This window comes from Sturnus vulgaris, chromosome 2, assembly GCF_052056855.1.
Source record: "Sturnus vulgaris isolate bStuVul1 chromosome 2, bStuVul1.hap1, whole genome shotgun sequence".
Classification (NCBI taxonomy): domain Eukaryota; kingdom Metazoa; phylum Chordata; class Aves; order Passeriformes; family Sturnidae; genus Sturnus; species Sturnus vulgaris.
In genome coordinates this window covers 98,691,713-98,980,070 of record NC_142244.1, presented here as the reverse complement: position 1 = coordinate 98,980,070, position 288,358 = coordinate 98,691,713, and the positions used below count along the sequence as shown (strand labels likewise).

The 288,358-nt window shown below is 37.5% G+C and overlaps 1 protein-coding gene and 2 long non-coding RNA genes across 4 annotated transcripts; 2 read left to right on the top strand and 1 right to left on the bottom strand.

The window, feature by feature from the left end:
* The first annotated feature begins 26,560 nt into the window (after positions 1-26,560).
* On the top strand, positions 26,561-62,283 carry LOC148224920 (uncharacterized). Its single transcript, XR_015801995.1, has 4 exons — positions 26,561-26,631; positions 56,743-56,787; positions 60,355-60,515; positions 61,733-62,283. It is a non-coding gene; the product is annotated as an uncharacterized LOC148224920 (long non-coding RNA).
* Positions 30,009-55,354, bottom strand: LOC148224921 (uncharacterized). Its single transcript, XR_015801994.1, has 3 exons — positions 55,324-55,354; positions 51,250-51,318; positions 30,009-30,141 (listed from the first exon to the last, which is right to left on the bottom strand). It is a non-coding gene; the product is annotated as an uncharacterized LOC148224921 (long non-coding RNA).
* A 63,532-nt stretch (positions 62,284-125,815) lies between the features above and the next one.
* On the top strand, positions 125,816-257,128 carry ANOS1 (anosmin 1). 2 transcript variants are annotated; one of them, XM_088160183.1, is made up of 14 exons: positions 125,816-126,019; positions 150,113-150,160; positions 197,590-197,652; positions 200,712-200,934; positions 205,500-205,684; positions 212,522-212,651; positions 221,843-222,045; positions 223,911-224,058; positions 228,635-228,781; positions 246,509-246,603; positions 248,695-248,866; positions 249,894-250,114; positions 251,694-251,835; positions 252,557-257,128. In XM_088160183.1, exons 1-14 carry the CDS (start codon positions 125,831-125,833, stop codon positions 252,613-252,615), a joined length of 2,025 nt encoding a protein of 674 aa, XP_088016309.1. In that variant the 5' UTR covers positions 125,816-125,830; the 3' UTR covers positions 252,616-257,128. The 2 variants fall into 2 exon arrangements, with proteins under 2 accessions (XP_088016309.1, XP_014737927.2); XM_014882441.2 differs by having other exon boundaries at positions 228,632-228,781.
* Positions 257,129-288,358: the final 31,230 nt, after the last annotated feature.

Here is a 288,358-nt window from a genome sequence, read left to right as displayed (position 1 = left end):
AGAGCAGAAAAATCAGTCACCTTCAAAAAGAATCTTAAATTCAGTCATTTCATATTTTTATAGACATTCCTATACTGAAGAAGAGGAAAGACCTGAAAACAGGGAGTTGTCTCTATTAAGAATATAAGTTAATTGCCCATAGAGGTTATCATCAACCTGTGTGTGAATTTTAGACATAAACATGAAGGAAAGAAAATACAAGTCAACAAGATAATGCCATACAATCCATGAGAGAGAAATTGTTTGAGAGACATCTGGGAACATACATTTAAAATTTTACTTAATCTATACTATTTACTATGTGCTTCTACTATTATTTTCAGTTGATTACTGCAATTATTCACTGAAAAACAAATTCATTAATTATCTTCAGTGAAATACAACAATGTTCCATAAATAAAATCATGGTAAGTTATTTTCTAATCACTAATCATTGTTTTTAGAATTGCAGGGTGGAGATGAATACATTAAATTTCAGTATGTCACGTTTATTAGTCTATACTTATCATTTAAGCTTAGCACCACATTGTAAGACTAAATCACTCTCTGTCACAAGTGCAGAAAAGAATTAAAAATTGGAAATATGCAAAACAGTTCAGCAGGATAGGGACAACATAATATTTTCTGCCTGAATAGCTGTTAAAATACTTAAGCCACAGGGCTGCACAAAGAGACTTTAATAGCAGGGTTGGGAAAGAGGCTGAAGCCTGGGGTCATCCTACACGGAGCTACCCCCAGCTCAAGGGCTGAAAAGGGAGGATGTGTGTCTGCCCTAACACTGCCACTGGCAGCAGCCCAATTAGAAATGTGTGAGGTATCTTGTTCACTGTCTGCTGATACAAGCACTCATGTGGAGCACAATTAATACAAGTCTACACTTTCTGACTATGTCGTTTTTTCCCCCTTTGTTGCTAGGACTCATGGTGAGCAAAGCTAATATCATTCATTAACAAATGGTGTGTATAAATAGTTTCTGTAGGAAGGGAATTACCTGTCCTGAGCATGAAAGAATAAAGCATGCAGACATCCTAGAAGCTCTTGCTCTACTGAGAAATAGTATCCTCCTTATTTTTTTTAATGCTTAAATAAAGACAGCAAATTTATTCAACACCATGTAGAGGACAGCTGAGATGCCATTATAATGTTATATTCTCAGGACTCATTTGATCAAAATTTGAGATATTATAGGCCACTTCAGAAAAAATTGACATTGGAGCATGTTCCTGACAATCTTCTGTTTCATTTAGAAGAATATGTAAAGTCCTGACAATTCACAGGAAAAATCAAGCTTCTAGTAACAGTTCCAGCTGGAAATCTGTATTGACATAATGAGCTAAAATCTGACTCCCAAGGCTCCTTTCATTGTGTCACACCCATGCTGGGTCAAGTTTCCTTTTCAGTCATGTTTCCTGTATTTTCAAACAGCCTTTCTCAGATCCCAGCAAAAACTAAACCAAACCAGATCAAAACCACACCTCTGCCTGCAGATTATTTAAATTGCTGAGCAATGTTACATTCACAACATCGAGGTGGGGAGGAAGCAAACACAAAAGAAGCAGAAATATGTTTTTAGCAGCCTTAGAAGATTTTCCTAAATGACAGACAGTAGTTAAGGTCCGTCTCAGAGAAGCTCAGTACAAGCCAGATAAATTCTCTATTTCCACAGAGCACCAGATGGCTGGAGCTGTTCCATACCATCCGTGGTCCAAGTCTTCTCTCTTGTAGGAGACAAATGAGCTGAGGTGGTACCAATCAAAGCTGCTTCACAGAATATCTTCCCCTGCATTATGGTCTTCACCATTTGGTTATTGACTTGCAATTCTGCCAAAGCAAATGCACATGACAGTAGAGTAGGCATGAACTGTAGTCTGCCTAAAACCCTTTTTTGTTATTCTCTTTCTTTACAAGGTTTCAATCCCAAATTATCCTCCCAAAATTATCCTCGCCTATTTCCCATGCTCAGTTCATTGTTCAGGGTTAAAATTTAGAAGCAAATGCCATGTTTTTGTGGCAGTACAGGTGAAAGGGATGTCTGTATTGATTGAAAATTCATCTAACGAAGCACCATAAAACGAAGATGGGCACTTAATCAATTGTTTTGATCCAAAGAATTCATTCTGCTTGCAAAGAAAGTGGGAAAAGCCTCTCACTACAGCTTTTCCTTATTCCAAAATGAAATTACTCTGGTGATTAAGAGAAGCTTCTCTTACATTCTCTGCAGTTTACAGAATTAAAGGGAAGACAGGAGTTGGTGAAGAAGGATTGAGTTCAGAGCACAGTTTACACAGGTTGATTGCATATGACAGATGAATACCTTAGTGTAATAAGGAGCAGCTTTGTACTTAGTAAGGATTCAAGTGATTCTCACTTTCAACTTGCCATCTGTATGTGTACATATGCACAGAACTCTAGGCAGGCATTCTAGACTAGTGTAGCCTACAAGAAAAGCATGTAGAAATGCTAAAAGTCCAGTCAGGCCCAGTGTGCCTGAAGCATGTGGAAATATTAAAGCAAATGCTTTCTTCAACCCATCAGCTTTGATATACAATTCCAGAGGAATTGGAAAGAGGAATGTGATGGCCCATTGTGGGAGAGCTTTCTCATGATTTTAATGATTACATGCTTCTCTCAAAGGATAAATTTTCATTTCATAAACCTAACTATACTTACCCTGACCTCCAATGGGCTGTAGTTTAGAGAAATCGCCTCTAGACCAAGACTGTAAATGTTATCATGGGAATCACTTAGTATATAACACAGATGATGAATTTGGAATTAATAATATTTCAAAATTAAAAGAAAATTAAAAATCCAGTCTAGAGATGAGGAATACTGCTGCTGTTGAGTTTTCAAAAAAAAAAAAAAGGAAATCACTCTTGCTTTCATTGTTAAAAACAGAACAGCTGAACAAATTTCTGTTCCCTGATGAAGGAATATGGTCACCCCTTAATCTTCTCTTTAAAGTGATTACATAAAATGTTGTGGGGTTTGTTAATTTTTTTCTCTGTTTTGTGTTTCCCAGTTGTGTGTCTCCTCCGAGAATTCTTTTCACTGTTTTTCAGTGGCTCTTTTGGTCAGTGGTTTCATGATCAGGTACAGCAACTCAGTGGCAATATCAGCACCGACTGGTTTGCATTATGAAAAAAGTATACTGGGTAACTGACGAAAATGATGTGAACCTTAAAAATCCGTAGATTATCTATGATTCATGCTTGGCAAATAAGCAATATAAATCAGAGAAGATGTACTTGTTTTGATAATTTCTGCACTTGTACTGTCCAAAAGAAACTCCTTTTTATAAATCCTTATTATGATGCCTCTGGCAAATTCTGCATATGACATATATGTCAAGGGTTGTGCTGGATATGTGATGTTTTCCTTTTGTATGCTCCCAGAGAAAACACACAGAAACAGAAATTATAGTACATGCACAAACAAAGGCAACAACAAGCAGCAGTGTCCATACTTACATTACTTAGTACTGGGATGGTAAAGAAAAACTTCAACTTGAAAAATGCATAAATGTTCTGAACTTTGTTAGGGGTAAAGGATCTTTGAAATGTTCACACAATCTTACATTATCTATAGTTTAATGTAAATGTTGAATTGCTTGGCTAGATTCTAACAAAGCCTTCATAAAATGTCAAGTGCAGCTGATTCTCCAGGAGTACAATGTAATACATTTGTGTCTAACACACACTGAGAGCATTTTAATAACTTATGAAGTGTACCTGCTACTTACATTTTAAATTTATGTAAATCTTTTTAATTCTTTCCAGGTTTCCTTTTTTAAATCAGTGAAAGATTAAAATTTGGCATTTGAAACAAGCTATTATAAAGGACAAGGCAGAAAAAATCAGCTATTCAAATCTAATGGTATTTTTATTCTTTATTTTTTCATTTGTGATTTAATGGAAACATATAATTTTATAACAAATGACCTTTTTGGAGCTGTTTGCTATATTGGAGGTAGATGAAATTCACAGATAAATTGCAAGGTAATTACTGACCTCTGAGGTTGACTGTCTTGAGAGAAACTGTTTTCTTTTACCTGCATTTTCTTAGTATTTCGTTTTCTATATTAACTTAATGCTGGCAAAAAAACATACAGGGCAATTGACAGATATAACACTAGGAGAAGTTTACTTTGCAACATTAAATAAGGCTGTAGGCTTTCCTCCCCATTTAGTAAACACATGAAACAATCTACTTCCACCCAGAGAATAATGGGAAGAACCTAAAACTGGAGCTAACAGTGGAAAATTATTTCAGCAGGTATGACTCAGAAATTTTAGTTAAACATACGTCATTTTTGTAGTAATTTTTCAGATAAAGTAGAACATAATGCTTAAAAGAAGTTTTGTGTGTATCTACCATTATTTATAGTAAGTCAGCTTTGCAGGAATGAGTCAAACTCTACTTCTTATGCTCTAAAAAAATTATTTTCTGAAGGTGCAATAGTTATCCCTAGACCAGAAAGATGTTTTGAAGAACATCTGGTGGAGTGGACATTATTGGGAGTTAGCAGTAGGATGCAACAGGAAATCATCTAACTTGATTGATGGCTTCTCAAGGTACTGCAAGAGAGCTGCATGTACATGTTTTCATGTATGAAATTACAGAGAGAGTAACAAACACAAAATATATTCCTGTGTTTACATATATGGTGTCATTTTTCACGACATAACAGAATTTTTTAGCAGCCGCATCAGATATAAAGTAGTGAGGATGACACTTCTAGAAATAAATTCAGGTAAATCACACCCAGAGTAAATATTAGTCATAAGTAGCAATCCATCAAGCCTCTTCTCAAAATATTAACAATTTGACAGGCAGTGCAAAGTTCTAGAAAGAAAGAATTAATATACATTGGTTGTAGAATATACTGTATAGAATATAGACTAATATACACTGGTTAAATATATATGGTCAGAAATAGTAAGCTGGCTAATTTTTTATCTGTAGGAATTTTTTAAGACAGTCCATGAGTCTCATATATAATTTCCACTTTCCTCCCTTCCCCTTCCCCTACCCCCTTGCTTCTGGACCTCTATACCTTCCCTTGTAATTTTAAAATTTTTGCCTCCTTTATCTCTATTTTTAAAATACCTCTAACCTACTCTGTTTCTCCATATTAATCAGCCATTTACCCTTCATGTAACTACATGAATTAACCACAGAGAGCCTCAGGATGAAAAATTTCCAGGATGGACTACATCACAGTATAAAACTTGTGGATTAACAGGCAATTTAAGCACTGTTCTGTGAAATCATCTTTTCTCCTCTTGCATTCTTTTCTAACCTGTAGTATTAGGATATTTATGACATATTTGTTCAGAGAAAAGCATTTTTATTTCTCCTATCCAACTTTCTGTCTTCCCATTTTTAGTGTGATTGAAAATACTTGAATATTGGTGATTCAAATGGGATTACAAGTATGGTGGCTTCTCCTGGCCTGAAAGTTTTTGTATGGATCAGAGATGTCTCTTGTCCCAAAATGGAGGAGTACAGGATAAATAGACCTCTCACATCAGTAGAAACCTTTAGGGCTCTGCTTGTATCTATGCCTTCCATATTCCTCAGTAGCCTTTACAAGTGCTTATGTTTTACAATACAAGGCAGCAAAGAGGAAAGAGACTAAACGGGAAAAATAATTTTCTGGAAAAAAAATCCTGTTGAAAAATACATTTGATCTGGATATGAAATATCAGCATTGAAGAAGACTCAACACTGAACATAAAATTCACCTGAATCAGCAGAACACCTTTGTCTTTGCCAATTTAGCAGTTTCTGGAGTAGGCAATTGAGCTACACTGCAGACACTTGAGAGTGAAAAATTGGACCTCTCTTTAGATGTGGGATATTGTGATGAATAGCAAGGGGTATCAGGAATGGAAGAAAGAAAAATCAGTAAATACGATCTGTTGATGTGCTTAGCAGACAGTCAATGTACTGTTATGTGTGAACTTCTCATGCCAGGTGCAACTATTTTAAAGTTTCTAGTCAGAGATCAGGAAATAGCATGGTTAATTTGAAAGTATTGACAAAAGGTGGCAAGTCATATTCTGTTGATCTAGTGTAGCTTTGATAATTTTAAGAACTTTGTTTTGAGTAGGAAATGAGAACAGTAGATTTAATCACAGCACTTTGTCCTTATACAAAATCTGTCTGTATAAGATATAACATATGTAACCTATTTCGCAATCTTCAGCTTGGGGTAGAGTTGTGAAAAAAATTCTCTTAATCAGCAAGTGATGTAAGGATCCTAACTGTTCTGAGAAACAATGATTAGAAAAACATTAATGTAAGAACTCTTATGTGGACTGTACAACCATAAATGTACTTTTTTACATCTATTGTTGAAGAAAGACTTTAAGCGCTTCTTAAAAAAGGATAAAAGCAAGTAAAATTCTTTCCCCTTCAACCTACACATTTCTGCTCTTTTCAGAAAACACAGTTTACAAATCATCCATATATGCTTAGTTCCTTCTGCCCTCCCAAAATACATATTTTGCATTTCTGCAAAATAGAGCCTTGTGGAAGTTTCTGAGGCATTGCACATATTTTTAAGTATTCAAGAAGCAGCAGTAACAGAATTAATCTTTTCCTAGGGGACAACTTGAATTATGGATGACAAGCAGAATAATCAGCTGTTACAACCAACCAGTCCAGTGCTAGAATCTACTGCTACATTTTGCTTGTGTCCAAGGTGATCTTCACCCTTCCAGCACCATCCCAAAGGAAACTTTAAGACAAAAATAGGAGCACTTTCATTCATGTAAATAAACATGAGTCATTGTTGTGTTTTATCTGACTTAACCTAAATTATGAGAATGCAGTTTGTTGACTCTCCTGAAAGTGTTTCACACCAAAGATATTTCAAATTTCCCTAGAAGAAAAAAATAAAAGCTTGATATTGACACAAGAAATTATTTATTTAGAACAGGGCTCTCTTTAATATCTGGAGCTGATTAAATGTGAAAAAAAAGCAGAATGTACAACAGCTCAGGAATCTACAAAAGTTAGTCATTGTCAACTTAGATGTTAAGTCTTAGAAACTGCTACAAGTTGGTGATGAGGTGGAATCTTTTTCCAATGAAAGTTCAACAAGCCACCTATTTGTTCCATCTTCCTGCAGCTAAAGTCTCTGACAAAACCTTTTTGTTAACAATTTTTAATATTAACCGTATAGGAAAAGTGCAACTGAAAGGAGAATCAGTCATAATTATGTGCTTTTCAGTCTTTAACATGATCAGAAAATTCTCCTTTTCACAATAAATTCAACGGCTGTACCAACTTTCCTGCCATTGTTCAAGATGTCCCCTGGGACAGGATGCACTCTGTTTATTTACCCTCTCTTCATAAATGTTGCTGAAATTTATAAAAGTGAAAGATCCCAGAAACTCATGCAAATTCATGTTTTCCTGAAGAGAATGTAAGATACATATCACATATTTTACACCCACAATCTTCTACTCTAGCCAGTAAGTTTTACCATAGAACAAAGCAGAGTTTAATAGAAAAAAGAGAGTTTGTTCCCAAGATGCCTTAATTTGTCATTGTATGAGACATCTATTAATCATGGACACTCAAACAGAATTGCCTTTAAAACGTCTAAGGAGAACAATTTTGTCAAAATCTTCTGAATGTAAAAATTTCCATGGACAAAGATTGGACCTAGATCTGAATTATGTGCTCTTGTGTTTGGTTGTGTTTTTGTTTGTTTTTTTATTTGGTTTTGTTTGCTTTTTGTTTTTTTGTCTGTTTCATAATTTGATTCTTTATTTTTAATCAGAAGACTGATTTCAAAAGTTATAGAAAGTGAAAGAGTGATTCCCTTTACCTATAACATTAACTCTTGACAAAAACAGAATCACAGATGCACTCATATAAGAGAAAATATAATGTTGTCCTTTTGGAAGTATGAGGAGATATGTACTTAATTTTCTGCAGTTAATAAATCTATTTCTTGTGTGTTCAAAGCCAGTTTGGTTTTTTATCTGCTCAAAGTTTAAATCCCACAGGACATGCTAGTTTTTTGAGACCGAGATAGTGCATAAATAAAACCTCATGTCTCTGCCATTTTCTTCTTTTCTTCTCTACTTTGTTGCTTTATTGATTGTTACAGTAATCCATAAATATGTGTACCACTGTTTTATTAATGCAAATTATTTACTTTGTAGCTAAGCCACTAATAGACATCATCAGTTGGTTTTCAAGAACATGACTAATACATCAACAACAGCGGGTTTTATAACCTTGTCATTCACAGTGAGCCAATATTCACAAAAAATTTGATTATAATTAAGGGCTTTAAAATTCTGTAGTGCTGTCGGTATAGAGAAATTACTGCTGTAGAAGATCAGAGAGAAGAAAATAATCCAAGCATGCTTTTCTAGAACAGCTGGGTATCTCCCTGATCAACCACAGTACTGCATTTGAAGGTACAGGAAAACAAATATATTCCAAGGTATAATCAGTGAGCAGAGAAAAATAAAGGTTTGCCTTAGTCATGGACCAGATGCACTTCTTAGCCAGTTTGTTCTCAAATGATGTTTATCCAAGCATGCCCTTCTTGTAACATCCCATGTTGGACAATCCCAGTGCACGTGATGCAAAACAAGGGTAGCAAAACTCGTTCTTAGAGAAACATATAGAAATATGTATTTTCTACATATTTGTTCAGTATTTGAAACAGTGGTACTCTGAGATGATCTAAACAATAGGGAAAGCTGTTTCTGAAGCAGGACCATTGTATTGCTATCTCCTGTAGAAGCAAAGGATGGCGAGCAAAGATTAGAACTACTGGATCTCCATCCACCTCGAAATTCTGTGTTAAGATTGTTACTGATGATGAGGCGTAACAGAGTAATAAAAACAAGTCTGGGTGGCAGTAATTGTACTTTTAGATGTAATCTAGAAAAGACTGCTTCTAATGCAGATGAAAACCATGAGTTTTTGCAGAACAACATTTTCATATGACAAGGTTTCCATTTTTTCAGGAATAAAAGTGGGTAAAGAGTATTTTGGTTCTGTTCCTTAACAGGGAAAATTGATGGAGTCAAGATGCAAAAAGCAACTTGTTCAAAAAGATTAAATTTTTATGAGATAGAAAAGTTGTAAAAAGCCCTCCTATTGAATTAGAATCCCATTTATTCTATTTATTGAACCAAAATTACTTTAAATAATCAAAATCCAACTTAAAATAAGTGCTTTCAAAAGGGAAATTTAAACAACATACATGTTTTAGAGAAAAGCACTTGGACAAGGAGAATTCTCTGCAACGTTTAAAAGAACAGGTATAGTATCAGCAAGTGACTGGTATGATCCATTTCCTTCCTGGGATGGATATAATCTTTTCCTCATCACTGTTTCTTGCCAATATTCACTGAGAAGAAGTGATAAAATTAATCTTTTTATATTCCTACAAATTAATCTTTGGTGGTGAAAACAGAATTAAATACATCAATTCCACAAAATTTGTGTTGTTTTGCCCTGTTGCTTGATTATCCCAGAATCATAGAATATTCTGAGTTGGAATGGACCCACAAGGACCATTGAGTCCTGCTCCTGGCCAGCTCCAAGACTCACATCATGTCACCAACACCAAACTTCAACCCTGTCAGTCTCAGTGCTGTGACCACTCCTCTGAGGAGCCCAAACAATGCCCAGCCACCCTGTGGGTGAAGAAGCTTTTTCTAATACCCCAGCTAAACCTCCCCTGACAAAACCCCAGGCCATCCTTTCGGGTTCTGTCCCTGGTCACCAGAGAGCAGAGATCAGTGCCTGCTCCTCCTCCTGCCCTCATGATGAAGCTGTAGCTGCAATGAGGCCTCCCCTCGGTCTCCTCCAGGCTGAACAGACCAAGTGCCCTCAGCCACTCCTCACGTCTGCTCAAGGGCTTCTCCTCAAGGCCCTTCACCATCCTTATGGCCCTCCTTTAGACGCTCACTAATATCCTTCTTACATTGCAGCATCCAGAGCTGCCCCCAGCACTGGAGGTGAGGCTGCCCCAGCCCAGAGCAGAGCAGGACAATCCCTCCCTTGCCCGGCTGGCCATGCTGTGCCTGATGCCCCCAGGACAGGCTTGGCCCTCCTGGCTGCCAGGGCTCTGCTGGCTCATGTTCAACTTGCCACTGACCAGGACCCCCAGGTCCCTTTCCTGCATTGCTTTCCTGCATCTCATTCCCCAGTCTGTTTGTGCATCCGGTGTAAAATCCAGGAATTTCCCTTGTTAAACTTCATACAGTTGGTGATTGCCCCTGTCTCCTAATTTGTCCAGGTTTCTCTCTGCAGGGCCTCCCTGCTCTCAAGGGAATCAACAGCTCCTCCCAGTTTTGTATAATATGAGAACTTGGTTAGTGTCCCTTCCAGACCTGTGTCCAAGTCATTTATGAAGATGCTGAAGAGCACAGGGCCAAGGATGGAGCCCTGCAGAACCCACTAGTGACAGTTCACCAGACTGATGTCACCTTTCAGTAAACTCTTTGTGCCTGACCCAGGAGCCAGCTGCTCTCCCACCACATGATGTGTTTATCCAGCAGTGAACCGGACATTTTGTCCAGAAGGATTCTGTGAGACAGTATTGAAAGCTTCACTGAAATCTAAAGCAGATTATATCAAGTGGCTTTCCTTGATCAACTAGTTGGGTTACCTTGTCATAAAAGGTTTGATAAGCAGGACTTTCCTGTCATGAAGTCATGCTGGCTGTGACAAGTGACTATGTTGTCTTTCAGGTGTTTTCAATATCTGCCAGAATAATTTTCTCCATAATTTTATCAGGCACTGCATATGCATTATCCTGCAGTGATGCCTTTGTGATGGACACTAATCCATGAGGCACAAAGACAGATTTTCATATGAGAATATGCTGTTTCATTCCTCTGAGGGGAAAACATTATTTGAAGGCACTTTAAGCACAGGGGTTCTTTCACACTGTGGATGGCCAGGATATAAAAAAGAAGAAGATATGGTTTTTTGCAGAAGAAGTTTGAAACAGTAATGACTTCCTAGAAACCAATGTGCTGATAGCAAGGCTAACTATTTAGGCAATCTAACACAGTAACTCCTGGCTTCTAAAATATAAACTGCAATCTACTTCTCTGTACATTCTAGAAATTGAAGGCAGTGGAACATCCCAGAAACTGATGTGAAATAAATATCTTCTGAAGTCCTGGAAAATACAGGAAAAAAGTGATGAAGCTAGTTAGAATTTAAAATGTAGGCATTTTCCCATGTGTTTTAAAAGATCACAGGAGAGGATAATCTTGTTCTAGGAGGCAATTTGCTCTGAGTTGAGTTCTCAAAAATAACGGCTTTGTTTTTCTGTCTTATCATGCACCGTCTCATGTCTGTAAACAATATGAGGTCTGAGATGGGCTTCCAACCAGATAAAAGGAAAAAGGCATAAAAAAAATTTCCCCTTAGCAAGAGAGATATGACCTTTAAAAACTGTCACACCTGAAAACAGTGTGACAAAAACGCAGTGTGAATCTGAAGGTATTACAGAAAATTTCGCTTTATCTCCATATGTAACCAGTTCATGAGCAGAAGGCAGCTGCTGAATTTTCTGCTTCTACAGCTTTGTTCCACCACCCCACTGCATCAATGGGATAGCTGCTCATGCTTGAAAATTCCTGTGATATATTTCTAAACACATGTATAATTACAACTAGAACAACACTATGACTGCTAGTGGCATTAAAAGAAAACAGAGAACCAAATACCAAAATTTTGGTTTACAAAGAAGTTCTCTGCAAAATTAAAAACAAGATGGTGTGATGGACCGCCTTGTACATTTCTCCAATTCATTATTATTTATCCTTCAATATTATGTACAGGACAAAGCAAAAATCAACAAAGCAAAAACTCCTGCCATCCAGTCTCAATGTTCAATATCTGAAATGTGTCTCAGAAGTATATGTATCACATAAATCACCAATCCATCTTCTTTCAAATAGTTATTCTAAATAGCTGTTCATTGTTCTTTAGTGCTAAACTTCCTAAATTCACAACACAATTTTGAGTCATTGAAGTCTTATACTGAGTAAAATGAGATTATGAGAACACTGCAGGAAATACTGATTTGAGAGATCACACTTTCCCTTGGGTCCACCTGTTAGTGGTTTTGGTCAGATCAGATGGAAGCAAATCTCCCATTTTTCTCCATGCTTCAGTTCACGTTATGCAGGAGTCTCTGAGTCCTTTCAGATCAATTTTGAATGGGAAGAGATGCACCTCAGTAGCATAAATAACACTATTCAGACGTTATCAGGGGTTCAGTCCATGGAATCATATGAAAGCAAATGTGAAATAAAATCTTGTAAGGATCATCATCATCATCTTAAACCCTTGGACTTTTATCTCAGAAGAAGACTCTATTTTTAATTCCACAAATGATCCCAAGACATAAGACAAATAGAATTTTTATTTAGTTTTGAATCTGAAAGTTCAAAATTAAAATGGCCATTTTTACTGTAGGTTTCTATTTCATAAGAAAACATTTTTTATTCTATGTTTGAAAGATTTTTTTCCTGAACTGGCTCCTTTTGTAATGTGTATTTTTCATTAAATATTATTTACTCAGAGGGGAATGGCAATCTGGCTTCTGTCCAGTTATGGATAAATAGTGTTCAGGCAATCAAATGCCACAGAGATGTATCTGGTCTAAGAATAAAACAGGAAGTCTGAGGAAAGAAAAGATTAGTAACCTCACAAGACAGGGACTGAAATAGAGAAATTCCTACTCTAAACATGTGTGCATGACAGATGCTATCACCACAGGTGGGTAGGCAAATTTCTTGCAGAGCAATTCAGTTTAAAACTTCAGAATTTTTAAGTGAGGTGTGTATGTGCAAAGAAAATCCCCAAACTCAAAACCAAAGACTAAGAACCATTTTAGCTTTCTAGTAGCTAAAAGGAGCACTTCAGGCCATTTTGAAAGAGAATTCAAATGAAATTATTCTCTGTCTCAGCTCATGGGAGGGGACCTCATATGTCAGTTGCAATCAGTCTGAAAAGCTCTCCAACTTCATGAAGGCTTTGCTGAGCACCTGTTTAGGAATAACAATTTTATGGCTCTGTTCTTGGACAAGTGCTTTGAGAGGTTTAGGAAGGGGCAGGAGATGTCTGTCAAAATGCTTGGTCTCGGAGATTCTACTTAGACTTGTACATCTCTTATGATCGAATGTTCTTCAGTGCAGTGAGCAAGACAGGGAAGTTTTCCTGCATTAGCAGGGACAGCAGGATAATTTTAAAATTGAATATTGAGTCTCCATGAAAATTATCTCTGAGAAGTAACTTGTAAATCAGCTGCAAAAATGCAATATCAGAGCACAGAATAAAGGATGCCTTATTTGCAAAAACTACTAAGGTTTGTATTATGGGAATAAACTTACCCTTTACAAGAGACTTGTGGGTGAAGAAATGCAACATTTCACCCTTTCACCCTCCAATCTGTTTGGAAAAAGGACTGGTGGGACAAAAATTTGGCTTACAAGGCTGAGCTGAATGCATGTTCAAAAGTTGCTCTGCTTAGGGACTGGTCAGCAAGAGATAATTGACCAAAGATTTCCTGAATTCAGATGCGTGTTTCACTTGCTTAAAAGATAGAGTCTGTTTCCATTTCATATAAGGCCAGTGAATCTCATTCATTTATGCAAAAGCAGAGCTGTTTGGATCACATCATGGTGTGCTAAATTCAAGGCAAGGAGAATCAGTGCTGTGTCATTGCCTGATATTTCATGGAATGAACATCCAATTATGAGTTTAGGGGATGAAATACAGGGAAGTTGTCAAAGCAACTTTATACATGCTGAAAGGAATCCACACAATGGTCAAGTCTAAACCAGAGTTAATCATCTCTAATCCTACCTGTTCTAGTTCTTTCAAGCCTTGGGATGGCAATAGCCTGTGGAGGTGCTAAGAAGCTTCTGGTAAGAGCATCACAGGATTTTATTTTTCACTCAAGTTCAACAATCCTGTCACTGTTCACTTTGACTTGAGAGTAGTGCCATTAAATGTGAACTATTATATTTTAGTTTAAAAATACCTCACACAGTCAAGTAATACAGCATTCCTTTTTTTTATTGTACAAGAGTAATGAGTTGTCAGCTTTTTCCTCACTCTTTCCTTTACAGAACAAGATACATGCATGTTTCAAAAGAAGTAGTGCTGCTGTGACATTTAGAAAATGTTTTTCTAGTGTATGTGTCTATATATTTAAAGGGACTGCAATTTATGAAGTTAAATTTCTTAAACAAGAAGAATAAAGTTCTTTTCTTTATGCACACTTTACACAGCAACTGTGATGCCTCTAAAGATTATACTTCTATAAAGTATAGTAAAGTAAAGTACTTATATAAAGATTATATAAAGAGGTCACAGGAAGGATGGTCTATTTTCACTACTGGCATTGCCTGGAGTTACTTTCTCCAGTCACATGCAGGAGCACTATACCTCAGTGCTGACAGATTTTCCCAAAATCTGGGTGTGGAGCAATGGCATTGAGAGCAGGTTCATAGCAGGATAAGTGCATGGGAAAAGCACCTGAAAACTCCAAGGAGAGGTCTGTGAGCTTCTCACACACTCTGCAACCAAATCTAAACAGCTCATGTCACACCAGTGTGCAAGGCAGGGGACAGCAGGGGCCCAGCAAACTGGAAAGAGTAATCTTTGAGCAATCTTTTGACTCTGATATTCCTGTGCCACCCACCAGGGGCAATGAGGACAGATGCAAGAGGAGCAGGGTCTTTGGAGGGGCAGCTCTGGAAGGAGATAATTTTAAGAGATAATTGGCTTTCCTCCAGCTCAGGGATGATGAAGTTTCTATGCATTTTCCAGGCTGATGCACTGTAGCCTTGAATTTTGATCCAATTGTCTGACATTACACTTTAGGCTATTGCCTTGCACTCAGTGCTGAAATTCCTCTCAGATAAATTCAGCACTGTAGGATAGGGCTGGAAATTGCTCTCTTCCCACACAGAGTCCAGGACACTGCCTGATGTACAATTTTCTTCTCTCTACAGACCAAAGCTGCTTAGAAAAGCAAAATGGCACCTTTCAGATATGCTCAATGCACATATCCCACCACCATTAAATGATGCAAATAAACTTATCTGTTTACATTGCAAATATAGCTGAACTGGTAGGTCAATAAAGAATTAATTTAAGAACGTACTTGAAAATGAAGACCTTTATGAAAAGGAACTCAACCATTAAATTACTTGCAAAAAGAACAGTGATGGTGATTGGACCCCTTCTGAAAAAAAAACAAGTGAGATGGAATGAGTTTTTCCCAGATTTTATGTACAATACCTTGTAGTCCAAGTTTCCTTGTAGAACTAAATCAACTTAAAAAGAAATAGATTGCAAAAGGGAATAATATGTAAACAAAAATTTTTAGAAAGGGAAAAACATATAAATGTCTCTGAGGAAGATAAAATAGAAATAGCAGTAGCAAACCAAACTGCATTTCTCATGACTATTAGTGCTTAAATACCTGACAGCTCAAATGTATCACCTTATCTCTGAACCTAAACTTTTTTCTCTCTTTCTCCATACAGATAAATTTTACAATCTGCTATTTCATGGGGGAAGAAACTGAGGTAGAGGAGGAAATTTAAATGGCCCAATATTGCCCACTTCTTTGGATGTAACCATAAGAAAATACAGGCATGTTGGCTGTCTGAAGGAGCTGCTCGGATCATACTACCTTACTTTGTAAATACAGAGAAAAGTAAACTAGAGGCAAATTCTGCTGCTTTGACTATGAGACTGATGTGTTTGTATGGTTCAGGGCTGCTTTCAGGGGGCAGAGAGCCTGTGCTTCCAGTGCTCTGAATCTGACAAAAGAAGATGACTCTGTAGAGACAAAAAGAAAAGAAAGGGTTTTTGTTCTTCTCTCATTTTTGAACACTAGAAAATACAATATCTAGTCAATAAGGTGTTTAGAAAGTCAGGGGTTGCCTGAGGCTTTCATTAAAACATTGCTTGAGGGAAGGATGAACAAGACGAATAATTAACATGTCTGCATGTTGCTTGGCTTGAGAGCAATGTTCCACATAATAGATGTTTGACAGCATGAATTCAGTCAGATATGCAGATTGTAAGTATTGCCACTTGGCTGAAATAGGCTTATTTGATGTAACTGGTCTAACTACTAGGAAATTTATTTCCAGATGGATTAACTAAAAAAACCCCCAAAACCTCGGGGGCTTGGTACTCCCAGTGTTGGTGATTTATTACCCTTGACTACACATATACACACCTACATATCTTTCTGAATAATGCTATAGGAAGAGATGTCAGAAAACCAGCTCCTTCTACAGACTCTGGAGGTAACCTTTAATCAGGTTTCTGCTGAAGTTTATTCTGTGCCAGACCATTCTGAAATACACATACCTTCTTGAGACAAAGCCTCTCACAGGACATGACTTGTTTTGAGCTCCCACTTGTCCACAGTAGGATTTGAGAAGTTGAGACACAGATGAGACATAAGATCAAAGAAGATCTGAATCTCTATTCATCAAAGAGATGTGAGAAAATAAAAGCTGTCAGGTTGAACCAAACTAACCTGTGCCTTTTCCCTGAAGGTGTCCAACTGTATATGATATGATATGATGGAAATGACAGGCATAAGCCTTACAGCAGGTGATAGTTTAGGGTCTAGGGACAAAGATTGTAACTCATGTTCAGCAGAGTCTTGGTTACACAATTCGTTTTGATTGACTAATCCCTTTTAAGACTCACTTACTTTATTGTTCTCTCAAATATCCTGTGGCAATGATTTCCATAGCTTTCTCTTTGCACACTATGAAAACAAAATTCTTTGTTGTAACCTTGCTGCCTTGTGAGTCATAAACTCTCCACTGGTTCTTGCTTTATAAATTCTGCAAGTTTTTAATTTTATAGACCTCTGTCACTGTAAATTTCACCCATAGTCATCTCTTTTTCCAGAAAAAAACTATCTTGCCTAGTTTTTCCTCATATTGGAAGCTACCACATTCCTGTGATCACGCCTGTTGTGCACATGTTGCCCTCTGCAGCTCCAGGACACTTCCCAGCAGTGAAGCAGGACTGCACACTTGGGGTGTGGGAGCACCATGCAGGCAGTGTGTAACATCATAATGGGATTTTTCTCTTTTGCTGTTATTTAAAACAAATCCTAAAATTTGCACTGTCTTTGGATCACCAACCAGATGCCAGTGCCCTGAGGGAACCAGCAATCCTTACTGTCCTTGCCCACCCCTTCCATGGCTCCCCCGTGCTGCCCACAGCCCATTACCAGTCACCCTTTGTCTCCTCTTCCCTTCTCACAAGGGCAGGCATCTCTCACTGCTCTCTGAGAGCTGATTTTTTTTTTTGAGACTATCTGCAATTAATCTCAGAGAGCAGGCAGGGAATGTGAGTTGCTGTGACCTTCACAACTTGAAAAAAAAAAATCAGACACACATGTTGTTTTTCACATTACTACTGATTGCATAAGTGCTGAAACCTAGTTAATTCCTTCAAGGAAATTTTGTACACAATGTCAAATCCTGTCAACTCCTTAAATGGTGTAATGCACGTCTATATTGGGTTTATAGGCAACATTCAACTGTGTATTTTAACTTATATATTACTTAAATTGTGTAGAGAGAGAAAGAATCCTACAGAAAAGTACAACATACTCCCTTGACTCATGTTACTCAAAGCACAAAAACACTATGTTTTACTTTGCTGGGGTGTGAGATTTCCATCTCACATTCTTCCTAAGTAATGAGACTCTTTGGATCACAAGGGTAGAAGAAATAAAGTGTGAATCGTTATTAGAGTGTCCAATCTATTCTTCACCTGGAAGGAAAATAATGCCTCACTTGAGGAGAGAATAAGACAAGACTGGGATAAGGAAGAAACACTGAAATGTTGGAGCTTGTGGTATGTTCAAATTTACTCAGTCAATGTTTATAACTGACTGAGGAAGAAGAGAAATGGTGAAATTGTGATGAATTGAGTTGCTGATAAAGTCAAATGATTGTGATTTTGCAAAATACCTGGGAAATCCCCCTCAATTTAAGGCCTGGGAAATTATTTAAGATCAATGTAAAATAATACATAAAGGGTAGGGGAAGTAAGTGGTCACTATGTGAGTTACCTCCACTCTAGGAAAGAGCAGGACTTAGTAAAATCTCAGTTCTAGAACAACTCCATCTTAAATTTTGAAAACATTCTACTCCCTCCAGGTTTTAAAGGCTATTACTTGAAGTTACTGCTGACCTTTTTGTACACACAACGTTTAGGAAACAACTCATTTCATCTGAGAAAGAATGGACAATATTATGCTGTACAAAGTTCTTTAAAAATGAAAGATATCACACAAGACAGAAAATTTGGCCTATACTGTCAAAAGAGATAATATCCTTGGACTGCATGTGTAGAAGAGAAGTTATTCTAAATAATCCACCATTTTCTGTATAAAGACACTTAATTGTGTACAAGAGAATAGGTTAGGTGAATAAAATAAGGATCTTGGCTAGTAAGTATGGAATCCAGAGTCATTGGGTGAGGAGGAACTGGCTGCTGGCTGCTGTCACTTGAGAAGGGTCCCAGCTTCAGGACAGTGTCCTCTGCTAGGCTGGAAATGCAACACCTTCCTCTTTCTTTAAAATTTGCAGTGTTTTAATGTCACTGGGTAGAAGAGGCAGACTGACAAGCAGTACAAATGGATAGAAAATAATTTTTTTGGCCATTTAGCTTTGGCAAATGGTTTATCTCTGGAGTAACTACATGCATATGAGTTAGTGTTTCTGTTCATGTCAGTGGAAGTGAATCCCCTGTTCATCCCTTGTCCTGGGCACTGGTTTGCACTGCAGCATCATCTTGGAGCATGCAGAGTAACACTGCCTTTCTGTATGAAACAAAATGGAAAGATGTACTCAAGGAGTGCATTTGTTGCACAAATCCTAGACAGGTGCATTTGGAATGCAAGTGAGACTAGAGCTAGTCCAAAATAAAAGTCTCCAAAATTTGTACAGTGTTGTCATGTCCTGAACAGCAAAGCCCCATCTGACTTTTCTGATGGGTTTCTGGGGGGCCACACTACTTGCTAGTGAAAATACAGCCACTGCAGTTCAAACCACTCAGGCACTAAGAGCTGCCCCATTGCCATTCCATTTACCCAGCATATGGAACAAAATTAGGCTAAAAATGTAACACTCTTCCTCTTAGTTGTGCCTTTAGGCAACAGAGAGAAATTGGGATAGGAAAGCCTGAAAACAGATGTGCTCCACCCCCTCATTCATACCATTTATAGAGACCTGTTTACTCCTAATAGCCCCACTCAAGCTTGCTGTAAGAAATTAAATCATAATATGTATTTTAAATTAAATTGAGCTGTGACAATCATTCCTTTTGGTGTCCAGTTCCAATCACCTCTTAAGAGAGTTTACATTTCCAACAGATGGAAATTGTATGTGTAATTTTGATAACACTTTTGCTGACAAAGTTATTTAATTAATGGCAGTGAAAACTAAGATTGGAAGTGAACCACGCCAGACAAAATAATTATTGCCTGCTATAATTTTTCCCCCAAGGGACACCTGCATTATTTATATGTTCTATTAAATGGTGCATGCTTTTAAGTAGTTAAACTGCATTTTGAGAATGACCCATTCAAATCAAAACAGCATTTTTCTAACTCTGGATTATAAATGCCATATAAAATATACTTTCATAATCTAAAATGAGAACTATGAATGGCAATCACCTAAGTGAGAGAAGGAAAACAGAGATACATTGGGAATAAAGGGCTGACTGCTCTTGATTATTCCTATGTTTGTCTTGGATGGTTTGGCTGGTTAAAGGGGTAGACTTGAGCAACATTCCTAGCTAAAGTTTCTCTGATGGCCCTTTAGGCAGTATAGTTTTGCCACACAATTTTATAGATTCTTGTGTGAGAAGTGCTGCTCTGCATCAATATACAGCTCTGCTCACTTAGCCTATGTTGCAATTTACTGGGATATGCAGTTATTCACAGTAGAGCAGAGCCCTCCTCCTCAAGGACAGTTACTAAATGGACAGTAATAAAAAGTGAAAGCAAGTAATGAAATCCTGCTATGAGATTTCAGTGGCATTCCTTAAAATATTTTAAATGTCTTTCCTGTATTCTTCTTATAAGGAGAATATTCTTAGAGTTGCTTCGGATTGGGATTTCATTTTTGATCTAAGACAGATTGCTCTTGCCATTTCTTTGTAATGATGATGCCTCAGATGTTATTCCCATAGAAACTTCAGCAATACAAGTATTCTGTATGCAACAGGAGTGATACCAAATCTTAGTTACAAGGGATATGAAAATTTCATATTAATGAATATTTTGAATTATGTTAATTACATGGCTGCAATATTAAAATTTGTGGTTGCCATTTTCAAAGGTGTTTGTCAAAACTAATGCATCTAAATCTCCTTGATAATATTCTCAGTCTGATTGTGGTTTATATCATCAGTTATTTGTCACTGGCAAACAGATAAGAGAAAACAAACAGAACACTGCCTGAGTAAAAGTATATGGATGAGGAAAAACAAAGAAAGGCAATGATCCTCTTAATTTCTATAAATAAACAGATTTTTTTCCAAAAGTTTTTATGTTTCTCTGAGACACAGTATGTGCTTTGGTGTGCTAAATCCAAATAAATTTATTTCAAAATTGAAATCAGCTACATTGTCACATACCTGACTTGGAACTGAAATCCTGGAATGGATTTACAGATATTTGTGAATTGAACACCTTAGGGATGATGATCTCTATGTTACATGGGAAACAGCCTGGCAGTAATGAACAATGAAGTAGAACCACAATACTCATTAGTCATGACTGTAAAACTGAGACATATTTTTTTAAACCATTTGTCCTCAGCCTCTGAAATTCAAGGGATTTTCCAATCATAAACCTTGTCCACATCCAGGCTCACACACAGGGGAGAATTATAAATCTTTTTGCATTGATTGTGATTCATCTTTGTGAATAAAGAAATAACAGAAGTCCAAATAATTTGTTGGCTTTGGTCTTTTGCTTCATGGTAGAAATCAAAACATGTGACAGGAAGAGTTAACATTTTATTTTTCATGTTCATTCAATTTTATGTATCACTAAGTTATTTAGACATACAGTACTTAGTCTCCTTGTTTTTCTAATGAGAATTGACTGGAATGTCTTTTTTCTATTTCCTTACTCTTTGGTTGCTTTTGTTTCTTAATAGAAATAATGAAGACTGTGACATAATGGTTATCAACTTTCCTTAATAACTTTTTGAAGAGCTGCAAAAAAATTCAAACAGCTTGAAAAGGTTAATAAATGACTAGTTTTTCCTTATTTGGTAAGCTTTCCGGTTTGGTTAGCTTTAAAAAGAATTTTAAGGCAAGTTGGAGATCAGAATTTGTTTTTGCACAATTCATGCTGCACAATGGAATGAATTAAAGACAGAAATCTTTCTTGTAAATTTTATCTTCTTGAGTTTGGACCTTTAATATACCTTATTGGAGTGTTTGATATTGGGGTTTTTTTGTTTGTGAAGGGTGTGTGCAGAAAACGGAATTGCTGAATAGAATTGTTGCAATTTATATTACTGAAAAACTATATTTGTCCTGGACCCAAAGACAAATTAACTTATTGTAAGAAATGAAGTATCATCATATTTTCCAATCCTTCCTTACCACCATATAAGTATTTTTAGGCACTCAGATTCATTCATAGTGTGAATCAATATGGAATGCTGGGGCTGTGTCTGAAGACTTGAAAAATGACATTACTGCAATATTCATTTTCAATAAAACTAGGCAGACAAGAGGATGATTACCATTTGCAAACACTCATGAAGCAGTGAATTAATTTTATGAAAGTGTGATGGACTAAACTGATTCAAAATGATCATTAAAACCACTGCATATAGCTATCCTTAATCTATATTTTGAATATCTCTTTATTTAACCACGATGAAAAAAGCTGCCTACAATTCCTTTTGACATAGAACATAACAAGATAGCAATCCCTACAAAACTCATAATTCTCAGGGAAATTGTTAACCAATTATAAACATAACACAAAATATCAATGGCCATGATGTATTTTAAACACAATTATGATAATAAAGTATAATCAAATATGTGCAAGCAGTAGCAATTACTAGTGCATATCATTAAGCCATCTGCTAATTAATCCTAAGCAATAATATGGGTTATTTAATAGGTTTCAGCATTTCCCTTTGAAGATGTCTAAAGAAAAATAAATGGTTTATGTCTGGTGAAGCAGGAAATGATTCAATGAGACTCGAGTTTTGTAATATTGGAACCTCTCAGATGTTTTTATTTCATTGTTGCCACTACTGCAACAATTTTAAATATCACCAGGCTGCTGGGAGCAAAACCTGCAAGAGCAAGAGTGTGAGAGCTGCTTTTGAGTAGAAAGCAGTTCACAATAGCCAACAAACTGATCACAGAAGAGGTCATCTCAAAGGCCTGAAATTATAGGAGAACCTCCTATTGATTTCATGGGACTGCATATTGGATTGGAACACTCAGTACCTTAAAATATAAACTTATTTCCTTTTATTACTGAATTCAGTAAATTTATGTAATTGTTCCATCTGGCTAAATACCTCATAGTTACTGTCTGGTATTTTAAGTATCAAACATTTTCTTGTCATCCTAAAATTTGCTGCTTCACATAGAGAATATGTTTTGTTCTTATTCTCTCATGTGAATATCTACTATCAGAACTCATCTACTATCAGTTTCCTTATTTCCTCTGTGGAAAAGTCCATTCTACCAAGTATAAAGGACTATCCTCGCGTAACAAAATAAAATATTTAAAGTACATTATAAGCATAGCACTCCCTAAAGATTTAGAAAACATTCTTTAAACTGCACATAATACATCTAGTGCCAAGCCTTTTGACATAGCTTCATTTTCTTAAAGAAGGAAAGATGTTGCAATTTAGCGCTTTATGAATTTTGTAGTGTTTGAACTGCTATTTCAATAAATGCTAAATTAGCAATATTTGTTTTAAAAAGGGACAGCTTGTGCAAACCTTAGAGAGATGTAGGATTAAGTGATACTTTCATCAATCAAGATGACATTGCTTTTCTGGAGAAGGAAAGGGGGGCTGTGGGAAGGCAACGGGGGGAAAAAATCAACTTTCATTTCTCTTGAAGGAAGTACTGCAGGGATTTATCAACTGGCAGGTCAAATGCAGAAAATGTCACCTGATAAAAGGCTATGGTCTGATCCATCAAATCCTCTGAAACTCTGCTGAAGAAAGTACTGTGCAAAGAGAATAATTTCTGATTTAAACCACTGTATGGGTAGAAAGATTTCATATGGATTTTATCTGACAGTAAGATTAAATCAGCTCAGTTAAAAACAGAAAAGGAGCACTTGAGTTTTTATGGTCCTTAACTTTTTCAAATAAAGGAAAAATATGACCTTACATGTCCTATTCATTTGGACCAGAAAGCTAGAACAGTCCTGTGAATCTAAAGTAAGCAGGATTTACAATACAAAGGGAGCTGTCTTTGCTTGGCTGGTAGTGACCCGTACTGCTGCTTTTGCCTGAAGGGGAAGGCTGTAGTGACCAGCTTGTTACTTGTCACTGACAGCCCTGAGAGGTGCATTGCTCCTGCTCTGTAAATGAGCCCCTCTTTTGTTTTTAAACCCAGCCCAACTGATTTGATCACTGGCATAAGGCAACCCGGATAGTGGTGGCCTGGTCTGTGGCATCAGACTGAGAAGCAGAGCTAGGCTGAGCCCAGTGAGCAGCTCACAGACCTGATAGGATTCTTGGATTCATCTTACCTTCCTCAGTGTCTTTTTAGCAGTTAGTTATGCACTGGGACTAACATGCAAGTCTCTTCGAGGTGCACAAGCCAGCAAAGAGGGCAAAGGAAACATCATCCAAGCCGTGTCCACATGACAGTTCCCAGCTGGGTTTGCAGGAGATGCCTCTCTGTGCTTCAACTCCCTCCCTGCTCCCTCATTCCTCTCCAGGCAATGAGTCGCCTCCTGTAGCAGGCAGAGAAATTGCACAGAGCTGCCCAGAGTGGGACAGCCACCTCATGCAAGATTTCCCCTCTTCCTGCTTTGCCAGTGAATTGTGTTTATCCACTTTTATTTCACTCCCGTCTCAGGAGATGAAGTGCACTGTCATGCACATGACTTAAACAGCATTATGTATATTTATTCTTATTATTTAAACACAACCTTCCACCTCATCTTGAATCCTTCATAGTTATGTAAAGCCATCTTTATCAAAAAGTAGGAGATAATACAAATGCCAAATGAGCTCACTACAGAAGAGTCAACGTAAGCTGGCAATTACAGCACAAAAAAGAATGCTGTATACAAATATAAGGAAAAGCATTTTCATATGTGTGTCTAATAATAACATAAAAAATTATCTCTGTCATTTGATGTCTCAGACAAAATAAATAACACTATTAAAAATATTATTTTATTTCTGTCTGGAACATGAAAAGACATTAGCTTCCACAGTTCCTAAGGAAATCAAACAGCACGTTTTTAAACTGCAGGTTACCGGTATAAAACAAAATATTGCCATTGGCACTTTATGCAAATCAAAGAAAAAGATAGTTTTTCAGTAAATAGAGCCAAAATAGACAAAATAATAAATGTAGCTACAATATGTTCATAGTTCTTCATGGCAAAAATCTACAAACACAGACTCATACAACTTAATATATGCATAGGAACTTTGATAAGAATTTCATGCAATAGAAGGATTATTTGAGGGGGTGAAGTAAATGAAAATCTAGTGTGTCCTGAGCTGTTATTCTGCCTTGAAAGCATGCAAGCTTGACAGTCCAACCTATGACCAAAGACCACCTTGTCAACTGGAATTAAGTGCCACACCCAATCTTTTAGCAAACATTTCCAGGAACGGTAACTCCACCACTTCACTGGGCAGCCCATTCCAATGCCCAATCACCTTTTTTGTGAAGAACTTCCTAGGTCCAACTTAAACCTCTCCTGGTGCAGTTTAAGATTGTGTCCTCTTGCCTGTCACTGTCTGTGTGGGAGAAGAGGCTGACCCTCACCTGGCTACCATCTCCTTTCACAGAGCTGTAGAGAGTGATAAGGTCTCCTCTGAGCCTCATCCCCTCTAGGGTAAACACCCCCAGCTCCCTCAGCCACTCCTCACAGGGCTTCTGCTCCAGACCCTTCACCAGCCTTTTTACCCTCCTCTGGAGAAGCTCCAGCAATTCAACATCCTTCCCAATTTGGAGGGCCCAGAACTGGACATAGCACTCAAGGTGCTGAGTACAGGGGAAGAATGACCTCCCTGCTCCTGGTGGCCACACTATTCCTGATCCAGGCCAGGAGCCATTGGCCTTCTTGGCCACCAGGGCACACTGCTGGCTCATGTTCAGTTGGCTGCTGACCAATACCCCCAGGTTCCTTTCTGCCTGGGCACTGTCCAGCCACACCATCCACAGCCTGTACTGTTGCAGGGGTTATTGTGACCAAAGTGCAGGACCTGGCACTTGGACTTGTTAAACCTGATATTGTTGGATTCAGCTTATAAACCCAGCCTGTTCAATCCCTCTGCAGAACCCTCTTACCCTCCAGCAGATCAACACTTGCACTCTACTTGGTATAATCTGCAAATTTGTTAATGGTACACTCAATTCCCTCACCCATGTCATCAATAAAAATATTGAACAGAGCTGGCCCCAGCACAGACCCCTGGGGGACACCACTGGTGACTGATCCCAGCTGGATGCAGCACCATTCACCACTCTCTGGGCCTGGCCATCCAGCCAGTTCCATCCCAGCACAGAGTGCTCCTGTCCAAGCCATGGGCTGCCAGCTTTTCCAGGAGTGTGCTGTGACAGACAGTGCCAAAGGCTTTGCTGAAGTCCAGGTACAACATCCACACCCTTTTCCACATCCACCAGGTGGGTCACCTGGTCATAAAAGGAGATCAGGTTGGTCAAACACGACCTGCCCCTCTTAAACCCAGGCTGGCAGGGTCTGATACCCTGGCCATCCTGTAAGGGCTGTGTGACTGCACTCAGGATGATCTGTTTCATAACTGAGCTCAGGCTGACAGGCCTGTAGTTTCTCAGATTCTCCTTCCTGCCCTATTATGGATGATTGCCACATTGGCCAGTTTCCAGTCATCTGGGATCTCCTCAGCCAACCAGGACTGATGATAAATCATGGAGAGGGGCTTGTTGAGCTCTTCTGCCAGCTCCCTCATCACCCTAGGATGGATTCCATCTGGCTCCATAGAGTTGTGAGCATCTCTGTGACTCAGCTGGTCTCTGACTGCTTCCTCCTGGATTACAGGGGGGCTATTCTGCTCCCCAGCACCATTTATTAGCTGAGGAGGTCAAGCTGTCCTTGAAACCTTTCTTGTTGAAAGGAAAAGAAGGTGTTAAGTACCTCAGCTTCTTCTTTGTCTTTGGTGACTGTATTCCCCACCATGTCCAACAAAGAATGGAGGTTTTCCTCGCCCCTCCTTTTGCTCTTAGTGCATTTATAAAAACATTTTTTATTTTCTGTTGCAGAAGTGATTATGCCTGCCCAAGGCCTCCACTCATCGGTTTCTGCATTTGCATCTGTAGTAACTATCTCAGGTAAGTGAGGTACAATATCTTGTCAGCCAGTCTCCAAAGTAAATATATGGATAAATAAGCGTTTTGGTTTATTGGTTCCCTAATGGGTGTAAGCATGTGTAGGAGTCTAATGTCTCATCTTCATTTGCCAAAGTAGCTCAAAAGAAATCATGAAAACAGTGAAGTAATTTTTTGGGGAGCTGTCTCTCTGCAGTAGGGACAAGCTTATGTTCAAATCTGGATTTAGAGACTCAAAAATTTGGGACAGGTTTAAGGCTTGTGAGAAGATTTTACATATTCCAAAGCCAGAAACAAACTTGAGAATTTGGGTTTAAGTTTAGGCTTTGGTGCCAAGGCCTGCTCAGAGATGGAAGTGAATGGACTCTCTCTGCTTTAACTCTTTAACTGGATTTAACTGTTTACAATGATAAAACAGCTATGAAAGAAGCTTTCACACCTCCCTTCATCTTTCTCTGTCCTCATTTTTCCCTCATTTCTCTTCTATTTTTAAAACATAATGATGGACAAATGCCTTTTTTCCCCTTAAATTTCCCATTGAGCCCAATATGCAGACATATTTATATGCAAATCAGTTATTAAAAAATGCTCTGTATTATCTAAAAACCCTATCAGAAATGAAGCATTTATGCCTCAGCAGGTAATACTCAGTCAAATATTCCAGTGATTTTTGTATTGTGTCTGAAGTGAATTATGAAGAATTGTTGAGAGTGAGAAATGACCTTTAAGCCCATTAAGTACATTAGAGGCTGATTGTTGCACAACCTTCCAGGATGGCAACTAATTGCTTCCAAGGTAACCCTGGCATTTCTGATTTTTTTTTCGTTGTTGTTGTTATTAATCTTGTCATTTATGAGTTTCTTATTCTTTGATTAAAATTTTTATTCCCTTTTTCAATTAACACTCTTTTTTTCACGTTCCATGTTTCTGCTTTAGTCCCATCATCCACACTACGATTAAAGATGATGCATTACCAACATTAACTTATCATACACCATTTAACACTTGTGACAGTTTTTTCCTTTTTTTTATATGCCTTTTCTCCTTCTTCCTTTTTGTTAAATTATACATGAATTTTCAATTTGGCCTTTTTTTTTCTCTCTAAAAACAACCAAACAAAATTTCTAGTCTATCAATTATATTTTTGAATGCTGCATTATCACTACTGACATGGAAAATATAGGAACAGAAACCAGCTTTAAAAAGATTTTATGCTTGGTTGGAAAGAAGTCAGTGTGCATTATACAATAGACATTTTACTTCATTCTTAAAGTAATAGTTTATTTCCTATTTTTGCATGAACTTTTAACCCCCCCAAAGAAAAGTGGAAATTCATGTCTGTTAAACTCAGTGTGAGCTATCTTCTTAGAGGTATTTTGTAGCTTTCTGGTGTAACCCCAGGTGGAAGGAGGCACTCTGGATTTTGGGTGAACTGGAAGGAAAAGCATAAATTGTGGATAATTGATAAACTGTGATGGCACTGTGAAGTGCTTCTCAGGACATACTAGAGGAAAGGTAAATCCAAGGTTTTTTCCAGTGCTGATGGAAAAAAACTGTGCTGCCACCATCCTGATGCACCAGCATTTCTGTGGAAGGAAGAAACAAGGTTTCTCTCCTTTCTTGCAAGCTGGGACGTGACTGGCACAAGAATCCCTGTCCTACATTGAGTATTACCATATTCTGCCTGTATCCACAAAAAAAAACCAACTGTGGGTGCTATTTGAGCAGGAAAGCATTGCTTAGCATAAATGAATTTATAATTCCTCCTTGCCTGTGCTTGGGGAAACATGACAGAAGACAGCTCTGAAACAGCTTATAAAAGCTAATTCAGAAGGAGTCACCAGTATAGCACACTATTTACTGAATTTCAGCTATGAAAACAAGGGCAAAACAATGTAATTAATATTTAAAGATGTCTAAGTGGAAAGGAAGAAGTATACTCCATGAGCCTTTAAAAGCATAAATGCCTACAGTGCGCCCTGCAGAGAAGAGATCTCCAAAGCCACTTGCCATTACAGCTGCAGGTTCTGCTAATCTCTGGAGATACTGTACATTTTATCTGAACTTGTAAATATCAATTTCTGTCCTGTTCCACTGGGAACCAGTAACTCTGATTTGAGATCTCTATGTCAGATCCTTGATTAAGGAATAGTAATACATGGAAAGGAGAACTTTTAGATGTGATTACAAGCCACTGTGTTTATACCCTTTGGAACTGGTGTAGTAGGTTGACCCTGGTTGGATGCCAGACACCCATCTAAGCCTCTCTGTCACTCCCCTCAGCAGCTGGACAGGGGAGTGAAAATATAGCAAAGGGTTCAGGGGTTGAGATAAGAACTGAAAGATATTACTCATCAAATACAGTCACAGGCAAAATAGACTCAAATTAGAAATATTAATTGAATTTATTACTAACAAAATCAAAGCTGGATAGTAAGAAGTAGAATGAGATCTTAAAAACACCTTCCACGATTTCTCTCTCCTTTTCAGCTCTCCCTCCTTCTCCTCCAGCAGCACAGGGAGACAGGAATCAGGGTTACAATCAATTCATCACAGATTGTTTCTGCCACTTCTCTGGTAGAGTAGTCCTTTCCCTTCTCCAGTGTAGGGTCCCTCCCATGGGAAAGAGTTCTCCACAAACTTCCCCAATATGTGTACATGCCACAGCAGCAGTTCTCCTCAAACTACTCCAACGTGGGTCATTCTTTTGTGGAATGCAGTCCTTCAAGAACAGTCTGCTCCAGTGTGGGTGAACCATGGGATCCCAAGTCCCACCAGCAAACCTGCTCCAGTGCTCCTCTCCCCGTGGGTGTGTGGATCTCTGTCAGGACTCTGTTTTCCAGCATGGGCCTCCCGCAGGGTCACAGTCTCCTCTCAGTCCTCCATGGGCTGCAGGTGGATCTCTGCATCCCTGTGCCCTCCAGGCAGGGGCTCGGGTGTTTGATCATGGGCTTCACCACAGACTGCAGAGGAATCTCAGCTCTGGCACCTGGAGCACCTCCTGCCCCTCCTTCTCCACTGACCTTGGTGTCTGCAGAGCTGTTCCTCTCACATGTTCTCATTCCCCTTTTCTCTGGATGCAATTACATCTGCAACATCACTCTTTTCTCTTTTTTTTTTCTTCTTAAATATGTTATCACAGAGGATTTACCACCATTTCTGACAGTTGCTCTCTAAAGTTTCCTGAGCAGGGGGCATGGAAAAACAGGTGCTGATGTCTTCTCCTTGGATTCCAGTGACAGGACACTGGATGGGGATGCTCCAAAGTGGCAGTAGAGGAGGTTTAGACTGGACATTAGGAAGCATTTCTTTACCAAGGGGATGGTTGATGCCACAAGCCTGACAACATCTAGGAGGCATTTGGAGGATGCCCTTAATAACCACCTTTAACTTCTGGTCAGCCTTGAATTGTTCAGGCAGTTGGAATAGTGATAATTTTAGGTCCTGTCCCACTGAAATATTCTGTTCTAGTCTATTCATCCAGAAGGAATACAATAAGCTCTGAAGAGGCACCTGTTAAAAAACATCAATTATGACTGAGGACACATTTGAACTGAAGTATTTGCCATGGAATCTGAAGCAATTCAGATCTGCTTTGCTCTCAAATGCCCTTGTGGGCCATTGCCAGTTAAATTAGGATTCTTAGCCTGGTCCTTGTCTAGTGCTGTACAGCATTTCTTACTGTCTTACTATGTAATTTGACCCAGTCTTATTTCAATGTTTATCTTTGTCAGTTCATGCAAAGGTTTTATCGTGGCCAGGATGTGATAACTAATAAGCTTTGTAACAGGGCTTGTTTTCTTAGGAGTTGCAGTCACAATGCCCAGATGTTCTGAGAATCCTACAGTTTGGACACAATGTATCATAAGAAGTTAACTTTTCTCAAGTGCCTTTAGTTAAATTTTAATGTTGGTAAAATCTGTATATTCAGCTCTGTTACTAGGTATTTTGTACTGGGCCATGTAATTCTTCTAAAGCAAGAAAGCCCTGCAGTTTTGTGGAGAACTAAGCTGCTATGCCTAGCCTCCCCCTAAAGCAACACTTCATCATAAAAATAGAGTTAATATATATCCTACCAAATCAACTAGTCAAAAAGAGGATCTCGTTTCCTCATTGGAGTGAGAGAAAGCTTGACAGTTTTCTTCTACAGCATCTGTCATAATTCCTCTCTATATTCTCACTCTCTAAACCCAAAGCATTTAAAATAGAAAAGTCTTTTATGATATTTTCTAGATATGTGTTTGGGCATAGTAGGTGTGAGTGCTTAAAAAGCATGATTCATATAAAAATGATATTTCTTGTACGACATCCAGCAACAACATAAGACTGAGATGAAAATGAAAATAATCACCCAAATAAGCACTGCAGGGGGGTGTTAAAAGGAATATTTACCACCATTTAGAGAACTTCAGCAAGACTAAAATAAGTCACAAAAGTCTTAGGAACCCTCCCATACCTTGAAAGGTGCTGTTTATCAAGAACAGAATTCACCATACCAGAGGCATATTTCAGTCTCCCTGAGCATACCTCTTCCATGTGGCAACACTAAATTCCACATACCAGCTTGGTTTTGCATCCTCATTAAATTATTTTGTAAATCCTTCATGTTCTCCAAGCATCGACTTTAAAAATCCTCCTGTTTTTGTAATCTATAAATTTTGATGCACTACATATCAAATCAATTTCTAAATCACTAATATAAATGTTAAATAGAAAATAGCTCCAGGCAACCTCATCTGTCATATTCTGCCAGGACAATCCTTTATCATTTATTATGATCCTTCAGGGGCCCACTTACTACCTTTTATTAATCCATTTTCCCTGACCAGTCTTCATACCTCCCTCATGACTTTTCTTACTAGTTTCTTATGATCTATATTTGGAAAAGTGCTGCTAATATAAATGCAAATTCACCTCACACTGTTAACCTGTTAACCATAGTAGATAAAGATCACATTTTTCTCTGTGATATGTTTCCAGTTTCATGCTGACACCAGCTAACACCTCTTTGCCTTCAAATACTGTACTACATTCCCTAAGTACGAAGATGTTATCCCACCTTAGATAATAGTAAACATTGGCACCATCTACTCTCTTAGCCTTTGCCAAAATGACAGTTGGTCCTCTAGTTTTTGCTAACAGGATGGTTTCTTGTGATTCAAAATGGAAGATCAGAGACATCTCTTAGGCAGCACAAATAATTCCTTCTCTAAATCAAACTGATTTCACCTTCCATGGTTCTCAGCTGCATCATGCATTCTCTCTTGCTGCCTATGCTGCTTACACCATCATGTTTCAGGTGACAATAAGGATCAGCTAACTGTTCTCCCTCTCTCAATAGCTGATGAGATCAGGCACGTAAAGTGCGTGTTTAATTATCCTGCTGTTATCCCATCACCACAAAACGATTGCTTTATTATTTTGCCAGGAAAGTGTACTCCTTGCCTCTTACAAATACCCATTTATCTTATATCTTCTGCTAGTTATGTTGGCTTTCAACGTCTGCAAAAGCACCGTGTAGAGGATGAAAACAATAGCCATATCAACTACTTTGGAATTCATTTTGCAGTTCTAAATCAAGGCAGCATGAAAATTTTACTCTTATTACTGAAGCAATGGCCATTACTCCTTAGCTAAGGTTAAGGTGCAGTTGCACAGCTATGGAGGTGTTTGTTGGGTTTGGAATATTGCAGTGAGAAAAGGGAGACGGGTGGCAGGTGGAACAAGTTGGCCCTACAAGATCTGCTGAGGTGGGTTTCTCTCTGGGACAGGGAAGCTGCAATCAGTTGCAGCATGCCAAGTGTTACACAGGCAGACAGCCTGGGCTGCAACCCTGCACCAGCTGTGGGGAGAAAGGGAGAGAGGCTTTGTGCAGGTACAAGAATGGGAGGCTTCTCATGGACAGAAGAAAAGGCGTGGTTCTTCCTTCAAGGGCGTGGGAGGTTTTCTTGGGGTTCAGGTTCAAGACTCAAGGGGCAGCTGAATAACAGACTAACTTTTGGGGTGATGTAGCCCCTGAAATAGAGAAGGCAAGGGCTAAATGCACAACTCTCCTCTGTCCAAATCTGATAAGGATAGGAAGAATTTTCTATAGTCGGTGAATATACATATGCTGTACCCCTTCCCTCTTCCTCTTCCTATATATATAACTAGAGTACCTCCTTCTGGTACTATAACATATGCCTATTTGAAGTATAGTGCAGCTGTTATTTTAAGGAGAAAAGCTGTTTAATTGGGTAATTAAACAGAATATTGTTTCTACCACTCATAAAAGCTTTTTTAATATTTGAGGGAAATGAAGGCAAGTCATGATACATGTAATCTCCATCTAAAATTGTGTATATTTATTGTCTAGTAAGAATTACTGGCTGATTTTTCAAGAATTTACTGAAATTTCACGAGTTAACTCTTCTTGTGAAGGAAGGCTGGGAATTTTGGCAGAAGTTATGCTTGGCTTAGAAGGCAGAATCTTATTGAACCAAAACAAGAAAAGGAAATATACAAGAGGTAGAAGAAGGTATGTGGATTAGAAAAATTGGTAAAATATTGCCTAGGTGCTTAGGGACAAAATCAGGAAGGCCAGAGCCTGTCTAGAGTTCAGACGTGTAAGACACATTTAGCATTATAATTAGGGACTTTACAGTCATGCTGTTTGTAAAACAAAACTCAAGAAAAAGTAGGGATGCACTGATGTCTAGAGGGGACAATAATGAGCAATGTAGAAAATATTGAAGTACTCAGTGCTTACTTAGACTGCTAAACAAAACCTTTTTCTAGACCTCCGAATTTGTCAGCTGGATTTTAGAAGGGGGAGTGCAAAAAGTAGTGGTGGAACAATATGTTAGGGACTCCTTAGAGAAGCTGAACTCATGATCTATGAAGATAATGGAATTTACAAAGGGATGCTGGCAGAGATTGTGGATGTGATGGCCATATTATTATCACCATCTCTGAAAAGAGCTGGCAAACAGGGGAAGTCTCTAAAGTGGAAAAAGCTGACTCAATGCCTGTTTCCAAAAATGGCAAGGTGGAAGACCCAGGGATCTATAGGCCAGTCATCTTCCATTCAGTCCCTGGGAAAATTGTGGAACACATTCTATTGAAATCCATTTCCAGGCTTGTGAAGGACAAGAAAGTAATTAGGAACAGTCAACACAGATTTATCAAGGGCAACTCTTGCTTAACCAACCCCATGGCCATGGCCCTTCTTTAGAAAAATAATTGGCAATGTGGATAAGGAGAGAGCCTTGATTTTAATGAGCATTGAATTCAGTGAGGCTTTTGACACTGTTTCTCACAGTATTCCCACTTGCAAGCTCAGGAGGTGTGAGCAGGGCAAATGGGCTTCTAGGAACCTGTCTGGACTGGCTGGCATGGAAGGTAGTCATCATGGCTTAATGTCTGGCTGGCAGATGGTGACAAGCAGAGTAGTCTTGTAGTCTGTGCATCAACACTGGGATTCACATTGCTCACTGTCCTCAGAAACAGCCTGAGTGGTGATACACAAACCGATCTCAGCGAATTCACAGATTAGGGGAAGTGGCCAACACAAAGAATTGCAGAGTTCCAACCTAGAGAGACCCTGTAAAATCGAAGAAATCGGCCAACAGACAGCTGGTGGAGTTTACCAAGACCTGTAATCAGGATGGGAATTTCACTCATTGTTATGGGCTGAGACATGATGAGCTGGTCATTGACTTACTGAAAAGGACTTGAAATTCCTGGTGGCAAGGTCAGTAGAGTGGACTCCTGGGTGACTATGAGCCAAGGACGTGTTCTTAGTGCAATAAAGGAAACTATGAGTAAGATTCATTCTGGGGATTATGGTCTGCAGACTGCAGAAAAAGAGTACACCCCTCTACTTTGTTGTGGGGAATCCAGCTCTGCAATAGTGCATTTGGTTTTTGTTCTCCCATTTCAAAAAGACTTCTGTGGAAATGGAGAGTGTGAAACTGTGTTTTCAAGATATCCAGGGAACTAGGACATATGACTTACAGAAATAATTTCTTTGTTTATTATGCAGAATCACAGCACAGTTGGGGTTGGAAGGGACCTCTGGAGATCAGCTAGTTCAATCCCCCTTTCCAAGATTCGACTAGACAAGCCCAAGACTTGCTGATATAGGGAATATTCACTGGTTGGAGTGGGAGGTTGGACTAGGAGATCTCTCGACATACTTTTCAACCAACAGTTCTGTGGGAAAAATAATTTATGTATATGACTTTTCTGCAACTATATTACCAGAATCTGAAACATAATAGCAATATCTAGATTAGTCAAACGTACAATTTCTGCTCTCTTATGTGTTGCACAGCAGTCTTGGGGTTTGCAAATCTGAAGAGATTGTGGCAGATGGGTCCTGGCTATTCTCTTCAGCCCTATCTGAAGAGAAACAGATAGGAAGTCTTGGTGTCCTTTGAATAAACAACAAAATTCCCTTTAAAAATATTTTTATACAAACATATGGAAAGAAATCTAACCAAAAAAGGAGGGACTAAAAGGTAAGAAGATATGATAAGATAGAACCCCTCCTACTGCATGAAAAAAGTTAGATTCATATATGGTCTGCATTTTTCAGAATATGAAAGGAATATACAGAGTATGTGTCCCTTGTAACAACACTAGGAAGATCTCGGCCATCTGTATAGTATGGGAAGGGAAAGTGACAGACAGTAGGCAGAAACTCTCTTAGGAGGTGATGGTTTAGCTTGAATTGTTCATTCTTCCACTGTTATTGCTGATGATGACAATAACCATCCGTGGAGGCAAAGCTTTTGGTGTCCACAGAACTGCAGCTGATGCAGCTGATGCAGCATGTTGTAGTACCTTTCCAGAATGACCATGGTTTACACACCTCATGGCAACCCATCTCTCCTCTGTACCTGCCTACAGAGCAGAACCCAAATTATTGCTTTTCTTCTGAATGTGGTCGGTGCTTTGAGTGAGTTGGTGTTTAAATGTACATCTACAGAGCCTGCAGAGAAATTGAGCCAGTTTAAAAAAATGTCATATAACAGATATCAAACAAACTAGTTGAGAAAATAGAAAATCAACTCATGTGGAAATATATGATATGGTAGCTGGATTCATTCAACTTCCTAAACTACTTCAAGAGCTGCTACATTTTAGTGCAGTTTAGACCTGTAGAAGAAGCCCCTAAGTGTCCAGTTCCAGAGAGATCTGCAATGGGGTAATCAAGGATAGACTTGTGATAAGGCTTCAGCCTGAGACCAGGTTTTCCAGAAAGCATGACAACCGATATTTTCAAGATGGTCAATGTGTTAAATGCTGAGTTATTCTGGAAATTACTATGGATGAAATAATCGCAAGCATATACATGATGAGGATTCTATCAAATAAATAATTACCAATTGCCAGTGATCAAATCTCACTGCAGCTACATTTGAATTGCATGACTCCTCATGAGAAATACTATTATGAGGATGAAATCAGTGGGAGTTTGTCAGGCTTCAGTTGGATTTGAGCATTCTCCTGGGAAAGACACTTTGCTATAACTCTGAATTTATAACATTGCCGTGTACAGCACTGTGACAACAATTGTTGTAACATCACCTCTGGGGAGTTAAAATGTAAACATATCTCAATCATGCTGTTTAGATTTTAAAAGGGAGTAAGGATTTGAAACACAGAAATATCTAGATGACTCTGGCTATGGAATAACTGGTATTCTAGCAGCAATATTAGTCTAAGTCTCAAAGTCAGATTATGAAAAAACTTTCTTCAAATTGCTGCTTAAATAAATGCATAGCTAGGTCCTGAATCAGGTGTTATTTAAAGTGGGCAACTACCCTAACCTTGTCAAATACATTTATTTTCTTTGTCTGTGTGACTGTCAGGAGGAAAACCAGAAGAAAATTAGAAGTTGAACTTTAGACTTTCTCTCTGCCTCCCCTGTGGTTTCCCAGAATCACTTGCAAAGCAATTGCAAAACCCAGAAAAATATTCAAACCATGTGGACTTCAAATTATTTTAAGACTGCAAGCCCCAAGTATGGTTATATCAATATAAAGCACACTGATAAAACAGTTGGCCAATAATCCGAGTTCTAGTCATGGATTATTTTGGACACAAAGAAAAGTGGAGCTGTGGTGCCTCCTACTGGCTCTGTTTGTGTCTCTTATTACGATCTGCCATGTCTCATGAACTTTACCATTAGATCTTTGAACTATTAATGCAGACATAATGATGGTTAGGAGCCTCAGAAAAGGTCTCAGAATTTGAAAGAAACTGAAAATTATGAAAGCAATAAATGGCTCACAAACTTATGTCCAACAGGAGCAACGTATGCATTTTTTCTTACAATCCCACTTACCAAATGGATAAGGATATTTTTTGCCAGATCAGTTAATTTGATGTAAAACTGGATATGCTTTTTACATTGATCTTATTCCAAGAACCAAAAATATTCTTTGATTCTGAATTTGTTCTGATTCAAAACTAGCAAAGCAAGATCACAAGAATAATTCATTTTTCTGGTGCTACCTCTTTTTCACAGGCTGTAAATTGTACCGGACATAATTTTAAATTGCTCTATGGATGAAGAGCCTGGTAAATCATTATGTTTGTAGAGGAATTTATGTCTCAGTACTACTGCATATATCCAGCCTTCCCGTGCAATCTAGACACAAGAAAATAAATCAACATGTTCAAAATGTTTAAGAAAATATATCCTTTATTATTTAGGAAAAAAAATAGTGTTATAGCTAAAATTATAGATTTTAATAATAAATTAATCTAACAGTTGCAACACTGAGTATCAGAACATGCCTGATGTTGGTGTGGCTTTTCCTTTGGCTGCTATGCTAGACAGGGGCATCCCTGAACAGGTACAGTGCACATTTCATTTCTGGGATCAGTCATTGATTTGGGATGACTAGGCATATTCTTGGACTGTTCAACAGTGATCCACCAGTCTGTCCTGTAATTTAAACACACTCTCCTCAACAGCTCCACATGCTCCTCTCTGCAAATTCTGTCCTCAAAGATAAATTTCATTTACATGGATTTACTTAGCACAGGTAAATACATGACCATTATGCTTAACTTTGGACTATTTGTCCCCAAGAAAACAAAGGAAAGTCATTGTGACAATACTGCATTTGCACTTAAATAAATACGTAGCATGAAATAGCAAATATATAGTGACTGTGTAGACAGTGGGAACTCAGAGCTTTCAGATCATCATAATCTTAAAAAGCAGAACTACCATGCAATATTTTTTGCTGGTACTTCAAACAATTAGTAGGACTAGACAGGAAGATTCAGGACACACAGCAAACAGCTTTCACAGCTAACAGCTGCCATGCAGAGGAATTTGCATTGGGAACTTGAAATGCGCAAAAAATGTAAACAGGATCTAATAAGGGAAATCACAGCACAGATGTACAAGTGATTATAACACTCCTTGCCTGAGATGCAAATATGAAAAAAAAAACCCCTATTAATTCATAATCAAGCTTCTTGAACTCATTCAAGCTCAAAAGCCTACAGTGTAACAGAGGTTACAAATGCTAGACAGAACCTGGACAAGTTTCTGGCCCAGAAAGACAAAGACAAAAGCCAGCACAAAACACTCATTCAGTACTTAATTGTACTGAATTTCATCCAAAGTTCTTCTCAGCCTCTGATTCCAGATTCTGTAGCGAGCTAACTTTTAATACAGTCAATATTTCTCCAGGAACATATAACAAATTACTTGACAGGTTGAAGAGCCTGGGCATGCAAAGGCAAAGTGACTCAGATGCTGCCTGTAGCTCCTCTGTCCTCAAAAGAAGGATGCTTTTGTCAAGAGCTGCACAGACTCTGCCTTTGCAGTCGTTGTTCACACCCATGTTGTCTGAGGATTACATCAATGTCAGGTACTACCACAAATGGAAATGGCTTTGTGGAAGTGAGAAAAGCTAGATCTTTTATTAAGGGAAATGAACAAAAATATTTTAAAATGTGTATAAAACAGAAAGGACATAGAGGTTCTTTATAAGACTCATCAATTTATTCCTCTTTGTTTCAGCCATGGCTTTGTCCCTGTAAGTGCTTGTGTCATCTCAGCCCTCCCCTTAGCTTGTAAGGTCTCAGTTGATGAAGGTGTTTTGAACAGGAGTTACTTCACGTGAACTTTTTATAACACCTGTTAAATGGTTACTTGATTTTAATAGCAGATTCTGGGCACTCTGTCAACAAAAATAAATTACACCACTGTTAAATATGACCCAGAAAATAATTCAGTTTTTTTTCTAGCTGCATTTAGTCTTACATAGAGCAAGAGTTATGTTGCAAATTGGTAAAATTTCTGGCTAGCTGCTGTCTAGAATGGATTGTATTAAGAGGTTTATTGCATTACACCACACACATTGTGTCAATAACCATATAGAATGAGCATTGTCTTTCAGATGTTTTCTATAGCATTATATTGAACTTATTAGTGTAGTTCTCAAACCACTAGCATAATTAAGATATTTAAGTTATTGATGCCATTTGTTTCTCATTTTTAAAAAGCTCAACATAATTCTCTACTTTATAAAAAACTCATGGAAAAATATTACAGACATATTTGAGTACACATGGTTTTGGAAGCATTACTTTAATCCCCAGGAAGTAATTTAATAAAAATGGATTTTTCTACTTCAAGACATCTGAAAAAAACTTTTTCACAAATATTGGATATAGAAATGTCTTTACAGTAATAACTGCTAAAGCTCCAACTTAAGTAATAAAAAGCTTAATAAAGTTCACTTTTGATTAATGATACTTTCCTCTCCCGCTAATTTTGAACTAAATGCCATCTGCTAATAGCATAATCAAGGGTCCCCCTACCTTACTTCTATAAATATCTTTGCTGTTCCCTATGGAATGCCACCAGATGTGAGTTTGACATGATGCCCTTTAGATTCAGATTTTACAGTTTCAGTAAGTCTGACCCTGCAGAGACCCACCCACTCTCTTTTCCTTGACCCCAGCTAATGCCATTGAAGTCAATGGAACGTTAACTGACAAGTGTCTTTGGAGGGTCAATCAAAATACGGGACAAATAGACTGACCAGCAACTGCTGCTGAGAAAAATGAAATCAGACCAGTAGTGTTGGTTAAACTGCCTATTATGCAGGTACACCTGCTAAATATCAAAATGCCAAAGGCCTAATGCACTCCTGTGTTACACCAGGTTTATGGCAGGGAAACCCTATATGCTGAAGTGGGGGCTTTATAGGGCCATGGGGCAAAGGGTGAAATTCCGTCAAAGAGTCAAAACCTCGTGAGCCCCTCCCCTTTTAAACTCAACTATTTTAATATATTTAGTGATTGATTTTCTATTTTAATGTCCAGCCACTGTTGAAGTCATCCCATGGGCCTAAAAGGAATTCAAATCTCATTTACCCAAAAGGGAAATTAATCTTAAACCTCCAACTTCTACCCCTCAGATGATCTTTAATAGGTGTCAAGAAAGTGGAGTAGGAGAAAGAGCAGCTCCTCCTTCCTGAAGAGCAGAGGAAGTCCTGCCACACTCATGAAAGCAAGGGTATAGACAGCTATCTTGGGAAGATTGAAAATTTTCTTCAAGGAATTGCTTCGTATTGTGGCATCCACACATATGAAAATGTGGGATTTAAAAAACAAACCTTTATTTCACTTTTTCTACTGATGCCTATGTGTTTTCCTCCCTGTTGCCATGTGCCCTATTCCCATTGTGTTCGCCCCTTTGGATTTTACCTGTTGTGTGTGAGCGTTATCTTGCTATAGTTATGCCATACTATCTAATTTGTTAAACACATTTTAAAGGGCCTGATATGGGTGAATTCCTGAGTGCTATACAGACATTTTCACTTCTAGAAATTGTGATTGCTCTTCAGAACTATTGTCACTTTTGCACCTCGTGATTTTCTAGGACACGTCAAACCTCTATTTATTTTCTTGGAAAGATGTCATCTCAGTTTATGACAGTAATGGCATCAAATATAGAGTGACTTGGAATTTTTTCTTTCTTTCTTCTTCATTTTGTTATCCAGATATTCCTCGCTGTCCCTTTGGGCAACTCCTGTCACAAACAAAATTATTGTTCCATAGTGATATAACAACAGTCTGCCAACAGGAAGCAAAATGCCACACTGGCTGTCGTTGCTGTTATGTGGAGCTTTTCCCAAGTAATGTAAATCCTATTCACAGTCATTGTCCCACTGCAATTAACAGAGGTGTGATGTTTGCTGGTCTGAGCTCAAGAGTTTATGTTCTATAGCTGTGAGAGCAGCATTTCAAGGCTTTCCTCATATCCCTCCAAAGTGGGTATGTCCTTTAGAAACATTCCTCTGATGTGTATCCTTATGCCAAATTTTGTGTAGTCCCATAATGAAATAGAACATGGAAAGAAATTTAGGATTCAGTTTGCTTACCTAACATACAAAAATAATTTGGCAGCTGGGCCTCCATGTGGAAGGATGTAGGCAGGAAAAAACACAGTCTGGGACATAATGAATGTTTTTAAAATCCTCACAAGCTTAGGTACTTACTGTCAAGACTAGCAACTGATGTATGCTATTACGATAATGTTTCCTTTTTTTATTTTTTTCTCTCCAGAATCTGTTTTTAAACATCAGTTGGTCATATTAATAATAATCAATGGCAGTTAGTCTTATCAGGTCACAACACTATAAGTTATATTTTGCAATATAAATTATAATTTAAATGATATTAAGTAGCATTAGCTCTATGGTAACAAGCAATGGCACATTCTGTACAAACAGATAAGCCTGCTCTTCCTACGCCTGTATCCAGGGTGCTGGGCTGGGTTTGTTCTCAGAGAGAGAAGGATATGATTACTGAGATAAAACAAAATCACACACTACAGCCATTATAGGGGAGAGGAGAATGTTAAATGTATTTAGACTTCAGGAGGTTAAAACACTGTGTGCCAAAAAATCTCTGAAATGTCAGGATTAATAACAGCTGGAAGCAGGAGCAGAACTGACTCTCCATTCCTAATGCAGAATTGTGCATTTGAAGTTCCAAAATGTTGGTTTATCCAGCTTTTTCATTCTATCCCAACATCCCTCCCACATAATGGCGATTGCTGGTGATAAAGAGAGTACACAAATACTAAATAACAAATTCATTTCTTACACTGGTTTAGCCAAGGAACATTGTTTCAATGTCCTCAATTATGTCTCCAAACACTTAAGGAATATCTAAGGTATAGCAATTAAGCATAAATCAATTAAAAAACTCCAACCATCCAAGGGCACACTCTTAATGAAATAAAAATTGAAAATCAATCTCTGTAATATGAGAGAGCACAAACTCAGAACAAACATGTAGCTTTCAAATAAAAACCTACTGCTTCTGAATGAAACCTCTTGCAATAGGATCAGAAAGCAAGTCCTTTAGCTCCATGAGGTGTAAAATCTGAGGGAAGTGGCATGTGAGTGACATTACATTTCAAGCTGCATTTGAATTCAGGACCTTCAACACTGAAATGTGTGTGTAGCCTACTCTAAGTAGTCAAATTCTGCTATCAGCATGATGTATTCATCTTTTGACAGCCAGCAGGGACACTTCTTTGATGGTGTTTATACACCTCTGATATAGGTAAAACAGCCTATTCTAAGCATTTAAAACCCCCAGTGTTATGTAAATGAGTAAAGTTTTATGATAAATGCTTGCTTGGGCTATGAATTCCAAAAGCATGAACTAAAAAGACACCAAGCATAGCTGGTATGCGTTAATATGTTTTAATGGATGTTTACTAGAAGAGGAAGAAAATTCTTCTATTTTCCATCAGACGTTCCTTCTATCCACTGCACTATCAGTGCAAGTTAGTGCAACATCTGCTTTCACTATTGCTGTCTAGAGGTAGGAAGTAGAGCTATTAGATTCTGATAATATTAATCCCTCTTATGAATAATATTTTCCACACAAAAATCCCAATTATTTTTACATTACATCTATCCTGCAACAGAAACAAAAGATGGCAAAACATCTTGCTCCAAGATTAGGAGATGGGTCTACTGCAGATGCAGGAGAGGATCCTATCATCTGATCCAGTCTGTGGTTCTTGTAGGGACTTAAACTGACACCATGCTGGGGTCAGACTCTAAGCCTAAGTTACTGATAAGAAAGTTAGAAAACAGACAAATGTCTATCTCACCACACAAATAAATAAGTGCCATAAAAATAACAAAGGTGGTAAATGAAAGTGTACTTTGTAACCTAAAAGCAATGGCTTGTTTTATGAGGAAAACAGAGCATGGGTCAAGCAGTTATCAGCCTTTGATTTATATGATGCAGTGATGTAAGACTCTCTTCTCTGCAGCTAGTCATTCATGCCAGGTGTATCAGGAGGTATACGTGGTTACCACAGCGAGAATAAATCCTCTAGTTTATTCTGGAAATCTGGAGTAAAACTAGTAAAAGAATTAAGAGAGTTTTCCCCAAGAGACAAGCCAGATCTCAAGAGCTTTCCTTTAACCCAAACCATGTTTTCCAATGAAGCACAACTCAAAGCCAGAGCCAGCAAAAAAACCCAGTCACAAAACCATGATCGCAACTGTGGCTAATTAACAATTGGATGGAGGACAGTTGATCACAGGCGTTTTCCATCACAATTCCACTATCTCAGTGGAAACTGGTTGGACGTCGGACTGGGTCTCAGACTGATAAGGCATTACTTTGGACGCTTGTTCGTTCAAAATGAAGCCAGAACCAGCACAATAAATTTTTTTCTTTAAGGATTGGCTGTCACTTTAAAAGCAGAGAGATTATCTCTGGTTGATGGTGGGCTTGGGCTTCTCTGAGTGAGAAGTCTTGACAGGGAGCTGCTGCTGACAAGGAACTGTGCTTTGGGTGCTCAGAATGCTCTGGGGTCTGGGAGTGAGGGATTTGGTCGAGCTGCTGACTGATGAAAAGTTTAGTCTGATCTAACTGTTGGCACATCATGGTTTCTGGCACAAATGTATTGTGCGTGGGATGAAGCAACAATACTTCAAACCTAGCATGCAGCAAACATTCAGCAATGCCTAGAGAAAGCCAATTCCTGTCTTGCATGGGACTGTTAGAAGTTGGGTTGATATTTGGATTGATCAGGGGGAGATGCTGTGGGAAATGCAATGTCACTTTAATGTAGCTTTCTAGAGGGGTCTTCTGTTTTCCCTTGCATGATATGGAAGATTTCCTGAATTTAATTTTTTTTACAGTCTGAAACAAGTTACCTATGCTTCTTTAGCAGGTGGGTTGGGAGGCTGGCATTTCCTTAATCAATGCTATCCCACATTGTCTCGATGGGATACAAACAAGAAAAGGTCAAGAAAAATCCAGTTGTAGAACAGCAAGTTATGCCTAGGAGAGGGAAGACGGAAAAGAGAAAGGATTCTGTTGCATTTGCTGTCACTGTATCATTTCTAGCCAGGTCAAATTAAAAATCCTGCTTCCTACCTTGATAAACCATTACTAATAGGTCAGGAGTCAGCTGCTTCTTTTATCAGCACAGGGAGCTTAAATGTCAACGATTAGATGTTTCCATGGAGATCCCGTGAGCTCCACTAATGTGGGCACATTATTTACACCCACACTGCTGCAGAAATGAGAATGACAGCACGTTTTGTAGCACCCCAGCATATCTGAGGCAAATGCTGCAGCTGGACTCTGAAACAGCATCTTGGAACACAGAGCCACATCTCAGGGGTGTGACAGACACCTGTTCATCTGATTTTGGCTCTTGTTGGAAAGAAGAAGCCAGCAGCACTTTTAACGTTGCATTCTGGAGACATGACTCCAGTGCAGAGGGATTGTCACAGCTGCTCAGTAGTAAAAAATGAATCCTTGCAGGAGGCTGCAGTACATAGTACATCAACTCTGTGACCTACATAGGCTGCACACACTTTGGTTGTTAATTTATTTCATCTAGGGAAGGAGCAGATAAATTCACAATCAGAGGAGTGGAGGAATATCTTGTTTGTTCCAAATTGGTTCACCCTGGTTCAAGCTGATTATCTTGCATGGGAGTCACTCCAGAATTACTTTCTCCATTAGTATTAATAACTGAAGTGTGAAAATTACTGATGTTATTTTGATGAATATTTCATCCACCATTTAAAGAAACTAATTTTCATTCCTTTCCACGAGCAGGCAAATATGGCTGTAAGTGAATTTTGACGTCATGTACACATTTATATAGCATGTTCCTGAATATTTGCTTTCCTTCTGTGGTGATGTAGAAGGGATATTTTTAGGCAAAACATAATGAAGTGCCATGGGACTTGCTGCAGCACTTTCTGCAGCCTGAGCAGCTGCATGCAGGTGACTGTAAAAATCTTTTGTCAAATCAGATATTTTGATGTATGGTAACCTAATAGAATACACCACTGTATATTTTAAGGCAGTACAGGCATGTTTAGTGATGAGCAATAATAACCTATACCGTTTTCCATTATAGAAAGCTTCAGAGTGAAATCTCTCCTTATACACTGATGTCCAGATATGGTAGGTTTTTCCATGGATTGCCCTTTTTTCCTCATGAGATGTAAAAACCATTGGAGACACAATTGGCAAATATGTATGACAGAAATACCTGAAATGTCTGTCAAGTGAAACCATATATGCCATGAGCAGCTTATATTCTCATCTCTTCCACTACCACTGGCTCTCACACAAAGGAGATCGACCCCAGAGCCACACAGCCTTCTCCCAATCCCCGAATGTGTTGGCTTATACCAAATCCATTGTTGGCTTGGCTGTAGATGCAACAGGGACAGATAAATAGCTTTTCCCTTCCTTCCCAGACATCCCAAGCCCTAGAGGAAGTAGAAGTTTGAGTTTAGGGAGTGAGGCTAGGGATTTCTGTCTGGCTGTAGGCAGGGCTAGAGGATGGAGCAGGAGCTCTTAGAGCACTGGAAGCTCCAAGTCTGGCAGACTTGTGTTCCCTGAGTGCTGGATGCTCAGCAAGGCTCCACTGTGCTGAGAGTTTTCCCTTGATTAGAGCAGAGTCTGTGTCTAGACCTGTGTCTTTACCAAACAGCTGGGTTGTAGCCATGTAGCAAGAGTATTCTTGGAAGTACCAGTCTGTCAACATTTCTGGGAAGGAAGCACAACACCACTAACTCTGATTTAGTGTATAGCTTAAATTAAGTCCTTCCTGGAAGTGTGGATGATGCACGAGAAGATGAAAAAATCCTCCTTGTATAAAATCTGTTAAAGCTATTTGTTTTAGAAAAGTAAAGCACTGCTAGTGAGTCCTCAGTCTTCTGGATGTGTAAGGACCACAAGGAAAAATTCATTAAAAAACAGAATTGATTGATTGTTACTGATCCTGCTTCAAAAGAACTGTGCTTTGAATAAATGCAAGACAAAAAAAAAATGAAGTAGGCTCACAGTGAATTTAAGAAGAAAATTCTTCTGGCATCAGTGATGCTAATGAACTCACTAGCTACAAAGTGGATTTTTGATCTGGGTACCCTTTACAATGCTGAACTTGAAATAAATCTATCTTATTAAACTCTAAAAAAAAGTAGCAATAGAATCTACGTATTTTTAATAGAAAACTGAGCTGGTTGCTTCTTGCCAGTAGTCTTATTCTGGTTCAGGCTTGGAAAAACAAATGATCTCAGTTTCATGGCTAACAATGGAGGTGCTTCTCTCAACCTAGAAATTAGGGGCCATTATCAACAGGTATAAGGGGTTGTTCTTATCCATTACCACATAAACCCCAGGTATCCATAGATAGGTGACTGACTGAATGTGTGAGAATCCAGTGAATTTGTGAGACTTCAGCTTAGGTCATAGAAATCTTGTTCAGTTCATTGGGGAAATCTATAGAGTTGTTTCTTTAGTTATGCTTCTCCAGAGGGCCTTGGCCCTTTTCACCTCAGCTGGGTCTGATCCAGCTGATCATGCATCTCACATTTGGTAATGGCATCTGCAGAAAAACTAACTTAAACTAACTTAAACTAACTGCAATCAACTCACTTTTCTATCATGGTTGGATCTCAGTCATGTCAGGCAAAGATCACCATGGGCTCCATTCAGAATTAGTTCAGGTCCAGTTGGGTAATTATCTAATGGCTAATCAGCAGTGATGCTTCATGTGCTCTGAAGAGCCTAGCACATCCCCAGAAGGATGAATAGAGTGAGAGAAACACATAAAGGACATCTCTTGCCACGGAACCCCTGCTTTACTCCCCAACCCCTGCACAACCTGTATAAAGATTAAAGACAAAGCATGAAGTGCAGCAGGAAACAAAAATAGAGAAATGTGGCTAATTAAGCTGAGGCATAGGGACCAAACTCCAAGGTCCTGACCACATCCCAGGGTGCAAGGTCCATTTGCTGCTTCATCCTGCCTTCAGGCCAGTGGTAAAACATTCTCCAAGGGATTCATTTTGGAGAACTCATTTTCCTGAAGGTCATCAGCCCACTTCAGTCGTTCCCAGGCAAATGGGCTACCTACTATGCAGCACAGTTTCCTGGAATGTCATTTTCACCGAGATTGAGGATTGATACTGTTATTTTGACTTTCTTCCCACTTTGAAAGGACAAATCTATATAATAAGCAGTTTGAGAAACATGTCTGATACTCTGTTTAAATCTAGACATCCAACAGAGAAAAATACTACCATATATGCTTCGCAAAAGAACATTCTGTTCTATTTTTAAGAACATAGAGGGATATAATCTGTATTTTTTTCTTCTAAAAGAAAAGCACAAAGAAAGTAACTTTCATGTGACTCAGGCTTTAACATCTTTTGTTTCGTCATGTTTTTTCACACTGCTGCTCACTTTTTCTGCAAGTACCATGCACACGTTTAGAAACCCAGGGTAATTGTTCCAAATTTTCAGTAAAAAATTTCAAATCATATTTTTCTTCCTATTGTACTTGAGTCAATACGGCAGGTTTTATTACTGTGCCATGTTGCATCCTGAGCTGTGAAGAACAGTCTACTTGCTTTAGTTCTTCAACGTGGAAAGGAGGATGTTAACTATTGATCCTTGCCAGAAGATACATGAAAGTCTGACACTTAAAAAAATTGAAAACTTTAACAAAATGAGCGCTGAATTTCAGCAAGTCTTGAGACAGGGAAAATCATTAGTATATCTAGTTCAAGAATATTACTGCAGCAGTAGCTAGTATCTGGCAGAGATAGTTTGCACAAAGAAAATATTCTTTCCTACTCTCTTCTTTTAACTGTGTCCTTCCTTCCTTTCACACTAAATGTAGTTTAAAGCCCTTTTTCTGTATTACCTTTTTTTTAAATTTGTGGGGCAATATTTTTTATATGGGCCTGAGAAGGAAATAGGTTGATGTTATGTTGAAAAAATTTACAGAACTTTACATAGCAATTACAGAATTATAAATGCATGCACATACAGAAACAATATTTAAAGTTCTTTGCTACTGCTACAAAGCACATTACTGAATTTTCCATCTATGGGAACATAAACAAAGTAATATTACTTACTCCCAGAGTTAAAGTTAAGTATTCTCCTTGATTTGAATCAGAGTTGGTACTTCAGTCTTCATTAAAACAAGATCTGTCCTGATTTCTTGTCTCTTTATCCTGTGGATTAACATGACATAAAACAATGATGAGTGGGATTATTTTTGGCTGCAGTGTGCTTTTCAGAGTAGGTGGAAATGACACAACACAAGACCATTAATAAAGATACAATTCCTGTTCTTTAGACTTTTTCAATTCAAGACCTTTCCAAGTAAATCTTTCACATTTACAGAAAAAAGAACTAGGCAGGTAATGCACCTGAGGCTTCTATCCAGTAGTACAAATAGCTTGTCCTTGCTTCCCTTTTCCACTTGCCTACATGTTATTTCTGCATGCTCTTACACTGAGCACCACACTGTATTTTGTAGCAGGCTGTGCAGAAGAGCTGTGCTGATATTCTGGGTTGCTGTGAGCTAGGACACTTCCCCAGGGCTAGCCTGTCTTTGGAATTGCTTAGAAATGCAAGACAGACCCTAAGAGGCTGAAGCAGCCAGTCCATAATGCCCTGTAGAAATAAATTATTGTCTAGTAACAAGCTCTCTTGTTTTATTACCAATGCTGCTGAACAGCAAGAGGCAAAGAGGGTATTTGTTTGAATTCTGTGAAAAAATGCATCACCTCTTTCCCTAGTTTATTTTCTTTGTAACTTGTCCATGCAGATGTGTGCAGATATATCCACATTACTGTGTGCAAGGGACAGAGGCGTGTCAGGGTGATGCTGTGAACGGAGCTTGCATGTTAGAGAAGACATGTGGGCCTGAATGCATATCATATATTCATACAGGCCTTTTGCTGACCCTGAATTTATTACAGATAAGTAGGACCAGAGTCCCTGAAGTGGTCTGTAGAAACACTTACTCTTTCCATTCCAGTAAGTTACTAAGTGCTGTTTATGAGTATCAGGAAGAGAATTCAACACTGATGTCGCTGTCACAAGAAGAGCTCTTGCTGTAGTCTCAGTCCTGCAATGCTCCTACTGAACCTGATGTGGAAGGTGAGGTATTTATGGGAGGAAATTCTCATTCCCTCTGTTTTCCTCATCCAGAAATGCAATACTTGATACACTTTGTACAACAGAAAACATTCTCCAAACAAACCTCACAGCCTCTTGGAATCACTCTTTACCATTACTTTGTTCACGTTAGATTACAGAGGTCACACCATTGCCTAAAGTTTACTTCGAAATATCTTCTAGAAGGGAAGCAAAATGCATCTAGCTTGAAGCAGTCAATTTTAACATGACTAATATAATAATGCATTTAATAACCTTCTGATGTATGTAGCAACCTAAAATATGCTCACAAGTTTTATCACTGAAAAAACAAACCTGCAGTAAATGTCCGTTTCTCTCTCTCATTATCTCATTCTATTTGTAACAGTAATTAAATCATGATTAGCTTGTAAATTAAGTTTTCTTTTTCTCAAGGTTCTTCTTCTGTGCCCAAGGCATAATTACTCAGGCATAATTCTCAATCTGTCATTCATGAAGGATTAAAGACTTCTTGGCTTATACAGTTTACCTGAGTGTTGAAATGCTGGTCTCTGCTGGTTGCTGGGGATGAGCTGTATTATTACCTATCCTGCATCTCAGTCTCAGACAAATGTGTACTTCTTACTATGCATACGTGTCTTCTGTTAAGGACTTGTAAATACTAATTTTTATAAGACATATAAGAGTCCTCTGCCATGATATGTGAATAACTATGCAGCTTTTATTTGTTTAATACACTATTTCATTCCAAATATATTGCTTATCCTAAAAAAACCCCACCAAAACCCCTGTAATTTTGTCAGGATTGCACACACTGCTTTCGACTTTTCAGCATCTCCTTTGGTTACACCCAGCTGTAGTAAAGTAAACTCTGTTTTGCTGTAGTAACTGCAAGGCAGATAAAAATTTTGACATCCAACATTGGACAGAAGTTAAGACCATGCTTGGGAGCACTATTTCAACAGGGAATGGCTTAGCATGTGCTTTCTCTAATTTTTTTTAACATAACCCTCCTTGCTGAGGTTTGATATTGTTGGATATGGCCATTGGGCTGCCAGTGTTTGTTGCAATGCTGTTGGAGTATCACTGCTAGGAATGTGCACAGATTTGGCACAATTAAAACTTGCAAACCAAAACTATGCAGTCGGGCACTCTGTGCCTGAAGTGTTTCATTTCTAGGTCTTAAAATGGCTACTGTGGTTTTGTATTGGAGTTTTCCTGGTTCTCAGAAACCTAAATAGCAGACTATACTAAAGAAGTTGTTTCTGCTCTGTGCAACAATTCTCAACTCTTTGGACTCAAATCTGTTAGAGTTGTTTCAACAGGAATGCATTTGACAGCAAATTTTCCCTGAAGTTATGGGAAAACTGTGTTGATTTCATCAGATATTCTCCTGTGGAAAGAAATTGGGAAAAAACCATCTATGACCAGAATGGAGAATTGCATTTATATAGAGAAAGATAGATAAAGATATTGTTCAATTTACATTTTAAAAAATCATATTAGTTGGAATTAACAGAGGTTGGCTGAGGTAACTACAGCTCTTGCACATCTATCTGCTACATGCCTCAGAACATTTGCATGTACCTGAGAAAAAGCTATTATCCCTGAATTTCTTTCACATTTTTAGGCACGTGTCCACTACGTTGTGTTAATATTTCCTGGGCTTTTTTAGAATCATGTTACAGCAGGAGACAAACAAGTGTACTGAATATAATATTGCAGTTAAATACAATTCCGCCTTCAATTTTATTTCAGATTTAATTTCCTGATTTCTTTGGAAAGATTTTGCCCACTGTAGTCCTTATATGCAATGGTTTTGTCATGTGTCTCCATGAGTATTTCCTAAAGCCAGCAGAACACTCACTGACTTGTAATATAGATATGATTTTGTTTAGTGGAGTTGCCAATAGCTTTTCTCACAAATTTTTTCCTCTGAGAAACAGTAATGTTCAGCTTGTAGCAAGGCAGTTGGATTTCTCACACAATATAACTTGTCAAAATCAGTCTTTTTGCACTGAAGTGCTGAAGTGCAATCTTCCATCTCTCTAAGTGCTTTCTGCATAGTAACATTTAATCACTGCTTTGTTTAAACAATTTGGACCTAAGCATCTGAGTAATTGCTGCACTACTTACCCAGCTTCTGGGAACTCTGACCTCAGCAATGTCTCTTGCTTTCTTTGATTATCTTCTTTCCTTTTCTTTCTGAAGTTATACAAACACAGTTAAGAACCAAGACCCTGAATCACCCAGTGGAGGCTCCTGCAATTAGAAGCTACAGGACTGTGACCTGAAGGAGCTGCCAGTCTGTGCCCTAAGAGCCACCACACACTTGCTGCTCTCTGAGACAGGGACTGCAGTACTCAGCAGGCTCACAATGCTGTTGAAGGCATGCTGTCATTATTTGGCTTTAAAAAATACATTAATTTAGCTCTTCTAACTATTAATAGAAATTTTCTTGTCACATTCCTAGTGTTATTAGGTTCATGTATTCATTGGTAGTTTACTGAAGGCTGTGGCACTTCTGAAGTTTAAGCCTAGGTACTTTTGCTTGATTACGATTTGCAATTCATATTTTCCTAATTTTCTTTTGTCTATGTCATTTAAATTTGTCTGGGATTTAGTTTTTGTTGGTTTGGTTTGGTTTTTTTTCCTTTTCCACAGTGCCAGAACTCTCTGTAGCTGGTTAATTCACCAGCGTCCTGCTGCCTTTTTGGCATGCCACTACCTATTTTTGTGCTGCTGTGTCTCTGCATCTGGTGCCTCTCTGATCTTTCCAAATAATTTCTTTTCTTGCCATTTTGTGCTGCATTAATGTCCTCCCTGCACAGTCTCATTCTTCAGTTCCTGCTTGTTCCTCTGACAGATTACAATATGATTGTTTTAATTTGTGTTTAATATCTCTTATCACAGTTATGGTTAGCAGGTCAGGATGCCTTATTTCAAGACAGAAGTGATGCAGAAGACATGAGTACTGTATAATACAAATATTTACCTCTACTTGTTGTGCACTGAGATAGAGCAGTATCTAACCTTGTTCTTTCATCAGGATTTTACCACCACATCTGCCCTTTTAATATATTTTTCTGCTTCTTTGCAGTATTAATTCGTTATATTAACTTCTTGCCTTCCTGTCTTCATTTTTCTTTCTTTCTTTTTTTTTTTTTTTTTTTTTTTTTTTTTTTTTTTTTTCTGTACAGAAGATGAAGACTCCTGTGATTCACTTTCAGGACTTGACTTGGCACACTATCTTACTTTCCACTTGTCCAAAGCATTTAGTTATTATCATGAAAGCTAAAAATATTCTCAGATGTGCTTCTGAACCTTTGGTCCCTGTTGCTAGTCACAAATTACTGCATCTTTCAAGAACTGATAGTTGCATGGGGCAGCTCTCTTCTGCAATGTATCCCAGCTGATTGCTTATTTAATGGCAGTTGTTGACAAGGTGCATTTTTATTATCTCCTTAAGGAAAAAAAAATGTTTCTGGAATAGCTCTGCCCTTGGGTCCTCCTGTTTGGATACTAACTTGTCTGGCTGATAATAGAATAAGTGGCAACCTCTATTCATATTATGAACTTACATTGCTACATTTCTTCTCTTTTTCCTTTTATCTAAAGCTATTATTATCAATTACTTTTAACACTTAATTCCTTAATTGAGGAATGTCTATTTTTAATGAGTATTGCTTCCCTGTTATGCCTGTGAGTATTATGACTATGCCTTCAGGAGTTGACTCACTTTGGCCATTGCTCTGGAGCAAAGCAGCAAAGAAGGGACCACCAGGGCATCACAATACTCAGGCTTTTCTTATAGTCCTCCATACACACTCTCTTGTCTCCTCAAACGCTGTAAAGAAATCCCCAAGTTAACACTTCTCTCCTCTCCTTGTGCCACTTTCTCTCATTAGCTGATAATATTTTAAGACTTCAGGGTCAGCAGGGGTAGCACTAGATGACAGCTCTTGACAAGCACTCCTGTAGGCACAAGCCAAACCAAAGAAGGAGGAAAAAAAGAAGGGGAAATAGGAAAAAAGGAGACAGAATCAATTGAAGGCCAGATTCCTCTCCCTTTCACAGAACAGATGGGATCAGAGCTGCACAATTACAAGGTACAATTTATGATTGTGGGGTTTAAATTTTTTAAGAATAGAAAATTCTATGTCTCAAGAGGTCTCTGTGCAGGTACCTTGATATTTAAACACCATATTTAAAGAAAAGTAGTATAGAAAAAATATGAATGTGATGTGTTTTAGAACATTATTTTCTGTGCAATTACAAATATGAGTTAAGAGCAAATCATCTGCTGGCTCTATTCATGACTTCCAGTGGCATGAATCCACAAAAAGCTTAGCATCATGGCTATAAGTTAGGAAGAACCTGATACTTTAAGGATAAAGGCCAAAAAAGTGACACAATTAAAGGCCCTCATCTCTGCTGCTTTGAACCAACATTTAACACTCTCTGTAATTATTATTTGCTTGTAATGAGTCAGAAACCATTAAGACTAAGCAGGAGGCTTATTTCTGCTATGCACACTCATAAAATCATGTTCAATAAAATTGCTTCTGTTTTTGCAGTTATACAAGCATGAAATCAATGATCAATGATTTCTTAACCCCTCAATACAGTTTTATTTTCAAACTCACTCTTCCAGCCTAGACTTCCTATTAATTTTCTAATGTGAGTAATGATCCCTTAAGAATAAAACATTATTAGCTGCACATCAATATAAGTGTAGAAATATGACTATATTCTTCCAGAGACAAGCATAAATTTTCCATTCAAACTGTTTTGTTTCCTTTAGTTCATGCCTCTTAACTTCACCCATCTTGAAAAGTTGAATTATGCAAACTTTCAAGCTTTTGTGGAGTGGCATGAGTAAAGCCCCAAAAAATTCCATTGCAAGTAGGGAGTTCATGATGAAAAGACCTGTGGCTTAGTGAAGTTTCTGAATTCTGTCTGGATGCCCCAAATTATTGAAGTAATTGACTGTCACAGTACAAAAAATCTAGAGATTCTGCCTCTACTTCTATTTACAGAGGAGAGACTATTTCAGCTGGACAGTCACAATTTTATTTCTCTGAGATATCTCTGCTTGCCTTGGTTATAAACAGACAGCTGTGATGCTGTGTATCTCTGAGGAGCTCACTTGGCCACATGATTAGTGTTGAATTTTAAATCTCTCATAACATTTTAAGAGAACCAAGCGAGGAGTTAGGTTCATGAACATTTTGACTTTTGCTTTTAGCTTTTTTGAGGTGCTGTGAGTCCTCAAATCACATGGATTAGATACAGCATCTAACTCTTCTTGCAAGACAACAAGTACCTTGCATTTAGACCTATCTATGGCTGGGATATACTGGATATTCCCCAGGGCACATGGTTTCTAAGATCATTCTACTCAGGGCATATTGAAATGCAGAGTACCTCCTGTCCAGCTTGCACAGTTGGGTTGTTCTGTAGATCTCTGCTGTGATGATGAGAAATAGCAAATGCCAGGGCTCAGAAATAACTGAAATTTATCTGTTTCCAATCTGAGTTATAGGGTCTTGCAAACAGCCTTGCAGTAATGACAAGTTTAGAAAGGGTCATGGAAGGTGTGCTTCAGATGCTACAGTCAAAAAGCCATTTGCCACTAATATTTAGTAAAATTAAGACCTGTAATAAAGCCTGAAAGCTAGACAATGTGCCTTGAGAAGAAAGTAAGAAAAGCAGACAGTTTAGTGTCTGAGGTCCCTGGAGTAAAATTTTTTAAAGAAACAATTATGAAACACAAACTCCAGTGCTGTTTCTTAGAAAGTGAGGAATAACAATATTAATGAAGAGGAGAAAATTTTCCAAAACACACCAATGTAAAATTAAACTTAAGATTAAAAATAATAACAGTGGCCCTACAAATGTGACCTAGAAAAAAATTAATAACCTTTTATCTTAAAGGTTTATTTTATAATAAACTTACACCAGAGCAGGAGTGGGATAACCAAAACACCCCCTTGAGATCTGAATGTCCCCAGAAACTTCTCTATTCCCTGCTTAAATCTATTCCTAGCTGTAGAAAATACTTGTCTGCATTGTAGAATTGAAAGCCCCAACCCAAAAGGCTTCTTCTCCCTCCCCCATATCCAATTGTAGATGAGAAATAAGCTTACAGGTTTAGAAAGATGATTTTTATCTTAAATGAATGGATTAAAAAAAATCATTTATATTTACCCATAAATGTAATGCAGAGATGCTGTGAACTATAAACTGTCATGTCATGCATAGAAGGAATGTTAATGTTGAACTAAAATTCTAGCTGTGCTCATAAGCCTCATAAATCACAGCCATAAATAGACCTCAGTTAGTGCCATGGGGAAAGACTCTGCATATTCATAAGGTTCTCATTTCATATTTTGCCATTAGAATAAGCCTTGAAACGATAAGTAGTTTGCATCCAGTGAATCAGTGGCAAGGTAATGGCATTAAAAAATACTGCAGTGTGATAAACAACTGATATCTGCAGATCATCTGTATTGTCCTTGTGCATAAAGTCAAAGCCATTTATTCAAATGTCACTTTGATTAATAACATAAGTTGCCCTTGATGTCATTTTCTTGAGTATATCTAGAGGCTAAATATATTATGATATTCAAAAAAGAAGAAATTTTTTTCTTATTTCTTACAGATTTTGTAATTATTATTCATTGCTTCAATGGCATCATAGAGGCAAATGATGCATTATAAAAAGAAAATCCTTTTTCTGAAGCTCTTGTAACTTATAATGCTCCAAATTATGTCTTAGGAAATACCTATTTATGTATGAAGATTTTTTAAAAAATAAATGGTAAATCCCCTGAAAAAAATATTAGAACAATCACACTAATCATGTTCAAAAAGTGGATTTATTATTTAATTTCGGCAGAAAAGCTGATAGAACTGATATAAAAAATCAAATTATCGTATCATTTCACCATGTCAAAGCATCCTATTTTGTTGACATTTGATGAGGATAAATCCCTTTAAAACACATTTCTTTTATGATATCTGGGAGAAGGGAATGAAACTTTTAATAAAGGGCAAAATCTTAGCTCACTTTGAAAGAGCTGAAGGGGGAAATTTCATGTGTATAAAAGAGTATATTTTGTTTCTATTTTTTGATACAAACAACAGGCAGAGCTAATATTCAAGCAGTTAAATGGGAAGAGCAAATATTGATAGACAGTTTAGCTATATAAAATTGAAAGGGAAACAAATGTCAATTGCCTATAGTTCTAAAAATATTTGCTTGGAGGCAAAATGCACTTTTGAGGCCATTTCTGGTTACACTTTTATATGCAACACAGTGATGTGGTTAAATATCTCAGGAGAACTCCTGAACATTTATTTGAATTCTGCTGTAGGAATCAATTCAACCGTATCAAAACTGAGTTGAAGTATATTAATGAGTAAGTGTGAGGAAATTTCTATTTTTTCACTGCTTGAATTGTAATGCTCTGCAGCCACATAGTGGATAAAGAAGTTCTTCTGGAATATTACTTATCTGCATATACTGTTTTATTGCAAAAATTACTACAAAAAGATAATTTTCTTGCTACATTCCTTTTTTTGCATATTGGCTATTATTAATTTTATTTCCTTATTTGATGGCAGGGTTTCTGTTGATGCTTATTTCTGTGATTTCTGAAGAGCAAACAGGTAATGGGTGCTTACTTTCTGATATGGGGAGGGGAAATGAGGTCACACCTGCCACGTTATTCACAGGCTGGGTCTTATCCCCAGTCATGACTTAAAGTTCAGTCAGTCTGGGTGGACTCATGCAGCTTTTCACTGAGAGCACAATCTGAATTGCTGAAAGCTTGCTGCAGACTGGAAAACCTTTACCAAGCAAGGAAATAGAAGGTGGCAGAAATCCAACGTGAACCCAAGATTTTTAGATTGTGGGTTCCCAGCAAAGGTAGCTGGGAAGACAAACATTTTTATTGGGTAATTGAGCACATTTACATTAGTATAGTTAAAAGTATGATCACAATTACTATGGTGCAAGTCTCGTGAGGAATGTTTGACAACATTCATTTTCACTTGATTTATTTAATCTAACTGGACTTCCAAGAAGCCTCAGATATGAGGTTCTATTTCCAAGTACACACAAGGAAAAATTAGAAATCCAGACCAATAAACCCAATATGTACACAGATTACTAAAAATATTAAAATATAGACTTTAATATTGTAAGACATGTTGAGTATTGTATCATGTTGCAAATTGCCTAATACATGTAATGGAAAATTTATTTTATGTCTTCAAAACTAATAACTCCCTGTCTCCTTCTCTTAAGGTAAAGGTGCTGAATGTATTATTTTCATTGTGACTCTGAAATCAGCATTTTTATAATACACTGAGATACTGCATCACTATTCCTCCTAGCTAGAAAAACTCACTGCATGTTGTTTTTCTTTGAAAGGTAGAAATCTCTAATACAGAAAGTGCAACAGATAGATTTAAAAGAAAAAAAGAAGACAGAAAATGAGCCATACTAACTTGGATAAATCTGCTCTAATACATCAGGAATGACCCATCATAAAGCTGAGTTTGGCATTTAGAACTGGAACAGACTCATCTATTAACTGATGGACCCCCTCTTTTCCACTAGGACCCAGATAAGTGAGCAACTAAGGGTCAGAATTTTTGGGGTCCAGTTACCCATGCTGGCACAAATGATGACCTGTGTTTAATCTCTTTCCCTGTGCAAGTTTGCTCCATTGGTAAACTGAGATGAGGCTGGTGACAGAGGAGTTGTGCTGGTTGGTGTCTGGAGCATTCATTCCCCTCAGCACTGAGGAGCATGAGCACCTTCATGAGAACAAATGCCTTTCCTCAGCTCTGATCCAAGAGAACAGTAAAACAATTGCACAATGTCAGAATAATGGCATGAGGAAAGATTATCTAAGGATTATTGTGATTGGAGACTACAGTTAGAGGTTTTGCCATGAGTGTATAGAAATTTTCTAAAGGAGCTTCTGATCTTGAAGACCCAGTTGTATGGAGAGAAAGAAATGCAAAAGACCCCCGGTCTCCCCAGGCACAGACACCCAGAGCAAGGCAGAGCTAAGGTCAATGAAATGCTTTCACCAAATTCTGTACTGCTATTTGATAGGATGTGTCTATTCTTGGATTTAATAGGAAAGTAAATCCAGCCGACAAGCTCTTCTAAAGAAAAATAATTACATAATTCTGGTTTAAGTCTTTTTTGAGTACAGACTACCAGTAATTCTAATTATATTTCACAGTTTCTTGCCACTTGACAGGGATTGCTCTGCTTTTGAAGCTCAACCTGGACTTGAGCTGTGACTAAAATAAAAATGATTTCTCTTAAACTGCTGTCATTAAAAAAAGACCTAAATCAGTCAGGAGGAAAAGAACATAATTTTAAAGTATTATCACCGAAAGCCCCAGGCATCCAGGGGAATGAGCACTTTCCCACACTTGACCTAGACTCTGGTTTCACACATCTCACTGACAGTAGTTAAAGATTGGAGATTAGCATGGAATTTGAATAGAAATGGTTAAATTGACTCAAGTGGAGCAAGGAAGAATTCACACTTTCCTCCTCAAGCTCCATACAGATCTGAAGATGGATACATGGCATCCCTGTGTTTCAGCTGCCTCAGTGGTTCAGATATTCCAGTAGGTTTTTTTCAGCCCAGAAAGAAAACAGGAACCATTGACAAATTTTACATGGAAATATTATTAACGTGTTTTGTGTTGCCTTTTTTAAGGGTTTCTGGCTTATTAACATTTTAAAAGTACATTTACATTTTTAAGACTGCCAGTCTCTGAGTATTGATACATGAGCACAGACAGAAACTGTACAATAGTTGCAGACAGAAAGCAGGAATCATTTGGAATGGTTAATATTTTTGATAGAAAACATGAGAAAATAAAAATAAGTCTTTTAAGTTCTAGGTCATAAGAAAATGAGATTATCTTTGAATAATATTTCCTGATAATATCAACTGAGTTGGTGACAATTTAACATATGCTGCCATCATAAATGGCTAGTTTTGACCTGTCCTGCTAATATTCTTCAAGATTTTTATCAGTATTAAGAAATGTGTCATATTGAACATACCAATACTGTAATTAGTAATTAGTAATGCTCTCCTTCTTTCAGTCTTCACTTGTGTAGTTTTTCCATATGTCAGTTCATATCTCACCTTACATCAGTAGTTTGCAGTTGGATGATTTCTGAGTACATTACCATACTAAACAAAACCAAAAAAATGTAGCTATTGCAAAGAAAACAACTTGTGTTAACATTTAACTCACACAGAGTACCTAAAGCTCTGATCAAAAAAAGATCAAAAGGCACTCACACACAATGAAAGTCAATAATCTGTCACTATCAGAGGCCCCAATGTATTATCATTTCCATCAGGTCAGTCTGCTGCAAGACTACTATAATGGAAAATAGCCCTGAGATTTAACTCACAGAGATTTTATGTAGCTTTAGAACTCCCTGGAAACTCTCACTGTATTCTCTGTATTTTCCATGTGGCGCTATTTTTTGTGTTGTTACACCAAAGTTCTTTACAGGGCTCCCAAAAGAATGTTAGCAGTGTTAAAGTCTTGATTCCAGAATTATCAAATTTCTTTTCTGATGTAAGGAAAAGCAATGCTTTACAACTAAAGGATTAAAGACATAAAACAACGTTGTGATTAGGCTTCTGCATATGCTGTTCAATAACTTCCTGAGGAGTTAAGGAATTTTTTTATACAAAGTGAAAAACAGATTGTAGAATTGCAATACTATGCTTTGGGCAATGAGGAGATCAATTAAAATGATTAAGGCATGCAAGGGAAACCAGGTCAGTATAAAGTATCAAATGAAATATGGAAATCTTTCATAAGTAAAAGAGATTCCAAGGAAGGAAAGTTCTGAATTTTCCTCTAAGTATGTACAGATCTATTAAGCATATTGAGCATTGGATGTACTCCAAAAGCAATCAAAGTTTAGCATTATCTTATACTACTGTTTTTATTTGGGGCCATTTTTAATGTACAAAAGTTTATACATATCTGTCTCTTTCTCTCTCTCTTGGTACATATTCTAAATAAGAAAAATGTATAGTTTAAAAAGTAAATTTTATTAATAATTTATTTTGCAAGATTTGCATGCTTTATATGGACAATATAAGTTGAAGAGTTACAATACATTCTCCTGCGGTAATCAGAAATATCCATTTAATCATTATTATTCCCTAGGACGATTATTTGGGCTTTTTCCAGATATAAGGAACCAGTCAATAAGTTTTCCTGGACAGGAGCAGGATGGGGGAAGAGGAGTTATCTACTCTACAAGAAATACCAGAAGGGATTGTCTCTTGAGAAAGCAATATCACTAAGAGCTGTGAAGGCTTCTAAAGGTATTCTGTTAAACTTTACCTGTATCATTTCTGGATTGCTGTTGTTATTATAAGGCATATGCTAAATCAGAGTTTGAGACACCAGCTTCTCAAAATTCCTGAAACTTTCCCAATAGAATAAATAGCCCTTGAGCCTGGAAGCACCTTGAACTGGCTGGTGATGACCCATCCTCTAATGGTCATGACCTGCAATGGAAAAATCTTTGGATGTGAGCATTCCCAAATCCAGTTCCAAGCTGATTTTGGACATCACCCCAGAAAGTCACAGAATTTTTAATTCAATTTAATTGGTTGAGGTTTGTGGATTTTTTTTGTTATTGGTTGGTTGGTTGGTTTGTTGTGTGAGATTTGATTTGCTCAGGCAAAGCTCTGTGAGTTTTATCAGAACTAGGTAATTTCAGACTCATCCAGAACCTGGTAGGTTTCATGTTTGTAATGTTTTTGCTGGGGTGCTGTGATATAAAAACAGAAAATACAGTTAACTTTATAATCTCAGATAAATCAGATGTCACTTTCAAATATGACCTTCACTAGCAGTCCAACGAGAAATGACAAAGACTCAAAATCTTGGGGGAAAATAATTTGCTGAGGAACTCCAGTTCCTTCAGAAACTAAGGGAGCTTCTGCATATCTGGTATCTCCTATCTCTTATGAATAAGTCAAGAGCATCTTGAATGCTATTTTGTCTGTTTGTAATTTGCATGGATTTGGAAAATAATACATAGTCAGCAAGCCAAAAGGAATGTCTGAGCTACTTCTGATTTTCATCTTGCAGTGCTTCACACTATCTTTGATAACATGGAGAGAAAAGAAGAATGTTTAAATTATATTGCTAAGAAATTATCTAATTTTCATGGACAGATTCCTTTTCACTGGCCTTAAGGCAAACAGAGCTGACACGTGTTCCTTATTCCACATGGAATTCAAGCACTAACCTTACTGAATCCAAACAAGTTCACTGCATGCAAGGATATCTTATACAATGTTTTTTCAAAATGAGAATTGCACCGGAAGCAAGGCAATGGCTTAGAAAGAAATAGCTTTGTCTAATCAGAGCCTTGTGTTTGCCTGTAGGAAATAATACATTACTTAATTCTTCTCCATATATAGAATAAAGATTTGTTTTACATGTTATAAATGTGAAGCTTTTCAGCATATTTGTACCCATAAATTTGATTTAATTGAAGATTTTATTGCAAATTTTGCCTTCTCTCTAGAGAGGAAGCTTGAAACCCTTCTGTCAGACAACTTCTCAAAAATACTGGGCATTTTTTTACTGCAAGACTGAACCTTCTTGCCAGGAGAACTGACCTGACTATGAATTGCAGTGTAAAAGCTGGTTTCACTATCATCTTGCTCTTTTGTTGCAATAATGGGGAAGCATCTATGGAAATCGGTGAAGAAACTTACAAGAAATCACAGTGGAAGCTTTGCTGGTGACTTTGTGACCTGAAGGTGTTAATCCAAATTTCCAGACACAATATGGGGAGGGAAGGCTCAAGCAAAAGGACAAAGAGTGAATGACAAAGATCCCACAGAAGAGAGAGAAGTTTCAGAAGAAAGAAACATGAAGCAGGAGAAATCAAAATAGATTTCCAGGTCTATAATGTTAGGAATATAAGTCAGAAAAGGTCTATTAAAATGCTTATTTGTTAGTAATCTATCCAAAAGTGCTCACTGCAAAAGTTTGGAAACACTGTGTTACAGATACAAAAAGTTTTAATGAGACAGTTGCTTTTCCCCTACATTTAAATTTTCAATTTTGTAAACGGAGTTTTGTATGCAACTGCTTATTACCTAATAAAGCTGCTGTTTTAGATACTGAAACTGGTGCTTAACAATTTTAAAGCTTTTTGGGCAACACATGCATTTTATATATTACAGTATTGCTGAGAGAGCTGTACCCAATTTTACTAGGTGGCCAGCATAAGCATAACCATTCTTTAAAAAACCCTATTATTTATCTAGCCAACACAGAGAAATTGTAGGACCCAGAAAATTACAATGTTTTAGTTCGGGAAGATAGACTTAATAGAAAATTGGGGGTAGGATACATCTTTATCTATTTACAGACATGTTTTAAATGACTAATCTGTCTTCTCTTTGTAGGTGGTGGAGAGAAGGTACAAATTATCTGATCTATTTTTGAATACTGTTGCAAGGTTTAATGAATACTACTCTAGAGGTGCCCGTTTCTGTGTTATCTGTAGCTGAAACTGAGACAAGTTGCTCAGATGGGACTTTTATATTTTTTTTTTTTTTTCAAAATTAAAAATAAAAGGTCAGAAAGAATTTGTTAATTACAATTTGAGCTTTTTAGAGGACTTCTATATGTACCAGTTTATTTTTCTGCCCAATGTAGCTGTAGAAGACATTATTAATGCTATTAATATTCCTTGAAAATTTACATAACATTGTCATAGACATTATGTGCATTGCTATATAGAATGTCATATACATGATATACACTGAGCCCTTGATATAGGTTATTCTGGGATCTCCCACGTTTTACTTTTCCATATCAAATGTTATTTTTGTAGAACGTGAGAAATTTTTTTAAAATTTGAGAAAAAAAATCAAAACACTCCAGTAAGAGATTTTTTTGTGTGCTGAAACTTGCTTACTGCAAGGAGTCAACACATTCTCAAATGCAGAACTGCATAAAAGATTAAGTGAACTGTGCCACTGGTTATGGGAGGCAGCTGAGTGTTTCTAGAGAGCAATTCCTCCAAGACCAGGGTTTTTATTCCAGACATAAATATGAATACTTGACAAGATGAAACAGTAGAGGCTGCATTAGAGGCAGCCTTTTAAGAGTTTTGATACTTTCAACTACTTTCAGACTCACCTCATAACCATTCCTTCATATTTGTACTTTCCACCTACAAACTGTTGTTATCTTACTCAGTAGTCTTCTTTCCCTTCTCCATCTGTCCTTAAAAGTACTACTTTTAAAAATTCAGCTGTATTTATAACCTGAGGAATTTACCACGGTTAGAAGCCCAGTGCAGAAGCCATTGGAATGTGTTACAGGAATCATAATGTTGCTGGTTGAGCTGAGGGCAGCTTTGCTCAGCCCGTGACATATTTTTGAGAGCTTACTGTAGTATATACATTTTTTTTTTTCGGGAAAAAAAGTATATGCTACTTTTCTGAAAACAGAATTACTGCTTTTCATTATCAAATTCTTCTCTTCAGTAAGGCTCTGTCAGGGCACTCTCTCTAGTTTAAAACCATCTGTATGTGGTGACACTAATGACACAGAGTTTCTGGTTCAGCAGGGATATTTACATTTTAAGTTTTCAGGATTAACTTAATAAATGACTCAATTTATTATGATTACTGAGTTTGGTACTGCATAAGGTCTGTCTTCATACATTGCATGTGGCAATGCATACTAAGCATCTCCCTCTACCAACAGCAACTGACAAAAGACACTTGGAGAAATATTTTCAACAGTGGACATCTAATTCAAAGGTCTTACACAAAAAGGAAGGAAGGCATGATAGACACTTCAATGAGTCAAGGAATGTTCCCACATGAGAGTCAATTGTTACATTATTTATGTCTCTTTTTAGCAGTGAACGTTTAACAGTGTGGACTAAGCAAGGAATTCTTTGGTATATGCTCCCTTTTGCGACAGCACAGCAGCATCAGAGCTAAATTTTTCCATCATTTTTTTTTCCTGGGAAGTACTTATAATATTTAAGAGTATCCATTTAACAAGACATTAACAACAGCTCCAGCTGTCCCCAGCTGCTTATGCTGTGTATTGTTTCCAGGGCTGAAAATCTTGCAGCTGCTCTCTAAAACTAACTGGGAAAACCATCAGAAATATGAGATCTCCTTGAGAGATGAAGACAACATCACACCTCTGTGACCTTGACAAGGTTAGGGTAAAGTTTAACTTTAGATCTTTGGCAGTTCAGTTCAAAACAGGATTCTGTTTTCTACTAGTAATATGGTTTATGACATCTCTGTTGTCAACCTTGCTCACATGGTTTGGTTCTTCCAGTTAAAAAAAACCACTGCTGCTGCCAGATCACTGTGATGCTTTCTGAAACATGTGGAGGAGCAAACAACCCAATATTATCCTGAACACCTAGGAGCCAGTGACCTGATGTGACACTGTGGTTCTAGTGATGCCTGGTACTCTCAGAGGCCCCACAAAAGGGCAGAATATCAAGCATGTAATAAAACAGTGTACTAGATTATTGCAGGGGGTTTTTTTCTGCTAGAGATTTAGAGTCTTGCTAGAGCTGCTACAGAAAACCCTTGCAACTCTCCATGTAACTCCTCACACAAAATGCCATTGTATTGTGTTTTAAATTTTTTTTCCGAAACTTGGGATTAAATGTTTGAGAGACAGTATTTCTTGTTTGGACTAAGATGCTTATTAATTTTTATTTGTATTAAAGTGAGTTTTACAGCACTTCTAGCTAACAAGCTAAAAATGGAGATGTATTTCACTTTCTACAAGGCCTTTTAAGGCTAAACTCTTTAATTAAGAAAAGCGACTTAAATTATTTTTACTTTTAACTTAATAACTAATCACTCACGACTCGCAATGTGGATTTTTTTATTCAATTAAACAAGATTTCACTTAGATTTATGAAGAAGAAGGTGAAGAAGAAGAAAACCTTTGTCTTAAAATTTTCATTTTGCTTTTTATATATTGCTATATTTCAAAACCTTAAATTTTAAGTTTTCCACCACGTGACATCGCACACTTCTATTTAAACTACACACCCATGATCCTAGATCTATCACTCAATTTTGGAAGCTTTCTCCATGGCCTCAGATAAAAAGCAGTGCCCTCCTGTGGGTTGGTGCTGTCAGCATGGAAAGTGTAGAGTCCTCAGTTTCCAGGTTCCAACACCAGATAAGTACTTACAGACTGGTAGCACTGCACACCTGAGCCTTGTCCCTAGGTTAACCTGGAAGAAAGGGATCTTGCCCAGAAGAAACCATTTTTATATTGACAACTGAACCTGACATCTTTTTCTCTGAGTGAAAGGATTTTTTTTCCTTACTGAGATCATAAATTGAACAAATAAACCTTGAAGGGTCTGAAAGTAAATCTAGGCTCAGAGATACATTAGTACTAAACTAGGAGAGCCTCAGAATGTAGAGATATTAGAAACAGAATAAAGTAGCTGCAGACAAAATAGTAGCAACTAGCTTTAAGAAGAGGAGGGAAAGAAGGGGATAAAACGTGGCCTGTCTGTGCCTGTTTCCCATTGTGCTTCTCCTCTGTAGATCCAGAGTTGGAGGTGAAGAACAAATCATGCTTGATCAAGCTAAGTTCAAATTTGACAATCAAGAGATTCTGGTTGCTTGACAATAAGAATGGCAGCAAATGTTGACAGAGTGTATTTGAACATAATTTGAAAGCTGTGAATTCTAATTTCACTAGCCCAGGTTATAGGTTTGAAACTAGCACTAACTCATGCACTAAACAAATCATATGTCACCATGGTGAGTGAGTCCTTAGGAGGATACAGTCACCCCCAGTTTCATTTGCTTACATAACAAATCACAGTCAACATCTCACAGCCCCACCATAGTCAGGTCTACATTAGGCAAAAAATCACATGAAGTCCTGCTGGCACCTGTAGAAATACACAGTTGGGGTGGCTGTGGGAGTTTTGCAGACATTTAAAGGAAATGCAAAGTAATGTCAAAATGGGCAGTAATTTAATTACTTGCTTAAGAAAGTTCTTTTAATTCTTGCCAATGCGTAAATACTCAATGGCAGCAAATCTAACTGTTTCAAGGCCCTCCTAGTTCTATGTTTTTTGCTATTAGAAACCCAGGGCATTTTATACACCTCAGGTGTTTTTAAAAATATGCTGCAGATGCAGCGTTAAATCTCTTGTTCTTAAGAAAAGTAATATCTGTGCTGTTTGTGAAAGATATTTTAAATGGACAGAGTTCCTATTGTTTTCTAAATTTGCAGGTATCAAATGTGCTGAATCAATCTTTATTGTCTTGTCACAAAACAGAAGAGATTTTATTTAGATGTTGAAGTGGGTGATCTGTGCTCTGTTAAGGTTGCCGTCTAGGTAAAGATAGCTTACAGTGCAAGAATGAATTTTTGTTAAATTCACCTATGGGCATACTTTGTATGCTAATACTAGCCAGATAAAACTGGTCAGTCTGGGCTGATGTTCCATTAGAGATTGTACTTATTTTGGCCAAACCGATTCATTTCTAGCAAATTAATTTACCCCCTCATGATACTGCATGACAGACTCTCTTTTTCCAGGATAAGGCAACCACATAATTTTGTGGTCTTTTGGTCCAGCTGTTTTTTACAAATGATAAGGACTTTGTATGTCATAAACCAGCAATCATTATCTTTAATTTGCATTAGTATGCAAAGCATGTCCATTAGTGAATTAAGTATGCAAAATCACATAATTTATAGCCCATAAATATCTAAATATTAAGCATATATATGTTTAAATTTGCACACTGGACATTTAAGCTAACAAAGAATAATTTTGTATGAGTGGATTGGTTAATAAAATAGCTATTAATTTCTTGCATGTATGTCATAGGAAACACATATGTGCAGAATATAAAGGACTATGAGTTCTTGCTCCATTTTGCTAAAACTCTGTAGTGCTGTTTTGTGCCATCATACCTGGTGTGGTGTTTTAAGAGGACTACACCAGTGTCCATTTGTTTCACTCAGTACCATGTGCCTACAGAACACTGTCTGTTCCCAAAGTAAATGGTTAAAGAGGTATTTACCAGAGTGGGAGAAGGCAAGGACACAAAATACAGTATAAAATAAGATCATTTAAATGTAGAGCAGAGAATTATAACATTTATTTCTTCTATTCTTTAGCTGTTTCTTTGCTTTTCTCTTAAACAGTCTGAACTTGAGTTCCATTTTACTGGCTCAAGTAAATTTAAAGCAACCCCTTCTAACCCTAATGATATCCTGGCATATGAATTCTTGCTTTCTTGTGTTAGTAGCAGAAGATGTTTTCACTGTAGAGAATAAGGTTTTCTAATTCATGACAAATTACATTTCAAAATTTGATCTCACTTTAAATCATCTGATCAAGTGAAACTATTCAAAGTTTCCTGAGAACTACAAATTCATTAGAAGGTCCATTTTGTAGCAGCATCAAATGTTACTTCTCTGACCACATGTTCCCCAGACCCTTATGGCCCTTTGGCAATATGACTGAATTTCTTAAATGTAGATAAACGTCACTGAACAGCTGAATGCATCAGGAGTCTGTGGGGTAAAGCCTGGGCTGCTGTGGCCTTGGCACCATGGAAGAGCATGACTGCATCTCACCGGAATGCCCTGCATCTTGCTCTGCCTCTCCTCAGAGCCAGGTGGACTCAGGGCTCCTGGGTCCTTGGTGGATTTTGTAGAACTCCTGATCTCCAGGGATGAAGGTAACTCAGCCAAAAATACAGCAAACAAAAGATCTTGAGCTTGATTCTCTAAATGTTTGTGAAAAATGGCACTAAGCTTTATTGTCACTGATGATAAATGGACAGAGTTTCTTGTGCTTTACCCACTCCCATGAGAATGATTTAGTCAGCTGCCTCCTGTGTACCTGTTTACTCTCATCAGTTTGGAAATGGGCTACCCAAACTGGACCCCTTACAAAAATAATCTCCAGTATCTTCTGCAAAAATCACCTTTGTATTTTATTTCAGAGGTCTGGGAAATCAGTCTGTACCACAGATTAGTTTGAAGAAATAGCAGTTAGGAAAAGCAAACAGCTTGGAAAGTAACCATATTTGATACTGGAGCTCTTGAAAGAGAGAAAACATGAAACCTACAGATCTAGGTTTCTAGATCTCTTTTCAGAGAAAAGGATCTCTTTTCAGAGAAAAAACCCATGAGATAAACAGTGTTTTTTGAAAAGGCAGAATTTTCTTCATTTGAATTACTCATTTTTACTCTTGACCATTATTCCTATGCTGGTTCCTGATAAAGCATATCATATCAAATAATAATATGGTATCATAGCAACATAAAGGAAACCAGTCTCACAGATTCTGAAAATGCTGATATCATTTCATTTAGCTATTGCAAAACAATTATTGAGCTGGCATCTTCAAATAGATTTATTTTCTGGTTAAAAAAGTGGTGCTACTATCTGATATGACATTGTGCCTCTAAGTTGCTTGAGGCTTCTTGTAAAGAGTCTCTAAAAGTCAATTCTTTTACTGCTAAACAACTTTGTCATGGCCTTGGCTCTTCAACTAGCTGTGCTGGAAAATATTTTTCTTTCATTTTAATGTCAACCACCAACCCAAAGCTGTCATTGCAATAACACTGAAAAAAAAATTGTGTACCAGCTAACATCCCCTGCTGTGCAGTCTCTTTTTTCATGGAGTGGATGGGAAAGCAGCTATTTCAAAAAACAACACATTAAGTTGTGTAACAATAACTAGGGTCATAATAAAAGGAACTAAAATAATATTTTTTATATATGCAAGTGTTTTAAAGCTCCTGACCTGAAACACTGTAGTGTTAGATCTGATTGGGGAAAAAAAAGATGTAAATAAATTTACTTCCTTCAGGAAACTGCAAAAAGTATCAGAAGTTCAAGCCATCTAATTAATTTTTCCTGCAGAATACCTGCAATCATGTTCACATTCTCATTTTTTAGTAAACAGACAGCTATAGAAAAAAAATTCTGCATTCTTTTGAAAATATAGCCCTTCCTTCCAAACAGTACTCAGAAAATTACAGTGCGGTATAAATGCCACAAAATTAATGCACTGGAAATGGCACACGCTTTTTACAAGGCATCCACCAGAATTACAGAAAGTTTGCACGCATTTTTGCCACTGTCATTTTGGGTTTTCTTCAGAAACGTGTGTTTTTCCCTCCCATGAAAGGCTGACCTTTGCAGCTCATGCTGTGCCTCAGCTCCATCTGGTGGGGAAGGGCAGAGAATGTGGATGGTCCGGGATGGACGGTCCGGGATGGATGGTCTGAGATGGATGGTCCGGGATGGACGGTCCAGGATGGATGGTCCAGGCTGGATGGTCCGGGCCGGATGAAGGATGTGGGGCGAAACTGGGACTGTGCAGAGCCTGGCTGGAGCTGGTTGTGCCTGCCTGGAGCAGCTCTGCCCTGGTCTCAGCTGGGGTACACTTAATGCCTTCTCAGTATCTGTCACAGTGCTTTGTTTCGGATGCAGAATGTGAAAGGTGTTGATAACACGCTGATGGTTTGGTTGTTTGCTAAATCATCTTTATCCTAAGCAAGGACTGTTTTCTTCTAGGGGGAAGAAGCATAGGTGGGCCAGGTGCCCTGAACTAACCAAAGGGATATTCCACACCACAGAAGGTCGTGCCCTGTGTATAAACTGGGGGAATTGTCTGAAAGGTTGGCCGATCTGGGTTTGGGAAGGGAGCTCTATGGTAAGCAATTTCACTGTGCATCACTTGTTGGGCTTTTTCCTTTTTATTATCATTGTTACTATTTGCCATTACATTTGTATTTTACTTGATTTTCAATTATTTAACTGGCCTTATCTCAACATACAAGTTTTACTTCAATACTCCCCATTCCACTGAAGTTGAGGGGAAAGAGAGGAGCAGTCAGGCAAGTTACCGTGTGGTGTTTCATCTCCAGCTGGACTTAAAACCATGACTGATTCCAGTAGCTCATCATTAAACTCTTTCCAACATTAAAGAGAAAAAATAGGACTTGTTCTGCATTCTCCCATGTGATTGCGTTAGTCACAGCATTATGTAAGTGCAAAGGAGGCCACCAAGTTGATCCAAGGGATGAAGCACCTCTCCTCTGAGGAAAGACTGAGAGAACTGTGGCCAGCCTGGGAAAAAGAAGGCTTTGGGGTCACCTACTTGTGTCCTTTCAGTACTTGAAGGGAGCCTACAAAAGAGATGAAGAAAGACTATTTACAAGGACATGTAGTGACAGGACAAGGGGAATGGCTTCACACTGAAAGAGAGAAAGTTCAGATCGGATAGTAGGAAGAAATTCTTTACCCTGAGGATGGTGAGGCACTGGAAAGGGCTGGCCAGAGAAGCTGTAGATGCCTCATCACTGGAAGTATTCAAGGCCAGGTTGGATGGAGCTCTGAGCAACCTGGTCTAGTGGGAGGTGTGGCAGGGTGTTTGGAATGACATTAAGGTCCCTTCTAACTCAAAGCATTCTATGTTTATACTTTATGAAACAGAATTTTTTATTTAGTATTTGATTATCAGAAACTGCCCACCTTGAACTCTGGCTACATAGGCTAAAATGTAAAGAGAAATATGACCGAGATAATGCTTAATAATTTATTATTTTACAGTGAAAATTTTATTAAAAGGACTGTGTGTATCCACGACTACTTTGGAGCCAACTAAGCTGATACTGTGGAGATGAGAAAATACACTTCAATATTATGAAAAGATGAAACTTGGAAGGCAAATTCAAATACTCAGAAAAAACATCTGGAGATTAGGAACACAAGTGCAGAGGTCTGTCAGAAATTACAGAAAATTTAGTCTGCAGCTACAGGGAAGAAGGTCCTACACAAGAGCAAGAATAGCCTTCACAATGGTCCTTGACCTGATGTGTATAATAATACTCTTGAGATCTGTTTAATGCCTGAGACAACAATCCCCTGAAAACTTTTCATCATGAGTGGATTTGCATTCTTCCTTATGCTTGGACTAATCCGAGGAGGAAGAAACAGCAGTCCTGGATTTACAGCCAATATTGAATCAAACTTAATGGCCTGCAATTTTCCAAACATGTACAAGAACTGCTCATCTTGTGAGCTCACCTGCTGCTTTCCCAGCTACGTCTTCGCTTTAGCCTGCAGCTGTGAAACATCACTTGACACATGCCCAGGGTGTAAGGGACACCCATGGGGCCAGTGCAGAAGGGGCTTTGCTGCACTGAGAACTTCCCAGGGCCAGCAGCTGGCAAGTGGGAGTTGGAGCCTCTCCACTTAGTGTTGTCTCCCTCCACACTCCAGCCAGCAAAAGCAAAACCAAAACAGGGACTCTCAGAAATTACACAGCCAAGCAGTTCCTCTGAACTTAGAAGCAGACTGCTTCCCCTCAGGAATTCTGAGGTACCAAGGTGTCATGGTACACCTTGCCAGGGCTGGACACATCCCACAAGTTCACACAAAGATTCTGACTGCTATTGGCACTGTCTGCTGGCTGTCTGCTCATGCAGAGAGGTTCTACCTGCAGAATGCAGGCCAAACAGGTGGGCCTCTGGCTTCTTACCTGTCACTTTTACTCTTGGGAAGAAAGAATTTCAGGGAAGTTTCAGGACTTTTTTACACATTGCCACAGCAAAGCAACTTCTGAGGAGATTAGAAACTGGTCACACACCTGAAGAAGTAAATAAGGAGGACATGAGCTCCATGGATTTGTATCTGTGGCTGTGGGAATGCTGGTGTTGACTTTTTTGAAAACCATTTTTCAAAGAACTGAATTCAAGAAAAAGCCCAGCTTGCTTTTCTCCTCTCTTTCATAGGGATGGTTAATTGCATATTAATGAAGGTACTGCATACCTTAAACTCAGCATTAGTTATGAGTGTAATTCCTATAGGTGACTCAGTTTTCACGGGACTAAGTTGCAAAAGGAGGTACAGTGTTTTTCCTGGTCACATTGCAAAACAAGGCTCCTGAAGGATATTCTCTGTACTTTTAGACAAGCCATTTCTTAGTGATATGGTAAACCTCTGTATTGTAAACCACCTGGATCCACGTCTGAAAACTAACTCCTCCTCTGACTTCAGTGGAGACAGTACCACACTGACACTTCCACACATCCAAGAACAGTGGAAAAATGCACCAGCGTGGAAGCTTGATAACAATTTTACACATTCGCATCTCCAGTACTTTCCTAAATGTTTATTGATTCTCAGAAAACTTCCCTTCTGAGAATTCCATTTACTCTTCCCCTCTCAATGGATTTTCTCTCTAAATGAGAGGTTGCTAGACTATCTTGAACCAGTTTCTGTGCTTAAACAAAAATATTTCTTTGAATTTTGATTGTAAAGATTCTGAGAGAACATGAACTTTTAAAACTAGACATGAAAAGAAGGCATACGCACTGAAGGACAAGATTTAGCACATTCAAAAACTAAAAGGAAAGGATATATATGTCAGATGCATCATATATATATATATATATCAGATACATCAATTGAAACTCAGATATTCTTTAGCTTGATGCTTCCTGCTGTCAACTTAAAGGTAACTGCAAAATTATTTTTGAATTTGTTTTTTTTTTATCCAGATAGATAAGACTTTTGAGGAAGCATATGAGAAAAAAATCACTTTTTTTTTCTTTTTGTGTAAAGAGACAGGTATGTGACTTCTGTATCAAATATTGTCAAGATTAAAACATGTTTAGAATTTAAATTACTTCTGTATAATATTGATAAATTTAATTTGCAGTATTTCTGCTCCTTCTTTAAACTAGAGACAGGATTAATATTCATGACATTGCTTTTGTAAGTATACAAGAAATTCCATAAGTCAAATTCACTCAACCCATATTGGTTGGAATATAGAATATTTATCTTTGCCATAATAACTTTGATTTTGTCAACACTGAAAGACGGTCATGACTTTGTTTGCAATGCTGCTAAAAAAATTGTCAAACTGTTTTGAAATTCAGCAGAGTGCTATTCTTGTTCCCACCTCTCAAAAAAACCCAACAAAATACCTTCAAACACGCACAAAAATAAATAATGTTGTTGTATCCTGGCAAGCAAAGTTTTGGCGTCTTGTAAATTACCTGCTTTATTTCTGTGGTGATAATGGTATACAGAGAGAATAGAAGCTGCATTCCTTGTGACTTACTGCAATTGCTCCTGGACAAAATTAGGGGTTTTATTAGTCACAATTTTTAGCTGTTACTGAAATATTTTTCAAAATAGTTTTGTTTAAAAAGATCTAGACTATTTGCTCAATTATTAGGTAAATGGTTTGCTATGTTCCTTCTCTGCTCACTGTCACTGTGGATAGCTTAGCAAATGGTGATTCAGTCTTTGGTCCAAACCTCATCGTACTGAGCCTGCTCCAGATGTCATAAATACATCTTGCTGGGATGTTTTATTTCTCTCACATCCCTGCAGGCAGTCCAGAATGGAATGGATTTATGTATTTTTATTTTGAGACTGTTTTTGCTGGAAGGCCTACAGAAAAAACCCCAGGCTTATGCATTTTGAGTGAACTGAAGTTGCACAGCATGTACACCTTAATTTAGCTAGTGAGTTGATTTCTGCTCAAAAATATCTGAAGTGGTCTCCCTTCAATACCCTTCAGATTCTGAGATATTTTCTCTCATCTTCTTGTCCAGCTCCAAATGAGAACAGCTTGGATAAGTATCAGCCTTATATTTTTGTTATGAAATTTTGAATACCTTTACAAATGAAGAGTTCTACTGAGGCTGCATGGAAAGTATCCTGAGAGCCTTTACTGTAGCTAAAGGTGCCGCTTCTGTACAAGATAATTATCTCTGTGAACATCAGTATCCGTTAAAAAAGCCGACAAAACAACAAACCAAACAAAACTTGGTTTATTTACTGCAAGTATTTTTTTAATACAATATTCTCATTAAAATATTTCTATCACATTTCCTAGGAGATACCTCTAGCCTCCAGCTAAACAGTGTTTAGAGATCCCCCTGAATGGACTGAGGTATTCAGATAAATCAATCGAAAAAAGCAGCAGCAAGTAGAGCACTGGTGGTAGAGGGTACATCATAAGCACAGGATTCTCTGCTTTTCCAGCATGCTTCCTAACTGAGTCAGCAGAGGACATCTAAATCATCCTCAAACATTGCTAAAGCCAGTTAAATTAAGTAGGGACATGTACATCTGCACAACACTGCTTCAGATACTATCAGATGAAAGTCAGCATTTGTTTCATTAAAAACATACAAGGTGAAAGAAAGTACTACTACAGACAAGCAGAAATTTAAACAAATTCTGATTCTTCAAAACAAGGTGATCATCTCAGAAATACCTATATGTGATTTTCTTAGAGTGTATAAGGCTATAAAAGAGAAACTCTTATTTCTTATTCCTAGTGTCCTGGTTTTGTGGGATAGAGTTTTTATTTCCTTTCTTTCTAGTAGCTGTTGCAGTACAATGTTGATAATGTACCAATGTTTGCTTGTTGCTGAACAGTACTTACCCTAAGTAAAGAATTTTCAGTTTCTTATGCTCTGCCAGTGGATAGGTGTACAAGAAGCCAGGACTAGGCATAGCCAGGACAGCTGACACCAGCTGGCCCAAGGGTTATTCCATATCACAGAACATCATGCCCAGGATATAAAGTGGAAGGAGCTGGCTGGGAGCTGCCTTTCACAGCTCAGGGATAGGCTGGACATTGGTCAGCAGGAGGTGAGCATTTGTATTGTGCATCACTTGCTTTTCTGTGTTTTTCTTCTTCTCTCTCTTTCTGTTGTCTCCTCTTATTTTTTATTATTATTATTATTATTATTATTATTATTATTATTATTATTATTATTACTACCCAGGGGCTTTATTTACAAGTGTGTCAGCAAGTGGTTCCACAGTACTCAGCTCTCAGCTGGAGTTAAACCACAATGCCTGTTTACGCAGTGAATATCACAAGGACTCTTCATATACAAACATAGTTTCTAAGGCTTATTTTACACTGTGAGATAACACAGGCAGCACAGCCTGATACATATATTAGGCAAATGTGGAGAAGAGTCTATTTTCTTAAGAGAAATGTAATAACTTCCCTCTCTCTTGCAGGAAAGCAACTTTGAACACCTGCAAGTGGTTCTTTGAACCACAGCAAGACAGAGAATGCTGTTAAAGAGGTAACCTTTGTTTGACCCCAAGACATGGGTCAAACATGGGTGGAAATATGGAACAAACTTGAGGTTGTCAACTAAAAAGCTACATTCATGATCTCATAATTTATTTTGGGTTGTGAGATGTTATGACACCCTTCATTCTAGTTTTACTACTGTCCTGTGCAGCCTTCTGAACAAACACTGTCAGCCTGTCATTTGTTCCATCTATGCTCAAGTATAATACTGTTAATGTCTTGTGCAGGCAATAAAAAAAAAAAAAATTAAAACATAAATGCTAATCTGACAAAGTTGGGTATTTCTTTCTAAGTTTATGCTTAAAATTGTTTCTCTGCTTGCCTGCTTAACTTATCAGGGCAAGTGAGACTGACATATATAATAACATGCAAATCCTGCATATACAATATAGTTAGACTCTGGTGCCAACTTATCCTATGCTGACAACATTGTGCCAGCTCCTATAAACATACTGTTTCATAATAAATAAAAAGAGCTTGCACACAAACAAATTAAGTGAATTTGCTTCTGAATGCATCAGAGCAAAATCAGTTACTGGATGTGCCATAGTTTCTAATATGTTATATGTTGAAACAGTCAAAAAAGCTCAAAGGTATCAAGCACTCCCTTCCAGGAGGGGGAAGACTTCAGTTGTTCTTAAGATGGGACTTAAGACCCACAAGATGAGTTTAGAGGGAGATGCCATGCACATGGCTCTGAGGGTGGATGGCCCAGCAGAACTGGGTTTTGTGAGACTCCAGGACAAAACACAGACTGGCTGCATTCATCATCCCGGTCATCCACGGTCTGCTTCAGCTTCAGTCTTGTCAATAAGGGAAAAAGATCAAGTTTCTTGGTGCAAAGGTGCCTGCCACAAATGTGTGCTTCTGTGCAGGTTTTTGTTTTATTCCATAATGCACATGCACCATGTGTTTGTAGCTAAATGGTCCTAGGGACTAATGCAGTCTTAAGGCTAGAAGACTTAGAGTTTATTAGCAAAGACATTTGATTACAGGTAAGCCTAAAATGACTATATTGTAGCTATTTCAGCAACTGCCAGCATACATGCCTTTCCTAGAGTGACTGGTTTGCAAAATGTGGTTTTAAATTTTACTTTTCCTTTAAATTCAAGTGGCATGTGTTTACTGTGTTTTTTGCAGCCCCAAACCTGGTTTGGATAACCTTGTGAAGGAATAACACCAGGAGTTAAAGTCATGGCAGTTTTCCACCAGTATAACTTGGGCCAGAATTTCACCCTGGGATATAAAACAATTAATCCCATATCATACAGCAGCAAAAAAGCTGTTAGGAAACCCAGACTGTCTGACTTGTGGTATATCCATTTGCATGGCCATGGTTCTGTATTTTGACCAGAAGAGCCTCCAGACCAAAGCAGCAGTGCAGATTTTACAGCAGCTCTGTAAATAGATCATTAACAAACATAGCTGTCTGTCAAGAGGGAGCTTAAGCCTTTGTTTCCAGTCCATAAGGTAAAATTTGGAGGATCCTGGATTAGATGTCTCTGAAAATGAGAGGGTGAAAGGAAATGGGTCACACATGCCAATGCAGAGTTTGTGGGGAGTGCAGCAGAACACCAGGATTTCAGAGACAGATCTGGAAATGATGGAGGTCTCCCAATCCAGCTCTTATGTAATGCAAACAGAGAGGAAGGATGAGGAAAGCCACAGAGATGGGATTAGAAAGAGCAGGAAGGAGCACCCGGGCAGACTGAATTAGTGGGCCTTGGGTGCATATTAACAGGTAGAAATGGATTTTGAAGTGCAGCACAACACCTTGAAAGCAAGGCTGGGAAGCTGAAATGAGGATGAATACCTGTAGCTGGGCCAGGCTCAGGTCTCAATTCTGAACTCAAATGAAGACAAACAAGAACCCTTTCATAGCATTCAGGACTGTGATATACATCCTTACTTTGTTGCTTCATTATGCAGCTGTGTAAAGATAATTGAGAGAACTAAGCTAGATTTTTCATCAACAAGCAATAAAACGTGATAAATATGTTACATGGAATGGCAAATGTTAGAATTAATAAGCTGAAATGTTGACGAATTACTGTTTATACACTTGACATGTAATAATTGCTTCATTTATCATCTGAATCTGGAAAACTTAAATAGCAGGCATTTATAATTAATTTTCTCCCCTTGCAAACTGCAATTCATTCCACACTCAAAGGAGTCAGCGTTAATTTCTTTTCTATCAGCCACAGGCCATAAGTTAATGCATTAAAAAAAGTCAGAACGTTTAAAATAACAGTCTAATTAAATTATATCCTCTACTGTTGGAGAAAAACACATGATTCTTCAGGAGATAATCAGTCACCACAGTAAACACCATTTAGTTCTTCTCACAAATCTGCGTCTTCCCACTGGCAATCTTGGACTGTCAAGATGAAGAATTCGCTTTACTGAACAGATGAAGGATATTGACTTCAGCCTCATTAGCAACTTCAAATGAGAATGACAATGGGAGTTCATTAAATAATAATATTTTTCCATATACTGAGTTTTCTTCATCATGCAGAAGAATATGCTTTTCATAGCAGCTGACAAAGGCCACATTTCTGATTCATTCTTCTTGATCATCCAGATAATGCCCTTTCCTGAGGGTCTTTCCTATTAGAGCAGCAAAAGCTGCTACTGCCTAACTGAAACCAGTAAGGCAGATGGTGCCTGCCTCAGCTCAGAACTCTGGACGTGCCTTGCTCCAGGTTGGATCCACCCAAGTGCCTGGGAAGATCTGGGGATTTCTGTGAGGACCACATCAGTTGAAATGTCTACATAGAAAGTGCTCTTCCCAAACAAAAGTTGCTGTCCTATGGAGTGGTAGAGTATCATTAAAGACATATGGGCTTTTACTGATACAGCTATTCTAGTCCAAGGATATTCAGCTAGGTATAAGAGATCCACTTAATGTATACAGCTGGGAACAACTGTCAAAGGAAGGCTAGACTAGCTACTTTTACATTGCAAAATGATTTTAGGTCTCCCACAAATAGTTAGTCCTTTCTCTATGCATAGTGTGTGGTGCCTGCGAAAATCCCTGATGTAGCTACTCCAAAGGTTATTTTATTATAGAATTGTTACAGCTGAAAAAAAATTAGGGTTTGGATTTTTTTTCAGCTGGCAGACATTCTCACATCATAAATTTCATTAAGTTCTGGCAAGAGATTGAATACTTCATGCTAAAAAAATTCCCTCAGTATAACCTATTTACTTTTAATGATGTTTTTCCATCTAAGTACTAGCAAGAATCTTGAAATACTAAGGATAAGTATATTGTGCAAACTGAAAATAATGAATGCTTCCTTGTGTACAGCCACAACCAATTAGTTCCCAGTTCTGTGTTAAGAATGTCTTTTCAAGTATTTTTAATTTTAAGATCTTCAGGGCAAAAGAGCATGTGACTTCTCATACGGCTCCCTACCCTAATTAGTAACTTAATTCCACATACAGAGAACTAAGTAGAACTGACACTACAGTTTCTCCTGCATTCTTGCAATTCTCTTTTTTTCACAAGATACCACTGAGGTCAGGGGCTTTAGAAAACGATAGAAACTCATTTCTTTCAAGATGCATTCCAGCACCTTTCTCACGGAAACTTAGAGAGGTGATTCATTTGTGCAGGTTATTCCAAAGTCCTCCTTTGGTATTTCAATGTTCAAGTAAGTGCTCCAATTCTTGCTGTCTCCAGGAAAAGGCATACCACTCTCTAGCAAGCTGCACTGGAGATGTATGTAATCCATGAAGTCCTGGCTCCTGCTCCCACAACTGTTTTGGCATTTTGCATTGAAAAGTCATGGGCATCAATCTGCAGCAGCCTCTCAGAGGGCTTCACTGCTCTCTCTTCCCACCAGAGTGCCTTTTCCACTGGGCAGTTGGATCAGACTCCTTTGGCGCTTCCTTGCCCTGCCCAGCAAGGCAGTGGAGAGAGGATGGGGAGTCCTTGCAGCACTGAGGACACTCATTTGGGACACTTGAGCACATTTGGCTCACCTCAAATCAAGATATTTTGTTTAAAGGTAAGTGACAGCAACTCCTCTTAGCAGGACTATGGGAAAAAGAGTAAGCCAGTTGTCTAAGGAGAAAGAGATATCATCCAAATCTCACACACCATTTTAGGCATGAAATCTGATTTTACTTAAGTACCTTCTTTCATCCTTGTCCTACCTCCAGGGTTAAATGAGAGACACTAAGCTAACATTTTGTAGCAGAGATGCTGTCTTCCCTCCCTCTCATTCCCTCAGCACACTGGCAATCAGCTTCAGCAGCTTGGCCTCTGGAACTGAGCACCTAACAGGAATGTGCTCAGCACTGGCACATCCCTGTCCTTTTGCCAATCATATCAGGGATCACCTAAAGTTGTGTTAAGGAATCAACATAACTTAGACTCACTAAGTCTGAACACATTTTATGCAGTAAAAGGAAAAGTCAATCCAAATCCCCACCTCACGACAAAATCACTGGTTCCATACAAAGAGATGTTCTGATCAAGCAGTTGACTGGACATCCTTAAAGGAAGTAGAATATCAGGGATTTTTGCCCAGTTTCTTCAGAGAAACAAAAACAAAAAATTGAGACAACTGAAGCAATGGACAAGGAGTTGCTCTTGTGTTATACAGAAGATGAAACTATCAAGTAAACTTCAATTAGACTTCATAATTCAGATACATTAGCAAGAATCATTTTTAACAAATTGCAACTGCATTATAATTACATTACAATTACACTAATTATATTGTAGTTAATGTGCCTGTACTATAAAGTTCTTTTGTTTTCTTTCCTTAAACCCAAATAATCAGGTGAACTAATTGCAATGAATTGTTTGAGCTATATGAAAGCTGCTCCTTTTTGGCAAAGTCCAGCCATGTTCATCATCTCTGCTAATTATAATTTGTCCTGTTCACTGCAGAAGATGATCTTTGAAATTCTCCTATAAGCAACATGAAAAATGGTGAAGAAAGTAATTTTGGGAACAGAGCAACATTTTAAAACCTTGGAAGCCAGGAGAAAATGTTATTGCAATGTAGGATAAAATCACCTTCATTACTGAAGATCCAGTTCCAAGTTTTTGTTCTACTCTAGTTACAGCAAGTACCTGAATTTACATTTCCTTATTCATTCAAAGATAGTTTAAATAAATATCCTTAATGGGATTTTTTAGGTTATTTAAGATTAATCTGAAAGGTCTTCAATTCTGGACCAACAAAATTCTTATATGAATTGAGGCCTATATTTAATAAAAAAATCATTGCATCAAAACGGCTCTATTTTGTCAAAAGATTGCTTTTTCAGGCTGAAACAAACAAACAAACAAACAAAAACCCCAAACCAAACCAACCAACCAACCCAGTATCATTTTATGGCCATGTTCCTACACTGAAGACTAAATGTTTTGGACATCCTGTTTCAAATCCTCTCCTCTCCTCTTTCTCTCCTTTGCTCTGTTTTCATTTTACATTAATTAATTCTTTATCTCTCCTCAGATTATTTTCTTCTGCCTTAACTTTTAAATTCATTGTAATGTTGTTTGTTTCTTTTTTTCCTAACTTAATAAAATGAGGCAATTAATATCAATCTAAAAGAAATAATTAATTTGTCAGCTCATAGCAGTTGCCAAGCAACAGACTAAAATATCACCAGTGAGTTGATGGTTGGTTTAACTACCATCTAAATAAGTATTGTTTGGGTTTTATTTCTCTCCTATAACATAGTCTCAAAGTGAAGCCCACTGGGCTAGAGGTTTCAGGTCCCCACACAGGAAGGATAGTAAGCACTAGGATTGCTAATTGCTCTGCAGAATGCAAACACTTGTCTATTATCTAATAAAATAATCTGTGCCACATGACTTTATATAGGATGCAAACTGTCATTCCAACAATTGCTTTTCCAAAGGTATCTGACACCTGAGCTGACAGGACTGTGTCCATTAAAATGTATGTCTGGTGCAGAACAGTGCTTAATTTATTTTATGCTTGAAGATAACATTTGAAGATATAATAAGAGCAAGTTGAGGACATAAGAAATATAAAGCGAGGAAAGGGAGTCCATGCTGTTAAATCTGAGAGCTTTATCTAACTCTGGCAATTCAATAAATATCATTGGCAGACTTTGACTTATGAACGGTAAACCTGCTCCAGTCTTTATATTTGTAAATGTGATAGTTTAGATTAATCATTTTACTGGTGTTATTGAGACTTTTGACATACCAAAACTGATTTTGTCTATCAATTAGTACATAGATTTTAATACATAATAAGGTGCATATTCTTTGCAAAAGTATTATGATATAATTTGTCTCAGGGCAGTGCTGTTGACAAGGATTGACTGTTTTGCTACCAAGTAGAGTAATTCTTAATATCTTTTAGCAGAAGATCCACTCAACTGTCTAGACAGTGCCAAAATAAAGATTCTACAATGAGAGATAAACAATGACATTGAAGCATTCCACTGGCTACTCAGGGACTCCTCCAGCACACGTTCAGAACAGGGGAAGGGAAGAGGGGAGATATTGGCAAGGGGAACTTGAAGAGACTTTTGTCTTTCATCCTTGGCCAACAGTAATCATATGATGTTATATTTACAGATGAATGAGAAAGAGCTCTGATCACTGCTGGAAGAAGCTGGAGCAGCTGCAGGATGTACCAGTCCTTAACATCAATATGTCAGTCTGTAAGCTGAGGAGGCTGAGGAGAGGATGAGGATGCCATTCAACCAAAGTGGTTAAGTGGGATGGTAATCCTCAGGGCAAAAAGAAAGCACCTGGAACAGTAACAAAATATATCTGACATGACTGAAATAGATCACAGGACCTAAGAGTTTTGAAATGACCTCTAGTCCCACCTCTGCTCAAAGTAAGGTCAATTAGAGCAGGAGGCTTATTCCTGAAGATAAGATATCAAGGTCCACACAAGTAGCCTAGCAATCTAAACAGCATCCTGCAACTCTAATATTAATCTTTGTCAGTGCAGGAATAGCTCAGTTCAGCCTAAGACAAAAACATCCTTCATTTTTCACATGACAGATTTGCAGAGATTCAAGTCTGCACTTTGGGACTATTTGGTAAATGCCTTCAATCAATATATTAGATATTGTATTGATTGAAAAAATTCTAATTGAATGGTCATGAAAGTTTCAGAAAAATTTCATTTGCCTCCTGATGTGTTGGGTTCTTTAAATTTGATGGTGCAAAAGTACCCTTGATGTTTAAAAATCTTAAAGCAGTTTTTTTTCCTGATTAATTAACTGAGGAATGTTATATAGGTTAAGATGATATGTAGGACAGAAAACTTAGTGCAATACTTACAAGATTGTCCTGTGAGACAGTCTTGTCCATTTTATGGTAAAGTGAATTAAGAGTCAGATTTAGTCCTCATATTGGTGAATGGTAACAGATAAGAGAGAAACCCATTCAGGCCTTATTTGCATGATTTCTGTTTTTATTTCAAATGTCAGATCATTAAAAATTTAAAATCATAATTGAAGTTATCTGCTTCACTTGATCCCTAACAATTCCAATGAAAAATGTTGAATGAGACCAAAAAAGGGCTTTTAAGGATCTGAGTTCCCACTGGTAAGAGAAAGTGACTTTTGTCTAGATGTATTAAGGAATAGTGTTAGGTCCTAAAGCAGTGTGTTACTATTTTATACAACTGGATCTACCAGCGGCTTTCTTCCTTTAATGCATATGCAATTTTCTCTGCATATTATTTCTGATTTAAATAATTGATTAAGAGTCAAGTTCAGAAACAGAAAAATTTGAGGAAAGAGCCAAAACAATGTTCTTAAAGTAAGAAATGGAGGATTTCCCGAATAGTCTTCTCTTCTTATTGTTAGTCTGTGTGTACTTCCACCTATAATCATCATCTGATTTGAATATTTTTCCCTATTTAAAGGGATCTCTATACAAATTTTGCTCAATATTGATAAAGCTAAAATCATTGCTTTCATTTTCTTGCCCAGCAACTTCCTATCACTCAGATCTAAGGCTGGGAATAGGACAGTGCTCTTCTGTATTTTAACTTTCATGTCTCATTAAAGGAAAGCTAGTAATGAGAAATCACGGAGACTTAAGGGAAGCTCAATGTCTCTAGTTACAGAGAGAATTTGGTCCAATGGAGAAAAAACATATTTAAGCATATTGTAATGGAAGAAAATTCATTGGTAATACTGACTCTAGAAGGAAAAAAACAAGCAGAGTATTGCTTCACATTTTCTGCAAGTGAACTGAAATTCCATCTCATTGAAGAGCTTGGCTATGTTTTAAATAGAAACAGAACACAGATTTAGCATTTACCAAGGCAGGGAGGGTTATTCCTTTCCAGAGGAATGTTTTTCTTTTATCTGTTACAGGATACCCAGTCACAGTATTGAAATATGAACAATCTGGGGCTTTAAAGACTTATTTTTTTTTAACCTGTATGAGGTTGTGTGATCCCGATACACTCTAGTACTTTACATAGGCATTAAAAAAGTAACAATAATTTGAGTTCATTAACTGAACAAAAATATGATCAAATATTAAGAGTGGTTTAATATGAACTTATTTCCTTGGTTAGAAATATAAAAGTACTTGCCTCCTCTTCCCCTTCTGTACAGTGCTTCCCTGAAGTTCCTACTTCCAGCTGTATTTCAAAGCCTTCTCTGACCATTGCCCAAGTATTTTCATTCCAATGACACACAGCTTCACCACTTGTTTGTCTCTTGAACCTTAGGATCAGTAATCTGCACTCTGCTCTCTGACTAGCAGCCACCTCTCTGCCAACTGAGCATCATTCTTTACTAAACAGCCTTCTTGGGCACCCTTAACTTACTTCCTATACTCCTTCATAAACCTTTCCTAATTACTTTTGCAGTGTACTTTTGGAGGATCCCTCAAAACAGTCAGGCATGATCTGGACAATGAGACCCTCAGAAATTTTGAGGAGAGTGTAAATTAGAGGTGATGTTGGACACACCAGCAGACAGGGCAACCATCCTTGGGGAGCCTCGGCAGACTGAGAGGGACCATGTGAATTTCATCACAGGCAAATGCAAATCCTGTCCTGGCTGGCACAGAGCAAGCCCTTGCACCAGCACAGGTTGGAGCTGCCCAAGGAGCCTGGTGCACAAAGCTGATCATGAGTCAGCCCTACACCCTTTTAGCAAAGAAGGGAATGAACATGGTCACAGATTGGAAAGAGATGCACAGTGAATGCATAAAACTCAATTCTTGCAGGTAGTCAAAATCCAGCTGAGCAAGAACTTGAGCAACCTGCTGCAAGCTGGGACTGCTTTGAGCAGGGGGTTGAGTGGATAACCTCAGAGGTTTCTTCTAAACTGTTTTTTTTCTATTGTTCTATAGCTGTCCTGTTACTGTGGTAAAATATACACAGCCGTCCACTTTAGGGTTTTACATATTAAAATTACAGCTCTATTGTCTGCAACCTATAACTACTTCAGATTGAAACATTATAGCATCAATACCGTATAGATATAAAACTTGGAAAGGAAAGATTCTGTATTTTTTTTCCCTTCTTCTTCGTTATTATTACCCCTTTTATTCTTATCTAGGCTAGAGTGCTCAGAATCAATGTCAAATATGAGTTTGAATCTCATTTATGGAGTGAAGAACAAACGGAATTGAGAAGGAATGCAGGGACAAAGATGACTGCCTTCTGCTGACTCCTCAGTGCCCTTGCTTGGACCAGGTACCACTGACACAAGCCCTCTGTTCCCTCACTCAGATACTGCTCTGCACTGAACATTTGGGCTGCCTTGGGGTGAAAATGGCTGCATACACACAAAACAGGACACATGCTGTATCACCTATATATTTTGGTCTGCCACTGTCATAAAATCTCAATTGCTCACAAACTTAGGGACAGAACTGGTAAAGAAGGCATAAATTAACCTATTTAGAATTAGAATGTACAGGATTGTTACATGAAATGTGGTAAAATTTTGTAATGGTTTCATCCTAGCCAGCAGCCAAGCCCCACACAGCCACTTGCTCACTTCCCTACCACTAGGATCAGGGAGAGAGTCGAAAGCATAAAAACTGAAAAACTTGTGGGTTGAGAAAAAGATAGCAGGAGGCTATCACTTCTAATGTTGCCCCCTTCCTTCTTCTTCCCCTCACTTTCTATACTGAGCATGATGTCATATGGTCTAGAATATCCCTTTGGTCACTTGGGGTCCCCTGTCCTGGCTCTGTCCCCTCCTAATTTCCCATGCATGCCCAGTTTCCTTGCCAGCGTGGCAGTAGGAAAAAGGCCTTGGCTCTGTGTAAGCACCGGTCAGCAATAACAAAAACATTTCTATATTATCAACTCTGTGTTCGGTGCACATCCAAAATAGAGACCCACACTAGCTGATGTAAAGAAAATTAATTCTATCCCAGCCAAAGACTGCAAACAGGTTCATCACAGCGATGATCAAGCCACAACATGAGAGTCAGAGAGGTTTGTTGCTGTACAAGTTAATAGCCATAAAGCTTAACATGAAATCGTCAACAACGCTGAAGGAAAACAAAAGAGAGGTTTTTGCGAGTGGGAAGAGTAACGCCAGACCACTAAAGCGAGCAGGATTTTAAGGCCGAGCGTGTATTCCTGGTGCAGCTGTATCCCTGCGAGTGCCGGGCGGGAGGAAGGAGGGAGGGAGGGAAGGAAGGAAGGAGGGAGGGATGGATGGAGGGAGGGATGGAGGGAGGGATGGAGGGATGGAGGGATGGAGGGATGGAGGGATGGAGGGAAGGAGGGAGGGAGGGAGGGAGGGAGGGAGGGAGGGAGGGAGGGAGGGAGGGAGGGAGGGAGGGAGGGAGGGAGGGAGCGCGGCGGCGGCGCGGGCCGCGCGCAGAGCCGGGGAAACAGCGCCACCTGCAGCCCGCGCGGGGAACTGCAGGCGGTGCCGGAGCGCGACTCAGCCGCGCCGCCAGCAAACCGGCGGGAAACGCGCGCCCAAGGGCTTGTTTGTCAATTTTTCTATTTTTTTTTTTTTTTTTTAATTTGGTTGGTGTTCTTTTGTGGGCTTTTTTTTGGGTTTTTTGTGTGTTTTTTTTGTTTGGTTGTTTTTTTTTGGATTTGTTTTTTTTTTGTGTTTTGTTTGTTGTTTTATTTGTGTATGTGTTTTTGTTTTTGTTTTTGTTTTTGGTTTTGGTTTTGGTTTTGTTTTTGTAATAAATCTTGTTGCTGGAACCCAGAAGTCTGGGAGTTCTGAGCTTTCTGTGCTTTCTGACACTGACCTCCCCCAGGAGAACACCGCTTTTGATTTGAAGCCTTGGAGACGGATTCTAAATATGAATGATGGGGTTAGAGTCACCGGTGCGTAGTTAGAATGGAAGTGTGGTGAAGGGTTTTGAATTTGGGGTTTTTAGAATATAGTAATAGGTATGGGATAAAATGGAGGTTTTTGGCTGTTGTCTCTATCATCTTCTTCCTTCTTTTTCATGATTTCAGGTAGCAGTTTTTGGTTGGATGGTTAGTGCTGCACTGCACGTCACAGAGGTTTGGTTGTTGGGTCAAAAATATAAGTAATATAGGTGTTAGCTCTTGATTGGACTGTTAGCTTTAAAAGACCTTGTTACTAGCTAGATTTACCTCCATTTTGCTCACTTTAAGCTGGTAGCTACAAATGTTGCAGAACTCTCTGTACTTTAGATAAGATTTAATAAACAACCCAGCCCGTACACGAGAAATTTGTCTCCGTGTTTTTAATCCTGACTCTGAGTGAAGACAGAAGAAAATGAAGACAAGCCACTAATTAGATGGTGCACTTAACCCCATTTACATCTTGTCTTTTTATTCAAAAGACAGCCTTATCTGGATATGGTTAACTTTCAGCTGAAACTGTGCTCAAAATTTGAGATAATGCTCAGAAAGCTACAGTCCAATTAATTTTCAATATATAAGTAGATTATCAAAGTCCTTAACTGGTAAGCAATCTATTGCAGAAAATGTGCATAATCAGATTCGCTGCAAAAGGTATAATTAAATGATTGTATTTTGCAAATAATGTTAGCAAAATTCTGATTATTTGGCCATGTAAACGAAAGTGTTCCTTCAGTGTATTGGTTCTGCAAGCAGTGTGCTTCAGAGAAGGTAAACAGGAAAGGTTAAATCACTCCTTTTTAGTGACTCAGCTTTATTGAGCCTAGCAGTTACAGTCCCAGTAGCCTTCAAAGTGTTTTATTGCTCTAAGCATACACTAAGCCACATCCTAGTTTTCCAGTTAACTACACTGAGATCATTAATGCATATCTAATTTACATGAATTATTCAGGTCCCATTACTTTAGGCATTATTAAAAACCTTTAGCAATCAGGTAAGTGGTTAAGAGAAGATAAATGTATTTGCCACGCTGTAAATATACCACATTTGCAACAGTTTAATTTCATTGTTAGGGGACATGGAGTATTTGCTGATGACTTACATCGTACAACCATTATAAAAATATGTGAGGACATATCCTCACTGGAATCACCTTTTAGGTGAGCCCTGACAGTGACCTGTGCTTAAGACTCTTGTCCGAGTTTGAGTGTTCTATGAAACTTGTTCCACAAGTAAATTCCTCAAGAAACCCACTCCTTTCCTTCTTCAATTGTTTTAAGCTAAGGTGCAGAACTTGAATTACTGAAGAGTGAATAAGGTTTCTGGCTTGGTCACTGACCTTCAGAAAGATTCTGGCTCTTGCACCTAAAGCAAACTCAGGGATCAGCAGAAGAGGTGTCAGGGCATGTATGGATGGAGGTGAGCAGGGCTTTTAATATGAATTCACATTCTGAATAATCAGATCCATAGAGTGTGATGTTCAGCCATAGTGTGGTGGAAATGACATTCCATTAAAGAGCCAGAAGGTATTGCCTGCTCCCAGGAGACTGCTTCTGGGCAGAAGCTGTTCACATAATGAGTTTATAGAGTAATTCTTAAGGAAGCAAGGAGCTTGTGAGGTTTTTTTGCATCATAGCTGCTGCAGTCCAGTAAAACATTTAGCCACTTACTTAAGCAAACTCTAACTTAAATATTTAATCTAAACACTTCTAGCTGTTTCTCTTGATGTGTTCTTAAATGCTTTGGAAAATTACTCTTCTCTGATACGCTGCCACCAGCATTGTGTGTGATGCAAAATAAAAATACGTTTTAATAGGAAATTTTGAGCTGTGCTTGTAACTGTTATATCTGGGGTGGTTTATTGGGGAGCCTATTAACAGCACAGGCATGGTTATAGATAAGCTGCAAAAGCTTAAGTGTATTATGTAATTTATATCTCTAGTAATAAGTAACTGGAAGGAGTCAGCTCAAAAGAGCTGAGTTCTTCATAGTTAATTCATGCAAGTAGAGATTACTTTGGCAATTCAGGTTGGAAATTTCATTTATTCTAGGCAGAGAATGGCAAAAATATCCAAACATTTTTTTACACAAGTACCTTTTCTCAGTACGAAGCACTAACATTTATTTAGCCCTATGGTATCTATTACAAGAGGACAGCTTTCCATCTAGTGCATTACCAGGTAGGAGAAATATTACCTATTATTACAAATAGAGGTATTCATCCTCCACTATGCATTGATGACATTCATTTATTCAACATTATTGTAAGGATCACATTTTAATGCCATACTCCAGTACCAGTCACAGGAGAAAGGCTGGTGGAGAACACCAGCTTGAGAGCTGAAGTGAGATTCATCTCACCTAATTTTAGCCCTTTTTTTTTTTTTTGCTTATCTAGATTTTACTTATTGACTGTAATGGAAGATAAACACCTCCAGAGAGAAAGTCATTAGAGAACAACCAGGGCAGAAAAATCAATTAAATCCTAGATTTTTGATAATAGAGAAGTTTTGTCTAACACTGAAGTCTTCTATTTGGGACCTGGTTTGCCTTGGTGCTCCTGTCAACACAGCTTTCCTTCTTTGTTCCATACAGGTAGAGATATTATAAAAGAAAGGCCTTATTAAATATGGTTTAGGCCCTGCTACTCTAGCTAAGCTAACAGTTAGCTTGTAACTTTCCATGTGAAAAATCATAAGGATGAAAGCAGTTAGCACAACAAACTCTTCTGGTAAGAGAACCGTTTGTACCTGTAATAAACAAGAAATCTGCCCCCTGGGAATCAGTGAAAAAATATGTAAACTACCCCAAAATAGAGAGATTTTACAGGCATACACCCTAGCCATTTATTGACCAATAAACTGAGTGTCAGTGTATTGTTAGCCAGTTAGGTCTAACACAGTACATTCTGATATTTCCTATAAATATGAGCTTTGGGAATAAAGAATGAGCTTTTTCTGCATGAAGAAACTGAGTCCTGTCTGCTTAATACTGCAACACTTCTTGCTTTCCATGTTGATCAAAGATGATCTATTCCACCTCTTCAGCCAAAGGAAAATTAGGAAAGGAAGTTTGATCTTTCTAGTAGATATTGCCAGGCTTTTTATCTTTCATAACTGGCAAGACATATGCCAGTTCAGAGCTGGTTCTATTATAATTTGCACAAATAATGTCTAATTCATTTTGCTGTTACATTACTCTCTAGTAAAAAAAAAAAAAACCAACAAAAACCATCTACCAATATATGTCTCAGTAATTAGTACTTGTCTGGCAGGCCTAGGGTAAGTTAAAATCATTATGACTGCCTTTTGGCAATGTAATAGGAACTTATTATTATGGACTAGATAGGCAACGATGTATATGAAAAATGTCAAAGGTGAATAATTCTTGAATAATTCTCTCCAGGTCCCATTTACTCTAGCAACCTCTGTCAACAGCATATCTCTGCTGTAATGTGCTGGCTCATTTTCTGTGTCTACAAAGAGCAAGAATTATATTAATACTTCCACTTATTTCCATGCCTGGCCCAGGCATTAAAGCAAACCTGAGCACAGAGGCCATCCCAGCACAGACTACCAGAGACACAGACCTCATTGCAGGTTCCCTTCTGAAAACAGGGCTGCAGAGCCTCAGTCTTTTGGGAACTTGGGAATATTAGGTTAAAGTTTCCTCACAAGGTCTTTATGATGCAGGGTACATTTTATCCTAGGAAAGACCAGGGAGAAAACAGAGAACTTCATGCAGTGTCTTGAAGATGCTGCTCAGAAAATTTTGATGACAAGTAGAAGATTTATTACTGTTCTCCCTTGCCACACTGAAGTGGATTATTTCCATCTGCCCACTCCAAGAGTTCCAGAAAGGGAAATAGCTGTAGTAAAGAGTCCCAAAAGGTCTGAAAGGTCAGTAAAATTTTACACTTCTTTAAGAAAATTGCAGATCATTTCTCAATTGGTTGGGATGTGCCACAAAAAAAACCTACAGGCTCTGATTGTGTGCTGTTAAATGGCTTCAAACTGTATTTCTTGACATTTTGCTGGCTAATAAGAAAATACACCGAAGAATAAAATGCACATATGGAACATTTATTTGTCATACCATCCCTGACACGTGAATTTCCCTTTAGATTATAAATACAGAACAGCTGTGAAAACCTAGACAACTTATTATAAGCAAGTATATGCTGAATGAGAAAATGAAAAGCAATTATTTTGGAAATTGAGTCTTAAGGCTCTTAATAACCTCATAGAAATTTTAATGAATTTCTTTATACTAATCATGTTTTTCCAGAAAGGATAAATATAGCTTTTTATATTTCTGGTGATATTGGTGTCTTCAAATTTCAGCTGTTTAAATTTATTCATTAGGCAGAAATGACAAGCCGCAGTAGAGTATGTTATAATCTTACAGTGATATAAGTTTAAATATGAGATCAGATCCTTTCTAAACACTTTAAGTAGACTTGTAAGCAGCATGGAAATTGTAACATGGTTTTCATGGGTTTTGCCATGTCAAAACACATAGCTTTACAAACAATTTGGATGAAATCTGCCGTTGGTAAAACAGTATAACTGAAGATACTTTTTCTAAAGCTTATTAGATTGTGTGACTGTTTTTCCTATGTAAATATAGTGGAAGAACTATATCAAACATTTTATAACCAAGCACGCTTTACTAAACAAGTGCAATGCAGCACATTCTATTAAACAAGTTGCTTGGAAGCAAGATTTTAGAAGCTTTTCTTTTCAAAATAAAGCTTCCATGTAAAAAATTAGGTGGAAGCTTTAGTACATGCAATAGTCATCTCATGTGGTCCTCTTATGTCAACAGAGAGGGATATGTTTCAGGCACAGAAATGAACGTAATTCCTCAGGCACACACTACAGAATAATTTAACACAACTGGTGGTCTTTGCTTAAGAAAAGCCAAACACTGGAGCAGCAGGGATTCTGCAGGTCAGAAACAGCGTGGGAAAACCTGCTGGTACTATGGATGGCATCCTCATTTCAATGGATGGCAATTATAAGCATTCTCTGAAAGTCATCAGTAAATACATGAAACCTTTCAGATGAATTTTCACTTTAGTCAATTAGCAGCAAAGATGAGAGATAAATGGTTTACTTTATGTCTCGCCTTAACTAATTCATGATTTCTACTGCCAGTGTTCCAGGATATAAAACAGCATTTGGATAGTTAAGACGGAAAATGTTTTCAAACCTTAGTTATAATAATCTGCAGCAATAGATCATATTCTTATATGAATAGAATTAACTTAAAACATCACCATAAAAATAATTTTTAAAAGGGCTTCAAAATTGTATTATATTGTCAAATTGCATAAAACGTCAAGTTAACATTTCATGTTCCTCAGTGTGAAAATTAATTTTAATTAGATACACTTAAAACCAGTAATTAGGGCAACTTGGTCTGATTAACATGAGTTAAAGCAAGACAGAGTTTATGTTAATTGCATTAAATACCCGAATTATAACTTTTGTTATAAACAGAAATATTTCAGAATCTGATAGAAAAGCACCGAATAGTCTGCAATAAAAATTTGAATGTGCTCATCCTTCTCATACTTTTCCACCTTTCCCTTCAACATCCTGACAGAAGAAGCTTTTCCTCTTTTCTCTTGTCTATCCCTACACACTTTGAAAGCATGTCATCACAATCGAGGCAATGCTGATAATGAAAAGAAAACGGGAGAAATAAAGGAAGATATTCCACTCCTGTTTCACTACAATAGCTAATGCTTTACCTTGCATCTTTATTCAGCAGACATCTACAAATTCTCTCCCAATTTGGTGCTGAACCCAGGAAGTTAGGTCTTTATCCTATTTTTAATAAGTCCAAGCTAGGTTTTATATGTCACACTCACACTGAAATGTAGTACCACATTATCTCTATCCAGTAATATGATTTAATAGACAAACCCTTACTTTTTGACTGTACTTTTAACCAGTGCTAGGTTTAGTCTGAATCTCTAAAATAACATATATAGTTGACTGAAACTATCCCACAGGGAAGCCTCTATTCTTGCCAGAATTTGACATTTATAGGTTTATGTAAGGTCATCTTTCTCCACAGGCTAAGAATTATAGCAATGTCAATTCTTCTGCTTAACAAAGCCAGTTCCCAAAAGAGCAAACGACTACAGGATCCAATTGCTTGGAAATTATTTCCAAAAAACCTAAGAGAGCAAAGATGAGGTTTAATAGCACCTCTCATTTATCCAGAAATTTAAAATTTTGGGGTTGTGTTAGCTGTTAAGAATGATCACTGGTTTTAGGAAATATAGACTGGTCAAAGAAGTGAGCTAACACTGAAGTCAAGGGAAGACACCCATACATGAGCTAAGGGATCCTGGGTCACAACCAAGTTGGCTTTAGTGACAGCAGTTGTGTATGTTGATACAGGACAGTGCTGTGTGCCTAGAAAGGAAAGGTGTTTTCCCCATTTCTGGGATCTGCAATTCATTACCCACATGAGACTGTGTGAAGTCCTGATGCAACTTTATTTTGGTTGTCCTGCTGCAAGGACTAATTTTTTTGCTGGCATTTATTTTTCCAGTACAACAACCCAATACCCTCCCCACCATCCCCACTCCCCTCCCCTCTGCATAGTAGCACTATACAACTTTTGAAGTTTTGCGCTATAGTTGGTTTGCATCTTTGAGTGAATTGAAATGCAATTCACCCCACCAAACCGATAAATAAACAAACCAGAACCCAACCCGAACCCAACCCAACCTTTTAGCTGCTTTTAGTTGGATTTATGCCACCAGGAACACCTTCCTCCTTCTGATTTAAGATTAAATTAAAAATACCCCTTATCCAACTAAAGATCTTTCAACAACAGTAATTTTCCTGGTTTTAATTGCAAAATTATGTTGTTGGGTTTCTTTTTGTAGCTGGCACAAAACCATGATACCTTTCAGTTTTAGTATACATAAGATATATATATATATATATATGTATATATAGTTCATTATGCTGTAGATCTTGATTTGTACATGAGCTGCACTTGCAAATCTCAATTCTTCCTACTCTGTTTTCCTTGAGTATTGCTGTCACCTAGTGCAGAACCACATGAAATACTGCTCTGTTCTACCGTTCTCCACCACAATCTGATTTACAAGCTCTTTTTCTGTCCATTAAAATCAATGAAAAAACACATCCCCACCCCACAACCCCCTCTGCCAGATTTGCATATGGCAAAAGCCCTGATAGACATGGATGTAGAGGGATTTCATCTACATTTTATCTTGTTCTCTGAGTGTTGACTCTCACAGCAGTCCCCATCACTGACTTATGCCCAAAGCAAACCTTCCTCTTCCACTCAAATCAAGCAGCAACCTGGTTGCTTATTCACTGACACTTTTCTCAGGTGAGGTACAAATCCTGCTCCTCTGGAGCATAGCCCTACACCTGGAGAGATGCCTAGGAAGGCACAGGTGAACTCTCTCTCGAGATTAACACATCCTCTGGTGCTCCTGCTGTGAGCTAATGAAATTTCTATTACTCATGCACAAATTATTGGTCTACTTCCCATTTTCAGTCTTTCTTTATGTGGGATATGGGACATATCCAAAAATGTCATATGTCATATGTTTGATTCAAACACACAAAGGAATAACCTCTACTACACACTCTACTTCTTTCACATACCACAATCAAGACTTTCAGATATTAGCAAATATAATTTCATTCATCTCACATATTATATATGAAATTGACAGCATCTACATTTTGCAGGAAAAAAATAATCAAACTTCTATACTTAACACCACTCTATTTGTTGGAAGTTTTAATGATGAAACATTTTAAGTAGAATGTGACTAGAAGCCAAACAAATAGATCCAAATCCACAAAAATGTCACATAAAACTCTATTACAAAAAAGTGAAGCTTCACTGACAACTATATTTAGGGTTACTCTTGCTTTAATGGTACAGTACACCACAAATTCTAATGTAGCACTAACTCAGAAACTTATTAAAATTCTGTATCAGATTCACATATCCCTACAAAAAATAAAATCAGGCCATTTGACAAGATGTATTTTTCACAGAATATAGAAATGTTGTAACTTATACCTGCCTTAGCCCAAATTTCTTAGCATAATTTAAGCTCTATTATCTGGACCATTGAAACGGAGAAGCAAAATTGTTAAAACCCACCTCAGTTCTCACAGAGACTCCTGGGTAAACAACGGTGTTCACACTTATACATTGATTAATGTTAATGGTAGATATGAAAATCAGCATTAATTCTTTCTGTTTATCTGTTCACCTGCACATATTCATACCAGAGAGTGTTTGAAGTACCCAGACAGGAAAACAACAGTTCCTGTGCCTCCCTCTCAGCAGAGTTTCACTGTGCAGCTGTGTGCTGCCACTTGTCCACAGCGAAGCTGCAAGACGTGTGCTTTCCTCATGGGGCAGATCTGAGAATTAAAGCAGGGAATGAGGAGAAAATGAGAAAAGTTAGGTGGTCTTTCAGAGTCTGTTTCCTGGCTTTGCTGAGAGTCCCCCACATAAATCATACGCCAGTGCCGAAATGGAATGCTGACATCGTTTTATATCAATGACAGCTGTGTTTGCTCCTTAGGTTTTTTGAAGGTGGTTCTGAGTGACACCTAAAATAACCTGTAAGTGTGATTTGCCTCAAATCAGAAAATTCAAGATATTCCATATACAGAAACAATATTCTAATTTCTCTCACGCAACGGTGTCTCTGGACTCCCGGCCTTCAGACATATTGGATTGCCATCTCAAAGAACTTTTTTTCACTCAGGGTGGCATTTCTGGCCTTTCTTCTATTTAGCTTTAAGGTAACTGTGGTTAACAGGGTAAAATTAATAATAATAATAATAATAATAATAATAATAATAATAATAATAATAATAATAAATAAATAAATAAATAAATAAATAAATAAAATAAAGGGAAAGTAAAGCTGATCCAAAATGGATATGGTCATTGGCTCACTTGGTAAAATGGATAAACTATTTTAGAGAGGGGGAAATGGCACATAAAAAGCCTCAAACAAACCTTTCTGTACCTTCTACATACACTATTTCTCTCCATGTACCTTATTGAATAGGTAAAATGCTGATTCATATTTGCTTGCTTCTCTTGTATTAGAAGGGATAACTTAGGTGTTTGGGGGTTTTTTTGGCTGCCTGATAGAGAAATAATGATAGAGAAACCATAAGAATGAATGCTTCAACTAATGAAAGAGCCTGAATGAGACACTGTGGATGTTTGTTTCTGGCATGACAGGACATAGTCAGTGACTTTTATAGGCTGACTTACAGCTGAGTTTTAGCTCTGTAAAATGGTTGAGCTGAGGATAAACTCTATAGCTCCCCATCACCTCCCTTTAAAATTTCTCAGTTATTTAAAATAGAGAAAAAGCAGAGGATTTTCAAGGGGTCTAGAATGAAATAGTTTCTGTTTGCAACACCTATAATAAGAATAATGTTCCTGATTAGAAAGACATGGGCTAGAAAAACTGAAATGGACTGTCGAAGTTGTCAGTATGCCACTAACATGCCGAGGGCTGATAATGGAATTTAGTTACTCACCTGCTGCTGTAAATGGAAGTAATAAAACAATGACTTTTTTTTTAAAAGATGACAAGACAATTTTTTTTCTTTATCAGGGAGTTGTGAAGGGTAATTATTGTTTGAAAAGGATGAGGAAATTCATGGCAATGACAAACCATCTATGCACTTTCAAGTCATACAATGAAAAAGTACTTGATGCATAAACTAAGGAAAGCATGCAAATGGAATTGGTGTTGAATTTCTAAATGTTTACTTGGAATAAGCTTTGACTACAATTAAAATATATTAAAATACTTTATAGAGTATGTAATATAAAGGTATTAAAATTCTTTTAATCCATATAATTTTGTTTTCATTATTAAAATAGCTTATGTGATGGTGAGCAATAAACAAGAGAAAAGGAATTCACTAGGGAAACAACAGTTAAGAAATGTACTTCAGGTTTAGGATGAAAAGCAGAAAGGATGAAAAAATAACAGTCACAGAAACAAAGAAGAAATTTCAACCCAAAAAGAATTCCTCTGGCACAATTTTTTTTGAAATATAGAAAATGCTAAACTATAATTGACAGCAGTATTCAGCTTTCTACAGAAGCTGTCTCTGAGTGTATCCAGAGGACTCCAAAGATTCCGGTTCTAATAAAATAAGAAAGACTCATTTAAAGTTGTTTCCCACAAAAATTCTCTATATACTTACCAACACAATCTGTGTGAATTGAGACCTGAGGGCCTTAGAGACAAGATGGAGTCTAAATTTTCAGTCAGAAAATCTTCATAAACATAGAAGTTCCTAACATAAAACTACATAAAACTTAATTTCACCTTTGGGATTATGCTTCCATTAAGGTCGCTGTTTCCTATTCACTCCTTCATTCTCTCATTCATTCGCCATTTTATAATTAACTGTTTCTGAGGAATAATATAAATGTCTCTTTATTTGCCCTAAAATGGAAAAAAAACCCCAACAACCCAGAGGGAAAAATAACTGTATAATGCAATCCATTTTAGGTATTTTGTTTTACTACCATCCATCTCCCATCTTATTTGAATTTCATAAGAGAAAAGAAACACAACGGCAGCCTTTCCCTAATCTTGATGTCCTGGCAGTTTCAGATTAGTGGAAAACCCTTCACACTGCTTAGTTTTACATTAACTCTAAGGGAAATGATGACAACAAAGTTCTTTTGTCTTCTTGTAAGCAGTACTTAGAGAAAAAAAAAGGAATAGAAAATGGAGATTAAGCATAGTGTCTCAAAAAAGAGGAATCTGAGATACTCTGGTGTGACAGCAGAGGGTACACTGAGCTAGTCATTCCTTTTCTGCAGCTTATCTGCAGTATCAGGGCCCACAGTTCAGAGATGCAGGGCATTAAAGGGAAAACCCAACAAAACAGGACAAACCTCAGAAATGATGGGGCTAATGCTATAGATTATGTAGGTAGTAGATACCAATTATTATTATGCATTGAGTATTATTGTTTTCCAATCACCTTCAGACAAGAACTGCTAAATATTTCATTAAGGCATAAGAAGTTTTACTTAACATTGACTTCCACCCGTTTCAATTAAATTCAAATATGCCTTATCAACTCAAGTGCATTTTACACATCCCTCCCCTGTTAATTAGAGTTTAATGTCAAAATCCTGCAGATATTTTAGGAGACTTGCTTCAATTTATTTTTCTCATACTGAAGGGTAAAACCCCATAAAATATGTTCTTGGCTATGTCTAATATTACATATGGAGTACAAAAGTTTAGAAAGCTGAAGACATGTCAGATATGACTCTTCTGCAATTTTTTTTTCAAATTTAACTCTCAGGAAGTCTTTAGGAGTAGAGATGGAGAGAGAACAGTTTGTCTTCAGCATTGCTGAATCAATCCCAAGACTCCTTTAGGCCAGCTTGCTTTGCAATTTTAGTTATTATCTAATCTTTCTTCAGCTACCAGTTCCATTCTATTACTATTTTTGCCAAACTAAACATGTAGGATATGAGATGTGTTAAAGCAAGAATAATATTTTACTTACATTTCACTCAATCCAGATAATAACAATTAATAAACAAAAGAAAATAGCACAAATTAAGAAGAAAATAGCAAAAATTAAGAGAAAAAAATACTTAAAAACTCTGTGAAAAGATGGGTTTCATTTTTCACATGAATAATTTTTCATATGGAAATTACTTTTATTCTACCTACAGATAAAATGTTGAAACACTTTGAAATGAGTCTTTCAGGACACAAAACCATTATAAAATAGAATTTAAAATTTATTTATGGATTTGATCAGATGCAACCTTTAAGTACAACAACAACAACAAGAAGAACAACAACAGTAATAATTCAGTTTGGCCTCAGGTTTTAAATATTGCAGAAAAAATACTTCCAGGAAAATTCCAATCTAAAAAGTATAACATGATCTAAGTAAAAGCTGCTTTAGGAATTGAAATTGTGGGCTCAAGTATCATTTTTATTACATATTTCTGAAGATGGCAAGGGCACCTAAATTTCAGCAATGCAGACAAAGACTGAGGCCCTTGACAGAGCCTCTGATATGGCTTAGATGATATATTATATATATGGTACAGCATATAACAGACTCACTAAGCTACCTATATATTTCTGCAGAAATAATGACTGCAAAGTACCATATCTTGTTATTGTAAAGGTAAAAAAGAGACAACGTAACAGTTTTAAGTGCATGTCTTTAAAATGCAATTTTGCTTATAAATGAAAATCCCAATGTTCTGTTGAGTCATTAGGAGGGAACAGCATGTACCTACCAGCAAATCCATGAGGGAATGGTCCTTCCTTCTGACTAACAAATTTTGGGATGGGGGTAAGAATTACTGATAGATTGCTAAATGCACCTGCTGCATCTAAATATTTTGTGTTTTACCATTAAATTATGAAGTTGGCTTTTCCTCTTGTCTGACATTTATTTCAACCATATGTGATTCAAGCTTTCTAAGTCATAGATATTGGTTTTGTGCTGCAGCCCCAGCTGCTCTGTACATATGGATTAAATTATATTTTGGGACAGTGGTCAGTTCTTAACTGTGATGTGGTTGTCATCAGATGGTGTTGTTTTGTTTGGGTTTTTTTTGGTTGGTTGGTTTTTTTTTTGCTTTGGTTTTTTTTTTTTTTTTTTTTTTTGTCTTTTGGTTTTCTGTTTTTTTTAATCCCAAAGACCTACAGTATACCTGAAACCATAAAAATCCTATTTAGAGTAGTTTTAAAGGTCTGAGAAATTCCCAGCAGGATTCAAGCAGATGACATCTGAAGCACTGATAATCAGAAATTATTATGGAAGTGGAATCCTTACTTTCCAAAAGGAATACCTCAGAAGAAAACCTGACAAACTGACTACTAAGGACTTTCTGAAATTTATACATCAGCAATTGCAGGAACACCAGGTATTTACATGTAATTTATTGGCAATACTGTGTAATAATCCTGTGAACATTACTTTTAATTCTTACTTGAAATTAGTTGTGAGTTGATTTTATATTTTATTGGAAGAGATTTTGTCCCTTCATAATTTTGATGTAGATCATATTTCTATTTTTAAAAATATGTTTTTCTTGAAAAGTTTGTTGGTTCTGTTTTCCTCAGAAAAAGATATCATTAATCTCACTGAAGTCAAAATTTGTACAAACGGGAAATAGATTTTATGAGACCCATGATATAGCTAGAAAGAAAAAATCCCACATAGACAAGTGATTTTTTTCTTTTCTTTCCTACTTTTATTTGTCATTTCAGTCTCTTAAACAAATCTTGGTTTTTTTTTTTTTGGTCTTAGCTAAAATTTATGTTTTATTTCTCAGTCACAAAAAAGAAATCTAATCTCGGAACATTTATGCCATCAATCTTAATTTTATTGCTGCCAGTTCATTGAAATCTATGTTAATTACTAATCTCTTTCATCTTTCTGTTCCTTTTTCCAGCTCCATAATATTTCAAAATTTCCTCAACACTAGAATTTTATAAAGTATAAATTATCTTCACCCATTTTTCAACAAGAAAAATGTCTAATCCTATAGAATATTTTAAATTAAATCCAGTGGCAATAAAGAAAAAAAAGAAAGAAAAATCAATAAAGATAAAAAATATTTCTTACTGACTGAAAATATTAGGAACTGCTTTACTTCACATCATTCAGGGAAACTGTATGGAGGAAAATGGAAATATTTTATAAAATTAATTTCTTTATTAGCTTGTTTCATTTTTTTCCTGCAAAAGCTTCCAGGTTTTATTTAAAAAACTGGTCATAATTATCTTGGAACTGGTGGAACTATTCAAATCAGAGAAGAAATATGAATTAAGATGTATTTATTTTCAGTGTAACTTGCATATATTTAAACATATTTATAATGATAAAATTCAGTTTATTAATTGCTACTTTAAGCTATTAATGCAAAAGTGTCCAGAGTTTTATGGCATCCTTACTTCTAAGTGGACTAATGTATCACCTGCACATATGTGGGCTTCAGTGAATATAATTTTGGAGAGTCTTGAACCTATGATCTGAGCTATATTAATATATAGAAATACTAAAACTTCATTCTAAGTATTCTACAGCTGCATAATTCTTTGTACATACATAAATCTAAAAGTTGCTGTAATTGGATCTGTATTTTTCTAGTTGCTCAGTTTGTCTAACCCATAAAGGTCATGGCTCAAGATGTTTGGCAGAATGACATTTGGAGGGAGAAGGAAAGCAAAAAGAGATAAACATGAATGTAGAAGAAAGCACTAAATGTCAAGAACTTCAAAACCATGCCACTTTTCATGTTTTTAATGTTAAAGTGTTTGCATGCAAATTTTTAACACAGTTAGAGAAGTGGCTCAACAGTAGACAAAGAGATAAGGTGCAATTAAAAATATTATCAGTGACAGGGGAGAAGAGAGAGAAGAGAGTTTGCCCCAAGTCCTGTTTCCCTGCCAGGACGTTAGCACTTGGCTAATGCAGCAGGAAGTGCAGAACCAAGGTTTTCTCTGGAGTTTCAACCAATGCATCACAGCCAAGAACCAGAGAGATGAGATGCCAGTCACTGTGTTCTGTGTGATTTCAACCAGACACTCTCAATTCATGCCTTCCCACTGTGAACTGGTGGGTTCAAGACCTCCTTTTTTATTAGGTTTGAACCCAAGTCATACACAGCATTTGCTGCATGGGAGAATGCAAATGCTCTGCACAAAAGCCCTGTTAATACACAGTAGTACTAGAGGAGAATTCCAAACAAAAGCACTTAGTCTGTTCTAAGTGGCATATTACCACATTTAAATTCAAAATTTATTTTATAATAGTTTACTATCTTGACTTGATATTAGCTGAATCTGAAGTGTAAAATCCTGGTTTCATTAGTAGCAATATGAATTTCATTATTGCCTTTACTGAGGCTAAACTTCAGCTGGTGCATAGTGAGTGATTTGGTGAACTCACGATGATTTGAACCAGTTGAGGATTTGACTCAGATTGGCTGAGCACTGCTGGGCTTTGCACTATGGACACTTCTCCACTGGGAATAAGGTTAACCATTACCTTACTTTACAGGCAAAACCATATCCATCAAAACTCCCTGTCAGGACTACCTCTAGGTGAATTTCAGAGACTGTTGTAAAAACGACCTTAATGAAATGCAGAAGACAATGCAGTATCCCATAAGCCACTTTACAGAAAAGGAGAATATATGGCATTCATACTGAAGAACATATGATAGATAATTCTTTCCTCCATTATTGCTATGGTTTTCTTTTTCTAATAGATTCACACACAAAGTTGAACATTATTTCATTTCGTTTTGAGGCCATATTTTAATAGTAACTGTATGAAATACAGTCTCAAGCCCTTTATACAGATAATTTGATACCAAACAGATTCAGTATTTCTTTTAAGAATTCAGCCTGACCTTTGGATAAACCTTGATCAGCACATAGGAGTATGATGTATTTTCATCACTCAGTACAACTGGAGTGGGATGACCAAACTTTTGCTCAAATAAAATGTATTCACTTCACTAATAGAAATTATTTCCTTGTCCAGAAAGTCTCTGATCCACTAAATGTAGAACTTCCAGCTCTTTCTGCTTGCCATTTTTCTCCACTTGAACCATAAAGAACCATGTACAGCAATGTAGGAACAGCAGTACATTTCTAATAGCCTGAATTGTCTATTGCCCCATTTATTTTATGAAAGGCATGACAATTGTGCTTCACCTAATTTCTTATTTATTAAAACATCTTTTTAAAAATATATCCCATCATTTGGTGTTTGTGGTCTTCTGGTTCTGTCTGCATTATTAGTTGAAGGCTAAATGTCGTAGCTGGAGGCATTTAACTTCTGAGGGTTAGAGGTAAGAGAATAAAATCTCTGTAGGGGACATTACCTCAGTAATCCATCTCCTTTATGTAGTTTCTGCCTTTGTTGTGCATATCCATAGTAGTCCCAAAAGTCCAGGTAGAGTCACCATATGAGACACCTTCCAGGCCTTCCTGCAGGCTCCATGAGTGTCCAAGGCCAGCTGCATCCTCAAAGGGGGCAGGTTTGCACATGTTGTATATACAGACTGTCTGTAAGTCTGCCTCTGGGCACCTCTGCTCCCAGTCTGGCATCTTCCCAGTGCTCAGGATCTGCAAGAGAGGCAGGATTTGTGGCACACTGTGTACATTAGAAGTGCTCCTTCTCTGTACATGAAGGATGAAATCCATTTAATAAGCCAGAGAATCGAAATATTTTTTCTTACTAGAACAAAGGACAAAAGGTACCCAAAAAAGTGAACAATTTAATTTAATTAAACTATTAAGTGTACATCATAGCTCTTAAACAGCAAAAGTAATGAAGAAAAAACATGCCGGGTAGCATGAGTCCATATTTATAAGTTACTTTTGGGCTCTGGTGTGCTACTGTAGGGATTGCAGTTGTTTGAACTGTAAAATGAAATGCCAGTAATCACCATCCAAAAGACTGGCTTTACTCCAAAGCATTGTGGCAGAAACAATGTTGTTATTCCATATTTGCAGAATAAGAACACTTTGCAAAATCTTAAATGTCACTGCAAATGTTGGCTTCTAATATGCATTTCAATAACAGAACAGATAATTATGTACACAACAGGAAAAACAGCAGAGATACGAATGCTAGATGAAGGAAGTGAAAAACATCATAAATGTAGGCAAAGGTAGGTCAGAAAGTGCTTGAGTATTTAACTGTGATATGCAGCTTCTTTGCACAATGTATGTTTGAGGAAAGATTGAAAGAAGGAATAATAAAAGTTCCAAATATAGACACTATGTGTAGGTTTAAAAGATTATTACGAGTAGACCTATTAACCTGGCTGGAAAGGAATATAAAATACAGCATGAAATAGCTGGAAATAATATGTGATGAAGTACACTGAAAGAAACATGAAGAGACCAATTATCACTGTACCCGCAACAAAATCTACAGAACAAGAGCAGAACTATATTGGGCAATTCTTACATTGTTATTTTAAGTTGAAGTATATAAAGCTAGAAAGCTAGATGCTGGCTATAACAAGAGAATAAAGGAACACACCACATCAAAAACTTTTCAATTTGATAGGAAATTTCACTTGACATGCAGAAAGCACTGATGGATATGAATAATTAGGACAGAAAACCTGGAGCATACAAAGCAAAAACTTTAATTCCAACATGGGCTCTATCTCGTGTTGCAGCTATGATAGCTGTAACAGATAATATTGTTTCCGTTGGAAGATACTGAATCCTTACAAAAGCAAAATCCACGAGCACTCCTAATTACTACAGAAGACACATAAAAAGTCATGGAGTCTTAACGTAATAGATGGCTGCTATGGTAATGCTATCTTTGACACTTAGGTAATAGGTAAGTAATCAACAGATTAATAGTTTTTACACATATTTCTCAGAAGGGTTGTTCAAGGTAAAGAAGCATTATTGTCCTTGTGCAAAAAGCAATCCAAAGCACAGACAGAACATCACATCTAATTATGGCTCCACAGTAAATCTGAAACATATCTGGGAACAGAACATGAGGTTACTAACTCCCAGGCTCAGATTCTATCCACATAAAAACATTACCCTTGGCTGAGATCATATTACTGAGTTACACTGTACGAAGAGAATTGGAATAGTAGCCATCAGACAACCATTATATTTGTACAACACTCAAATTTATAGGATCTGGTTTAAATCTTCTTTATGGACTTGAAATAGTGAAGTTAGTGGAGTCCCAATGGAGCCTGTGAAAGTGCTGTTAGATCAGAACATAGCAGAGAATCATGACATATACACTTGAGGTACAAAACAGCTTTCTAAAGTAATATAGGATGAAGGCATAATTTGTTGCAGAATGAATTCTCTCAGAGAATATTTTGGATTGATTGGAATGATTCCAAAAAAGCAAAGCCTTTTATTCTGTGATAAAAACAAAAATCTGGCCATAAAGCTTTCATTAAGAGTCTCACTACTATTTGTTATATAATTTAACATTCAATGCACTTTAATATCATGCTCTTTGATACTCTTCTGTCAGGCAAACGTTAAACAGTGATGCAGCAAACCAAAAAAGGCCTTGAAACTAGCAGCAAAACCTTATATGCACTCATTTCAAGCCTAAACCTCCACTTTAGTGTACAGAGCTTCTGAGACTGCACCTGCAGTCTAGTGGAAAAAAACCCAGGCTATAGAAAGTTCAGCCAAGGCGAAGAACAGTCGGAAATTCAGCAAAGACAAGTGCAATGTTTTTCCCTGCACCTGGGGAAGAACAACCCCCTGCACCAGGACAGGCTGGGGCTGAGCTGTAAAGCTGCTCTGTGGAGAAGGACCTGGGGGTGCTGGTGACAGCAAGCTGTCCATGAGCCAGCAGGGTGTCCTGGGGACCAAGAAGGCCAATGGGATCCTGGGGGCATTAGGAAGATTGTGGACACACACATTCACAGAGCTAGGGAATCACAGCTTGGAAATTCTTTTCAGGCCTGGGTTTCTCCTGACTCTCAGGTCCATTCCCAGGCTGACAAGCTGACTACAGCTTCAGTTAAGGGAGGCAGTCTCCCAGGGTGATAACATGGTGAAAAACAGAAGAGAATTCATACTAAAGATTAACACCTGGTGTCTTTCCCGTGGGACATCCGGACATGCTATCCCAGGGATGTTTTTCCCAGTTGTTCAATGAACTACTGTCCTGTCCTAGCTGCATGTAACATGCTTTAAATGCAGGATGTCCATACAATAAAGTTGGCCTTTTTTCCCCAAAGAGGTCAGTGTGTGTTGCTGTCTTTTCTCTCTCTTTGCAGCTCCGTAACCACAGAAGAGCATTGCCAGCAGGGAGGTGATCCTGCCCCTCTGCTCAGCCCTGTTGAGGCACATCTGGAGTGCTGTGTCCAGTTCTGGGCTCCTCAGCACAGGAGGGATGCAGAGCTCCTGGAGCTGGTCCAGTGGAGGTTAAGAAGGATGACTGAGGGACAGGAGCCTCTTATGAGGAGACGCTGAGGCAGCTGGGCCTGTTCAGTCTCAAGAAGAGACAGCTGAGAGAGAACCTCATCAATGTACATCAGGATCTGCAGGGAGGGTGTCAAGAGGATGGAGCCAGGCTCTGCTTGATAATGCCAAGGAATAGCACAAGAGACAATGGGCAGAAACTGATGCACAGGAAGTTCCACCTGAATATGAGGAAGAACTTCTTTACTGTGAGGGTGACCAAGCACTGGAACAGGTTGTCCAGAGAGGATATGGAGTCTCCTCTACAGGAGATATTCAAGATATTCCAGATGGATGGAATTCTGTGCAGTGTGCTCTGGGATGACCCTGCTGGAGTAGGGATGTTGGACCACATGACCCACAGTGGTCCCTTCCAATCTGACTCATTTTGTGATTCTGTCATTCTGTAACAATTTTTTTTCCCAAGTAGTGGATGACACCAAGCTAATTTGTATAGTTGGTATGCTGGAGGAAATGGATGGCATCCAGAGGAACCTTGACAGGCTTGAGAGGTGGGCTGGCATGAGCCCCATGAAATTCAACAAGGCCAAGTGCAAGGTCCTGCCCCTGGGTCAGGGCAATCACTAGCATAGGTTGGATGATGATAGGATTGAGAGCACCCCTGCAGAGGACTTGGGGATACTGTTGGATGGAAAATTGGACAGTAGTCATGTATTGGTTTTGTATGGCAAGGTTTGGTAGCGTGGGGAAGGAGGGGTGACTGCTGTGAGAAGATGCCAGAAGCTTTGCCCATGTTGGAAAGACCCAAAGCCAGCTGGTTCCAAGATGGACCTGCTGCTGCCCAAGGGCAAGTCCATCAGTGACAGTGGAAGCATGTCTTGGATAACATATCTAAGAATCTGACTGAGCCTGCTGTGCAACAGCAGCCAGGAGAGAGGAGTGGGAACATGGGAGAGAAACAGCCCTGCAGGCACCAAGGTCAGTGAAGAGTTATGGAGACAGGACATGGGGCAACAGTCTTAGACTGAAACAGGGTAGGTTTAGATTGGACATAAGGAAAAAGGTGGTAAGAAATTGGAATGAGCCCCATCCCTGGAATAGTTTAAGGCCAGAGTCAATGGGGTTTGAACAAATTGGTGCAGTGGATGGTGCCCCTGCCCATGGTGGGGACTTGGTCTAGATAACCTTTAAAAGCCCCTTCCAAACAAACCATTCCATGGTTCTATAAAATGCTGACAGTAACACCACCAGAAACAAAATGGAGAAGCCTGGGCCTTCTGTGAGTTTTTGGAACATATTTCAATAGATTGATGATGAGATTGAAACAGAAATTATGTCACAGATCTTGTTCATCATCTATTTCTCAAGAAAATGTCTTACTCTACTGCCCCTGTGCTATAATTTTACTTTAATCAATAAACCCATATAAATTGCACTTCCTAGCTCTTCATATTAACTATCTTGTCATAAATAACTTACAAGAAAGAAATTGTGTTACAATTTTTTTTCCCACTATAAATCTGTCACCTTTCTCAACACTATCACACAGAAATAAGAAGAGCCAGGAACCTATGAATGCACATATTAATTCATAAAACCCAACCATGCTAATTATGAAGGATGAATGATGAGGCAGTTTCTCTGTGTAACCCAATTCCTTATTTGTTTTATAGAATCTCAATATACTTCTAAGATAAAATGCTTAAAATGAACTTCAGATTTAAAGCATAATTTTAGACTATGACGTTATATTGAAAGATGTGACTGAAGGCTGAATGTTTTTTTTAAAAAATGTAATGCCATTATCATTATGAGAAAAATTCTTTCTGACTTCAAAATTTTGTAATTTCTTTCTAAAATAATTAAAGCAATAAAGTAAAAATATAAAACTCCCACTGTTTTGAAATTTTTTATTTTCTTCCTAAATGGATGGCTGAAATGACATCTTGGTTAATTGAGACTTCTGAATTGACATAATTAATCATAAATATAACCATCAGGAGAATGGGCTGGATTTTTAATCTTATTTTTAGTAATGACGGTTTTTTCTAAAGCAAAATAAGTAGCATTTTTTGGTTTGCTTCTTTCAGGTGAAATCATTGCTGATCTGAAGTTTTAGGGTTTTTGATGGTCAGTTTAACATTTGTGAGTTCTGCATAGGAAAGTCCAGTTGTTTGAATTATATTTTTAATTTTTAAAAAAAATATAGATTTTTTTTTTTTTTTACTTTAAATATATAGAATGCATTTAAAAAGCAGGGTAAATGTTTAATATAAAAAGACTATCCTGTTGTGGGAATGTGGTGAGTTGACTTTGGCCCAGCTGCTCTCTCACTCCCATTTCTTAATAGGACAGGGAAGTAAATAAGCTTAAAACACTCATGGGTGATGATAAAGACAAGAGGGTCACTACCAATTATTGTCACAAGCAAAACAAACTCAATTTTGGAAAAATTAGTTTAATTCTCAACAATTAAAAGTTTTACCAGACGGAGAGATACAAAAATAAAACACCTTCCTCCCAGGCACTTTTTCTCTCCATTCATTTTTGCCCCTTCATTTTCAATGTCTTGACCTCCTCCCTCATCAGGTTTTGCAAGGAAGGTGGGGAATGGAGATGGAGACTGTGATCAGTACATAATGGTTTCTGTCTGCTGCTTCTTCCTCTTCATACTTTACCTCGCTCCAGAACAGCTCCTCTCTGTGGGCTGCAGTCCTTCAGCATACAACCTGCTCCAACACTGGGTCCTCCATTCAGTGCAGTGTGAATATATGGACCAGAATGGTTACACAGGCCACACACCCAAGGGAATGTGCTCCAGTACATGGAGTACCTGTTTTCCTTCCTTTCTCTCAGATCTTGGCGTTTGGAGGATTCTTTCTTATGTTTTTTTTTTTTTTTTTCTCACTCCTCACTGCTGTGTGGTGTTTTGCTCTTCGTTAAATATGCTTTGCCAAGGGCAGCATTGGCTTGGCTGATGGGACCAGCACAGTCCCCTGGTTGGTCTGTCACAGATCCAGCTGGAAACAGCTGTGTCCAGCATTGAGCAGACCCTGGTCTCCTCACACACCCCTGATATCAAAACCTTGGGACCTACACCTGATAAACACCAACACCGGAAGGATTCCCTTATATCTTCTACTTAAAACATATAAAATTTTAGACAGGTACAAATGCACTTTCAAAAAAAACCCCAAACCAAAAGCCTACAAAGAAGAAACTGAAAAAGTGTACTACTATGAACGCTTCAGGAAAAAAAACAGCCCAAAACAGACAAAAGAGGATGACATTGTTATGATCTGCAAGAATGTAAAATGCTTCTGGAATGAAGAACAAAACAATCAGTTCTCCCTGCCTAGAGAGGATGGAAACTGAATTAATGGGTTTGAATTACAGCTTGGAAGATTTAAGATAGATATTAAGTAAAACTTTCTAATGACATGGATCATGACAACACTCAAACAGATTGCCTGAAGAGCTTTTAGAGCTTCAGTCATTGGAAATCTCTAAGGACAGGTTAGGTAAGCATCTATCAGGGTTGACAGGTACAGCTGATTTTGCCTGCAGGCAAAAGCAGAGTAGATGACCTCCTGAGGTCTCTCAGACTGTTTTTCTCTCATTCTGTGATAGGTAGTGATTTAGTCTACAAGTAAACTCATGGCTTCAATAAGGGTATTTATAAAATAAAAAATTTATCAGAAAGACATTTGAAGATATGTCTGGTTTTTTGAAAGTAAAAAGGTATGCATAGAAGGAGTAGAGCTCCTGGCTGAAAATGTAGCCCACAAATCTTTTTCTGATAAAAAAAAAAATCTTAAATAGATTATCTCAAGAGTGCATATGACAGTTGGGTTTGAATTTTCAAGGTGATTGTGGAAAGCCACAGTGCCTCCCTCACCATTATAAGCAGAGCAAAATATGGAAACGCATTTAAATCTTCTATATGTTTACAATATATGTCTTTTATAGAGATAAACACCTTAGTAATGGGCACTTAACTTACACTCAGAAGATGGTATATCTTTGCCTGAGTAACTGCCCAGGCTTTATCTGCATGGCAATCTCTAAGGACAAGTTGGGTAAGCATCTATCAGAGTTGGCAGGTACAGTTGACTTTGCCTGTGGGCAAAAGCATAGAGTTGATCACCTGCTGAGGTCTCTTTCAGACTGTTCTCTCATTCTGTGATAGGCAGTGATTTAGCCTGCAAGTACTCTCTTGACTTCAATAGGACTTCCTTATTATGAGAAACTCGGAGTTCTTTCTCTGAGCAATCTCACCAAATACCTGCAGTTACAGACATTTGCACATCTGCACTTGAGGTTTCCTATGAAATCAGCGGAGAGGAACAGGCACACTGTTCAGCTCACTTATTTTCAATGTTGCCTTCAGGATGAGATGAGTTGTGCCCTGGATGCCCTTTATTTCCAATGACCATGAAGAAAACCAAAAATGAGCAGCTGAAAAATAGATATATGTATTAAACAGGTAAGTAAATGAATATCACTCTTCCATGGATAGATTTTTCACATTGTATATCATCACTTCTCTTCACACAGCTTCTGTGGCATAGAAAGAACTGTAGGCTTCTTTGTGAAGATGCAGAAATTAAGCACAGGACAATAAAAAAAATTGCTCAGGGTCACACCACAAAACTCAGCAGAAGAGAAGCCTAAGTTTGTAAATACTGTTCCGCAGTTTTGGTTTTTGGTTTTTTTTAGGTAAGAAAAATGAATTTTTTAATGAAGCATGTGTTTCTAGGACAGTCATCATGACAAATCTGTCACTGTTGCTGCTCTTGATTTATCTCTACAAATAGACACCAATTTCCTTAGCTAGATTATTAAATTTAAAAAAAATAAGAAAACAGAAAAAAAGTGTGTGTGTGTGAGAAGGAGTGAGAGGACTTTCTAATTAGGATGCTGCAAAACATTTGAAGATTACATAATAGAAAATTGTCTGGGGTAATGCTGGCAATGACAAGAAGTGGCTACAAAGCACAGGATGTATTTTTTTAAATTGCTATATGTGAAAAAATGCATCCATTAGCAGCAATGTTTTATTCAGACTACAAGATCTTATCCAATAACATTTGTGAGAAAGGTTTGGCTATATGCAAATACTAATTCATCTTTTCAGGAAAACTAAAGACAGAGTACCAAGGAAAACTGAATTAAGCTTCCTCATGTTGGAAGTTCTGGGGACAAATCTGGACTCTAGCTGGAACAAGCCCCTAGTGAAATGCAGATGGTGTCTTTGTGGTCGGGTCTTTAAATGTGTTGCACAATGACTTCAGCCTCTAATTTTTCTTTTAACACAACATATGTGAATCTTTTATGTATTCTCAGGGAGCTAAGGGAAACTATATTTGCCTGTGAACACCATGCAGAAGGAACTTCAGTCCTCCACAGAGGAGGAAACTTGTTCTGCTCTGTACAGAAAAAACTGTTTGCACCAGGAAATTGTCCTTCATGAAAATAATAATTTAAGAATAAATATACAGAATACTAGGTGGTCTTGAGCAGGCCTGTTGTAACTTATCTGGTTGAAAAACCAACTAATTTACTTTGAAAGCTTTTTCTAAAGTATGGCAAGATTGAATTCTAAAATATCTATCTTTTACTTAAAATCCACTTCTTGTTGATAAATGCTATGATATGTATAAACTGGTAAAATCAACACTGATTCCAAGATTGATATCAACAAGTGTAAAAATTTCAGGAAATAAACCAGTGGAAATCCACATTTTTCTTTCATTTCTGTAGATTCTTCCTTTGATACAGAAATTTCAAATAGATTTTCGAATAACTCTATCATTTTTCAAAGAGTTTTCTGCACAGGGATTCTTAGCAATGCTATGTTTTATATATCCTATGCCAGATTATGTGGAAAGAGGAGGCCCTGCAGCATGTATGAAAATCATGGCCACATGGCTGGCCTGCAGGAAGGCTGGGACACAGTGGCTGATGTTCTGATTCATTAGTGGTACTGAAAACTGAAGCACAACAGGTATATTAGTCTAGACCTACTCTAACAAAATCTTACATTTCATTACTACCTCTGCTTTCTATCATGATGTTTACTTTGTTTTCTCTTTTTATACTTCTGGTCAAATTTATTGTTTAATGTATTAAATATATTTGGCAAGCCTTTATCTTTACCCTTACTCTTTCTATACCAAATAAAAACTTTTTTTTTTTCTTTTTACCATTCCTCTTTTTATATCCACTACAAGTCTGAAGGTAATTTAACTCTACAAGTCCTGAGATGTTGTGTCCAACCTTTTCTTTTTTGCTTAGCCTGAAAATTCCAGATACAGTTAGCTCTTTTGAGTTAATGTGCATGGCTTTTCTATAGTAAAGTCCTTAAACTCTCAATCCAGTCATTGTCTCTAACCAGTTATCACAATTACTTAAAGTTTGGCCTTTCAAAATCAGAATCCTTACTTACAGACATGCTTTTGTTTATCCCACTGTTTCATTTAAACTGGAGCAGATGGGGATTATTAGATTCAAGGTTTTCTGCAGAAGGCCTCTTTATAACATGACTCTTATGTTGTCATGTACTTCATTTTGCATACATGTCTTAAAATTTCTATTTAAAAGTATTTATTGAAGATACAGGACAACTACTGAGCAAAGGAATTTTAGATATTAATATATTATATTCCATAAAGCTCCATCTAAATTCAACAGTATTATAATCATAAGTTCAAGCATTCTAAACTAGAAATTACAAAAATCAAAATTGCCAAGATCAAAATGACCTGACAATTATTTGTACCTATTTCTGATGATCATCATGCTAACATATTTAGCTATGCAATCAAATCCCACTTACATTTTCCACAGGATTTCTGCCTCAGGTGGTGCACAAAACCCATGAAGATGAAGCTGTCATCTTCTGTTGGAAATATATACCTCAGTTGAATCATTCACTCAAACCTTTACATAAATACATCCCAGGAATTGCAGAAATACTGTATTCCAGGCAACTGGCTCACTTCTCAGATTCAGTCACAGCAGTGTATACCATTGTCTCATAAGGATTGAATCCTCCTGAGTTCAGTGGGGAGCAACATGCAAAGAAAAACAAATATCTCCAGTGTGATGCAGCAAACTGGGATGAAAACGCCTCTCCAACAGTTGTTAAAGTAGACATGTGACTCATTCAAAACTCACAAACAGTTTTGGGCTACAGTGGAGATGTTTCTCATGGAAACTACGAACCATACAGACCATTATAGCTCAACTTCCTATGCCTTTAGCACAGTTTCCCTACAATTTCATTTATGTCAAAATGAAAGTATATTCCAAATACCCTGTGTGTAAGTATTGAAACTCTTAAAACCTTTCTTCAGCCATGACAAAACAGTACTATTATTTAGCAGTTGCATAGATTTTTCATCTGTCCAATTCCAAGAAGTTTTTAGAGCGGGAAAAACTCAGGCAACATAGAAAGAAACTATATATCTGAATGTAAAAAGAAATGGACTACTCCAAATTGAGTAGATTGAAGAAGGGAAGCAAACCTTTTATAATCTGATCCTGTCACTCACTTTCACATTGACTAGGCTTATTTTAAAATAACTAGGTAAATTAGGAAATGGGGGGTAATTTACCCGATTCTGAAAAAAAATCTGCAGTAAAATCTATAGGCTTTTAGAATGGTTTAAGTCTCCTAAATTGTCATGCTGCCCTTTAGCACAATGCAATTTGTCACTAGGAAGGGATCTAGCTTATACAAAGTCATTATATTTTATTTTAAGAGGGTGAAAGATATCACCTTTATGATAATGAGGTGATAAAGAAGGTAGGAAAACATAATGAAAGAGCTCTCAAAAACTATAACGTTCATGAAAGGGTTTTCTGCTGTTGAAATGCACAGGTTGAATTGAGTTTTGTTATTTTGTCAGAAATGCCCTGGGCTAGGAGGACTGAAATGAAAAGGAAGATTTGATGTCATTTCTAATGAACATAAAACATGATTTGTTTTCTTTTTTATTTGCAAAAATTAAGAACAACTCTTTTTTGCCTTAAAGAGCACTGAAGAAAGTGCTGTATTTTCTCATAATTTTAATTCTAACAACCATGAAATGATATCTTTTAAGAAAATCGCAACCTGATTTTCCTTCTTTTTCTTCCTTTCCATAGTTACCATGACAACCATAGAATTTTGGTAGGGATAAAACATCTGACAAGCACATTGTCTTTCTGCTTTTAAAGTCTTCATAGCAATATAGATGATCAGACAGGCATTATTAAACAAGGCTGAGCATTACACAAGTGTGAAAACTACACAAAAAACCTGAGCAGGTCAGGAAAAACGGTATTCCTGTCAAGACCATGAAATGAAACAACAAGAGAATTTGTCATTGCAGTGACAAATATTAACATTGTGATTTACTTTTTTTTATGTGAGCTGTGGGTAGGGAAGGATATTTTCAGCTAGGGTAAATAGATCTGATACAAATGGGAAAAGGTGTCCAAAGAACAGCTCAACATCCAGCAGAGTGCAATATCAGTCCAAATTCTCAATTAAATTAGAGAAGTTCAAAGAGTAGTACGAAACCCAAACATTCTCTGAGGATCCTTATCTTGTTTCAGATCACCAAGACATCAGAAATGCCAGACACCAATACATCTTTTCCTAGATATTAAAACTATTAAATAGCTTTTGATAAGACTATGGACAGGCCTTTTAAATTCTTGGCAGTCTAATTCAAATTGAAAATATGCTACTTCAAAATAGGGTTTCATTCTGATTTGGAACTAAAACTGAACCTTAAAAAAACCTCCAAGAAACAGAAACGGGGAAAACGTATAATTTGGAGGTGATTTTTGCTTAGCTAAAATGAAAAAACAAGCTGTAGTAATAATTATTTTTTTGTTAATTTGGTAGATTTTCAAAATTTATTCTATGTGTTATTTTTATAGCTACTAGTTCATGACATAGCAGCAGCAGCAGCATATTCGCCTACAGCACTGCTACCCGCATGCGACAGTAAGAAAAAATATTGAAATATTTTATTATTCTTGAAATCAGTCCCAAAACTGGTTTTTAGGAATTTTTTAAACACTGGTCCGTTTTTTTTTTCCCCCTGAGAAAAAAGACACTTCATTACAAACCCAAACAGGAGATTATTTAATGCAAGCATCAAACTGTTTCATGTTTTCTTTTCAAAGCAGTCTTTACTTAGAAAATTTTAGTTGAAATTAAATCTTTTAAAAACATTTTTATTCTACAAAAAAGCATATTTTCAATGACATACATTTAGCTGAAAGAATTCTGCTCAGTTCAGCCTGCTGTAAATAACTATTTGTTTCTCTACTTAATTTGTGTATGCAGTGGCATCAACTCTGCAGAAAATATTAAAAACATTGGAATGTATGTTGTGGGAGAGCAACAACACTATCACTCTTTCATTATTAAGCTCTGACTACTTCAAACTCGGAAAAAAAATTTCAGAGTTTTTGTAGAAAGAAAAAAAAAGGATTTTTTTCTCTTAGCAAAGAGAAAGTGGGAAGTTCCTACAAGCAATAGTTCTTGCTAGTGAAGGCCTGATGAATAACCAATATCTTAAGAACATACACTGATACTGGACAAGCTGCCAAACTCATCTGCTCAGTGACATTTGTTAAGACAAATCAGACAAATCAATTGTGTTGCTTCAGACACACAGCTCAAAATTAGCCTTGGAGGTAATCAGAAGGAATTCTGCTTAGTAGTAATAGGGGATGTATTTTTGACATTTGACAGGCTCATTTCACACATCTAGCTAGGCCAAAATTAATTACTTATTTTGGCCAAATTATACCATCACAGCCCATGCTGGACAAGAAGATGGCAAAAATGTTGTTGGATGGGCAGGGTCAGGGAGGGGTGGCCAGTGGGGAGCACTCTACATGGCTGCCTGTGACAAGAGGACACCACCGAGCTCTGCACTGGGACCTGGCAGGTTTAGCACCTGTGTCAGTGACCTGCAGGTATTAAAGGAGTGCACTTTCATTAAGGTTGCAAGTAACCTCAACCTAAAATTTGGGAAAACAATAAATGTGATGAAGGGCAGCACCAACACATGCTGAGGACTGACAAACTGGCACAGATCACTGAAGTATTTTTCTTCTGATGATATCACATCTGAAGACACTGGAGGGTGCATATCAGTACTGACATCCCTGTTTATATTGTGTTTGGCTGCAACCCCCTAAGTTTTGATAAGACAGGGAACCACAGAACTTTCACCAGACTCTGTTCTTCTGAGTGGCACAAGGAACAACACCACTGAAATTAATTGCCAAGTGAAAAGAGGGAAAGAAAGAAACTTTTCTGGAGTCCTTCATTACACTTAGGAGTTTCTCACATATATATCTGTTGGCACATGCAAAAGCACAGTTACATACTTAATCATTTTTAGTACAATTAATAAAAGATTTGGTGTAAAGGCAAATAAATTGCTATGGATTTTCCTTCTATTAATTTCAAAATTAATTAACCTTGAAGAAAAGACTGTGAACAACAATCTGAATTATTCTGTATTTAAAATCTTAGCATTTGCAACACAGAGCAGAAAAATCCATGAAAAACAAATTTGAAGGATCAGCTTCTTCTTAATGATTGTCATTTTTCATTCTTTCACTTTTGGTGTTACTTTAAGTTGAAGGACAGAGTACACAAACAACAACCTCTCAATCACATCAAAAGGTTTCCTCTTAATTCAAGGGAACACAATGTTTTTATATACCATGCCTTACTTTTAACTATTTCGTGTTCAAAAATGTTGCTGCAGACACTGAACAGGAATATTAAGATGTTATAATTAGTAGTTAGGTATGTTTAAAAAGGATCAATTAATTATGTTGCAGTTCTGGTATCTGGAATGATGTTTTCTTAAATAATTTGCAAATAAATTCTAAAGTATGAGTGATATTAAAATTATCCATTGATGCGAGTTGAGAACTGATATGTGTCGTATAACAGGGTGGGTGATTGCATAGGACTGAGGCTAAATAAAAAGAGTTATTACAATTGTTCAGACTCCACACACATCCATTGATGGATTTCAAGCCCAAGAGGGTTTTCACCTTCATAGATCTGCCTCTCCTTGGCAAAAGCAATAATGGCAAGTATGGTAGCAAATTGAATTGATAAATGCATGGAAACAATTTTCATGCACATATAAAAAGTAAATCTGATATTGTCTTTTTAGGTGATTACATATCTGATTGGCAAAGGCAATGTCAAAAGCATGTCACTTGTTTTATTGTGTGACTTTCTAATTAAAATTTGACATTCAGCAACAATCAGTGTAAAACATTTGTGTTATGTAGACTAGAAAAAAAAATGTTTATAATGATACTTTCTCCAAAACTAATTGTAAATGAAAAAATATAAACAAATGTATGAGTTTAGTGCTGTCTGTTCTGGACTCAGTGTTATTTAGTTTGTGTATTGGTGATTAGAAACTTATAACAAAATCAATTTTTACAAAGATTCCATGTGACATGATTATTGACTCAAGTGATAAATAATATATACAGAATTCTGAATCACTCAGTAATCTGAATTCATTTTTAAACATCATGCATTTTAATGCTGCCATATGCAAGATTGTGCATCTAGGAAACAGAAAGTAGGTCACAGTCACAGACACAAATGTTTCCTGGAAAGCCTTTGTCTCTGAAAGCCTTTAGGGTCTGGTGAGTAACCATCTGAACATGAGCTCCCAGCAAAATACAGTGACTAAGACTAATGTAGCTCTTAACTATATAAATTGAAGACAAATAAAGACAGATTATAGATGCCATATTTCATCAGTATGGTATTATTGACTCCATTACTAGAATTATGTGTCCAATCCTTAGGTATACAACCCAAGGTTGGAAAGTCTCTGAAAAAAAAAACAGATTTACAGAATCTGCAATACAGCAACACTTCACAAAGAAATTTCAGTTTGATTCATTTATAAAACAACTTAATCATGTTCTGCAGGGAAACCTCCCTATATCCCAGATTTAGCTTCAGATATATCTTGACCTATCTTCAGGTGGATTTCAATGTGAAAGGAAGTCTTCATCTACCTGAAAGGTGGAAAAAAGTTCAATGTCTAAAGATTTATAAATACTGCAGTCAGACTAGAAATAGGGTACACATTCTTAATTTAAGACAACTACAGAAAAAAAATTCCCTAAAGATGTGTTGCTTTTTACATTATTTTCTCTCCTGATATAAGAAGGGGTGCCTGTTTAAAAATATGCTCTAGTGCAACCAGAAGGAAAGTAAGGCATATACAAAATGCAAGACAAAGAATTATGGACTGCTTGAAACCAGAAATCACATCAAATGACTGAAGAGACAAGAAGCAGCTGGGAACATGCCAGTAAGATATATTTTTGTTGGAAAACTTATTTTTGCAAACTAGTTGAAGACACAGATTTGGAATGAGTGAAGCCTTGGCTTTGATCTATTCTGTGTGACCCTGAAAAAATCAGAGTCCCTGGGAGGAAATAAGTAAGTTCATTCAATTAATAGCATAGCTTGCCTCTGACCTTTCTTTATAGGTGTCTCAAGGGCAATATTTTCCTAATTCATCTCATTTAGTCTTCTTTCTTTAATGTTGTGGATGAAACCTTATTCAGGATCATCACCCGAGCACCATCTCTGAGTCTAAGGGGTTGATCCTCACAGCTTGAAAATTAGTTTGTCTAAATCTGAATTCTTTGGTATAATGTCTCTAATATTCAGTCCTTTATAGTCATCCATGCAGCTGAGCTCCTATCATTTTCCATTCTAAATATTGTGACTTCTTTTCTCTGTCCTTGATATAGTAGCAAATATTTATTTGCCAACAGCAGAGCAAAATGTGCTTTCCAAGCCTTCTGTTTCAGTCATCTTGTCTCTCTTTGTATTTCTGAAGTTGCTTCTCTTCTGAGCTGCATGAAGACACAATATTAAATTGCAGTTCAACACTGAAAAACTCAATCTTTCTTACACACAACAGATTATGCCAGCAGTTATTCTTCATTTCCTAAATGTTAAAATAAGCATCTTTATGATTTCTGCTATGTTTCTAATGCCTGGAAAAAATCTCACTAAAACTATCCCATCATTTTGCTTCAAGCCCCTCCACAGACCTCACTGCTCTTGTGTTTCTCCAAGATGCAAAATGAGACTTGCCACATACTCAAAATTACCTAATTGGTTTCCTACGTTTCCTCAAAAATCTCGGGATAGACATGGATTTCCTCTTGCTTTATACACAAATGGTGAGATTTTTGGAACAGTGAATCATCACTTCATCTTGTCTTCCACTGTGACTGGTAACTGCACTAGTAATATTCTTACTACCTATTACTGATTTCTCTTGCTCAAGAGGAAACAGTGATGCAGAAAATTCCTATTGAATTGCTCCCAGGAGAAAGCATTATTTTAAGGACTCCATTTATGAATGAAGAATATCAGCTTTAGGAGACACAGAGGTGGATTTCTGGATTTTACTCATAGGCTTGACCTAGGATTATGCAAAATTCCATCTCAAAAAGAGTTGGAGAAGGTCATTAACTTCAGAGATCATATGAGGAAGGAATAGAGATAGACCACCTATAAGAACCCATGGGGAAAAAAGAGTTACTGTGCAGTCCTTAACAAAGGAATGGAGTTGTATTCAAACCTTGGAGGAATATTCAAAGCCATAAGAAAGTATTTCTCATCCCCCCATTCACAGGCATGAGCATTTGTCCTCAGATGGCATAGTTTCTGGCACAAATTAATTCAGTGTCTGCTCTGGCTTCCATTGTTTTACTTGCAAAAAGAAATGGTTTTGTGGAAGCATCTTTCAAAATCCCTTTATTTTCCACGGTAATTTCCAATTTTCCCTTGAGTAGCAGAAAACTATAGGAGACATATGCTAATTTCAAAGCTCAGAAAGAAGAATAAGGACCGGTCTAGCAGAGTTCTAGTTATTACAATTTCTTTGGTGAACTGTGGCTAGCAAAAAAAAAAAATAAATCAAGAAACCATAAGTGACCTGGCCATCTCCCAGCATTTCATTGTCTATAAGTGCAGTTAATACAGTGAAAATATACCTACTATTACATCTAAATTATTGTATGTCTTTTATAAATGTATTCCCTTCTTTGTGTATATCATGAATTAGTGAACTAAACATGCACTGTAAGTGGGACATGTAAAAATCTTTTTAATCTCCGGCCATGAATTCATTAACAAAACAAATAGACCACCGATTCTCAAAAATCCCATATTCCCATATAGTTCAAACATATTTGTACTTCTGCATAAAATAAGTACTTCTAAAAAAAAGTACGTGCAGACTTCAGTGAAGACCATGGCAAGCAATGAGTTTTCAAGGCAAACATTTAAAATGAATATTTTTATTTAAATTTCTTTTACATTTGGGAAGTGCAATTGAAAATACATTTGTTTGTTCAGTTATTGTACTGTTCAAATCACAGATTGGTTGAGGTTGAAAGGTCACCTGGAAGTCATCTGGTCCAACTCCCCTGCCCAAGCAGGGACACTTACAGCCAGTTGACCAGGACAGGTCCAGACACTATTGGAATATCTTCAAGGATGGAGACGTCACAACCTCTCTGGGCAACCTGCATCAGTGCTTGACCACCCTCACAGGAAAAAAAAGTGTTTCCTGACGTTCACAGGGAACCTCCTCAGTTTTAATTTCCATCCATTGCCTCTTGTTCTGTCACTGGATACCACTGAAAAGAGCCAGCCTCCCTTTGGATTTTATATACATTAAGGAGATCCTCCCTCAGCCTTCTCTTCTATAGCCCAAAGTCTCAGCTGTCTTTGCCTTCCCTCATAGGAGAGATGCTCCAGTTTCTTCAGCTTCTTCAGAGCCCTTACTGGACATTCTCCATTATGTCCTTGTCTCTTGTGCTGAGGAGAAGGAAAGATGATCACTCTGGATCTGCTTGCAACATTTTACCCTATGCAGACAAGAATATCTTTCACCTTTTTTTTCTGTCAGGGCATTTTCCTGGCTCATATTCAACTCCATCAGGACTCCCAGGACCTTTCCTATCAAGATGCTTTCCTGATGGGTGGTCCTCAGGTCCTCAACTGATGGGTAGTCCTCAGCATTTTTATCTGTATATGGAGTTGTTTCTCCCCAGGAATAGGAATTTATACTTCTCCTTGTTGAACTTCATGAGGTTCCTGGGTTCCTGACAGCCCATTTTTCCAACCTGTTGAAGTCCCTCTGGATGGCAGCACAATTCACTGGCATATCAACTATTCCTCCTTCTTTTGTGTCATCAAACAAACTTGTTGACCTGCTCCATCAGCCAGGTCGTTAAAGAACATGTTAAGAATTAAGGAAGTGTGCCTTGAATTGTATTTCTGCATTAATTGCTCCATCATCTTCCCAGGGATCAAAGTGAAACTGCTTGGCCTGCAGGTCCCTGGGTTATCCTTCTTCCACTTTGTGAAGTTAGGAGTCACATTTGCTTTTCTCCAGTCTTTGGGCATTTCTCCCAGCGAGTGATCAAAGATTACCAGGAGTGGCCTCACAATGGTATCTACCAGCTCTCTCAGCACTTGTGGGTGCATTGTGTCAGGCTACATGGATTTATCTATGTCCAGTTTACTTTTATGTTCACTGACCTCATACTCTTCTGGCAGGGCTGCATCTTTCTTGCTTCAACCTCCCTCCTTTGGAAATGGCATTCCTGAAGTTTGGTCATGATAATAAAGTCTAAGGCAAAGAAAACATTCAGTTTAATCAAGTCCCTTGTCTTGTTAGGCAATGGTCCCATAATTTCCATATATTTATAGAAGCCTTTCTTGTTCTTGAAATCTCTGGGCAGATTCGATTCCATTTGAGCTTTAGCTTGTTCCCTGTATTCTCAATGTTTCTGTATTCTTCCCACTTACTGGTCCTTGCTTCCACACTCTGTATGCTTCCATTCTGTGCCTGAGTATTGCTAGGATCTCCTTGTTGATCCACAGAGTTCTCCTGGCATTTTTGCTTTCCTTTCTGTTCTTTGAGATAGACTGCTTTTGAGCTTGTCAAAGGTGGTCCTTAAATATTAAATTACTTTCTTGAGTCTCTTTTCTCTCCAAGACCTTACCTCATAGTATTCTTCCAAACAGATCTTTGAAGATGGCAAAGTCTGCTCTGCTGAAGTCCTGCATTTTGAACTCAATTTTCCTCTCCTCCCTCAGGATTTTGAACTCCACCATCTCATGGTCTCTGCCACCAAGACTGCCCTTGACCTTCACATCCCAACGAGCCCCTCTATGTTGGTATGAAGATTTCAGGTGCCTGGGTTGCTTATGCTTTGCTGTCTTGTCCCTCTAGCTAATGTCGGGGTGGTTGAAGTCCCTCACGAGAACCAGGGCTTGAGAATTTGGGGCTGCTTCCATCTGTTTGTACAGGGGCTCATTCATTTGCTTTTCCTAGTGAGGTGGCCTAGGGCAGACACCCACTATAACGTCACCTTTAGCTGTCCTCTCCTTAATCCTAACCCTTATGTGCTCATCTCCCTTCTCATCCATTCCAGACTGAGCTCCACACACTTCAACTGCCCTCTGACATAATGGATAACTCCCCCTCCTCACCCCATCCTTCATAAAAGACATTGATTCTTCCACTGCAACACTAAAGTCATGGGAGCCATCCCACCATGTCTCCATGATCCTGACAAGATCATGGCCCTGCAGCTGCAGAAGATCCCTGACTCATTGTATTCACTCCCCAGGGTGCCTGCGTTAGTACACAGGCACTTTGGAGAGGCACCCCTGCATTCTGAGTTCCTGAAGAGGGTTTGGGGGATTATGTTGTACCCAGAGTTACGGTCATTTTTGATATAACGTAGTTAAAGCTAAAGAAAATTGAGTAATAAACGGCACATTAGGATGATTTAATACGATAAACTAAATCCGTGAGCTAGAATACAGTGGTTTATATGAAAACAATAAATATTTTTAACATTAACAATCTCTTTTTTTTTTTTTTTCCTGAAATGAGAACCTGATGTTGGCAGCTCCCTATAGAGTAAGAAGCAATTATTTAAGATGAAGCTATCGTAATTGGGAATCGATTAAACCCAACTCATTACCAGAACTAAGCCGGCGCAATGCCCGGTGGCTCTCGCCTCGCAATGCCAGCATGTGGCGCTGTGTCCTGTGAAAAAACAGCCCCTGGTTTGCAAAGAAACTCATTTGTACATTGTCAGACTCTTCTGAAGCACAGGCAGGGAGACAATGCGGATATTTTTAGCACAAAAATAATACTCTGCATTCGCGAGCACTAATTCTACTACTTTTAACACGAAAAGAGTATTTAATGTTATTTATTGACAAAAAAGACGGAGCAAAACATATGAATGTATCTATACGTCTATTTATCCGGTTAAAGACCATAATTATATTTACAGGTTAGTTGAAATGTACACATAATTTAGGTTGAAATGTATATATAATTTATTTCAAATTTCCTTTATTCTGCAGCCAAATTATTTACGTCCTTAAAATTAGCATATTGCATAAACCTGCATATCTATTCTTTTGGTCTAACAGATACTTAGTCCACAGTGGGTTTTAATTACCTACTAAATTCTTGAGCTACTGAGCCTGTTTCATAATCTCCACATAGGGGAACAGGACCTGTGTGACTACAGTTTTACTGGAAGTGAACAGCCAGCCTTTTGTGTGCTAACCAAGTCAGCCCTTACTGAGAAGGAATTTAGTGACTACACTGATGATCTCTGTAACCATGAACTTTCAAACAAAAGCAACTGTGTAAACTGTGTATTCACTAACTTTTTAATCATTAAGGGCTCTATGCCCTTTGCTACCAGACTTTATAAAACAAAAGAAACAGGACTCATACCCTTTTACTTCAAGCTGGAGCTTATAATATATGATATAAAAGGAATTAGTACTAACATGGAGAAGATATATCAACTGAATTTTCTGGCCTTTATAGATTTGCATTTGATTTACAGAAAGTTACATATTTTTTCAGGCAGTTCTTATTATCTGTGGTAAAAGTTCAATGCATTCAGTGTGCCTGTAAACACTATGAATCAGCAAAGCAATTTTCTTTTCATGACTCAAGGCAAAAGGTTGCAAAAGTTTTAGTCAAGGCTTAAAAAACACTATTTAAAAGATTGTCAGCTAGAAACTGGGAAGTTCTGAACTTAACACTAAGGCCTGAATGGGGTCACCACTATTTGTCATAACATTGCTAAGACTGTAAATTTATTTCTGTGTTGTTCTGTCATGTGCTGTTTTTACTTCGTAAATATAGAGATGCCGGATCAGGCAAAGTAACCAATTCTCTGGTCACCACTAGAGATATCAGTCAGAATTAGGAAAAGCATTTGTGAACCCCTTATGATCTCTGCTCACTACAGGAGGAAAGGCAACCATTCCAGCTGCAAAAAAGAGGAAGGCTTCAGGAGGCGCAGGTCTTCCTTGATTAACCAGGCCATTTCCAAAACAGCCAGCAGAGTACGGTAAACAGTGCAGACAGCAGGGCAACTTCTGTGCCAGGATGTGGCAGGTGACTTCACCTTTCAGCAGCTGCTCTCCCTCGCACATCCAAGGGCACAAACTGTCATCTCCATTTGGTAACACTGGCAGGACTGACTGGCTTTCTGGCTTTTCTCAAGTGGAGATTTCTGATAGCTGGCAAGAGAGACCATAAACTGCAAAGTAACATCTAAACTAAAATGTGCCTTGCTTTTTGTTATATTTGTACATTAGCAATACTTTTGACAAGAATTCTTTTCTTAATCTGTGTCTTAATTTTGTGGTAAGATAGTAAAATTATAGCTAGAATCTAATGGTATAATTTAACAAGTGATTTCCTACTTGGGATGTAGCAGACCCTTTTATACTTTGAATTTCTGATATATAAGTGCATGAAAGGTGTATGCATATGGTCTGGTGAGAATAATATTGAAGAATATGTTTCTATTTCACATTTGTATATATAAGAACATTCATAGAAGAATCATAACCATGTAAAATTAGTACCAGAATGAAGATCATGCTGACTTTCATGAGATTTTAGTTGATTTTCCTAGTGAACACTTAACTTATACTAGAACTCCTACCAGTAAAGATATCCTGAAGTCTTTTTAATACAGGCTGTGATAATCACACTAAACTTCTACTTATAATAGTAACTCACCTAGTATTAACTCCTGAAAACGGCCTAAAAGTTACTTATTTCAGCTCATACAACCGTGGGACTTTCAAGTTCAGGAGGTTCAATCCACAGGCTCTGGTGAGAAATGATCCACTTGCTCTTTCTAGCAGCACATACTTGTGACGGGAGGAGCCCATGCAGCGCGCACAGGGAGAGGAATGTGGTCGGTAACCTCTGTGCTACATCCTGCGGCACACGCTCCGGCCCGGGAGCTGACGGCAGGAGGGAAAGGCTGATATTTACTGTATGGGGGCCATTTTACAGGTGCTGTTTTAATCTTTGCAGCTATTACACAGAGATATTCTGACTAGTGACTTTTTTTCATTTTCAAATAACTCTTCAGAGGCGCCTGTGTATGTTTCACCTTGGGACAAGCGCTCACCGCAGCGTTACTCTGCAAGAAACACCGAGTTTCAAAAAGTGACTTCCCCCCGTTCTTGCTTCCCCGTCCTTTTTTAGAATTATTTTTTATAAGAGGAAATAAAATTGACTTAACCAGGGTGTTAAGACTGGCTACCAGCGGCCCTGGCGCCCAGCCACCCCCATGCAGCCCGCCTGCGTGTAAGGGACAGGGCGTGCGGCTCCGCGGCCGCCCCGTGCCCCGCAGGTGGCGGCGTGCGGGGAAGACTCTGCTGAGTGCGGGGAAGGCTCCGGCTGCCCCCGCCGCCCCGGCCTGCCCGCGGGCACGGGGCCCGCCCGCCACCGCCGGCGCTCGGCGCAGCCAATGGCGCGGCCGCTGCCAGCATCGGCCCGCCCGCTGCCGGCGGGGGAGGGCTGTGGGCCGGGGCGGGCGGGAGGACGGGGGTGAGGGGAGTTGAATGATTGAACTTTCTTGTGTAGTTTCTGCGGCGCGGAGGTGTCCGTCCCCGGCGCAGCCCGGCACCAGCCCGCCGAGCGGGAGCGAGCTTAGCCCGGCGCCTGCAGCCCCCCGCGCCGCCCGGCCGCCCCTCTGCCCTCGTCTCCCGCAGAGCGATGGTGCGGAGGGCGCCCGGCGTGTCCCTCGCCCTGCTCCTCTGGGTGACGGCAGCCTGCGGCAGCCCAGACGGGCCGGGGGCCGCCGCCGCTCGAAGGCAAGACGAGGCGTTCGCCACGGCCAGATGCGCCTCTAGGTGCCTGAGCCTGCAGATCACCCGCATCTCCGCCTTCTTCAAGCATTTCCAGGTAGGGCCATGGCACCGCGCAGGGAACCCCCCTGCCTGCCGGGGAGCGGGTGTCCCCCGGGGCGCGGGTCGGGGCGGAAAGGACTGCCGGAGCCGGGGTGCCTCTTGGCGAACTTGGGGGCCGCACTCCCAGGGGATTGCCGGCACCTGGAGGCGCCGGACAGGTGGGCACGGCAGCGCCGAGCCCCGTCGGTGCCTGTGGGTGCCGGCCGGACTCCCCTCTGGCGGGTCGTGGGGCTCCTGGCACGCTGTGCCCTGGCTCCCCGCAGGTGCCCGGCGCTCCCGGCCGCTGTCTCCGGTGGTGTGCAGGAGGCGGGGCGGGCGCGGCACGGTGCTGCCGGGCCGGCGGTGCGCTCGTCCTGCCGGGCGGTGCGGCGGCGATCCCGCGGGGCTCCGCCTGCCGGTGCGCCGGGCCGCCCGCAGGTGGTTCACTTCTCCAGCCCGCTGGGAAAGTTTGAGCCTTTTTTTTTAAGAGCTATAATTGTGAACGTCTAATACTTGGTTCTGACCTCCTGGAAGGTGAGGGTGCCGGTAACGATTTTTCTTTTTTCTGTTCTGGGACAGAGATGCACATCTCTGGCTAACAGGAGTGGACAAATAGGGATAAAGTGGGGGAGAAGTGGAATTTAAGTGGCGGGAGACCCGTGGGGCTTAAAATGAAAGCTGGAAGCAGTGCGGTGCTAGTGCAAGAGCAGCGGGTGTCTGCCCGTCCTTTCCCCTCTTCTAGTTACACACGCACCTTTCCCTTTCCCCACCTGTTCTTCGCTGCGCAAATGTTAAACCCAGTCGAATTCATCTAAGTGATGGAAACCCATCCGAGCTGCTAGCCATTCTCCCTCCGCAGAGCCGCAGCCCGTTTGGGCAAGGGTGGCCAGCTCGGTGTGACGGAGCCACCTCGTTGCTTCGGGCTAGCGCAGATCCGCGCCGGGAACGCGCCGCTCGCTCACCCCGGGCTTGCCGGTGGGCGAGAAACCGGGAACGCCCGGGCGAGCGCTTAAGGTGGAGTTGCGTTCGGGGCAAAGGCGTTGGCACTAAAGGCAGGTCTCAAAAGTATGTAAGGATAAACCGATCTAAAAAGAAAAAAATTAAAAAGGAGCGTTAAAGGAGAGCTGTGTGTGCGTTGTAAGGGCAGCAGGAAGTTGTTTGGGTTGAAGAGAGCCGAGAAGGGGCTGCCCTGGGCTGCCCTGGCCGCTGCTCCGCGGGGCTCGGCCGGGGGCGGCGGAGCGCTCGCTGTCAGCGTGGTCCGTGCATCACGGGATGGCCTGAAAGGAGGATACCCATTAATATAGCTCGTTATCCCGGAGAGCGGTCAGCATTTTTTATTGCCTTGTCAAGCGGTTGTAACTTACTTTTTTTACAGTTTCAGTGGCTAAAGAGGCAGTTTAGATGAAGCAAATTCATAGTGAAAGGCTTTTTTTTTTTCTTTTTTGTGTGTTTTCTTGGCAGGATTTCTTTTTCAAAGTAAAACTGCTGACAGAATGCACACTGCCAAAGAATCGTGATTACATTTTAATTAGCTAGAGTGAAATAAGTAGGGAATTACTCAGTTAGGATTTGATAACTGGCTGCCTTTTTGTAATCAGTTGAAAATCTCAGAGTTTTAACCCCAACCTGCTAAAGCACGTGGTAATTTATCTTAATTACTAGGGATTAAACTCCTGTTAGACATGAAACGACTGTAATGTTTGGAAGATAAAGTGCTCTCGTTTATAAAAGTTAAGCTCTCCATTGTCTTATAATGAGGAAAAGGAGGAAAGTTTTAAAGTACATCAAGCATCCAGTGTTCTCGCAGGAAACTGATAAGACACAGTGGATGCAGGATGTGCAGGTTTGGGCCAGATTATTCCATGTGGGTGGAAGGATATGATGTTCCTTCCATTCTTTTCTCTTCTCCCTCCTTCTAGCCATTTTCCTCCCCTTTTCATCTCAACTGGTAGCAATTTCTGGAGTTCTTTTCATTTCAGATGCTCGCTTATCTTGTAATCGGATTCAACCTTTGAAGCAAACTAAACGCTGTCTCTTCCCAATTAGCAGGAAGGGACTCTAGTGTCTCCCAGTTAGGCAAGAACTGAAAGAAGACTGACCCACTCATTTCTCAGCCCTGCTTTAGAGGCAGCCTCAGTAGTGGGGGTTAGGGAGACAACAGCTGGATGCTTTGCAAGAGATGATGTCCCCAAAACTTCACAGAGACTTAATTTCACATAGTTTATGGTACTAAAATCACATTGCTAACAACTTTTTAAAGAGAATGAGGTAGTTTGAATAGGAAGTCTGGGATAATTCTATACCTTCTGGCTCTTGTTTGAAAGGCAACTAATATTTTTTCCAAACTCCAAATGTTCACAAGGGATTTTAATTAATTTCCCCTCCTCACAGAGAATTTTCACCCATTTTTCTGTACTGTTCTTATTTTTAAAAGTTTCAAGAAAGATATTATTTCTAAAAAGCCTTGGGAAGCATTTCTTAGCCTATTTTAAGGGTACATTGTCAGTAGGAGATTTTAACTGAAACGTAGGTCAAATAATATATCTTTTTTTTCCATGTAGACTATTGATGTGGGCTCGAAGAAAAATCAGTCACCTAAATCAAAGATCTTTGGTCTTCAGAATGTTTGTTGAATGGGCATGGATGCCTGCTTATTCCTGTAAAAACCCCATGGCCAGGGGAGTTTTCCAGTTCTGGTGGTTTTGGGAAGTTCCATTTAGAGGTTATACCAAAGGATATGTGAGATCTTTATGAGAGTTATGTACCACATGGGTCTTACACCCAATGAAATGTGTGTTTTATATCTATGGCCTATCTCCAGGCCATGAACTTTCACAGAGAGCATGCTAGCACAAAGTTCTTTAAGCAATCAAACAAAAATATTCAAGCAGAAAGGGTCATAGTGGATTCTTCTTTTAAATAAAATCTTATTAATCACGTGCTCATCCACAGTAGAGAATTATGTTTAATGTCTAAATTAAGGGACTCCAACATATCTCTTCTATCTTACTGGAATGTGTTCAATAGTGGGCTTTAGCTTGCTCTGAAATTTTTCAGATGAGGAAAAGCATTTTTATCCCAGCTGTGTAACTTAGGCCCCTGGACAGCACTGAATGAAGCATTCATTGACCTGTGACCAGAAAGAGTAAGGACAAAGAGAGCTCATCTCTCTAGCCTTTTGTTCAGAGTACTTATTTTAAGCCATTTTGGGTATTGACACTAGAGTTTTACTATGACTGTTGCAAAACATTTATAAGGGAGTAATTGGAGCATTCGCTGGAACCTTTCCGTGCTCTTGGGTCACTGCCTTGATAAAGCAGAGTTCCTTGTGCTGTGCTTCTTTTTCTGACAAAATTTTTCCCTAAAACACCTGAACAGGGGAGGATGGCAAGAGTGTTCTTCCAGTAAGCAAGAGCATGACCATCAAATGGCCTGCTTAGGAGGAGAAGGTATAGATTTGAACCTTACAGTCTTATAAATCAGTGTTGTGTGCATTTGGCTATTATCTAAAATAATATGCCTTAGTGTTAGTATGGTGCCCTTATAAAATGGGAAGGGCGGTTCTTCCTCCAGTTTGGAATGAGAGGAAGGACTTAAGTTGTCTGGGTCCATAAGAAACACCAAGACTGTGAATCTGGTGTGGAAAAAGGCATACTGTTTTAGGGACAGAAGCTGTCCAGTGATGTCATTGGGTATATTCTTTCCCTCAACATTTTCTTAAGGCAGTTTGTGTCTCAGGGTTTCAATTGATCTCCAGGAGAAAGGTACAAATTTTAATTTGATGTATTCAAAGTTTGTTTGTAAATCTTGTTTTATAGTAATTTAGTACAGTAGATAAAGCCCTCATGAAGATGAGGTTTTGGTTTTTGTTTTCTTGAAAAGGGTATTGATATAAACAGGGAACTCATACAGCTGGACAAGAAGCCTGAATGCTCAGATTCGTTTTGGTAGGCTGTTCTGCATAACCTGCCTGCTTTAGTGGAGTGAGACTAAATTCCTTGCATTTTTATCTATGAATGTAGACATTCCCATTTGTGATATTAGTTGTGGATGAATTCCTTTCAGTTTGGGGGAGCAGGCATGGCAGTGACCTTTAGTTTTGTTCTCATGTTGAGTGAAAAATCAATTTGGATTTTAATCTCTTTTGCCAGCCATCTGAGCCATGTTTTAAAACTGGCACGATTAAAATTTTCTTTGTGAATAAGAGCTTGAACATCTTGTAACTACTTAGACTAAAAATGTTATGGGGGAGCAAACTGTTTACTTTGACCTGTAAACTTGTTGATCTTTGTCTTAGCTGGTATCTGTTATAGACCTCTCAAGCTCAAGTGTCTTCCTGTGTAATATGTGCAGCTTGATAATTTACTTAAGACAGAGGAGTGGTCAGTCTTGTTTACTGGGTCAAAAGCTGAGAGGGTGGTAAAACATGCCCTAAGAATTCAGGGTAGTAGCCAGTAAAATTGCCTGTGTTTGTGGTGTGGAGTCACTGGAGGGGTTACAGCCATGTGCTCACAGAGTAGCAGTAGCTGAGGCTGATTAGCACCTCCTGGCAACTTTCTCTAGTGTTTTACCACCCTCATAGGAATAAAAAAAGTGTTTTCTCATGTTCAGATGAAATTTCCCATGTTTCAAATTTGGATATCATCTCTTTCCTCTTACTAGGCTTCACTGAGAAGAGTCTGGCTTCATTTTCTTTACTCTCTCCCATCAGGTACTTAAAAAAATGATGAGAAACCATCTAGGCTTTTCTGTTCCAGACTAAACATTCCCAGTTCTTTTAGCCTCTTCTCATGTGAGAGATAGTACTATCCCTTTTCTGGGCTCCCCCAACTAAGTCCATCTCTTTCTGTGTAATGGGGAGCCCAGTCCTGGACCTAGCACTCCAGGTATGAAGGAGTGACTAGAACAGACAGTAGGATTGGCTACATTTTAAAGATATAATGCCTGCTAAATACTGTTACACACTTCTAAATTAATTTTCATGATTTTGATTTTCTTACATGAGTTCATATGTGACCATTTATGATTGTCAGTGCATTAAAACCAAAATACTAATGCTAAATCAATTTTTTTCCTTCCTTTTAGATATTCGTCTCACTATAGTTTTAAATTTTTTGAGAGGTTAGTCTTCAGTAGTAAATTGAATCTTAGCAAATCTTTTTCTTTATTCATTGGGGGAAGTCCACGTTTGTGGAGATGTATACATGTTGTGTGGTCCAGAATTGTGATTGCTGCTTGAACTGGCTCATGAGAGATTGTTTAAACTCGTTAAGATGGGCACTGGTTAGAAACATCAGGGCAACACCATGGATTACCTTGGTCACTTAGGGGTTCTGTGTTCATGTTGACTTATTTGTGAAGTGGATGAATTGTAGCTGAAAATTTTGTTACAACATAGACATCCCTCAAGTAGTAAGCCAGTTTTGTGATATATGGAAGGAAATTAGAGAGAAATTTCCTCTTGTAAATGTGATTTAGTATAAATCTAATAGTAATATACTGTGATTTAGTACTTAGGAATTAGTATTAAGCTAGATAAGCCAAGGCTAACTCACAATTGTTTTTGAAAGTATGGAAAAATATTGTTTTAAGCTAATAGAGCCATATGTTGCATAATGTTTAGTAGCTATAAAAGGGACGAGTAAGGCCTTAAAAGTTTGTTATATTGAATGACTGATAACTATATGGTGGTAGGAGGTTGTTTTTAGTGTTGTAGAAGGACAGTTGCGTTTCAGGACAACTGAAGTTTTTGAAGAAAGACAGGCATTTCTTGAAGTAATAAAAGGTTCTCAGATTTTATATCTGCAAGCAAATAATGTGCAAGTGATTACCTCTAGATAAGCAGTACCAGATTTCACCTACAAGTCAGGAAGCTAGTTGTCTAAATGCCAGCACATCTGCCTTCAAATTGCCTGTAACTCTGAAGTGCCTGCACCTGCAATAATCTGCAATGGGTCCCAGCTGGGAAAGTGGTGGCCAGGCTCAAAGTCTAGGGTGCATGTGTCTCTCTGTGCTCTTCTGTAGAGAAGCTGGAAGTCATGAAGAAGCCATTTATTGTAACTGTCTCGAATAATTCTGAAGCTGTAAATTGTTTTCAATAAATCTTTTGAAAACATGTGTGGTACTTTTGCAATGAAATAAGGTAGATATGTAGTGTGTTATTCCCAGAAGGTTTCAGTTCCAATGGACAAGGCTGCCCAGGCATTGAGTTTGCCTAGTTCTCTTGGGACATGTTTGCAACCTTTTCTAAATGTGAAGATGTGTGCCATCTGCTTTTGTTGCCGTTTCTGTACTCATCTCCTTTCCAAAAATATCCCTGTGTTAAATAATTCTGACTTTCATATGTCTTGTTAAGCATATTGCTGTTAATTTATTTCCACAGACAAATTGTAGCATTTGTCATTACTTTGTTTTTCTCAAAATTCATTAAAAGTCCCAATCATTCTCCTGTTTTTAATGTTCATATGGCTTATAATTTGGGTAATTATTCTGGCATTTGGTGTGCTCTTATTATCAAGATCTGCAGTCGTGAACAAAAGGTGGAGAGATCTAACAGAATCTTAGGTAAAACCTGTGAAAATGAAAGGTTGGTTTTGAATAACAATGGCTGCATCTAGTGAAAACAGCTGCAGTGTTCACCATATTGTGTAATTGAACCATAGTTAGTCTTTGCTGTTGTAACTTGGTCTGGTGTGAAGCTGCCTGATTTCAGTGGGAGTTGTATTTACTTTCTCATAACCAGGCCCAAATGTCTTTGGCCTCAGTGAACACTTGCATAATTGGTATGAGTGCAGGGGTTTCCACCACCTGTCATTGTTTTCTAGTAGCTTAGGTGACTCAGACTTGCTCATTGCTTTTCTAAATTAAAATACTTGTCTATGTCTCAAGTGTAAGTTTAAATGCAAATCAAGTGAACTGTATGAAAATGTAAGTGAATTGTGAACAATTGTACTGAACAATGGGAGTTGCCAAGATATTTTTCTCACATTTACTTGTATATTCTTACATATTGAGAAAAAATTTCTTTATGCTTGTGTTTGTAAAATTAAAATTGCGGTTAATTTGGTAAATGTGCTGGATACCAGATGCAATAAACCCAACAGGAATTACTAATAGGTTTTAAAGCAGACATTTTATGTATAGAAAATATTGGCAAAGAATAGTTTAAATGTCACAGTCATGTTGGTGAAAGGGAGGAGATGCTGGTTTTGAAAAGCATTTGAAAACTTCTGAAAGAAAAACGCTGTCAGTTTTAAAATGTAAATATTTTTCCATTGGAAGATATAGCCACTAAATACAGGGCAAGGGGTTGTTCAGATGGGTAGTGTTCATATTAAAACTATTACTAAAGCATTATTTGTTGTCTGAATATGAGTTGTCTCTGTGATTAACTAGTGCTCTGAACTTAATTTAAATGTATTTGATTTAGTAAGTGTTATATAAGGAAAAAAAGCCCCAACACATTACACTTCTGAGATGGCTTGAAAAGCAGACTGATTTTCCAGATGCTCATCATTTGTCCTTTTGTAACGGGAAACTTCTGAAGATTGAGTGCTGAATTCGTGTTGACTGATAGAGATTGTTATTCACAAGCTGACCTGCATCTCCACTGGCCATTCTATGTGAATTTTTGCTCTGACTAGCTGGATTGGAGTACATAGCTAACTTTTGTAAACAGAAAAGCATCCCTATTTTTAAAGATTGAAAATTGGAATAATGACTCAATATCAGGAGCATCCTACAGAAGACAGACACATCTGTATTGATATTTAGTAGCTGGTGCCTAGCAAATGTAAACATTGCACTGCAAAAGCACTTGCCTAGGAGTTTACACCAAGAATCTTCATTTTTTGATCTTTCTCACAGCTGAGCCTTATAAGGCTTTATACTTCAAAAACCTTTGAAGTCCATGAAAAGCCTTCTGTTGATTTCAGCTGGATCAGGTCCATGTATGAACACTAGGTCCATGTAGTCAACAAAATAGAGTGCTGTGAACTGGGTGTCCCAACTCCAGTTGTATCTGTTTTTCAGTCTTTTAATGGCCAAGAGGTCACAGGACACAGAGATGGAGAACTGGGGGTGTTGAAAGGTAAGTGGACCCTTTAAACTTGAAAGTAGAGTACTGTTCCTTTCATCTCTGATTAAAAAGACTCGCAGTCTTTCCATCCCCTGAAAAGAATATCAGATATTTCCAGATTTGGGGAACAACTGGAGTCCAAAGTTTTAATTTAATTTCTGTTGTCTTCTGTGAATAACATTTTTAACCAATGTATCTCTCTAGACTGTCAAAGACATATGACATCAAAGTTTTATGTACATATATATATATATATCTGTACAAATGTAATTATGTTACTTTAAAAAGAAGAGACTTGTCTCAAGCTTGCAAAGGATGTGACTCCCCTGGTAAGCAGCTGAGGTTGCTGAGGAGCACATGTCTTCAGAACTTGTAGGAGAAGCAAGAAAAGAGACAGTCTTAGAATGGAGAAAGGTGGAGATGGGTGGACTCTAGCAGGCTTATGATCCTGGAAGGAGAAATTATGTGGGAGTAGAGGGCGCTGTAGAATTTCCTGTGACACAATTAATTGAAATTCAGGAATTATGGAACAGAGAACAGGTGTAACGGGTCTGTAGGAGGAGTTGTTTGTAACTGTTTCTTGTGAATCTTTTTTATTTCTGTTCTTTCTCAGCTGCTTGAAGTTTTACTTGTTTTAAAAATTTTAATTTTTCTTGTTTTTAACATGGTAAAAAATGTTTTGAAAACCCTTTTGTCTTCATTGAAGAGGTCAGTTCCAGGAAAAGCTTTTATGCAAATTTACAACAAAGTTCTAGCTGGTGTTGTCTTTCATATCAAACTTAGACCAACTGCTGCCACTGTAATTCTTTAAGTAGTCAGAGCTGAAACTGCAAACCTGGCCAAGGTAGTGAAGCCTGTTTTTTCTGACTGTGAGGGCTGCAATCTAGCTGTCATGGATCTTGTAATAAGATAATATGAAGGAATTTGCTTCAGAGCAAATGTCTTCTGTCCAGACAGTCAGAAATTAAGGCTGATGGTGAAGATTGGATGAGAATAATGTACTCATTTAGTCTAGTGCAAATGTAGTCCAACTTTCCTTGCCATTCTTACAAGAATTTAGCAGCATATTTCTGTTTTTCTTTTTTTAATGGATTACTCTTTAGGGAAGTTATCTTCACAGTAATTTATATTTAAAAAAAGCAATCTAAGTTCATGTACATAAACGTGATTTCTCAGCTAGTGATTTAGGCCATGAGCATAGGGCAATACATCATTTGTATTTAACTGATCATGCTTTTTAACTGCTAATGACTGGAACATTCCAGTCAGGCCTCAGGGCATTTTTGGACCTAGACACTACAAATTCATTTTTTGACCTCAGTGCTATAAGACTTTGGGTTTCCTTTGAATTTAGCACATGGTTGAACAGATACGTGAAGCAAATAGTTAGGAAGGGGTTATAACAATGTATTATTATGATGATGATGATGTCCTTATAGAGTGACTATCTGTTATTCTCTTATGCAGAATTTGTATCCCTATATAGAAACTACTTCAACAGTCTGGCGCTTTTTTTTTCTTTTTCGATTAGGTGATGGTTGTAGCTCCTTTGACAACAATAAAATCATGTTAATGTGTAACTACAACTAGACAATAATGAATCACACCATTATCTGCCCCCATTTTAATGAGTTACAAAGAGTGTATAATATGTTGACATTTAATTTGTATCTAACAATTTTGGGAAGGGAACTGGAACTAAAAGAGCTTGAGGCTTTCTTCTGTTTTCCTTCTATGCAACTGTGAACTGAGATGAAGAATTAGCCAAACATTGGTCAGTCTGGATATGCAGTAGGTAGAAGAAACATTTGGGATTAGACAAACTGACACAAAGAGGTAAAAATAATCCAATTAATGAAGAGTGTGTCACTTCATATAGTATTTATTAGCAGCTATGGGATGTGTTTGTCAGAATAAATGAGGGAAGAAGATGTGGATTTTTACAGCTAGGAGCTTATTGCTGGATTTTTTTCTTTGAGTTCAAAAGCTGAATACACAATGTGAAAGACAGTAGGCTTTCGGTAAGTTTCATGGCTTTTCTGCCCAGTAGATCTTCACTGACCAAGTGGAGTAGAAATGCACACATGCAGCATATTAGTTCATCTTACAAAAGAATTGGTTTATTGATAGATTCACACCTGTGTGTTTGAGCGCTGGACATCATTGAAGCCTGAATTTTCAGTGGCAATTAATGTGGAACAGCAAACAATTATTTAAAGTCTTCTTCCTGTCTTCAAAACTGTCCTTATGCAGAACAAAAGAGCAGCAGTGTGAACTAAACTTGAAACTTCAACTTAACCTCAGCTGTTTTCCAAATTGTAGAAAAGTAAACATTTACAGTTTTCTAGAGGAAACTGGTTTTCCTTTGTTTTGGAATAGAAAGCACCACTCAGTTTTAAAGACTGAAGAGCTTTACAAATTAATGTAGGGTAGGCTCATAGTGTTTTCTTTAACTGGAGATCTTTCAGATTTCTGACTGATACTCATTGATTCTTCTATTTATGTAATTAATAGCTTAAGACAGGATTTTTCTGGAGCTTTTGTTTCTGGCCTGACTGATATCCCCACACTTGATAGTAATGTATCCAGTGATTTCAATGAAAATAAGCTTAGGCCAGTGAAAATATACTATAAATACCTGTTTAGAGTTTATAGATAAAAACAAGAAAGTTCTCAGTATACTATTTAAAGACGATTAACTTGAATTTGTTAAATACTATCTCATTGTATCATGACATCTTTCTTTTCAATTCAGAGTGGTAGTAAATAACACAATGCCATTAGGACAAAGTAAAATTGAATTGCCAGTTATATGCTAGATGTAAAGCACCTATAAATCTTTTTAGAAGAGGTTCTTTCAGATGACAAGGGAAGGTAGAAGCAATTTAATGTAACCAGAGCTAAGTATCACTAAAGACAGTAGGCAAATTTTTTTTTAGAAGGTGAGATACTGCCCAGTTTCTGACTGTTACTCCATGTATCCAGGTACCCTCAGGGATTCCAGAGTATCCCTGTAAGTTTCATCAACAGGCATGGCTTGTTCCCTTAATAATAGGAGCAGATGTCAAATTTTTATGCCTCTAAGATGCATAGTCATACCTAATAGATCCATCTGGTATAGATCGAGCCTCAGTTAACTTGTTCTCACCCATGAACTTCCCACTGAGAAAGTAAATCGTGCAGAGCTCCTCAGTCCAATGAAAAAGAAACTGGAATATTATCAATCTACTTGTAGTAGCAGAAACCCCTTCCCTGTCTTTTTCTTAATTGCTTTACACATGTGAGAAGGCAGCTAAAATGGAAGGGAACTTTATAATTGTGACACAATTCCTGGAGCATACCACCAGTATCAGAGACTTTTCAAAAAGGGAACAACTGAAATATTTGTCAGTTCTGCAAAAAAGGGTGATTTAAGAAAGAGATACAAAATCTTAATATAAAATGCCTGCTGACAGTACAAGTTATTGACAACTGGTATTAACTGCAGTTGTCCACATTTAATGAGCTTAAGGATATATATTACAACGGTTTTCTTTTGTGGCTGTTGATTTAGATTAAAGATATAAAAGCATATGCTGGGCTTCAGAACCAGTGAGATCCTTGCAGTGGAATTCTGTGAAATTCCATATCCAATTGTTTACATTAACTGGAGGCTTTAAAATGCTGTGGCTTGGGTAGGGACTTAGGCCGTGCTTTGACATCTCTCATGTTACAAGCCTTTCAATAACTTCAATGCAAATTAACCTGATTTAATTTTTAACTCTTTCACCTGGTGCCAGAAGGGTTTGAAACATAATGGATCTTTCAGCAAATGCTTGTTCTGCATAACAGCTACATCTCTGGTAACCATATGTGTTAATGACAAATGCTTCAGTTCTGCCTTGAAGAGAGATTTATTTTCCTTTTACGGTATGTCTTCATTAGTTAGTTATAGGACTATTCTGAAAACCTGGCATATGAAGTGCTTTTATGTTTGTGGGGAATTTTATGGCAATGTGATGAAGCAACATAAATCTTCCACTGAAGATTGTCACAGAAGAAAGATCAACTTAATATCCCTGTACCTTGAATTGTGTGAGTAGTTTTAGTATATTGTTATCAGTAGAATGTAAAGGTGATTACTTCTCTCTCTCATCTGTCTTTTCACAGTCTTAGGTTGTTTGCCAGGTGGTCTAGAACACTGGACTGCAGCAATTGTCCCATGGAATATAAATTTATTGTAGCATACAGTTCTTAAACTGGAAAAAGCCCCTAAGAAAACTGTAAGACTATATTTCAACTTGCATTAAAAGGCTGTTTCTCTCAGGAATATACTATCAGTGTTGCAGGGCCAAAGGGTCTCAGCTAGGATCAGGTTAGCAGGTATGTTAAATTTCAAGTGGAGAGGGAAAGACTCACCCACCCTTCAGTGTGTTCCTTCCTTGATGCCTGTTTTTCATCCATTGTCAACACAATGTCATCACAACTTCTGCTATTGTGGCAGCTATTACCATTCCTTAGAATAGGGTAGGAATAAGAATGTGGCCTGCACACAAACCCTGCCAAGAGGGTTTACAGGGCTAGGAGCTGGGGAAAGACAGCAGCTGACTGGTCTGGAGTAGGGCAGCATGACTTCCTCCCCTTGTGTGACACTGTTAGGAGAAGGATATACAGCAGGTGATGTGATGTGTGGTGTCTGAGCAGATGCTACTGGCATCTACTGGTCTTTATGGCAGGCTTAATTTGGCAGCCCTGTGTGTTGGCCTTCTGCAGAAGTGAGAGCTGGGTTGGGAATGGACAGGCCAAGGACCAAAAACATAGGAGCAATGGAGAGAAGAGTGTTAACCTGTCTGATAAGATATTTTGTTGAGCTGTGCTTTAGAGATGAAACAATAAATTTTGGGCTTATTAAACTGCACCCATGACATATTTTCTGTCTCTCTGCAACATCTACAGTGAAGGCAGATGTATGGAAAGATTAAAATATATCGGGGAAATAAGACTTCTTTCTGAAATGCTGCTGTAATTGTTGTGGTGAAAGACTTTTTTTTTTGGTGTTTGTGTGGTTTCTGACAATATTGTTGGTTTTGGTTCAAATTGCAGATAGGCTATTCTGTTTAAGTCCAAGGGTCATTTTTATTTGAAAAAAATCTCTAATTCCTGAATGGCCATAACCCTTTGGCAAATGTTTCTAGGAAGTCCCAGGTCTGGTGAGATGCACTTCACTCATTGAGACAGGTCTTCTGTGGAAAATGGAAAAAACTCCCCAAAGACTGTTTATGCAACTGTTAGACCTCCAAGGACTGTGTTAATTTTTACACTTTTTGAGAGCTTTGCTATGCACTTTAATAATTGCTCGAAAACATGATTTTTGTAAAAAAAAAAATGTTACAAATATTAATAGGTCTCTGGAGCTACCAACGAATAATTATAGTCAAATTTTAGACTGCATATTTCATCTATAGGATTGTTATTTGTGCTAAGTTTTATTGCTGAGATGATACTATACTACTTGCTTTAAAAATATTAAGATACTGAAACACAGTATTCATATTGGTAATTATGTTTGTTGAGCTTATTGCCTTCAAAGAGGAAAAATTTTATAGTAATACATCAAGATAATAAGAATATACTTGTCACAAATATTTTATGTTAAGAAAGGTGCAGCATGGAATTAATATTTTCATTTGTTTTCCTTTAAAAGGAAAATGAAAATATATGTATCCAGCAACTTGTGGGCTGCTATTGTAGCTTGAAATATTTAGTATCTTGTAAACTAGTAACACATGCCAAAGAGAAAGGAAATGAATTCCTGAAATTTATCATGTGAATTTAATGCAATTATATTGGAAATAAATAGTGTGTTAAGCCCGAGAATGTGAGCATATAATTTGATGGTACCTGACTGAGTGATCGTAACATGGCTACTGAAGAGCTGCTAAGTTTGAAGGACAGGTGTGTATCCATACTCTTGCTAAAGTTACAAGTGTAGTATATAATGATGTCCCTCTCATACATGGCAGAACAGAACAGGACAAGATGCAGTGAAATATCACATGTAGTACAGTACAACACATTTAGCAGTCTTTGTAATCAGAAATTACTTAATGACAATGCAATATGCATGGACTATTCTTTGTTTGTGTAGTTTATGGTTAGAGTATTTATAATGGACATTTTAGTTGATATAAAAATGCATGGTGGTTATTCTTTGTGTCTGTGTGTGGTTAGTTTCTTAAGGATGTGAGACAACAGAACCTTAAGCATTTTGCAAGTCCAGAACGGAATGCTGCCCCGACTGGCCATGAGACAGTGTGGCTTTTGAGGAAATTTAGTCTGATAGGAAGCACTGAATTACTACTCTTGTGTGTTTGGGAGATGTTAGAAATGTCTGAGGTGCATCTACACATAAGTGTTTTAATGTGGATCAGAGTTTGCTTTGGGAGTGAGTCTCTTTAAGTATCATGATCACCTTTTCTTTCACATCATGGACCAGTCTGAGAGTTCATGCAATGGACTTCTGGATTAACATAACTGGGAGAGATAATCCAGGGGGATCTAATGTGCTTTAGCAACTGACAGGCGTTGTGTCCATGGACCAGACTAGAATTAGTTGAAGGAAAGGGGGAAGTTGAAATATGTGTAAGTGCATACATCAAGCCCATCAAGACCAGGTGTTTTGCTCAATAGGTGTGTTTCTGTGGTTCACATGACTTCCCAGGGAGTCTGTAGCTGGTTCTGGAATGCTCTGTTGGTAGGCAGTGGAGGCAAATGCAGCCTCTGATAAACATACCACATCACATGCTGTTGGGAGTCACCCAGCTAACCAGTAATCTTATAATTATACAGAATAGTAACATGGACTATAGTTTTCACTTATAAAATCAAATCAACACTCAAAGCAGCATGCAAACATTTCTGAAACATTGAATCCTACAGTACATTGTGAATCAGTTGTATTTTTTTCAAATACAAAGTGGGTTGTATATGTCTACATTTATATTGTATTTTACATAAGTAAGCATTATGTTTTTAGAATGCGTTTTTTCTTTTTGATGTTAATTTCCCAAGGCTACACTTCTGTCACATCCTTGAGCCAGAATATACTTTTATTATCTCATTATTTCAAATGTATAGCAAATCTAGTTTATGACACAACAGAAGAGGTGCATTTGCATTTTGAAAGGGTGGGGATTTTGAAATAGAGCTTAGAAAGAAGTAGTTGACAAGCTATCTTTTGCTTCCCATATTAATGCTATTAGACTAGTTTCTGTTCACTTCAACTGGATTACTTAATCCCAAAAAATGTGTTCAAAATTTGGCCCAAATATATTTTGAGATTTAATATATAACTTTAATATCTTCAAGTTAGTGTCAGTGTATTGAAGTCCTCCTGTTACATGGAGAAGTGAAGTTTATTTCATCTGGATTCTTTTACAGATTGGTAAAAGCTTCTGCTAAACAGAATAAGACCTCAGTTGAGATAAGTCTTAGAAGTGGTAAGAGTGAAGTCTGTGAAACCACAAGAAGGCAGTCATAACTCACAAGTGTGTGGAGACACAAGGATTCCTGTGGCTCATTTGTTTTTACAGCTTGTGTTTATCTAATAGTTTTTCTGTACATTTGAGAAGACAGTGCTCTAAAAAGAGGAAAGGTGTCCCATACTTAGAGATGCAAATTTAATCCAGGCAATGCATAGTCTACTTTGAAAACTACTGATCCTTTACTGTTTTACTGGTAATGGCCTTTGGGTTTTGATGATTGTCTTTCTAGGAACCTACTAATGGTGACAGCCAGAGAACAAATAGTGTTGTGTCTCATGATTTAGGTGATGGCTGCTGATTTTACTTAGTTTCTTTTTTAATTATTCTGGTCTAATTTCTTTTCCCCTGTTTTTGATGTATATGAAGTTGTGGCTTTTAGTGCTTTGGTCTGTAACAGCAATAAAGATTGACTTTATATGAACTATTTAGGAAACCTCAATGCTAAGTTTAGGCCAATATAGTTCTATTTGTGACCATTCATCTACAGGAGGACTCACCATATCATTGTGATAGGAACTAGCACGTTGCAGATGATGGCAATGTAAGCATAAATCCAAAAGAAAAACCTGACTAAGACTTTCTAAAAGTTATTTGTGATAACCATTTTCTGGTGTTAAATCCAGATGTTTAAAATTAGATGGCAGTGTGAATCACACTGTGACCCATGATAATTGAATTTTGGTTTATATTTGCAGTTATATCAGAGAATGAATTTTTAGGCTGATCAGTTTTATAAGTATTTCTTACATTCAGTCATCTCTTTAGCTTAATTACTTTGGGTTAACCAATAACCAGCATTGACTTTTCTATGGTTTAAACATCTGTGGTATAAAAATGGCTTTCTCTGAGGGGGTTATACATTTGATTTGGTTGTGAGGAATCACAGTGGTTAGTTACAGTAACAGAATAATTTCAGGTATTTGTTCCAAAATGTGTTCTTGCTCTCAGCTTCTTTTTTCAGTTTTCACTGTTGCTCAGTGTGGTGTTTGTGGCATTTTTTTTTTTTTAATACTTTAGTTAATTTTAATTTTTTTTATTTTTAAAGGTTGTATGTTGTTATAAGATGGCAGAGGAAATATATGTATGTAGTTAAGCTTAATGCTGAATTTCTACATATGTTTATATTAAAGTCATAAAGTTATCTTATAGTAATATATTAGACAGTGTAACTAATATATGCCAAGTGCTGTTTGATTTCCTGTCTTTTCTCACATTAGAGTTCTATGCAGTATTGTTTTGTTCTGGCAGGTTTTATATGGTTTTATATGCTTTTTGTTTTCTCTTGTTTGGGTGATCTTTATTTGGTTTTGGGGTTGAAATTTTGCTTTGTGCTTTTGCGAACTAGAATAAAGTCTAAGGACATTACTTACACATCAGGAATAAATGAAGATGTTATTCTAGACCTTCGAGCACAGTCTTGTGCTGTCAGCATTGCTGGCTCCCAGGGCATGGAAAGCCAGGGGCTGGGGGTGACCTCATTGCAGGCTCTGCCCCTCTGAGGGGAGCAGCCCCAAAGGGGCTGGCAGAGCTGGGTGCTGGTAACAGGGTCATCAACAGCCTCAGGCATGGCAAAAGATGAACCAGGGGCAGGGAATGCCAGGGGCAGCTGTGGGATGAGTCAGTTCATGGTGTGCTGAGAGAGCTGGCTGAAGATCAGGGCTTAAAGGGTTTTAGTGAACAGGGCCACATCTGTGCCACATCTGGCTGGTGTCTGATCATCACTGGTGTTCCTCAGGGTTCAGTTCTGGGGCTGTTTCTGTGCTCTGGAGGAAGCAGGTGAATGCAGCATTCGTGCAAGTTTGCTGATGATACCAAACTGGGAGGTGCTGGTGACTCTTGAGGAATGAGAGGCCTTGCATGGGGATCTAGATAGGTTAGAGCATTGGGCAATGTTTAATGGGATGAAATTTAACAAGTAAAAAATGTTGGATTCTGCATAATGCTGGATACAAGAATAAACAGAGGAGGATTTGGAGAGCAGCCCCGCAGAAAAAGATCTGGAGTGATGATCAGCATCAGGGTGAGTGGGAATCAGCAGGATGCCAAAGCAGCCAAGAGGGCAAATCCCATCCTGGACTGCATCAAACACAACACCACCAGCTGCTCAAAATGGTGATTATCCCACTGTTTTCAGCATTGGTGCAGTGTCACCTGGAGTGCTGTGTGCAGTTCTGGGCACCACAATTGAATAATGATGTGAAAGTCCTTGAATGCACCCAGAAGAGGACAGCAAAACTGGTGACAGGGCTGGAAAGCATGTCCTGGGAAGTGTGGCTGAGGACTTTGGCCTTGTCTAGTTTGGAGAGGAGGAGGCTGAAGGGTGACCTCATTGCTCTCTATCTGAAAAGGGGAAGTGGAGAGGAAGGTGCTGATCTCTTCTTCCTGGGATCTACTGACAGGACAGATGGGAATGGCTCAAAGCTACACAGTAACATTCAATTTATTATTTGTTGATGCTTGCTTTTTTTCTTTTCATTTTTTATTAGAATTATTATAAGGCAACAGAAATCCCTTACTGATGAATTCTTTCCATAAAATACAATGTACAATGAAATCAGAAACTATATAAAGAGCAAAATGTACTAATTTCAGTTGTTTGTATTTCATTTCTTTCTTTCATGAACGGAAGCCAAGGAAGCAGAGTATTACTGCTATTTTGTTGTATTTTATGTGTGTTTTCATCTCATACTGTTCTTCTATCCATGGCTTCTCAAGTGGATGGTCTTCAAACTTGACATACACTGGACAAGCGTGTAATAGAAACAATGCTAAAAATTATGTTTGCATAAGTTTTCCTTGAAAGAGCCAGTCTTGTTTCTGAGGTGGAACTCGCTGTTGAACTTTATAACTTTCTCCTTCACCACCTCCAGCTCCATGTTTCTCCTGTTCATTTCTACAGAATGATTTGGTTTCACTGGCCAGGTTTTAGTCTTCACTCTAGCCTGTTGCTGAGTCATCTCAAAGTGCATAAGGGGCTTAAATTTGCTGTAACTTGGTGAAAGACTTCCAGAGCAGGTGTTCATAATGTTGTATAATAGGGTGTCCTCTTTTCATTTTCCTGCCTTATTTTCAAAGAAAAAAAATGTTCCAGTTATTTATATGCAAAAGAATAACTAAATACTAGAGCCCAGGAGAGGCGGTACTGTGGTTCCCTTGCCCATATATTTACAGTAAGTTTGTGTTCACTCTTGACAGAAGGGCAGTGAGAAATACATTTTTATTTGATATTTCCTATCTGCTGGTTTTGATATCTCTCCTTAATAAGTGTACAGGCTTTTCTGAAATTCATTCCTGAGTGCATGCTTTTGTATCTGGGAGCTGGAAAGCCTAGTTTGAGTTTGTTGATTCGATTTTGCACCTTAGTTCCACATTTCAGAGCTGGGCCTGGGGACACACAGCACTGATATAGATAAGTGCCTGTATTAATTTGTGTCATAGTGAACATGCAGTCAGGAAATGCATGTCAAACACAAGATAGACTTTACTGTTACTTTTAATTTCATGCTGTTGAGATTTTTGAAAGGGTGAGGAAAATGTATATTGGGAGCCTCTCTTTAAATTCATCATTGCAGCAGTTATTGATCTGTCTACTCAAATGTTCTGTTTTACTTCAGCGGGTACTGTTACTTCAAAGGTTTATTTTTATGCTTTTCTGTCATTTTGAAAGAATCAGTGAGGTCATCAGGAGAGCCCACTTCTGAGAGACAATGATTTCACACAAATAGGGATTGAAGATTGGGCAGGGGAGAAGAGGCTTCCAAAACTGATAATAGGTATACAGCTACTGTCATAGCAGATTAAGTGGCTAGTTAATTTTCATAGCTCATCTCGGGCACTCTGGCATTTCAAAAGAAGGGTTGTATCTCCTAACATAATTATAGACAGAGATGCAAATTAAGTAATTTTATACTGGGTGGTTTTTTTTTGTTGTTGTTGTGTTTTGTTTTTTTTTTTTTTTTTTGCCATTGCACCAATTAAAGGCCAGTTTGTACTTGCTTGTGAATGTTATTAACTTTTTCCCCCCATGGGGCCCACTGTAGATAGAAGATCGATTTTTCTTCCTTCTTTACTTGTGTTTTTTTCCTTACAAGAGATGCTGCACAGCTTTTCTTTTTTCAAGGCACAGAATATAGATGTTTATCTTAACTGTTTAGGACCTTTGTGGTTTACCAGAGGAAAGCAAATGTGCGCAAACACTTGCTGAACTGAATCTTGTAATATTTATGTATTGTTTTGTTTTGTTTTTTCCCCCCCTTCTGTTTTTGCTTTTGTAAGCTCTTTTCCTTGTACATGTCAAGCAGCCCTGGTCCTTGAAGGTCTGATTCTTGAAGTTTGTCTACCGTTTCCTTCCTGGCAGGTTGAAAGTGTGTGGGGCTCAGGTGTTGACCTGAGTTCCTCTAATCCATCTCTATATGTGTTGGAGACTTGCTTTAGTTTCCTCTGCCTGACATTTTCCATATGATGTATCAGGCCTGGGATCCTTGGAGTTCACCCTGTTGAGTGAAGTTTGCTCTCTTCAGCATGCACATAAGATGGTTCAAGGTTGCCCTGAAGATATGCTGTGCAAGGCTTATAAATGGGTAGGAAAAGTGGTATTTAATTCTTCCTTGAGGCCATTCCTGCACTGCAGATTAAAACTATTATTAAAGATTAAGTCAAAACTCTCACCAGCATAAGTCAAGTCAGAATTGGGTTTGAGGAAAAACAGACAGGAGGGAACTGAGAATGGACTGTGGGAGCATGTAAAATGCTACAGATAAAATGCAAATTTCTGATTATTTGAAATTATGGTTTCAGCCAGGTACACTGGCATGAGCAATAATCACAGCTGAATGTCTGTGATTAACCATGTGTTAAGAATGGAGGAGAGTGTTCATGTAGTGTTTGTGCTTGTTCTGATACCTTGCTGTTCAAAGGAAACCTGTGGAATTTGTTTTTCCTTATACAATGAAAGACCATTCACGTCATGTTAAGGTTGTATGACGCTGAAATTGCTAAACAATATTTTCACATTTTGATAGACCTCCTTTTTAACTCAAGTGCTAATAGTTTTCAGTAGAGAAATGAAAGCAGTTGTAGATGTTGAAAGTATCAAGTAGGGGAGCCACACATCTGGGCATTTATGGCTTTGTTGTCTCAAGTAACAGATATAATTTAAAAGCAGAAATGCTTTTTTCTAGTTCAGTGCAAAGTAGCAGCATAACTGAAACAAAGTGGTGAGCAGCTACTGATCTGTTATTGCAATCAGCTACTTCTGTCACATTTTATGTGAAGAAGAAAGGGGGGTAAATTGAAACTAGCACATAAAATATTATTTTAACATTGCTGCTGGCTAGATTTGTAAATGGAAATAATAAATCCTAATACACCATTGAGAGTAATACTAAAGAATTCCCACTAGCTTATGTTATTTACAGCTGTTCTAAAGTTTTATTTCTTTTATTTATGTCTCTTTTCAAAGGGGTTAGCCCTAGATGATGCTCATGGTTAGCTAATCTTATGCTAGTAAAATCTCAGTTTTAGCTAAATTTTACAGTAATGACAGATAAAAATGGTATTATAAAACCAAATAGTATTGCATTGTAATCTGCTGGAAGGTAAAATAAACTTTCATAAAATATTGACATTAAGTAATATGAACTGATTGTTTTAAAATGCTCCTGAATAACTGCAAATAAGTGGAAAGGAATGAAAAAGAGTGGATATGTCTTTATATTAATTGTTCCCAAAGCTTCCTTGGAAACACAGGAGCATTTCAGCTCTTAAGAAAAAAGGACATAGATGAATTTTATTAAGTTCAGATTAAGAGCTGTGGTGAAAGTCAAACCATTCTGTAATTCTGACCGTGGGGATGGTTGGAGCCACTTCCAAAATGATGGAAGTTGGAAGGGATCTTTTAAAGGTCATCTAGTCCATCCTTCCTGCCCTGGGATCTTCTCTGAGGTCCTGCTGGTAATTAAACAGTTCTAGTGATGGAACATCCACAACTTCTCTGGGCAACCTGTTTCAGTATCTCACCGCCCTTACCATGAAAGTTTCTTCCCTAGATCCAATCTAAATCTGCCCTCTCTCAGTTTTCATCTGTTGCCCTTTGTTCTGTCACTACAGGCATTGGTCTCTCTGTCTTGCTTGTAAACCCCCTTTATATAATGAAAGGCTGCAGTAAGGTCTCTCTGGAGCATTCTCTTCTCCAGAAGAGAACAACCCCAAGTGTCTCAGCCTTTACTGAAAAATGTTCTGGTCCTCAGATCATTTTTGTGGCCTTTCTGTAAACCCGCTCCAACAGGTCCTTGATTTTCTTGTTCTGAGCATCCCAGAACTGCATGCAGTTCTCCATGTGTGGCTTGGGATAGCACATTAAAGGAAGATGATCCCTTCCCTTGACCTGCTGGCCACATCTTGGAAACTTTTGTGAACATGTGACTACACACTTGTATGAAGACATGTACAGACATGATCTTTTTAAACATTCATAAAGAGAGATCCAGCTTCAAAGCATAGGCTTCATAGTTGTGGTAGCAAATGACTGTATTCAAGCTTACACGCTTTGCTGAGATCAGAGCACAATGCTGCAGTTTTGAAAAACTACTGTGATTGTCTGCATTCCAGTGATTCTAACGTATCCGTTTCTCCTTGTCAATTGTACATTGACAGAATAATTTTTACTTTATCTGTGCGAGTTTTATACATAAAAAGTTATGTGTTGTTGTGGTTAAGAGCCAGCTGGCAACTAAGTTTGACATGTGCTCACTCAGTTGATTTGTGGGTGTGACTGGGGAGAGTGTCAGAACAGTAAAGGTAGAAAAACCTCATGAGTTGTAATAAAGACAATTTAATAGGTAAAGCAAAAGCTGTGCACATAAGCAAAGCACAGAGTTTCAGCCATCCCCTGTGTCATGTATAGTGGTGATTTGGGAAGACAAACACCATCACTCCAACTATCCATCCCTTATGGAATATCCCTTTGGTCACCTGGGGTCTTGGCATCACCTGTCCTTGCTGTATCCCCTCCCAGCTCCTTGGGCACCCCAGCCCTCCCTGGTGGGATGGGGTGAGGAGCAGAAAAGGTCTTGATGCTGTGTATAAGCACTTGCAAGCACTGCTCAGCAGTAGCAAAAACATCCCTCTGTTATCAACACTGCTTCTAGCACAAATCCAAAGCACAGACCATACTAGCTACTGTGAAGAAAATTATGACAGCTGAAACCAACATATGTAACATAGGTATATTATTCCATTATTTGCAACACTCTTTAATAAAAAAGAAAAAAAAATTAAAAAGAGAGAGAGAAAATAGTATAGTGCTGCTATATTAGTACTTAGCATTCTGGTCTACCTGAATTCTTCCTCCTTGGAAACTGATTTCCAGATCTATAGCTGGTGCCAACAGTGATGGTATACTGCAGTCACATTCCTTGCAGGAATACCTTACCTAATTCCCATGAAAGGGTGTCCTTTTACTCCCTCATAGACTGACAATTGTAGTCCAATTCTAAACAAAGAATTCACCAGATTCTTCATCCATTCCAGAGTATGGACTTATAAATGATGAAAGAAATACATACATACAATGTCCTAACGATGTCAGCCTGGGATGTGTTGCAGTTTGTACCCCATTTCTCATGTTCAGTCATTTAGGTCTTCCTGATGTTGTTTTAATCTTCCACTATACAGAAAGTAAATAAATATTTTGTTTCATCTTTTAACATCACAAACATAAACTTCTGAGCTGTGAGATTTTTTAACCAGGAAATACTGTTTCCAGAATTGACCCTTCAGAAGCATCTCTAGAAGAACAGCACGTTGCTGTTTGTCCCTGTGCTGGTTTCATACTTCTCTTTCTCTTCTCGTCGTGTTTTCTTTTCCTTTAGCTTAAATTATTATTTTGCATGTTATACTGTATTGGTTGTTTTACTGCAGTCAGGATAAATCAGAGTTATACTGTTTCTTTATCTCAGAAATGCCCTTTATATAAATATAAATAGAAAATATATTTCTATTAAATAAAATAATATAAAATAGAACTGACACAGGTGCCTTTTGGGAAACTCATGTTGCATTTAATTGAATTTTCCATTTGCTTAAAGTTGTTAATTATCTTTGCCTGACAGTTTGTTTTAAGTGTTGTGCAATATTGAAATGCAACTAACGGACTTTTCATGAATCACTACTAATCTATATCTGTTTCTTAAATGCAAGTGTTACCTTTTGTTTACTAAGCAATTCTAGACAGCAAGTGTTTTCAAAGATGGACTAAAAGATTACTTTGGTCAGTTTTCCACCAAATTTGCCTGTTGAAATGCTTTCCTAACTTGTTAATGTTCACTTTACACTTGTGTAGGTTTTTAACTACACAAAAGGGACTAGGAGTCAGGATTGATAATTACATTGTGGCACAACATCATTGCCTAAGCAGAACTGGGTGGTGTATTCCATTTAAATATGTAGGGTGAATATGTCTAGCCTGAAAGAAATATTAATGTTCATGTACATTTCCTTTGTCTTTCAGAACAATGGGTCACTTGCTTGGTGCCAGAATCATAAACAGTGTTCAAAGGTAAGACCTGTTTTTGTTCTCTCATTTGTATTACCTATCTGCTTTCAGTCTCTTGTATGTGGATTGTACTTTTCTTCTTAGCCTGTTTTCAGAAGTGTCTGTTTATATTTTATTTGGAAACCTCAGCCTGTAATAAAATATCAAAAATTAAAACCAAGTGATTTATTCTTTCAGGACAAAGGAATCATGTTGGAGGATACATATCAAGCGTAGTTAAACCAACATAATTCTGTCATTTTAAGAAAGTTTACACTGGCTAGAAACTGGTGTCTCATTTGTGGTTTTTCAGAATTTTTGGTCAGAAGAGAGTAAAACTGTCATTAACTTAAAAATCTTCCTCCAACAGCACCAGGGTATTTCAACATTTCGTTCAGTTTGGGATTTAATTTTTATCTTGAACCTGAGTTTATTTGAAAGTATTCTTGACACAAATCCCAGTAGCTCTACTGATGCCCCTTTCCCATTCTAGCACTGAAACCCTGAAAACCTAAGGGGTGAGTGAGCTAATTGTCAACTGATTCTCCTGTGCAAGGGTCTTTCTGTGGTGCCTGGATGGAAGCAGCAACGATTTGGGAGCTTTTGTGGGTCAAGTGGAATTGCACATTTGTTGCTGACTGTTCATAAACATAGTGGAAGAGGCATTCATTGGACATTTACCTAAACATTCTAAAAATGTATTTCTACAATAATTTAGGCCTTTTAACTTCAATAATTATTCTTTCTTCATGAAAGTTGTACTGAAAATGGAATTAAATCTAAGTACTATTGTTCTGTACTGTTTCAATAATGCAATTGATGTTAAATGCTGATGCTAACCCTTGATTTTAACACGTTGATTTCTTGTATACATTTAAAGAATGAGATTACACATTTGCTGATCTAGCTTCTGTTGACATAAAAGGATTTGGAAATAAACCAGTTTTTTTGACTGTTCTGTTGCAGGTGAATAAAACAAAGTTGATTGCTTTTATCAGTATTAAAATCCAGGGTATAACAGAAAGAAAATAATGGAACATTTTCTATTAGCTGTGCGACACTGCTAAGGATTTCACTTCTGCAGTGAAATCTTATTGTTCTTTAAATTCTTCTGGAAATCCCCAAGTAGATTGCAAGGGATGTATTTCATGACAAGTGAGCTGCCTTTGCAGGAAAGCAAGAGGGCCTTGTTCCACAGTGACCCTGATACAGATTTTTTAAAATTTAGTTGTGAAGGCTGCTGTGGTAAGTAATCGGAAAGGTTTTCCAATGGTTTGTGTCTGCCCAACAAAGGTGGAATCATACTAGAAAAGTAGTCCAGATTTTAACACAGGACAAAGGTTGTAGGGATATCTGAGTCACTCCCAAGTTTATTGAATCCACATAAGCTGACATGAATTTTATCTTAAAATTGAATCAGTATCTTGAAACCAGCATGCTACAAATTTATATTCTATTGTATTACAAAACAATAATAGTTCAAGTTTAAAATTACTTAACATGTGCTTTGCAGTCATGTTACCCTGTTTTTCATTCTTTCTTAGGAAGATAATATATTTTCCTTAAGAAAGCAGCTTTGCCATATTTAGAAAATAAATAAATAGAAGCTTGGCCAAATTGTTAGCAGAGCTGAACTTAAGCATAATGTTGTCTTTTCAGGATAGATTTGATTTCTGTGTTTTGCAATGCAAAGTTAAACAATTGCTTTAGCTAACTGAAATTTTCAAAGTGATGCAGGGAATTCAGTTAGCCTTTTAAAAATGCAAATTCATCTTCTCAGCACCTCAGTGGAGAAGATTTATATGAGTGTGATAGGTAGTGGAGGATTCCACAAGGAATGGTATGCTGCTCAACCTTACTGCAACTCACATGAAAGACCTTGTTGGAGATACAAAGGTTGGGGGCAGCCTTGGCTGCAGTGACCATGAGATTGTGAAATTCTGTATTGGGCAAGAAGGAGGCAGGGCAGCAAGCAAGATAGTAAGCATGGACTTGAAAAGAGCAAGCTTTAGCCCCTTAGGGGACTTCTTGGAAGAACCCTATGGGAACAGATTCTATGGGGAAGAGGGGTCCAGGAGAGCTAATTGATCTTAAGGATCACTTCTGCAAGACTCAAGAATGATGCATCCTGGTGAGCAAGAAATTGGGCAAAGTGGGCAGGAGACCTGTGTGGATAAATAAAGAACTCATGTCATTTCTCCAGTGTAAGTAGGAAATACACAGGAGATGGAAGCAGGGTCAGGCTACTTGGAATGAATATAGAGAGGTGTCAGAGTGAGTAGAAATGAGGCAAGGAAGGCCAAGACACATCTGGAATTAATGGAATGGGGACTGTGGTAATGGAGGACAAGGAGAAGGCAGAGTTACTGAACACCTTCCTTGCATCAATCTTCACTGACAAGACCAGCCTTCAGGAATCTCTGACACAGGAGATCTGGGTAAAGGAGTGTTATAAGGAAGACCTTCCCTTGGTCAGAGAAGATGGGGTTAGAGAACACCTTGGCATCCACGAGTCCCTGGGCTCTGATGGCATGCACCCACAAGTGATGAGAGACCTGATGAGCACCGTAAGTAGACCAACCACGATCAGCTTTGAAGGACTGTGGCAATCAGGGGAGATGCCTGAGGACTAGAAGAAAACAAATGTCACCCTAGCCTTCAGAAGAGGCAAGAAGGAAGGCCTAGGGAACTTATCAACTAGTCAGCCTCACCTCAATCCCTGGAGAGATGGTGGAGTGCCTCACTCTGAAAACCATCTTTGGATGGCCATCACATGGATGACAAGTAGATTATCAGGAGTAGTCCTTGACCAATCGGAGTGCCTTCTACAGTGAAACAACTCACCTGGGTGGATGGGAAAATGCAGTGGATATTGAATACCTCAGTTTCAGCAAGGCTTTTGACACTTCCTCGCAATATCCTCATAAACTCAGGAGGGAAGGACTGGATGGATTGAGAACTGATTGACTGACTGGCAAAATTACATCTCTCACAGAGAGATGTAATTGCACAGGGTATGGCTGGGGCCTGTCACTTGTGGTATCCCCCAGGGTTCAGTACTGGACCTAGTATTGCTTCTCTTGTTCATCAGTGGCTTGGATGAAGGGCAGAGGCCTCCTCAGCAGGTTCAGTGAGGGCACAAAGCTGGGAGGAGTGGCCAATAGCCCAGAGTGCTGTGCAGCCCTTCAGAGGGACCAACAGGGTGGGGAGATGGGCAGGGGAGAACTGCCTGAAATTTAGCAAAGGCAGGGTCCTGCCCCTGGGGAAGAACAACCCCCTGCACCAGGACAGGCTGGGGCTGAGCTGTAAAGCAGCTCTGTGGAGAAGGACCTGGGGGTGCTGGTGACAGCAAGCTGTCCATGAGCCAGCAGGGTGTCCTGGGGACCAAGAAGCAGACGAGGTCCCCTCTCAGTTGTCTATCTGAAGGAAGGGTGGTAAGAGGATGGAGCCAGGCTCTTCTCAGTGGTGCCAAGGACAAGAGACAATGGGCAGAAACAGTTGCACAGAAGTTCCACTGAACATGAGCAAGAGCTTCTTTCCTGTGCGGGTACTGAGCACTGGAACAGGTTGCCCTGAGAGGTTGTGGATCCTCCCTCACTGAAGATATTTAAGAACCTTCTGGATTCAGTCCTGTGCAATGTGCTCTGGGATGGCCCTACTGGAGCAGGGAGGTTGGACTGGCTGACCCACTGTGCTCCCAGCCTTACCCATTCTGTGATTCTCTTAAATATCTCAGATGACTGTGAGCAGAAAAATATTCACCAATTATTTAAAATGAAATTTCATTTGGTAAGATCTCTGCACAAGTCTGTTTTTCAAGATGAAGCACAAGAGACCTCTTGAATGTTTGCCCTATTTTGACATGTGTAATTTCAATATGTTAAAATACTTCATTATAATTAGGACAACTATAGGATTATAAAATAAATTGTCATTTTTGGTTGCAGTAGTTTCTAATTCATTGCCATAATGTACTCCTCCTTGTCTACTGGCACAGCACAGAAGCAGACTGAGGGCTTTCTTATTTTGATTCTTGACAATTGGCTGGTTGGCTTCCACACTGGAGATGAAATTGGCATTGTGATTGATGAAGTTTGTGAACTTCTTTGGAAAAAGATTTGAAACCAAAATTTCTTTGTCTAACTTCATTCATAGACCATTGTTTTCTTTGAACTTAGGCTTATTGAGTTGCAGATGATTCCTTTCTAAGGGGACAGAGGGCCCAATATGCCAGTCAGGCCCAGCCCACAGGAAGATCTACTGCCTACCTGGGGCCTGGGTAGGGATGTCATCCAGAAACTTGTTAATCTGGAGTGGTCCTGAGACTACTGCTCATTGCTGATTTCCCACAGAGGGGATAATGGAGTGGGAACACATAGTCCAAGGACGATCAAAAAGGACTTCAGGGCCTTGGAATATTTGGTAAGGGAATCTGGAGCACAAGTTATGACTTCCTCTGTACTTCCAGTTGAAGGCAGCAACATGGGCTGAGTCTGTTACTACATAGCTCTGTGGCTGGTATCTCCACCAAAATTTTGGGTTTTTTGACAATTGTATGGTCTGTGCTGTACCGGGCATGCTTGTGCCAGTAAGGACTCACGTTTCTCAGGGAGGAGAGTTGCTGCTTGGGAACCAGAGGGGCCCATTTCATTGACAGAGCTTTAAACTAGTTGTGATAGGGGAGGGGGACAATATCAGGTTTGTGCCTGGAAAGCTGTGGAATAAGTGAAGGTTAAGAGGGACAGCGTGCAAGAGGGCCCTGTGCCAGTGACTCTGAAATGTGCTGGCCACACTGGAATGCACTTGCAGTCTTACAGAGACAAGCCAGGGATTCCTAATATAACGGAAACCAACAGGGAAACACCAGAGAATTATCTCAAAGGAATTAAGGGCTGTTCCTTTAGGAAGGCAACCTGGCTGACAGGCCAGCTGAGGTGCCTTTACACCAGTGCATGCAGTGTGGGCAGCAGACTGGAGGAGTTGGAAGCCACTGTGCTGATAGAAAGCTGAAGTGGCCCTGTTGCCACTTCAGGACAAGGGGAATGGATTCTAACTGTGTTTGTGTAGAAGCATTTCACATTACTCTTCAGCCCTCCATGTTCCCACTAGCCTTGACACCCTCATTAGGATTGATACTACATGGTATATAGAATTGTTTGTGTACTGAGGTTCTATTCAGATTTGGTCTAGGTAATGAAAGTTAAAATATAGTATTTATTTTCTTTTACTTTACCAGTAGATGGCTGGCAGCTTGTCAGACTTGCTGAGTAATGCAAAGGTGGACTTACAAACAACAGTCTGAGGAAATAGAACTGCAACATGGAGAGACTGAAAAAGAAAGTGGGCTGGATTGGGCTGGGCTCAGTATTTCCTAACACAGTTATTGGACCAGCACCTGGATCTCAGTCAGCTCTGCTCATTCCTTGACACCACAGGGGTAAAAAGCTTAACTGGGAAAAGAACCAGACAGACACTCCCCTCATTTTTCTGCATACATGATTACATAAAACCCCAGTTCCTGTTTCCAACAGCTGGTTCAGCAGAGGAGTTGAAAATAGAACTTCTGCAGAGGTACCCCTGGTTGGGGAAAGACAGTTAAAGCTGGAAACTGATGGATCTAGTTTTCTTACACAGCTGACCTAAAGTCTTTCATCGCAGCCAAATGTTTGGCAAAGTCTTGCAAAAAATATATTCATGCCTGTCATCTTCAGACTGTCTTTAAATAATATTTTGACATGGGTTGTGCCAGTAGGTAGGCAAATATAACCTACTTTGGGCTTATTCCTCCTTTTCCCCTCCAACTAATCATATTTGTTATGGTATATCAAACTCTGAGTTACCTAAGTGATTATTTAAAAGCATTATGAGGTACAGGTTATATACAGTCTGAAGTAGTGTCTGTAATGTATAGGTTTCGTCTAAAACATAATTCAACTTGTTTCCAACACAGGTAGTCAGTCGGCTTTGCTACATGATTCTATGTACGTAACTCATTAATACCGGATCTGTTCTCTCTAAATGGAAATGTATAGAAAAAAAATAGTCTATTTTTAGATGAAATGGCTGCTGCTAGGGAGTGAAGAGTAGAATAGGTCAGTTTTTAGAATAGTGTTGGTTGAGTATACAGTATCTAAACCAGAAAGTCTAGTGCTGCTGTTGAAAAATATTCATTCACACTTTTTGATAGATAGAGAATTGTTTATAACTTGTTAAAATGATAGATCTTAAAATATTTTTTCTTTTTTTAAGAGAGATTTTATGATTACAACTCACATAATAAAATCTAGATGGATTCTAGCTCTTTCTGTAAGCTTAATTCTCAGTGAAATTACTGAGACATTCTGAGAGTTATGTTTAGTGATGAGAGAGAAGAATTCTGCCCAGATGTGGTTGTTATTAGATTTGTGTTTTCTGGAGCTAAGCTTATACATTTTTACTTGCAATTCTCAATGTTCATGAGGGTAGTAAATGCTATTATGGTTTTTATTCTATGTACAGATATTGTTATCTGGCAGTTTCATTTTGTTGCTTCTAAAAATGAAATGCAGTTTACTTTGTGGGTTCAGGAGAAATACAGAAAACATTCACACTTTTTCATGACTGTATTTTTTTTCTTATGTATCTCTGATGGCACACAGCTGAAGGGTTGGTTTCATGTGTCATGTTTATTTTCACTGGTAACTTTCTCTTTATGTAATCCACTTAGAATCATATAATAGTTTAGGTTGGAAGGGATCCTAAGAGGTCATCTAGTCCAATCCCCCTGCAATGAGCAGGGTCATCTTCAACTGGATCAGGTTGCTCAGAGTCCCATCCAGCCTGGCCTTGAATGTTTCCAGGGATGGGGCATCTCCCAGCCCCTGGGCAACGTGTTCCAGTGTCACCACGTTCATCATAAAAGATGTTTTCTTTATGTCTAGTCTAAGTTTACTCTCTTTTGATTTAAAACTGTTATTCCTTGTCCTGTTCAACAGGCGTTGCTAAAAATTCAGTTCTGATTTTTCTCATAAGTCCTTCTTAAGTACTGAAGAGTTGCAATAAGGTCTTCTCAAAGCCCTTTCTTTTCTTGAAAGCTGAGTAACTCTCACAGCCCTTCCTGGAAGAGGTGCTTCTCCCATTTGATAATTTCTGTGGACCACCTCTGGACCAGCTCCAACAGGGGTATGTATTTCCTGTGCTGAGGACACCAGAGCTGGAAGGAGCACTCCAGGTGAGTTCTCTCTGGAGCACATTGGAGGGACAGAATCACCTCCCTCAGTCTGGTCATGACACTGCATTTGATGCAGCCCAGGATGCAGTTAGTGCAATTGCATACTATGGGCTCATATCCAGCTTTTCACCCACCAGTACCCTTACCACAGGGAAGCTCACAATCCCTTCTTCCCTCAGCCTGTATTGATACAGCAAATTGTCTCACCTAGGTCAGCACTTTGCACTGGGTCTTGTTGATCCTCATGAAATTCCCATGGGCCCACGTTTTTAGCTTGTCCAGTGCCCTCTGGATAGCATCCTGTCCTTCAAGCATGTCAGTCATACCACACAGCTTGAAGTCATCTGCAGAGGGTCTTGCTTAAGGCCCCCTCAGTCCTCTTGTGCCACTGATGATGATAATAAACCATACTGATGCCCATGAGTCTGGTGACCTCAAGGGAACACCACCCTCTGGATGAGACCAGCCAACCAGTTTCTCTTCTGCCAAAGAGAAACTATCAAATCCATCTCTCTGATTTAGAGAGAGGGGTGTTGTGAGAGACCCTGTTAAAGGCCAGGTTAAATCAAGCTGTGCCATATATCTCAAATGATCTCCCTATACTTTACATGTCTTAGTATAGCTTCTAGAAGGATCTGTTCCATGATTTCCCAGGCACAGAGATGAGGCTGACAGGTTGGTAGGTCCCACGGTCCTTTTTTTTTACCTTTTTCAAAAATGGGTGCAATGTTTACCTTTTTGCAGCCACCTCGATCTTTACCTGTCTGCTATGACTTTTCAAGTATTATGGCAACTACATCAGCTAATTCCCTCAGATCTCTGGGTTACATGTCATCAGGTCCCATAAGCCATGTGTGTTCCAGTTCCTCAGGTGGTTATGGGCCTGATCTTTGGTTACAGGTGGAGCTACTTTGCTCTTGCAGCCCACCCACTCAGGAGGTGTGGTGGAAAAAAGGTTGCCTTTGAAGTCTGAGAAGAAAAATGTTGAATACTTCAGCCTTCTCCCTTAACCCTGTCTGACCATGTCCTTATAGTCTTAGCAAGATAGGTGTCTGTCTTCCACTGCCTGTGTGCTTCCTTCTTGCCCTTTACCTTGACCAGAACGTCTCCACTCATCTATGCAGGTCTCTTGCCTTCCTTTCTTGATTTTTTACACTTAGTGATTAAGAGTTCTTGTGTTCCATGGAACATGTCCTTAAAGATCTGCCAGCTCTTTTCTAGTCCCTTGTCCTTTAAAGCAGTTTCCCAGGGAGTCCTGTTGACTAACATCTTTAAGAGCTGGAAGTTTACTTTCCTAATATTTAGGGTCCTGACTTTATTCTTTGCCTGACCCACATCCCTCAGGACTGTAAACTTCACTAGTGCATGAGCATTGCATCCTGGGCTGCCTCCAGCCTTAATATCAGTGATTAACTCACTTCGTTAAAACATTACAATAACCATAAAATTTGCTGATCAATCTTTCCTGCTATATGTGGATTTAAGGACTACTTGGCATGTGAAATACAATCAAAACCTGGCCTAAGAAAATAATCTGCAAGGCTGACTTCAAGGGTAACAACTTTGCACTGGAGATTGCTCTTTTTGTAAATGGCAATGAACTGTTTTATGTTGTGTTTTGAATTCTTTCACTGACTTGACCTTTGCTGTTGGATTTAAATTTCACATCTTTACATAATTCCGGGTTGGGGTTTTTTGCCTCTCCTTAACTTACTCTCTGAAAATTTTTATGTGATGTTTTGTCTCTTTCTCTCCATTAGTGTCACTATTCTGTATGCCCATCCATCTGTTTCTTAAAAATCTATAAATGAATCAGTGAATTGTTGAGGTTGGAAGGAAAACCCTTTCAGATCTTCTAATGAAAGATCAACTAGAGGAGGTTGTCCAGAACCACATCCAGTTGGATTTTGAGTATCTCTATATGTAAAGACCACAACCTCTCTTGGCAGCCTATTTCAGTGTTTGACTACTTGCACAGTAAAAGAGTTTCTGTATTTGCTTTTTGGTTTGTGCCTATGGCCTCTTGTTTAGTCCATAGGCATGACTAAGAAGAGCCTGGCTGTCTTTTTTTCATTGCATCCCAATGGATATTTATAAACATAAAAAAGATCCCTCTGAACCTTTTCTCCAGGCTCATCAGTCTCAGATATCTTTACTTCAATGTATGTGGCAGGTGCTCCAACCCCTTAAAGAAAGTCTTGGCCCAATGTATTCTTCTTCTTTTCTATTTATGCATTCTAAGCCCCAAATGACTCATGCCTTCTGCCATTTGCAAAACGCCTGTCCTTAAAATCCCTTGACTTCTAGCAGCCATTCTTGCTAAATTGGATGTAAAATGCACAGCTTTTGCTGTTCCTGCTCCATTTTTCTGGTTTGTTTTTGCAGTGTGAGCTCCACAGTTCCACGGCTGTACTTCTCAAGTACTTGGAAGTGCTGAGCATATAACAGGTGCTTCCTCATAAAAACAACAGTTAGAGCTGATTGCTGCTGAGAGTAACATGAAAGGGCAAGAGTCCTGCATTGATGCTGGCTTAGCGAAAAATGTATTTTAGCCCTAAAGTGGGGAGCAGGGGGAAAGGCATTTCAAGAGAGTTTGTGAAGTAGACATAATTTATTTAATTTTTTTTACAGCTCCTTACACAAGGTTTTCTTTTTGTAGGCAGCTGAAAGTCAAGAGACCAGCAGGCATAATTTAGAGCTGCATGCATGTGCTGTGGCATTTACAAGGACTGGAGATAAATGGGGATCATCATAACGCACTGTGAATTGCAATACAACTTTCTTGTTCCCAGTGGCCACAGCAGTGGTCCCTGATTGATTGATTCTGCAAGAAGGCTGAAAGGCTATTTTTTGAGTTTTCAGAACTGAGAGGAAAATGTGAAAATAAAAATAAACTATTTAGAAATTGTGTAGCCAAATAAACATACTGTTTGACTATCTCAAAAATACAGTTTACGATCTTTTTAGAATATATACTCCTGGATTCCATATTCAAGCAATTGTTTAAGGCTTCCAGCTGTGCTCTTTCCAGATATAATGCAGGTGGAAAGATGAGTTAATGATTTAAACAATTAGAGATTTGATGCAGTCTTCCATCTGTCAAAGCCCACTGAAATGAAAGTTCACAGTTTTAATTTGTGCCTCCAGCATCTAACTCAGTCTGAAATGGTGTCAACGATTTGCCCTGCCCACAGTAGTGCTATTCTTATGTTAAGCATTCTGTGCACACATGCTGAGAGACTTCTATCAAACATATTAGTGTGCATTTGAGAGATCATTAGCCTGAAGTAGCTGAAACATTCCAGGTTTCTTAGCCAGGAATCTCACATCTCTGCTGGAAAGTATGTTGAGCCATTGTTATTTACACAATAAAGCTAGAGCAGGATAGGGATAGCTTTATAAAGTTTAGCTGGAGTAGTGGTGCTGTGATTTAAGTGGCACCCATAAAAGGGTGAGATGATGAATGTTTTGGTTTTTTGTCTAAAAAGATAGAATGAATAAAAATTTTTCTTGATCTGCTAGACAGATTGGTTTTCTTTCATTTAGTAAAAGCTGAGGTGAAACAATTTAATACGGAGTTCATAAGACTTGATCAGATTATTGTTCTCCTAAATTGATAAAAAGTCATGAGCATATAAGAAATAAGACAGATGTGATACTTATTGTTTGCATTCTTATGGATTATTTGATTTTTTAATATTCATCTAGAAAAAGGTAGAGAGGACTGAGAGAACCATAGTGGTTAGATGATTAAAGCTGTACTAGCTAATAAATAGGATGACTGAAGTTTCTGGATATTTCTGTTCGGGGAAATAGAAGAAAGAGCTTTGTGATTCAGTGTTTATGTTTATACAAAAGCATTAGTGTATAAGTGTGTTGTGATTACAAGAATCCCTTTGTTCCTAAGGGCCTTGAGAAATCACAAATAAACAGAACTGAAATCCAAACAGTATTTGCAGTGCTCTGTAATACTCTGATGTATTGCTCTATATTTGTAAATACCAAGTTATATTTTTTGGGGCATTGAAAAAACAGTTGTGTTAGAACATGAAATAAGTGATCATGAAGTAAGTTCATATTCTTTACCGTTGCTATATTGGATCATGTCAGTCATCCTTCCAATATAATACTTGTGTTACCAGCTAGATTCTCAAAAGGTAAGTAAAGATGTAGGTCAGGAATAACCTACTGCAAAGAAAAAGCCCCTTACTTTAGCCCTATTACTTATTTTTGTGTGATACTGTGCAACCTAAAGGATATGTCCTTTTCAGAACGCTCATTGTGGCGTCTCGGCTCTTGCCACTTACTGTTTTGTCCACCTTAATTTTTTTTTCCTTGGAAGAGCAGAACCTTAGGATTTTATGGAGGGTGTTTTGCTTGGCATTCACTCTGACTGATGCTGCTGATAACTTTCTATCTCTAGTAAAAATGGCTAAAATCAAGTTACTTTCTTTTTTCCTGTGTTAAAAAATTGTCACAACTGCCAGAGACCTTATGAGGGGTAGGGAGGAAAAGATCAGGTTGTTTGTATGTCCCTGTAGCCCAGGTTTTTGTTAATGTGGAATTCTGCTGAGGTTCTCATTGATCTTCATCATGGGTTTATAGAAAATCTGATTCTTTTGGAGCTTGCTCTTTTGGCCAGTTGTATCTGTTTTAAGGAGGTTTGATCATTGTGCTGTTTGAAATCTGAACTCCTGATTACTGAGCAAACTGAGCCAGTGCTGAGCATAACCAGATGAAGATTAAGTAACCCCCCTTTCACAGAGAAAGGACAAAAAATTGTCATTAATGACTGAATTGTGCCAACACTGGCTTTGAGGGTAATAGCACAGCAGTCTTAACTCCATTCTCAGAAAAGCCAGTGCTGGCTTTAGACTTTAAATCTGCATACGCTGTGATGTATAGAGACATCCACTACAGCTAAAGGGAGAAATGTGTGCATGGCAGTGCTCACATATAAACACAACAGATATTATTGAAGCTGGCATGGTGAAGCACTAAATGCTTCTACAACTTAGCTTTATCTGCTTCAGTGAACACTCTTCAAAATCCAAGGAGATTCAGACTACAGAATCCTTTATTTAGAGGTATTTGAGCACAAAAATAATCCCTTACTAGAAACTTTTGAAGTACCAATGCAGCTATGCAGTCTAATCAACTGTAAATTTTTGTCATCTAAAAAGCACTTGATTAAGTAACATCTAGCAGAAGGATGATTATCATTGGAGCAACACTGGTCAGACAGTAAAGACAGATGCTACTACTGAGACTAAGGAGAATTAGCAGTAAATCTTCTTGAAAACAAGCAACAGATTTATCTTCCTAAATCTTCAGTTTTACCAGGTCTCTCACCACTCAGTTTGCTCAAAGCTTATACATACATTTTTCTTGTCATTCAATAACTTTGCATGCTATGTGCAGAGGGAAATATGTGACTTGAAAGTGTATCTGAGATTTTGATTTCCCAAATACAATCTTAGTTCCCAAAGCTCAGCTCCCTGAATTACTATTAGGAAATTTTAATAGCTCAAATAAGTCAGAGAATCTGTATGAAATTTATAAATTTGCAGTTGAGATGAGAATCTTACTACATTTCATTAACCTAATTAATTTGTAGTGCAAAACAGACTGTAATAGTCTGTTTAAATGTATTGTCCTTTTCTCCTCTTGTGGGAGACAATTGCAGAGTTAGGCCAAATATAGCTCTAGTTAAGTGACAAAGAAAAATGTACTTGCATTGACCTTTAATATAGTGATAAAATGCATTCAAGCCACTGGGAAGGGACGTATGTCTGTCTCTTAACCGTGACTTCAAAAAGAGTTTTGCTTGACTAGATCCAGGGCATTATTCAAAACCCGCTGAAGTAAGGAACAGTGACTTTCAACAAGCTCTATACCCATCTATAAGTTAAGATTGTGCTTTTTCAAGTGACCTCCCTTGGAGTTTCTCCATTACTCTAATATTGAAGGAGATATAAAAGTGTGCTTAGGTAGATGGAGTTACTATGCTGAGAGAGAGGCAATTGTCTTTGAGGCAGACAGGCAGGGATGCAAGTGCCCTTTTCTCCACACATTCATTGAAGTGTAAGGAAAGCATTAAGCTGGAAGTGAGAGCTATGACTGTTTTTTACTTTTGAGTGCCTGCAAAGAATTGGAAAGCTGTCTGAGCACAGAAGCATAGTCTGTCCTTAAATAGAAATTGCAGGTTTTATTTTGTAGCACTAAGTGTGATATTTAATCAGACACTAAAGAGTTAATTGCCATTTAGCACTAACAGTATATTAGAATAACTCTCTATACACAACAGAGAAAAATGCTTCTGAAAGGGTGCAGTGTTAAAGAGTGGGTTTTGTGCTATGAATTTTAAGTAGATCTCCTTATTTAGTTTCCTTAAAAAGTTCTGCGTTTTTTTTAAAGTCAATTCGGGGTATTATGAGGTTAACGAGTCAGAAAGGTAACTGGTTCTGACAGCTCTTCCAAAATATACACATCTACTGTATGGGTTATAAGCATACATTTTGATCCTAGTAATTTAAAATATTTTTAGTTATTTCAATTGCCTGAGGATTTTAAGATCACAGTGGAAACATATAATTGTACAGATAGAAGTCCCCCTATGGAGATAGTGACAGGAAAATATTCAGGCCTTTTTTCTGATTCCATAAACTTTCTGAAGTCTGCAATGGTTCTAAAGGCTACTTCCTGCAGTCTCATTTACAATTGGTTTGCATCTTCACTTGAAACAAGGGAACAGTTACATGGGGCGTAAAGTGAAAGGGAAATTCATAGCCATATTTATTGAAGTTGACATATGCATTTAATCCACATGGAAGATGTGAAGCAGTATTTTGGGTTCGTGTTTAACATAAAGAGTTGCCCATGTAGGAGTGCCAGCAGGATCAGCTGCAGTGAAATGGAAGAAGACATGGATAACTATTCAGCCTTGTACTGTTTTGTTGCTGGTGTATGTGTGTACAAAATTGATTTTTTTGTTTTAAGTAGGTGTTTGCAGCTTATGCATTTAGAAATTAGAGGATTGCTGTAATTAAATCTGTAAAGGAATTTTTTTCCTTTGGAGTGTGAACCAGAAGACTGAGTAATGAACAAGGATCTTTTCTCCAATATATCTAATATTCTGTTTGCTTTAAGTTGTAAAACCCATGGGTGCCAACAAATGTTGGAGTTTGCAGCCTCTGACTTTGAATAAAGAATGCAGCTGCCTATGTAAACATAGTCATTTTTCTCATGACGTGATATTGTTATATCCAAAATCCATTAAATTTCAATAGCCACAATAAATCAAGGTTTGAACAGGAAAATAAAACTGAGTTATGGCACTTGGGATTTGAATTGCACTCTGCAAAAATAGTAGAAACTTTTCAGAGCTAGGAATGAAGAATCAAATTTTAAACTGGTTTCATATTAGGAGTGAAATATTTCATTTTTTTGGCTTATGTGAAACATTTAGCTGCATTGTTACTCACTGAACTTTGAGCACCTTCAGGAGGGAAAAAGACTTAATTCTGTTTTACATAAATATGACCACTCTGCTCACCCTAGTAAACAACAAAGTATTGGTTAAACAGTAGTTACCACTTTATAACTTCTTTCAAATTTTGTCCACTTAAATCAGGCTTTAGCATTACATGGATTCTCATGTGTTCCTTTTCCTAAATCTGGAATTCTTTCAGTTTGGCCTGAGAACACAATGCAGAGCCCCAAACACATCCCTGGCCTGGTCCATGCCGTTTATTAGGAGGAGAACTAACCATGCTTGCTTGCAGGAATGCTCATGGGAGCTATGGTCAGACCCAGCAGGCAGAGCTCAGTCTGGCTATACTTGTTAACTTTTGTTTGGTTCTGGACCATATTGTTGAGTGATATCTGAGGGATATCATTATTCACTCACCAGGAGCAGGTCTAAAGCTACTATAAGGGCCAGGAATAAGGGAGGGAATTGCAGTTTTTTGGGTGAGATTTTTGAAATGTTAGGATTTATATCTGTAAACAAGCACTGAGACAACAGAGCTGATGAGTTACTATTTAAATCAATGAAGACACAACCAAACCTGCCTTTGCCACCTTGGAAGATCATTGGCTCAGCAAATATTTCTTACAGAAACATTGCTTTTTCAGCATCATTCCACTGGTGGTCTATTCTCCTCATATTATTCAGTGTTCCATTTTCCTTTTCTATTTGTCATTGAAGGTATCTGCATGACAGAACTCTTGTGTTTCTTTGGAGTTCAGCTGTTCCTGCTGTACAATTTCCTTTTCCAAAGTCATGTTTTACCTTGTGTCAAATACGACTCCTGTGATAATTGTAACCTATGTTTTTGGTGGGGCCGTGATACAGAAAATAATCCCGTTTTAATTGCTTATGCTCTTCAAAAGATTAATTAAATCTTTCTGTTTCATAACTGAATATTTTAAATTTAATCTCTAGTTAAATAACACATTTGAATAACAAATGAGTAGTTTTTTTAAAAAAGATATTTAGTTGGTAGCTTTCTTGCCTTATTTTTTCCTTTTAATTTCTACCCCTCCCATAAAATAAACTGAAACCAGGAAAACTAAATTGGTGTAGCTTTATTGTTGCTAATTATAGTGGTGCAAAAAATAACAACATGCACTTCATTCAAAGTAATATCCATCTGTAGGAGAAGTCATTGGATTTTCATGTTTTCTAGGTTTAATAAGCGTTTGAAAGTATTGCAGATTGAGGCTTTAATTCCTCAAATGGCAAGTAAGTAGGTCATCATCATCATCAAGGAAAGGCTTATTTGTCCTCATTATTCCTGGGGTCCAACATTATGCAAATTTGCTTTATAATACACTTGAAAGTAGTTATTGTAAGGAAGTGGGTGTATCTATAGGCAGTCCTTTAAAGATTTTTATCCTGACATCAACAGCAAAATAGATTTACAAACACTATTCATATACATGAATGTTTTTAATCACTAATAGGGGAAGATTGACTTAATTAGAAATACAACTGTTCTTCCCCCTTTTTACTGGAGGTTGTCGAGGTTGGTGACTTGTATGATGCACTTAATGGCTATTTAAACTTCTACTTTTGGCAGATTAAATAAAAATCTTAAAAGACATTCATGGTACTCTTAAGAAAAAAGCAAGGGCACAGCAGGGTGGTGAAAGAGCAATGAACAGGCAGCACAGTAGTGTAGGCAGATCACATACTTGCATCTTTACCAGCAAATGTCAGGGATCATTCCTGCCCTGCCAGCAGGATCCTAGTGAAGGCTTTTTGCAGCTTTGCCATCTGCCTACCACACCTTCCTTTTAGAAAAAGGAGTTGTGGTTTTAATTGTCTAGCTCTTATTAAAAAAAAAAAAAAAAAAAAAAAAGAAAGTTGTTCACCACGGAATTGAAGAAGGAAAGAAAGAAAGTGCCATACTGTGATAACTTGAAAGTTTTTTACCCCATAGTAGTCAGTTTTCTAGGTAGTTCAGTGCAATTCAAACAATTGTGTGTGTGGCAAGTGTGTTTTATGTTTGCACAGAAACTCTCTTGATTGATCAGTTAGACTGGGGTGACATTTTAAGTACATTACAGTTTGTTTTTTTGGTTTTTTTCCTGGGGAAAGGCTGAAAAACCACAATATAGTTGTACTTCTTATTTTAGTTATACCAAATAGTGAATTTAGGGAAAATCTCTTGAGTATGTTTTATTATACTGTCATGGAAAGTGAGTGCATTTTTACTTTATTGCTAACATTTGTTGGGTGATGACAGGTTATCAAACAGTACAGAGCTGTTTAACACCTTGGAAGAAGACAATAAAGAAACTGGTGACACTTGCTTAACAAGAAGCACAGTGTGTTTTGGGAAATCTGTCAGTGAGAAGACAGGCCTGTAAAGATGTCAGGCCTATTTTGACCTTTCTGCCCCTTGTTTGTATTCTACTGTTTCAGCTTTGCAAATGACTCCACATTTGGTACTTGAATTGAGAGTAGGCATCACGGAGCAAGGAAAGGATATGGATAAGTTTCAGAAACGTATTTCAAAATGGAAAAGATGCATACTCAGAAAATGATTGTGCATTTTGTTCATGGCTCCATAATACTATTAAAGGAAATAATTTTAAAAAAAATTTAAATAAATTATATATGTAGTTATTTTGGGGTGGTCTGTCAAAGTGGTAGGTGTTGCATTAAATCCAGCTACTACTGAAGCATGGTACTATGTGCCTACAGTAATCTGAGCTCCTCTGTAATGATGTATGACATTCACTTTGCATGCTCAGTGCTATATTTTATCCAGCATTTGGATAGCATGATATTTTGACCTTGTCTGATTGGTGATCTCATTTTCTGTGAATGTTGCAAGAGCAGTAAACAAAGCCTGGAAGAATTGTCAAGCTGACAAGTTGTATTGCTCTGTATCTTTTCAAGACAAAGCCACAGAAATTTATGTGTCTTGACACTTTTGTCTCTTGTGTTAAGAAAGCTTTAACTAACTTCTCCTTGGTTCTATAGTCCACCATCTAAAAATGCCACATCTTATATAGGCTTTTAAGGAGAGACCTGAGAGAGATGGAATAAGTTAGGAAAAAACAGCAGCAGCTAAATTGTGGAAGGAATTCCAAGACTAACAAGAGTGCCTCATAAGAAGAGTATATGAAACATTTAGATGACACTTCTGTATTAAAATTTTTAAATAGCTACGTGTAAATATGTTTTACAAATATGTTGAGTAGGAGAATAGCTTTTTGCATGAATCCCACAGCCATTTACAAATGTCAGTGATTGCAGGAATGCTGAAATAGTTTTGTTTTATTGTGTTTTCCTTTCACTTTCCTCTCTCACTCCCTCAAGAAACGTGTAAAAGGGAAATGTTCTACTCTGTTGAAACCATATGGGGGCTTTGCATCTGGAAAATTTGAACCCAAATCTGTATGTAACTTCCTTTCAGTTGAAAACTGAGCTTGTTTTATTTGCATTATTTAAATTCTATGTTGGAAAGATAAATTATTTGATCTAGAATTACATCTGGATAATGTAGTTTTACTTTAATTGCTTAAACTGGCTTTCACAATGATATTTGCGTTTAATGGGAAGTTGCTATTGACAATGCAGATCTTCAGCAGGTATTGATAAACAGTGAGAACTTCAAAAGTGAGGGAAGTATATGGCTAAGTGGCAGTCTCAATAGAAAGTGGGATTACAGCTTCTACTGGGATTTGGGTGTAAGGTCTCTAATTTATTTATAACAAAGTTAAATCATCTTCTAGTTGAGCAGTTAAATACTGAGGACATCTCTTTTTGGAGCCCTTCTATAGTTCAGCCAATTGACAGAAGATAAGCTTCTGTACCCATCCCTCCCAGCACTTTCAAAGCGCAGTGGAGCTTATTATAAATGAATGACTCATACACAGGGTGGAACAAATGCACCATTGGTAGCCTACAGAGATAATAACACTGACCTCCGGTCATTTTACAAGGGAACTCTCTCGTGTAGGTCGACTTCCCACTGCTTTAAACCCAACTTAAATAGACTATTCACAGGCAGCTGGATTGACAGATTAGAGATTTATATGCACAAGTGTAGGCATTAGCAGCGTGGTCTCTGCACATCGGGACATGAGAAGTAGTTGAAATATCTGACCACTGAAGGCAGAGGGACATTTTTCTGTAGAGAAGTAGGTTTGTAAACTTTCTTCAGACTTAGTGAAATATGGGCAGTAGGGCAGTCATAAAAGTCCAAGCTTGCAGTCTCTGTTTATGCGGGACTTCCAATAATATGAAATTGTTTGGAAATAAGGGTTATGATAGTGCTGCCACTCCACAGGGAACATTGGAGTAGGTGAAAAGAAGACAAGATTTTAGGTTATAAGTCAAAATACGCTCTGTTTGCTTTCTCCTCTTCAATACATATGTATACCCAAAGTGAATAAGCAGAAATAATTTTGTAAAAGTATGACGTTTGACATTTGTCAAAATTATGCCAGTTTTAGGAGGAGCTTGTGGTACTGAATATCAGCTTGAGAATACAAAGTTGATAATTTGTACTAACTCCAGCTTTTATACAAGGTATGATATAAGCATGTGAAATTTCTTCATCTTTCAACTGTGTTAATGCTCATGAAATGCAATTTGTCAGTAGAACTTATCCACCCAGTGTGTACTAGAAATTTAATTTATGCCTTTTTGCAGAAGTTGTCTTCTATGCCTGATCTTAACAAAAGGTTATATTGAAAGGAATGATTTCAAAGCAGATGACAAATTACTGAAAAGACATTTTTATTGTACAATAGTGTGCTCCACAAAGAAAAACAAGGGGTGAGGGGGACACAGCTCTGCTCCCCTCCAACATTCCTCTACACTAATTTAAGGAAAAACACATTAAGAAACAACCTTCAGTGGATTTATTCATTTCATTTCTTTAAAAGGATGAGAAGCTTAACAGGTTTTGTTTTTTTTTTTTTTGCTTGGGCCCTTCAGTAGAGAACATTAGGCCATCTAATTGGATCACCCCAAAAAAGATTGTTTTTAAAAATTATTATTCCTGTTATATTCTATCTGCAAAACGTGTGGCAAATACATTAATGATACTTGATTTATAGAGACAGAAATGAGAAAAATGTGTCAGAAATCTGTTTGCAAGAAAATTGTGAAACAAAGGAGAGTTTCAGTCCAAGTGTAGATAAACCAGCCTGACCCCCTTTGTCAGCCTTTATGTGGAAATCAGAATTTTCAGATATTCCTAAGTCCGATAATGTAATGATAAGGAAAACATACCATAATGTGATATGTTTTCAAGATGCTAATTATCTAAATCTGTTTTGATACCATAGTTCCTGACTTTTACTGAAAGCAGTGAATCTTTCCCTGCTCTTTTCACAAGTTTATGTGCTCTGAACTTATTTATTTAATATCTCAGATTTGTAATACAGTACGCAGATTGCCAGTGCAGTATATATGTATATATATGGTTATTTAAAAACAAGTAATTTCTATTCTCACTGAAGCAAGTGAAATGATATTGGCAGTGACATCCAATTACCTGGCCCAGGAGGCTTTTCTTGAGACCTGAATCCCGAGGGCTTTACTTGGTCACATCTCTCAGCAAACAAATCCAGCACAATTTCCTGAGTCTTTCCTTACTTTGTATCCAGGTAAAATTTTGGTGAAACTCAAGAAACTTCAGTCATATAAAGTCTTCCTCTAACAATTACATCCTTCAAATTGAAGATTTTGCAAGTGGGCTTCAAACCTGCAATTTTTGGAAATTGCTGGCACCACCCTGCATAATACATACATATTCATTCTTTGTGACTGGCTTATGGTGGATGTTTTTACTAAATGTCAGGTTTTATACAGAATTCACATTTCAAGTCAGGTTGTCTTGTCCCATATCTCAGCTTTTAAAAAATAAGGTAAAGTTGGAACTGGAGTCTGGGAGAGATAGAACATTTTTCCTTGTATTTCTGCTGTGTTGTCTATGTGAACAAGATCTACCTTAGCAGAAATGCACAGTTCTCAAAGATGCTAATCTCTCCTGCTTTCTAATTTCCACTTGCTTAAATTCTAATTTTAAAGGGCTGTGTGTTTGGAGAATCTTTTGATTCTTCAAGTATGTGGATTAGTCTTAACCTTTGTCATGACTTTGCTAGCATTTACATGCATGTGCCTTTGATCACTAGAGTTGCTGTGAAAAGGAAGAAAAGAAGCACAAACATTTGGCATTTTCTACTTGCAGATGTCCTACACATCATCTCAACTCATCTTTCAGCTTCCATCCTGTAGTGTCACTTCCCTGAAAAAATTTAACTTCCTTTCCCTGAGTCTAGTATTTCATTCAGATAAGTAGAGGCATACTTTTCTCCCCAGAAGGGAAAACTTTTTGTTTGAAAATTGTGAGTTTTAGTTGGTTCTAAGTGCAGATTTAATTTTTTCTCACTGTATCTGTTCTTATTTTTGCTGCTTCACAAAATATTGCTTTTATACTAGGGGGAACAATAGCTGATGGCACACTGAGAAAATTGTGGCTTTATGCAGTTGTTGAAATTTGTTTGAGACTTCTGCCTCTCTTTGAGCTTCTGAAATGAGTAAAATGAACTGCTTATCTTGGTAAATACATTAGTTCTCGTGAGTTTTTTGGCTGCTTGTGTCTTGAACATTACACAATATTTTAAAACTCAGGTTTTTTCCTTGCAATCCAATTGGCAAGTCACCCCGATTTTCAATTTTGATTTAGAATATATATTTTTATAAAGTATGGACAGTCAAGCATATGTTCAAAATGGCCATATTTGCTCTTGAATGTAATCAGGCTTCCAAAATAATAACAATCATCAAGATATTCTGAGAGAAAACTTTTTTAAAAAGAGAGTGTGCAGTGAGAGGTTGCAGTGCAAAGCTAGAAATCGGTTAAATTTGTAATCATCCATCATAGATTTCTCCACTTGGGCCCCAATTTAGAGATGCTTGTACATGCTTTCTCTACTGTGTTTTTCAGGTAAAAATCCAGTCCCCAAGGAAGTCAATGTAATTTTCTCTGAAAGTGTCAGTGTGGTAACAGCACTGAAATTCATTAGAACTTGCAGTACCATCTTTGCATATAGTGCAATTGTGAAGCTAACAGTGGTGCTCTACTTGGAGTAGTACTTAGTACTTCAGGATTTGCTTTTTCTTGTTGACGCAGAAATACTTGCAGAGAATTGCTGCCTCAGCTTCTAGAGCCTATAGAGTGCTATTTGCAAGTATGTCTAAATAACATGTCTATACATGTATAAACTCTATCTTACTGAAGAATTATGTCTGTCTGAAATACTAGGATGACACTAAACTTGTTGTCGCTATTTATAAAATAGGTTAAATATCTGTTAGTGACTGATATATCTAGTTAACCAGAATTACAGGAAAAAAAATTACTAAATGCCTAATGTTTGTTTATTTATCTTTTTGTCCAGTAGCTAATTCATGTCTAAAATTGCATCCTCAAGTAGTGCCAGTTCCAGGCAAACCCACAATGCAGCATTCCCATATCATGACCTTGGCCAACCCAGCAGTTTGGTGGCTTTTTATGACAGTGTCATTTAATTTATCTCTAGTGTTACTTTTGTTCTGGTGCTTCTGTTCTATGGTGAAATAGACACTTTGTGAAGACTGTGCATATGTGTAATTGTAGTTACGTTTTTATGTATAGTGCTGTAGTCTTTTGTTAAAGAATTTTTTATTTATTTGCATGGGAAACAAGGGAATTATTTCTTATGGAGCTTCTGTGCATACAGTTATATAGGATGCTAATATAATAAATATAAAGAATGAGCCTGCTCAGTAGTATAAAAGAGTATACAATAGCAACACTCTTTTCTTTCTATATTGAACTTGCTTTAGTGGACTCTGCTTGGAGCAGAGGGAGTTGGACTAGATGCTCTCCAGAGGTCATTTCCAGCTCTAACTATTCCATCTAGAATATAGGTATCATCTTGAAGAACTATACAAATTAGGAACCAGACTATCTGATTGTTTATAATACGTGCTTATTTAGACAATGCATTTCTTACCAGCCAAACAAGGGATTTAAGGTGAAAAATTGAATAGAGGAGATAGGAAACATGAAACACAAAAGGAAGAGTAGGCAGATACTCTTCATTATCCAACATAAAAATGTCTATTTCCTTTGAAATGCAGATTTTGTTTAAAAGAAGTCGCATTTAATTCAAATTCAGGTTGATGTGAATATTTTAATGGAATGGATAAAACACCTTGCGGGGGGATGTGCTAATTTTAGGTTTGCACAGGCTGTTTTTTGAGCTGCAAGAAAGTTTCATTTAATTTTTAACAGTCCGCATCACTAAGGAGTATTGCAGGTATGACTGATAGTTATTTGGTCACTTTATAATTGCAGGTGACTTTATACACTTTATTCCTTTATTCGCTTACACTTTTCAAATTCACAGTTGTAAGTGGAATACAGAAAAAAATATAAATTACTCTAAACTGAGTTGTGATATGACCATATTGTTATTACATGGAGTTACACCAGTATTAATTTGCACACTAGCTACCCTGCTAAATGGTGTCCTTGTTGTTTTTATATTTACATTCACACTTACTGCTTGTGAGAGGCTACCTTAAGTCCATGGATGAGAAGTAAATCAATCACTTTTTCTCTGCTCCTTTGAAACTTGTAATTTACCTTCACCCTGTGCTCTTAGCATTCTAGTTCAGTTGGCTGGGCTTTCTCACAGTGAGCATTCACTTAGCATTTGTTCAGAGTTCAGGTTAGTGCAGTGCTAAACCAGGTAAATTCTCCTCCTAGCACAACTCATGCCTTACCTTCAAGCTGGACTACAGATCCTGGTTTGTGCACTATGCTTTCTGGGATTCCTACATTACCACTGAAGAGGTTATTGTCCCCCAGCTGTTTATCATTTCTTCCCCCTCTCCACTATCCCCATGATTACTGCTTCTCCTCTCCGCTGCTCCCGTGAGCACATCCTAACACATTTTAGTCAAAAGAAGTTAGTCTGGACAAATTTACAGTTTTTGATAAGCAGCCTAATTTTGACTGGAAAAAATCAAAAGACCCACCTGCCTGAGGAAATCTCAGGGTGCAGTATTCTGTTCTGCAGAGAGCACAACAGAAGACAGAGGTGGGATATGGCGATCACCAGAGCAAAATCTGAATGTAGTATTTAAGGCTTGGGGATATCTGTGCTGTCACCCAGGGACAGAAAATTATTTTAAACTGTGAGGTGCTTATAGGTGACTGTAACTCAGGTAAGAGTGAGGTTTTTTTGATTTACCTGCAGTTGGGAAATGCACATTCGTATTGCTGATAAACTTTAAGTTATCTTGGCAAGTTGTCTCTGTATTCTATAACTTCCGTAGATCTGTAAAATGGAATAATATTTACCTCCCATGGACTTTATTGGAAATATATAGATATCACTCGGTTTAACCAAATACATAGATGTCATTAGGTCTGCGGTTATACTAAAAATAATTCTATTACATGCATTTCACATCACATACTTGGATTTATCTAAGAATTGAAATTCATGAGGAGAAAGCTGTGATGATGTTTGACATTAAATTAATACTGGTGTCCTGCAGTTGTCTTTGTAGAATGAAATATTTCAGTGAACATAGGAAGCTTATACTGTCCAGTGTCATTGTTAGGTGTCTGCACCAGCTCAGGTCTGCTATGAATTTATGTAAATCAGCAATGATAAACAGGAAAGAAAGAAATATGAGTACACAGCACGCTAACAGAACAGCAGCCAAGGGCAACTCTGGTGGAAGGGAGGCTTGATTTCTTGTCAAATGTTAGTCCTAGTTTTATATTGCTTTTTGTTTTTTCCCAAGCAAGAATAAGACAGGGAGGTTATTTTTTAGCTACACATGCAGACATGTGAATTCTATAATCATTTTTCATGGCATCTGGTCTAGTACAAGGAAGAAAGAAAGAGTAGCAAATAACACAGCAACGAAAAGGACTCATTATAGTCTCTACCAAGAAAATCGTGAACTTTTTTCACAGTTTCTTCTAATTCTTCTAATTATATCTCTGTTTACATTTTATTGTGCTAAGTAGAAAAAGGATTACACTGTGGTAGTATAAATAGCTTTCCCAAAGTGAAAGCTTTACTGCGTATTATAGACTATTCAGTGTGTTATAATATATGTTCCTTTTGGCTAGATTTGCATTTGGATTAATTCTGGAGTTTTATCCTTCTTTTTGGTGACACTATGATAAAGTGATAGGAGTGAAAAAATTCTGCCATAGTTTGTTTTTCTATTTCCAGCACTACAGCTAGATAAAGAGCTTGATCCATCTTACTTATCATCAACTGCTCTAATAGATTGTTCTAAATTAATGTGCTCTTAATAATACTTGATAAATTAATTTCAATTTAAAATATATTCTGGTTTGTCATGAACATTTGCTGTGTTGACTGTAGGAAACCCCTGAATCGTTAAAAAACCGGTATAATCACGGACAAAGACCCTCTAACTAATTAAAGTCAGACAGTGGTGTGTTTATTCACCGGCGGGCAGCATGGGAGTCACCTCCGAAAGGTGTGACAGCCCCGAACAAGGTTCTTTGCCATCTATTTATTGCCCAAGATCTCACATACAATACATCTGCATAACCCCAGCACCTCCCATCCCCACCCCATATTCAAATGAGCCCATTAGTCCTTCACACGTGCACAGTTCTTCTCTTGAATTGGGCCAGTGGTCTTGAAATGGGTCAGTGGTCTCGAAGGATGAAGTCAGGAGAGTCTTCATCAGGTCTTGGTGACCCTCTGGCACCATCCAAGGCTTCACACTTCGTGATTAGCGGTTTACTTATTTTACGTTCTTCTGTACGTGAATTTATAATAGCAGATAATTATACCAATTAGCTCTAGCCTAAGCATCTAGTAATTATTAACCTACCATTTACCTACCTAACTTACATCTTGGTCATGGAAACTACTTTTACCCTTAGCAAAAATCTTAATTCTTTAAAACTACGATTCACCCCTACATGGCTAGCAATAGACAGTGAACTTCTTGCAGTTTGTGGGTGTAATGTCTTTTGATAGCAGTTGGCGTAATGGAGCAAGAAAATGACCAGTACATTGGTGGCCTTCATAGTATTTTTTCTACTTGCATATCTACATAAGTTCTTGCTATCCTGACTGAAGCAGTCCCATGCTGCTGTGTAAATTATCTCATTCTTTTTAGTGATGGTGGTTGAAGTTGATGATGGAGATGTGAAATGTTATGAAAGAATAGTGTTTATTTCCCATATTGTGACCCAGAATGTAGAATATTCAGTAGTCTGGTTCATAGCAAATCAAATGCTTTACTTCTCTTCCCTGTGAAACTAAAACTTCTATTCTGTTTTATGTTGCTCTTCTGTATTTTTTTTAGCTTCGGTAAAAAACTGGCTTTCATTTTCATATTTAAATCAGCTCTAAGAGACTAAGGAGCTACAGAGTGAGTCTGAGACAAATCTAATTTAGAGTTCAGATTGAATAATTTAATACTGAAGCATCCTGTGTGTCAGCTGAGTGTGGGAGAAAATTGACATTCAAACTTTTTTGAATATGCAAGGTGGGGGGGATGAAGGAAGCATTTGGATAAGACCATAATGATCATACTTCCAATTTTCTTTAGAAGAAAAACAGGTCTGGCCTGGCTGGATATTATTTAAGCTGTCAATTGTTCTAATGTGTCTTACAGTTATGATGAGGAAAGAATTGACATCAGAAACCATCTGTAGTAGCTCTTTGCTTTTGGAGTTAGGATAGAAGGCTGGTTACATAATGAAATAATTGACAAAGTTGTCTGCCAAGTCTTTGATCTGTGGATCTTGCTTTTTCCTAGATGGCATGTCTCCTAAAATTATAACAATATGCAAAACACATTGTATGACTCAGAAAATAAGGAGTGAAGTTAATATATTGTTGTTTCAGTCTCAGAGTATTTTTACTAAAATTGACTTAAAATTTTTTAACATGATTTTCCATGTTTTTTCACTCAACAGACAGAATTAATGCAACAGCAGTTTGCCTATTATGCCATTTGCATAACAAAAATATGCAATATGACAAATACGAAATAAAAATACAGATGAAACTTATGTGCCTTGTGATGCACAAAAAACGATGTAGCTGTGACAAAGTGACACCTTTGAACTTTCAGGGAGAAATTCTTGCAGTGTCCTAAATCCCAGACAAGGACATTGCATTAATTCATTCTCATGGCTGAGATAATACTTGAATCTGTTTCAATGTGGATGGGAAATTATTTGAAGCACTTCTACCCTTCAGAGCAAAATATTTCATCTGGGAATGGCACAGAACAGCAGAGTCTTCTGGAGCATTGTTCCCCATGTGGAGTCAGCTCTCTTCCCTGAGAATACAGAGGCTCTTTGTAGACACACAGAGGCAGGTCTGTATCTAGACATACATTTCCTTCTTGCAGGATGGTTCTATTGCCCTATGCCAGATTCCCTGCGTCCAGCAGCCAGATACAGCTGGAGAAGCTGATGGGTGTGCAGGAATGTTGGGTGAGGGCATCAAGCCAGAGGGGCAGGCTTGAGGGGAAAGAGGGAGGGAAAGAGGACTTAAGGTGAAGGCCAAACTGATGGGCATCTCTTCTGTCACAGGAACTTGACAGATCTATTATTTCACTCTTCTTCAGTGCAAATCAAGAGAAGTCATCTATTGCCCAAATAGTAAACAGACTTCATAGGGAAAACCACATTTTAAATTATTTGAGAACTATTTCAGGAGTTTCTTCAGCACTTTTATAGAAGTGTGATGCAGTGCAGAAGTATTAATACCACATATTGCTTCCATCATATAATCTCTATATATTTTAGACTTTCAAAGGGAACCGAACATGGGAAAATATAAACTTTTGTGTATGTGCTTTTTATTTTTGTAATAGGAAAATCCTGGTTTTTAAAATCTCATTGCTTGCTGTGTACCATAAATCCTCATAAAAATGTAATTGCATGTAACTTATGCACATTCGGTACTAGACACAGATTAAGTATATAATTAATCAATGTATCAACTTATTTTTCTCTGCATCTGTTGTTGGAGTAAACATATTGCAGAAGCTGTACTTACAATCTGTACATATGTACAGGCAAATGTTTTGAAGGGGAGGCTGGTGTGTTTCAAATTTACATAAGATTATTTTTCTCAACATCTTTTCCTGTTTATTAAACTATAATGACGTTACATCATTTGGAGTCAAAGGAAGGGACTGTTGTAAATATAGATTAAGATTTCATCAGATATTATCAATAAACCTAGTTTAAATTGAATGTCTGGGAATAATTCCAACTTTTATCAAATCATACAACCATTTAATAATATTTCAGAGAAAAATAACAAGAAACAAGAAAATGTAAACTCATAAGTTTAGTTTTCAACAGGTCTTGGAATTTTTAAGTGCCAAAGATGTTTTGTACGCTCAGAATCTATTGACCAAAATCCTTTTTGAATTACAAATTATTTTCAGCTTGAAAGCCTGTTGTTAGGCAAATGCAGCCTGTGAATGCTAATTTGGATCTACTTTAGCAATTAAGAACTGTAGTTTGAGCTGGACACATTTTCTGTGAACAGTTCTTTATTATAAATGCGTGAATGCAACACCTTGAAGTTATGCTAATGAAGTTACTATCAAGTTTAACAGACAACGTTAGTAATTAAACACAACATTTAAACACAAAACAATATTTTTGAATCAGGTAAAAAGGTCTAGAAACTGGTACAGTTGCAAAGTTGTAGAAATTTTGTGTATTTTGTATTGTTAAAAAGCTCCAGCAGACAAAGTTCACTGTTAAATCCTGTGCAATAATTTAGGTACTCATTGAAAGAGATAGACAAGAACTATGAGGATATGAGATTAATAAAATCACCACTTTATAGACAATTTTACAATAAAAATGTAAACATTTGCATAAAATGTTTATTGGTTTCAAATTTCTGAAGTTTAGTAAACAGAGTTTTAAATGTTTAATACTTTGACACTATGCTGAAAATGTGCTCATCTGTGGGGAAAAATGATCTACTGATCCTTCAGTGATAAAATGTAAAATTAATTGCACTGGAAAGAAATGGTAGGACAGAGTGGCAACCTTTCTTTAAAGGGCAAGCTATTTCACACCTCAAACAAAAAAATGCATGAAAAGAGTTGAACAATGTAAAACTTTTACTTTAGAAGCTGTTGAGAAAAAAATGCAAACTTGGATAAGTATTTACAAATAACTAGTTCATTCAAACAACAGAGATAGTAAACGAATGGGGAAAAAAGACCTTTTGTGATTAACAGTCTGTTTTCAACTATCTATTATCATAATGTGTATGACATGATCAGGAGTTATCTTTCAAGACTCAATTAAAGCAATTACAGCTGTACTGAAAGCCTGCTGAAGTAAATGCAGATATCATTGATGTCAGTTCACTTTGATTCTAAGCCTTATTGGCTACATGTGATTATTTTTTTCAATTTTAAAAACCTTATTTTTTTCTGATAGATTTTTCAGAATGCAATTCCTTGCCCTTCCTCTGATTGTTTTTCATTTGGCCAGTAGTATATCTTAATTTCTTCCATTTTAAGCTTCTCAGGGTTTGATAAAGATCTGTTCATTTATATTTTTGCTATCTACCGAAATCTCAGTTTTAGGAAAGATAGATATTTTTCTCTCTCCTTCAGCCTAGATATGTTATATTGCTGAGAAGCACTTGAGAAATTCCTGAGCTTCTTTTAAAGAGAATTTCTGAAAACAATTGCATATGCCTAAACCTCCTGTGAAGATGCAGAGCAGAGAGTGTAGTTGGCATGGAGAGTGGGATATTATAGAGTGGTAGAAGGTAAGGATGGATCACAGCTCGGCTGAGACTTGGAAATTCTTGCTGCAGAACATGGAGGCCAGAACTGTAGCCTGGTATATTCTCCAATTCCCATAACTTCTTGTTTTCAGAGGGGGCATGTGAGATTAGAGTAAAAAACTTGACTTTGCTCCTCAATACATGTGTCAGTTTGAAAACAAAATAAGAAGCTGAGATACATGCAATATATTATTGCAAACACTGTTGTCCAACCTTAAAATCTATAAACTTTTTGCCTGAATTAGTAGCAAATTAAGCAATATAAAAATGGCTTAATGAACAAATTTTTATTTCTGTGTGAAAATTTTTTTATTGGATCAGTCATAAGCAGCATGGTGACATTAGTGTCTTCTTTGTGAGTACATTTTCTAACTCTCAGATTGCTTAAATTTATGTGTCTGTATTTGAGAACTTGAGCAAAAGTAGGGCAAATCATGCTTTATTATTTTAGAATGCAGTACTCCTTTCTTTCAGGATTATGACAGCAGTTCACATCTTCTAAATGCAGGAGAAAAAAGAATGCTTCATTTTTTATTTATTTAATGGTCACTTTAAAATCTCAAATTATTTTTCAGTTTAGTAAAAGGGTGAGGAAAAAAGAAAATTTTCAAGACACAATTAATTTTGGAGTTGGCTATCCATAAGGCTGTTTTCTGTGTCAGTTGGTGTGTGAAGGGAAAGTCTTCCCTTTCCTCAGCTCCTGGTCCCATCCCAGGGCTTTGTGTTGACTTGGCAGTGAGCAAGGTGGTCAGCTCACACATCTGGCTGGAAGCTGCTCAGGGTAGAGGAGATGAGCAGGTGGAGGCTTGTCAGCCTAAAGGTGTGTTTACTTTTAAACTGAAGTACCAAAGAGCAAACACAATGGGCAGCCCAGAGAGAGTGTTAATTTTGGTTTATGCTGTTCCTGGAGCCATACCTGCTCATCTCTGCCAACTGCTTGCTCACTCTTGTTGTACAGGACAGTCGGACTGGAGTCTCCTCTCACTTGCAATACTGAACAGCTGGAGGTGAGAATGCTGTTTCTGGACTTCATCTTGACTAATACTTTTATATGCTTCTCACTTAACCTTCACTGATTGCTTTGTCAAGGCACCATCTCATTCCCAAACTGAACTAAATGAGTTGGAAAACGCTATTGTTCTGCTTCCATATCCCTTGATTTGCACTTGGTTGGAATGGCTCTCCAAGAAATAAGGCACTGGAAGGTAAAGCCCACTAGAGGTCTTGTAGTGTGCATGATCTGCATAAAGTTAAATAAAGCTTTTGTAAGGCATTAGCATAATTTGGTGGTGGTGATGATGATGGTGGTGGTGTGTGTGGAACTAAACAAAAAAAACTGAAAAGCTTTAGTGTATACACACTCTCAGTCATATTTATATATAGGGAGAGGATGGTAAGTATTCTGTACTGATGATATGTTCCTTGTGTAGACTTGGAAAGTACATTCCACTGTTTAGTCTACTTCTGCTTTCATATGTTTTTGAAGACACTGTTTCAAACATGAAATGTCCCTATCTTCTGTACTATGTATTCTGTTGCATAAGTCAAAGTGATCCTTTTTCAGCTACATTTCTGCTTATTTTTTAAAAAGAAATCTTGCTGTACGGTAGTTGTCATTTAGGGGAAAAAAAAAACCACAGTAAAATGCTGTAATGGGGGAAATAGCTTTTGGGCACTCGTTTAGGAAATGTAATGATTGATTGTCCTTCTTGGGAATAACTGCAGCAGTTGAGTTATTAATATGGCACATAACAAACTTCAGAGTATTTTTTTCTTCTGAGATATTACATGGAAGTTTGCAGAGTAAATGAAATTTAGTTCTGCTCTTACAGTGGGAAAGGGAAAAATGTGCCAAAACTATCCAAGAAGGAAATAAAATAAAGCTCTTAAAAGAAAGCCTTAGCTTATAGTATTTGCAGTGCAGTCAGTTACTTGAGAACAGCTAGTGCTAATAAATTAGCTTAAAATGCATTACTGATGAGGCTGATATATTTTTTCTCTTCAATTTTTTGGACTGGATTTGTGCCTGAAGAGATATGGTGACATTTTTCAAGAACCGAGCTATAATGGCTTTTGGCTAGAAGTATTCTTCTACTTGGAAAAAATACTTTAATGACCTTAAGACCATTCCTTTGTCATACTGTTGTCAGGTCCAGGAGAGGAGACAAATAAAGAATTTTATCAGCAGCTGGTTTGGCAGTATAGAGCTTTTCAATACTCCTCTATCAAAGTACTTAGAGGGATGTAATTACAATGGCATAAAAGAGCTTTTACTGGCACAGTCTATTTCAACTTAACTGTAATAGGCTCTGTCTTTAAGAGCGCATTTTATGGTATTGTAAGATTTGTCTAGATTAGAATGACTTTGTATGTATCATGTGTCTTGGTAACCAAAATAAAGCCTGAGATATACTCAATAAGTTTAGATTTTCTAGCGCAGATGAAGTCCATCTTTGCCTACAGTGATGCTCCCTTGCTGGAAAAGCTCTTATGTTGAAAATATCTTGATGTATTTTTTCATCTTTGTTGGTCAACTTCAGGCTTGGAAAGGACTGCAGTAGTTACACTGAGTAAGAAAATGCATGAAAGAAGTAAATCTACTGTAATGGCCACGATTTAGAAGAATAGAACTTTTAAGCTACTTTTTTTATTTTCTGAAGGAAAAGTATATTCATAGAATAAAACGAAAAAAAGACACTATTTGAAGTGAGTGTTTTAAAAATTCAAGTATAGATTAGTCGAACAGGTTAAAATTAAAAAGAGACTGATTTATTTGGACAATGAGCTGTGACAGCTGTTATTGCTCTTGCCTTTTTTAAGAATATGAGTAGAAAGATTGTTTATGTAAGTGGCTTGGCCTAAATGTTGTTTCAGAATTTGTGCCAAATACCTAAATTATTCTTAAGATACTTTGTGCCAAAATCTGTCTCCTTGATTGCCTAGGTGGCTTCTACTAATTTTAATGAAGATTGCATGTTTTAATTGAAGCACAAAATTGGATCTCTGATACTGAGGTTGTTTCTATATGAATGTGTAAGCAATTTTAAGATACTTGAAGAGCACATTTGCCAGATGCATGCAAACTTTTATAGTGTTCCATTAGGCAACTGTAAAATGCAGAACAGAGGGATTATATTTCTTCAGTCAGGCATTATTCAGATGTTTTTAGTTGTCAAATCCTGAAATATTATTTATTCTCATGTATCTAAAACCTGTAGTCAAAACTTTTTGAGCTGTTTCCTGAAAAGGGTAGCTTTTCCCTGATTTGATTTGTAACAATGGCATTTACAGTAAAGACTATGTCTATTTTATGTTACAAGTAATCCTGTAAACATTTTCAGGGTGCTAGTTTCAGTTTTGTCTCTAGGCAGTGACAGTTTTTCATGGTGGTAATGGTAAGGTAGGAAACTTTTACCTAACTGCCTTGTGTAGGTTAGTGAAAATAGAGAATTAGTTTTTATTATGCATTATCAATTGATGTCTTTATTCAGACAAATATAGGATGGTTGCCCTAAGGTATTTATATATTAACCTCTAGCAATTTGCCCAGAGAAGTACTGTGAAAAAATATAAAAATACAAGGACAATTTGCTTAAATAAGCAAAAACTAGTTTCCTGATGATTCCATATATTGAATTAAACATATTTGAAATGTTACAGTAATATAAAATCATATAAATTAAAATTGGGTTGAGGGAATAAATATGAGTAAAATCATGTGGCATGTAAAACCATGTGACTGGTGGTAAAACAGATTGTATTTTATCTTGTACAGAATTCTCTTTCTGAGAAGTTTTCTATCTAATTTTCTGAATGTTCTTGTATTTAAGAAACAGAATACAGCTACAAAATTATAAATGTCTGCCTGAAATAGTTGTTACAGAAGTATTCTATTTTCAGGAATATTCTGGAATATTAGAGTTGCTGGGTAAGACGTGGTTACTCAACACTTAATTCCACCATGCCCATCAAATTAACAATACTTGGACCACTGATAGGATTTGAAATGCAGGCACCTGAATTTTGAATTCTGTACAGTTATTGTGTGATGAGATATCCAGACTTGTTGTCAACAAGGATCAAGTTAGTAACCTCCAGAGAGATAATTTTCCTGCCCTGTAGGAAACACCTGGGTGTCACCCACCGAGTGTTTCTTCACATGCCATTGACTGAATTGCTGAGATCTCCATCAGCTAATGACAAGTTCAGTCTCTGCCTCCCGTCTCATGCAGCTTAGATATCTGAGACTGAGTCCTGCAGAAGGGCCATATTGTTTTTACACATGAACACCTGGTTCCACTGGAGCTTCTTTAGAGTTCTGGAGACATCCATGTCGGGCTGGCAGGTGTGAGATGCCTGAAAAAAAGTGTTTGGCTTTCAGGAGTAGCAGCTGGAAGCTAGTTGCTGTTATATTGGATATAGATATCTGTGAATGGGCAATGGACCTTGGTACTTTGTTTCCTGATGTCTGGTTTCAAAAAGAGAATTCAACTAATAAAATCCCTAGAAGATTTAATTTAAAAAGCCTTAAAGAAAATAAAGCTATTAGAAAATACAAAGCAGTATCCTTACTGAGTGAAAAGCTGCAGTATTTGCTTGCACATTAATTTACACTCAAGGATGTACTGCAGTCCTTACAGATGACTTCACACGGAAAGGTTTACAGGACTGTTTTTTTGTCTTCCATCCCCTTTTCTGTTTCCCTCATCTATTGTGTCGTTGTTTTCTTTCTTTAAGAGTCCTTTAACCTACCATCTTACCACTCCTGCCCAACCAAACCATGTTTTTATTGAGATGTGTGGTAAAAAATACCATCCAGTTAGAGCTGCTGCAACTCCAGAGCTCTCAAGATTTTTCAGGGTTGTCAAGTTTTGCCATTTACAATGACAGTAACCAGAGACCAGCTCACACTACATGCTTTCTATACAACATTGAGCATTCTGGTACTCTTATCTAGACATGCCTTTCTGTGAGATTTAGGATGCCTCTGAGCAATCAGAGGGAGTCAGTTCCTGAGATTGGTGGACACCTGCAGTCTGTGCTGATTTAAGCTGGAATTATGACTTCTAGTTCTGACCCTTTGGCTGTAATTCATTAACTAGTGTGCCTTTTCTTGCATATATTTGCATAAAAAGGCAAGCTATCCATTTAGTCTGTCAGCATATGCAATGTGCTGGTTTCAAGGCAGTTGTTCTCTGCGGGCTTAATGCCAACTTGCTTCCATAATCTTACTCTCTGATTCCTCTGAGAACTTGCTCAAGAGTCCTGTTAAGATGAATGGCAGAAAACTAGGTGAAGCATTACACATCCCAAATGCCCACTTAACATTTTTTTGCTGTGCTACAGCATCACCTTTATCACGATTATATTCCATTTCAAGGAGTCAGAAATCATTTAGATTGGAAAGATCATAAAGTTCAAGTGTTAAAGACCATTTCATCCTCTTTACAATGGCATACTATGATAGCTCACTTTAGGATGTCTAGAAGTGTATTACTCTCAGTCTTTGTCTTTATGTATTGCAGTTCATGACAGGAAAGATCAGGGGGTTTGAATAGCATTTGAAATTGGTGGATAATTAATTAAAACACACAGCTTCCAAGTTAAAGTTAAAAACTCCCCACATCTATTGAGTCACAATTTTAGAGTACTTTTAGGAATGATGTGTGATACGTGTCAGCTAAATTTCAAATTTAAGAAAAGCATTGGAAGAATTTTGCTTGCCCAATTACCAGTCTAAGTTTATCCAGTGATGAAATGTAGCGATGCCTGTTTGAGCTGCAGAGGTGAACTATAACATTCGTATGCACTCCAAGCAGAGTGTGCTCCTGTGGTGCAATCTGCGACAGTCTGGACAGCCAAATTGTCTTCTGCCTTGGAAGTAGAAATGGAAGTAGAAATGCCTAGTACTCTGTCCCAGAGTATTGACTGGGAAAATGGATCCAGCTCGATGCTTCCGGCACAAGGCTGAAGTTTGATTTAACGGTTTATGTTCTATGACAGTTTAATCAGAACTATTTATTTATTAACTCAGCTGCCAGTTTGTCCTGCTTACCTCTCGACACCATAATGTTAACTTTCATTACTCAGCCTTAGAGGGAAAATCAGATACTGGTTGGTTTTTAGACTGTGGTTTTATGGCTAGCTTAGGTTGTTGTAAGTTCAGGCTCTCGGTTAAAGAGGTGTTTACAGACTCCTCTCTCTTTCCTTTTTGCCCAAGTCCCAACCCCGACATCTGATTTTTATGAGACTACTGAGTGAGCTGAATGGGAAAGTTTGCTTACCTAAAAACTGAATGGGAAAGTTTGCTTACCTAAAAACTGGTTGATTTTTCATCTAGAATGCCTCTTTTAGCACATTTACATCAGGAGGAGTGGGCTAGTAGGAGCTAGTCCCAGTTCAGGCCTGCCTATGTTTTGATGGCGTTATGGATTTAGATGTGCTTATGCTCATCACATAACCATAACCTAAAAACCCATAACAATTAGAGATAAAGAAATTTAGTATGGATGCGTAGCCTTCCTTGCTCATGTGTAGCATGCATTGAAAAATAATGGGATAGAAGGCATTTTTTAATAACTTGAAAAGAATTTGAAACAAACCAGTTATTTTAAGTTACTTTGTTTAGATTTAATTTTTTTCCCTGTCATCTAATATGTGAAACTATCTAACCTTGAAATTATTTCCAAGCAGTGTTTATTTTATGAATTGTCATGTAAACTAAAAGAATGTTAGTAATTTTAATGTTTCATCAGACTGTGTTAAGATACATGAAGAGATTATTGTGAAAGGATTCACATTGTCTCTTCACAAAAGATTCAATGAATAGAATGGGATTTCTAAACATGGAACAGAAAAACATGCAGTGTATAGTGGGAATATATCTGAAAAAGCCAAGACAAATGTAGAAAACTTGTCAGAATTTCCTGTAAATTTTTGCCTTTTTCTTCCTGTTGTACTTGGGATTAATGGAATTATAGTTTCTACTTTTACAGAATTAAGCAATATTTCTATTGCATAAATAGAATACAATTCTAAAAGTACTTGTAGGAGCACCATATTTGTTTGTCATTGCTGATCATCTGGCAGGTTTAATCTGAAATTTTAAAATATCCAAATTTATTGTCCTTAGATTTTTTTTCTACCTCTCAGGTATTTGTATCATCAGTCTACTTCAGGTCAGTAGATTTGCCATTAAAGCAACAAGCATAACTTCTGAGTACAACGAAAACTTCCCAGAGTTACTATTATTAGAACAATTGGTCTATCAATGAACTGGACAAGGGATATATTTAAAACTATTTAGGCCGGGCAATAGAATGTGAATCGCACACTTCGGAGTAGGGGATTAATATATTTTTTTTTCCCCAGACAACCTCCTTTTTTATTTTGCTGCTCCTTTTCCTCCCCGTTTTGCCATAACTGCGTGAGGAGGCGCGCACAGATGCCTGCTGCCAGCGTGTGATGCTTAACCTGACCGCCAGAGCAGCCTCACAAAGGAAGGCTTTTCAGGTCCCCCAGTGAAACAACCACTGCATTTTATTGTGCCGTGAAATTAGAAGTGAAAAGCCCTATGGCTCTCGCTGTTTAGTAATGCGGAATATGTCGTTTCTGATGGTGATGGTAGTGCTGGGAGGGAAATGGAAAGCCAGGGGAGAGAAACAAAGTAACGATTTAGACAAAGAGGGCCTCCCTCTTTTTTTTTGTGGTCTCTGATTGTTCGGTGGTCTATAAAACCATAGAACTGTGGTGGATACAAGCAAAAAGAACATTTAGTTGCGGCTCCCTCATTCAGAAATGTATGTGTGAATTTGCAGGGTGATGTATAAGGCGAGTCATCTGTTATCAGAAGAGTTCACTAGTTTAACTCATTTATAAAACGGCAACAAAAAATTTGACTTTCCTTGGAGAGAACAGCGCTGCTTTGACAGACACTTTTAAGTTGCACAGCAAGATGGTGTTTATAACAAGACTGTGTGTGGTTTCTGAAGCTGCCTTGTAACAGATTGGAAGGGGAAAGTGCCAGCTTGAAGAGGCTTTCCCTTGTCTGTTTAAAATTAAAAGAATGATGTTTTCTCAATGGAAATTCTTTACATATATAAAATGTCAAAATATTTATGCTCCCTTTTATTTTAAAAGTATTATGTAATCACTAAAGCAAAGTATCAACTATTAGAAAATGAAAAGGCAGTCTATGAGAGAGACATTTTAGTAAATAAGATGGGCTTCATTTTTAAAGAATCATAGAATCATTTATGTTGGAATAGACCTTTAAGATCATCACGTGCAACTGTAAAGTTATCCGTGAGCTGAGCACTATCACTTCTGCTGGAAAAGCCTGGTGAAAGTCCAACCACAATTCTAATATCTGGAAGGGAAAAGCTATTACATTTTACATCTTTGTCTTGTTAGCAGTAAATATTACTGTTATTTTTATTCTGTCTGCATAGAAGTGGTGGCAGGGAACAGTGGCCTAGAAACAGTAGGGACATACAGGTGGAAATTGTGTTGCTTACTGTCTAAGTTCCAGATGCAATCTTGGAGAAGCTTTAAAGCAGAAAGGAAAAGGTTGAGTGATCTATGACAGATTGGTGGAACAGATGCAAACATGACAAGTCAGTTTCTTGGTAAACTGCACTGCAGGACTGCAGCCTGAAGAAAGTTAAGACAAAGAAGCAAAACTGCTAATAATGTTTAATTCAGGGAGCTCATTTCATTGTTCATTAATACGGTAGCTACACTGCCAAAGAAGTCTGTATGTAAGCAATAGCACAGAAAGAAGCAGTAAGGCACTAAGCAATTAAAGTTAATACCACTATCAGAAGATATTACCACTATTACAGAGAGCTTCTTAATGTTTTTAAAGTCTATCACTCTTAGTTGGATTTAAAATAATTTATGTACTTTGCTGCAGTTTATATTTTGTGTGTGCACTTGTGCTCTAGGCTTGACTTGCTGCTGCTTCAGGCTTGACTTGCTGCTTCATAGCATTTTGCCAGTGCTGTGCCTTACTTCTTGACAGGTGAAAACTCAGAATGCAGAGATTTAGATAAGGGCAAGGAAGAGGTTTTAAAAATGACCAAATTAATTTGCTCTTGATGAAGCACATAGAAACAGGGTAACAGAAGGATAGGGAAATGATCTTTGAGGCTATAGTTTGAATGGGGATAATGAAAACAACAGTTTTAAGTCTATAGTAGGTTGGTAGATGAGGGAAAGATCTGAAGAAAGAAGAGAATGTAAAAGAATATTACCTCTGTAGCAAAGAAGTGGAGGTGGAACAGCTATGGCACTGAGAAAGTGTATTTTTGGTATTTGTACCTATTATAAGCATTTCAGAAGAACTCCAGTGTGCTGCTAGGGCATACCCCTTCATGGTGAAAAGTTGACATTTAAGGCTCTCTTCTAGAGAAGAACTTATTGCTTATACAAGAGGACACAATTTCAACAGGAGAGAGAAGGCTCCATCAAATTCTCTATGTTTAGGAGATTCATCTTGAATGTAGGAGATTTGAGTTCAATTCCATGTTTCAAAATCATGCAGAATAAGAGCTCAAATTTTTCTTTAGTGACTGTTAGACTTTAGGCTATGAGGCAGAAAAAGAGAAGAAAGTACGTGTCTCAAGTTTCATATGCTGGTACAAAATCCTGTAAACAAATTTTGACAAGAACTGGTCAGGAATGAACTAATGTTTGGGAGCCAATTTTCTGTTGACATCGATGGCCGTGATTTTGACTTGGTAACAAAGAATAGAAATATGAAAAGAGTGTTAGGATTATTCTGTCCTTTCAAACAAACACTTCTGCTGGCAAAATTTGACGTGCCAGACAACTGAGCCATACAGATAGATACCAAGCTGTCAGAGTTGAAAGTTGTTTTCATTCTAAAAGGATTATGGTTGAAACTGCTGCATTTCAGCTGAAGTGTGATGATATGACTTCCCCTCTTTTTAAAATTTTTTTTATTAATAGTAACTTCCCAAATATTTTATGTCAAAACAGTTTCTTTTTCAACACTTTCAGTGATTCTTGCCTTCAGTACATGTACAACTTTTCTGGCAGCTTTTACTTTCTGTTTAATTTTGGGAATTAGCAACAAAGGCTACATGGACTTCCAGAATATTTGACCTGAAGTTCTTGGCAATGATCTTGGTCTTTCTGGTGCCATAACTTTAGGAACAAAGCCTGTAATGCTACTTTGTATATTTAAAGGTCTGACAGACTTAACTGATATACTGTGACTAGCCCTTTCCCTATCTCTGCTCCAGGAAATACTGGTACTGTTTCTAGTCAGATCCTATAGGTCATAAGACTTCCTTTATTTGCTTAGGGTATTGAAGGTATTCAGTAACTCAAATTGCTAACAGCTAATATTGTAGGACTGGCACCCTGAGGTTGTGTACTGAAATGAGATGGGCAATTAAGAAAAATAAATGTTTCAAGCTCGTATTTTTGTTTGATAACCAACAATTGGCTCTTCTGAACACTTCCTTTACTCTGAGTTCTAATTTGATACTAATAAGTTTGAATAACCGTGGAGAGTGGTAATGCCTGTCCACGTGTGTGCTTTCAGTCCCTCCACACCCAAGGAAAATAAATATAAGTGCAGCTATTTGCTGTAGCAGTTTAAACTATGCTGCTCAACTTTCCACCCAGTTGAGTTTCTCAGAAACGTTCCATTCTGCTCTGAAATAAACATGTGAATGACCAGACCACTCTCCAAAGTGCTGGTAACAGATAGGAGACAGTGGCACTGAAACTGCTGTAGTTTGCTTCACTAGCTGTGTTTCTAAGCCTTGTACAAGGCCGAGTGAGCAGCACTGTGCTCAATGTTTTGAGCACATCTCTGCTAAAGTAGCAAAATAGAGCTTCAAAGAAATGTGCCAGTGAATTGTACTTCTCTTACTTATATGGATACTATTTGGGACTTTTTTTTTCCTCTGTCCTTCTGAATTTTGTAATTGGAAAATACTGTAGGTATGTTCTGCATGGCTTGGTGAAGTGAAGGTTATTGTGGGCTGCTATGTAGCACTTGCAGTCCCGTCTACAGAAACACTTTCCTGTTTATTGAGAGCACACTTCTTCCATGTGAAACCAGAAGTTAAACTTTTTAATGATGGTTTAGAAGTGTAATTTTTAAAAAGTATTTCTTATCTAAAGCAAGTTCTATGTTTCACCTGCAGGTTGTATATGTCATCCTCCTTAGATGAGAATTATTAAAAATAAATCTCAGTTGCATATAGAATATGTTTTTTGTCTCTTACACAGTTTTGTTATTCTTTTCATAAGGGATATACCAAAATCTTCCAGGAAATACAATTCTCATTCCTCTTGACTAAGGTCAGTGGTGTTATAGATTATGTTTCCCTCTTATGTTTCCATGTTAGAACTCAAGACAAAATTCTGTGTTCCTACAACGTAACCCTTGGCACTTATAATGCCAAGCTGCTTTGCATGAGGTCCCATGTGAATTATCCAGTAAAGTCTCTTAGGGTGTTAATCTCAGATTAATCCCAACCTGCAGGTGCACCCTTGTGTGGTATGTTACAATATAATGTGATGATGGCCATGTGGCTGCTGTTCCTTGTCCCTATCAGTTCCTAATTGCTACTGTAGGACCCTGGAGGTTTGTGCTTCATTATTTTACCTTACAGTGGTTGAGGATTCAGCATAGTTAAGGCAGCTGTAAGTGCACCTCCAACAGAGACACCATTCCCTTCATTTTTGGGCCAGCCATTTTGTTGTTTCCTTGCTCTGAGCACTAGACTTCTAAAAGAAACCCAAAGCAATCATTATTAGCCCTAAAACATAAGATTACACTGTCTGAATGTTGGTTACAAATGAAAGATTTTTCTTTATATATATGTATATATATACATACATATAAACATTTAGTAATTAAAGTAGTACTTGCAGATAAATTCCACATTACCTGTTGCTTATCATCTATCCTATGACAGTCCGTGTCAGGGTGTCATCAATATGGAACAACAAAAAACACATTTCAAGAAATTTAAAACCCCCTAACTATTTAAAACTTAAGGCCTGGTTTTCATTCAAAACCAGCTCTACAATTAGCAATACTTTCAGACAGTATCAGTTAGGTTCCCAGTGTACATGATAATGTCACAGAATAACCCCAACTGTAACTAATTTAATTAAGGCTTGATCCTGGAATACAAAATCACTCCTTTTCACCAAATCGTGATGCTCACTGACCTACGGGAGAGAAAGCAGGCAACACAGACAGGGAACCATTCTCTGTCATTTAACCCTTTTGTTTATTCAGTTACAAAGGAAATATATTACTAATGTAATTCTCATGAGAACCTCTTTAACCTAAACAGAGGAGTAACTCCAGGTAGCCACATGAAACTACTATTTTACAGAAAAAGATTATGTTTCACAGTTAGGCTTTCAAAGTTTTGAAGATGGACCCCTCCCAGTCTATGTTGCATAACTGAATTGTAGAAATTGGTGGTGGTTTAAGCTGAGCTGACAACTAAGTCCCACACAGCCTCTCAGTCAGTTCCCCCCATGGTGGGGGTAGAGATTCAGAAGAGTGAAAGTGATAAAATTTGTGGATTGAGATAAAGACAGTTTTATAGATAAAGTTCATCTGAGGAAAGCAAAACAATGAATTCATTCACTACTTCCCATAGACAGGCAGGTGTTCAGCCATCTTCAGGAAAGCCAGGCTTGATCCCATGTAACAGTGACTTGGGAGGACAAAGGCCATCACTCTGAATGCCCTGCCCTTCCTTCTTCCCCCATAATTTTGTGCTCAGCATGATGCCATATGGCAGAGGATAGATATCCCTTGGGTCAGTTGCTGTCCCTGCTGTGTCCCCTCCCAACTCCTGCACCCCCAGCCCTCCCTGGTGGGATGGGGTGAGGAGCAGAGAAGGCCTTGATGCTGTGTGCTCAGCAGAAACAAAAACATCCCTGTTATCAACACTGCTTCCAGCACAAATCCAAAGCATATCCTGTACTAGCTACTGTGAAGAAAATTAACTCTATCCCAGCTTGAGCCAGCACAGAGCTAAAATGTCACACTGAGTTCTAGAAAGCTGATGAGTAGTGCTCTGATGATTCATTCTGCTAATAGGGAGGAGAGGAAAAAGAAAGAAGCAAGAGACTGTCTCGGCATAAAATGGATCTTGCAAAATGCTCAGAGGCTTCTTGAACAGCATATATCAACTTACAAGCTAATATGACACCTACTGAATCTGCAGTTGAACCTTTCTCTTTGGGTTCATAAATTTTTTTTCAGCCTGAGTAACTGGCTGATTTTTTAGGGCAGCTTTACTTCTAATAGTTTATTTCAAACAAGATAGATGTGTTCAGTGGGTGCCTGACCTGATGGTGTATGAGCACCCTGAAATAGCTTATACCTGAAGTGCTGCCATGCCTTATCTTTGGCACTTGGTCACAAGGAAGGGTGCCCAGCAGCTGAGTGCAATACCATGAGATACCATGAGCACTCACATGGAGCAGTGCTCATGTGAAGCCTTTGGATCAGTCGAGCTGTCCAGCATGGGTTTGGGAGAGCATTGAGAATGATCCACTAGGGAAATGAGATTCACCTACCTGCCTATGTAGGATTCTTCACTCTTGAAATTCTCACTGCATATAGTCCTATTTATGTGAGCTTTTAATTCTATAACATACAATCACATTTAAACTGGAGATTTTAAAAAATAGAACAGGGATCTTTAATAAAGTATGTCTAACTTCAGTTTCAGAACCAAACACTTATTTCATTTTATTATGCAGAATGCAAGTAATTTGCTATTATTCTTATACCCATCTAAATGTTTAGGAGAACATAAATTAACACAGCAGAGACAAATGTATAAATAGATTTTTATAAAATGAATTGACAAAAAATGATGTACATTGCTCAAATGAGCAGCCGGAGTCCTAATATTTTTCACCAAGCAAGCATGCTGTTCATTGGTTTGAACTAGGTAAATATGCAGCCATGCATTTTCTGTTCTTCAGGCATCTCACAGTCTGATTCTTGAGAAATAGAAAGATGTTTTAAAAACATCTTTAAAGCCCTAAAGATGTGTAAAAAACCCCCAAATATCAAAATAGTTATTTCTCTCTTGCTACTTGTTTCTGTTTTACATTGTGTTTACTGCCACTGTGCCAAGATTTCCAGATTCAAAATCACTTTTCTTGTGGTTCCATTGGCTGCAATTGTATATTTAAATGTACCCATCATAAAATCATTCTCTCTAGGACTGATGACCACTGTATTATTCTCCTTTGTCTCTGGGTAAATTCCTGACCCTGTTCTCTACTTAATATCTGATAGTGAGCAAAGGAACTTCTCAGGTACTTGTTCTCATGCATGGCCAGTTATTAGGAAGTCGTACAGTGAAAGGTATTTTGTTTCTTTTTTTTTTCTCCCAACCATCCAAGTTCTATTTAGTTAAGTTCTGTAGGACAGCAAAGCACTTATATTGTATATATATTGTAAACATAAGCCATTAATTTCTGACCGTGCTGTTGGGAGCAGTGGGACTGGAGAATGATAATGAAAATAATAATAATGAAAATAATAATAATGAAAATAATGATAATGATGATGATGATGATGATAATAATAATAATAATAATATTCCAGCTGTAACATTTAGGTTCCATTGTTTTTACAACAGTTTGCATATGACTTGGTTTCCACTCTGATGAAGTAAAAAGTCTTTTTAGACAAAAAAAATAGTGGATAGTCTCTTCTACTCTGGCAGAAATATTTTTTTTCTGCTTAAATAGTTAAAATATGTCATTTGCACCCATTTAATTTAAGTATGATATTTTAATACATATATAGTAATTTAATAAATATTTATTTCAGTACCTTAATGATATTTTGCAATTCGTTAGATTCTGAAAAGTGCTGTGTTGTTGTAATTCTTCTCCATTCAGGTCAAAGGCATCATTTCCTAAACAAAAGTGTTAAGAGACTTATTTTGAAAACCCCCTTTACTAACTAATGTAAATAGTATGCATCATATGCTAATCTCCTGGTTGCTTTATTTATAGATTAAAAATTAGAATAGGAAAGAATTCTCTAACATGGCCCTTAAATGCGCATCTTTTTAAAAAGATGAAATAAAAAACACAACCTAAAATATTTTTAAGCAATCACAACCCTTTTTCCTTGACTGAAACCATATTTTACTCTTGTTTCTAATTTTATGCAGTCTAAATATCAGCAGGTCTGTAGAATTATATTATACATAGATTTGTACCCATGAGAGTGTGCATATCTACACACACGTTTCCACTTCCCAGATTTTGAGGGCTGACAAACACTGGGGTGCTTTCTATTAGCAATTGTTTTGGCTTTTGATAGAATTGCTTAGTACTGAATAATGACTCTGCAGCAGTCTGGACAAAGAAAAAAGCCTGAAACTTGCAGGTTTAAACACTGGGGTTGATGAAACAAGGTCTTTAGGAGGATTTCCGTTATCAAGGCTGGTGTGATTGACACCTGTCATCTTCTGACGAGTGCCACTGTCCCGTGATGTTCAGTGCTGTGTTTCACATCTCATCCTGCCTCAGCAGTGCAGAGCCCATAAGTGGTGCCAGGGCAGGGTGAGTGATGGCTCCAAGGGACCAGTGGCACCTGCCAGGCAGGCTGTGCTCTCTGTGCCACTGCCCTGCTGCCTGCTGGAGGTCTGCCATCTACATGCCTAAGCTTAGCTTCTGTGGGCAGGTGGCTATGTCTGCAAGGTATTTTTTATTAGATAAAGTAGAGCCCAAACCAGCTCTGCCCAGATTCCTCCTTATCCTGAATCAGATCCCCATACAGTGGGAGGAATCTCAGGATCTCAGCTCATTTACATTTTAAATCAAGGACTCAAAGGGGAGAGCTGGATCCAAGCTTTCAATGTTTCTAGCTTTCCACTTTAGGGAAACCTCATAACAAGTTAGCCAAGAGGATAAATGCACAGATCTCTCTTTGTTCTCATTCTCATCTTTGCTATTGCAAGGTTAATAACTATCTCTTTAGCAAGGTAGTTCCAGATGTTCTATTGGAACATTTTTACTCTTCAGCCAGCGTGGTACAACGGTACAGCTCCACTAAAGCAGGCACTTGGTTTCTGCAGCCACCTGTGGTGCCAAGCCAGCCCAGTGCTCTGAAGACTCCTCATAGCTCAGGAGCAGGGAGGTGGTTTATGTTTATGTGAGTGTTGAGGTAAGTGTGTACCCTAATCAGAGTCTGTAAGAGCCTATGCAGGCTTTATGACAGGCTCCATCATCTCTTCTCCTTGATATGTTCTGAGAGCAGTTGGAGTGCAGGGTACTGCTCAGCCCTGGTTCATTTTGTCCATCTTCCCTTTGAGGATGCCCATTGCCTGCCCTGAGGCAGGAGGTGCTGGGCACCTGTGAAAGTAGCCCAGGCTGTCCTGAGTGACTTTGGAAACGGAATGACAGCTGGATGAGGCGTCAGGTGCTGGAGCCTTACCTGCACTGGAGATAAAGACTGGTACCAACACCTTGGACAGACCCAGTGGTCTTGGGCATCACTGTCGAAGTCGCAGAATGGTCAAAATATCTCTTATTTTGTATTTAAACCACTTACACCTCAGTAATTTTTGGACTAAATTCATTGGACAGGAGAGTTGTAAAATGACATGGCAGTGGAATTGGGCTCGAATGTGGAGTATCTAGACCACAGGAGGAGCAACGCTGTGGAATTAATTTAATTTACTGACTTCAGTGACATTTTATACTGTATCCTTCTAATTAATCTATATGCAACACATTGTGAATTTTGAAGAGCTAGAAACTGAGTCTAAAACATCAAAATATATATAAAGAAAACACTTTTAAATGGTATTTTCTTCTGAAATATGTAGCCTCTGTGACTAATGGTTTTATTACATTTTTAGGCTTTGATGCTAGTAGGAAAAATGCTTAATTTTTAAAACACTATTGCTTTTACTACATTGATGATACAGGTGTACCACTGAGGTGCAGCCTGTATGTATTCATGTTTGATTCTGAATAGCATAAATGTATGTTGATGCAATCTAGTACTGTGCATAAGAGAAAATTACACAAATACTGCATTGTGTGTCAAAGGCCTTTGTTTTAGTGCATTAAGTATCTTTCCACTATTTCCAGGAGGTAATACTAGCTCCCAACAATGCTGGTATTTTCCAACACTTTATATCTAACAAAGGAAAGGATGTGGATCTTTTTCTGGATGTGAATCTGAATTTATTTTTCAGCTGTTGTAAATGCTCTTAACAGTGTGATTTTTCTTTATGCTGTGTGAAGCTGAGCTCTGTATCTCAGCTGTCTGTATAACCATTGCAGCAGAGGTTGAAGGTGAAGTAATGATAATATGGTACTTGAAATAAAGTAATTTTGCTAACAGACCAGTGACTATACAGAAATAGTGTTTTAGCCTCTGCTGAGTTTACTCCATAGCTTGATGAAATAGTTTCTCTCTTGGGAGGGCAGTGCTTGTCTAATCTTTAGGCTGATCAGTAGGGAGAAGATTTCACTTTCTGTAGTTTAGAGTAGTGCTTTTGATGTCATCTCTGTGATCCAGGAACATGGTGTTAAATGGTTTTAAGACCTACATCCAGTAAGTCAGAAAGAGGATGGTGTAAAAACAAGTGAGTCAATTGCCTTGTACTGTAAGAAATACTGAAAATATTTCTTGTAATCTAACCATGACTTCTCATGACCTTGTTCTGACACCATGACTCAATGACACAATTTTATCCCCAGGAGAAGTGGATTATTAACTTCCTGTGGGCCGTGAAACTGGAGAAGAAATAAGGTTATTTGTGGTTGTTTATTTCATTGTCTTTCTGACACTTCTCTGCCTCCTGATTCTTCCTAGTGCCTGGAGCCCTGCAAAGAGTCCTGGGACCTGAAGAAAAACCATTGCCAAAGCTTCTGTGAGGTAGGTCAGCCCAAGGGCATGCTTTCTCACTTTGTTCCAGCAGTCGATTTAATTTAAATTACTAGCTTCGAGGAAACAGCTGAAAACCCTTTTTGTAGCATTTGCCTTCCTTTGAAAAGATACACATTTAACAATGTAGCTATATTAATTTTGAGTTTAAAAAGGGTTTCTTTCTGACTAAATGTTTTATCTTGACTTGTACTTTAGACTCAATCCAGTCACACTTACGTAGCATCTCAGAAGATGCTGTTACATCCCTCCTCTAAGATGCTATTTCTACCACTTGCCCTTCTATATTTTCTGGCCATGTGTAAGAAAGACAGTCTTTGTTTAAAAGATAAAATGCTGCTGTGGGAAAAATCCGTGGGCAGGATAGCTAGAACAGGTGGCTTTTCTGTATGTGAAAGTCTGCCTGATTTTAGTTCCCTAAGAGTTCAGAAGATTGAAGTTCAGAAGACTAATATCAAAATACGTAATTATTCAAGAAAAAATATTTTGAAAGTTATATTTGAACCATCCATCAGAATAATCTGTGAAGAAGCAAACCTGAATCAGTCAAACTAGAACAAAGAAGGAGATTTTTTAATGGACTTGCAACATGGCTCTGAGTTGGTGGAAGTGATCTGTTGCAGTTCTTAAGTGTTTTTAGTTCAAAATGGAAGTATCAGCTCAATAGAAAGTTGCCTTACTATAAAAAAGGTTAAAATATAAGTCTATAAAAGTGAGTTCTGAGGAAGATTTTATTATTTTCCTATAAAAAACAGAAGTGACCTTACTTGATATACTGATCTTACTGGTACACAGATTTAACTCCTCTCTCTTTACTATGGAGACTGTTTTTCTGGTCCTATGTTTAAATTATTTTAAGCATCATGAGGATGACGAGGAACAGCTGCAATGTCAACTAAAAAATTTTAGATGCAACAGCGTGTTAATAGGGATAACTGAATTAGTGTTCTATGCAGTTACAGCCAAAGACAAAATAAAAGTTTCTCATGAAAACCAAGCCTTGTAACAGTTTTTAAACTCAGATTATTTGCTACTTTCTCATATACGAAATTCTAGAGTACTGGAAAAATACAGTTTTAGTGAATCTAATTTGTGTTGTTCTTGTATATCGCTCTTCACTCAGACTGTATGTTTCCAGAGATGAGTGAAAATATGTATAAAATTGGTTTAAAAGGAAAACATTTGTAGAACACTGTTCTATTGTAGTTAAAAACAGTGAGCATCCTTCTTTGATTAGTGTTTTGTGGTTAAAGCTAAATTTAGAACTTCAAAGGCCCATAATGAGGAGCAGCACATTTAGCAGCTAACTGAAAAATGAGCTGTGAAATAGGGTGAGGAGGAGAAGCCTTGAGGACGTATTATGCCTCAGGGAGCTATAACATTTTTAATTAAGTAGCTGCAAATTTGTGATGTTTTAGGGTTTGAAATTAGCTTCAAACACAAAAGCCCAGGACCACTTTCTCTCAGACTCATGTATACTTCATAGACGTTGATTGAGTTAAAGGAGGCTGTTTTCCTCTGAGAGTGTTTTCAATCTTTTTGCATTTTGTAAAAAATCTGGAAGCAACAATTTAGCTTTATGTTTCTCAACGTCCCTACTTCATGTGTTACTTCTTATCTACCAATTGAGTGTACTACTGAGTTAAAGGGAACCTTATGTGTGAAGGACAATTTATCTGATTCCTTGTTTTGTTTGTTTGTTTGTTTGTTTTCCTATAAATTTATTTTCCTGCTCGTTTAGCTTTTTAACATGGTATCAGGTGCATTTCATTCGGGGGAACAGCAGGAGAGCATGTCCAGGAATCACTGGGGTCAGTAGGAGACATAGAGACTGCTCATTTTTGCAGCATTTAGGCTGGTTAAATAAAGCCTGTAACACCCAAATGCTTGCCTGAAAGCTTGGTTCAAAATTCTGGGCTGTTCTGTAGGAAAAGATGGGAGTGGTAATGTAGGGATACATTCTTGGGCCACAGCAACTTTAGAGAATAAATAATCTGTGAAACACCCGGGCCTCTGTAATAGCTGAGTCTTCCTCATTTTGCCTGAAATATGAGAAGAGTGAAAACAAGAAAGTAAAACATTTGAATATGGAAGAAGTTTCAGAAGTTACATGGCTAGTTGGATAGAGAGTGGTTGTAACTCGTGTAGGCTTAGGAACCTGTAAATCAGATCTCTCATTGTGAAAGGTTTTTGGTTGCTCTGGTACAAAAAGGCCAGCTACAGACAATGCCAGTTACATGCTACAGTCATTTCCATGTCACACACAGTATTCTCCCAGGGTTGTAGAAGCTATTTTAAATGGACCTTGCAAACCTCTGAGTATTACATATGCTGTGAAATGTCTGTGCGTTGAAGCATCTTCTTAAATATTTAGGACTAGGTTTCTCATTCACTTTGATCTGTAATCAATATATTTAAAGCTTATTCTAAGTTATATTTTCTGCTGACCATTTTATCATAAATCCAGTTCCATGAAGAATTACACAATTACGAATATGCTGGCAAGAACATAAAGATGCTGCAAAATCTTCTCTTAGCCAACTTAGTTCAAACAGTATAATGAAACAAGATTTCCCTTATTTATCTAGAGTGGCATTACATCAGATATTGTGGGGAAAGTGTTGTAAAGTACAGAGGAAAGAATGTGGGATAGTCCAACAAAAGCAGACTGTCTGACCATTACTTCCCTTTTGTTTTGGGAATGTTTTTAATCTGTCATTGAGCAACTTTATAGCCAGTCAGTGTGAGAAAAACAAGGGAAAGCTGGCAGATATAAACAACATTGTTCCTTAAATATGGCAGTCTTACTTGAGGGAATTCATCATTCTGTACTTGGAATGCTTTTTTTGAAGTGGCATGAATATATAAATATTCGGGAATAGTCTTGCAAAAGTTGCAAATCTGAATAATCCTTTAGGAGGTCTTGGAAAATTTATAACATTTTTTCTTTGATGGGGTTTGGTTGGGTTTTTGGGGTGTTTTTTTATTTTTATTTTTTTTTTTTTGGTTGTTCCTGTTGAAAACATACACTTCTTCTGTTTTCCTTTTAGCCTCTTTTCCCCAAGAAGAATTATGAATGCCTAACTAGCTGTGAATTCCTTAAGTATATCCTGTCTGTGAAGCAAGGGGACTGCCCAGCACCTGAGAAGGCCAGTGGTTTTGCAGCTGCCTGCGTTGAAAGCTGTGAAACTGATATTGAATGTTCTGGAGTGAAGAAATGCTGTTCCAATGGATGTGGTCACACGTGCCAAATTCCAAAAAATCTGTACAAAGGTAGAGATTATTAATATTACTCATACTGGGCTGATAACTTCAGGCCATACTGAAGTCTGCTAAACTATTTGCTGGGAGTTTGTACGGATGGGAAGAAAAAGGAGAGGTACCTGTAGAGATGTGGCTGCACAGTGAAAGGGTAGAAAACCAGAGAGAAATGTTGCTTAAATTTCCAATTTTTTTTCCCCCTTGTGAAACCCATGTCTGGAAATCTGTGGAATGTAAACGTGTGGCTATTATGAGTCATCTTAAGCAGAACAAACTTTGTCAATTTGGGTGAGATCTCACTTAATTTGATGCGGATGAGAGAGAATGCAGCAGGAAAATATTTAACAATAAACATTTCAGGTCCTATTAATGAGAAATAACATTTATGTCTACAAGCCAAGCAGATGGGACTACCAAGTAGGAGCTGTGAAATAATCTAGTAAAAGAACAAATCAACACAGAACAGCATAGTGAAAGATCATAATATCCACATATAGATATATATTAATTCGTTATTTAAATCTAAGGCAATCTTACTAAAAAAAATTAATTTATTTGAGTCCTGAGATTTTTTGAATAAACGTTTCCTTTGACATCCTTCGAACAGAACATATAAGCTAAGAAATTTTTTACTTAATTTACTGGAATTTTAAAAAGCTTTGTACATGGAAATATTTGAAAAATAAGCATTTGTGAAAAGAATATTCTTTTTCCACAGGGTTGGTGTTTTTGTACAAGAATGAATTCTTCTTATGTCAGTGATAAAAAATAAATATTATTCAGTTATTAATCACATAGCATGGGCTCTCTGCAGAAGCTCAATCAGCAGAAGTCTGATCTAAGCTCCAGGCTTAGGTCTGAATCCGTGCTTATTTCCATCTGTGGATGGAAGCATGATAAATTAGGAAAAGAAGATGGTGAATTTGTTTTTAAGTTCATTATTTTAACTAAAATGTGAATAAATCTTTTTCAATGTGTGCAGAAGGGAGGCTCTTGTTTGCAAGATACAGCAGCCCCTTTGTTTGCAAGAGCAGCCCCTTTAAAACTATAAGGAATTAGTACACGCAGATTAGTACATAGCACCTTTCAAAATGAAAGTTATTAAAATGGATCACTTATTTATTTGTTTTGTCTTATTGAGACAAATGACCAGCGTTGTCAAAAAGGCATTCATGTTATGTATATAGTGATTTACATGACCAAGCTCCATGCCACAACTGCAAAGCATTCCAGTAAATATAATAACTGGAAAAGGTAAGAACAAACAAACAAATAAAACAAGATTAAGTGCTGCTGGAGCTGACACAGCATATGACAGGATGTGATACATTCTGTAACCACACACTGGAAAGTCTCCTCTGTTTGGCCTGATTAAATGGGAGCAGAACTAACCTTCCCTAACATCTTATCACTGATCTGCAGGAGGTGCTGGCTTGTAAGAGCATATATGTCTTGCAGAGGAAGGGCAAGCTCAATACCCTACTGCCTTCTCAGCTGATGAATTCAGCTAATTAGCCTCTTCAACCTGTCTTTCTGCAACAAAAGACAAATAGAAGTGGAGCAGGCTTGCTATTCATTTCCTCCAGGGGTAAATGACCTTCCTGTCACTAAGGAAGAGCAAACTCTGCAAGCATGACTAAGATCTAGTGAATAAGTTCAGTACTTATTCTTATCCTTTTGACAGCACTCACAGCTTGAAAATGAACTCAGATTGAATCTAAGAGTCTACAGCAGTTTCTATAGTTTCACTGTTGATCAGGTGCTGGAGATTAGTTACAACAGTAGACATAAAATTCCCATCTGATTTTCTGGATTAACAGACTGAATTTGCCCTCTAGTACTGAATGCTAAAATACAATCCTAAAAAGAATAGTAAGGTAAGTACACTGCCACCTAAGATATGTATTGTATTGCAGATGTTTTTGAATTAGTCACAAGTGTTTTTTCATCTCTGTTGGGAGTATTACTAATTGGTTATGTAGTCTTCACATATTTATGTCCTTTAGTAGAGATATCAAATGTTCTCCTACTCTTCTATCATTGGCCTCATCCCCCTTCTTTACACTGTCTCAACTAGTGAAGGACTTCAAAAGGTGTCTCTGCAGATCTGTGTAAAAAAAAGGTAAATTGTGAAGGGAAGATCAGGATATTCAAAGGGTCTGATGGTGTGGCAAGATTATAGTAGGGTAACTGGGGTCAGATGGTCACCCACAGTTTAATGACTCTTTTTATGCTTAAAGAAAAGTAGTTTTGTATTACAAACATAGTGTACAGTTTTAAAAGTGTCCATTTCTGAGTCCTTGCAGAACTGTGTGTGCAATTGTATTGCAAGTGCTATGGATGTATCCTTTACAAATCCCTTTATAGAAACATTTTGAATTCTGGGGGAACCAATGTTTAAGATACAGGTTTTCATGACAGACCGATGTGCACTTTCTTTTCATGGCACAGAGATGCATGTGCTGTTTGAAAGATACCTTTAGAAACATTTTTCCTGGACTCTGCTGTTGCACACATACAGTGATCAGTGATTTGAATTCTTTGGTTAAGCACTGCAGGCTTTGGACTAATGCAGACACTGTAGCACTGCAGACTGAGGACTAATTTGTTCCAGCACGAAATAAAGGGGCTGACCATTTACATAATAAAAGGCACATTGAAGAGTAATTGGATCTTCACATCTGGATATTAAAGTGATGTTGCTGGTTCTACAAAAGTGTTTTAAAGTGCACTTGTGCTGTGCTCTCATTGTTTGCGCGGCCGCGCTCCATCTGCCCGCGATTACGTAACACCAGAGAGGCTGAGATTCTTGCAATCAAGTGAATCCAACTGCCCCTAATGCAAAGCAGATGGAAGTTTTCTTAACATGCAGATTGTAGGATTATTGTGTATCATGACTAAAGAAGTCATTTGCAAATGGGGAAATCCAAAGTCATGTCTGTTATGTTAGACTAAGACTTTAGGCTACTGAAGGGTATTCTGGGTCTAAACTGCCGTGATATTCAAATTTAGGTACTGCATTTTTTTTCAGGTGGATTTTAGGTTTCTTGAAGATCTACAATATCATTTTCATTTACTTGTAGCTACTTGTATACTCAGATTTTTAAGAACACCGCTTAAAATACAAAAGTGGTTTGTTGACCTGAGGAAATTTTGGTGCTAAGTCATCTGTGGCAGACTGAGAAGGAAACAATTTCTCTAACCAATACATTCACCTGGCCTTTTGTGGACAGTCGTTGAAACAACAAAATAACTAAAGTGTGTACAATAACTTGCTAAGAAGGTTTATATGTCAGCATAGAGACCTTATTTGTGACATATCCTCAAGTGACAAAATGTTGCACACTCAAATATAAATGTTCCTAATGTCTGTCTAGAGAAATGTATCTAACACTTGATTTGTTGATTTAATCAAAAAATGCCAAATTTGAAGAGTTGTTTTTTCCTTCAAGCTACTGCAGATGTTTTCAAAAAGGTAATATTACTGGCAGTATAAGAACAGAAACAACTGTCCTTAGATGTCACTGTGTAATGAGAAATTACAGTAATATTTTAGAAATATATATTTTTCTCTGTAATGCAACAATTTGACAATATACATTAGATATATCTATTCCAAGATGTCTTGAAATTACCTTTCCTAGCTCTTTAGGGAAGAGTGGAGAGTGACACATGATGCAGTACAGCTGCAGAATGTAAGTCAATAAGATCATGCAGCCACGGAGAAGCAAACAGCTTTCTTAAGTACATCAGACTAATGTAAGATGTATGAAATAATCACACTTCACTGCTCTGCACTGCTGAGAGCTTAGACACAGCCTGTGTCCAGTTTTAGGTTTGACTCTGGAGAAGGGCTGTTGGGCAACTGGAGAGTCTCCAGAGGCAACTGCAAGAGTGAACAGAGATCTGGGAATACTGATTTAAAGGGAAATGGAGTGCACTGTGGTTATTAGACTGGAGAAGAAAACATTCAGAAGCATGATAACAGTCTTGTGGTACATGAAAAGCTTCTCCACAGATAAAAGAAAGAATCTGTTCCCCATGATGCACAAACATCTTGGACCAGTATCGAGTATATGGTGCAGCTGAGGAGACTAAACAAGGCAGTGAGAAAGATTTCTTGTAGAAAGGATAGAGAAGTAGTGAAACAGACTACTATGTGGTGCTATGGAAATTTTGTTGTTAGATGTGTTTAAGGATAAATTGGGTGAAAAACTGAACAACAGGTATAGCTGATTCTGCTTGCAATTAAAGATATCTTTCTTCCAGTTGTTTTAAGCAGATGTTTTCTGCAAAGTCAGTTTTAGATTGCAGCTTTCACATCTTTCAGTTTTTTAATGAAATAAAGAAATAATTTTGAAGATTTTTTTTAGAAACAAATTTTAATGTTAGCAGAGATGGGTTAGCTAGGAACACTTCTAAAACTTCCAAGCTTATAATTTTCTGCCTTTTTGGCCTTTTCACTGACAAACAATCCTTTTTTAAAAAATTATTTCTTGAACAGCTTCATCTACAGATGGCTTAATCATATCTTGTAAAATTACATATATATTTTTATCTGTGTGTTCCTACTACAGGTGTTCCACTGAAACCTCGGAAAGAATTAAAATTCATAGAACATCAGTCTGGAGACCTGGAGGTGAAGTGGTCTTCAAAATTCAATATTTCCATTGAGCCTGTGATCTATGTTGTTCAGAGGAGGTGGAATCAAGGAATCCATCCAAGTGAGGATGATGCTACAAACTGGCAAACTGTGGCACAGGTCAGTTCTTTGTAAGCAATATGGATCCAGTTTCAGAATGTCACAAATCTCTTGAAAAATGTGGAATTAGAGACCAAAATCCATTCAAAGAGGCACACTAGAGACTTCTGAGTTTAGTGAGACTCATTGCACAGTGTCCACGGCATGGCTTGAGTCTTGTCAAAAGTTAAAAAATCCAGCTGGTGAAAAGGCCATTTATCTTTAAAAAAAAATAAAAAATTAAAGCCTTTATTCTTTGTGAAGTTGTTTTTTTCAGGTGTGACCCTCCCAATTCAGAAAAGTCTATGATGTCATGCTCTTCTCACTCAGTGCAATCCAGACTGAAAATGTAAGATTCATGAGCAAATGTTTCTTAATGAGAAGCAGCCAACAGAGCATAAATTTTCACTTAGTTCCTTCCCAGTTTCAATCTGTTTTTTACCATGCTGACAGTCCACCTGGATGGCAGAGCTCCAATCATTTATCTTACTGCTTCACCCTCATCCCTGCTGACAAGAAAAGTAAAATGCTGATTTTGAAAAGATCTGCAAAATATCATTATAGCTAAGAAAAAAAAAAGGAAAGAGAGAATAAGTAGAACCATCCGCAAAATAGAGTAAGGGATTTAAATTCTATGACAATTTGTGTTCATTCTCAATTCAGATTGTGTAGGAAAATGCTATCTTGCAATAACATCAAGCTTGTGAGACTGAACACTCAGGAGTGAATATCTTCACTTCAGTGTGGTGCTAGAGAGAGCTGTCACTGTGTTGTAGTCTTGCTCAGAAAAAGCCCCCTGCAGCAGACCGTGGCAGGAAACCTTGCTTGTGCAAGCCCAAGGGAGCACATCCAAAACTGATCAAGTCACAGTGACCTATGTCTCTCAGCTGAGGTGCAGGTCTTGAACCTGCATTCTCCATTCCAGGAAACAACCTCCTGTCTTAGCTGCAAGGAAAATACCAAGTAGCAAAAATGTGCCAGATCTGAATTATTCCTCACTGTTACTGAGCCATGTGTATGTGCTAGACTGTAGAAGCTCAGCTGTTGTGGCTGCAAAGGGAGCACAGTGCTGTGCTATTCTCACCCCAGGAACAGACCTCATGCACATTTCTGGAAACATGCACTAGTAGCTCCACAGTAGCTGAACATATATGAACCCCTGCCTGGCAGTGGAGCTGCAGGAGAGTGTTTCAGAACCATGTTCCTGTGCAAGAGCAGTAAGAACCTGACAGTTGCCTTTTTTTTTTTTTTCTTTGGGGGGGTCTGGTGAATGTGGGCAGAAGAGGCTGAGTTAATCACTGTGGCAGGAGAAGCCTCCTCCGACTGACATCTTTCTGACAACTTCACTGTCCCTTCTGCATCACAGGAGACAGGAACTTGATTGTGTGATGGACCCCACTGGGAATGTCAGTTCAAAGCATGCTTCAGGATGCCTGACTGGCTTTGTGAACTGTGTATACCTTATGGGACATGCAGGTTGGGTACCTTTGAGGGGTGATAGTAATCAGAATTTTTGTCTTTATGGACTAGTGTACCTCCATGGTGTTTGTAGTTTTAGACGTCCCACCAGGCAATCAAATCTGTTTGGCCAAATAAGATAGAATTTATTTTGCAATATCAGCAACAAGGATGGATATCCAGTTTGACTAAAGTGATTGTGTGCACAGCCTCCAGGCTTTTCTTGTCTGTAAAGCCGAGATTTTTTTCTTGTATGATTCCAAAACATTGAGGTATGAGCTCTTAATTATAGGCAAAGGCTGAGAAGAGCTCAGCCATTGAGCTGAGAATTCCTGGAGCATCTCAGTCCAGGGGAGATGATTCTGGTTCTTGCTTTACTCTGCAACTTAAGGTAGAGACTGTGTGAAGAGCAATCAAAGATCAAATTTCTCTTTGCTTATCTCCATATGTAGCATAATTATGCTACATATTAGTTATAAGTTATTGTTATTGTCTTACAAGAAATTTCATAATATTTCATCAGAGTTACTAATCTAATACTTTATTTTTGTTGTCTGTCCAAGAAAAAAAATGGAGTTATAATTTTCAGTAACTTTAAGTTGTTTAAATTTAAAAAAAGACCTTGCTGTTTTCTATTGCCCTTAGAGGAGCTAATTTGCAAGTAATTTCTCAAGTTTCCCACAAATTTTTACTTTGTACCTTTACTTTGAAACAATAATTTTGAAAAAGTTTGTTTATTGTATTGTGCCATGTTTGTTGTATCATCTTTATGTTTTCTTTTTAACGAGGAAGGCTCAATCTATTAGCATATTATTTTGCTCTCCAGTAATATAAGGAAAGCAAACACATTGAAAACAATTTTAGTTATTTTTCACTTCCAGAGAAAGGGATTTTTAATGTTTTTTTACTGCGTATTTTGGGGAAAACTTGATATAATTAACCATTTGACTAATTTCCATTGGTTAATGTACAGACTATGGTAACTAAGATGCTAGTTGGCCAAGTTGGCTATGATGTAGAGTGTCTAAGTGTTATGTGAAAATTCCTACAGTACTGGAACTTAAGATTTAGCCAGCTGAGCAGGAACTGCTGCATTATGCTATGGAAATACTGCATGTCTTTTGCACAATCTTCCCATTCCATTTGGTACTAATTCTTTCTAAAAATAGTAGTATTACTGTTTATGTTGGAAATTCAGATATTTAGTCATGTTACTATAATATAATAAAGTTAATTAAAATATGCCAGATCAGTTATTTTCAGACAGAACACATCTGTATTGTGTGAATGGATGTAATCTGTGTATACACACACACATATATATACATATGGGCAGACAGTAATGAGGTGCATTTATTAGTCTAGTCCATTACTAAAACAAATAAAGGACAGTATTTCCTGGTAGCTTGGTTGTGGCAGACATTAGTGCTTCACCTTGCAATTGTCTAAACTCTGTGGACAGCTAATCTGTTTCAAAAAGAAAGCTTCTGAAACAAAGTTCTGGTTCTGAGGCTCACAAGAAAGTTCTCAGCCTGTGACAGTGAGAAATGCCTGCTGGAGATAACCACCAGTCCTGTACACTAAAGCTTCCTTTCTCCATCTCCCAGGAGGGGCTTGCTTTGGTAAGCAGCCTTAGAGAGTGCCCACCTTGTCTGGGATTGCATTCACATGAAATAGGGCAGGTCTGCTGTCCTTTGATAGGGTAGTGGATACAACACTCAGAATTTCTTTTGTATTAGAGTACTCAGCTTTTCTGATACCCTGGATGGTATCTCTTCACTCTCTGAAATGCAAATTCTTTTATCACTGTGTTGTGTCCAAAGGTGTAGAGCTGTGAACTCTGCAGAGTAAGGCTGTACTCTCCTATTTCTATTAAACCTTTGTGCTGCAGAGAGGAGTCCAGGATTCATAGTGGGGAAAAATCGGGAATGAGCACAGTGAAACAGTCCATTGATTACTCTAATCCTTGGATAGAGGAGAGTCCTCTGTACAAGTCTTTGCTGTGAAGACTTTTTTGCACCAGTTTTTAACATATATACACTTTTTGGGGTGTTGACACAAGAATCCCACCTGAATGGTCAAATTGCTGTGCTGCTGGATCATATATTCTCTTTCTTCTCCCTCCCAGTTGTAGTAAATCCCACCTTTCCCTTACAATAAATTCTGACTTTCAGCCTTTCTTTCTCCAAGGGACAGTTTTGCATGTAAATATACAACATGTTACAGTTCTAAATAGCATGCAACATCCGAGGTGCTAGGGAATATCTTCCCCTCCCCTCTCATGCAAAGGATGGAATTGAAGATAGGCCACCCATGCTCTGGGATGCTCTTTATCATTAGTCAGTTGTAAGAGCAGCAGAGGGAGATTACTGTAGGGATGTTGAAGACAATCATAGATAATCTCCTTTTGAAGGACAGGGCATGTGGACTACTTACAAGAAAGAGATCAGGATTTGAACAGTTAAGAGCTGCTGGACGAGGAGTAGAATTGTCAGTGCTTCCTAAATGGAGCAGCTCTGGGCAAGTCTCAGCCAAATTCTCACACAAAAGCCCAATCTCTTTCTGCTTCTTGGCCACTGGAAGTGTCCTGTTGTCCCTTGGACCTAAAATGAACTCTTGAGAAGGAATGTCAAGCTATTATGTGTATTGCCCAATTTATGTTATTAAGATTACATGCTACTCTTATATGAAGTTCTATCCTAATGTAATTAATAGGGATTTTGCCTTATCTTCACTGAACTTTGCATGATACTGAAGGTGGACATGTTGGCCAGTTACTTTGTCTGAGGACTAATTCATTATTTTATTACAAATAAAATGCCTATTAGGATTTGAAGCTGCCTTCCAAACATTAATCTTATAAGTAAACAGGTGATGCGTAGCCAAATAAACAGTAATTATGATTCTGTAATGATTTGAGTGGTGATCTTTTGTTTTTGTCTTTTATTTATGATTCTTAAAAATTCTATAAAATTCTTGTTTTTTTCTTTCATATTTAGACAGAATTTTAGGTGTGTGATGAAATTTAACCATTAGTTATTTAGTACCACTCAGCATAGCTTTTAGTGGGTTTAAATTAATGTGAAAGATATTGAAAGGACTCTGAATATTGTGATCGCAGCTCAAAACATACTTAAGTAGTTGAGAACTAACTAAACTAAAGCAATTAAAGATAAAAAATAGATATGGCATTTAGGCAGTGTAAGATATCTCAGTAGTACTTTCTTCTTTCTAGAAATTTATCAATTCTGTGTAGAGGATACTTAGAGGTGCTGAAGTAGTTTATATCTTAGTAGTTGGAGGTAGATCTTCTGCATGCCATTAAAAAGCAGGAGCTTGGCCAACAAAATTAATGATGAAAGTAATAGGCCTGTTCATAAACTAAAATAATTTTGTCATTATGGATTGACAGTTTGTTTGATTTTACATTTTTCGTGGTTGCCATGGGAAATTGACAGAACTGAAATACTTTCTTTTAAGCAACTGAATAGCTGAGCTGATGCCAGTGACAAAAAAGATTCCTTTGAGGAATTTGGGATCAAGTCTATTCAATTTGCCTTGTAACAAAGTTCAGCAAACATGTTTTTTAAAGCCCACAAGACTGTAACTAGTTATTTCCAATTAAGTATTGGTCCCAAACCTGTTTTCAGTTGCAATAGTAGGGTACCTGGCTGTTGAAAAAAAAATAAGACCTTTGCTCCATAAAATAAAAATAATTGCAAAAGTTGATTCAGGTAGACTCTTTCTTCCCTGGGACAAACCTTGGATAGATAATTCACTGTACAGGTAACATAAAAGTTAAAAAAGGAAAGGAGGTGAGGCAGGCAGTGTCAAGACTGTTACCCCTGCTTAAGTTGAGAAGACAAATACAGTGGTCTGAATGGAGTGGGACTCTGAGTAGCAGCAATATGTGATGGGCTCAGTCTACAACATTTATCAATCTGAGAGTGGTCAATAATATGGTTTAGAAAGGGTCTCTTTTCCTTACATGCACACACAAATGAGATATCTGTTTCCCTAAATTTTCTTTGTCACTAAATTAAGAGACTAAGTGCAGGATAACACCTACAAATTATATTTGTCAGGGTTCTGAAAAGGCCATTGGAGAGCTGAAGCAAATTCCTCCATTTCTGATTATCTGAGTTATGTCAGCAGCTGCTGGTTTCTTGCACAGTTTTGAAAGGGAGCAAAAAGCAGAAATTATGTTGTCCCTTTTTTTAGGAGCTATTTGGTATCATTGCAAGCAATGTTGAATCCTGTACAGGTAAGATGGCTTCTTGAAGTTGTATAAAACAGAGGTTGTAAAAATAAATTGATGTAACTACATTTTTGATGGGCTTGCATGTTTGGTCAGTAATGGTAATCAGTAATGATTGTATAATATATTTAGACATATACATGACATGTGTTTCAGGGTCCTGTGTTATTTTGATTAAGGAATTAAATGAAAATGTAGTAAACATGACATACTAAAGTAAATTGAAAACTGGGTAATTGAGAGGTAATTGTAAAAATAAAATTTCCAAGTGGATGTGTTTTTGATGAGATGCTACATCTGTAGTTGGAACTGATTCAGTGGTTACCAGGAGGCTGTGTTCAGTTCTGATGTTTGTACCTTAGGGAAAAAAAAGAAAGAATGCAAAAGATAGCTCTTCAAAAGTTTAATGAGGTAAAAAATGGAAGAAAACAGGGCTCAAAATAAGAATGTGTAAAGCACTTCCTACTGAAAGGGTTCAGAATGTATCTATGCTTATGCCATATTTCAGTGGTTCTCCCCACAGGATTTGGAAATTGAACTCATGACATTGGCAATCTCAGTAGGTGTTGTTGGAGAAAAGGTCAGCTCCTATGACCTGAGAAAAGTCTTCAGGGAAGAGTTAAGGCTGTCTTTTTGACATAAGTGCCAAAGATGTGAAGAAGGCTTACATTCATTATCGGAGAGTTTTGTGTTTCCTGTGAACTAGAAAAAGTAGGTTTTCACAGCACTGGATTTCATTAAGCTATTTTGAACCTTTAATTCTCTGAGAATTGAGAATTGAAGAAATCAGTCCTATCACCTGGAGCAATGTGTTCCCTGAAACATCAACACTTGAACAGTGAGACCCTAAACACTGGGGAAGGTTGTGATAACTGCAAAACTAATTTTGTGAATTTAACAACACTTCACTCATTTTCTAAAGGATACTTTTTCCCAAAGAGACCTGCAATGCACTATAAAATTGGTAAAATTTTGTTCACAACTGTAAATGCTTTGCGGTGCAGAGTGATGGCGGTGAGGTGGTTGCATAAAGCCTGCAGTGCTGTTCTGTACTCAGCCAGACTGGCTGGTGTAGCACAGCAGATGACAGATGACCACGTAGGAGCAGCCAGTGTAAGTGTGACCTTTTTTTTCCCCTCCAGACCACGGAGGAGCGCGTTCGGCTGCCGGACACCCGCGCGAGCCGGTGGTACCAGTTCCGCGTGGCTGCGGTGAACGTGCACGGGACGAGGGGCTTCACAGCACCCAGCAAGCACTTCCGCTCCTCCAGAGGTGAGTTTGCCTTCCTCTTGTCTGCTGCTCACCTTCCTCTCGCTCACACCTGGAGAGCAGCCTGATCTGCCTGTTTTCGTGGCAGCAGGTTTTTAACAGGTGGGGTTTTGAGTGGTTTTGCTCCTGACTTTAGAAATGGTGTAAGACTTGTTTGAAGTCAGCAAACAAATTAAAAGTTAAAGTGTCATTATTCTTTTATCAGTAAGGGTCTCTATGAATAAAACTCCTTTGGAACATTTTCCACATTATTGGTATCAAACTATATGACCCTGACCATGAAATATAGAAGAACCTGATTTTCAGTGTGTTAATCCAAGAGGTTTATCTTTTTTTCTTTTTAGTTATGAGAAATATGTTATTGTCATATGTTTAGTTGGAATATTTTGTTGCCTGTATCGAAATAATTATAGCAGCATTTTTTTTATGGAACATTGGACCCTCTTAATATAACTTTCCCCTTGCTTGCACTAATTGTAAGTGCTTAAGAATAAAAAAAGAGTATAAATGCAAAGCAGCGTGTTTCTGTACATTAGAAAGGCATGCCTGATGATCCACAAAGTTTTCTTGATAGTTCTGGTTTTGCAGCCGTTTGGGTAATAAAATAACTTAGAAAATTATTTCTTTACCAGTAAATGGTACATGGGGGATGGAGGAGAGAGAAACGGTTCTCCCATCCTGTGAAGTTCCTAGCATTCCCCCTTCTGTGCTTTTGACCAACATAAGGAAGAATTTTCCCAGATGGCTCTTAGGCATAGTATAGGGGTTAGAAACTATTTCCATTAGACATGATCTGGATGTGGTCACCCTCTCTTAAATTTGACACTTAAAATTTTATTTTATTGCAAGCATATCCAGACCACGCTAGTCTCCTTTAGTGCCAAAAAAAGAGATCGAGCAGTCTTCCCTCTATTAACAGAAGCAGCTTCTAATAGAAGGACTTGTTAGTGTAGTTGTGACAGAATCTTTACACTGATGTAACTTTGCATACTTTGAGGAATGTATTTCCTTTTTCTGCAGACAGAATTATCTTGCAGTACAAGCAGTTGCCATCTTTGGGTTCCTGTGCTGTTAGCTTACTGTTTGGCCATAGTCAGTCCTAGAAAAGAATATTTTTGGAGGTGCATTTATAGAGACATGCAAATACTTTTGCTGGTATGGAATGTTTAATCACTTACTGAATAACTATATGTTAGCCTTAATAATTTTTTGGTGCTTTAGCCATATTTGTTGTAGGAAGGTTGGCACAGCCGTCCTGTTACTTCTGTGACCACAAACCTTTTCAGGTATAGAAGAAGTATTATTTTAACAACTTATGATACTTATGTAGCATGCCATTTCAGAAACATAAAATAATACAGTTCCTTCAAGCTGTGTTGAGTTTACTGTAAGAACTCTTCAGCAGCACTACCTTTCTCTTTACTTCTTCTTCTACGGCAGTTTGTTGCTGAATCTGGCAACAATTTTGTTTTAAATAGATATTATTGACAGTTGTTTTACTGAGTTTGTAAGTATTTTCCAACTATTCTGCATGAAACCACTATTACTGCAGTTACAGAAAGGTATATCATGGTAGCACTAAGGTTTTGGCTTGAACATGACATTTTCAGGCAGGATTTGTATTACTTTCAAAAAAATTGGCCCCCTACTGAGTGTGTTAGCCATGCTCAAAATACCATCCTTGGTAATGAATATAGGAATGTCCATTCTAGCCCAGAATCTGACCTCAAGCAAAGGTGGGTTTCTGGATAACAGTGTAAGAGCAGGATAAACACATAGGGGTATTTCTTCAGAATAGTCTCCCAGCTGGCAGTAATTCGTGTTTCAGGAACTTGTGGTTTTGAAATCATTGCATGAATACCAGAGTCCTCCTGTGGTCTCTCTAGCTACCCCTCAAGCACTTGCTCTCCTTGAGAACTGCTCACACTGTCTAGTGGAGGTGGAGAGCACTTTTAGGACTTTGTGACGAGGGCAGTGGGAGTCAGTAGTACCTCTGCATGCTCTTACCTAATAAACGAAAATTTTGATGATGGCAGCAAGCAAGTAGTCAGCATTCTTCAAAAGGCTTCTGTAATGCTAAAAATAACTGTTTTCAAATCTGAACTCCAGCCCTTGGCAGAGGATTGTGAATTGACAGACAAGCAGCAGGGAGTTCAGTTAGCTATCAGATTCACAGCCCAAATCAGCCTATGCTGGCAGCTCATTTGGCCATTCTAGGGGCTGTGGAACTGTCAGGGTTTGTTATAAAGATGTCAGGTTTGCCAGATGAAATGTGTAGACACTCTAGGTGACTCACATGAAGATGCTGCTAGATGCTGACTGCTGGGAACGATGCTGGGATGCTTCTTTTGGTACCTTTGAGCCACCATGTCCCCAGGTAGGCAGGCAGAGGGTAACAGTTATAGTGTCACTCTAGCATTTAATTACTACTTTGGAGCTCCGTGGGAAATGACAGCCCCTGCCTGGTAGAGAGGCAAGAAACTGCTGCTCAGATGTGCCTGGTTTTTTGAGTGCCAGCATCTACTGGCCCCTGCTGAGCTCCTACAGGCACATTTAACCTCCAGTTTGGAAAAGAAAAGTGGATTTTGGCATATCACCTTTGGAAGTTTGCTGCCTGTCTGTGCTATGTTTGTGTGAAGCGTGGACAGAAATTCACATCAGTGTTTCACTTCACCCTGTTGTGCCAAGACCAAGAGAAGATTATTATCTTGGTCAGACTTAGCAGAAGGTTTCTTCAAAAATAAACCCTTTGATCAGGAAGCATGACAGTAATTCTTAAGACACTTTCTCACGCAAGATACTGAACTTCTACCAATTGCTCATAAGTAATAATGAACAGAAAATAATTTGGGTTTGTTTTTTCCTTTTAAGGAAGACAAATATGATATTTAATCTGAATCTAGGAAGAAGTATGGCACCACAAAGTCTCTGTCACTAAATATTTTAAGATGTTAAGAGGAATATTCAAAAACGTGCTGTAATTTCTCAGAGAGAATTTTTGTCTGGTTACCACAATAATGTTTTATACTGTTTTGTGTTTTTGAAAATGCAAAAAGCATGCTCTCTAAGTAGACACAGCAAAATAAGGTTTTGTTTTATTCAAAATGATGTTAAGTCTTCTGAGGTAGTCTCCATTAACTTCTTTATCACTAAATAAAGCTCCTCATTTTCCAAAGTAATTTAATTTCTCAGTCATGAAAAAAATGAAACCAGGAAAACAAGAGTATTTCATAAAGCATTTCAACTCGCCATTCGTCATCTAGTTGTGTTTTGAGGTCTGATTACTGCAGCTTTGGATGCTCTTATACCATAAACGTTTGGGGTAAAAGTTTATTAGCTGTTCTACACTGCCTCGTGTGTTCATCTAGGATGAACATTGTTTGTTTGCATTAATTTGTAAATAGTAAATAAGGTGACATGGCTGAGAATTTTTGGAATATTCAAAGCTTAGGCAGAGCTCATCTTTTAATGCTGTTTATTTATTTTTTTATAAAGGAAACAAAAGGTTTGCATGTAAGTGTCTGACATGACCCCTCACAGGGAATAAAGTGATGCTTTGTTTTGCCAAGATGCGATTCCAAAATTACAAGAAAGACGAGTTGGACTATATCTGTCTGTGGCAGAGTGGCTGGAAAATTAAGTGAATACTGCACCCAGAAAGTGGATTCTTTCATATAAGTGGGACTGTGCACATGGACTTTTACATTGATACAATCAGCTAAAATTGATCAAAATTTTCTGCTATTTTGGCAGTGATTACCACTTCTCTTTTCAGGGTTTTTAAATTTTGCATGCTTTCCTTGTATCTTCAATTGAGTGACAGCAATTTGCAATAACAGCAATACATAAAGGTAACTGAATACATGACAGAACATTTTTGATCCATAAAGATACAAATATCCTTCTATTCATATTTAGACTGGCTTTCTCCAAGCTGTTTCCTTTCTTCTGGAAGCAGGAGAGAACTGTTCCTAAAATCTGTAAATTAGTCACCTTGGATGAAAACTACTTGTGTTTTTCTTCCAGTAAGCGGGCACTGGATAGTTTACCCCAACTGGTCAGAAGCTGCTTGGCACTAGTAATCCAATTTTTAATTTGTTGCATTTGGTTCAGAGTTCTTAGGATATTTTTTTCCTAGCTTTTTATAATTTGTGATGAAAATGACCTCTCAGTAACAGAGACTTACAGTTAACTCTAGTTAACAGTTTTAGGCATCTCTATGTCGTATATTATCTCACTGGTCTGTGGGTAGGTACTGTGCCATTTCCAGAGACAAAAAGATCAACACCATGAGCCCAAACCATCTGACCCTTCCACCTCTGCTAAAGGTTTTTATCTTCACCATGAAGGCAGTTGCCAGCATACACTGGATAGATTGTCAAGCAAAAGGAAGCAGACAACATTGTTTTCACAGCACATAAGTACCATGCTGGATGTGATTTCATGCATACATAACTGAGTGTTAGAAAAACCAGAACAGACACCCACTCATGGCAATAAAATTCTTTCTGTTGCTCCTTTGAGACCAATGATTTTTTTATGCTGTTGCACAGCTGGTTTATGTGTGCCATTTCCATCAGGCAGAGCCAGTCCTCCTGCTTACGCTGTGGAACTGTTTAATGGTTGGAAACTTGTCTGTAGAGCAGCTTCAGCAGACTTTTAGAGTTGGAAGGTCTCATGTTTGAAAGATAGCAATGGGAGATCTATTTTAAGTCAGGAAAAATGCTCCATAAAAAACAGTTTAAATTATTGTCACACTTGCTCTCACTTTTACAGCTCAGAATGAGAATTCTGATTCCAATGCCATTATTCGCCTCTCTGACACCTATTCCAAATCATTTACTGTTTTCACTACAGTTGCCACATAGAAAGACAAAGTGGATACACTGCACCAGTGCATCTAGCCTATACTGTTTTTTAAGGTTTTGCAAAAGTTTTTCCAAATACTACTGATTTAAAGAATGTTGGAAAATATAAACTATTTCTATGTTCACAATTTGAGTGTGGGAAGGTGTTCATTTTGAAATGGTGATGATGTGAGGGTTTTCTTATTTTTCCTTTATTTGTAGCAAGAAACCCTCCCTTTTGGGGACTGGAGACAGAATTTTGCTTGTGATGGCTGAGTAGCCAGCAAGACAGGAATTTAAGTCCTTTGGGTATGCTCAAGCCAAACACAATCCAGACAAATGGAGTACTTACCCCATGTGCTGGAACAGCAGCTTCAGCCTTGACCTAATGAAGCTATCATTTCTAGCAGTGAGAAGCGATTTACTTGTCAGGCTGCTGAGACCAGAATTTTTTTGGAGTTGAGGACAGCTGTCTGTGCCAAATTCTAGGATATATGGAATGACTTGTATTTTATTTGCATTGTCGTATAAACTGCAAAGGAAAAGCTGCAACTAGCATTGCTCCTTCTGCAAACCAAAGTATTTGATTTAACACTCAGATAAATTCATGTATATAAAGTTTCAGTACTTTGCATTTGAAAAACTGGCAGCAGTTTCCATTCCAGTAATTTTACATCTGTGATTCTGAATTATACATGTGGGCAGTCAGTCAAAGGGATCACAGGTATATGAAGACTAACAGTAGAATGGCTATTAGCTTTATAGTCAGCAGAATGTCACTTTAGCTTTTATAGTTAGGTTGACAAATACCTTATGTAGTCAGTTTTATGATTCAGTACCAGTTATTAGACCTTGAAGTATTTTAGCATGAGTTGTATAGTGCTTTTAATATCTACATGGGCATAAGCATAACAGACCACCTTGTAGAAGATGACTTTTCCATTCAATAATGCAGAAAAAACAACTAATGTGTTATGTGGTAACTGGCCGGCATGCATTGTAGAAGAGCATGCTTGTAAACATGTCACAGGTGGTTTTTGTTTTTCTGGGTTCTTGTTTTTTTGGGAGGTCCAGGGGGTGTAGGGATTTTTTGAGTGCTTTCTTTGAAGGTGCAGTTTGGGTTGTTTGGTTTTTCTTCCTGTTAACAGAGATCACTTTATCTGGTCCTGCTATTCCTTCTCACTTGTCTGCTTTGCTGGTGAAACTAAATCCTTTCAAATGAAGAAACAATTAATATTCTTGGGTTCTTAACTTACAAAATGATCATTCTATCACTTGTAATAGTGATCGGTGTCACAAAAAAAATCAAAACAAATGAATAGATTATATAGTGGTATTGAAATACTTAATATTGAATTGATCCTGATCTGATATAAAATGCTCACTGGGTATCTTAGTATTTCAGGTAATACACCCCAAATCCATGAAATACTTTACTGATGCATCCATACAAACAGACAGGATTTTTTAAAGTTGATTAAATGCAAAACTAACAAGTTTTGTTCATCTTTGATATTTTATATCTTTATAGCTTATTATTTTCTTAATCAACTAGTTTTAATAGAGCTCTTACAGAAAATGTTACTTTCAGTATCTCACCTTTTCATGTCTGTTAGCTGCAGATCTCCTTTCTGTATTCTACCACCACCACTATTCTTGTTCAAAGGCATTTTTGTGGATGACATTTGAGAGGCTTGTAAAAGAGTCTTTGAAGAAAGAGGCACTCGGGAAAATGTCTGCTCTTGCTGTATTATTTTGCATGTATATTCCCTCTAAGAGGACATTCTTTCTATCCTTAACTGTAATTACCCAATGATTTTTAATGCAATGTTTGTATTCTCACACAGCAAAGTAGAAACACGAATAGATTTTCTTTCAAATGTGGATCAGCATTTTGTCTGCTGCCTGGACTGTGTCTAGTGAGCACAGAAGAAATGCTACTGATAAAGTAATGTCTTCAATAAACTGTGCAGTTATAAAAAGTACAGGGTGATATGCTAGTGCTGTAGAATTTAGAAGAAATGATCTGTTAGTTTCAGTTCTTTCTTACTGCTTTCTTTTGCTGGAATGAACATCCAAACATTTGAAAAGAAAGAATCTAAATTTGGTGATTTCCTTTCAGACATAGAAAAAATTGGTGAACAGAACTTCAAAAATGTTTTAGTCATGTAAAACACTTTTTCCAAATGAGCCGTTTCATTTGAATTATATATCTTTTTTAAAATGACTATCTCTTGTAGACACAGAAAAGAAAAACATGTTTTATAGGTTGAATTATTTTTGCTTATATCTGACCATTTGGGAAGATATATTCTCTGAAACACTCTAATTTTATCCCATATGTTTTGTATACATAATACATGATGCATACCACTTCTGGGAGAGAACCTGAATAATTCACCTACAGTAATATGATCATGTTGCACTTTAGGTTATAAATGTTTTATATCCCTAATATAATGTCATATAACGTAAAAAAGCCCCTAACATTTTAAATCAGTGGAGATGAATGCTTAATAAATGTCTTAGATGTGTGAATTCTGTTTATATTTAGTTTACATAAATTACATTTTATACCTGCCTTTTAAATAATAGAAGTAAATGAAAAATGGTATGAGAAAATAGTAAAAACCACTTAGCTAATTTTTTCTTTAATTCTGGAATAAATAGTTTAGCATACTTTAGGATGGAGTGGTTGGCAACTTCACAGGTAAGGCAAAAAGTGTAACAGCAGTGCTTCTCCAAAGCCAGAAAAAATAAAAACAACTGACTTCCTAGTGGATAAGAAAAACACAAGTGAGAAGTGAGGCATTCTTACTATTAGGAAATCACGTTGAATTTCCAGAATTCTTAAGTATGCTTTGTAACTATTGTGGCCAAAAGTTAGGTTGAATTATATGTGTGAGGAAACAGGAGCATCCATTACTATGTAACTAAAATGGAATGTGTGAGGAAACAGGAGTATCCATTGTTATTTCAGCAAAAGTCTTGTTCAGTAATAGGAATAAATCTTTTTTTTTCCACATCTGCTGATCTTTAAAGGGGAAATGCTGTCTTATTAATTCTGAATGTGTCTTTTTTAATAAACTAAAGGATGGAATTTTTCAGTGAGACCATGTGTCATAGGGATTATCTGATTAATTAGGTATGCATGGAATGTTTATTAAACAGTTCATTTACCATTATAAAATAATGCAGGTGAACCATACAGTAAATGAATGTCTTATGTCCCCTCCTCACACCTCCAGTTTTATTTCTGGCAAGTAAGTTAGGGCTCATATGGCTGTAAGTTTGTAACATGTCTGAATTATTATGAATTTCCTTTAATCTTCTGATATAGTTTTAATTTTTTTTTTTAATCTTACTACTTACTTCTGTATACATTTTGTTTTTGCAGTTTCCTTATATTTTGTCAACAATTTTGGGCTGCTAGAGATTTAAAAAGGGTAGAAATTAAAAAGTGGGATTAAAAAGTAGGAGGTGATAAACAGCATACTGGATTTTCAGAAGCTTTGTTGCAAAATCTTCTTTGATTCACATTACTTGGGATCAGGATATTATATAGTGAGTCCACAAGGAGGACCTTAAAATCAATATTGGAAAAGATTCAATATTGAATCTTATTCAAACTGTCTGTCCTATGTCCTTGAGTCTAGAGTCAGCACAAAGACAACTGAAGGTATACTATCTCAGTTTATATTGACTAGGAATTGAACCAGAATAGTGAAATAAATCAAAGGGGTAGCTAATTGCTTTTTGACATTCTAAAAAAACCCCTATAGATTTCTACCACAGCGTAATATATCATTATGCTTTAATTACATTTATTGTAAGGAAATGTTTATGTCCCATGGTGGTAGATATCAATATTAGAATTTTCAAGAAAGCTTCAGTGTGTCAAAACATAATTTCATCATCTGAGAATTACCTGGCAATGAAAAAATATTCAGTGTTTCAGCCATGCAGTTCTGTGGTTACTCGGCAAGGCCACTTGTAGAACCAGGCTGTTTGACACTCACTGTGTATTTAAAGTAGTGAGTGACAGAAGGAAAACTGGTAGTCTGGTACCTTTTGATAAAGCTTCATAGTGTTTGTGAGCTATCAACAACACAGAATAATGACAAACTAGATGCTAACCCCTGATTTTTATTTCAGTAGAGTTTGAATTTCTAGAATTTACAAGAAGCAGTATCAGTTACAGGATATCTTTGCCTGAATTTTCCTCAGTGTATTTGAGTGTTTAATCCAGCTCGTGAATGCCTCGTAAATACACAAGGGGAAGATTATCTTTACCTTACAGAAGATAATGTTTCCCTTAGAATATTTTCATTTTTTTCTAAATTCTAGATCCATCTGCTCCACCAGCTCCATCTAATATCAGGATTGCCAATATCAGTGCAAACAATGATGGGAGTGTAAATGCAATGATTACTTGGGATCTTCCAGAAGAGCCTGATATCCCAGTGCACCACTACAAAGTCTTCTGGAGCTGGACATACAGCAAATATGTAATTCCAGCAAAAAAAAAGAGAAGGAAGATTACTGATGGGGTAAGAGAGAAATCAGTAATACGAAATATGGGGTTTTTTTGACACAAAATAGAGTGTAAAATGTGTGATAAGTTCCAATGATCTCAGTCACTGGTAAAGCAGTGGTCCTAATTTTTAATATCATGAAGCCCATAGACAATTTTGACCTCTCAGTCCTTTTCTTACACTGAACTCAGGGAGAGAAGTAAACTTCTGCCTTAGAATACAGGTAAATACGATTTTTCAGGAAAGATGAATGAAAAGTTAAATGCTTTTAATCCTCTAAATTTAGGCTTATTCAATTAGTGTTTCTTACAGTGTTTATTTTATTTAAAAAGCTTGACGTCATCTGTCACATTGTTCTTTCACTACGCAAGTAAAACTTGTGAGACAGTCATAGCCATTAAATAGCCAGTGTGGGTTCCAGGGGAAAACATACCCAAAACTCTTTAAATAAACTGCTCTCCCAAAGATCTGGCAATACTTCTTTAGCAGGAAGTTCCTATGAGTTTCTTGAGTAATGTATTAAATATTTGCTTTACTGGAAAGCTTTTTGTTATGATATCCTTAAGCATATTGCATATTATTTTAAAGCAATTAATAGAAATAATTAGATAGAAAGCACAGAAATCAGTTAGACATAAATTGATTCTCAGTGCTTTTGGTAGTGAGAATTTGGTCCCATGTCTATGTTAACATTGTGTTTCGGCTCTGGCTGCCCATTGCACTGTGATGAATGACAGTCAGAGAGTCACAATTCCCCCTCTGTCCCTCAGTCACCAAACCCTGACAGAAATACAGGCAGTGAAGGCTGTGTGATGAAATCATGCAAGTCAATTTGCACAGAAAGGAAGGCCTTTATTGTCCTTTAAAAAAATAGTTGTGGCAAGATAGAAGTAGGGTTGGACTGTGCTACATACAAAAGTTTGTGTTCCTCAAGAAGCCTGACATTGGGTAAAGGAAAGAGGCTTCAGCCTAAACATAACAGGGAGCTTTCTTTCTCCAAGCTGGTCCATATATCAGAAACCCCAGAGAATTTGAAAACTGAGCTGGGTCTTTAATACCTTTCCATCAGGGTACTTCTTACACACAAATAATATTAAAACAGGTCCATTAGAACATTGCAGTAATTGAGTAATATCTTCCACCTGGCATATGTAATAAAAGGATATTTTTATAATTAAATCTACCAAAATAAAATATAAGACTGAGAAGGCTGGACTCTTTGCAATATCATGTTCCTTGCTTTAATGCATGGGTTTTTGACTGGACAATGACAAACCTAATATGTTTTTTCCCCATTTTATACACTTCTGTGACATTGGAAACTGTATTTTTTTTATTCTGTTTTCCATTCTACACCGGAAAAGTGCTCTTTCCAATGAGAGGGTATTTTTGGTTGGTGCTTGTTTTTCAGATTTTTTTTTAAGAGTTGAAACAAATATAATGTATTGAAAAATGTATTAAATGTTGGACTTTAGCTATCTTTAGACTGGCAGTTCTAGAAAAAAATTTTCAGTTGCTTTACTAACACGGAAATTGGGGAATAAAATGCTTAAATTCCTTTGGCTAAAATGATTTTGGCATAAGAGAAACCTTGTTATATAGAAGAAAACCCCTTCGGTTTTGCCTAAACAATAGGTTTGAAATTGCCAAGAAACTGCCAAAATTATGCAAACATCAAGTAGGTATGTATTTTTAAAATTATGCAGAAAAAAAGAGTCCGTTTAAAGAAATCTTGTACATAAAGGAAATTTTGCTCTGAAATTTATATATGAGTTTTCTAACTTCAAAAAAGTAGTACGCCTAAGATAACAAGCCTGCTTTTAATAAAGGCCCGTGTTTCAGCAATATTATAACTGCTTTGTGTATTTATTCTATTACAGGCCCAAAATTATGTGGTCCTGGAGGGGCTCCAGCCCAACAGCAACTACAATGTGGAGCTGCAGGCAGTAACACGTTGGGGTCAGATACGCCTAAAAAGTGCTAAGGTTTCTCTCCATTTTAGCACCACTCAGGACATCAGGAATAATAGTGAGTAATCATACTCAAACACCTGAATGCTTTCTCTCTCCTTTATCTGGAATTTAAATGCTTTATATAATGATTTCTTAAATTTTAAAAAATCATTTTCTTAAAGCGGGCTGTTCCATAGCAGAGTGATCATCTCCTGGTCAAGTTGAGTAACCTTGTCATGTTAAATTTCTTATTTAAAAATTGCTGACAGTTTTTGCCTAAATCTTTCATTTAGACTCTACTCACCTAAAATAAAGAAGCCTTTGCATAAATCTAGTGTTAATATTTTTTAGATTCAATGCAGGTATAAATACTGACTGTGGTTCTAAATGGATGGAATAAAACCATTTTTGTGTGTCTTAACACAAAAGTATTAACTTGGAATGTTTTTCAAAATCCTGGCTGTTTTTAGTAGCTCATTAATTCAGATTCCATGTCTGACAACCATGCATTCTCAAAATATTGCACATATAGGACCCACATTCAAATTAAAATCTCAAGATGTTTAGATGTTAGGTTATATATTGTTAAGGTGTTTAGAACCTCACATGCTAAGTAATATAATTGCAAGCTGTATCTGAATCTGACAGAAAACCATGATTCTTAGCCTTGTTTAAATGCTATTTATACAATTACAGTACCATACTGAGTTACTGCCTAAATTGCTGATGGGTCTCTGATTAACTAATACAGCAGAGTTCTGAAAATAGAATGTTAAAGAATATGATTTTAATTATTCTGCCCTGACTCCATTTCATTTTCTATTCATTTACATTCCTTCTTTAAAGTACACTCACAGTTTAAACTTGTAGCCATTTTCATAAAAGAACTGTAATTACTTTCAACCTCACTAATCAACTGCTATTATTGCCATATTCTGTTTGGGTATACATAAAAAATTGTAATGTGGTTGTTAGCTATAACAGACTTCTTGTCTGTGGTTGCTTCACATATTAATGTACCAAGAAGGAAAAATGAGCTGAAGTATCCTTCTTTTCCCATATTAAAATAATCTTTACTACTGTTTTGGGTTATCTTGAGAGACAGCAGAATGTCAGGTTTTCATCTCTTCCATACACTGATCTTTGCTTCAAATCCATACCAGAATATTAGCTTGAATCTCCACAGTCTATATAGGCAAGTTTGAGTTAAATCCTCAATTTAAGCCCAATGTAAGTGAATATAAGAGTTCTCCCTTTTCCTTACTGGCCCTCCTAGATTTACCTGTGCTTTTTTTCATCCCTAGAAAAGTAGCCTAGATTGTAGGAGTGTGCATGATATCAAAATCTTCTTACAGTTACCACATTTAGTTCTCCTTTCTTTTCTATATGTACACAGGAGATGTAGTAAAGTAAAAAGAACTGTGGGAGCTGGGTGTTTAATTCCATACACTGAGCCATTGAGTGCCATTAGAAGCATATCGTTGTGCTTAAGAGAGATTTCAAATCTTGCTGATTCTTTTCCTAAGAACTTTTTTTGTGGAGTGTGCTACATTTTAATTCTCTTTCCCCCCCCCCCCTCAAAGTTCACTAGATAAACAAGCAAAAACTTTTTTCTGCACCCTCCCCCGACCCAATTTCCTTATCCTTTCTGACAAAGTTTGTGTGGAGTTCTGGCTCTTGGTGCTAAACTTTAAGGTATTTAGTTTTCAATCCAGTCATCTTGACTGTCACCACATGACATCCCAGCTTTAAGGAAGAACTCAACTCACAGCTGAGTTTACGTTAAAGCAAAGAATCCTGATGCTGGGGTTTTATCTGTCTGAGGTTGGTCTTTGTCCTGCAAAGTGGAAGAAAATTCTAGGTGCCATTATATATAACTAGCCAAAGAGAAAATGGGCAAGCTTTTTTGTTCTTGGTCTCATTTTATTATTAGTATAATTTTATAAATGTTTCCATCTTGGCATCAGGGATAATTAATCAATTGACCTTTGTTATGCTTGATTGGTCCTCCTGACATTAGGTCAGATGATCATAATCTTTAAATATGGTAGTAAATAAAGACTTTCCATATAACAAAAGCCTTCTGAATTGAAACGGAATTGAAACTCAGATATGAGCATGTCTTCTTTTTTACCATTCCACACTTACTGTGAGAAATCCTTTCCCTGGAAGGGACTGTATTAACTCTCTATGGCCTCTCTAATGTTCTGACTCTGGGTTTATGTTGGGAGAAGATCTTTGTTTCAGTTTTCCCTCTTCAAAACACTGGGTTTTTCAGAATCTGATGCAGGTCACATCTGAATTAGTACTTATAAATCCTCTATCAAATGGAGTTCATTTATGCTATACACTCACATGTGACTTGCCCCCTCTCCTTGGTTTTGCTTCAGAAAAGAGACCATCAGTAGTTTTTGTGAAAATCTGCTATCTACTTATGTCTCATTAGTACAGACTTTCTAATGCCTTGTGCTTTATTTTGCTTTGCTGGGGTGACCTTTCTGTACTAAAACGTTCATTAAATGTTATATTGTATTTTAAACTAGAGTAAAACTATATTGAGAAAAATATCTTTTTAATCTCCTATACTTCAAGAATTTTGACTGTTCAAATTATGAACATCCATTTATATAATGAGCAGTATTTTCTTTTTAACTGGAAATCAGTGCCTGTGCCAACTAAAACACATACTTGTTTTAGAGTATTTCAGTAATGAGTTTATAGAAAAATCTGAACAACCCTTCTCTTAAAGCCACAAGGTAAGCGATTCAAGATTCTTTGAACATGAACCACTGATATCATTCACTTTATGTGATAGAGCATTCTTCTGAGAGGTGTATTTAGGCCTTTTTGGACTTTGTTTTTTTAATGGCTAGATTATATTTTACATAGCAAAAGCAAGTCAGAACTACTCTGGGAGGAGATGCAAATTCATCTTCTATATCTCAGGTTAGTTAGGTACAGATCCAGTCCTGCTTGATGTACTTTTGAGAATACTAAGAAGCAGATGGAGAAATACGAAAAAGAAACAAAAAAATTGCCTGAAATATATCTAGGACTTGACACACTCATGGCTTGTCTTTATTTTGGGACTTCCATGGCCTTTGGGAAGTAACTCCAGAAGGAACATGCCAATTTTGTTGAAGTCTCACTGTCAGATACTCTGCTCTGTGTGGAATTAAGCTCTGGTTTTTAGGTGTCGGGTCCTATTGTCAGAATAGAGATAGCCCACACCCCTCTGAAGTAATTTAGCCCTACACACCTCTGTGAGCTTTGACCTCAGCCCTCTGGCATTACATTTCCCCACACTCAGAAATGCATTGCCTCACTATATTTGTGTGCTTCACTTCTGGGAAATGTAGCAAGATTCTTGCTTGATCTTTATATAGAAATATTCTAAATTGGTGTCCTGGTTTTTGTAGAAGTGGAGCAGACAGAGAATAGCAGAGCAGAGATTTATTAAAATCATTGAAATTGAGGAATAACTAATAGATTTTAGTTTGCATTTCTCTCTATAACTTTTTTTTCATTTCCATTTCCAGTAGTAACATTATGGTTATCTTAAGAAAGAATTTTGTTAAGTTTGATAGTTTAATATAAGCAAACAAACAAAACAAAAAGTCGTATCAGATTCAGCAAAGGCCATAAAGCGAGTTTCAATAGAAGCTGCATATAGGGCAAAATGTTCAAGTTTGTATGTTACTCGTGACAATTACTGAAACATGAGTCTTTCCCTCTTTCTCTCAAGTATGTAGTTAATAATTTGCCACTTCCTTATTATTGGATTCTTTAGTTTTAATTTAGGTGTAATATTAAATTATATACCGCTTTTTTTTTTGTTTATAAACTGGTCCTCCTAATTGGATCAGATACATTTACAAATGTGCACTGAAAAGTGCAGTTTGAATGAACATTTCTTTCTCTTCAACTGAAAATATCTGTAAGTACTGTCAACCCTGCTAAATGTAGATAAAATTTGACCAAACAAAATGCTTGATGAAGGCCATCCAATTGAAATTTCTTGTTGGAAGCAAGGCACACAATACCAAGGGAATTGCTGAAAGAAAATTCTGCTCTTGCAATGTTTTCCTAAGCATTCACCATTCACAGTTGGGAACAGGAAAGTGGGCAAGACAAATCTTTAATCTGACCACAGTGTTCTTATATAGCATACCAGAGGTCTGTATTTACTTTGATGTAGTAACCACATGTGGCACTCTGTGGGTTACATTCAATGCTGTCCTTGGATTTTGTGCATATTCAAACACTGCATGAATATAAAGACTGTGAAGTATTACAGAGAACTACTGGTAGATACTGTGCCTATTTAAAAAATCATTGTGCTAACATTTTTTGTTCTTGGGGATATAAATACAGTCCATTCCCTTGTTTCTCTTCAGAAAATTTGCAGAGCATTTTCCTGTAAAAACATATTCATCTTTTTTGGTCACTTTGTCAATTCAACTGAATTTCAAACAAGTGATTTTTCAACCACTGTGGGAGTTAATTCTTTATTTCATTAAGTAAGAAACAGAAATAACATCATTTGGAATAAAGATACTATTATTTTCTGAATTTCAGCAAATTTAGCATAGTCATTATACAGCACTGTAGTTAAGTAAATAGTTTCCTTATTGTTCTGTGTGTTGCAGAAGAACGGACATCTGCTGGGAAACCACAGAAAGGACTGGTAGATCACTATCCAACCTTTCAAAGAAGGAAAACCACTCGTTTTCTTAAAATTGGAACTCCCTTCTATCAGGACAATCAACTTCAGGTCAAAGTCTACTGGAAGAAGACAGGTTTGTCGAATTTTGCTTTACTACTTCCTCTGAGAAGGACTCTTAGCAGCCATCTCAGAGCTGTAGAACATTAACACGATATTATAAGTAATTAATAGTGGTATCTTACACCCATCCTTTCTTCCCTTCATCTTCCCATTAGAGGGAAACATTGCCTCTCCTGTCTGTTGTATGTCTGTGTACGTGTCTTACAGAAGGAAATGACATGAATCAGCTAGCCAAAAATTATAGTCAGTCATGTTGGGATAGTGTACGAATCTTCACAGAGCTGAGACAATTTTTATTTTGGTAGGAATTACCTCTGTAAAGTTTTAAATAGCAGAATTTGACGTTACCCACAAAAGTTTTCTGGTTTTCAGAAAAATCTTAACAACAATTTGATGGTTTAGTCCTCCAGTCAGAAGGAAAATGACATAAATTTTAAGTGTCTATTCATATTCAGAAATCACTAAAGTGATTTTCCGTTCTTGTCCACTAAAAGCATATAGGTTGCTCCAGTTTAGCCATTACAGATTCATATGCTGTTATTTCAAAATATGCTCACACTGTTCATTTTTTAACTTGGAGCAATATACGTGTGTATCAATACCACTAAATTAAATCCATTCAATTTTTGTGCTCGAAATAAAGGGCTACAAAGTGGAAAGTCATGTTTTCTTCTTGAATTTTTCAAAGAATTTCAGAAATATTTAAGTGCTTTTGGGTTTAGATGCATGTGGCAACACCTTGAATGAGGACAAGCTATATAAATGTTCAATTATGCTATATAACACAGGAATATGTCACACTGGATATTGTGGATTGTGAGAGGTATCTTTTGCTTCTTATCCTTTGCCTGCCCTTTTGAATGGCTACCTTCCAGGCTCTGCTATGCCATTTACTTTCAAATCCATCCTTATTCCTCCCTAAAACCTGCAAGCTTTGGTTCAGCTGAGTACATGCACTTTTTGAATATTTGTCCCTGTCTTGGCTATGCTAGTTTTTTTTACCTTGCTTTCCACATTACGTTTCATTTTTGGGTTGCTTCATGGAAAGCTGGAACAATTTAAAGTTTAAATGAAAGTTGAGGCAATTTCAGTTGGGAATATTTAGTTGACCAGAAAATGTGGTTTTTGTTATCCAAAGTGAGATTTATATATTCTGAGGAATGATCACCCTAAACTTCAGCCTTGCAAGTGAGATGTCAACTCATGGTCCAAGCTCCTTACATTGTTAGAAAAGAAAAGCAAAGCAGGTGACTTCTGAAGCAATTCATCCCCCAGAGCAGTAGAACTGTTCTCTGGAGATGCCTCACTTCTTTACTGAGAACAGAGGGGAACCTAGACAGCTCATTTGTAGAAAACTTAGAGATGCCTAATGTCTCTCTGTGAGCTGAGGTTATGTTCTTGGCAGTCAGTGTTGAAAAAAATGAGGGACAGGATTCAAAGATGAGGAGACAATGATGTCTCCCACAGGCGTCAGACAGGGTTGTGCAACTCACAGTCTGCAGGCAAGATTCAGCCCAGTGGAACCATCAATCCTGCTGCAGCTGTTTTCCTGCCAGCCTGCTGCCAGAAGAAAGATCATGTCCTGTGACCAAAATGCCAGCACCCCTACTGACATTCACCTTGTGAATAGTTTGCCAAAGCTAGTTATACTTAATGGAGGGAAAATCCTGAGCAGAACAGCAATATTCTTGTTCCAACACAGATATCTTGTACTAGGTGTCCACTATTTATAATGGTATTATAACGTAACTATTGAACTTAGAGGCATTGCACCATAGAAATCTCAATGTTTCCATCTAAATCTGGAGCTGCAACTCACCATCTGCAACATACCTTGAGGTAATATTTTTATTAAAGGCTATAAATGTCTATAAAAAGAAATAAGGTAGTCAGCATCCTTATAGTGACTCATAGTTTGGAAATAAGAGGATTTCAAAGTGGTATAATTTCTGTAATTGGAGAATGTCAAGGACAGCTATGTCACAGACCTGTCAAAAGTGACATGAATTTACATGCTGTCACCTTGACTTGCTGACTGTACAGCTGAGTCATCTTGTGTGGAGCTGTGTGCACCCAGGTACAGAAGGGGACACCCAGAATCCCATTTTGGCCCTGGGCTGGGGACATGTTCTGTGAGGTGCACTGGAGTGTTTAGGTAGATGCCCCAGCCATGCAGTGGAAGGTGCCTTCCTTTTTCTTGCAAAACAAGCAATGATAGCAAAGGTGTGTGAAGAGGGGCAGAATATGGCAGTTCATCACACTTACCTTCTTTTTTTTCTTTTTTAAAAAGAAAATATCAGTATTCTGAGTGACAGCACATGGAGTAATTCAGCAGGAACCATTGCCTTGTGTGGAGCTAAAAAATAGCCAATTACCTCCTCCTGAGAAGCCAACAGCTTCTATAAGCTCTTGCTGCAAGAGTTTGGAGATTATATAGTGCATGGATGAGGTAGTGTAAATTTGCTAGTGACAATTTACTGCAGAGCAGGTCTGTGTGACTGTGCAAGGAGCACAGCAGGAAAATCACATTGTCTTCCTGAAAAACAGCAGTTACTGAGACAGCTGTACTGGGAACTGTACCCACACATCTTTCACCTTTATGAACTGCACCAGATGGTGTTCAGGGAGTTGTAGGAGGTAGTGGAGTGCAGCAGCTGTAATAGGAAATACTGAGAGAGACCTTACCTGAGCCTGCTCAGTGTCATAGCATCCATTTTTATTGCAGGTAGGCAATGAGAGTTCAAATAGTTCCTGACAAAAAATTGACCTGTTTGTCTCTTACATGGTGGGTGAACACAGGAGTCCCTGTTGATTGCACTAATGTTCTTATTTTAGTGTAGTTTTCTATTAAAAATCAACACTTTTTTTGGTGGAGAAACACAGATTCTGTAGTCCTAAATTAGAATGTATAACTTTAAAACAGAAAAATTAAAAGGCCAGCATGAAAGCACATGAGATAAGTAGGTTGATAAGTGTAAGAGTTACCATGATAAAAAAATGTATCAAGAGGTAAATGTCTCAAGCTTAACCATGTTGGAGATTTGTAAATTGATCAAATTTCAGTTGGTTGTAGTAGTCTTTGCTTTGTCTGGTATGGTTTTCAAGTATTTTTGGACTTTCTGTGTTAGACTTCATGAAATGAACAAGCGATGGTTGCAGAGATGATGAAATAAAAACATACTGAGATTTTGGATGGGCTTTATTTTAGATGAAGATTTAAACCAATATGTTACCACAGAATCACAGAATAGCTGGGTTTGGAAGGGACCTCTGGAGATGATCTAGTCCAACCTCTGCTAAAGCAGTTTCACTTGGAGTAGATTGCCCAGAATCATGGCCAGGCAGGTTTCAAATATCTCCAGAGAAAGAGATTCTACAACTCTGGGCATTCTGTTACAGTGTTCTGTCACCCTCAAAGTAAAAGATATTTTCCTCATTTAGATGAATGTTTCTCTGTTTCAGTTTCTGCACGCTGTCCCTTGTCCTGTCGCTGGGCACAGCTGAAGACTGTGGCTCCATCTTCTTGTTACCCATCCTTAAGACATCTGTAAGCATTGGTGATGCTCTCAGTCTCTCTTCTCAAGGCTGAACAGGCCCAGCTACCTCAGCCATTCCTAATAAGAGAGAGGCTCCTGTCCCTCAGTCATCCTTCCTGCCCTTCACTGGACCAGCTCCAGGAGCTCTGCATCCCTCCTGTGCTGAGGAGCCCAGAACTGGACACAGCACTCCAGATGTGCCTCACCGGGGCTGAGCAGAGGGGCAGGATCACCTCCCTGCTGGCAATGCTCTTCCTAATGCCCCCAGGATCCCACTGGCCTTCTTGGTCCCCAGGACACCCTGCTGGCTCATGGACAGCTTGCTGTCACCAGCACCCCCAGGTCCTTCTCCACAGAGCTGCTTTACAGCTCAGCCCCCAGCCTGTCCGGGTGCAGGGGGTTGTTGTACTTGTTCCTCCTCAGGTGCAGGATCCTGCCTTTGTCTTTGCTGAAATTTACAGAACGTTGTTCAGCTCTACAGTGGCCCTTGTTATGTTGACATAGTTTCTTTCAGCTGTAATGAAAACTTTAATAGCTGCTGTAGCAGCAGTCTTTAGTAAGAACAGAGTTATTACTTTTTTATATTAATAACTGCTCAGAATTTTTCATTGTATTTGTAATTCAGTGGTCGTACCATTCTATGCAGACCAGAGATTTTTTAAAAATTTCCTCCTAAACTAAAATGATTCTCTGGAAGAGTTTTTTACTCTGTCCCAACACTGTAGCCTCACAGCATACCAAAGATTAGAGAAACAGAAGGAAAGACCTGTGTGGATTGCTTATATCATTTAAAGAAACACAAACATGCTCCTAAGGTTGTTTTAGATAATTTCTTTATTTTCATTGGTCCCATTTTAGCTGAGAAACGATTTTGGTTTTGAATTTGAATTGTTTCACTCAGTCTAAAGAGCTAAATATAGTGCAGAATCATAGAAGAATTTAAATGGGTAGGAAGGGACTTCTGCAGGTCAGCTGATCCAACCATCTGCTCAAAGCTGAACTAACTGTGAAGCTAAATCAAGTTATTCGGTCGTATTTGTAAGGCCCTGTAACAGATACTGTCACTGTTTTTTCAATGGCAGGGAATTTATCCTCCATCAATACCAGCCTGAAGAGGCCATCTAAGTTTATTGCAATGTGCCTTAGGGTTTACAGAAGTTATGCTGATGTCTCTTGACTATTCGAAGGTAGTTCTTCCATGACTGAAGATGTATTCCTCAGTGAACTTTGCAGATGAGCCTCTAGGAAGGCAGTGAAAAGAGCACAGTGGTGACATCAGGGCCAAAGCTCTCAAGCTTTATGTCATCCTTCTGAATAGAATTCATCAGACCTCTGTCCTGTGCAAAAACTGCACCAGAGGGGGTGTTGCAAACTCTTACCAAACTGACTTTGTTATACGGCAAAGGAGTGACTGCATATCAGTACTCAGAACCTGCACAGGGTGTTTGAATAAAAGTCTGAGTGTGGGGATAGATTTCTGTATATATGCATCATAATGTGCCACAATTTGGTCAGCAGGAAAGACTTATCTGGGCCTCTTGCTGAAGTGTCATTTCTTAAGTCCCATTAATGTTAGTAAGCATAAGGCATGAATGGAATGTAGAATCTGGGCTTTACATTGAAATAAAGCTCTTTCTCAGTTGGCATACTTTGGTGTGGTGGCAATAATCACTTCAGAATGTATGCTAGCAAAAGTATCTCCACACTTAAAGCAGTACCTTCTGCTTAGCAAATGCACATGATGTTGCTAGACATCCAAAAGCATGTTACATATGAATACTAGCTTCTTTCTGAAGGAAAAAAAGTCTTTTCACTTGGTCCTGGGATTAGAGAAACAGTACATTCCTTAAACAGCATGAATCCCCCTTTTGTAAAAGTAGAATGTGTTCCATGGCCAGATATTTTGGCCACCTTGATGTGTGAAATTAGAAATTAACAAGTAGTGGAATCAAATTAAAGAAATCACATTTAACTCTTTGGTGCTGAGGTCAGAGAGTACCATCCATTACCAAAAATGCATGCACTCTGAAGCCCCTGTTTAAAGGGTTTTGATACTTAAGGATGATTAAGAACCTCAGTATATTGTGCAGTAATCAAGATTGAAAGTGTGAAAATAAAAAGATGCTTAAGTTTTCTCTGTTTTTCTGTGGTTGGGCAGCTAGAGAGCTGAGTGTTGGACTGCAAATCTGTGTATGAAAATAAAATTTTGCCCACAGATAGAAGGGAAAAAAGCCCACCTTTTATGAACTCTGCATCAATTCTCATCAATTGCTGCAATAATTATAATGCACTTAAATATCAGAATGTAATTTCTTTCCAAAGCACTTATCACAGCAATAGTTTCTAAGCCACTGCTCTTCTTTCACTACAATTTTCTGAGTGCCTGTTATTTGAGTATAATACAACTCACCTTGCTCAGGTAAAGCTTTAGTTTCCTTTTCTTTGAATTAAGTCTATGTGCATTTACTTCCCCCTGTTTAAATTAAACATTTTAAGTACTTTCAGATATTTAAAATCAATATATCTGCCTCTTGGTTTTGCTTAAAAAGACAAATATTTAAAATGCATTAAGACTTGGCTTCAGGCTTCTTTCTTTGTGTTTCTGTAAATGCTAAAGAGGAAGAAAAAAGAATACTTAAGGTAGGGAGAGGCAGAGAATCCTCTATTGTCTGATAAATCAACCAAACAAGAATAATGAATTAAATTACAGAGAAGAATAAAACGTAAAGCATGGCAAAGCAAATAGAGAGCTAACACAAATGCTTTTAAACCCAGATCTTAGGAAAACAAAATTAACTTTCACTTAGTTCAGGGACATAAATGAAGTGACTGTGTGTGCTGACTCTTTGTTTGTAGTAAGGTATTTCATATGGCAGGTTTTGAAATGAAAGCTTTCCCATTGATAACACATATCAAATGGTCCTTTCTCATTGAAGTTCAAGAAATCCTTCAGTGGCAGTTGGAGTTTCCAGCTCTTACTGTAAAGAATTCTGCAGTACTTGCTTAATGCTAAAGCATTATTTCGTTTTAGTTTTTAGCTACTGCACGGGGCAGATTAGTGTTTGAGCAGCTGGCCATATTCTAATTATTGATATTCAAGCAGTAGAACACTTGTACTTCAGGATATCACTGTGGGCCAGATGGTTCTTTCAACAAAATGACCTGAGTGTTAATTATAGTGAAGTATACACTAATGTATTGCCCTCACACTTCCATGAGAATACAAGGACTTTGTTTCAGCAGTGGTTGATTGTGTGGGTATGCTTAATGTGCATTAGTACTTAGGGATTTAATTAGTAAAGCTGGCTCTAAGCACAAGACTCCTCTCAGGACTAGATCACCTCTTTAGAAATGCACTGGTAGATATTACAGAATTTGCTTTTCCACATGTGCTACTCCTGACTCAGATCCCTGTATCTTATGGGCTTCCACACCATCGTGCCTGGGGAGATAGGTAGTGCTGTAAACTTTAATTTTCATGGGAAATTATTCTGGAGTTAAAAGAATATTCTGTCTGAAGTATCTGTGTGGTTCCTACACCTCCCTAACTTTTTCTTTCTCCTTTACTTTGCTTTCATGTAGTTTCAGGAAAAAAATCTCTTTGCCTTTTAAAAAAGCATGTAAAGGGTTGCATCTGACTATCTCCAGTTCTGCTGGCTTTACTTTATGAAGTGCCTATAAGACTCCGGTTTCTGTCCAAATGTGAAATACTTACAATACTTAAAATGTTGCTGGTGGAAGTCATGAAAAACATCAACCACAAATAATAGAATTTGGTAGAGCAGATGGTTTTCAAATTCTCAAATAGACTGTAATTAATTAGTGGGGCCAGTTATAAAGTTTTAAAATTACATTTACAATTATGGCAACCTCAGTGGCATCTCCCCTGCAAATGGGACAATACTGGAAAGTCTTTTTAAAGGCACAGTTTACTGCATTTCTTTATGATTTCACAGCAGAACAGAAAACCATTGCTTCTTGCCTTGCACTTGCTTCCAAACCTCCATACTTTTCAGGGTAGGTGGTTAAAGCTCTTGGTTTGAGAGATTTAGAGGCAAGTTTGTCCAACTGCTAGTCTCAGGAATGTAATTGGAATTGATTCAAAGTCTGCCAGGAAATCAAATAATCACAAGTCAAATCAGAACTACCCACTGTGTTCCCAGAGCACAGACAGCACAGAACACTGATTTTACTTAACAGGCACCCACTGGTGTTTGCTGAAGGCTGTACTGGACTGGTTTGTACATTTGAACAATTTGTAAAATTAAAGTTAAATTAAACATTTATTGTTTAATTAAAAAATTTATGTAGTGTGGGCTGTGTATGAGTCCTCAGTATGATCTGAATCATACTTCAGAACACCTTTAGTTATTATGAAAGTGTTTTTAATTTGACTTAATTTATGGATTTAAAAGAAGTCTTCTTTTTATTCTTAAATTTAGTAACTGATAAAAATTTAAGCTTGATTTCTTTTGAACTTACATTAAAAGTTTAAATGGAAATGTAATTGCAAATTACCTGGTCCATGAGTTCAATCCAAAGATACACATTCAATATTCCATTGCAAAATCATTTATCAAGACTTAATCCACTTGAAGGCACTGAAAAAATTACCAGGCCAACTAATAAATAAACTCTTGCCCGATTTTTAATTTAATTTAATTTAACACATTTTCAAAACCAGCATCTTTTTGTACCTTCAATATGTTTGTGTCTGACTAGTACAATTTTCTGGATTTCTAATTGCTTATATATGCATGCATATATAGCATCACTAAACTCGTCAGTGGCGATGTCTGATGTGAGGCAGCCTTGATAACTGAGGGGTGAAACTTTTTACTATCCAAGTACAGGATCACAGAATATTCTGAGTTGGAAGGGACCCAGAGGGATCATTGAGTCCAACTCTTTAGTGAATGGCCCTTATGGGGATCAAACCCATAACCTTGACATTATTAGCACCATGCTGTGACCAGCTGAGCTCCTCCCCTCCTTTCCCAAACTGTGTCACTAGGTCATATTAAGTCAAAGCTCTGTTTCACAGGCTTACACTATCATGCCTAGAACAATCCTGCCATTCCTACTGTGAGGGAAAGGTTCTGAGGTTCAGCAGTTTGCAAGATGCTTCTCATGAGCTATGGGCTAATAACTGCTCATGAGTGCTCTCTTAGCCTGCCTAAGTTCTGGATAAAGCATTGATCTTATGATGCAGGGGAGGTTAACCTATCAGCAGGGAGTCACCATGCTTATGGTGAAGGTGGTTTAAACTAATGAGTGTCCTCCTGTAAACTGGGTCAATTTTCCTCCATGTGCCTCTTTTTAATCTGCATTTTTATTTAGCTGGTTTATAAGGTGGTTTATAAGTGTTTCATAAACACTACAAACAGGGGAAGGAAACTGGACTATTTGAAGGAATGGCTAGAGTTGGAGGGAAAGAAACCAAAATAAGAGTATCTGAAACTGAAATGAAAATCTAATTTTTTAAGGTGACCCATATATGCAGCTGATATATAATGAGTTGTTAATACCAGTTTCTTTTGCTCCTATGACCATAAACTGGATACAAAAATATCCATAATAGTTTAGACCAAAGATCCTACCCATCATTTCTGATGCATCTATCTTCACAATAATATCCAGTATCCTTTGAGGGTAACCAAATTGCAGGGCATCTGAAACATCCTGAGCGATGGAGTTCTAGAGTTTTAAGTGCTTGTTTTATGTAGAACCACTTTTTTGCTTGTTTGTTTGTTTTTGTTTTGTTTTGAAGCCAATTCTTCTACATTTATATGAATTCTAATTCTTGCTCCGTTTACCTTGTCTGTACACACATGATTTTATAGATATTTAACCTCGCTTTGCTCTGTTCTATTTCTCGTAGACACGTCAATTTTAAACTGCAGATTTAGAAACTGCGTATTAATGCTGTAAACTTTTTGAATACCAGTTCAGCAAAGCAACATCCTGGTGTGGCATTCCATAATGCATATCAGGAAAGTCCAGTTATGGAACTCCATGGATCACTGGAGATGCATGCAAACCCACCCATATATGGCTTTTGCATGAGGTCTGAGAGAGAAAGGAGTAGCTGGTGCATCCCTGCACCTCTTCCCACTGTGGAACTAGTTGGCAAGAAGAGTCTGTACTTTGAATTGGGAGAGATTCCAAAATTACTTACCCTCCATATAGTGAACTTACCCTCATTATGGTCTGCTTGTGTAAATTACTGTCCACAATTTTCAAAGTTACACAGGATGTTAAAGTTAATGGTGGAGTACCTGGTGACATTTTCACTGTATGTGTAACCTTAGTGAGCCTTGGATTTGTTTGGGTTTTTTTCTTTTCCATTAAATTCAGGTCTGGGGTGCTTACCTAGCTTTGAAAGTCTGGCTATGAGGGAGTATTGTAGAAAGCCTTTATTCAGGCTACAAGCAGCTATTGTGAGACCTGGAGCTTACATGAGGCAAATTTCCTTGTAATGGAAAACCAGAATGAGATACTGTTGAACTCACTTTGTATAGGATGTTGTGTGTGGGAAAATAAGTAAGGGTAGAGGTAATCCAGCTTAGAGATGATCCCAGGCTTAAATCCTTCAATATAAACATCTTCAAACCTTGAGGCTTCCTAGGTCTAGATATGGACAAAAATACTGTGTCTCCGGCCTGTTTTCAAATTACACAGTAATTGTTAATATCAGTTTTGGAAAGGCTTACTGTTCTATTATACAAAGAATCTGTTCTGTAGAAAGAAAGTTTGTTTTAAATGGCATGATGTGAGAAACAAAATCTTTTTGATTTAATCGAAACTGCTTATATTCCATATAAGAGCAGGAAACAGTATAGTTTGTCTTGCTAAGAATTGTTTGTTGAGCGAAGTTTAAATGTCAACTGAAGGTTTTGGTGTTATTTTTAAACATACTGCTTGAATAGCTAATTATTAAAAAGGTTTTTTTCTCAAGGGTGTCACAAGTACTGTGAATTTCATAACCAAACAAAACTTTGGATTTTTTTTTTTTACACCATAGAGTGAATCAATGCAGAGGAAGCAAAAGAGACAGAGCTGTTATAATTGAATTATTTTCAAGAGAGTTTACCTTAAATGCATGTGGCAAAACAAGTAGGTTTTACGAGGAAAAGGAGAGTGCAGAGAGACTTGCAATTCATTAGCACATCAATGCAGCATTTTAACATTAGTCTACCTCATTTTGCATTTGCTAAACTACCATGAGTAAAATAACACTTATTATATTATTACTTCTTGTCCTATCATTAGCTTCAGATTGCAAATATTGGTCACCATGAATCAAAGTAATACAGGGGCTCATGAACTAGTATACGAAGAAATAAATAAGAGTTATGATCTCGTACTGACTGAGGTCATATTTTGCTTCTCTGCAGTACACTGAAGTATCCCTTCCCAACCTGGTTTTCTGTCATGCTGTTATTTAAATGTAATAAATACCATGTGAATCACTTCACACTAATCATGTCTTCTAAATTGAAGGAACTAGTAGTAAATAACACTCCTTCATTTGTTCACTTGGATTTTGCCCATATTTTAGCCTTCCCTGCATATTTTTCAAGACCTCTTCAGCAACTGAATTTCTTCAGAAAAAGCATTGATGGAAAACTGCGTATATTAGATGTCTATGTAGACATGGAAAACAATGTTTGTCCAATAAACAGATGAACATGAGCCTTCACATTCTATCTCAAATATTTGCTTTCTAGTTTGTGATGTGGAAAGGCAGGCAGGTGCTGCTGCAGAGCAGACACTGCTGCTCATCCTTCTGCTGGAGTGGTGGGCTGGAATCAGTGCTGGGTTGTAGTAGATGCCCAGCTGTAAAGGGGATTACATACTGGGAGGAGAAAGAGCAGGAATATTTCTTTGGGAAGCCTTTGACTTGTACGAACCTTTGAGATAATATCTTTTACTTTATGCAAGGCATCATTAGTTTCACCATTTACCATTGCTCCACTTCACCATTCAGTACAGTGAGGTAAATATTTCTTTCCCGGATGGTGACACAGGATTTATACAGAGCTCTGAAAAATCATACTATGACTTTACAGTAGAATCAATTATTCAGGCATATAGATGCTGAGACATGTTCTTCATATGCCCTGAGCAGATTCTGCCTTGTGTTGTGATACTAAACGTAAAATATTTTCTCCTTGCTCTAGCCTATTTTTAGAGCAGTAATGCTGCAAGATACATGATCCAGAGAGGAAATTACTTATTTTTTTCAAATTTCCTTCTTCCTGTTAGTCTTAAGACAATCCAAGACGTGTTAAAGACCATCTTTTAACTATAGTTTTGATGGTCATTAGTGTCTTGATCTCGGTAGGTTCTTAACTTTCTGACCTGATCCTTTAGCTACCCTTAACTATTTAAGTTAAGACAACTGTTCATATGCCGAAGTGCTTTGTTGAATAATGGCTCAGAAGCTTGTAAGAACAATCCCACCAGCATGCAAAGAAAAACAAAAAATACGTGGCCAATCACAAAAAATCATTGTGGTTTGCCATATGAAATATCAGATCTAACAAAATATAATAAATTTAAAGGTTTAACTGCACAGGGAACAAATTATTTCAATAATTTTCTTACTGAAATAGTTTCAGAGATATTTTATCCTCCTTATGGCATGCTGTTTGAAGAAAGGTTAGCTTACAATGAAGACAGCAGGCTTACATATGGCTCATTATCTTCCAAGCTTTGATAACAACTCCTTTTGACATATAGTTGGCTTATTAATTATATGTATATATTTTGGAGCGAGTCAGTTTGTTGAGGTATCTTGACAAAATTACAGATTGTTGCTCCTTTTTTAACTGAAATACCCATTTCGCAGCTGCTAGTTATTTATATTAAATTACTAATTTTATGCTAGCAGGTAAAGGTTTTCATGTCTTATTTTATAATATTTACTTTTACACTGTATTTTGTTCTAATGGGAAAATCTATCAGACACTGCATGTTAATTACTTTCAATCCTGTCATGATGCAGAAATCAACTTGATGTTACTGTGTTTATTGATGCCAGACATTTTTATTGTAATTAAACCTTAATTTGAGCTGCTGTTGTTGAACATGTCTGCTGTGAAACCTTGTTTTCCAGCAAATTCCATTTGATTTTCCTGCTAATAAGTTTTTGTAATTTGGTTGCCTGCATAATAGTGCTGTCACAGCTGGTATTAATTGGCATTTTTGTACCAAATAGTAGAGACCCACGTCGGAATAACTTGCAAGAGCTGAAACACTTTTACAATACATACCCTTATCGTTCTCTCCACTTGACAGGGTGGAACAGAGATAAGGAGCCATGAAGTACTTTACCTAAAGACCTCAAGCAAACCAGTGGCAGAAACAGTCTGCTGCAATTTTCTTTCTGTGGATCAGAGGATACAAAGAAATAAATACCTCTGTGTACCTGGTTTCCTGGGTAAAAAGCTCTGTATTGATGGTGTTGGGCTGCATGAGCAGATTTATGCCCATGCTATGCCAGTTTTTCACTTCCAAGCTTCAGTTCCTTATGATAGTCAATTTGGCAACGTCTTGGAACAGTAACTGCAATATAAAGCTGAGAAAAGTATTTTGGGCAGAGAGAAAGTAGCTGTCTGCAGTAGCATGGTGAAAAAAAGAAACCACATTAGATGAAATTATTTATATGGCTGGCAGCGCTGTATTTGTACAAAACAGAAACATGGAAGAGGTTGAAAAAGATGAGAAAAAGAAAAGGAAAAAAACTTTAAAATTTAGTTTATTTTAAATAAACTGTAGAACCATTTAAACCAGATGTTCCATCTAGGAGAACTTACAGAATTACCTGACATTTTATTTTTTTTGAATGATACTCAGAACTTTAAATTCTGTGATTTAGCCCAGGGTATTCCTAGTAACCATTGTGCAGCCATGGCTTAGGCTATGTTGAGGTCTATTAATTTAAGATGCTTAAATTGTGCATATGAGCCTGAAGTTATCCAAGTGGCAAATACATGTAGTTGGCATTGACATTAGTAGAATTTTGAGCTGTTTTTACAGCTTGAAGATCTAGAATAAATGCACATTTTCCATTCAGAAAAATCAGAAATATATTTATTTGTTTTTATTGAAATAGAGCAGAGGAGTTTAATTTGGAGAGGGGGAGAAAGCACAAAAATCTGGTGAAGAACATCTTTCTAAACACTACTGATAGAAAGCTTTGTGGAGATACTCATGTGAAAATATAGGCAGTTTGTGGTAAATTAAAAAAAAACAAAACCCCATGCTTTACAGCATTCCCTGATCCATACATTTCTAATTAGAGATGTAAGATTTCTGTCCAACAAAGTTAGCTGCATATCCTTGTTGAGCAAAAGAGCTAAGCGTGCATGGGATTTTAAGAACATGATCATGTGGTATCTGTATGGGCATTTTTTTTTTAAGTCTAGAAACTCAATTTATACCTCAGAAAATCTACATTAAAAATCACAGTCAAGGTAATTAACATCAACTGTTTGTTTATTTGAAAAGATTAATCACGTGCATTTGTTTTACAGACATAAAAACCTTTAGCTTAGGTATGTGGAGATAATTTCCATGTCAGTATCATTAAGATATTTTTGAAGTAATTGTCCTGGATTGCTTTTATTTTTTTTTCCCTTTATGTAAATTTAAAATAAAAATAATTATTTGAATAAGCTGTCTGCTGTTCATACTTAAGTGGCTATTTTGTTGACTAATTTCACAAGCTTAGAGCTGCTCAAATGAGTGCTAGTACTTATGGTGTCCTTCACATTCAGTGTTTCTATATAAATATTTTGAGTTCTGGGAAATATTTGCTGTTTTTGCAAGCATCACTATTTCTAGTATCAAATGATAGACATTCAAACCGTGAGAACAATGAAGTTAAAAAGCTTTATAAAGACTTATAATTGAAAATTTAGAATCGAGAAAACTCCAGATATTCAGGAGGAGGTTGATACTGTGACATCTAAAATAGCAGGGAAGCAGACTGAAGCAATCTGACAATTTCTTCACAGTGTTTTGTACATATTTTAGAAGGAATAGCTGAGTTTTCTGATAAAACTGCCCAAAATCAATCCCATTAGGTAATGAATATTCTGTTCATATTAACTACTCAAATGGCTTTTTGGAAAAAAGTGTGGCTGTGGGCTCAGTGTATTACCCTGAGCTGAACTTGATCCAGAACCCTTGGCTCTGGTGGCAGTGGCTGACATTCAGCTGGATGCAGCTTGAGCAGCTCATCCAGTACCTGTCCCTCAGTTTATATTGGACAGCTAAACCCAAAATTCAAAGTAAAATTTAGAGCAATGATCTCACTAGGATAGTGTGCATTGCTGAAAGGAGGGATGGGAGAAGCTTTTCTTTTGCATGTGTGGTAAACACAAAATCAGCTGTATAAGGTTTCATAAAACTCTAGAGTCATGGTCTTTGCCAGCAACTTTGTGAGACAAAGGCATATCTTCATCATTTTTCTCAGTTTCTTATTGTGCTTTTTAGATAATTTCATGCACTTTGTCTCCTTTTGCTGTTAAAAATATTAAAGGCAATTTCTAAAACAATCCTGTCATTTCATGTGCATGCTTCATGCATACATACACATTTTGAGTTTTTCAGTATTCTAGCTTTATTTAATCACAAAATGTCCCACATTTCCTTATTTTTAAAAAAGTTTCTGTCTAAAGTAGGAGCTACTTCCTTATTGTATTTCGTACTTTATTCTGTTGTATTGCATTGTATTAGTCAGACTTTAGACACTGACAGGATAAATTTTTTAAAAGGAGAATACTGGGAGGGGGTTGTTGTGAATTGTTTTTACCTCTCTCTTTTTTAACACATGGCATTTAACCTGTGTATCTTCCATTTTTTTAGATAACAGCAATAGTAAATATGGAGGTGAGAACTGAAGAAGTTTTAGTCTTGCTGGCTGTTCCAGTTTATAACAGTTGATGTACATGTAGATGTGATACAAAGCCTTTTCCAGATAATCTTTAATTACATATTCACTGAAAAGAAAAAAAAAAATCTCTTTTCAGTATAGGTTGTTATCAGAATACCTGAATACTATCAAATTTAAGATTCATTAGCTCAAATAAAATTAAGAAGTCATGTTTATGGAAACCATCACCCTACATTTACAGTACAAGCTGATAGGTTTTTTTAAATATATTTCTGGTTTTCTGTATTCTTCTTTAACCTACTTCTATTTTCTTCAGGTAGAGAAGTTACCTGAAACCACAGGTGTTTACAAATGGGTTACTAAGGTTTTGCTAATGCAGAAAAGAAGTAGGAAGGAAGGAAGAAAAGGACTGAGGGAGTAGAAACTCACATAATGAATGGAGGTGGATCTGCCTGAAAATACAAAGAGGATTCCAGTGTGCCAGTAGCTGGAAATAATTATTTTTTTCCCATCCCTGGCAGTGTACAAGGCTGAGCTGCGTGGGGCATTGAGCAGCCTGGTCTAGTGGGAGGTGTCCCTGCCCATGCAGGGGGGTTGGAACTGAATGATCCTTAAAGTCTCTTCCAACCCAAACCCTTTGATGATTCTGTGATTCTACCTTGAATTACATTTCTGAACAGAGGCCTAATAAACCTCTGCACCAGTATATCCGAATGCTGAGCTGTTGTAAGGTCTTGATGGTTGAGAATTGTCTTTTCCCAATTGCCCATGTAGTGGTGTTTTGTGACCTAACTTAGGGATGTGTTTTATCCAGTCCCTGAGTGCTGGAAAATTACAAGGTTTAGATAAATGTTTAGCCAAAGGAGAGTGTTTTATTTCTAGATTTCAAGTGAAAAGTATTACAAGTGAAAATACACATTTTGTAGCTTTGCAAAGAGCAGTCCACCCATGAAGATAGTTTAAAATAATCAGAGAACGATAGAATGGTTCAGGTCAGAAGAACCCTTAAGGATCATCTAGCAGGTGATACTCCATAATGGAGTGACCTGGAAGAGATGAAATCAGTTGAAACCTACTTAAAAATGCACTGTGAGTTTTTGTCTTTCATCCAATAGGCACATCAAGTGGGAAAACATGAAGAAACAAACAAAAGCACATCCATTTCTTTATGTGTTTTAAATGAGAGGGTACAATCACAAAGCAGGAAATGTATTTTTTAATAGATTTCTTTTTGAAAGAAACATTGTTTCCAAAGAAATTGCAAAAATAATTAGCATACATGTTGTTACGAAGAATAGCTATTGCAAAAATCTATTTCAAGGGGCCATTTCAGCTATTTTCCTACACTAGTCATTTTCTCTTTAGTTTACAATCCTTTTCTTCTGCATCCAAACTGCTCATAGCAGTCTAATACCAGATCAGCCCTTAGGGCATAAGAGATATTTGTTTTCCCTCCTGAAACCCGCAGTCAGGCACATTAGTGGCTCTGTCATACCAAGCTAATTAATAATAACAGACATAATTTTGCATCCCCTGTATGGAGAATGAAACCCAGAAAACTGTCAGAAGCTACTTGCACTACCTAATGAGTTTTCCTTCTTTTGTCAATTCTTTTTTGCTCTTTGTTTTGCTTTCTTCTTCAAGCATTATTGGACAAAAAGCTAGAAGAGCTGGAAATAAGTTGAAAGCTTATATTGTTGATACTGCAGCAAGTTTTGTCATTGATTTAAATGGGAGTAAACTTAAGCCTTCAGTATTACTCATAAGAGTCAAGACTAGAATTTTATTTGGACAGATACTGAACAGGTTTTATGGCATATCCTGAAAGAAGAAAGCTTGGGGATTTACAGGCATTTTCACATATCTTCAGGCACAGATTTCTCAAGCAGTGCCAGGCAGCAATATTGCAATGCTCTAACAGTGTGAACAGTCAGGCAGATGACACCAAGTCAGTCCCATTATTTGCAGGATGATTAGAAGTAGCAGCATTGAAATTATTTTTTAAATTCTGAATTTGAATATATATATATATATTTAATGTATGCGGTATATGGTAACATATCTGAAAATGAAATTTCACTATTTTATCTCCTTTAGCTGATACAAGGTTTAAATTATATTGGTGTATGATGTTTTCTCCATTATATTAAAGATGGTTTCGTGAGGAATTACCAACTCTACAATACTTAAAAGCCCTTCTGTTTTTTTTCCAGAGAAGAGTTGCAATGGTTAAAACATATGTCTTTTGGTGAAAACATACTTATAATATATGTCTTTTCCTCTCTTTTTTATCATTTAGATATCAGCATGAATCAATTCCAAGTCCACTGGTTACTGGAGTCCTGTGCACACAATGACACCAAAGGACATAGGAAAGTCACAGAGCTGACTTATGTAAGTCTCCCTTCAGCCCCCTGCTTGACTCTGAGTAGTTCCTAGGCAGCAAGAGAAAGGATGGTTCTGTAACCTAATACAGTATGTGTTATACTCTGTTTCATAGATTAGTAAAAACGCTTTCTTTTTTATGTTCTTCTTTGGCAAAAGATAAAAATTATATACCTGGACTGGTTTTGGGTTGCTTGGATTTCCTAAATAAACACTAGGCTAAAATGTTTTATTTGTTTTTGTTGTTATTCAGAAAATGAGACTAGACAAACTTCTTAACTAAGTACTTACATTATCCCTACAGCATATAGAACATGGGGCTTTATCTGCAATTAATAATGTAGGACTTTAGCATAGTGCAAATACTGAACAGTAATAATATTAATTAATAAGCCAGGCTTTCTTTTAGACATTCGAGTGAGTTTCAGGTGATTATTCTCCCTGAGGAAAATAATAGATAAGAAAAGAAGGACTGTAGGTAACAAATACTAGATATTACATCTGGAAAATCTGGAAGTCAGACAGATATCAGATGGGGAGAAAAGCTCCATGTAACTACATGTCAGCCCAGATGTATATATTGCAGTACTTATACTCAGTTTGTTGGCAATCTAATGTCATCTGTCTCTATAACACATTATTTGAACAGCAGAGTGATGTGATTGGTGCATCAGAATTGATTTAGTGTGTTATGCAGAATGGACAAAATCACAATTCACCTTTCCTTCTTACCCTGATCTGTACTACCCCATCAATTCAGGAGAGTTAGTGGCATGTAGAAGAGTAAATCAAAACACATAATTTCTCACACAGTATGGTGCTAGCTTGTAAGATTTACTGCTTCATGGGGTCAGCAAAGCACATATTAGAGGTGGCTTTAAAAATTATTTTGACATAATAATACGATCGTTTGCAATATTTCAATATATGCACATTGGAGATAGGAGAAACTTAACATTTGGGAAGTTTATTTCCACTAGAGGTCAGGAAAGACTGTTTGGACATCTGTCCAAATGCATTGTGGGATTATTGAACTTATTTCCTTTTTTCCTTATTTCCACTTATTTTGTAGTGGTTCATCCAATCTGTCACGATAAATAAAAATAGTCCTGTCACAATTTAAGGAGACATCAAACCTGTTGGACCACTCTCCCAGCAGGTGGAGGCTGGGAGTCCAGTCTCAGCCCAATCCATATGTCCCATTGAAAATGACCTTCCAAGTGAAGGGTAGACTAATTTGCAATGAGAAAAAAGAGGGAGTTATGCAGAAGAACATGGGAAATTAGTGATTCTGAAGGGAATTAAAGATCTAAAAGGTAGTGATTAAAGATCTAAAAGATAGTGAAAGACTTTTGACCTTAGTCAGTAACATAGTACTAGAGATTTTTCTGGAATAAAAAACAACCAACCAACCAACCAACCATTCTTTTTCATATATAATTTGTGCTAAAGGTTTCAGACTGTAATTTTCAAAAGTACTTCAGAGAGCAGTAAGAATTATGCTGGACACTTACACTTTGTATAGTTTACTTCTCCACCCATTGTCCTAAATAGAAACTTGTGCTTTGTAATTAGCTGTGGAGTTTTTCTTCCTGATAAGAATATAGAAGTACTTAATGTACTGAAGTGGAAAAATATGCATCCATAATGCCATGCTGAACTTTAAATGTGCTTTTAAAAAGTTAAACATAGATGAAGCCTGTCATTTACAGCAGCTTAACTCAGCTTTCTTACATTTATTTAATTCAATTAGCATTTATATCCTCACATTGCTACCCCCACTGCCATCATTCACAGAGACTGTTCTAAATATTAAAAGTCAGTTGCTTTGATGCAGTGTCGAAGGAACTGTGTAGAATTGAAGGACATATTCAAATACCATGCTAATATATTTTACTACTGAAAATAATCATAACGTTGGCAATACTTGCGCTTTCTTCTCTGAGTTAAAACCACATTGGCATGTGTTAGAAATCCAGGAAGATTTTTTTTTTGAGAAAACTTTTCATCTTTTGCCTAAGTTATTTTTCAATTTGTTCGTATTTTTTTTTTCCTTGGGCTCCGTTTGCAGCATGTGATCTTTTGTTTTTCTTATTGTAGGAAAACTACATTATTCTGAAGGACTTGTCATTTTCATGCAAATACAAAGTAACTGTTCTGCCTGCAAAATCTAAAGGTCGTTTTAAGGCTGAGAGTACGTTCTTTGTTACCCCACCTTGCTCTGCATTTAAAGAAAAAAAACACAAGCACATTAATTGTCCTGCTGAAGGAGGTAAGGCACGATCTGGAGAACTACCAAATAATTCCAAAAGCATTTATAGTCGCCAAAAGAGAGTCTTTAAAAGCGGTCCTAGAACAGGAAATGAGATATTCAAAACAAATAAAAAAATCAGTAATGCTTATGAGAAAATCAGCAGAAATACACAGCAGTAACGATTTTGGCTAGTATATTATTACTGTTTTGTCAATTAAGTTTAATCATAGTGGACATACAATAATATTTGCAATGGCATTGTTGGAGATTTTTTTTTTTGTAAATAAGAACAGTTTCCCAATTGTATTTATTATAATGATGGATGATAACTGTAAACATGATTATGGTAGCATGACCCATCTGCAGGTGAAAGCTGCTTTTTCAATTTGATTTTTTTTAGGTTAATTCTGCTCTCAAATCAGAAATACAGGCCCTTATATCTTTTACAGTATTGTCACAATGTGTAACTAGAGGGTTATGGAAGTTGTAGAATTACGGAGATACTGGTTGGAGAGGACCTCTGTGGTCACGGGTACTTGGTCAGGTCAGCCATGGCTTTGCACTGCCAAATGTGGATACCTCTCTGTCTGGTTAGAGGGAAGCCCTTTAAGTTGTACTACAGTTTTAGTGCATGAATTTTACTTTTTGGCTGAATTATGGAGTTCTGTGCTACCCTGTGCATTTTCTTGTGGTCCCAAAACTTCCAGTCTGAGTTCAGGTGTTCTGAAATATGAGGAGGAGAGTGGCTCCCTGTGAATGTGGCACTTAGGTCTTCACATACCATAGCTTTCTTTTCTGTACCTGCAGCTGAGAGCATTTAATCTGAAGTTTGAGTTTGGCCCAAAATGTCAGTGGAATATATCAAACGTAGGTTTTTCGTTAACACTTGAAAATGTGGTGGTAGAAAGCTGACTGGATACTGTGTAACACCAGAAACACAGCTCTGCCTGACCTTGATTTGTGAAATTAAATGAGTATTATTGAAGATTATCTCTAAAAGTTTAGCTTATCTTTTTATTATTTTTTTTTCTTTCCAAATTTATAGTGCCAGTCGTACCCAAAGTGTTGGCCAAACCCGAGAATCTGTCTGCATCTTTCATTGTTCAGGAAGGTAACATCACTGGTCATTTTAGCTGGAAGATATCCAAGGCAGATCTTCACCAGCCCATGACAGGGTTTCAGGTCACTTGGGCAGAAGTGACCACAGAGAGCCGGCAGAACAGTTTACCCAACAGCATCATCTCGCAGTCACAGATACTGCCAGCAGTAAGTCATTTGTTACCCTCCTCTGCCAGTGGTTCCCTAAGTTTGTGTGTCTGTGGCTCATTTGTGATGTTTAGTGGTGATGCAGATGTCAAACACTGGTTCTGCAGGTAAGTTGGAGCAGGAAGTGCTTAATGTTTCCTACTTGATGGAGGTACAAAGCATAGCTACTATTCTTGATGAATCATGGAACATTTTAAACTATAGAGCCTGGAGATGTCTTTAATTATCTATCCCTGTTTATATCTGTCTATTTATAGCACCTAACTTAACTTGCAGAAGACTCTGATTTGAGTTTAAACAGTATCTGCTATCTCTCAGAAACCACCAAAATTTAGAGTACTTTATGCCAAGGACCATTCACTCTGACTAAAAATACGGTATTTTACACAACCAGGGCTGAAATGCACGGGGCCCAACTATTGCAGGAGCACCTGAATGAGCAGAGTGAGTGTACAAGTGCAATGTATGCACTCCTATCTCTGCCCTACCCAAGCAGGATTTTATATGAGATAGAACAGCTTCAGCCAGAAAACAACACGTTTCTCCCTACTTTTTCTCTCTTTTCCTCTTTACTGTCTGCTCAGGGAGTAGCAGCAAATCATCCCACAGGAGTAACCAAAGTTATTCCCACAATGTGCTCTGGCTGTCCCAATGGGGCAGGTACAGTGCCAACCAGCATAACTTGTCCTGTGGATTCCTGGCCAGACCAGCCTGGCTGGTGGCAGGAACACCCTGTTGCCCACACTGTCCAGCATCAGTGATCCAGCTGGCCCCTTCCTGGGACTGGGGCTTACAGCTTGGAATAAATGAGTGATTTGTTCCAACTTAATGCAGATGATGCTTTGGTTTATAGTTTTGATTTTGATTTAGATGAATGACTTCTGATTCCTTAATATCTGTCTGTCTTTAGCCAAATGTATTCCCATCTGGAAGTTTCTATAAAATTCCTTTGAAATTATTCAGCACATGTCTAAGTGACCACAAAAGGTATGGAACAGTGAAAAGTGAGTCCATCACACCATAAATGACCTTAAGAACAGAAGACAAATTCTTATGGTGTAACTGGACAAATCTGAAATTAGTGTGGACACCCTTTTCTTTTCACTTGCTGCAGAAGTGTCCCCAGGCCAGCCACTACTTAAATTTACAATTAGTAGAATTCAAATGCAAATCCAAAATAAAAACAAGTTTATGTAATGAACGTGTTTGTTAAAAAGGATGGTTAGGAAAATACATTTTAATTCATTTTTTAGCAATGAGCACATCACTAAAGTGACCAGCACACTTGCTATAAAAGTCTCTAACAGCTTGAACCTTGTACACATGAAACCATAGTATTATGGTTAAAAATGTGTCTGTTCAAAGGGAATGGCAAGAAAATCCAAAATCAAATTCAAATTCAAAACACACTCACTCAACAAATTCATGCATACCTTAAATTCTTTTAACGGAATGATATGAAAATAATTTGTAGCTGCTGACAGTGATAGAACCTGTTTAAACCACTGACTGATGTGTGTGAGTAGAGCAGCTATGTTTTATTTTCCGATGGTCTGAGAAGTGATTTATTTCTTTTTAGGATCATTACATACTCACTGTGCCCAACCTGAGGCCCTCCATGCTGTACCGCCTGGAAGTTCAAGTGCTGACCACTGGAGGGGAAGGGCCAGCCACGATCAAATCCTTCCGGACGCCTGACCTTCCTCCATTTGCACCCCACAGTAAGCACTGCACTGTTCACACGTCTGCTGGTGACACGTTGCAAAATTTCAGTCTTCCACCTGTAAAGACTGGAAGCCTTTTTCAAGCCTTAGAGTTTTAGCTGATTCCAGTAGCATTCTATAAACTTTAGATGTGTGAAAATACTGGCTTTTTTCCCCCATAACTGTCCATCAGGAACAGTGGTAGCAAACCCAGTCTTTTTCTCACTCAGTTCCTGTGGTCTAATATTTGCCATTTGTTGCAGCCACAGCTCTTTGGCTTATGCCTGTAGCACTTGGTCTGTGCTCCAGGTGCAGCTTGGAGGATTACGAAGCTTTCAAGATTAAATTTTTCTGGGTTCTCTCAGTCCAGCATGGGTCCAGCATGGCTAGGGCTTAAATATATTTCTTAAGCAATGCAAACCTTTTAATGGCCATTTCCAGTGCTTCATGTGTTTCTGAAAAATGCAGCTCAGTATTTGCAAAGCCAAATAAAAAATACAGTTAGTTCAAAATTTGTCTGCTTGACAAATTTTGTTAATTTAGTAAATTCAGTGAGTCTTTCACGGGCCCACTAAAGTTGCCTGAACTGAAAATGCACATAGTTGTCAGCACAGACTCAGCACTAATAAGCTGAAGGATTTAGAGCTGAAAGTCTCACAAAGCCTTTTCAGTATGGATAAATGTTGGCATAACATATCCAGGGTTTGATATATGCATAATTTCCTGTTCTTTTATTTAGGACCTCATCTGAAGCAACATCATCCACATCACTACAAGCCATCCCCAGAGAAATACTAGACTGTTTCAGATGATTATACAAATAACTGAGGGAAAAAACTGAGCTTCCAAATGAGGGCTGGGTAACAGCACATCTGTTGGAGCAGTGAACCCAGCTTTCCAATGGAAGTTACCATCCTGTACGATCTGTATCTATTTCTCTGTAGTTTAGCCATGAAGAATAATGTTTGCACCATCACCAAGATGAATCATACAGCAAGTATCATTTCAGTACCAGCACTATTCAACAAACTGAAGATTGCATCCAACTTAACACCTGTGAGAAAATGTTCATTATATTGTTCCTTATAATATTTTCGTATTCTGTGTTTAAAGTAGGTTGAAACGATGCAGTGTATACAGCTTTTTCTCTTACTGAATTCTATATTACTATTTGCAAGGTCCTGTGATATATACATACCTTTGAAAGAGGCCATGTTCTCATCAGTGGATTCAAATTATCTATTTTACTTAAAGTCCTGCCTGTCACCAATTTAAGCCCTAGTGTATTGTGCTATTAAAGGATATCTCCATTTGTCTGAAATAAGGACATAAGTAAAATAAATACCAGTAGCAGAAACCCTGAAATACCCAGCTTTTAATAATTGCAGTATCACCATGGAGGAGGATGATGATACATACATATTACCCATCTGGTCTACAGTGATAATGTTCTATCATGTAGCTCTTCTATTAATGTAGTAAATAGTTAAAGGATATACAGGGTAGAAATACCACTGTAGAGAAACAAATGGAAATGAATAGAATTGTTTAAAATCGATGGCAATGAATGGAATTAATTGATAGGTCATAGAAGAATAACTTTTAAAATCTTGGTTACAATTTTTTGATACGTAATATTTCAAGGTATAATATTATCTTGAATAGAAACACCAATTTTCGTGTTAAAAATTTGAATAGTTAACATTAAAGTTTTAGAAACTGAAATTCTGAGGCACATTTATTATTCAAGTAGCTGTATAGCTGCATTTTGGCTTTGAATTGTGATGCACATATTTCTTTTCCCTGTGGATCTTTAGAACAGAAGGATAGATGTATTGGCTCTATTTTGCTGTTCTGCTTACAGAAAGAATTATGTGACAATATTCTGGCATCTGGAAAACATTGGCTTATAGTTTATTTGAATTCATTTTTCAAATTTAGACAGAAGGGTGCCCTTTTTAACCATAAGGGAATTCGTATTGCCTTGTTGTGCAATATAAACTGTCTAGAATAATTTGTTACACAGAGACACATGTCTCAATAGTAAACAGAAACTGCTTGGATTTATTATTGAGAGGGTGGAAAGTATCTGCCAATAAACATCCATACAAATACCCATAATCAGCTCTTAATGTTCAAGATGTTCAAAGTGCTCCTGAATTCTTTGGCACAGTTTCCATTGCTCCTTGAATCATCACATCAGACTAATGTTCCTCAAAACATTACAGTGATGCCAATTCATTGGAGTTAAGCAGGAAGTCAGGAGCCCTGCATCCTCATAGAATCACCCTCCTGAGAAGAATCAAAATGCTTACTGTTTGCTGATTCTCTCTGAAGCGTTCTTCTGTTCTAAGTAACAAGGTACTTTTGAAGAACACTGAGAGGTTTTCCCTTCAGAACTAGATTGATCAAAACCAAAAGTTGATAAAGCAGAAATCTATTGATCAAGTGTATTAATAGAGTCCACTAAGATGTAAATTATTTTTTCCTTCTACAAATGATCTTATCAACTCACCTTTCGAGTCACCCTCCGGAAATGAAAAATACAAAGTCAACAAAGCTGATGCATGGATGTTAAATTCCCAGCTGTGAGTGATTTTGTGATTTTTTTTAAATTTAGCAGTACAGATTTGAAGTGTTTAGTGCCTAATTCTAAAGCTTTGCTGAATCACACAGGGTATTGTCCTAATTTACTAGACTAAGCCACATTAAACATTTAATTCAGCAATAGAGTTGCAATTTGCTACTTAATTCCCTAGTTAAAGATTTCTCTCATTATGTTGTGTAATTCAGAGTTAATATTGGGATGATCTTAGAGATATTAGTATGTTTTAAGATACTCTGCACCTTTACACTAATGTATTATTTACTGTGTACGATTCTGATGGATTTGTCAGTTGAATTCAGGATGCATTTTGTTTATTTCTTAAAGGAGAATTATAAGATTATGCTATTTTTGCTAACTGCTTTGTGAAGTGGATTTTTTTTGTTCGTTGGTGATTTTTATATAAGAAGAAACTGGTTTGTTCTCATTATATCTTTTTTTGACCATTTTTGAATTGTTTATAGAACAGGAGAAAATAAGATAGAACTTGTGCTGTATCATCCATGTGTGCCAACTTGAATATTCATTAACAATATAGCACACAGACAATAAATAAGTCTGATTTTTTAAACATTGAACATCCTCAACTTAGTGGCTTCAGAAAGAGCTAAGGACATGGTGTGGCAATGCTGACACTGATACTTGGCTTGGTCACACACAAAGTCATTGCCAATGTGAATAGGAATTTGGCTATTCTGCTAATTGGTATTAGCAGAACTGTATAGAAATCTTAATAGTGAGTGAGTTTATTTCACAATATTTTCATCTTCATGCTCCCAGCTGGAGTCAGAGAGAGTTTCCAATAAGCAGGTCCTGATTCAGGAAGGTTGACAAAAAGGAAGTCAGTGGGATGGAAGTAAACCTGTGCAGTTAAGAATGAGCTTTAGTGGTGCTTCAAATCAAGCAAGCATAGATGTCAGAGATTGTTTGAATAATGTCTTAAATCAGGGCCCTGTCAAACAAAGTGGGGGAACCAGACAGTTCTAAATTCTGTAAAACACCATAAAAATTTTTATTTTTGTGTATATGTAAATGTCATAGTGATATTGACTTATTTATTAATTAATTCATTTTCTTATACTATGTGCCAAGTATGTTCCTACCCTTTTGATCGGTACCTGTGAAAATCAGTTACTAAAAACAATGTTATGCAAACTTGTGCATTTTAACCAGGAATATGCTACTAATAAGCTGTTGCATGTAGTTTTCAATGATTAAGAAAACCCTTTATTTAAAAAAATGTAAATGGATACCTGCAGATGTTGATGATTATATGTGGGTTTGCATGCCAAAACTCATTGTTCAGTTGTGGGCATGAAATGTAACGACTATATTACCTCTACTGATATATTAGTAAGGTACAACTTACAAAGTAATTAACAGAGGTCTATATGTAAAATTTTTCCTTTTTACTTAATTATATTGTAGTAGAGGTAACAAATGCTTCTTTGTTACCCAAATTGGCTGTAGAAATTATGTTCCTATAACAGTCATTTAAAGTCAATATTTATTTATGTATGTAATACAGAAAGATTGGTATTATGTGTTTGTCCTGTTATTTAGAGAAAAAATATACACTTCTTGTAAAAACATTTTGTAAAAAAATATAAATGTAAATAGGGTCTGATTTCTTTTACTCACTATTTTCATGTTTAGAATTTGTACATACTGTTTATGTAATAAACTATCCTACGTTGAAATATTGCTACATTATCTCCTCCATACAGAATTTAGAATTTTGCTTTTCTTGAGTTGAAGAGATAGAGCCATCTAAGAAAAAATCAGTGTCACACCAAGTACTTCTGCTTCATCTAAATCACATTGTGTATGAAGTCAGACCATTTTATCTTCTCTTTACTACAGCATTTTGTTTTCTTTAAGTAGTCATCAAAACAATCTGAAAATAAGATTAAAATATCATATGAGTCATTTACATTGCAAACCAATACTGGAAGTAAAAAGTCAGGCATAAGAGTTTGCCCTTTCTCTATTCTAACTGGATAGTTCACAGTGAAGATTTGTTGATTCTTTTGTTATGCTAACTTAAATTAATTAAGTTGCTGGATCGCTGCCAGTGGCCTGATCTTGCGAGCCAAGATTTTAATGACTGAAACTCATGGTGAGTCTGTGTATGCACTAGATTTGGAGTATTTTCGGTTCTAAAGTGCAGTATCTCATGGTTTAAATTCTGTATTTTTAACAAATACAAATATCTGTCTTAGTACAAATATTTAATTGTTTAAAATTCTCATAGATGAACTATTATTCTCAGGTGCAATATCCTTAGTTTGGAGATGCACCTTTGGGTAACTCTTGACTTACCTAGTAAACATTTATTTTTTGTTAACTTGATCAAAAACTCCAAAATTTCCTGATATTTGTATCTCATTAGAATACCTGCTTACATTTCTGGTTTTGGTTTTCTTTTTACATAAATAAATAGTATTTAGAAACATCCCGATTGTTAAATTTCTCTGCAAGTTGGACTATTTCTATATTTGCTGTTGTGGTTCAGTAAACCCAGATAAGAATGATATATCACCTGAAGAGGTGAATGGGTAAGTTGTCAAAATAAATGGTTGAAGTGTTCTATACACTATAATTCAGAATAGACATTCCTTTTTTCTTGCCATATTTTCAAATAAATGTTTTATTCTACTTTGGATTAAAGGACACAGTTAAATAAAGCATATGAAATAAAGCAAATTTGCTTTCTATTGAACAGTATTTATCATTTTGGGGGTGGGTTTTGCCAATTATGCTTCTGTACAACCTGCCTTTTGTGCACCTATAACCAGAATGCACTCAAAAGATTCCATTTCATGAAAAAATGAATACAATGAAAGCTTGTTCCAGTACGAAACGAACCCACCCTGTCCATTTGTGTTTTCTGCTTACGGGTGTGGCATTGTCAGTGTGTGAATCCATGCCAGCCTCCCTGGGGAAGGGCTTGGGCCACGGCAGTGGCTGCCAGCTCCATGGTGGCCCTGCAGCACCTGGGAGAGCGGTGACAATGTGAGCTTTGGAACAGAGCCCGTGTGCAGGGAGCCAATTGCTGTGTCCCCTCTGCATTGTGCTTCATTTCCTGCCTGCTTCTGCTCAAGGTGCTGCAGGAGCATGGATGAATATTTAATACACGCCTTGCTAGGAGCATTTACTGGGAGTGCTGTGAGGCACAGAAACTAAAGAATTTATGATTGCCTTCTGTACCCAGTTCCTTACATGTGCTGGTGATTTATTCATGTTACTTAATCATGAGCTGCATTCAGCAGGTCTGTCTCTTCTCAATGGAAAATCAGCTTTGGAAACAGTGGACTGTCATTTTTTCAGGAGAGTTAGGCAAATATGCTGCACACAAATATCCATTTATATTTGTGTGCAAATGTACAGCAAATAGAGCTTGCTTATCTTTTGCACAAGCTGTTGAGTATTAGTATGTGTGTAATAGGTTCAAAATTTTCAGTCTTTGACAGTAACTCTGGGTTTGCTGATTATTAATGATTAGTCAACATCTTTATCATTTTTTTACATTTTATTTAGAAGATGTTGCCTGATTAAATGGTAGATGCAGAGTGATAAGCTGGAATTTCCATGCTGTCATTTTATGTAAGTGAAAGGTAGAGGGGGTGGCACAAAAACAATCTGCTCACCTGATGTATCAATTGCTTTGCCAACATCCAATTTCTAGTATTGCAGTATTTGTAGTCATCTGCAAATGTTCAAAATAATATTTTAGATTTCTTTGCTGAGGTGTGCTGCAATACTTGCTTGCAATATAAATATTTCAGACTTTCAGTGAACGTGCCTGCAAGCCAAGATCTGCTAGACTGTAACCATAAAACAGGAATTTACAAGAAAGAAATAAACTGGTGAGTGCTAGTTGTCCTCTCAGAGCAGTTATGGACAACTGTTATTTTTTGCTTGGTGTTTATTGAGTTACACTGTAGACAAAGTAGATTGTCTTGAAGGATAGCATTTAATTGGTGAAAGTGCTTCATGAATGGCTGGGTCACCAGAAGCTTACACTAGATTTACACCAGTGAATGAACCCTGTATTTTTGTATTTGTCTGAAGATGGTGTTAATTTCTCTTGTCTTCTAAGAACTGAACTTGAAGGGGGTTTTAGTTTTGCTTCGTAGTGGATCTGTGTGCATTACTTTTGTTGTGAAAGACTTGTCTCTGTTACTGTGCTTGGTTGTACATGACACACTGAGAGCTTGTTTCTCATCACTGCTTAATGCTGTGAAGATTTAGGTTTATGATACCTTTCCAATAGAAAAGAAATCATTAAGATAATATATATTTAGAACAGATTTCAGTAAAAGGTTCCTTGTCAGCAAAGTAATAGTTGTTTTTTTGATATAAAGAATATTTGTAGCTGTATATAATTTAAATTATTAACAATACAGTATAGTTTTGTAGAACAGAAAACCTGTCTTTATACACATCAGCCATGCTGGCCACAATAAATTGTGGTGAGCACACAAAATTGCATATTAAATAGATAGATATAACTCATATTTGCATTGATAAATGCCATTACGAATAATTTATGTTGAGTTTAACTAAATATGTCACACTGAGTAAAAATGGATCCCAGTTCATCTGCAAAACTTTGATAAAATCCTAAGGTGATCCCAAATTTATTTTATAGGTGATTTTGTAACATTTGTTAGTAACTTTATAAAATATGTGGAACAAAGAACAACTTTTATTTCAGAATTTTATATACAGTCGTTGGGAAACTATGAGTCAAACAACATAATCAGTGTTTTCCTTAACTCCAGACTTTATCTAGGAGACTTGTTCTTTTATCTCAGCTAACCTCAAAATCTCTAGAACATCTCTGTCACAGATGAGGGGTTGCTCAGAGCCTTATCCTTTCATGTTTTGGAGATAATGAAGAATGGATATTCTGCATCCTCTCTTATTAATTACTTGTGAAACAACAGTAACAGCAGTGACATCTGAAATATCAAGGAAATTGTATGGAAAAATAATAAAAAAACAAGTGGCATAAACAACTTCAACTATGTTATGGGCCTGCCAAATTACAAAGAAATTGAAAAATATTATTTTAAAGCAAAAGCTTATACATTCTTTTATTCTCAGAAGGTTTGTGATTAAACCGTTTGCACACTGCCCCTGAGAATGCAAAACTAAAAGAAAATGAAACCTGCACCTTCTCAATGTATTTTTATTTTGTCAGATATTAGTTGTCTCTCAAGTCTTGAGAAATGAGAACTTGATCAGCCATATCTCTAGAGAATTTACTGGTTTCTTAATTTGCAAAACTATGTGAGTTAGGATTAATGTGGTATTTGACCATATTAACATCCAAGGATTTTTTTCAGTATTAAACTGATGATGGCAATGGCCCATTTGTGTTGCCTCTTTTGCATGTCTAACATTGTTTGTTTGAGGAACTACAGCGAGGAAAATTGTTTGTACTCCTTGGTCAGGTGGCACATTGCCCTTAGCAGGGTATGAGCTTCTGGGGAGACCACCAAGGGCTCTGCACAGCTCAGCTGAGGTGAGTGGGTCAGGTTGCTGTGGCTGTGGCAGAGTGTGCTGGGCACCCAGCTGGCTCTGCTTATGCCACAGGTGTCCCCAAGTTTGGGGGAAACGGGGGGTGGCTGTCTGGGAGCAGAAAGAAAGGAGTGCCTTCAGTGAAAGTGCTGTGGAAAGGCCACTTGTCCCACTGCAGAGCTATAGAGTGAGAAGGAAGAAAGACTCAGCACAGAGGTGCCCACTAGCCCAAGCTGGGAGAGGTGTGACGACTGCATGAGCACAGCCTTGGCAAAAGGAGCAAACGTGGTAGAAGCCATCCTGGTCACAGGGAGATGTTGAAGCAGAGAATGTCCACAGCAGGGGCAGAGAGGAGCCCCTCACACCCACTGCACTGTCTCTGTGAGGAGACTGGGTGACAGGGAAGGTGAGCACGATGCAAAGCAGACTGGCACAAATCCCATCTCGTTGGAATCCGTGCAGAGCTTCTGCCGTGGAACTTTGGTTTGTGGGACATTCATTGAAATCCCTCTGTTTGCCATTAGCCCAGACATCTGCAGATGCAGACCTGCAACTCTGGGACCTCAGTGCAGATCACCATGGCTGGGGTACTAAATGGGACTAAAGTAAGACAGGTGTGGATTTTGTTCTCCCTGCACATCTCTGCTGTGCATTTGGACTGCTCATGGTATAGTCAGGCTGCCCACAAATACAGTAATTGTGCCACTGACATGGGACTGCACTCTGTAAAGAACAAAGAAACCTGCTTCTCTCTGTCAAGCTGCTATCCTTATTCTAGTAAACTCTCCCATGGTTTACATATGGAATAAGTATATATTCCCATGGAATACTTAGCTTTCTCTTAAATGAACTGATCCATAGCTTAACATAATTTCTTAAGTCATTGTGGGAAGAAACTTATAGTAAAGTGATCTAAAGGGAAAAAATATTTTAATGAGGTAAAGAGTGAAAAAAATTATTCAAAGAACCTTATTTTTCTTTTAGATATTACTTAGACATCAGGAAATTATGGAAATTATATATAAAGAATGAAGTGACAAAATCTGTCAGAAACTTGAAGAGAACATTTCTGCAAATTCTATACTGTCAATCTGTGAAATATGTTCCTAATATGTCACGGGAGTCAAAAAAAACCACCTGTAAAATGTTTGGAAGCCTTTAACTGCGGTGTTTCAGTGAGGGTGGACATTTTGGAATACTACAGTTATTAACATTGTATTACTGTTAACACATTTTAATGCTGTTAAGAAATGTATATATGACTTAGCTAAGTGATGACTAACATCAGCTCTGAAAGGTCCACTACACTGTCAGTTTAGTAATGCCAGCTGCTTTGGTGTTTGCATATTCTTTAGGCAGATGAGCAGAAAGAATGGCAAAAATGCATAAGCAAAAGGCATGAAAAAGGGTCCCTTGTTTCATGATTTTAGGCCATTATAGCCAGATTTAGGCCAAGCTTCTTCCAATTGCTTTTAATCTCCTCCTCAATGGCTGTGATTTAGTTAAGGGTTTCAATGTCTGGAATCCTATTATGCTGGGTTTGTTGAAGGCACACGCCTTCCCCGTGTCACTGAGGTGGACTTTGCACTAAACAAGGCAACTCCTGTCCCCAGGGCTACTGAGCACTGTCTGTAACCACTCCATCTGCTTCCAGGGATCATCTCTTGCAAAGTGTCTTTACAAATCATAGTCACCTCTGCCCTTAAATCCATTTTAAATTTAATGGTAGCACTGCCAGATTTGAAACCAGCAAACCAAACCTGCTTATCACTGTTGACTTTGAAAACAGATCCTTGGTTCTGTGAACCACTTACCCTTTATTTAGTGATTTTTAAAATTGTTTCTTTTTGAGAGACAATCCTTCTCACTTTTCCTTTGGACATCCTGGATTGTTGACAGCTTCTATTGTCTGAGCCTCTGTCCTCTCTGCTGTGTTCTGCCTTGCCCCTAAGAGCCATAATTCTGCCATGGGAAGTCCACTCTTTAAAAAGCATTTTTATGGGTTCCTTGTTTCTTTAGGGAGCTTGCTTGTGCTTTTTGTTGACTGCTGTTCCCCTATTTTTTCATTGGATGGCTTGAATTTTGCCTGAATTGCACAGTGATGTTTCTCCATTACTCATTTAAGACAAAATATAATTAATAGCTACAGGATGTTTTCTTAAATTCCAATTACAAAATATGCTATCATGTATACCTCAGTCTCAGAATTTTCATTTTCTTGTTTATACATCAACCCAACAATTTTTTTATGCCAGAATTAAAGAAAGAAGCATCTTCACAGCAACTAACCTGTATGTCACAAAAAGATTGATTTGACATTATAGTAGGTTTCCCTTAAAATGTTTCCAAAAGGTGACATTGTCTATGGCACTGCACTCCATGTGTATGGGTTCATTTCACTGTAAACTTGGACTTTTTACAAGAATCTATTTCAGGATGTATTTCAGGAATTCAGAGGTTTTGCTAAAGCAGAAGATTATAACTAAGGATGTCTATCTTCTCTTCAACCTCTTATCCCTAAGGATAGATGAGTTTGCATCCTTTTATTCTACAGTACTTTTAATTTTCACTGGTAAAATAATCACTGGAATTACCAAACTCATATATGCTTTAAAAAGTACTACAGTTTTCTAAAGAGAAAATAAGAGGTTTCATTTTGTTTGGTTTGTTTGGATTTTTTTCAGTTTAATTTACCTTCTTGTTTATTGACAATATTTATATTTCTGAGCTTTTTTATCCCTGTAAATAGAAAAGTTATAATTTTAAAAGAGTAAGAGAAATGAAGGGAGAGAGGTTTGAAGAGAAGAATGTGAAATTCTGATGCAGTCAAGAATTTAAAGGATTAGGTTGAATGAGGAGCACCAAGTAACACCACTTTTGTTATGAGATTATAAGATTTGTCAATGGCAGTGGTGATGAGCCTGACAATGGGACCCATCTGTTGACATGACTTGACATTGTAGGAGACGTGTTTGCTCTGAGGAACCCAAATCCTTGCTGATACTGAAATATTGCCAACACTCCTCCAACCCTCTGGACACTCCTCCACGCTCGTGTTCCACGTGGGTGTTTGCGACACTACTGGGAATGGGTTTACATAGATTAGAAGCTACTGTAAGGATCTGGAGTGGGGAGGTGAAGGGGTCAAGAGCTCAGGTGGCTTTTTTGTTAATTCTGCTGATCAAAGGTCAAGTCTTAGGGACAGATGTGACATGGAGATAAATATGTCTGTGAACAGATGGTGCTGCCAGCAGAATGTCAGCTGCCTTGACCATGGAATAATGTTCCATAAACCCTATGACACAAAGAAGAACTGCACCTCTCTCACACTAATTTACTGATTTATTGAGACAGGTTCACAAAACTCACCAGATTGGTATGAACTATTCTGCCCTTAAAAAAATTATAAATGTTGGCAAAAAAAAAGTATTTGCCATAAGGTCAGAGAAGGGACAAAAAAGAGAGAATGAGGGGTTGGTTAATAAATATATTTGATAGTGTAGGGATTAACTAGGAGGAAGCAGAGGCTTTATTACATGGACAGCATTTTGCTGTAAATGACATTTAGTTGATTAAAAACTTCTTGGATAATTGACATGTGTCACAGCATTAATAATTGAAGGATATAGTTTGCTCAGAAAAGGCAAGCAGAAGACTAATGCAGAAGCAGGATGATGAATATCTAATGGACTCAAAGTATTTGGGAAGTATTTTAGATCAGTGGAGAAAATAAAGCACTGGGGAACCTGGCCTGAAGAGATTCTATGTGGTTTCCAGGGCTTAAGAGGCACTGAAATAAACCACAGTCCTAAGCATTATTCATTTTGTTTTCAGGAATGTGAATGTGAATGAAACATTCTAAAAGGAATGTTAGAAATTCTCAGCCAGAATTAAATATATGAGGACTAGGCTCCTGCTTCATTCCTGAAAGACTTGTTTTCAGAAGAGGGGGATATCTGGGTAGATGCAGCACAAGTGAAATGGACAGTGAGAAAGTCCCCAAGAAGTGTCACGAGATGCTTTGAGCTCATTTAATTTGCCAGTCAGTTATTGTTTCCCTAATAGTCATGTACCAGTTCCTACGTGTTGTCATTCCAAAAAGATGAAAATGCTCTTTTATTGCATTAATCATCTCTAATTTTTGTGTAACGTTACAGCCGTGACTTTCATTTTTCATTCAGTTTTGGTTTTCAGTGTAAGCAGCACTGTGTGCTCAGTTGCACACGCTTTATGTGATTGTTACAGATGCACTTTCTGTGTCCCATCCATGACACATTGTTCTTCATTCAGTCATTGTGCTGCGTCTTTCAAAGTTTAGGAATCACTGTTCAAATTTAGTGTCCTTGAAGAGCATTCCTAGACCTGTTCCAGTTCCCAGTTGAAGCCTGAGTGTCCCCTATGGCATCTGGTGTTCCCAGGCAGTGAAGCACCATTTCTCAAACCCAGTATTCAAGCAAATCACTGTGTCTACTTCACTTTGAAAGAAAAGTGAAAGCAGGTTAATTAATGCCCTGCCTGAAAGAAGCTTTCCTGGTTCTTCTTCTTATAAATGCCTGCATATCTTTTCTGCCACATCTTAGTGCATCCTTCAGGAAACTGCAAAGTTATTCTCATTGATTCACAAAGGACTTGAAGGGGAAATGGCAGGATGGAAAGCATAATTTGCCAAATTTGAAGTGATTACAATTATTTAATGCAAAATGGTGATGGATAACTATTGAAATTAACATGGGAAGGACCAGAATGCAATGTAAAACAAATTCTGAAAAACTGAAATTTTTAGGATGAATATCAAATGCAGAGGGAAAAAGTATAGCTAAAGCAGAATTAACCCTTCTTTAAGGATTAAAATCAATGATTCTCTTCAATTTTCCAATATGTATTACTATTTGAAACAGAAGCTCTTACTGCTAAATGACTTCCAACGTGAGTTGCTTATATTTTTGTTCTACTTAGGACTTGAATTCCTAGCTCTGGATACACTGGATACACTATTATACTTCTCAGAAAATAGGTGAAGCAGTGTATATAATTCTAACAATACTGTTACTAGTGCAAGATTGCTTCTGATTGCTTTTATAAAGTATTTTATTTTAAAGAGGACTGCTGTTAAAATTGAGAGGGATCATAGGACCACATTACTTTTTAAGAACATTTCCTTTGACTTCAGAGAATATAGAGTACTTACATAAAACTGCTTCATAGTATGAAATGGAGATCTGAAGAAGAACCTGTCCTGTGTATGGTAGCTTTTTTAAAACTTAATTTTGTCTGCATCATTATTGCATTGTTGTAACAGATGTGCAAGAGTAGAAGACTTAAAAACTTCTGTGATTTTCATTGCATTGAAAGATAATTTTTACATATATAAATATCTAAGCATGTTTCTTATGTCCATGAGTAATCCTGTTAATAAATTAATAAATCCTAGCCTTAGCCTTAGCCTGATTTTTACCATACTTTTGCAGGAATGTTATCTAAGCTGTTCATGGTATATTTTCACTGATTTTGAAGCAAAGTTATGACTGAGAAATGAAAGATACCAGATGTATTTTAGAAACTGTTTATCACCTCAGAATGTAAAGCTGACGTTGCAGGAGGTGATACATTATTATTATTATTTGCATTACGTAAAAAATGTTTTAAATTTTCTTTTAAGTAAAACTTTTGGAAAAAAGTTAGACTGCTTTCATTTTGTATCTTTTAATAGAAAAATACAGTGGAAGAGAAAAAAGTATTGGTTAAATAGACAAAAGCCTTGTAGAAAGTCAAAGATATGGTAACGAGTATATGCACTGTATGTTTGCAGCTATTCATCACCTAGAAATATTGCCACTTGAGGAAAGGTCAGTACTGACCAGGAGTTTCCACTATTACTAAATAATTCTCCATGCTTCACCACTTTGGTGCAATTTATTTCTGTCAGGTCTGTATATGACATTTACCTTAATGCTGCTTATTGCATAGAAAAGGCAGCAACCACCTGACTGTACAGTGCTGTGTCTTTTAGGGTACACCACAGAAATAGATGTAGTCAAAGGACTGGAGTCCAGTACTGCAGAGGATTAAACCAGAAATGCTGCTGGACACCAGCCCTGTTAGCAGGCAAAACTAACCTCTTTCTAGGGGCTAGAGACAGAGGAAATTGACCTTTGTTCAAAACATGAAAGTTCTATATAAACTTTGGCAAATACATCACTGAATTTTGCTGTTTCCTGATTTTTGCCCAACTGAAATATAGATAACAACAATTTCTTGGTTATTATTTAGGTAATAAATTTGTCTGACTGGAGATTTATTTTTACATAAACTCCTATAATGCATCTCAAGCTCCTAGGTGTTTCTTTGGTAGCAAATAAGTAAAGACAGGGAATTTCAAAGAAAAATATTCACTGTACTCTAGAATTTTTTACTTTATTGGATATTAAAAAAAAAAATCCAAATTCGATTAGTTTAACAAGGTAACTAAAGACTGCTGCTAGGACAAGCAATCTGTATTACAAGATAAATGATTCCCTTCTGGTCATCTTTTCTCTCTTCTGCACACTGATTCCCCTCCCAAGTTTCTTCACCAATCCTACTATTATGGATATAGTACAGCTGGTGTCCTTCCCATTGCATACCTTCAGGAGGAGAAAGAAGTAGATGTTCTCGCAAAATTATACATGTCTGAAGAAAATGTACAATCCCAAGCTGTTTTCTCTGAACAGACAACAGTTAGAACATCAATATAGAGAGAACACAGCATGTTTGACGATCTTGGATTGATTATTTTTTTTATGTGGTAGAGCTGTGTTTCAAACAAGAAATTAAAAACAAGAGGAGCATTGTTTATTCAGAAATTTAATAGACATGTGACTAGTCTGCAAAATTTGGCTCTGAGTCCTGATTTAACTTTTGCATTATGTCACAGATATTTTCAAATCTTTCAGTTCTGCTGCTTGATGTGGAAGTCCAAAGTTTGGGATGCCAGGGGTTTTATTAATCTCCTCACAGCTACTACAGCATCTCAGAATCTATGTAGACATATTCTTTCCTTTAATAATGCTCATAATATTCACTGTCACCTACAGTAATGTTATTAAGATAGAACTGTATTTTATATCAGAGTTTCTCACAGAATGTGTTGTTTCTGTCCAGCCAAAGAGGAATGCAAGCATACCTGAGTTAAACATCTAAAACTATAGCTGAACTGAATGCTAAAGATAAAAAAGGAAACATCCTTCTTGCCATGACCTGATCGGGAAAGAGTTTGTATTCTCATTAGAAATCAGAAAGGCAAGAGAAATATTAATCTACATATGAGGAACAATGTTTTTTATGACTGTTGTCCCTCAAGGTCAAGAGCAAGTTAACAAGTTCATCTTTCATTCCATAAGGCAAGAGCACTGATGTTGAAATCCTTAACACTGAGCTTACAATGAGAAAATACAGTGCCATTTCCTTTTAGCCAGTAGCATCAAAGATGCAATCAATAAATTCACCCTGTAGCAGCGTCCCTATAGTAAGAAACTGTCTTGAGGGAAATAATATTACTTCAGTTCTATATAATTCAAAACTCCTTGAACTGGAGTTCTTTGAAGATAAAAGACTACCTTCTCAGCTACTGTAAATCAATGTAGTTATTTTGACTCTAAGGTGCTACCAATTAAAGTGTATTTTTGCAAGACTCCATTATCCTTTTGCTCAGTAGTGACTTTAATAATGTATTACTTAGTCTCTACTGGTTTATGCTACCTGGTCACACCATAAAGAGTGAGGCAGTTTTTTTCCTCCCAGGTATTACTTTCCTTGGTGAAGGTCTTCAGCCATAAATTAATTTTATTTTCAAGTTGTTTTATAGGAACTGATTCTCACAAATCCTCGCTAGGACTGCACTCCTATGTTGCTGTTATGTTATTTCACTCTTAGGAGGACTATTTTGCAGTTGGCTCTGGCTTGCTGAATTACATTACCTTAATTGGTAAGTATTCTTAGTTTTTCTCTTTCCATGCTGAAAGAGCTGGCATACCACCACATTCCTCACAAACCAAACTTTTCCACAGCAGGCAGCTTCTCTGAATATATTTTTAAATCTTTCCTAAGACTGAAATCAACACAGTGAGAAGGAACCTAAAGGAGGTTAATAAAGGTTTATTAAACAAGAACCTTAGACTACTTCATGTTCTTTCATTTCAGTCCTCTCAGTGTCCCAGAATGGCTCAGCTTCATTTAGAGCAAACAGACAGGTGATGGGACAAAAAAAGAGTGAAATTTGCTGACAGATGGTTAGAACAAAAAATAATGTCAGAATTTCCCAATTTTTCTTTATAGTCAATGGCTACATGATGCAAAGCCTTAACTTCTTATCTATGTTTTTACAGGTCTGAATTTTTTCCACATTACAGATTCTTGGCATAAACTCTTCCCTGAGTAGGATCAAAGTAGGTTACACCAGAATTTTCATCTAAAAAAAAGTCAAACTTTTCAGGAAAGGTGAAATTATGGAAAGCATACAATATTAGACTTGAAGATATGTATATTTATTTATAATACATAGAGAGCAAAAGTGTGATCATATAGAGTTTTAATTTTTCAAAAGAATTTGTACATATTTACCACTACAATATCAATAATAGAAAGTACTCTCAGTATTGAAGACTGCATATTCAAAAATATTTCATAATCTAATAATTCTAGTATGTGGTGTTGAAGTTACCACATATTCAACCATCTTATATTCTAACACATCTTCCAGATGCACAACAGAATAAATTTCCATTCATAAAATGATTATAAAGAGCACTCATGTTTGCAAAGATATTATATAATTCTCCTTCCAAGGAGAATTAATTAATTTCCAACTTGAGTTTTGCCAAGACAAATTCAAAGGCAATTAGGTGATATCAGGGTCCAAGCAGTGGTATTTCAGATTTTTATGTATGTAATCATGACTAAAATCTGCTGCGATGATAACATTTTACTTAGCTTGTAGTTTCATTGGCTTAATTTATTTAATTGATTTGAGGGGCATGCAAATGGTAATAGCTTTCCCTGTAATCGTGGCATTTTACAGTTACCCCAAAGCTGCAACAGATTAACTTCTGACTCAGATACTGCAGCTGATAACATGAAAGCCTAATTCAAAGCAAAGTAAGGAACTGTGAAAACCTTTTATGGTTGTTACACTTAAATATATATTTCTGTGTAAGTTAATAAATACATATGCAAAAGTTGTTTAGCACCAACAACATACTTGATTCTATATTTCTATGCAAGACTAATTTACCTTTCCCACCCCACAAAATGCAGACTAAGAGGAAGCAGTCACTTCAGGTAATTTTTCCTTTTTCTTTGAAAGTAAATAAACTTGCGAACAAACCAAACTCTCTGTGTGTACAGAGAGTTTTTTAAGTGAGATGTAATTGTAGCAAGCAGATGGCAACAGCAAACACATGGCAACAACTGGAAAAATGGGTTGAAGAAAGGGCGATAAATACAGAGCTGGCACTGTTAACAGTGCAAACAAGATGAAGGGAACAGTCCTGGGGTATATTCAAGGAATTAGAGTAGAGCTGAGCAAACAACACTAAAAGCAAGGAAAGTATTAACTTCCAGTAGTTAGGAATTAAATAGAGGAAACAACTCTGAAATAGAGAAGAGGGGTAAAGGTAGCATGAGCAGGGAGATGCATTTTAGATAATCTGAAAAGAAGGGAGGTGATGATGGTATATGTGCTTCTCCCATAACACATCACATATTTTAAAATAAATGTCAAGGTTAGGTGAGAGGCAAATTAAGCATTTTTATTGCCCTGGCCTCAAGGTAGATGATCTAATGGCATGAGAAGAGTCAATATTGTCATTATAGAGCAAAATAGCAAAGATATGCCCAAAGAATAGATTTTTTTTGTCCTTATCTTCAAAGAAATTGGTTGCTTGTTCAAAACAATGGTAATGTAAAAGACTGCTTTTTACTCAACGTCAAATATTCAAAAAGATGGGCAAAAAAGAAGAAAAATGTAACAGAAAGCTCTGACTGCTGTTGGTTTCACATTGCTGGGAAAGTAGTATTCTGATGTTATCATGAAATGAGAACAGCAGGTGTGTAACTATGATCACGTTTTATTTGTAACAAACAAAGAGTGGTGAAAGATGGGTGGAGAACAGCACCAAAAGCAGGGCAGAGGAGGCGAGGGATTCAAACAGCAGTGGATTAATAGGGTATTGAGAAGGGAGAACACTAAAAGAAAAACAAGCATAAAGGCAGATAATCTAAACCCTACAGTATAAAAACTCTGCTTTTCAGATCCTTGATTATTAAACCAACCAAGCAGTGAGAACACTTTTTAAAAAGTAATCTAATTACTCCATTAGTAAACACACATACATGGGTGGGGTGAGCCAAATGCACAGCTCTGACAGTGATAATCCCTGTGTTGCTGCAGCTGTCTTCTGGGTAGAACCTCCCAAAAGGCTTTTTTTCCATCCAACCACCTACTAAAAAGACAGATGCCAGGACTTCAGTGGCATTCCAACCCTGGCTTCGCTGGAATGCAGAGAAAATTGTGAGCTATTCCTACTGAGAGCTTCACTTCTTCACACAACTACATAGTGCATGGCACCAGCTTTTTGTGTGTGTGTGGAAGGGGGTGGAATTCAGAAGCTTTGTAATCATGAGAAACCAAAGAACTCTCTGAAAACAGTTAGACCTCCCAAGAATTTCCAGAAAATTGTCATTAACCCAAGACATTAACTTCATTTCTTAAAAGCATCCCTTACTTCCCCAGCATGTGTTTACATTACCCCACTGAGTTGCCTCTTCTTTGCTGTTGTAACTTTCTGTGGTTAACAATACTACTGAGAGTATTGTCCTGTGTGCTTAAAAACTCTGGCCTAAGCTTCTATATCACCACAAATGAAAAAGCTTTTCCTTTTTGCTTTAAGCACGAGCAGAGATTTTATCCTTTGAGAATTCGCCTATGTGTGAAATAGAGTAGTCTTTAGTGAGGGCAAACAGGGCCTTGGAATTTGAGAAAAACCCCAGTGATAATTCAATGCTTATGGAACAAACAAAAAATTTGGCTCTCCTATGATATTTCCATTCAAGTTGGAGAAAAAGTATCTGTCTGTCTACCTTTTGTAGGGGTATAAATAATTGAGTTGGTTAAACTTATTGATTCATTACCCATGCATACACCAAGCTTTGGGTATCACACCAGTGTTCACACCAGTAAAAGACTTCTGCAACCATAGATGACTCTAGGTACCTCAGACTTCACTTACAAATTGTAGTATTAGCATTAATAGTAATTACCACATCAGTATTCCAAGCATTTTGAAGTGACTGCATGTTGGTCCCATTCCAGCTGGAGGGACTGCTCCCCCTACAAATATTGCACAGCAAGTCTGTTTACATGTTGGATAAGGAGATTTCTCAACTGCTAGGTCTTGGAAGAGGATTTTTTCTGAGAAGTTAGCTGCAATGCTCTATAATTCTCCATAGCTGACACCCACATAATCTGGGACCCCAAATTCAAAGGCTTTTATGCTAAAGATAACCCAGGACAGGGTTTTCCCTTTCCCTTTCCCTTTCCCTTTCCCTTTCCCTTTCCCTTTCCCTTTCCCTTTCCCTTTCCCTTTCCCTTTCCTTCTTTTTCCTTACTTCTTCATTTTTAACAGTCACTTCCCTACCAGAACAAGAGTTTGATATTGTTAGGATGTATTCTAGCTGTGACTACAAATGGTGTATAAAAAACATATGAAAATAAAGCTATCTAAATCTATGATTTTCCTTTCCTCCTGAAGAAATGAATGTTACCCCAAATGTTCTAATACCTCTTTATATATAGCTTATTTTTCACTGCTCTTTTTTCTTATTTTCTAAATTCCTTTATATTTGTGACTGCAACTCCCACATTAAGAAACCCTATCAACAAATATGCCCTTCTTTTGTCTGTCCTTTCTCACACAGAGCTGAGGACACAGAAACACTGACAGTCCACTAATGTTAATGGGGGCCATATGGGTCACTGCAGGTGGGCCTGGTTCAAAAATAGAAGTTTTATAATAGTCGACAAAGTCTCTATAGTCTAGAGCCATGAAAACACTAAAATATCTTTCTTTTTGAAATCACCTGGTCCCCACTCAGTTTTCTCCTTCCATTTCCATAACTCCTTCACCCATCTCAGAACAATTTGGAGAATTAGTACCATCAGCACTGCTAAGCATAATAAGTAAGGGCAGTGAGGGCATGGCTCTCCTTGTAGAAGAGAAAATCTGAAGGGCTTTTTAATAGAAAAACGGGGACTGCAAAATTTTTCTATGTCTTTTCTAAGATAATTCTGTGGATGATTTCAAGAATTCTTACTTCTGCTGAAGTGACTCTATTATCTATAGTATAAAGTAAGTCTAAAGCAATACATTCTTTTGAAATGAATGAAAACATGAATGGAATAAACCTTTGTTTGCCTTTGGCTTTGAATTGAAGTTGTTGTGTCTGCCAAACTCACCTCCGCAATGGCAAAAAAGTTAGGGCTTTGATGTAAATGTTTTGAACTATTCCTATCTAAAGTAAGTTTCCAGGCATGTGACAATACCCCCCTTAAAGCATTCTGTAAGATTTTGGTGGATTAGAGACTGACTGAATTTGCTTAAAAATACACATGACTGAATATTAAATCTGTGTTCTTCATAGCTAATAAGAGATTTACCTTCAGCAGGTAAATTAACTGTAGAAGTGAGAAACATCCCCTTCTGGTTAAAGTTGTTGCCAAGTGTTTATTGAGCAAAATCTAAGCAAAAGCTGTGTGCTGAATGCTAAGGTGTGCTCATTGATTAAGTCAAACCAGTGAGGCTGGAAGTCAATGTTGCTATCATAAAAGTGGTGTTCAGGTGGTTGCAAAAAGCCACACAGGTGTTTGCAGAACTGCAGATGCTATCTGAGCAGTAACACGACCCCTATTCACAATACTGATCAAATTAAAACCAGTATTTTAACTACAAAATAGTCATTCTACAATTACACAGTATTGACTGTAGTAGCATTTCAGAATATTTCTTTAACATAACGAGTTAAACAGCTTAAACTTCTATACATTTTAACCACTTTTACAAGTTACTGAAAGGACATTTACTACTAATAGTGTGACCACTGACATTCATTACATAATAGAGTAATGTATTAATCATGTAAGGAAACATTTATGTAGCTTGCTGCTATTTCAAAAGAAACATATAACATAGCTATTTCTGGCCATTAATGATATGATGGTATTTCATAGCTGTTGCACTTTGTGAACTGGATATTTTCCAGAGTAGTTTAATCCAGGTTCTGTTATAAATTATTGCTTTGAATAACCCAAGGGAGGGACAAACAGAAAATAAAACAAAAGAAGAAAGCAGTAATAAATTATTGTTCTCCCCTGAACCCTTGAAGCAGCCTCTAAATTGCATCAACCTGAGGTGGAATCCAGGGGTTTTATGATACAAGAGAAGATTTCTGGAATGATTTGAGAGCAAGGCACATTTTCTCTCTGAATATTTCCCAAGTAATAATCTGGGAAATAAAGAGTGCTCTGTACTGGGAGGACTGGCTAAAACTCAGGTTTTGCATACTTAGCTGAGAGTCTAATGAAGGTATCTGGTTCCACTTCACAAACTGGTAAAATAGGGCCATATAGAGGTTAGGATTTAATGATTTGAGTGGCATTGAAGGAGCTTAAGATTTTTCTTAAAAATCTCAGTATTTCTGCATTTCAGTATTTCAGAAAAAATAGTTAAGAAATCCACTCGAATAACACTTCAAGACCTGACCTCTAGATTCAAAGAGCAACATACCAATATATCAGGATTAATCAGCACAAGAAATTTCTTCAGTGTACTTTGTAATTACTAAGGTTGCATGCCTTGCTTGTTGATATTTCAGTTAAAAAGCTAAACAGCATTAACTGTGCACACCTGGTAGATGGGAGTTAAGTCTTTTAAAGTCTGGTATAGAAAAATAAAGTTAATTTGAAAAGAAACCACTTTGATTAGTTTCGTTTCTCAAATTTGTGCCATTTTGCCCTCTTTTTTCATACAAAATTATTTATTAATCCAAGCAATAGACGTGGAATTTTGGAGTACTTCTGGAATAAATGGATTGATCACATTGCAGTACAATTCATTAACATCAGACAAATCATACATTGCATTATAGTTAATGCAAAACAATGCCTTTTCCCCCCTTCCTTTTTGAAAAGGCAACTTTCAAAAAGGATAATTTTTGGAGTTACTGAGTGATTTGATTAATATCAATTCATGATAGAGTAAACACTTCAGTCTATAGAAGAGCTGAATAGTTTTCCAAAACTGCTTCCATCTTATCAGGTAGATAAATATTCGTTTGAAGAATGTTTTGGTCCATCAGTTGTTACGGTACCACAGTATGCAGTATCTTCTATCTTGCTTTACATCTGAAAGACATTTTTTTCACTTTTATTTTGATTGAAAAAACCTGCAAAGGTGGATGTGTTATCCTTTTTTCAACTCTTTCCCCAGTTAAATAGCTGTTTAGCTCATGAGTGCCATTAGATTGACATAAAATCTCAAATTACCTGAGACTTTGTTTCACACTGCAACATGTGATGGATTTTTATTTCCCATTTGTAAAACAGTACATTTCATTAGGGCCATGCACATCATTTGCTACAGATAAAAAAAATCTTTAACTATTAAGTATATTACTCTTCACAGGCGCTGGTAGCTCTGATGTTATCAGTACTGTAATGAAAGCAGAAAATCTGTGGTTCTGACAACAAATGCAGCTGAGTCTTGTGTTGGTACTGCTCTTAGAACAAAACACTGGTGGCCTATATCCTTAATATCTTCTGCAGCTAATCTTGTATGTGGAAGACTCAGTACTCCTTACAGCTCAGTCAGTCAGTGGGACTGGAAGGGAGATGTTCCTATAGCACTGCCTATTTCTATCACTTCTGGCTTTCAGGATATTCTATCTCTGAGACTGTAAAGCAACAGATGAATGGATTAATATTCTGTGTTATTATAAAGAATTTCTATGAGGAGCAGTACAACCAAAGCAGTGGAGTACTGTTTCTTTGGCTTTGAAAAAAGGGGCAAACCCCTGTGAGATTGAATGTGGATAAAGTAGGTGTTTGTGTAAAGAACTGGACAGGGGAAAATATGTCCTTGTGACACACTCTTAGAAGAAAAAAGGAAAAGCTTTGAAATGGAAATTTGCTTCCAAAAATAATTCTGATATCTAAAAGTACATGGAAGTGTTGATTCTGTCTCAGTTAAAATAAAAGTATATGCACTGTGTGCAAAGACAAATATGATCCTTTTTATGGCTACAATTAATTAGGTGCTCTCAGCCTTTCTTTCTGTCATCAAATTTGTGCTTTCTGTCACTAAAGCCAACACCTAAGCAAGAAGCTGGGACATTATGTGAAAGAGGAGATTGTGTTTCTAAAGGTCACATACATAATAACATACATACTGTTTTTATTTTAGGTTATTAACAAAAAATATAGGCTAATTGTTTATATACTTTAATGATACATTTGATTACAAATTTGTGTGAAAATTGTGACTATTTCAAAATAAAAATAACAATCTTTTATTGTCTTCTCAAATTGATAGAATAATATTTTTTCGTATTTAAAAAAAAGAAAGAAAATACTGTCTGTAAACATGTTTTTCAATGATAAATTTTAGTATTCATAATGCCACCAGCTATGCTTACAACATTTATTTTCTCTCTAGTCCTGATTGAACTATGCTGAACAAATACCACAAGGTTAAAAATTACTGCCATTAATGGAGAAAAATGCATGGAGCAAATGGTATTTTTTAAAGATGTAGTTAACCAAGGTCAAAAGGTCAAAAGAGGTCAATAATCCTGCTGCATTAGTGTTTGCAATAAAACGTTGGCAATGATTGTTATAAGCCACTTTGTTTCTCTTCACATGTTTTGGGAAAGTGATTATTTTTTACTTCAGTGTAGCTAGTAAAGCACAGCTCAAAATGCAATACAAAAAATACAAAAAAATACAAAATACAATTTCTCTCTCACTCTATCAAATCCTCTACTCAGAAAAAGTAAGGATTGTTTGGAGAACTTCCATACTTTATTCTACATGGGAACAAGCCTGACCACAGAAAAGCAGACATCCAACCCATAAAAAGTAAAATTTTATTGTTGAAATACCTCCTTGCAATGATGAAGACCAAGCTGTAAGTCTGCTCTGTGATGTAATCCTTCACCTTGTTCCTCTCACTGGCAATTTTATTCTGGTTTTGATAAACGTTTTTATTATAGATATATAGAAATCCAAACTTTTTTAGGCAAACATTTTAGTTTGCATTAATTGGTATTTTCAGGTGCAAAAATGTTAGATGGAGACCCCTTTTTAAGCAAAACATATTCCCTGAATTCCCATTGAGAGGGACCTCCTGATGTACAGGAGGAGAAACCTGAAAAATCTGAATGGGATGGAGTTGTTTTGTGAGGTCTTTTTGTGGTTCTGCTTTAGTTTTTTTTCTGCACTAGATGTTTGCATATAGATGAGAAACTGAATGGGAGCTAATCCAAGCAGAAACTTTTTGTTGTGCTCTGAAAAGTCAAGTCTTTCAATCTAATTTATTGTGTTATAAAAATTCAAAGCATAAAGTCTGCTCTAGTTGAAGAATATTCTTTGCCTCCTTGCTGTACTCTTTCTTGTGGACATGTCTATTAAGGGATGTTAATATCATGGATGCAACTTCAGTGACTTGAGTAAAACTGATGAAAAACTACATTCTCTTTTTCCAAGAAGTAGCAGTTTACAGGAGAGCCCTTACTGTGCCCACTGCCCTATGCTGCTCAGAGGGCCAGATCTGCTCCAAAACTTAGTGGAGCTTTGCATTTCAGATTTCTTCCAGGTACCTACAACTACTGCTCTTCGAGAGGTACCACCAGTTCACCTGCTCTGAATTTTCCCTTCCCACCTTTCATTTTCCAGGTCTTAGGCCATAAATCCTTTGGTGTTACCAAAGCGCACAACCATCAGTAGGGTACCCCTTGTAACCAGGGCTCTCCTTCATGTCTCTTCTCCTGTGAAAGATAGAAGCATATTTCTGACTGGTGTCTCACACCACAACTGATCTTTCTTTTGGAACAGGAACTTACTCACTGGGAAAGCTCCAGATTTCCTTATCCTGAGCAGAGGCAGGGACAGCTGAAGAGGCTGAAGTCTGCTATTCAGAGGTCACAACTGGGAGAAAGCCATCATACAAAAGGGATCTGCTTATAGCAATTTAGAGGCTCAACCCCAGCTGGCAGCTAAGTGCCACATTAAAGTGAACTCATTTCCACATGCCCAACACTGAAGGGATGAGGAGGAGAATTGTGGAAGAAAAGAAAATAGAACTTGTGGGTCAAAATAAAAACAGGTTAATAGTTGAAACAAAGTAAAAGCAAATAATAATGCTGCTGCTGTTGCTAGTACTACTACATAGAATAACTGTAATTAAAAAGAGAGGGAGAGAGGGAGATAACCCCCAGGACACACAAGTGATGCACAATGACATAAACCACTCAGTGACAAGTATCCAGTCCATCCTCAAGCAGTGATTGGCAGCTCCCATCCAACTCCCCCACTTTATACTCTGAGCATGATGTTCTATGATTTGAAATATCCCTTTGGCAGTCTAGGTCAGCTGTCCTGACCATGCTTCCTCCTGGCTTCTTGTGCAGCTGCTTATTGGCTGTGCATGGGAAACTGGAAAGTCCTGGACTTCGTGTAAGCATTGCTCACAAACAGCTAAAACATCACTGTGTTACTGCCATTACTCTCTTAATGAATCCAAAACAGCCCTGTACCAGCTACTGGGAAAGAAATGAACTCTCTCCCTGTCAAAATCAGGACAGCAATCTGTGTGTATGAACATACAGACTGTTGAATTTTGTTGCAGTAATTAAGTAGCCTTGATATTTTATAACTTGATACTGAAAATGGAATAACAAAAATAACCTTTTGGACTAAACTGTAGTTGCTAAGAGAGGTACAATTTTCTGATCGAGCCAGGCCAGTAGTAAAAGTCATGCCCTTAAATGTTTGGCAACTGCATTTTTGTGTTTACCCAGCTACTGTGCCTCCAAAATCTATGAGAACAAAGAAGAGGCTAAAAATTTTGAAACATTCCCATTTTTCCAGTTTCAGTTCTCATGTTTCTTTCCCCCGCTTTTAACATAGACAAATTATTTTTTTTTAACCAATGAATATTAGTAGAGAAAGGAGCAAAACAAATCTGAGACCTAATTCAGTGAAATTATATTTGTAGTCTTGCTCAGAAAGCTTATAAATGTTGGCATTAGGAACGTGTTATCTCTTAAGTAAAACCAAGATGCTGATGGATTTTGAAAAGATACACAAATTAGCCATAAAAAACTAGTTATGGTGTTAGATTGAATAAATTTATAATTTGTACATGGATAATATACATTTCTTTGAAGTTTATTGTCTGTAAATAATTTTAAAGTCTACACATATTTTTTTCATCAGTTAACATTCTTGTCAATCATTGTCTTCCATGCTCTTTGAAGAAAGGCCTGTAGCTAGTATTTTAATTAAGCTTAACCCTAACTTTAAAGCCTTGAAGGGAGGTTCCTATGACTGATGACAGTATTTTGGTCATCATGCTAATTTATTGCCTGAAAGCTGAAATTTACATAGTTAAAAATATTTCAAGTATCAGTATTTACCATGTTACAGGTAATAGACTGTAGTAGCATACTGTAAGTTTCACTTACAATTGCTTCATTGTCTAAATGCATCGTCTAAATAGAGACATAATTAATCCCCTTGACACATCTAAACTAGTAATTACCTAATACCATTCACATGGTGTGGGGTTAATTGAAAGAGGTCTTGACATTCATAACCTGTCAGTTTTGCCTTATCAGCTTGACCTCGGTCAGAGATTCTCCCTGAAAAATTTTGCTTTTCAATAAAGCCTTACTTTGTCTAAAAATATCAGGTGTGTATCTATATCTAATCTATACCCGTATCTATCGATATCATCCATATCTAATCTATATCTATCTATCTATATCTAATCTGTATCTATCTATATTTATGTGTGTGTGTGTATACACATGCATAACATAAGGGTGTATCTATATATGCATAATAATAGCTAAATATAAACATTAAATATTTGTGCCATTGTTTTTTAAATATTATTTTTCTTTTTAAGTATCAAAGGAATAATGTAAATTATAATGTAAATAAATGTAAATTGAAAAGTGAAGACTGTCTTACTTTTGTACGTAGCTAAAATATGATACCAAAACAGATTTTCCGGGTGAGCAAATTAATTGTTTCTTATGTTATCACAAATATTTCTGAGAAAAGAATTGGTCTGACATAAGGTTTTAAGTGCTAATGCATATTAAACTCTAAATCCTCTTTAATGTCAAACAGTTTCTAATGACTGATGCACCTGTTAGAAGGATGCAAGATTGAGATATTACTTGAATTTTATGCTGTCTTGTAAATGGAGAGAAATATGTATTCCATTACATTTCCCTAACTTATTAAACTGTATTTCCCTCTGAACATCAGAAAACACTTTTTCACAGTGAGAGTGACCAAGCACTGGCTCAGGTTGCCTGGGGAGGTTGTGAAATCTCCATCCTTGGAGATATTTAAAGCTGTCTGCACACAGTCTGCATGAAAAGCTCTGATGGTCCTACTTGAGCAGAGGGCCTGGACCAGATGACCTCCAGAGGTCCCTTCCAACCCCAACCATTCTGTGATCCTGTGATAGGTAAAGAAAACCATGTTAAGTTCTCTGGCAAGACAAGCTCAGTTGCTTTGTAATTAAGATGTATATGCTGCCTCCATGGGTATGAAAGACATCCAGGTAGGAAGCTGCATACCAGATGCTTGACCAGCCACATTGCTTAATCCTTGGTTTATTTTGACCCTAGGTAGGATCACTCCAACTAACAAGGCCTGGGACAAAGCCCAGAGTTTGGATAAGTTTCCCTTGACACTACACTCCAGAGGCAGTGGAGAAAAGAAAGAATGAGGGTGTTCTGTTAAACCACAATGTTTAGGTCCCCCTGCCAGCTCACCTTAGCACCCCTCTACATGGCAACTCTGGCAGTGTCACTTGTCCCCCAGTCTCATTTATAGTAAAAACACTCTAGTGGGATACAGCATGATCCTCTCATTATTCCAGAGTCTAGGGGAAAACCCAGGCAATAGTAATGATGATGCAGGAAGCAGGGAGGACAAGAGCTGTGATGGACTCTGCTGCATGGCTGAGTCAGCTTCCCTGTTGGTATGGGGGCTGGGCTCTGGCAAAGGTGGTGATGCCTTTGGTTTTAGCTTTTATATTCTTCAGAATCCCTGTTGCTTAGTGTGTAACTCTGAAACTTCATATTGGGTGTTAGTAAGTTCTCTTCACAGGGGAGTTGGACAAAACAATCCCTTCCCAGCTAGAGAATCAAGGACAACCAACTGGTACCTGAAAACCATAAACCACAAAGATGGAAAGGGGGCAAGCCAGGGGGCTGAGACTTCGTAGCATGGGGCTGTGGTTGGACAATTGGCCCCAATATGTAGATGAACCAAAACTCATAAAAGTGCAAAAACTCGTGCCCAGGATCCATCTTGGATTTGATTTGGGTGTAGCCCCAGCCAGGCTCTTGCACTTGCACTGCCCAAGGTGTATCCTTTCAATAAATACCTATTTTATTCCTTTTGCCCTGTTCCAGGTCAGCCTTTCCAGACAACAGTGGAGAAGCCCAGGTGAGCTGGAGGTGTCCTCCAGTCCCAGCAGGAGCCAGTTACAATCATTCTGATGGATAAACCACTCCTAGTCCCAGTCCACGTATCTTATCACAGCCATCCTGTCCTCTGTTAGCTTACCTACATCTAATTCTGCATTAATCACATTTTAAAGCTGCAGCTGTAAATATAACATTTATAATACTTCTAAGATGAACCATAATCCACACAGTTATTAGTGCATTTTCAGTGAAGATTTGCTAGTAGGTTATTCTGTCTTCAGAGAAAAAGAGCAGATCCAGCAAACTGACCTGGCAGAGGTCCTCTGCATACTTAACCCTCAGTTCTTTATGTATCACATGCACTGTAATCTTGTTTTCTCTGACATTTCTCAGATGCACTAATCCTTTCATCTGGTGAGATCAAATCTGAACCCTCATTGATGTTATGCTAAGACAACCTGTGGGCCCCTTAGACAGTAACTTCTGTTCCCTGCCTGTAGTTGGTCAGTTGTGGTTTCTGTCTATCTCCTCAATATAAAAGTACATTTTACTGGTTAATTCACCTGCTAAATCTGACTCAAACATGCTGATTTGCATCTGTTTCAAACTATTGGCCTATTCGTACTTATTCTGAATGTATACTAAAGTAAATCACGTTACTAAAAGGATGTACTTTTTTACATCAAAGGGCTAAAAGGCAGACTGTGCTGCCAATCTTGTCACTGGAGGATGTATCCCCACAAATGCTCTGTGAACTAGACAAGAGAACAAGGGACTGCTGTCGATAATGTAGTGTGTTGTGCCTGTCCATCACTGACAAAGGGAAAGTGTCTTCCAGTTCCAACAAGAGCTGAGATTCTTCACAGGCAGAATAAATTAAAGAGCGAAAGACATTTTGTAGTCCACAGGAACATATAACAATTGTCAAGGCACTAAGAAAATATTTCTAGTCAGGTACATTTGACATAGCCTACAGTATTCTTTTTCTTTTGTATACAGCAATGTTCCCCAGCTCCCTCTGTTAATCGAGATGGAAAAGTTTTAGAAGTAGGTAGAAAAAGTGGCTGCTTTTCTAAAATGCTTATTGGAGATTTTAAGGAAGCAAGTTCTTGTCAATAATATTTATGAAAAAAATGTTATGGAATTGATTTTGTTGAATTTCCCAAAATTGTACAACACTTAATCTCATGAGTAGTCCCAGGAAAGTAGTTTGTGCTTCTCACATATCCTGATTTTAACTTCTAACATGTATAATTTGGCTGCATATTACATAGAACTTGTAGGAATGGGATCTTTTGTTACTGATATCTGCTTGATATCTCAAGCAGCTCTGAAAATTTGTCACAGAAAACTCTTCATTTGTCTTCTAATTGTCTTTTTTTTCTCTGTAGCTTTCTCTTTTCAATTCACCTCAGCCATCTCTTTCTCACATGTTTTATCTCCATGGTGTTTTTGAAACATGATGCAATAGATATAAAAATTATCTGAAACTGCCAGCCACCGAAATATCTTATGTATATCAGGATATTATTCTCCCTTGTTGTTGTAGATTTATATATATATACTCCCCACCTAGTCAATGAGATGCATGTGTCTCTGGTGTTTGGGTACTTTTTGAACATGCAGTAAATATATTTCTGGCACGTGTGTTACTGATTGTTTCCAGAAGGAACAAAACATAAGGCAGCATCATTATGTCTGGTAGATGCAGGCCACACTCTCAACAGTGGTCTTGTTTCTATAAATTAGTTAAATGGTTTCCAGAGTATGATGTGCTGAACTATTTGGGACACATTTCTTTTAAGAAAATGATGAAAGGATTTCCAAGTAGTTCCAAATGGTGCAAATTTGCCCTGTTTAAGATTCAGGCATACTTGTCACCTGGAAAGTATTTATAAAAGATTGAGACTGTGACAGAGTAAATTACTTTTATTTAATCTTTACTTTGATTCTAAGCACTTAGATTTGTACCTAATAATACATAACCATATTAATAAATATTTAATACAAAGTCATGAATAGAATAATTTTGTTTATGGCTTAAATCTGTATGAAGTGTTTCTTTACATATATTTGAATTTTAAAGAACTGCTCACCTTATGTTCAGAGATAAAATTGTTGCCTCATTCTGGGAGAGAATACAGGATTTTTTTTGTAAAATGGTAAATCTCAGGCTTAACTTCATCTGAAGAAAAAGTAAAGTTCTCTAATGAATGTTTTCTTTTGTGCTGATAGCATAAAGAAGCTAACAGAAAGCATCTGATTACTCCAAATTGGTATACTTCCACCAGTTTATAAAAGGAATAAGAACAAAGTGATAGAAATATTGCAAAATTATCAAGGTTCACAGGATTGCCTAGGGCAACATATCAAATAGAGAAAAACATAACCTTTGTTTTCATCTTTAATTTTGTATCCTGAAAATAATTTCTTTGCAAGATACCTGCAGAATGAATGTTTCTTGTCCTGAAGGAAATTGGTTTTCATTGCATTTGCAATATCTGATTGGGTGACATTGAGATCTGTCATTATTTCAAATTACTATAATGGTCTCTATAGGAATCTGAAGAATAAACCAAAGAGAGAATTCTTTAAACAGCAAGAGTGGATCAGCATTTAACTCTGTCCACATAGAAACAGATTTTTTGTGTTGATAGGAATCTGTATGCTTTCCTGTAAAGAAAATATGAATGTTCCAATAGCTAACTTTTTGCTTTAACCTTTTAAATGGAATGAGGCAATGACAAACGTCTTTTTCTAATGTTTATTCTGTTTATTCTAGTTTCTGATGATCTGGAATTTCTTATTATCCTTAAGTTTGGGATTCCCTGGTATTTCCAAATATACAAAGAATATACAGCAATGTATCTCTCGTGAATGAATGCATCTCATCTAAATTCAGAAACTAGTTTATACAAGTTTAATTATTTTTAATATCAATTTTTTCAATATGTATTTGTCTTTAGACAGCTGCATAAAATGTTAACCTAAAACCCAGAGAAAACAGAAGGAAAAGTTTGCTGAGTGTGATTTGATTACACTGTTCTCAAGAACTGCTTCACAAATATTAATGGTTATTGTCCTGATAAAATCTGTACCTGGAAACCCAGACCTCAACCTTTTACAGGCTCACTAATTGCCAAATATTTCATACATATCTAAACCAAGAATGGAAGAAATTCCATTTTCAGTGACAAGAAAGTCAACAGTTCATTCAAATTCCAAAGAGACAACAAAATACTGGAGAATCAGGAAATGGATTGAGACATGTCTCCAGGAATCAACACATTCCTTTGAAACTGCTTTTCAAGAGAAGATTGCCAAATTTCTCAGAGCTACATGTTGAACCTGCTTTGGGATTATTTTGTTCTGTTCTTTTGCAAAGAAAATAGACTAATTTTTTCCCAATTCACAGGTGAACTGGCTGCTGTACAAAGCCATACTTGCAGGTAAAAGCTCAGCATAAAGCAAAGCTAGCAATTTGCATTACCAGAGCTATGTTGCTTTTGTTGCCATTGCAAACAACATGGACTTTCATTATAAATCTGCTTCATAATACAAACATTTTCTTCCCCAACTACTAATCCCACAGCCTTTCATTAAAACCCTCCTTTAAAAGTGCAACTCTGAAATAATAATGATCAGCAATGCCAGAGACTGACTTAATCTTCAAACAGTGCCAGCAGCTTTTAGAGCAACTCAATGTGCTAATTACTTCATACACTTTTCACAATATGGTCTTTCATTTGTGTATTTTTTGCTGTGAAATCCTTTTAGTTTGCAATGACTATTTCTTTCTGGTTTATGTAGTATAATTTTTAAGAAATTGAAGAACTTGCAAGCTGAGAAAGGTAAACTGGTTGAAATGAAGCTTATGAAAGGATTTTGTTTAATTTCATCGTGACAATAATGGATAATGAAGCACAGCCTTTGCCATCAGTAAATGTCTCTTTTAACTTGTACATTTTCTAAAGGAGTAAAAAGAGAATTTAATGTGCTGAACTTTTATAAACAAGTATATATTTTTTAAAATATAACGAAAAGGAAGCATCACTTCACTTATTGGTGTGGCAGGGGCAGAAGGGTTACTTTGTTAATAACTGAGGATCAGGAAGCTTAAATGAAACTTGCATGTACATCCAGAGCCACCTTGGACAGCCAACTTAGTTATTCCACCCTAGTTTATGTTCAAGGAGACAATTAGTCTCCTGGCTGCCTAGAGAGGAAGAAGAGCTTTACAACTTTATCATATCAGTCCTTGCTCAAAAAGTTCTTACGTTCCTGGTCATATGAGTCTTAAAATCTAATTTTGCTCAGTTTTTAAAATTATTAGATTAAAGTCCCTTCAAAAACTTCTCTTTGGTTCTATATGGGCCTTGACTTAACTGAAGGATAGATTCTGTTTTCCCCATTTCCCTATAGTACAACCTGAAGCTGAGTGGATAAGTGGCAACCTGACAGAGAGGTATTCTCCATCTGACTTAGTATACTTCATGTAGTCAGATAATTTATTGCACAGAGAGAAATAACATTGCTATTAACACTTCTGAGTCCGTGATTTTGATACTGAAGTAGGAGTATACTGAGATCAACCATCTTGGCCATTCATCCCATGTAATCTGAAAACTGATCCCAGAACTGACATTTAATTTTAACATAAAAAGGATTACTCAGAATCTCGCTGAATAGATGAGTTTGGATTGTCTAGTCTCTTGGGTCTAGAGCAGTTTTCCTGCTCAAGCAGAGTCCATGACAGCAGGTTGCTCTGTGCTGTGTCCAGTCAGCTTTTGAGTACCTCCAAAGATAGGGACTCCACCAACTCCCTGGGCAGCCTGTTAGAGTGCTGAATCACCCTCACAGTAAAAGAAGTTTCCTGGTGTTCACAGATTCATGTTCATGCCTTTGTACTCTCAGTGGATATTACTGAGAAATGTCTGTCTCACTTTTCTTTATTTTCCCCATTGCATATTTACACTCATGGATAACATCCTCCCTGAACCTTTTCTTCTCCAGGCTGAAGAGCTCCAACTCTCTCAGCCTCTCCTCAGGCATAAGATGTTCTATTCATTTAATCCCCTTTGTGGTCTTTTGCTGCACTCACTCCACCATGTCTACATCTATTTTTTTATGGGAATCCAAGAACTGATCCTAGCACTCCAGATGTCTCACCAGTGTTGAGCAAGGCAGAAGGATCACTTTCTCGGACCTGCTGGCAATGTTTTGTCTAATGCAATCTAGGCTGTTACTGGCTTTCATTGCCACAAGAGCACACTACAGATTCATGGTCAACACATTGTTGACCTGCACTGAAAGGTCCTCCCTTGTCTGGGCTCTTTCAAGCCATTTTGTAGTCAGCCTGTACAAGTACAGGGCTTATTTCTCTCTAGGTGGAGGAATTTGCTTTTCCCTTTGCTGAACTTGGTGCATTCTTCTCTGTTCCTTTCTGCATTCTTTTGAGGTTCCTCTGAATGATGGCACTGCCATCTGGGTATGAAACCCTCCTCCCAGCTTTGAATCATCTGCAAACTTGCTGAGGGCACACACTGTCCCATCATTCAGATCACTGATGGAGATGCTGAACACTACAGGAGCCAGCAGTGGTCTCTGAGGCTGAGTCCTAACGATGGGATTAGGATATTCTAGTCCTAGGGAATGGATGATTCTTCTATTCAAAAGAAGAAGAAAAGAAATCCTTTAGGGGATCTAGAGAAAGACGGTCATACTATTTTGAAGTACTTGATGTTTATTTAGGTAATTATTACTGCATACGTGTCCTGCAGAGCATCTTAATTATTTACTCTTGTAAATGACTGTGACTCTAGAGACTCAGTTGAGAAAGACAGTCTTTCTGTAATTTTTTCTTAGAGACTCTTGTATCATTTTCACCAGACCCAATACTGGGATGGGAAAGAGAGGCATTAACAGAGAACTGTCCTGAAATGAAATTAACTAGGAACTGTAAATCTGTTCATTCTCATGTCCCTAGATGCCCACATCTTTTCCATCAGAGTAAAGGAGTTCCTATTTAAGTTAGAATCATTCTTAAAACGGAACAATAGGAATAAAAATGTAGGGACACTTACAAGAAACCATGGTACATTAAAAACTGAGCTGGAAAACAACTTTTGCAGATTATGTAAATAACACATTTTTTTAAATAGATTTTTCTCCTTTGATATTAAAGAGTTTTTCAATATGCAAACATTTAATTTTCAGATTATATTAAGTGGGATATCTTGAGAACTATTTCTGCAAGCAGAAGTAGTGATCTGTCATACCACAACATTGATATATGTTAAATAAACTTGTCTCTTGAGCCTCCTACCTGAGCTATGCCACCCCTGTGCTTGAGATTACTTGAAATGAGTTTCAAGAGTTAACAGAGAGGGAACATCAGTTTCTCCAGCAGATTGGCTTGTCTGCAATGGCCAGGTTATCAGCATTACAGGTGTTACCATCGAGGAAGGCTGGATAAATCCCAGTTTTTAAGAGATTCAGATAAAACCATTTATTTGAGAAAGTAAGGCTGAGAATTCAGTTTATGCTCTGCAACATTGCATTTTTTATTACATAAAGAACCTGACCTCCAAACACTAAGGCTTACAAAGGGCAAACTCGCCACTTTTAAAATCCTAGGGACTTTAGAGTTTTATCAGTCATAGTATGCTGAAAGGGATGGACTATATCATGCACTTTTGCAGTAGAAAAAAGGAAAAAGTTGTTCCTAAATAGGAAAGATAAGCCTTGCAATGATCAGATAAGTGGGAAGAGCTAATGACTCAATTAGGATGCTCTAGATAACTAAGATTTATAATTTGGCAAAAGCTCAGCGGTAAATTGTTTTATACATTTTGTAGTGGAAAACTAATTATGCTGTTTATAGGAAAGGTTGGACCTTATCCAGGGTAGTCTTTTTTTGCTTACCACAATTGTTCCTTGATTTCAGTGTGACTTCAGGTCCTTAGCAAGTGAGAACTATTAACTTTGGAAGGAGATGTACTGCTCAGAATATGGCATGATTGCTATACTGACTGAGCTCATCTCTGCTGAGATTGTCACAAAGCACAGACAGGTGGTAAAGGGCTGTGGAACAGGTGCCATTTCCTTCATGGTGCACACACATAGCTCCTGGTATGTAGGGAGAGGTGACCCACAAGCATATCAAAGCAGCTTTTTGTGATCCCACGGCAGAACACTTTCCCAAGCAGACTATGCTTCTGAAATGTCAAAATGTGTATCACTGAACAGTGTTTACCTTTCAGAAACCATCCCCTCCCCCACAAACCAACACTCTTCCCCTGCCAAAAAAACCCTGAAGATGCTATTCACAGTGGAGTTCCTAGGAAGCTTGATAGACAACACAAATCGTTGGGATATTATGGGAACTTACATATCCTTACAGTGGCCTGGATTGTGCAAACTCTAAGAAAGAACAGTTTTATCCTGGGATCTCAATCACTGCATGAGCAGAGAGAAATATTACTATCACAAGTGGACAGAGGTTGTCTTCCAAAGATTTTACAGTGGGCTTTTCCTCCACTGGGTATTCCAAATGGGTGCAAGTCCATAGGTAAAAAGGTGAATTAAGCCACTAAGCACATAAAGCATTAGCATGTAACGGGTGCTTTTAACAGGCTACATCAAACT

Coding starts and splice junctions, on each gene's coding strand:
- ANOS1 (XM_014882441.2), top strand. CDS start 125,831: ATGGTGCGGAGGGCGCCCGGCGTGTCCCTCGCCCTGCTCCTCTGGGTG. Junction 150,161..197,589: donor ATCATAAACAGTGTTCAAAG/GTAAGACCTGTT, acceptor GATTCTTCCTAG/TGCCTGGAGCCCTGCAAAGA. Junction 246,604..248,694: donor AAGTCACAGAGCTGACTTAT/GTAAGTCTCCCT, acceptor TTCTTATTGTAG/GAAAACTACATTATTCTGAA.